Raw genomic sequence first — 229,949 nt, 5'->3', positions numbered from 1 at the left:
GTAAAATACCCTTTTTGGGACACTGGGAGCTCCTCAGGGTCCTGCTGTCTGCCCACGTATTTGCACCAGCATCCAGCACGGGAACAATCCAAACCTTGTCTGGCGCCCAGGAGCTCCTGCAAAAATAGCTTTCCTGGCAGACTGGGCAGAGGAAAACTCCAGTGTTCCCCTGCTCTCCTCTCCACACCCTCCCAAAACACCTGCTGACACTTTCTGCCCTCCACCCTCATTGCCTTCCCCCCGTAAGGCCGATTTCCAGCAGCCACGGATGCAGCTCCAAATCGCCTCCCGTTCTGGAAGTGAGGGCTGTGAGACTGTGGCACGGCCAGGGCTCTGCCTCTGCTGCTGGGATGGGGTTTGGTGTTTCACAGAGAGCCTTCTGCGGCTGCTCAGCTCGCAGCTCGCAGCTCGGGGCACTGTGCCTCCCTCCCAGGTGATTTGGACCGGGACACACCAGGAAGTTTGCTTTCACCTCCTCTGTCGGCGCGTGGGCGCGCTAACAGTGACCGGCTTCTCCGCTGCTCCCACTCCTTTAAATGGGGACTTTCATATTCATCAGGCTTGGAAAAACATTGCCATCTCTTAAACAAAAAGCCCATTTCCCCTTCCACGGGGAAGGTATTTCTGTTTGCACTGGCAGGCTCTCCCCCTCGCCGCGCCCAGCACGGCCGTGACGGTGGGGCTGCAAAAGTGTGGCCGTTCCACGGGTGAGGAAGGCCCAGCCACGGAGCTCCCTCTGCAAAAGTGTGGCCATTCCACAGGTGAGGAAGGCCCAGCCACGGAGCTCCCTCTGCTCCTGCCAGGAAAATGGGAGCCTTCTTGGAAAGCTGAGCCCTCTGCACCAGGCTGGGCTTAATTCCTTAGGGAACTTGCTTCAAGCAGGGCAGAGGAGACCTGTGTGGGCTCTCCTCAGTGATGAGGCAGATTCACAGCCCAAATGGTCCTTTTTCAATGGGATCACCAGGGTTACAAATTTCTGACGAGATAAAAGGGCAAATCGGAAATCTCCCTATGGAGTTTGCTGCCTAACACTCCAAGTGCTCACCCTGAGAAAGACTCAAAATCCCAATTTCCTCCGTTGGGATTTCAGCTAGATGGCTCGGCTAAAATATAAATTAGATTAATCTAATCAGAGAGATGGATGGAGCACATTATAACAGTAGATTAAAAGAACCCACCCAGACCAATTACCAGTGCTCCTGAGGTCCTCTGCCTTTGTGGGAAGTTAAACCCACTCAGGAATTAGATTGCCTTGCAGAAATCGGCAGGAAATGCATTAAAAATACATTCTTCTATTGCAATCCTTCATGTCACCAGTCACATGGGAAAGGAAATTAATGCAGGGGAAATGCATATATATTTAAATACAATTGCCTCCTCTGGGATCAGGATTTATGGGATGGAAGCAATGGGCCCTGCTCTGAAACAGAGACAAGAGCAAAGTGCAGTGCCCTCAGGAGCTGTGCTGATCTACTCTCCATAAATGCTATTTCCCCATCCTCAGCTTCCTCACACGAAGCTAAGGATCAGAAACGGGCAGGAGCTGGGTCTGGCACTGCACAAAAATGCACAAGGAGCACTAAGGGAAATTCCCTGTCCCTGCCCTGTGGCCCCGAGGGCTCTGTAATGCCTCTGTCATGGATGTCATGAATGCTGAGGAAATAAGAGTGGGGAAAAAATGCTGGGAGGGAGAAAAAAAGCAAATTGTTTATTGGCACACAAGGAGCATCATCCCAGCGTTTGTGGGTTTGCCCTTCGGAAGGTTTAACCCCAATCCCAGAGAAGTGCGGGAGAGGTTACAGCAGGTGACCGGAGTCAAGCCACCGGAAAGGACAAGGGACAAACTCAGAGGAACGAGGGAGGAGGAAGGATGCTGCGGGAACGAGGGAGCAGGAAGGATGCTGCGGGAACGAGGGAGCAGGAAGGATGCTGCGGCGGCTGCACGGCCGGCAGCGCTCCCTGCAGCTCCCGCTGCCGCTCCCCGACAGCTCCGGGGCCGCCCCTTCAGCCGAGCCCCGGGATGGCAGGGCCGGGATGCGGTGGCAGGGCCGGGATGCGATGCCAGAGCCCGGGCTGCCCCCGGGTCCCGCCGCCGCAGCCGCCTCTCCGCGCGGCGCCGCGCCACGCCTCACACCGGGCCCCCCTTCGCTCCCCCTCCTCCGCCCGTAATGGGAGCGCCCCGCCGCACCGCCTCAACACAGCGCCTGGCGCGGCCCATTGGCGGAGCAGGGGAGTCCCGGCCCGCCCGGCCCGAAGGCGGCTTTGGGGGTGGTGGGCGCGGGACCCCGGGGCTGGGGCAGTGCCCGCTGTTCTTTCGCTCCGTGCCCGCTGTTCACTCGCTCCGTGCCCGGTGTTCATTCCCTCCGTGCCCGCTGTTCATTCCCTCCGTGCCCGCTGTCCGTTCGCTCCGTGCCCGGTGTTTGTCCGTTCTCTCCGTGCCCGCTGTCCGTTCGCTCCGTGCCCCGTCCGTTCTCTCCGTGCCCGCTGTCCGTTCTCTCCGTGCCCGCTGTCCGTTCGCTCCGTGCCCGCTGTCCGTTCTCTCCGTGCCCGCTGTCCGTTCTCTCCGTGCCCCGTCCGCTCGGCGAGGCGCCGCTCCCGGCCGGCACTAGGGGTCAGCCCCGCGCCGGGGATCGCGGGCAGGGAGGGAGCCGGGTCCGCTCACAGCCACAGCGGTGATTTGTCTGTACACAAACCTGCACATTTTCACTCAAAAACTGCTCGGTAAATGGATTTAACCCCCTGTTCCTCTCGAGGCTGTGGTTCGCGTTCCTTCCCTTACTTTTATCTTGTTTTTCTGCAGCCAGTTCTCTCCTGGAGCCAGCTATGGGCAGTCACTGGTGACATTTCCACACTGACCAATGTGCGTGAAATTGTCATTAGAGCGACTCTGGACTGCCAGGGGTCGGCTTCTCCACACAGGTCTGTGCGTATATAAATATAAACATACAAAATATAAATATAAATATATAAAAATATAAATATATAAAATATAAATATAGATATAAATACGTATCACTATATTCAGGCTTGGCTTTTCTCTGTCTCCTAGCAAAAAAATGTGTGAGAATGGGGATGGAGTTGGGTTTGGGTCTGACTGAAGAAGTACCAAGAAAATAAGACAGCTCCTGGAATAAGCAAAAAAAGTTTTCCTCCCTACAGGGCAGTGGATTCATTCCCTCCTCAGCCTTTTAATTTTCCTCCATGGACAATATTCTCAAAAAGATTTCCCAAAGGGCCTTGGTTCCATTCAGGAGGAGCTGCTGGAAGTTTGGTGTGGGTTTGGAAGTGCAATCGACACAGGCAAGAGTTTGGGCACTCTCAGGAAGGAACTTCTCCCAGCTGCAAGCTGAATTATTTCTGATCACATTCTCCACGTCCCAGGCAGGGGTGGAATCCATTCTCCTCCAGTTTCTCAGATCTTGCCTGAGCTTGTAAAAATTCATCCAACAACTCCACTGAGGCCAGCAGGAGATGACCCTCAGCACATCAGGATCTGAATAAACCTCTCAACTAGAAAAAGTAGCAGCCTTTTTTCCTCAGAAACCTGTCACTGCTTGGTGGGGAAGGCAAGGGGCTGTGGAGCTCACTGAACTGCAGAGCAGATCAGGCCTTTTAAACTCAGTTAAAAACTCACAGATTCTGCCTGGGGCCTGTAACCTCTGCTGAGGTGTCAGTCCCAGCCAGGGCTGTGAGGGATAAAACCTCATGGTGCTTCAAACCATTAAACCAGCTCAGTGTATTCCATGTCAGCCTGAAAACCTGACTTGCCTTGTTATTAGAAATGGAACATACGGCATAAATTTAGCAATCCCCGGTGTATTTAGCATTTCACATCAGTCAGATTTTACTCGACACGAAAATCTGAACTTTAACCTGTATTTAAATGTCTGGATTTCTTGCTCTAATTTGACGTACTCAAATGTCCTAGTTCCTGGCAAGCCCCAGGTCTTTGCTGGGTAAATGTTCTGAACCATGGCTGCCCAAATGGGTACTGGTGTCACAGGAACCACTCGCTGCTGTGCTGCAAAAAAAGATTTCAGTGGCTATCCCCAGTACATGACAGCCCCCAGGAACACAGTCCTTGCAGATGTACCTTAGTGGGGGTAAAAATGAGCTTTTCTAAACCTCCATCACATGTAGAATACAGCCACAATGGCTGCAGACCCTCGTGCTGCCTTTAACAACATTTGGATATGATTTTATGCATGAATTAGACTCAAAATAATAATATTCAGTGTTTGGGTCATTACGACTGCCTGCAGAAAAAGCAGCTTCAAGCAAAGCTCCCAAACCCCCCTGCAGGGTGAGAACTGCCCTGCTTTGACACAGACCCCCAGCAGGACTCGGGCACAACACTGGGGCCACACACAAGAGCACACACGTGTGTCTAAGGTTGTTTATTAATTCGGTCTGTTCTAAGTTGTACAATTATGAAAACAACAAAACGACTGCTGGAAGCCCAGGAATATTTACAATCTCGCCTTGTTGTAGTGAGGTCAGTCTATGTTGTTGCACAGATTGGTTATGTTTGGTACCACAAGATGTTTAAAATTCAGACAAATTTGAACAGATTAACAATTGTATATACAGGAAATAAAAGGAAATTCAAGTATCAAAATACAGACAGATTAAATAACATTTGTATTACAAATCAGCCCCACTGCCATACATCACAATTAGCAAAAATGTCCACATTGCAAACTGAACTCGACTGTCTCTGCCCTGTCAGGGAATCCCAGGTTATTCTTCTGTGGGCAAGAAAAATGTCTGAGCTGGGTTGACTTAGCGAGAACAGCACAGGTACTTTTCTTTTGGGAAACCAAATTTAAGGTAATTTCAATGAGAGATCTAAAAGGGAGACCTTTGCAACACGGCAGCGTTGTGAGCGCTGTGCCAGCTCCAAAGCAGGGTCTGAGCAGAGCCAGGGAAATGCTGCTGCTGCTGCTGGAAACTTCTGAGGTGGGTGGAAGGAGCATTAAAGCATTGGCTCCACCTCAGCTGCACACAGAACGGGACGAGTCTGGGGCTTTTTGGCATCTGCTCTGTGTCTCAGCAGCCTCCTGAAGGTACAGACCTCACTGCAGGTACAGCCTGGAAGGTGCTGCAACTTCTCCCTGGGAGGGGGGACAGGCGTGTACCCCAAAAAAGTTGCATAATTTCTTCTAAAAAAGAACAATCCCAAAGCAAGTTTAAAGTCAGTTGAACAGCTAAGGTTAGCGCTGTTTTTTTTTTTTTTTTTCATTTGTAAACACAAAATAAAAAAAGGATAAAGCATCTTCAATTTGAAAAAAAAAATCATCCCCTCCTATAAAAGGAAAGACAAAACTTGGCAACTGTTTGCCAGCCGTGAGTGAGGGCTCAGCCCACAAACCAAAGTCTGTGAAACACAATCTGTCTTTAAAGAGAGGAACAGAGGAGCCCCAACTCCTCCCGGGCAGGTAATACAGCAGATGCAGTTGGATGCAAGGTCATGTTCAGCACCAGAAATTTGGGGCAGTTTCCTCCAGATAGCACAAAACCCTGCAGGGAGGACGAGCCCGAATACTGAACAGTGGGTGGGTGAGGATGGCCAGGAGCCAAGGACTGGCACAGCCCAGGGTCACCCCACCACACTGAACTGCCCAAACAACTGCTCTGTCTGTGAGAAAGGTGAGAAAGGGAGTGTCTGGCTAAAGAATGGATCACTAAAGACAACCACAGGTTTACACGTGGGGCTGGAATGGACCACCAGGGTCACCGAGCCCAGTGCCTGAAGATTGGAGTCTTCATCACCACGTTACCTCCAAGCCAACCTCCAAAAAAGCTCACGTGTCAGCAAGGAAAGGTGTCCCTCCTCCCAAGCAGAGGTTCAATTTGCAATCTCACCAAAGACTTGTTGCCAACACACCAAATATTTACACTTACACCAGTATGAATTGCAACATGTGCATAACAAGGAATGTTAGGTTTCTTAAATTCATTGATTCAACCCAAAATCTCCACTCCCCCTTCCCAATCCTTTACAGGTCTGTGCCCTTGTGATTATGATTCACTTCCCTCCCAGCCTCACCGGTGAGAGAGACTAAAGGAAATCCTGACAATACAGCAGCAAGTGGAGTTAAACAGGAATTACTGGGCACAGTGTTCTCGTGCAGCAGCAGGTCCCACAGCCCTGACAGGGCCTGGCGAGATCGCGACAGACGCACTGCGCTGCGTTCTGCATCTCAAGAATTCAAATCACAACCATTTTAACATTCTCCCCAGAGGGGAACAGTCTGAAAACACGTCAGTCACAGCCCAAACCACTGTGAAACGCTCTGGAATTCAGAATAAAAGCAAGCACACAACACCTTTGAGGTGGTGTCTTTGGGGACACTGGGCTCGGACGGGGCCAAGCCACCCTCAGGCTGATGTGGTTTGTCCTTGGGGATGGACTGTTTCAGTGTAATGCCCAAAATTTAACTCCTTATTTGTTCATCTTCTGAAACGGTTGCACTAATTAAATAATGAGCTAGTATCAAAAAAGTGCTAAATCACAATTGAATATACTTAAAAAAACCCCAACCCTTCAGGGCATTAACTGCATTTAAAAACAAGACAGGTGCACAGAGGCTGGAGCAGGGAGTTGTCCCCAGGAATTCAGTGCGGAAATGGGAAGAAATGGGGTCCTTGCCATAGAAATGTCAAGTATTGCAACACGACAGTTCGGGGGATAAGGAAGCTTTGTACCATCGGGGATATTGGCCACAGCTGCTCTGGGGTGAAGGTTCCTTCGCAGATTCTTTTCCTCAAGTTCCTTCCATTTGCTACAAAAGCGTGGAGTGGCTCGGAGAACAGGATGCAGACTTACCCTGCCAGGTTCTCACACAGGAGGAAGCGATCTCCGGGAATTTGGCGTTCTCTCCTGTTCACCCAGAGCTGAAGCAGAGTAAGTACCATCAGAAATGTGCACACCACGCCCCAGCTAAGACTTTCTATTGTGCTCCTCGCCGGATTGCAGGATTCTCAGCAAATAAAAATCTGTTGGTTTCCTTTTTTTTTTCCTCACCAAAAGGCTGCAGCGCTACATTGAAACCGTGAACCGGATTTGCTCTGAGTCTCTTTGTTAAAAAAAGAAACGAGTTGAAAGACGTTTTGTCTCAAACTAGGAAAGGCGACATCGCTCTCGGCCTCCGAGTGTGGAGCTTTCCTTTGCTAGGAATGGAGATGAGCAGCTTTCCTCGGCGGAGGCTGGCTCCCTGCCCCCCTGTGCTCTGGCAGCCCTCACCGAGCAGCCACGCACCCACCCGTGCCACAGGGAGATGATCTTCGTGTCAGGAGGCCACTGCGTCCCAGGTCTCTGCCCCAGCACTACATCCCGTGGTAGGAGACGGCTGCCCGGAGCTCAGCTTCGCAGAGGCAAACAGAAAGGAAGATAATGGAATGAATGCCCGAGTCACACAAAGACACGTGCTGGGAAAGGCCGGGCGAACGGCCCGGAGGTGGGACACAAAATCCGTCAGGGTACGGACACAGAGCGGCAGTGGTTTGGTTCGGGAAGGGCTGCCTGTGATCCCTGCTGGGTTTGGTCACCCTAAGAAAGGCACACGCTCTCCTGACCCGGATTTAGGGGTGTGCAGGGACCTGCCCTAATAGCTGAGAGCAGGGGGAGGTGAAGGGCTCAGAGCTTCTGACACTGGGGGGACGTGTGGCAGCTCTGTGCTGAACACCTACACACAGAAACCGTTCTGCCACCCACACCAGGGAGTGAGTTTCTCTTAAGGGACACAGAAACCTTCATGGCACTCTTAGAGCTTGGAAAAGTGCTGATGGAACCCAAACCCAACCTTCTGGAGCACCTCAGGCACAGCAGTGTTCTGCTGTCCACAAGGCCTGGGCTGGCAGGGTGGCACTGCATCCCTGGGCAGTGCTGACTCTGTGTCGGGGGACTCTATAGCATATGAAATGTATGAACTAGATTGAGCTTTCTTTTGGTTTTTTTTTGCTTGAAGACAACATTTTTACTTTTAGTCCTCTTACTGGTTTCCCACTGGCTGAGCCCTCAGTCTGAGGTCAGTTTGCCATTAAGTCATAAATGACTTGGGAGATCAAACTCATTCCTGAGAAAGAGCTAAAATAAGGACTTTTAAAACATCAGATTTCATTGCAGGTGAGGGGAAATGGAAGATCTGAAGCAGCAGCTCCAAAGCCACAGCAAAACTCAGGCAAGCTGCTACTGGGCCCTAAAACCAGGGGCAAATAACCCAGGGCTGCTCCCTGACCTCTCCCTGTGATGCTGCTTGTGGTGCCCAGCTGACACCTCCCCTCCCCAGCCTGGGGCTAACAACAACCCGTGCCTTTGGAAGCCTAACCACAGGCTGCCACATGAGAACTACACCCAGCTCCCACGAGAAGTCTGGTGAGTGTAAACACAAGGACTATGAGGGAAAGAAAAACCTACAAAGGACTGAAATGCATGCCACCAAACCCCCCCTCATATCCGAGGGGACAGAGCTCACAGTGGGAACGATCACACCCGGCCCAAACCAACGCTCCCCCCCACCACCCAGAGCAAGTTCTGCACTGGGCTTTGAGGAAGGAGACTGTGGGCAAGGGTGGCCGTGAGGAAATGGAAGTGCCCGTGTGTTATTTGCAGAGAGCATCACAGTGGTTAGTGTCGGTTCGAGTGGCAGGAAGGAGAGGGGAGTTCACTGAACGGTACACAGCCGTGGCTCAGCCGGCAAGAGGAGGATCTAGGAGGAGGGAGTGTGTGCACCGGAGAGACAAGAGGTCTCCATCAGTCCAAAGACAAGGTGAGATAGAAAAAAAAAAAAAAAAAAAGGCCTGGGGAGTATCACATTGCCCCAGGGATTCACAGTGCCCGAGCGAGGGGGGAAGACGTGAAAACGGTGGGCGGCTTTCCTGGATCCACATCTCCGCCTGCCAGCCTGCCCTCTCTGCTCCTCCCGCCTGGCGGGCAGCTACAGCGTTACCCTTGTTTCCGAGAAAGGAGATTCACAGTGTTCAGCAGGTACAAAAGCCGGGTAAGTCTACAGTCTCCTAAGTGCTGCTGCCTCGGACGTGGTGCCTAGGCGGGCTCAGGGCGAGCAGCTGGAGGAAGAGGGAGTTTAGAAGAGCAGACAGATCAGATCGCAAAGGCACGGTTAGACGGGGCGGGCGCTTGCTTTAGAAGATAGTGGTCTCATACTTAGTGCTGAGGGTCCGCTTGGAGTCCTGCTTGGGGTCCACGACCCAGGAGACACTGGCATGAGACTGGGAGTCTTGGTCCACTTCAGGAGGATCCAGCTAGAAAATAAGGAGAGAAAGGGCATCTTAGGACACCTGTGCTTCTGGGACAGAATGAGCAGGGACTCAAAGCACAGAGTGCCTGCCTGCCTACTGCCCGTCCCAAGAATGTGCACGTGTGCAAGGAAGCAGCTCCTGCTGGGGAGGCATTTGAGCCCTTCACAGCTAAAACGTGTCTGGCCACGTCAGTCTCAACCCAGCACCCCAAGATGACTCCCTGCATTAGGCCGTGAGTCCCTGTCACCATCAGCGACAGCTTTGCTCATCTCAAACAAGCATGAAAAACGGAGCGCTACAGAAATGGGACAGAGGGAGACAGCTCCTGGCAGGTGAGCTCCCACGTGATTCACCCTCCTGACCCAGCACAGCTCTTTCCTCTTGTCCTGCTCAATCAGGGTGCCACGGGGAAGCTACCACCCCAGCAGGAGCAGCGGGGTTAGCTGAGAGCTGCCACACTGCATCAGCAGGGGCGGGAGGGAGCAGCAGATCCCCAGGGTTCATCCAAACCCCTGACATGGGCCAGAACGAGCGTGGGGATGAACAACAGCGAGGCAGGACACGGGGGCACAGCAGGATAGAGGGAGTGGGGAGGCAGCCCGGGGCGGTTTGGAATGGAGGATGGCAGGAAGAAGGGTAAAGACCTTCGCTCCAGGACTAACAGACTGCAGCGGCAGGTAGGAGGGGCGGTGAGTTGTACAGGTGTGACAGTAACAACAGCGGGTGTCGGGAGGGAGCGGCACCTGAGCGGGGGGAGCAAGCAGAACACAGACAAAAGGAGACATTAAAGGAAGGCGGTGGCTTGTGCAGCAGTCCCTGCTCCTCAGCAGCTCCAGTCTTAGCTGGTTTTGGCTATGGGGAATCCCATACTGCAGCTCACCTATGTATCTCACTGCAGGGTTTGCACATGGAAGCTTGTGCTGGACCCAGCAGGGCACTAAAGCCCCATCCCACCTGGGCTATTTCCACCTCTGCCTGCCCTCCTGCTACCAGGAGAAGCCCCAGCCCCACAGCAGACGTGACACAGACACAGACCTGCAGTGCCAGCAGCAGGACAGGCACCCGGACCCTGTCTGGCCTCCCCCCACCACCCAGGGCAGGTGTAGGGGTGTGGTGCCCACCAGAACCCCCAGCTCAGCCCAGCAGGTCGCTCCACATACCGTGGATTTCCTCATGCCTGCTCGTGGTTTAGGCACCGGTTTGGAAGATTTTGTTTCAATCATTTCTCCTGCTCCAGCACCCAGAGGCTTTGCTCTCTGGGCTTGCAGGGCGAGCTGGTAGGCGACCTCGAATGCCTGCCCCAACGTGAGGATGATCTCGTACGTCAGGTTCTTGGAGAGAACACAGAGAACACAAAGCTGTCAGATCGCCCTGTACAAAGTCCTCCTTGTGCTCAGAAGCTGCTATGGGGTCACAGACCTCCCCATCAGCAGGTCACATCCTGCTGTGTCCCTGGCAAAGCCACTGAGCTCCAGACATGAGGAGAGCCTGACCATGCTGCCTGCCCCAGGTCCCCTGCCCACCTGTAAAGCCCCACCAGCACTTCAGTTCAGCAGCATAAAGAAAAACAGCCCAAAAGTCTTGTGCAATTTTGATTCTGCCCAAGTATAAAAGCAAATCACACTTCTACCTTCTCTGAGTTGTTAAATCAGCCCATTATGCTGAACATAATTGAGAGCATGTTAGGGGTTTGTGCACGGCACATTCCCCAGGAGGGAAAGCTCCTGCCCTGCTTTATTCAGTGCTGGAGACAGCAGTAATGAAACCAGACAAATATTCTCTTTGTCCACAGAGGTCCAAAGGACAGGCATTTGGAACCAAGACTACTTTATGGTAAAAATGGGTGAAAGAACCCTGGAAAGGAGCAGTCTGTGACCAGCCAATAATGCTGAGGGATGAAACAAATGGGCTGTGAAGGACCTGTGAAGGAGACGTGACAGGGCAATGCACTCACCACATCCACAGTGCTGAAGACATGGCAGTAGTGATGGCTGGTCTGCAGGTCCTTGGTGATGTAGGCAAATGTGCAGAGATCCTCAGGGTCCTGGGCAGCACAGGAGATGTTCCGGATCTCGTGCTCAGCAATGACATTCTGCCGGGGTCAACCACAAGCACCTGTCACCCTTCTGGGGATGGCAAATACACCCTGCAAACAGTGGCTGTGGAGGGTGTCCTGGGGACAGGGAAGGGGGGTCTCCCAGCCAAACCAGTCCCAGCTCCCTCCCATGGCAGGAAGAAATGGCAACGTGGTCCACAAGCAGCCAGCCTGCCAAGCCTTTGGCACTCAGGTGATCATCACCACCTTGGTATTCTCCCCCAGCCCCAGAAGCTCCCCAGGACTTGCTGTGGCTTCTGGAGCCACAAAAAGTGACCTGCAGCCCCCAGGTAGGTGGGATTGCAGGCTGTGTCCCTCCAGACACCGACTTTGAGGCATCTGCAGCTCACCTTGTTGGAGGCATCGATGAACTTCACCCCTTTGTATGTGATGGACAGGATTATGGTTGGGATCTTCTTCATATGCTCCGTGGATTTCTTCAGAAACAAGAATATTCAAGTGACCAACTCTGAATGGATGCTCCCTCTTTACCCCCACCCCAGAGACTCCCAGGCCTGTAGAGAAATCTGGGGATCTGGGAACAGGAGGAAGAAAACAGAGGTGGAAGAGACAAGGACCTAAAGAGAACCCTGCCACCACTTCCCCACCCTCCCAGACCCTCTGGCTACTGGGAACAATGCTGGAAAGGGGGCAGTTCACCAGAAACAGTGGCACTGCCTGTTTGGTGGACAGGGTTTGGGGAACCACTGAGGTCCTCCCCCCAGCCCACATCATCCCCCACAGGCTGCAAGTGAAGGCCCCAGCCCCAGGGTCTCCCTACCCTCATCTTGGCACAGGCGTCCTGGGTAGACTCTGTCCCTCGGAGGTCTTTGATCAACATGGAGCCCAAGTACTGTGTGAGGGAGGGAGAGATGTTAAATCCTGCCACTCCCAAGGCAATGGCAGCGCCCTGAGAGCCCAGAGCTCCTCATCCTCACCACCCCACAAAGCAAAAACCACTTACGTTGGCCTCGTACCCGCAGGACTCGAAGATGAGCTTCTCGGGCTGGTGCTGCCAGTTCTGAACAGGGGCATAGGGGGCTGCCAGGCTGGGCGGGCGCAGGGTGAGCCTGGACTCCCGGCGGTCCTCCTGCAGGGCAACGAGCATGGATGTGAAGCCAAAATGGGTTGGAACAGCTCTCAGGGGGGTTCTTTGAGCTGAGGGGATTGAGGTTGCAATGGCCAAATGCCCCTGGAGCTGGGTGGAGGCAGCACGTGGGGTTAAGGTGCCAGTGCTGATGGAAGTGTGAGCCATGGATTTTTGAGGTGAAACTGAGGCATAAAGAAGCTGCTGGCACTAATGCCTGAGGGAAGCTGAGCTGACCAGCTCCCTCCCTGCATCATCCTCATTTCTCCCTGGCTCCAGAGATGGGGGAGCCTGTGCAGAGGCCCCCAGGACACACAGCAGCACCCACTAACCTGTGCTTTGTAGCGCTCAGCTCTGGAGTAGGGAGCAAGCTCAGTGCCACGGTCGTGCTGCCTCTTGGCAGTGTCCCCGGAGGGCAGCAGCAGATCAGCAGATCTGCCCGTGCACGAGTCGTTCTGGCTCAGGGGAGACGACGTCTGGGACATCAAATCCTGGCACTGGAAGGAGCAAACACCACAAAGGAACCCAGTCAGCTGGGGCTGTGCTGTGCCCCCCATCACTCCCTCTACGCTGCCCAACACAGCGTGCATTGAGTGGGCTAACGGGGTCAGCTCCTGCTCTGGGGGTTCCTGCCTCAGTGCCAATCCCACCATTTACCTTCTGCATGAGACACCTGATTTGCTCCAGGATGGTTTCAGCCATGCACTCAGCCCTTTGTGCCCAGGATGGTTTCAGCCATGCACTCAGCCCTTTGTGCCCAGGATGGTTTCAGCCATGCACTCAGCCCTTTGTGCCCAGGATGGTTTCAGCCATGTACTCAGCCCTTTGTGCCCAGGATGGTTTCAGCCATGCACTCATCCCTTTGTGCCCAGCATGCTCCAGGATGGTTTCAGCCATGCACTCAGCCCTTTGTGCCCAGGATGGTTTCAGCCATGTACTCATCCCTCTGTGCCCAGGATGGTTTCAGCCATGCACTCAGCCCTTTGTGCCCAGGATGGTTTCAGCCATGCACTCATCCCTTTGTGCCCAGGATGGTTTCAGCCATGCACTCAGCCCTTTGTGCCCAGCATGCCTCTGAGAGCTCATCCCAGGAGGGCAGGGACACGCTGGGCTGGAGGCAAGGTGACTCCAGAGGGGTGGGCTCCCCCAAAGCACCGAGCCAAGCACCCGAGGGTGACGATGATCAGCCAGCCCCGCCGAGGAGCGCCGGGAGCCGCCGCCAGAGCGCGCCCAGGCCCCGCAGGCACGGCCGAGCCCCGGCACAGCTGTGGCCGCATTAGTCCCATTCAAAGCACTCGCTTGATTTGCCATTGACGTCCGCCCGCCCCCCGCGCCGCAGCCAGCGCTGGAGCTCCCCAGCTGCAGCGCCAGGAAATGCTGCACATGGCCCGTTCTCCCTCCCCGGGCAGCATCTCAATCAGCTGAGCCGCACGGAGCAGCCTCTCCCTGCCTCAGCCCTGCTGCTGCTGCCCACGGTGCAGATCCTTCCTTGGCTGCTGGTCCCTCCCGGGCTCCTGCTGCCTGGCACAGGGCACAGGGCAGTGGGTCTGTGCTGGGCACCCTCCCAGTGCAGCACCAGAGTGAGCTCTCTCTGTTCTCTTGCTTGAACCCAGCTCCTAAAGAATCCCCTGTGAGCAAGCATGGATCCCAGCTCGCTTCAGCTGAGGCTGTATGGGTTGGAAAGGCTTGGGAATCCAAGAGGGCAGAGCTCTGCAGCAGGGCAAGGACCAGATGTTCGGGTTGGGTAAACTCTAATCACTCCAATTCCTGCTCCAGGAAGCTGATTAGCAATCTCTGGGAGGAGGCAGCACGACATGCTACCCCATTCCTGAGCTCAGGGTCGCTCTGAGCCCAGCAGCTTCTGCCAAACAGCTCTCAAAAGCCAGATTCAGGAAGAACAGGGAATGTGATGCTTCCCTCCCAGCCAAACCCTGTAAAAGGGGCCCGACAGCCAAATGCTGCCACTCCTGCAGCAAAAATCAACATCCACACACATCCTGTCGAGTGTTGTTTGGCAGTGAGAGCAGGAGCTCTCAGCAGCCCAGCCGGGCCAGGGAGAGGGCTCTGGATCCCAAGGGTGCAATCAAACACCAAGTCCCAGCTGCAGCCCCTCTCCAGCTGGGCTGGTTCACTGCTGCCTGCTGAAAGCTCCCACATCTCTGACCAGGAAACAAGGGCAAGAAAGTGGGCTCAGAGCTCCCTTCTGTGCAGGGCAGAGGTGGGAGTGGCACCTTGCACCCCTTCAGTGCAGACGCCTGATCCCAAGGGGCAGCCTAACCTTTCCCATGGGGTCAGCATCCAGAGGCTGACCCACAAGGGCTGGAATTATCTCACCCCACTCACTGCAAGGTTGTCCCTGCACAAGGGGCACAAGGCCGCCCCTGGGTGGCTGGAGAGGATGAGGTGAGCAGCTGGATGGACACCACTGGCCATGGCAAGATTTCTCCCAGCACTGACACACGAGCCAGGCAGGGAGCCACGAGCAGGGACTCACTCTCAGCTGTGAGAACCGTGGTGGTTTGGCTGGGGGCTCCTCGTAGGGTCTGTCTGCCAGCGAGGCAATGATCCGCTTCCGATGGCCCAGCAGGTTCACCTTGAGCACCTGCAGGGAGAGATCAGGGTCACCACGGGCACAGAGCCACTCTGAGAGACTTGGAGCAAGTGCCACCCCCAGGGAACAGGGCAGGAGCTCGCTGCCCTGGCAGGACAGGGGTCACACTCACGTTCACTATCTCAAGCTCCCAGAGGTTTTTCACAGTGTCCATGGAGCTGTAGCCACTCGAGAGGAAGGACTGGATGTAATCCTGCAGCCCCAGGGAGTCGAGCCATGCAGGAACTGATGGCTGGCTATTCCCATCACAGCCCAGGGGTTTCAACTGTGAAAGCACAAGGAAGGTGTTAAAAGCTGCAGGAGCTGGGCTCCCAAGGGATATGGGTGAAAATCAGTTTACAGGGCATCACCATCTCCACCAGTCAGTAACAAAAGCACTGTACAAACAAAGAATGTGCTTGGGATCAAGACTGGCAGGAGGAGCAGTCCCAGCACGGAGCTACCACCATCCACACACCCTGGAATAGCAGTGTACTCCTCCTCCTCCTCCTCCCTGCTATTCCCCAGAGCCTTCCCACAGCCCTGCAGGTGCAGGGTCTGGCTGTTGTTTCCCCTGTGCCCACAGCCGTGCCTGGCAGCGCCCACCCTGGCGCGCTGACCTTGGGGAGGGAGCGAGCAGCCTGGAGCAGCTTCCGCCGGTGCTGCGGGTCCCCGATGCCGATATCCCGCAGGTCCTGGTCCTCCATGACATTGCAGCCCTGCGGGGAGAGCAGGGAGTGAGGTGGGAGCAGGGGACAACAGGAGCCACACCGCTGTGTGAACAGACATCACACGGTCAGGGCACCCTCCTGGCTTGACCTCCAGCACGTCCTGGCAGCAGCAGCAGCAGGAGGAGGAGGAGGAGGATAAGGAAGGCTTCCAAGGCTGGGAACTCTGCTCCATGTACCGACCTTGGGCACACAGAGCACTGCCCTCCCCTCCCTGCTCCGGGAGCAGCTTCCAGCCCTTAGCCCCAGGGCATGGCTTAGAGCCACCTCCGTGGGATTCCACACAGAGAGGCTTTAAACATCCTCCATGTCCGAGCAGGGGCTCTGGGTTCTGCTCAACCTCCCCACACTGTGCTGTTAAAACCCATTTTGTGCCCCCTTCCCCCTGCAGAGCAGAAGCACACGGACTCCATCCCCCTTTGAAAGCCTCTGTCCCAGCCTACGTCCCTGCCCTCCTACCTGGGCACAGCTCAGCAGGACACGTCTCCCACGGCTGGCAGAGCCACGCTGCTGTGTGACTGAGGGCTCCAGCCCCAGCCCAGACCCCCTCCCTGGCCCTGCCTCCCTCTGCTCCCCAGAGAGTCCCAGCAGGTGAGTGCCGACAGCGCTTCGCTGCTCCACATTTTGGTTTTATAAGAGAAACCCAATTAAGGCCGGCCTCAGGGAAGGTGAGGGCAGGTGAGATTGCCAGGCACCCTCCACAAAGGACAGCAAAGGTTTCCTGCCCCTTCCCATCCACGCTTTTGTGGGATTTCAGCACATGTGCTTTGCTGAGTGCTACCTGCTTTAAATGCAGTGAGCTGCCCCAGGGCAGCCTCCTCCTGAGCCTGTCCTTGCTCCTGGCCATGCCAGCAGCTGCTCTGCTCTTCCTGCCACTTCCATGGCAGGTGTGGTGACAGCAGAGGATGGCACGTGGCTCTGCACCCAGGAGCTGCCCTTCCCTCAGCCACAGAGGAATTCACAGCAGAGATGCCCAGAGATCTCTGCCCTGCAGCCCAGACCAGGCATTTAGCAAACAGCAAATGAGCAGTGGGTGGCAGGAGGCAGAGCCCTCAACACCCCCTGACAGGGCTCCTCTGCCTCCCCCTCCCTTGGCAGCTCAGCTCCCACACACTGCATTCCTGGAGAGCAGAGCCTGAGCTGACAACCACGGCACAAAGGCATTTATTTGTCTGAGAGTTGTTTAAACAACAGAAAAGTCTGGGCTGAATGGCTCTGCAGCCAATGGGGAAGGGCTCATTCAGTGTTTTTTTCCCCAAAGGCCAGTTCACAGACTGTGCCAGTCAGGGCCATTGTGCTGGGAAGAGTTTCTGCCACTGCCCCAGAGCCCCTGTGCACACCAGACCATGGCCCAGAGCCCCTGTGCACACCAGACCATGGCCCAAAGGCCCTGTGCACACCAGACCATGGCCCAGAGCCCTGTGAACACCAGACCATGGCCCAAAGCCCTGTGAACACCAGACCATGGCCCAGAGCCCCTGTGAACACCAGACCATGGCCCAAAGCCCCTGGGCACACCAGACCATGGCCCAAAGGCCCTGTGCACACCAGACCATGCCCCAAAGGCCCTGTGCACACCAGACCATGGCCCAGAACCCCTGTGAACACCAGACCATGGCCCAGAGCCCCTGTGCACACCAGACCATGGCCAGACCCCCCTGCCCTGCACCCCAGAGCCTGTGAGCGAGGCCAAGGGACACCAGGGGCTCACCTGATGGAACCACAGCACATGAACTGCTCTGTGCACCCCTCAAGTGCACAAAATCAGGGAGTAAGAAGAGGCAGGTCGCTGCTGAAAGCTCCAGGCTGCCCATTTGGTGCACAAGCTGCAATTCTCTTGGACTGGGAACAAACTCCCAGTGATTAACAGGAGGAGCTGCTGCTGCCAGGGCAGCAGCATCCCAGCAGAAAGATGGAAACATCCCCTCCCCTTTCTTGTTCTTGAATTTTAAGCCAAAGAGCCACATTTAATGTGCATTCCTGTAACAGCAGGGGATGGTGTGCTGGGCTCTGGGGAGGAGGGAAGGGATTAATGGGGATTAACTCCCCTGACAGACACCTCACCTGGCAGGAATGCAGGATGTGTGTGAGGAATTCATCTCCCAGAGAGAGATAGCTTGGAAAGTGCTTTTTGAAATGGACAAAGAGGGCCAGAACAAGTGATGGGATTTCTCTCACAGCTTTGGAAAGCAAAATATTACTGCCCCGTGAGGGGGAGGAACAGGGAGGGACTGAAGTGCCCACAGCATGGCACACCTCAGGTACCTGAAAATGCCTGGCCTGCTCTGCTCCCTTGACCTGCCCATCTTGGTGCTCTGAGGCTCCATCCCCCTGCAGAGGGCCAGGGCTGAAGCTGGGGCAGTGCAGGAGATGCTGCCAAGGGCAGAGCTCACAGCCAGCCCTGCCCTTGGTGCCACCCAGACAGCAGGAACAGTCAGCAGCCAAGGGAGCTGTGACAATGGCAATGAGTAATTTTCATGTATAAAAACCAAACAAACTTGCTGATCCTATTTACACTTTCACTCATGCTCACTTTCCAGTGTTGAGCCCTTTTTGGTGCTAATCCCCTTTGGCATGGTCCTGATCCCACACAAGCAGCACAGAGCTGGTGGCTCTCCCTCTCCCACAGGGCACCAGTGCCAGCCCCAAGGCAGGGCAGTAGGTGTCCTCTCACCTTTGGCATCTCAAATTCAAAGAAAATTGCTTGCTCTGTAGCAAGGGTAGAAGGTAGTTAAACACTGTGAAGCCTACAGCTTTCTCCTGCACTCCTTATTTTTATGTGTCACGTTAAATTCCCTCGGTGGCAGTCTGTATTCTCTGGGTGCTTAACAAGGATAGACAAAGCATAGCAGCTCTGAACAAATCATCCCAGCCCCTGGTGCAGGAGAAATGTCCTTCAAACCCATCTGGATTTCAACTCCCATGCAAAACAATAATCTGCCACTAAAAGAGAATTAAATACAAAGACACCAGAGATCTTTTAACCTTTGCCAGCCACACAGAGGAGCCAGACTTTAAACCTGTTTGCACTCAAGATGCCCTCAGGCAAGAGCCAAGGAGCAGAGCTGCCACCTCCCAGTGCCCCTCTGAGGGCACAGGGCAGCCCCAGCTCCCACCAGCCCCTCCCCAGGTCCTCTGAGAACAGGGCTCCAGGATGTGCTCTGCCATCAGCCCAGTCGTCCAGCAGCAGCCTCAGAGATGCCAATCACAACCAAAAAGACTTTTTCCCATTTCATTCCTTGTGACAAGTGCCTTTACCTTGCACATCCCTCCCGGGTGCCCCAGCTCCGTGGGGCTGAGCAGAGGCAGGGAGGCTCAGGGCTGGCCTGGGCCAGAGCTCTCCCTGTCACCCACATTCTGGGGCAGTGAGGGACACCCACCACCATGAGGGAACTCCTGAGCCCTGTCCCTGCCCTGCACACCGCCCCAAGGGAGGGCAGGGCTGTGCCAGTGACCCCACTGGGAGCCTTGTGGGATGCTGCTGCAGCCAACCTGCCTGCAGAGACACGAGTTCTTGGAAAAAGGGCTGGCTTTGGTCACACCTCAGCGCCTGCACCGTAGTTAAACAGCCTGTGAGGCTCCAGGTTTCTCATTAAAGGCAGAAAAAGCAGTCAGAGGTTACCTGGCAGAAGGCAGCGTCCCCTCCTGTGACCGAGGTGACCCCAAAGTGACTGAGCCAAAGGCAGCACTGCCGAAACCTGCCAGATTCCTCCTCCAGCAGGACACTCTGCAGGCACTTAAATAGCCAATTTTCAGATGCTGCTTCCTCCCCAGAGCCTGGCATCCATCCATGCTCCTGTTCCAGCTAAGGAAGGGCCCGGGGCAGCGAGTGCTCCCTGCAGGACACGTGGCTGGGCTGGCAGCACAGGGGCAGCACTGCCATGGCACACCCTGCACGGGCAGGATGGCACCAGGATGGCACCAGGACGGGGCTGCTCCAGAAAGCAACAGATGCAAAACCCAAACACGGCGTTCCCAGACTCCAAAGGCTCCTGCAGACACCCCAAGCAGAGAGACAGATGAAAGCTCTCTGTGCATACAAAGTGCACACAAAGCTCATTTTCTTTTTCCCCTCAGTGCATTGGAGACAATTTGCATCTTGTTGAAGATTCTGCTGTCACTGCCACTGCTCTGCTTTTGGCAGAGATGGAGACAGGTCCAGCTCACAGCTGGGCACACCCAGATCTCAGAGCAGGGGGACCCCATTTGATCATACAAATCTGTGTTTGTGATCTGTGGAGTTTGGTGCCTTCCCTTAAAGGCATCTGCAGTCTGGGGTACTTGAGTGGAAAGCAGGGGAAAGGATCTGTTTGGTCCCAGCTCTTCACAGAGCATCAATGGGGAAAGAGGCTCATACACAAAACCCTACAATAAATCTGAGATTAGCACACAGCCACTTCATTTTTAATTTTCTTCCCCATGCAGACTGGCAGCGTGACAATGGCAACAGAGGGAATCGGTCATGGTTGTCAAGTTCAGGCAATTTTATTGAGAGAAAAAAAAATTAACTGCAACTTTAATGCTTTTTTTTTTTAATGTTTATAGGGCCTGGAGCTACTAATGAATCAAACATAAGTATCCTCTAAATTGCCAGTTCTGGTCCACCCACTTTGCTCCTCAAAATCCACTTCAACCTCTCTGCTCCCTGTGGAGTCCATTCCTATTACCCAGGGAGCTTTGGCACAGCTCTGCCACTTCCCAAGATCCTCAAACTTCCTCCAACCCCAGATCCCTGCATGCCTCTGCTCTCACCATTCTCTGGCAGAGACAACCCCAACACCCCTACCATGGTCCTCGGGAACCACCAAGGACCAGCCAGAACCCACTGGGGAGATGTCAAACAAAATTCATTTAATTGAAAGAAGTGATTCCCACTTGGGGCTTGGCAGAGACCCTGACCCCAGGGACCAACTCTACTCTTAGGGGGCTCATTTAGTGCTGCACAGTCAGTCTGGGGACACTGGCACGTGTTCCTGGGGGCTGACAGCAGTGACCAAATCCAGAAACAGCTACCCAGAGCTTCTGCCCAGCTGAGGAGAGGTTGCTCCAGTTCCAGCCTGACACAGCCCAGGCTTGAGCCACACAGAGCTCACCTGAGTCTGCAGGAAAATCTCTGCACCAGCTGTGGTCAGGCCATGTTCTTGCTGTGTTTCAACCAGAGCAGATGCAGTAAAACCTCATCAGGGGTCTCACAGATCATTCCTGGGTGCAAACAGCTACTGGAACGTGCCAGAGCAGTTTTCCCCAAATGGCTACTATAAAATGACAAGTTCTATATGAAAATAGAAAGAAGCTCAGGGGCAGACACATTTCCCAGAGCATGTCCAGAGCCTGGCTGCTGCCCAGGGGACCAGCAGCTGTGTGCCAAGCTGGGCCATTCTGAACTGGATCAGGCAGAGCTGAGTGACTGAGGACATAGGAGATGCCAGTGCTGCAGCAGGGCAGGTACCAGGTGAGAATGAGGATTGTGCAGATGTCAGCCCACACCCAAATCCCAGGATCTGAAGAGCAAAGGAGACTTGGCTTTGTCAGATGTGGACTGGGGCTGTCCTCAGCTTGGGAAGGCATGAGAGGGGCTGAGCTCAGCTCACACCCCAGCCAAGGTGAGCCAACCTGAACCAAGGCCTCAACTCCACATTTATCCTGGTTTTCCCTGCACACACAGAGAGGAGAAGGGAAGGAAAGGCTGTTCAGTTAGTGAACAGCACTGCAGGCTAATCTAACACGGCCCTGAATTGCACTGAATCACATTAATGTCAGTACTCTAAATTATTTGCAGACACCCCATTCTTCCACCACCATCATTTTTCTACCACTTCTCCCCAATTATAAAAAAATAAATAAAATCCCCCAGAGGAGCCCAGGGCACTACACACAGAGAACAGATTTCCCTTTCTGACGCTGTCTCATTGAATCAGCATTAGCTGCTTTCCACACACTCCATGGGAATCCAGGCTTGAACAATAAAAGAAAAGCTATAAAAAATGGTTTATGTTCTCTTTTACCTGCTCATTTGTGAATCAGAATATCTTTGAACCGAATAAGAAGTTCAGCTCCAGAACACTGGTGCCACTGCCAGAGCACGTGGGGTTTGCCCTTCTCAGATGTCAGCCCAGGGGAAGCTGTGGGGCAGCAGCAAGATCCCACCCTGCAGGGGAAGGGGAAAGCTTTTGCAAGCATCTCAGATACATTTATGGGATCTGTGGGATCACAAAACACCCTGTGAGGGAACAGGTAATGGCATTTCCTTCCCACTTCTGTGGAGGAATTCCGCCATCAGTTATTGCAATTCCTTCTCATTCCAGGGGCCACGTCCTTCCCCTCTCCAGACAGGCAAAGTCCAGCCTGCTGCTTCCCTGGGTTAATCTCTGCTTGCTGCAGGGACCAGGAATGCACTGGGCATCCCAAAATCAATTTCCTGTGCATTCTGGACATCCCAAAAGAGGCATCTGTGGCAGAGGCACTGGTGAGCACAGCAGACATGATGGGGCCAAGCTCCAGGAGCAGCAGAATCCCTCTTGGTCCATATTCCTGTGACATTTTCCCTGCTCTCCCAGCTCATTTCCCGCCAAGGACAATTAAGCCCGTTTATTGTGCGCTTTTCTGGATGACACTTTTCACTCGGTGCTGCAGTTCTGTGATGTGACCTTCCATTCCCCTGCTCTGGTGAGGGATGAGGCAATGAGGCTCAGGGAGGCTCCGGGAACTCGGCGCACGCCACGGGGCCGCGTTCCTCCACGTGGGAGGCAGCAGTGCTGCTCCTCCTGGGCGGTGGGCTGGCCATTCCTGCTTCACTGGAGCTGCTCACATTTGGCAGGCAGTGCTGCTGAGGGTTTTATCCTACTTGCAGAGCTGGATTTTTGCTAAGTCAAGGACAGCACAGCCACTGCCAGCAGCTTCGCCGCGGTTCTGTTCACCCGGCGCACAAATAAACTTTCCCCTCTGATGAAGGAATCCCAGCGGGCTGCAGAGCAGAGGGGGAGGATTGGAAGCACTATCTCCACTTGAGCTGCTCCTAATCCCAGCTGCCTGCACAGGCTGCTGCCCAACTCCAGCTCCACATGAAAAGCAGCAGCTGAGTGTCCCAGTCTGAGTGCCCCGGGGCAGTGGTGCTGGCCATGAAGGTCACTTGGTGGCAATGCAGAGGGTGAGGGAAAGAAGCTGCTGTCTTGGACAGTGGGGTTTGTGCTTGAGAGAGGCAGAATAACAGGGAAAGCCTCTTCCCTGCCTTGTCCACAAACAGAATGTGGCTACTCTAGGAAACTTGAAGGGAACAGAAGAATTCCTGCAGACACAGAGATGTGGCCCAATATGCAGAGGTAGAAAGAGAACTCCAGTGTTTTGGAAAGCTAAGCTACCTAAATTCACCTTTTATCACCCCTTTCTTCCCTCAACCAAGCCAAAAGATTACACAATCCCAGATCTGTGCAGACTTTGGTCCCTACCCAGGAACACATACAGGGACGAGGCGCTCCAACGTCACATCACATCCATGTCCCAAAAATCCGCCTGACTTGTGCCAGCAATACCCACCCCTGAGTGAAGCCAGTGCTTGATCAAGACCAACTTTGTCCCAGATGCAGAGCTGGAGTTCCCAGGAGCAGAGAGGAGGCTCCAGAGCACCTTTCCCTGCCACAGCACAGCCTGTGAGACACTCGTGGCTCCCACTGTCACCTGCAGGAGCTGTGGGTCCCTGAGCCCCTCTCAGCTGTGGCTCAGCACACCCCAAGAGGAGCAGGACCCTCCCTGCTGCCCACTCCAGCTGCAGCCTGTCCAGTGAGGCAGCCAGCACGTGGCTGGAGCACAGCTAATCCCCTAATCCCCAGTTCCTGGAGTTCTGAAAATAACGGAATTATTATTTTTGGAAACAACACATGTTTCTGCCGTGCTATATTAACATCTAATTAAGAAGCCAAATATATTTACAGAGCACTTTTCAAACTCCCTTTACACACTGTGTGCTCATGAATCACTTCCCTACCTGGGGGTAAAGGCTCTTGTGACATGGGGCATAGATTAACACAGGAGCCAGCTGAAAATACCCAGGGAACCAGAAATTCCTGAAAGCAGACCTGGCTGCAGCACAGGCCACCAGGGCTCCAGCAAGCCCAGCACCCCCAGTCTGAGTTTCTTACAACCTTGTCCCACGCTGGGGGCAAACAGGGCACTTTAAACCCTGGTTCTCCAGTGAAGAACAGCACCAGCACCCCGGTGCACTGTCAGACTGTTTTTAACCCTCCTCTGAGTTATCTACTACAGGCTGAGTATCTTCCTCAGTAATTAAAGGGCTCTTTTAGGACACTGCCCTGCTCTGTAGCTACACAATCTCTGCACACTGAACACTCTTCTCCTGTAAAGCTCCTCGTTTGCCCCCCAAAAAACACCTGGGGATCCCAGAGCAAAGGGACCATCCTGGCAGGCCAGAACACCCTGCAGCTCTCTGAGCAGGGAGCAGTGCAATGCAAAATCCTGCACAGAAAACACTTTTCATATCAAAAGACTCCAATTTCCTAGTTTGGGCTACTAAAACTTAATTAACCTCGTAACCCACCTGGTGATTTGCAAGGCATTACCCAGCGTTCTTTGGACCTTGAAATATTGAACACAGTGAGGCCCTAAGAGGGACTAATCCTTTCATAGAAACTGTTCAATTTCAGGAAATTAACACTCTCAGTTTGGAATATTCTCTGTTAGACACTGGATGGGCAGCCAATAAAGCAATGGTTGTGCAGAGAAGAGGACTGGGCACCCAACACTCAGAGCTTGGTGTCCTGAGCCCCTGCTCTGCCCAGCTTCAGTGTTCACAGCTGTTTTAATAATTCATCCAAAAACATCAAAAACACCACTAGAACCAAATTAACTACCTGTTCCTCACTTGTGCTCCATCTGAAGGTTTTGCTCCCTCAATACCAGAAGCTGAAGGCAAGGAACAACACAGAGGGAAAGATTCTAAATAATTCAACTTTCCTGCTGTGCTAATGTATTAGCTTGGAGTTCTTAGGGCTGGGATGAATGGATTTAAAACCAGGGTTAGCACGGGTGCCAGGGTCAGCTCCCTAGGAAAGGAGATAAGCAGCAAAATGGAAATCAGCTGGGCTTTGCACAAAATCTTTGTGCAATTATTTGACCTTTTAAATTTAAGAGGAATGAGCAAATGAGTGTCCCATGCCCTGAATCCAGCAGCAGCCAAGTCCTGCACTGGGAGCAGCCACCCAGCACTGGACAGGGGAGAGAAACATCCAGCCATGAAGAGAGCAAATCCTGCCACACACCCAACACCACTACACAGAGAGACACACAGAGGAACCTTTGCTACTGGAGTTTTGAGTTTTATGGGGTCCATCACAGCTGGGCAAGCAAGGGAAAGGTGTTTTATCTGCAGCTGCTGGGAGAGAGCTGCCACCAACCCCACAATGATCGCAGATCCCTCAGCAGGGGATCCCAAGAGGATCTACAAGGTTATTTCATTTAAATTTGTTGTACCATCTCCAAACAGCTCCAGCACACGCAGGGATGCTGAACCCTCACACATCCCTGGCCAAGAATCCACTTGGGACAGGCTGGGTGGGACACGGGGTGAAAACCACAGCAAACCCCAGCTCTGGAGGGGAGAGTTGAGGGGAAGGGAAAGCAAATGGCCTGGCTGCTTGCTGTGGAGACCAGGGGGCACAGCTGGATAGACCCCACAACATTTATCCTCCTGTCCAGGTCATTTTGTAAAGTATAATTACACTCTGCCTTTAAGCAGCCCAGCAGATGCTGCTCAGGTGTGTCCTTCCTTGAGCCTCCATCCATGCCCTTTCCTGTCTCTCTCCTGTCCCTCTCCAGCTGCTCCTCACACCCTCCCCACCAGTGGTGGCCACTGTGTGCTCCCAAACCCCCTCATCCAGCTCGCATCCTCCTGGTGCCACCTCTCTGCACTGTCCCCAGCACCAGAGATGTCACTGCTCCTGTTCCAAGGCAGGATGCTGCATTTGCCAAAATTACTTTTCCAAGGTTTATATCCATTTTTTGTTATTTGCCAAACTTAAGAGTTCACATTCAAAAGTATTTCTTTAAGCCATGTAGAGAGAACCCCTCCTACAGCACCAAGATTTTCCCTCTTGGCAGTTCATCCATTATTCCACACGAATTCCCGGATTTTTACACCGTGCTGCTTTAAGTTTCTAGACACTGGTTATCAAACCCCTCAACCCTGAGCACTACCATGTCGTCATCATTAGGTTTCAGAGCCAACAGTGTCAGTGCAATTAGGTACAGCTCATTAACATACTGCCTGCATGCTCTGAGCAAGTACAGTTCCAACAAGAGGTCTGTGCCTCCTTCACAGCCCAGAGCACAGATTGCTCAGGGCTCCCATCAAAACACCAGCGAATTTCAGTTCCCATTTCTGGAGTAAACTGCACAGTAAAAATTTAGTGGGCAGATGAAATAAAATTTTAGCGAGAAAACCAACAACACCTGAATTAAATGCAAAAACCCAACACAACCCTCATCTATTCCTTCTGCCCAACCTCCCACAGCCCCCAACACCATCCTGGCGAGCAGCAGGACCCGGCTCTGCCCGGCGCCCACTCGGGGCATCGCCAAGGTGGGAAGCTTTGGCCAAGGCATCCCCCAGAGGCCGGGCTCCCTGGGGGCACTCACCAGGAAGCGAACATCATCAAAGCCATTCAGGAGCAGCTTGCTCTCGTACTGCTGCAGGCCGATGGACTCCAGCCACTCCCCGACGCTCTGCTCCAGCATCCGCGAACCTGACGAGAGAGGAATCGGCAGCCGCTTGAACAGGGAGAAACCGTTCAGGCGGTAGCAGCGGCACTCTGAGGAGGACAGATGGCATTGCCACATCATAGTCATTACCATAAAGAAACTCAAAAAATTATGCTCAGAGTACAACAAATCAGCGGGCTGACAATTCCTCTTGTGTGCACAGAGCATGGACAACGAGCTCGCGCTGCCTCGGCGGGCTCCGGGTGCAAATCTCTCTGCAGTTCACACTCAGAAAAGAAACTCCTCGCCCGGGCAGAGATTCAGAGGCGCTGCCGGGGCGCTGAGATCACAGGCACTGCTGTCAGGGCTCGTGAGTTCCTCGCCAGGCAAGCACATGAAGCCCAACCCCGTGGGGATGCGGATCCACTCCTCGGCTCAGCGGAAGGGGGCGGGAGGAGAGCGGCAAACTTCCACCCGAGGCATTCCCAGGCAGTCGCAGGTGCGAGGGAAGGGAGCGGAGCCGTGCCAGTCCTCTCATCCACACACCTCTGGACACAGCCCCGGCTCAGCGGGGAGCACGGAGCAGCCTGGGAGGAAACAGCTTCATGCAGCCGAGCCAGCTCGGACACGGTGGATGCTCGGGAAAGCAGCAGGAGCCCAGGCAGAGCGGCTGGCCGCGGGAAGACACGCAAGACAAAGGAAGCACAGACTGCAGCAGCCGAGAGGAAGGGCTTGTCCTCTTCCTCCCCAGCAGTCCTGAGAGAGGCAAACCATGGCAGGGGCTTGGTCTCGCCGTTTCTGTGTTATGGGGACCCCAGGCTCACGTCTGGCAGCCCTGGCTCTGTCATTTACCAGCGATCCGATCGCTCGGCATTCCAGCACGCTGCCCGGACCTCTTGGCATTCCAGCACGCTGGCCCCAGAGAGCCCAGCCCCACCTCTGCACCGTGTGACAGCACAGCCAGGATGGTTCTCACCCAACACTGCTGGTCCTGCCAGGTGCTGGGCACGCACCTGGATTTGCCCTTCCTTCATTTTCCTCAGCCGAGCGTGGCCGCCGCACGGAGCCCCTCGCTCAGACGGGGAGCAGCTCTGCAGGAAGGAGGCATTTCGGTTCCCTGCTTCCGAGCCCACAGCAAGAGGAAAAAAGCAAATGCAAGCACACTCTCTCCTCTTCCTGCAGCAGCTCAAGTCCGAGCCATGCCCTGGCACCTCCCCCTCAGCCTCTGATAAAGGAGATTCCTCACAACACCTATGGAAGCCCTGGCAGATGAGCTCTCCCTTCCCTCATCCCTGGGATGAGTCCAGTGACTTGTTACTTTCCTCTAGTAAAGCTCAAGACCTTAAGTATGACCAAAAAAAAGTTCAGAGATCTCCTTTTCACCAGGGAATTTGCTATGCAAGACAGGCAGATTTCCAGGCTCCCTGGCACGTCTCTTTCCAGCATGGATGCAAAGAAAAGGACGATCAGGAGACCCCCGTTCGCTTCCTTTGAACCTTCAGGTCAGCTGAAGCACTTTGGTACCTTCCAGCCATCCCTCCCCACTGTGCTGCAATGCTGCACACGCAGAGCTCACGGTGTCACCTGCAGGTCCCTGGGGTAATTCCTGCCGTCTGCTCCCGTGTCGGTATTCGGGAGCGCCGGGAATTGAGGAGCGCCGGCCGGTCCTTCCAGCGCAGATCACAAAAGGCTTCTGCCCCCCTGCCCGGAGCCAGCCCATGCCCCAGGGCAGCAGCTCAGCCCGGACCGTGCGCCAGGAGCTGCCTCTCTCCGGGTCTCCATCCTCCCCTCCATCCTTTATCCTTTCCCCGCGGTCCCTGCGCTCCGCCGGCTGCGGCGGCGGCTTTGTCTGAGCCGCGAGCCCCTGGCTGTCCCTCCCTTCTCCTCATCCTCTCCCCCCTCCCAGTGCTCCCACCCGCCGGGAGGGAGGCAGCGGCTCCGCAACTCTCCAGTGGAAATCACTGACTCCTCAGTATTTACTCCATGATGGACAACGCGGCTTGGGGGTTTTAAAAAATGATGTCACAGGTTTGCTCCGACAGATCCAAGTGATTTGTGGCTGGCTCAGAATTAATTTATCAAGAGAGAGGTGAGGAAGGGCTTGCTGCCTACCACAGCATTCCTGGGAGCTGTCGGGGTATTGGCAGAGGGAATGAAACCACAGCAGCTCCTTCTCCTGAGCTCCTGCATTTAATTTTTAAAATTATTTACTCTATTCAGCCTTGCATGCACTTGTAAATACATTTCTGCTTTCAAGAGGGAAACCTACAGTGATACCAAGTGCAGGTTTTCTGTTAACAAAACCCTTTCAAGTCATGACAAAATGAAGAGAGGGAAGTATTTGGAGGGAGGGAATGGAAGAGTTTCTTTTAAAAACAGAACAGACACCTAAAACATTCCAGGCTGAAAACGAAGATGCCCCAAATATACCTGATATTTGTGTGTTACAAGGATGATACAAGAACAGAAGAATCACAGTACTTGTGCCTCCTGGCAAGATCCTGATCACAACTTCTGGCTGAAACAAACTCCTATTTCTCAGCTCCATCCTTCCCCCTATGCTCCACATTCTGGAATCCTGCCTTTGCTCTGCAGGAGCCCTGGCTCTGCCTCTCTCCTCCATGTCAGACCTTTCCCTGCTGCTATTGATCCATCACAGCCTGAACCGGTGTGGGAAGGGCTGTCAGAGCAGGGAGCAAACCCACACAGCCTCAACTCCTCTGCAAAGCCATCTGATCCTGGAATGCAGAGCCTGAATCAGGCTGAACTCCCACTGGGAACAGCGGGTTCCTCCTCACCTAAGCAAAAACCTGAGTGACAAATGGAGATGATGTGAGCTCTGTCACAGCCCGTGTGAGCTGTGTGTGCAGATCTGTATTAGCATCTCATCAGGAGGAGCTGCTGCCCATCCAGAGTCAGGGCTGTTCTGCTGCAGCAGGCTGGAGGTGAAGGATTTAAAAGGACAGAATCCCCTGTGGTGGCAGCTCTCCAGCAAGCCTGAGTTCTGCTTTTGCTCACAACTCAAAGGCAGAGAAGGGAATTCACATTTTGAGGGTTGTCCAAGAGCCTTTTTCAGGTGCATTTAGAAATGCCCAGTCCCTGAGGCACCTGGCACATCAGCCACATGCAAAGGGCATGGCCCCCATGGCACCCACACTGGCACCATCCAGCCCTGCCCAGCACAGCTGCTGCCCTCAGGGAAAGAGCTGGGAGGAAAATCCTGCAGCTGCATTCTGTAAAATTAAAGGAATCTTCCCAAGGAGTGTAGAATTAAAATTGCTGGCAGCAGCCTTGAGCATCATGTGGGAACCCAGGTCTTGCTCCTCCTGTGCCAGAGCATTCCTCTCCCTCCCAGAGCCAAACAGGTAAAAGACATCCACACACAGGAGCCAGCACCTTGTTTGTGTGCAGAGCACAGCCAGGACAGACAGACAGACACAGGCTGGGTACCCTACCTGAGATCCTGTGCTGCTCCTGGGAAAAGTCAATGCCTTCGCCGATGGAACTCATGATCTTTTCAATCTGGAAATAAAGAAAAAAGCAGGTGTTACATTATTAATAAAGCTTCAGGAAAAGGTAAAAGCAGCTCAGGATTTCACCTCCCACGTGACAGCTGAAGAAATGCAGGAAAGGATGTTAAGGTATCTCTGAAGCAGAAGAGGTTCCCTGGACACCCTGCCTGGGCAGTCTTTGTTGGGATGGATGGACCACAAGGGATGTGGAGAGGCTGAGGCTCTGCAGAGCCTTCCCTTCCACAACCTGCCAGTGCCTGGCAATAAAAAGCTTCAACAAAAGCATCCCCCAGCAGAGCCTGGGGGTGAGAGGGAGCCCCAAACTCCTCCCTCACCCTGCAGGAGCACACAGCCCCCTACACCAGCAGTGAAACTGCAGCAATGCTCTCACCCCCTCCTTCCCAGCAAGCTGACTGGGAGCTCAGCTTCCCCACACTCTGGACTGTTGGGCATTTTTGTTTTGGCTTGATTTGTTTTTTAAACCATCATATTTCCCAATGGCATGCATGGAGCAGGTGATTCCAAAGGGTTTGAAAACAGATTGTGTGGGATAACAGCATCATGGGGCAAATGCCTGAAGGACCCAGGAGAGGGAGCAGGAGACAGCTCCATCAGCTCCACACAAAGCTCAGGCAGTGAGGAAGAAAAGGTTCAAACTCTGCTGGAATGGGTCTGAGTCCTCTTAAGAGCTGCATAGAAATGGCTGCATTTGCCACACACACAAAAGAATAAATTAATTGCAATTCCCAGTGAACTTTCAGGAGACTTCCCTAAATGAGAAGAGAAACTTTTCAAGCAATTTTTGAGCAGAATTTGTAAACTGAGGCTTCCAATGCAGTGGTGCAGAGGGAGAACTGACAATTCCCAGGTTAGTTTGTAAGAGGAAAGACAAACTGCAGCTCAGCTGGTCAGTTCAGAGCCTTCAATACTCAGCACTGAACTCCACTGTTGCACAAAGAGAAACACACTTGAGAGGCTCAGGGCTGGTTGCCTACCCCCAGTCTTCAGTCTATAACTCAGCAGAAAATTTAAAAAAAAGAAAAAAATGCCTCCAGTAAGATTCCCAAAAGGAAATCTCCCAAGCAAACACCCCTGTGAGGCACTTCTGAGTGGCTGCTGCTGAATGCAAAGTGACTGGCCACAGAGTGGGGGAATGAACCTCAACTCTTACTCAACTTTTTTCCTCCTGGTCATTTAAGGACATACTTGGGGAAGGAGTCCAAGTTGCCCTGGATGTCACCCCTGGCTGCCTCTGCCCTGCCTGGCTCCCAGAGTGATGCTGTGTTTGGTGCAGCTGCACAACTCCCCACTGCTGTGAGCAGCTCCCGGGGATGCTGCAAGGGGCTGGACCTGCCTGCCATGCACCCTCAGGGGCAGCTTGGAGCTGGGCCCCACCAGAGAGGGGTTCTGGTCAAACAAAAAGAGCTCTTGCAAGGCTGGTGCCAAGGCAGATCTCCAGAAGCCTCTCCTCCTGCAGGGAGCAGCAGGCACTGCACTGGCAGGGTGAAATCTCACCAGGGACCAGGCAGTGCTGTGAGCTGTGACAGCTTTTAAGGATGCAGGTCCTCTGCCCCTGGAAAACCATGAGGATGAGCCCCTCTGTTGGGCTTGAAATACAATTAACACCCATTTACTGAGAGATTTGAAAATCAGCTTGGGAAAACATCAGAAGCTCCAGAAGTTTAAGGACATTAAACTTTGCAGATTGGTGCCCATCAGTTCCAGGACAAGGAACATCTCTGAGCTGGAGCTGCTCTTGGAGCTTGTCTGGGAATCTCTAGCTGGATTCAAATTGCAAATTAACTCTGAGGCCAAGTTCCTTTGTTTCCATCGTGCTGCTCTCTCCTGATCTGAGAGAGATTTGATGCTGTCCAGGCTCAGTCCCCAGCACTGCCAGCTCTGCAGTCCCAACCCTGCCTTGAGGACTTGCAGGTGCCTCTGGAGCACTGAAACACCCACGACCTTTCCTCAAAAGCAGGGAATTGCCTTGTGCTATATAAAACTGAATGGAAATTAAACAATCACGTGGCAGAGGATTTACCTTTCCCAGCCCTCCTTTGCCAAGTGCTGGTCACAGTCCCAGCTGTTACCATTACTGCAGAGGGAAATCCTGCCCTGCCCTCGGCTCTCCACCAGAAGCAAACACCTCAAACAGACTCACACACCACTTCAAACACGGGTTTATGGCTGACCAGCCTGATTTAACTGTTAGGAGGCTGCAAAGAGAAGCATGAGGGGAAGGACAAACCTAGAGAGGGAACCAAAGCTTTAGAGCATCCCCATCCTCTGCAGCCTCTCCTCAGCTCCACTCCAGCATGGACACGGGGCTGAAGAGAAGATACCTTGAAAACAGCCTAGACTACAGTTTTTTAGGCTGTCCTTTCCCACTGGTTAATTATTAAAATACAAAATACCATGTTTAAATATAGCACTGCAGCTCAGACTTAGTTGTAGCCTGAACACACAGTTCTGATTTGTTTTGGCTTAACCTGTATTTTTCCACTGAAGCACCAAGTGCCCATCTCCAGTTGTGCTGTGGGGTTGATTTGGGGTGGGGATTTTATGGTTTATTGGTTTTACAGCCACAGAAATAAAACCATAAAATGCTTCCACCCTCTAAATTAATAGAGCCGTATCTGTTATCTCTGATGCAGAGGGGCAGTGGCTCCATGTGGGACAGACAGGGAGCCCTCAAGCCCCAGCAGGGAAGGAGAAACTCCTGCACAGCTGAAGCACTCTGGGAGAAGGAAAGGCTGCAAGGAGAGCAGAGTGTCCCTCATTAACCCCACAGCAGGAATGTGCCTGGAAGGAGCTGTGGAGCAGTTACCAGGATTGGAGCTCTTGGACTTAGTTTCACATTTGCCTACATTTGGTGAGAGACACAAATGTCCCAAAAAAAGGAGCTGGGTGTGTCTGAGAGTCCAGCCAGGGCTGGGGCGAGCTCTTCCAGGCAGGCAGGGAACATAGCAACTGGCCAGTGCCTCCAAAACAGAGCCTGACTCAAAACAAACCATCCTGAGCACAGTTCTGCTAAGAGAGGAAGAGACATTTGTTTGCAGAAGGCCAAGCCAGCCTCGTGGCATGCTGGGGTCTGTCCTGCTGCAGGACAGGAGGAGAGTCCTGCACAGTGATTCCCCACCTCACAGTGCTCATGGCAGCAGCAGCCAGTGGCTCCTTACGTGGGCAGGATGTGTCCTCCTCTCTGATGCCAGCCTGCAGGAGCAGCAGGGACACAGGGGTGCACAGGTCCCACAGCTGTGCAGAGGGCAGTGACCCCCCTGTCCCCACGGGCACACAGTGCCCTGCAGAGCCTCTGCTCCCCACTCCACGCCCTGCCCTGATGGATGCCAGGCCATGGTGTCCACACTGACCTCTCCAGCTCTTCTTCCTCAGCCACTGCTGAAGTTTGAAGCCAATGAATCCATTCAGACTGAGGGCCATTAAAGCAGCCCCAGTGCTTTAGTCCCCAGAACAAAGAGCTTCACACAACACAGGGCAGGAGCCTCATTTGGGCAGCACCAGACTGACCATCACTCTGTCAGGGTGACACCCAGTTTTGGAGGCACTTTGATGCTCCTGGAGCTTTCTGAAAGGGGCTTTATAAACCTCACCTTACACTCACCAGCAATGCAAATGCAGAAGTTTGTTCTCAGTCTCTGCACGCAGCATCACAGGCTGCCAAGGACACAGCAAGGTCACCCTGAGAGAACTAAAATCACAGAATCCTCAAACACTTTGGGTTAGAAGGGACCTTAAAGCTCATCCAGACCCACTCACTGCCATGGGCAGGGACACCTGCCCCTATCCCAGGGTGCTCCAAGCCCTGTCCAGCCTGGCCTTGGGCACCTCCAGGGATGGGGCAGCCACAGCTGCTCTGGGCACCCTGTGCCAGGGCCTCTTACCTTGTGTGGGTCAATGACTTCTGCTTCCTCTGTGGCCCCTTCCCAAACTCTCAGCTTAAAAATCACCAGTGATTCCTGAGCACCAGAAGAGGACCTGCAGTGCACCTGCACAGGCCTCAGACTCTGGGCAGAGGAGTTACTCAAATAAAGGTCTGTAATTAAATAAAACCACACAGAACCAAGCACACACTATCTGCCATATGGAGGGCATTAGTGCACTATAATGACACCCTGCAGCAGGAGTATAATTAAGAATATAGCAGGATTCCCATTATAAATCCTTATTACTGAGGGTTCATAACCTACTGTACAAACCTGCCTGGGGCTCAGGCTCAGCACACAGGAGCAGCTCCAGCAGCAGATTTCCGTCTCAAAAGCTACTTACAAAGTTGGGTAGAAAGGTTATCAGTCTTTTAAATTTCTGCAATTCCAGGAGAGTGTCAGGAGTTAAGACTTCATTATTTCCAAGCTTTAACAGCTGGGGGATGGGGCAGATTTGGTTTCAAATTATAATAAAAAAAGAACCCCCAAACAAGCTGCTTCTACAGTTTCAAACCCCTCTGAGCACAGCAAACCCCCAGTGATGATGTGAGCATCCCCATCAGAGCCCAGCAGGTCAGCTCTAAACTCCAGGGGAGAACTATGGGCACGTGAGGCTGGCAGAGGACGCTGTGGCAGCACAGAATCACTGACATTTCCATTCTGTACCAATAGCACAGCAAACCTCACGTGACTGATTGATATTTCACCCCTGAAGGAGGAAGGGAGGCTGCTCAGACTCAGCTGGGATGTACCCTGGAGCAGAAGAACAGCAGGATTGCAGCATGTCTGAAAGGGATGGAGCAAGAGAGGGATCTGGGATGATACCTGCTGACTCCTCCTTTTGCAGGTACAGATCTGCAAAATTTGGATTTGGGCCATGAATCTCATTTCTAGGTTGGTGACAGCCCATAAACCACTTCTGGTTCAGTTTATGATGCTTCAGCTTCTGTTCTCCCATTGCCATCCCATGGAGCACATGGCTCATATTTCACTGCTCAATATATTCCATGTCTCCAAAAGACACCAGCCTGTATGAACTCAGCATAACAAACACCAGAGGCCTGGAAAACATAATGCTCCATTTATTAATTCAAAGCTAAACTGCACCAGGCAGTTGTTCACGGCACATTTGAGCACTGGTACCCAGAGCTGCTGTGCTCCATCCTCCCCCAGCAGCCTTCCACAGCACAGAGACTTGCTGAATTCATTTCAAATCATCCTGCAACTGCTCACCAGTGATAAAGGCAAACACATTTTCTGGCTTAATATGGTCTCTGAGAAATTCATTTGGATGGGGACCAGGGCCTGTTGCTTCACGCCACTCTCCAGTCTCAGTTTTTGTACAAATCCCAAAGTTACAAATCCAAACACGCACCAAAAGGAACTCATGGTATAAACTTGAATTTCACAACAGTGTCTGATGGATCTGCAGTATGACAGCCCTCCAAATATCAATGTTGTTTTGACAAACAGTAAAACCCAAGACTGACATGATAAAGAGAATGGCCAAACGTAGCAACAGAGCTGCCCACAGCAGGGGAGATTTTTACAGTACTGTTTCCTGCAAATACCTATCATTTTGCTTCCAAATGCTACCTGTTTTAACTGCAGTCTTATATATAAACTTTTAGATTTCCAAAACAGGTCACTGGTTTCACTGGCCTCTGGTTTAAGTGGCAAACTGACCTCTCTTTCTAGGTACTGATCTTTGATAGCTTATTGAACTGGACAAAGGCTACTCTGAGTCACAATAAAAAAGGCAAACCCCCCAGAAAGGCTTGAATCAATTCACTGTCTGTCCATATTCCTGCCTCCTTACACAAACCCCAAACCAATAAGGCTCTCAAGCAAGGCTGGCTCTGGCCTGTGGGGCAGAGCAGTGAAGCTGCTCCAGGCTGGAGAGAGAGATTTAAAGACATTTTTTAAAATAAAAGCTTCAGAAGTGCTGGAAGATGGGACGTAAAGCGGAAGAGAACATAATGAAGGACTGGATTTAGTCAGGACACTGTGGCCGGACATTTCTGTTCCTGAAAAACAAAAATGTCCCCAAAATGCCAGTGATCACAAGGCTGTTACATAACCTAAACATCCCATCATTCTCACAAGAATCAAAAGCTCCCGATTCACAAATATTGAGTTCACACACTTGAGAAGCTCCCAGAAACACACACAGAGGTGGATGGAGCTGCTGCACTGGCAAATATCACAACCCCTGTTGTGTCCAGCCCTGGCTGCTGGAACAAAGCATGCCTGGTCTTTACATTGCCCTTTCAGCACACAGGTTTTCCTGTCAAACCAGTAAATTGTCTTACACTGGCTTGGATTGGCTCAGTTCCACATTGGCTCAGGATTCCAGCAGGCTGGGACTTTGCAGCACACTTAAAAATGGTGGAAACACAAAAGCTTTCACTTCAAAAAGTTCATCAGGCTGGAGGAAATCTCACCACTGGGGGCAAAGAGAAGAGATTGGACATGAGGGATGATGTAAGAATTCCTGACCTTAGCACAGGAAAACCAGGAGGAAACATTGGGATCTGGAGACAATGGAATAATCAGCCCAATAATTAAGCTGATTAAGAGCCTGCTGGCCATGCTTGTTTAGCAGAATCAAAACCAAAAATACTGACCCCACTGCTGCTTCTGCCCTAGACAAAAGTGAATTACAGCTATTTCAGGCAAAGGGGGAACTGGAATGTGAGCTGAGGGCAGGGGACACCCAGGGACAAGTGAAGCCACCCTGCCTGGTCCCACCAGCCAAACCCAGGGCAAGCTGAGATTTGAACACCTGAACCAAGAGAATAAATGGAACATTTTGGGAGGCAGAGCTTTTATACACCATGCAATTTCAGCAGGCCACAAAAGCAGCAGCTCTTCCTGAGTAACAAGGGGAATATTTGCATTTTCTTTCAAGGGTGCTGGCTGGCAGCTCTGAATTTCAACTCCTGGGTGTTTAAAGGCAGTGGCAGGTTTTGCATCAAAAGCTTTCCACAAAGTTTGACATTTCAATGCAAATGTTGTTAATCCTCCACAGTGAGCCTGTAATTAAGACACTGATTCCACAGGGTGCTGCAGCACCCAACAGTCCAGACAAGGTTTAAAGGAACCCACAAGGTTTAAAGGCAGCCACAATCTCCATCAAGCTCCTTCCCAGCTCCAAGCCTGAGGTGGAAGCACCACAGCTGTGCCATCTGCTCCTGGCATCCATCCTTAGGGAACAACAACAACCCCAAAATGGGCCAGGAATTGGTGAAATACTTCATCCATGGTTACTGCAGATGCAAAGCATTTCTTTCACAGGAGACATGGAGCACCACTCCAGTTAGTCATCAGAGATGAATGTCCAGTGCCATAATTAGCTACAGAATACTCATTAGTTCTTCAACTAATTCACTTGGGAGGGAAAAAAACCCTGGTGGACTGTGCACCTTCTTTTTTCTAAAAAATCCTAAAGTCATGTGCATGTTTTATTCAGTTCCCTAAATTTTTTTGAAGGATGTTTAATCTCTTCCTAGGAGCACTTAGGTTAGAACACAGAACTACAACCTCATTTTGTGAGATGGGTACCATAACCTCCAAAACTGAAATTCAACATTGGAACAGATGACTTGACAGCAGGCAGCTGGAAGTGGAGGATGTCAGGAGCCAGGTCTGAGGGTAATTCCCAGCAGCCTTCCTTGTTCTTTGCCCTGATCATTTAACAGATCGTTTTTCTTACCAGCACCTATGAGGTAGAAGAGCAGCCCCAGGCCTTGACTGCAGAATCCCTGCTCAGAGGCTGGAGCATGAACAAGGCTGAAGGGCAGGTCTGGAGCTGCTCTGGAGAGCAGGAAGGCAGAACAGAAGCAGGTTAATCTGCCCTGAAAAGGGGGCTGGGGGCCAGAGCCCCCCTCCCTCCCTCTCCCAGAGATGCAAATCCAGGTTGTTCTGTACCAAACCCCTGAGAGCTGCTGCTGCCCCACTCATCCCTGTCTGCTCAATACTCATGAGCCAATGATAAAAACCAAATCCATCCCTTCAGCCCACAGACAGGTTTGGAAGGATCCAAACATTTATGCTGAGTGAGAGTTGCATCCCCTCACCCGCCTCTTGCCCCCACCAGAGCAGGACTGAGCATCTTCACTCCTCTCCCCCCTGGGCAGTGCCTGGATGTTGGATGTGAGAGTTTCTCTGCCCTGCTCACACAGAAGTCCCACCTGGCAGCAGCTGCAGGGGTCTGGAGCAGATGGGACATGGGCTGAATGGGCTCCTGGGCAGCACAGAGCACAAAGCAACACTCTGGGCCAGCTCCTTGGCACAGGGGAGCTGCAACTGGGAACAGGGATGAGCTTTGCCAAGCGAATAATTCCTTCCCCATCCCACCCTTCTGGCAAAGCCAGCAGCACCTTCCACTTCCAACAAAGGGCATTGGCAGCGCTCGGCCAGGGCAAGGACGTGACCCTCTGCTCACAAGCAGCAGATTTTCTGTGCCCAGTCAGCCTCCAGAGCCCAGAGCAGGGTCAGCTCAGGCTCTGCTGCAGATCTCATCTGTCCAGGGACAGCACAGATCCCTCCCAGGCCCCTGTGCCCTGCACAGACACAGCTACAGCTGGCCAGGCCAGCAGGCAGAGTCCTCAGCTGGGAGAGCTGCACAGGGATCACCTCCCTCCTCAGCCACCTGCATAAAGGCCATTAAAACTAACAGAATAATATAAATCTGCCACTGTTTCCCCCCAGCACAGAGGGAAAGCCAAACCATTGCTAACAGGGATGGCTCAACAAGGTTTATATTGCCCTGGTAAATGCAGAGGCTGCAAGGTGCATCCAGCTCTGAGCAGCTGCATTATCCCATCCAGGGAACTAATCTGACACACAACCACAGAATTACATTTATGTTTAAATCTCACTGATGCCACTATGACCAGCCAGACTTTAAAAAAAATGAGATTTGCCCCACTGCAGACAGATGTGAATTTTTCACATTCTTTCTGTGATTTCCTCACCTAAACATGAGAGGAAGGAAAAGCAGATTCCTCTCCTGGGGCTTGTCCGGCTGCCTCAGGGGAAATGAGGGATTTGTTTACAGGCAGGAGGAAGCAGCTCGGAGGGTTCATCTGAGCAGAGGAAGCAGAGGCAGTGCAGGCAGCTCAGCACTTGACCTCTGCTACCAATGCACTCGTGCCAAAGGCTTCTGCCCTTTCAGTGTCTGCTGCAAACAGCTCAAATAAAAGCACAGGGAATTATCCAGCCCTTCCAAAGAACCTCCTGCTGCAGAGCCTTTCCCTAAGCCATGGTACAACTGACCTGGGCAATTAACAGCAAAGCCTCTCCAGCCCAAGCAGCTGCAGAGGAAAATATCTATTTGGCAACCCTGAGACCCAGCAGGGAGTGAGGGGGAGGGAGAGAACGGACCGAGGGATGGGTTCTCACGTTGCTTTTAGCATCTCTAAATACCTCCCTCTTCCCCAGATGATAATTCTCTCTCTGAGTTAGGGCTGGAGAGGCAGCTGAGCATCAGCCAGTGCAGGGGCACAACCCTCCCCCGGGCTTCCACGCCCGGCACACGCGGCTCCACACCCCCAGCACCACGCCAGGGCTTTCAGTTCCTTTCCAGAGTACAAAGAGTGGTTCATCCGAGCTTATCTCTCCTGCAGCCCCACTTCTCCCGGCACAGAATCATCCCCAAAGAATGTTTCAGTAATGCTGCGGTGCTGAATTTCAGAGGGACACTTAATCGTGCCCCAGTGGCTCTCCAGGGCCAACTTTCTGAGCATGAAATATTTAACTGTCCATGGGCGTCCGATATGATAATAAAGTGAGTGCTAACCAGCCGCTGAAATGAGCGTGTGAGGAGGAGAGCAGGAGCTATCAAACACACAAACCAGCCTAACTCTGCCTTCCTTCCATCCCCACGAACCCCTGGGCACTGCTCACACTCCCCAGCAGCACAACACTTCTAAGACATTGGGACAATCAACAGGGAAGAAGTGGAAGGAGGAAATCAGGATTGATTCACAGGTTGGTGAAGGGCATTGTTATCAAGTCTCTCTCATTTTGGGGATGTGAAAACCTATCTGGCTTGCCTAAAAGAAACCAAGCCCTGTGTCACGGTTTGAAGCTGGCATAATGCCAGTGCCCCCATGAAAATATATGCTCCCTGGGCATATGTCTTGGAGGTTCCTTCAAGGGGATTGAAAATATTGTCATTATCATCATATATGGTGAAGAGGAACAAGAATACAAAGCTTTGCTCGACACTGGCGCACAGCGCACATTAATCCCAAAAAATCTCACTTCCTTTTTTCAAACCAGGACACCCTGTATATGAGCAAAAAACTTAGAAACTGCTTGCAATTCTGCTACTCCCCCACTCCAATGAACTTTATCTTTTGGCACTTAACACCTTGCAGACTCCCAGGTGAGCGTGTGCCTGTTATTGCCTTGTGAGAGTTCGCAGAAACCACGGAACCCACCCAGGACCCCTGAGGGCAGCGTGGGCAGAGGGGAGCTCCTGCTGCACACTCATTCCTGGCACAGAGGCTCTTTAGCAAGCTCAGCCTTACCTCATCCCACTCCGAAGCAAAGGATGGGGACTTCTCCAGCCGCTTCTTGCCGGTGCTGCAGTTGGAGAGCGATTCGCTGCGGCTCCCCATGGCATCGTCCTCGGTCGGGGAGCAGGTCAGCAGGTCAGAGTCCGACTTGGACAAGCTGCGGCTGAGCTTGAGCTCGGCTTTGGGTTTGCTGCCCGGGTGGGCTCTGCCCGCAGCTCTGTCCCCCTCTGGCTCAGCACACGCGTGGGGCGTGCCCAGGGCCGCGGGATCCGCCCGGCTGACGTGCTGCACCGTGGCGTACACCGCGGTCTGCGTGGGCTCCGGGGAGCTGCTCCGGGCCGGTCCTGACGACGTTAGCTCGGCATCCTCCAGCTGCATAGCAGCAGGGTGGCTCGTGCCTTCAGTGTCCCCCTTCTCCGAGGAGGAAGCGAGCCTGAAAGGGTCCTCGCTTATTTCACAGATTGGAGAAGAGCCGTGGAGCAACCCTGAGAACTGCTCTGGCACCTGGATGTCCTGGCTGTCGGCAGAGTCCTGGCTGCGGCCGCCGCTGCTCCTCCTGTGGTCTTCAAGGGGATGAAAGCAGAGAAGAGGGGGAAATCAAAAACATGGACGAAGCAGCAAAATTCCAGCTCTCTCCCTCAGCAAGGGAGGGAGAGATCTAAAGAGAGAACAGTTCCGTATTGTTCCGCGTGCTCAACTTGTACCCAAAGTCATGGCATTTATGAAATTCCAAACACTGGCCCGATTTACGCAATCTGGCAGCTCTCCGTGTTTTTTATTCCTGTTAACACTAACTATCAGGCCTTGCTATATAAGGCCAAGAGAAGTGCTAACTATATCCTGCAGAGAGAGCAAGTGAGGTGGGAGCAGCAGAGACGGAGGCTCCTGGAACATCTGATCCCTTTCCATAAAGGCCAGAGCGTTATTTAGAGCTGCTCACCCGGCTCTTGGCACGGGCTGCAGGGTGGGAAAACGCCTGGACTGCAACCGACCTGAGAGTTCCAAAATCCGCTCCCAAAAAAACCCGCTGCTTCCCTCCCTAGTGGCTTCCGAGTTTAACCTCTCCTCCCTGCTCAGGGGAGAGAAATAAACAGTTTATGCAAGGGAAAAAAAAGCTTGAGCAAAAAGTCTCTTTTGCAATGAATTGAGCACAGAGTGGCCAGAGCTGGTGGAGCACTGGCTGCCCCAGAAATGTGACACTGGTTCCCAGCTACTCCTGCCCCAGCAACCTTAATATCAGGTACCAGGGTCCTGCATAAACCATGAAGAATTGACTGATCCCAAGTGCTGGGTGCACACACACACACACACACACACACACACACACACACACACACACAAACATGCACTCACCTTTGTCACAGCTGAATGAGCATTTCAACTGCAGAAGCAAAAAACTTTGTCAAGCCAACAAGTCTAACTTTGGTTTCCTAGGATTCCTTCACCCTCTCAGCATTGCTTGTGAATTTTAACTGCTTCCATTTAGTGCTGAAGAAACTCTTCAGACTGAGAACTAAAAATTGATGCTGCAAGGGAACAATACAGCGAAACGCTCGGATAATGAGGCTCTGAAGTGCAGGGAGGATGTTTGGATCTGAAGAGGAAATCACTTGCTCTGCAGAACCCTCCTTTCCTGAGCAAAACAGTGAGTTCTACTCCAACTAAAAGTAACCTGTTAGCAGCACAGAGAGCCCAACTCAGCACCCAGCTTTCCTTTCTCCTTTCCAGCACCAAGCCTGACCAGGGGATTTTCAAACACCAACACCCATTGGGCTTTGTGGTCTGTCCTCACACCAGAACTGGGCAGGAAAGGGCTGAATTAGTCATTTGCCTTTGTGTGGGGGTCCCAGGTACCCCGTGCCTGGTGAGGATGGTGAGTCCCTCCCACAGGCACAGGAAGGCCAGGAGCAGCCACAGCCCTCACTGGGATCAAGTGATGTGAGGGATTATCTCATCCTGGATCCTATGAGTTAGAGATTCCAGGACAGTGAAGTAGTTGTTGACTCTCTTGCACAGGCACATAAACCACCAGTTCTGTGACTGGAGCTGCCAAGGGGGAGGCAGGTCCCAGGGCTGCCTGAGAGGCACCAGCAGCAGCACCCCAGATTACAAGGCCAGACTAAACCCAGCTACTTTGCATAAAGCTCTGAAGCTCCAGTGCTGGAGAGAAACCTCAGAGGACAAACCTCAAAGCAGATCAGATGTGCTGCATTCACAGGACAGACTGGTACTAATGCAAAGCCACAGAGAGGTGAGCAAGACAGCAGTGATGGGACAGTCAATAAACCTGTGGGGAAAGAAAAACTTTTGCAGTTTTTCTTCCCAACCTCTTCCCTTCCTTGGAAACCATTTCTTCCATGCCCAGCTGAACCTTTAGTGACATTTCTGCTGCAGGCAGAGAGGCAGCTGGCCAAAGTTTGTGCCACGTGCTGCAACACTTGAGTCCAGCCAGAACAAAGTGCTCCAAATCCAGCTCCAGCACCTCACAAAAGGGCTCCTGTTGGACAGGAATCCCAGCCACCCCCTCATCTGTGAGCTAAGAGGGACTCTGAAACACAGGGAGCTGCCAGGGAAGGAAGGCATGGAGCGAGCGCAACAGCACTCGCTCAGAAACTGTGAGAAACATCTTGAAGGAGACATTTCAGAGCCTGCCCTGAAAGCTGCAGATAGAACTAATGTAGAAAGTCTTCTCAGTCTTTTTGTCACTGAGGTGCATGGAGCAGGAACATGCAGGGCTCTCCAGGCCCCTCCTTCCAGGGGATCTGAAAGAATCCTCCTCCTCCAGTTGCATGTGAGTTACACTCAGGAAGGGTCCCCAGTCCCCCAGGGACTCCTGCCCAGCTCCCTTCATGGATTTCTCTCCCTTCACTGATTTTACCCCCCAGCACAGATCATTTGACAGATCCTGCCTTTTTCAGCCTCAGCCTGCTGCAGGTCTCACCCACAGGAGAGGCTGCTCCCAACCCTTCCTGGGATCAGGAGCCCTTCCTGGGTGCAGACTGTTTGCATCCCAGGGAGAATTCCAGCAAGAGCTTCCCTGCCAGCAGCCTGAGCTCTCCAGATACGAAGCACTTCCCTAAACACTCCACACTAAGCTGTAACCACCCTGCCTCCACTGGATTTCTTTCCCTCTATATCAACAGCAGGATTTGTCTCACAACCCTGGATTAGGAGAGTGAAGCTGTTCCTGCAGCTGCTGCCTGCTCAAGCTCCCCAACCTTAAAATTAGTGAGGGCACACAGCAGCCTCTGATCTGCACATGGAAAAGGCTGCCCACGTTACATCATGCCAGAATTTGTCAAGTGAGGAGCAGGCAAACCTCCCTCCTGTGAAACAAGGCCAGAGGAAGAAGCTGGCTTTGAGGGGTGCAAAAATATCATTTACCTACAACAGGACTGAAACACAGCCCCATTCCACAGCCTCATGTGGAGCCCAGCTGAGGATGGCACACTCCTGTGTTAACCTCACCAAGCTCAGCCATTCCAGCAGAGTTTATTCACCTGAATTTGTGCTGTTTTGTACTCCCCACTTCAGAAAGGGCAATGAGACACTGCCCTGCTTAGAGAGAGCATGAATATGATTCTGCACAACACCATGAGAGCAGAAACAAAGGCTTGGGCCTGGGATGTGGGACAGAGGTCTGTCCTCTGTCCAAGGTAATACCATGAGGACATGTAGGCTGTGGGCTGTCCCCAAATCTTTTCCTGCATTAACCAAGTGTCCCCACAGAACTCCCCCAGCAATATCCACCCTGCTATTTCAGCAGCCATTCTGGCTCTCAGAAAAGAGTTTCTTTCAGTCTCTCTGTTCTGACTTTATTGCTGGCTCATTGTCACACTGTGCTGGCTGAACCAGCACAACCACATAGAAAATCTCTTACAGCAGGAAGGGCAAAGTGGGGACTTCAAGCTGGACCTCCTATGGAAGCAGCACAGAACAACCTCCACAAGTATCAGTCTGTAATATCTCCCAGAAGGCACCAAGTGAGTCCTACCTGCAGCTGGTCACTGCTGACAACACCTGGGTGTGACTCCTGAGAAGACAAACAGCTCAAAACTCAAATCTTTTCACCCTCCATTAGGTCTCTCTGGAGGCAGCGGGGAGCTGAGAAACCTCCTGGTCACTCCACACACATTCCTCCTCTTTTGCTTTAATTTCACACCCTGTTAGAGGGCCTGAGTGCCCTGACTTCAGGCATGTGACGGCACACCAAAGTGGATGGGAGAGCATTTGGCTCAAACCACTTCTGATACTCTGCCCAAAACATGAGGCCAACCTCTCCCAGTGCTCCAGCATGTGACAGCGAGCTGCCCTAACACACACAAAGGCCACCAAAGCCAGTGGATAATGCCACATTCATCTGCTGGCTGGACACAGGACAACTGGCAGCCAGAGGAACAAAGGCAGCTATCAGAGATGAAAGGCACCATTAAACCCACATGCCTGAAATTCAGCCTTCCTGCTGCCCTGAAACGCCCTTCCAACAGCCACAGGAACCCAAGCCCTCCTCTCCTGACCAAAGGCTGCTCCAGACCCTCAGTCTGAGAGCCAAGGAACAGTTCAAAGCCATGCTCCAGCCTGTTTTGTGCCTTGGGATTGAGCTGCTGCTGCCCTGGATGCTCCAGGACTCTTCTGACCCAGAGGTGGGAAAATTCTCCAACACCCCAAGTAAGGTTTTGGTCTCTCCCTCAACTCTTGCTTAATTCTGCCACTCCTTAAATTTATCTTCTCCCCCTACCATCAACCACAGTGCTGACTGCATTTATAGAATGGGAAAGGCAGGGAAGATGAGGAAAAACTCAGCTGCATCCTTAGATTTCTCCCACTGTAACAGTGGGAAGGGCTCCAGGCTTGTTACCAACACTTTCCATGGAGTGCAAACCATGAAGTCACAGCTTTGATCTTTCCAACTGTGCATCAAAAGATGGGACTCTGCTCTGGATCCATAAAGATCTTCCTGCAACCTCTCCTGTCTTCAGGAGTTCAGGGGAAGAGATCAGCATAAGGAACAGGCAGCTGCCTTACTCTGAGGATTTATTTTAAGCTGACACAGAATTAGGATATACCTCCACTCTCACCAATCAGGCCTGGGCAGTGCAGCCAGGGGAAGGAGTGGAGCAGTTGGAATAACCAGCAATAGCTGCCCACTGATGAAAGCCTGAAGGCCCTCAGTGGCTGTTGCCCAAGGACTGTTCCTGGCCCAGACTGAAAGCACCAACCTGAAAAGCTCCCATAACTTTCCTCTGGCAGTGAGGGGCTTTGGCAAGTGCTGGTGGGAACACAATGACCTCCTGTGCCACCGTGGAGCAGCCAGGAGAGCAGCAGGACCTGAGCAATGAGTGCTACCATGCTGCAGGTCTGACAAAGCACTCAATGAGGCATCACCTCAAGTCCTTGTTAGCCCTGTCCATCCTCAGAGGCAGAGGGGCTCCAGTGTGAGAACCCAAAGTAAATCCACCCAAATTCCTGCTCAGGACTTCTGAATAAAGCGGAAATCTTTTCCCTCTAAACAAATCTTTTGTTGTTATTGTTGAAGGAAAGCCAAAAAGCCAACAACAGCTAAACACAAGAGACAAGGTGTTCCCAGATGCTTTGTAAAGCTCAGAGGTCCTTCAGGGTGAGGAGAAACTGTCTCAATATCAACCTGTGTACTCCATGCTCTCAGCCAGTTCTAGTTCTTGCTCTACACATTTTTGTTTTCCTCCTGTTAGTTTCCATCTCAAATTAGCTCTAGCACAGAGCAGGATGTTGATTTTACAGCAGGACAGCAGAAACCTGCAGCGCCAGCTGGATGGAGAACACGGCTCACTGGAACACTCGTGTTGCTCATCATCCCTGGCAGAGGCACAGCCTCCAGCCTCTCACCCTCTGCCTTTGCTTGGCCAGGCATGAGATCTGGGCATTTCTGAGCTCGCAGAGCAGATCCTTGCAATCTCTGAACTGTCCTACAGCAGAGCTGCCCTTCCTCTGTGTACACTCTGTACAGGAACGCTCAGAGCTCTCCTTCACACTGAGATTACCAGGAAACACAACAATCACCCTCCAGCCCCCACCCTGCAGAGACTTTCATTGTTCCACTTGCCCTCTGCCCTCGTGTCTTCCTGAAGCACATGCAAGCAAACAGCTCTGCTTTTTGGATGGTCACTCACCTTTTGTTTTCCTGTCCACTGCAACCGGCTTTTTAGTTTCTGCTGTAAGCAGCAGCTCGTAGGGGTGTTCCTCTTCCTCAGCTCCACTTCCCCTGCTCTTCCCCCGGGCAGCAGAGGCCTGATGAAGAACAGCACAATGTGGTGCTCTGCAAAGCAATGCTTTGTAGAGCATAAACCCCACAGCCTCTAGGCCAGGGGTTAAACAAAGAATTGGCAGAGGCAACACCTTCACTGTGGAGTGTGAGCCAAAATGTAATACTCCCCTTTGGGTTTTTTTAACCCCCTCAAAAAACCCTCCCAAAACCCTTTAATTTTTAGTATTTCTGGCTGCTGACAGCTTTCCAGCACTGACCAACTGAGCAAGGGCTGCAGACAGCCTGGAGGGAGAAAAGAGCTGAGGCCGTTATTCCTGTTCATCCCATCTCAGACTCGCTGTTGCCATTGGAATTTGCACAGTCATTCACTTTTTAGCTGCCGGCCCTATTAGGACAGGGCTGAAAAGAACAAAAGCCCAAATCCCTGCCACCCTCTCAGGCATCTGAGATCTGCATTTGTGACCTCAGGATGTATGGCATATTCAGAGCTAAAGAGTCCTCAGGCAGCACTGTATGAACTCAGTTTAACTTCAGGATGTGCAGCAGTGATTGTGCTCATTTAAATCCCCCAAAGCCTCTACTGAGAGCTGGTTTGTAACCCTGGCAGACTCTCCCTGAGCTGTTGTGGAAAGCCACCAGCCATGTGCAGGGCTGAGGTTTTGGTGCAGGATCCAGACAAGTCGTGCTGCACTCGCACGTGTTGGTCTGCACCGATGCCAAGGATGCACTGGATACCCTCGTGTGCCATCCCAGTGCTGAAGGGGCTAAACTGGCCACAGGGCACCCTGCCAGCACAGTCAGCTGCCTTTCAGCACCATCTCCTGGCCAGACCCTGGCAGATTGATGCAACCCTGTCCCAGGAGCTCAACATGACCAGGAATGCACCCTAAGAGGCTCTAAGAGAGCTGGAGAGGGGCATGGAGAGAGAGAAAATTGTGAATGCCCTGGAAGTGTTCAAGGCCAGGCTGGATGGGGCTTGGAGCAACCTGGTTGAGTGGAAGGTGTCCCAGCCCATGACAAGGGCTTGGGACTGGATGATCTGTAAGGTCCCTTCCAGCCCAAACCACTCTGTGTCAAACCACGTGTGACTGTCCCCAACCACAGTGGGACAAACCCAAGGCAGAAAGCAAATAATCCCTACCTGCTGCCAGGACAGGGAACAGCAGGTCTGAACAAAATGTGCCCCCAGTGAGGGCTCCTACTGCTCAGACCCCTGGACCTGCCACTGCCTCACCAGCAGAGCACAGCTCCTGCTTCTCCCCAAAATGAGAGCACCAGAGCTGCTCCAAGGGCAAACTGGTGCCTACCTGACTGCAACTCAGCCAGGAGCTCTGGAAGCTTAAAGGAGTCTTGGAGAGACACCCAAGAGTCAGCAGCACAGAGGATTCTGACATCCATGTGCTGTTCTGCACAAACCAACCTGGCTTTTAATGTGACTTTCCCAATGGGAGGAAATGGGCCATGTCTGGCATGGGAAATATTTATTTATTCTACTTGCTTTGAGCAAGAGCTGCCAGGCAGACCTGCTCCTTTCCAGGTGAAGGAGCTCATAATGAGCAAATTAGGGAAGAATTCTGACCAGATGGTGGCACAAAACCGTCAGACCAGAACAGCAGGTGAGAGGTTCTTGACAGTGATCTTGTAAAAATCCTGCCCAGCAGCAGCCTGTTAGCACAGCAGCAGCCTGGACCTTCAGCCAGGCCCTGTGCTCTCCTGACATTCCTGTGGATGATGATTCCTGTGCTGCCCTCTTTAAATGCAGCAAAGGCAGAAGCTCTCCAGCAGCACAGAGTTCCCAGCTTCTACTCTGAACTCTCACAGGCCTGGCGACACTTGACTTTCTCCACCTCTCATCCTTCCAAGCTCTAAACAGTGTTCTAGGTTCAAATTCACTCAAAACAAAGACCATTGCTGGAGAGCCCTGCTTGCTCTGTGGGCTTTGTGACCAGGAGCAGCACCTCCAAGTAAAGCTTTCTTCCAATACAGCTTTTAGTTCTTCAGCCATGTTGTCTGCATGTAAAAATGTTCATTGCTAGCAAAGCCCAAAAACAAGATGCTGTGAATAATGAGGATGCTCTTTAAGGTATACTTAATCCACAGCAGAGGAGTTTGAAAGAACTTTTTAAAGGGTAACTCATCTCTTCCTCCCCAGAGCTGCAGACCAAGCTCGTGGAGCCAACGCGGCGCCTCGTCCTTGATCTGCACTTCCCTTCTGGAGACAAGCAGTAAACAACTGGAACTGAAGTTTAATTTGACAGTGCAGACTCTTACTCAGCTCCAAACCCAGAAGGTTTCTGCAGATAGTGAAAGGCACCACTCAAGCACCTCCAAACAATCAGCTCCTTTGCCTGTTTGTACCAACGCTTTTCCGTGATGAAAGTGAAGTTTCTTGTTTATGCTCATCTGCTTTGAGTGATAGCCCCAGCTTGGCAAGGAATAAAAAGACTACTTTGGAAAACTGGAGTTTGGCCCAACCCCAGAATACTCAATGACTAAATGTCCTGGCTCCAATGGGAGAGCAGGGCTAGAAGGTGGCAGATTGGGATGCTGCAGTAGAATGTTTACAGCGTTCCTGGAGCAAGTGCACACCTGCCTGGTCCAGGGAGAGGTGAGAAAAGATGGGCAACAGTCAGAAAGCAGAGCAGGCCAGGAGGAACAAGCAAAGTAAAAGGATCAGCCCCAAATTCCTCATCAGTATGTCCAAAAGGTCATTTCCAGGCAGCCACATGCTGCCTGTAAGTTTTGTCACTGAAGTTGGTCACAAATCAAGGTCTCTCCAGCAAGTCACTCTGCCCTTTGCCAGCAAGATTCCCTTTAATGGATTGTGCTTCCAAAGCCATTAAAGGCTGGACAACACAGCAGGTGTTTGGTAATTAAACATGGCCAGAAAGCTCAGCAGGAATGGTCAGGGCACGTTTCCCTCCCCGTGTTTATTGTCATAAACAAGTTCTGCTTCCCAATTACTCCACGACCTGCTGCCCAGCTCTCCTCTGCCAGAGCCAGGCACAGGACTGGTTACCACCCCCTCCATTTGATCAGTCCACAATGTCACATCCCAGTTTCCCTGCTCACACACAGCTCAGAGTTTACTCCCTCTCTGCAGTCAGCTCCACTGCAGCAGGCCATGTTCACCCGTGTCTCATCTGGATTTGACACTCTCCAGAAAACAGAGCTCATTTATGCCTTGCAGAACTCCAGCAGATCAGCACACCCAAAGAAAGCACCTGCAGAACCAGAGCCTGCTCTGACAGCAGAGGTGGTACACGCTCCACGAGCTTCACACACAGCCCACTGCCTTTGGGAGAGCACAGAAATCCACAGGATTTGGATTTGCTTTGAAGGTTTTCCTGGGTGTCAGCAGAAGGTGCCAAGGCACACTTGTGGTTTCCCACAACCATGTCTCCTGGGGAGTCCTTACATCTGAGCTTCACAGCAGGTGAATAAGGTGAGCAACAGGAAATCCCAGCAGCAACAAAATGAAATGGGAGAGCTTGAGTTCCATCAGAAAGCAGCTCACACCACTGACCCCTGCAGAAGGCAGCTTTAACACGTGCTGGGCCACATCCTCAGCTGAATTCAAGCTCCTGATCCCTGCTCATGTCAGTGGGACCCACGAGCCCGAGCAGCTCCTCCACAGCTGGGAGCTCAGAGGAAGCAGCAACTCACAGCCCCTCTGTGCTTCAGTCCAACTGAAGATGCCTGTGGTGGGATCATTACTAGAGGGCAATGGTCCACATCACAACGTGGGTCAGAAAAATCTCTCCCCAAGGGAATTCTCAGCCAAGAATAGGAAAGTAAGGCTGAAGGTCAACTCTGAGGTGCCCTGGAAGAAGCGGACAAAGGAAGTTCCCATGGTAAGGGACAGCAGCAGTGCTGAGTGAGGGAATGCTTCAATCCACAGCCCAACGAGCACAGGAGGTAGCAGCACCCTTGGCTCCTCCCAAACTATTCAAACTGATGTTTAAACCGCTCTCCCATGAAACACCCCAGAGCAAGCCCCATGTACCTCACAGGGAGCACTGTGGCTTGTCTTCTTCTCCACATTCTGCTCCTCCTCTTCATCAGGCGGGGGCTTGGCTGGCGGGGGAGGGCGTTCTCTCTGCAGGTGAGACAGACACTGTCAGCTCATCCCTTCTGCCCCCCAGCTCATCCCTTCTGCCCCCCAGCTCTATGGCCACACTGCTGTGGGTGCAGCAAAGATCTCTTCAAATCAATCTTGGTGGAGAAGTTCAGCCCTAACAGCCCAGAGCTGGGCAATGGCTGCTGCCTTCTCTCCTCCTCTTCCTCAGGACACTGATCCTGTCCCACTGGTCTCACTTAAACCCACACCTGCATCTCCACAGCATTACACATGGCAGTGAGCAATGAACTAATCAGAAGAAAGGGCTTGTGGCTTAGTGAAACTGATGCCAGGGCGCCTTTTATAGTGGAAAACTCTAGGGATCAAGAAACTAAGCTGCACTGCTCTCCTCTGATATCCCGGGATTGCAACTGGGCAGCTGGAGCTGCTCCCGGGGCCACCTCCTGCCCAGCCACAGCTCCATCTAATGGCCAAGGGAGCAGCAGAGCTGCACTGCTCACACTCAGCCAGCTACTGGAGCATGTCCCTCTTCCTGCTCTCTTCACTGCAGTCCAGCTCTCCTCTTTCTTTACTTGTGCTAGAACTGAGCTCATTTCACACCAGACACCATCAGCACAGGACAATGACAAGATCTGATCAGTAACAGGACAGCCTGGTACTGCACACCTGAGAGATCTGCCCAAAATGTCCCCCATCCAAAGCTTATGTCTCATTTCTATTCTGTTGCTCAGCACCAGCCAAAGGCTGCTCTCTGCACAGAGGGGAAACCATGGTTACTGTGCCCCCAGCAGTTTAATTGTTCACTGCTGCTCTCCCTTTTGTCTAAAAACACCTCCACAGAGCAGGCTTTGGAAAACCAACCAGAACACAGAGCCTGAAGCTGACCCAGCACTGCAGGGCTCGTGTCCCATCTGCCCCACAGCAGCCTGCCTGCTGATTGCTACCAGGACAGCAGATGCAGCTGACAGAAGGTGAGGAAGACTTCTCTGGGGACAGTCCCAGGAGCTCTGTGCTGCTTTGTAAAGCCTGGAGTACCCTCTACAGAGCTCTGCAAGTAATACACAAAAAAAAACCCCTTCCACTGCCAACTAGTTTCCAAGAGGTTATTACAGATAATTTCCTGAGAGCCTTAGCTGTGGTAAAGCAGTAAGCCATAAGAAGATGCTCCACACAAGCCTCCAGAACTTTTTTCAGGACAAGGTGTCAGCCCTTCTGCAAAATGCAATCTACTGACATACCAAGTTTCACTGGCAACAGCACATTGCCAGAAAACAGAAGGATGCAACACAAAGTGAAATGAAGAAGTGGCTGCTTTTCTGCTTTTAGGCAATCCCTGAGAGCAGGGTAGGGAAGGGGAGACACCAGCCTGCTCTCATCAATGTCAGGGAAGGATTTAAACATTTCCTCAAGCTTGGGCAGCCTGCTGCAGAACAGGTCAGCCCCCTGTGCCTCTGAGGCAAGCACCTACAGCTACATACAGGCCTGACTGCAGCTGCCTTGAGGCCGCTGGGCTCAGCCTCCTTGCTCCCAGACTCGCGGTCGGACGATCTCCCGCTGGCCAGGCTGTCCAGGGAGTGGCAGGACGTGGCGTTGTACAGAGCCTCATAGGGGCTCTCCTCCTCGGGGTTCACATCAAAATCCATGATCAGCTCTGTCACAGCTTTGTCCACGTCACCTGCAGGGGGAAGAGAGAGATGGCACTGTCCCTGGATGTCCTGGCCCGGTGCTGGCAGGGAGGGGAATGCTGGTGATGCCCACCCTGAGATGTCCGGCCCGGGGGATCGGTGGCTGCAGCGAGCGGGGCTGGAGCAGATTTCTCCACTGCTTTGGCACTTTTCTTCCCAACGGTGTAATCTGCAAGGGGGTTGGGGGGACAGGGTCAGCTCACGTCCATCTGGCTTTCTGTCCCCTTCAGCACATGGCGCTTCCTCCCTCGTGGGTGGAAGGCCAACTGTCAGCTTATTAAGTGTCCAAAAAAAAAAATAACATTATTAAAACTTGCAGCTCAGATCCCAAAATAGAAGCAGGCAGCCTCTTTAATCAAAGGCACAAGGGGAGGGATGGCACTTTGAACTTTCAGAGTCTTTAATCAGAAAGCTGCAAAGCTGCTGCACGGACACAGAGTCACGGAGCAAATTTGTGTTGTAGACACAAACTCCATCACTGAACAGAGTCATTACAAGAGAAACCAATTCCAGCTGCAGCCCCCAACCACAGACAAAGCCTGAAACATTCAGCTGATGTAACATCCAACAGCAGCTCCCTCCTGGGGAAAACTAACAGCCTTTATCTGCAACACCTTCAGTTTTAAAGCCCATCTTTGTCTTCAGTTTCAGAATAAAGCTCAAACATTCCAGCCTCACAGGCACAGCTTAGTTAAAAGTCTGAGAAGTCTTTGAACCTGCAAAGCTCCCAAACGCTCAGCATGAATAACACAGCCCAGCTCCAAATGCTTCTGATCCTCCCCACAGCTGAGAGGAAATGCAGACAGCGTAATTACAAGGTATGAATTTAGCCAAGATGTCACATTTCATTCCCGAATTTGGACAGACACAATGGACCAAGCTCCTTTATAAAACACAAGTAATCAAGGCCTTTTCTGTAAATCTCATCTGCAAATTCCATGCCCAAGCCTGACGACGAGGCGAGGAGCAGGATGTGAGATCTGTGGACAGTGATTTGCCTACACAGACACGTCAAGGGGAGTTACACCAGAACCATTTCTAAAGCTGTTACTTTGCATTCTGCAAGCAGATTTAGGCTATCCTTAATTTTAATTAACTTCTAAAGTGAGCTAAACAAAGCTCAATTAAGCCCATTTAAACTGTAAAAGTCACGCCACACTCTCTCAGCAAAGAGCTAATCCTCCTAAATCCCCCCCAAGTCCTCCTCCAAACATTTGGTCTGGGGAAGCTCACCCCAGCGTTTCAGCACTGGTTCTTCCAGCACAGCCTGAAACTGCTTTGATTTCAGCACTCTCCAGGTCTAGAAAAGCATATCCTGTACCTGCCTTGGCAGAATCAGCACCCCAAGCTTTCCCCTCCTCCCCAGAGGCAGAGCTGCATTACCCACCTTCAATGAGAGCTGCTATGTGCTGGCTTTTCTGGGAAGGAAGCTCCCTCACAATGTCCAGAGCAGTCAGGCCTCTGTTATCCTTTATGTTCACATCAATACCTGTGGCCACAGGGGTACAGAGGGCAAAAGCAAGAATATTGTCTAACTATGTGCAGGTTTGTGTATTTCATCAAGTCACATTTGTGATCAGCACTGGGGGGAGCTAAAAGGCACTCTAGAGACAAATCTAAAGCCAAACTCCAAGAGCCAACCTCTCCTACATCCTGCTCCAAGGAGCTGTGACAGCTGGATGGAGAAACCTGCTGCATAGAAAGGGATTTCCTCAAGCTCTGGGCGAAGGGATCACCACATTAGTGCTTCAAAGGGGGAACATTCTCTCACCTGCAGCCAGCAATATTTGTACCACATCTGTCTTGCCAAACAAAGCAGCTTCGTGCAAAGCACTGCCTTTCTCAGTCTGCAAATTAAATGGAAACATAGCATGAAGCCAGACAGCAGGGAATGGTGAGGGAGGCATGGCTTAGAGGGTTACAGAAGCAATAAATACACGGCCTTGTACACGAGCTGTGGGCAGCACTACCTATGGCTGAGGACAGACTGTCAACGTTATTACAATGCCGAGGATGTGGGATGGAAAAATGGGGATGGTTCCATCAGAGAGACCAAGAAAGGGCCTCCTACAGCTCAGCAAGAGGTCGTGTCCTGACAAGGAAAAACAAGACCCACACACAAGCCATTGCTGTGAAAACAGCACGTTCACAAGTGGCTTGATAGGAAGAGACACGTTTGCCTATCAAGAGCTCACAGCACTGCAGGGCAGAACAGCTTTGGCCATGGGGTGTTTGTGTCCCTCACTGTGTCTGGGGCTCTGCACAGGCGTGAGGCATGCACAGCACCCCAGCCCCTCCGGGCAGCCTCCCCCAGCAGCCCAAAGCTGCACAGACAGCCCAGCACAACACAAAGCTCTCCTCAGCTTCTGCAACGAGGGTTGGTGGAGTTCTCCAATGCCCAGCAACCAGCCCGGCCCCACTCAGACACACCAGATTGTCACAGACATGTTTTATGAAAAATCCTTTCCTTAGGATTTTTTCTCCTGAGAAGCTGGGAGGCCTCAGGAACAAAATGCAAACAATGGTTATCTGCTGCTGTGGAATGCAACAGGTGCATCTGTGATTGGTCTCATGTGGTTGTTTCTAATTAATGGCCAACCACAGTCAGCTGTTTGGACTGTCTCAGCCAGTCACAAGATCTTGTTATCATTCTTGTTCTATTCTTAGCCAGCCTTCTGATGAAATTATTTCTTCTATTCTTTTAGTATAGTTTTAATATCATATATATCATAAAATAATAAACATGGAGTCAACATTCTCGTGTCTTCCCTCATCCTGAGACCCCTGCAAATCTCTTCCCTCATCCTGAGACCCCTGAGACCACCACAGCAGGTACCTGGTAGTTGCTGTCCATGCCAGCATCCAGGAGCACGTGCACCACTGCCTTGTGCCCGTTCCTGGCTGCCAGGTGCAGGGGAGTGTGTTTCTTGGTGTTGCAGCTCAGCAGGTTGGGGTGGGCGTTCAGGAGCATCTTGACCACTTCCAGCCTCCCGTAGAGCGCCGCCAGGTCCAGGGGGGTCTCGAATTTGTTGTTGCGCATGGTGGGGTCGGTGAGCTCCTCCAGCAGCACCTTCACCACCTCGGTGTGGCCGTGCTGGGCCGCGCAGTGCAGCGCCGTCTCGTTGTCGTTGTTCTGCAGGGCACAAGGGGCAGCACGTCAGCGCTGGGGCAGCGCCCTGCTCCAATGTTTAAATCCAAAACTGAGACAAAAAAAAAAAGCAGTGGGGAAGCAGAGAGCCCAGTCTGAAGCAGCCTGAGCAATGTGTCACCATCTCCCTGGGGGTTTAGTGTCCCCTCACAAGCTCATTGCCACAGCCTCAGGGATGTCCAGAACAAGGCACTTCAGCTGTGGGAAAGAGGGGCTAGAGATGGACCAGCCTGCTTTCCAAGCACCAGGGGCAGGATCCTAAAGTTTAAGGGATGTTCAGCTGTGTCCAGGTTCCCATTAATGCTGCTGGCACCTGGGAAAGGCAGTCTGGTGTCTTGGCAGCATCCCACACTTCAGGGTGCCACAAAAATAAAAGGCAGGCAACCTGTTGTGTGAATTCTATTTGCTGGAACTTCATTATCATCATAATTTTAGATTTAAAATTCAATTGTTTCAAATCCCACTTATCCTGGTTATAAAGTCATTCCACCTCTGCAATTCTGGCTGTTTAGAGACAGGGTGCACCCAGCCCCATGCAGTTTGTGAACCAGAGAACCATGCAAAACCAGCCAGGCTCAGGTCAGCTGAGGGAAGCAATGTCTCAGGGACAAGGGAGCACCCCCAGATGGAAGCCAGACCCAAACCAGAGCGTGCAGCAGCAGCCAGGCCAAGAACCAGCAATGCAAAGCCCAAAAATGAGCAGTCCAACACCCCACATGTGTAGGTGCAAAATAGGAACAAGGCCAGATCTAACAGAACCTTTTCTCAAATTAAGTTCCTCTCAAGTTTCTTTGTGTCATCCACAAAGGGATTCTGGTTTAAGCCCTTTAGAAACAACCATCTGACAATATAACCCCAAAAAAAGTTTAATACAAACACTTACACACTTCAACTGAAAGACTCGTGGTTGAGTTTGTCATTTTAACAATTTCCAATAAAATAAACAGAATGTTCTTGTCCTGCTGGAGGCAGCAGCACCACTGCAGAAGGGAATTTGATCCCTGCCTGCTGTGAGAGCACACACAGGCCTCGGGACACTGCTCAGGATTTTGCACCATGTCACAAACTCGTGAGGCTGCACGAGCACTCGGATCCTGCTGAGGTGCTCAGTCACCCTGTCTGTGTCTGGCTTTTGCATCACTTCTCAGCACAGGCAAAGCAAAGGAGCAGGAGCTGGGAGAGGCTCTGGCAGCTGCAGTTTGCAGGGCAGGGAAGGGAAGGAGCAGAATCAGGCACGTGTAGGGGAGGGGGCACAGGGGGCACAGCATCACTGCCAGCACAGAAGGGCCAAGGCAAACAGGCTCCATCCTGGGGGAAGGCACAGACACGTGGACAGGGGTACTGCAGGATGCAGGAATCTGCACAAAAAATATACACAGGGAGTGAGAGGGGACAGAGTAGAGAACATTAAAGCTCACACCTGCCCGTCAGGTCACACTGCTGCCCTCGGGCATTTACAGGGCTGGCAAATCCCATTATTCCCCTTTGATGGGGTGGGAGTGCAGGGATCAGGGAGCCCAGGACAGCTGGGCCAGGCTCCCAGCCTGCCCTGTGGCACGAGGGATCCTCTCTGCCAGGCTTTGTGGAAAGACCCCAGCCCCTCTGAGCAGTGAGTCCCTGCCCCTGAGCTGTGGGGGCACACGCTGCTTGTGCCAGCCCTGGCTGCTGGGCATTTCCCTGGCTGGGACTGCCCCCCTCTCCTTTCTCCCCAGCCCCAGGGGGCTTTAAAGCATGCAGCAGTTCCAAGCATCTGCCTGAGGGCTCAGAAATGGGAACACAACATCGTTTAAAAACATAATTGTTGGAGACTTCCCTCATCTTCCCTGCAATTCAGTCCAATTTTCCCTAAGCAGATTGGGGCTCCAGTGCTTGAGAAAAAAAATCCCCAGACTTTCCTCCAGAGATCACCAGGCAAATAAACTCCCTTGAATCATCACAGCAAGTCTCTCTCAATTCCAGATTGTGCAGTGGAAACTCCCACTATTGCCTGAGTCTTTATTGCCTCCATTTTGGGAGAGTTTTGAGCAGCCAAAAATACTCCAGTTCTTCCAGGCAAGGGAGTTTGCTCCCTTCCTGCCTCACCTCTCCAGGCACAAACCAGAGCAGTGAGCAGGAGTGCTCAGACCTACAGATGTATCAGAGATGGAAAAGGAAAATTCCATTCCAGCTGCCAGAAGGCACGTGGCTTCAAATTTCAGAACTACTTGGAAAAATAAAGCACTCAGGAGGGCTGAGGGGCTGCATTCCTGCAGGAATCCTTGCACCCCCCAGCTCTCAGCTGCAAGAGAGGAGCTGGGAGCAATGCCTGCCTGCAGAGCACAAACAGGGCACGAGCAGGGATGGCTCTGCTTTCTTATGGGCTCCAGCACAGGTTCCAAGCCCTGCTGATGTGATGGCACTCACCACACACAGCCCTGCTGCTCCTCATCCCGTGCTCCAGTGGAGAATCCACAGCCCCTTCAAGTGCTCTGCCTGCTCTGCACCCCCTGCTCCCAACACACAGCTCTGACTGAGCACAGGGAGACTTGGTTTGAAAAAGGGAAAGTTTTCTGACCTGCAAAGATCTGAAGGGTTAAATAAACTGCCAATACTGAATATTCCCTCTTTACATTCCTTCTTCACTCAACATCTCAACACTGGAGTGTGTAAGATTTTACTTGGTTATTGACAATGTTTTAGGAAGCTCCTTTCAGGCAACTGAACTCCTCTACCATGATGTTTCCACAGAATACAGAAAGGCAGAAAATTCCTATCTGGATTTTTGCAAAAATCCCCGATTTGGATGAGCTTTACAAGAACACATTTGTGCTCAGAGGATGGGCACCAGTGACCCTGAAACAAGGCTCTGAAAACCACACCTAACTCCCAGCAAGCACAGGAGCTCTGCCTGTGTGTTTCTAAGCTCCTGCAGACCAAGCAGAGGGAAACTCTGACAGACAGAATTCTGCCATGGATGGCTGGATCCAAACTAAGTGGCTGGAAGCAGCTGTGGCATGGTGGCTTATGGCTGAGGTGTCTCAGGACAGAGTAACAGATTGTCTGCCCCCCCTGGCTTGTAGAATCACTAGAAATAAAACTGAAAAATGGTGTCTGAGAAACCACCACCAGGAATTTGATCTTCAACATCCCAATACTGGATAGGAAGCTTCTTCAACAGCTCAGTCTCAGCTCATTGCACAAGCTGATGTTGTGTCTTTTGTAGCTCAAAACTGAAAAGAAGAGAGGAGCAAAACAGGCCAGAAAACAGGAACAGGAGACCAGGGCTGGAGGGTCAAACAACACCACAGACTGAACATAAAAGAGAGACTGATGTAATAAGCAGGACATGGAGGACTTGGGAAGGGAGGCAGGAACATCACTGCCCTCCCTTCTCCCCACCACCACCACCACCACAGGAATTAAATGTCCATTCAAACAACACAGAGCATTATGCATTTGGTAGGAGAAAAGGCATCAAAATTCACTCCAAACAGCCCACAGAGAAAATGCAACCATGGTTAAGCAGGGGGAAAAAATTCCTTCTCTTTGCATTTATCAGCAACACCAGCACATGAAACAAAACCTAGAACATTAAGTTGAGGTAACATTACCTTTGGGAAGTCATCCAGCCCAATCAAGCAAACTGACCATCACTGCGAGTCCTACAAGGCTAAGCAAGGAAGGAGCCCCCAGGAAAGTAAGGAAAAGCTTTCCTTTAATTATGTTTCTATAACTGCTTTGAAGAGAGAAACCCACAGTAAATCAATGGTCCCAATTTCCTTTTCCCCAAGCAGCTGCAAAGTGAACAGGTATTATTGCACCTGGAAGCACGCGAGTGCAGCCTGGAGTGATGATGCAGTGAAATGCTGACAGCAAAGTACACACCTTGGCATTGATATATGGGTCAAAGGGGCCGTACTTTTTGAGTTCTTTGATCTCAAGAGCATTCTACAAAAAGGAAGAGGAAAAAGAAAAAAAAATGTGATAATGAAATGGGTGAGATACAGCAACAAAGCAATGGGTGACTCCAAGGGGTGGAATGGCAGGACACAGCATCTTGTTCCAGTCAGAAGCCATTCCAGCTGGGACTGCTGTCACCTGGACCAGGCTCCAAGCACAGGCTCCTCACTGACTGCTCTCATTTAACAGGGTTCCTACCAAACAGACATTAATGAAACATTACCTGCAAGGATCACACTAAGCTCTGGACTTTTGCAAAGATCACCCCTCTGGCTGCCCTGCTCAGAGCAGAACATTTACACTGTGGGCTCTCACTCAGTTCTGTCAGATTGACTGGGGAACCTGCACTCTAGCCCATGTAATCAGACTGAGTGCCTGCAGCTGTGCCTGGAGACATGATTAACACAGCCCCAAACTGGAGAACTGTCACCAGAGACATCACAACACACATTCCTCCTTATTCCTGCTCACTGGAGGAATGACAGAGAGCTGCACTACAACCAGATTTTTCATTCCATGATGTTTTAGCAGCAGTTATCCCTGGGGCAGCCTGGTGCATCAATTTACCCATCCTGGGAAACTCCAGTGTGGCACTTGGGTCCCCACAAAGGAGGACTGGGACTCCTAAACCTGCCTCTGAAAGGAGTTTGCTCCCCAGCTTCTGAAAAACTACCATGGAGCAAATCAACAGAAGGGATTCCAGAGCTGCTCACCCTGACTGTGAGCTGAACTCAGGCCAGGGGTGTCTGACCCACCTGGGAACTACCTCTGGAATGAACATCCAGGTTTAGCCTGCTGGCACCAAGGCAGGCAAACCTATTTTGGTTTATTCCTTTCCTCCTGAAAGAACACCTGAGTGGTTTAGGAGCTGATTCCCAGGGTCAGCAGATGTTCCTGCCTTAGGGACAGGACAAGCACAGCCCACTGCAGCTTTAGCCACTGGTCTGGGCCTGTCACTCTGTGCTAGGGAGGGGCAGCTCAGTGACAGCACTCAGCTGGCTCATCCATGAAACCAGTTCCTGTAAACAAAACTCTGCAACAACAGGAATATCTGGGCCTTCCAGCAGTAGCATTTCAGAAGTTCCCTGGGATTTAAGATACCTCTGATGTCCATGGGCAGTTCCACAGGAGCCAGCCCTCAGCAGTGGACACAGCTGTCATGGACCCCTCACTCCCTCTGCACCCCAGGCCAAAACTGTCAGCTTGACAAAAGGAACAAATCCAAGAGGCTTTTTTTTTTCTTGCCTGATTGCAAAAATAATTCTTTAAGATTAGGCGAGGGATTTGTCTGGGGGCAAGTAGTGTTAAAATTATCTTAGAACTTACAAATTAGTGAACTGGAGCAAGTGCCAGAGACAAGCCAGGAGAGCAGCTAAGAGAGCACGGCCAAAGAGACTGAACAAAGCTGCTTGGATTAGTTCCCAAAGGAGGGAGCCAATGGATCCTCTGCAGAACTAGAAACCTGCTCAGCTATCCAGCAGCTGAAAGGAAAACTGTGGGTTAGTTTTAGAAGCCCAGAAGCAGGAGATCACTTCCTAAGTGTTGAGCAGTTCTCACAATTATGCGTCTATGAAACTTAAATATCTTTTCATCCTACCACTAACTCAGACTGAATGTATTGATTTAGTGCCCCTCCTATCCCACCAGCAAGTAGGACCTTACAACCACTGCTACTGGTTTGGGAAGGGTCAGGAGTCAGCTGCAGGAGTCTCTCTCCATGCCAGGGAAGTGATTCAACGATACATTAGAGAAAATCAGGCAGACCTGCTCATTCACTTTGGTGTGTGAAGGGCCCTGGTGGATGAGGAGCTTCACAATGTCAGCATCTCCCTTCCAGGCTGCCAGGTGCAGGGGGTAACAGCCCTTACAGTCTGCCACGTTGGTGAGAGCGTCGTTCCTCAGCAGAACCTCCACAACATCCCTGCAAGAGACAGGAGCTGCAGTGAGACATTCAGTCCTTGTTTCACAGCCCCCCTTCTGCAGCAAGGACTGAACACAAAGTTAATCTGAGCAGGAGTGTTTCAGAGAGCCTCTTGACATGTGATTTTTAAGTGTTCCTATTAAATGCTGCCAAAAGAAATGAAAAAAAAGGAAATAAATAATGCTGAGATGAGCTCAGGGAGGATTCACATTAACTCCATACTAATGGAGCTGAACAGGGGCTGAAGTCAGCCACAAGCCTCTGCTGAACACAGCACAACGAGGGTGAACAGCGATTTTAACTCTATTTGATTTCTCAATATCTCAGGCAGCAACGAGAAACACGAGATCTACACACTAAAATTACCTAAAAATGTGATAAGCACACGAGGAAACTGTAAAGTGGTGCAGGCCCAGATTCCTGGACACCAGGAAGACTGCAGGGACTGTCACCAGGGGAGCCCCTTTCACACTGTGTTACAGCTCATCCAAATTGCTTAGAAACAAAAGGGCTTGAAAACCTCAGCGTTTGGAGATGTAACATCAGCCAGCAGCCAAAGCTCTGACATTCTCCACTTCCCCTGAAGATGGAGTAGTGCTGCACCAGAGCCTCAGCTGGTGAATGAACCACACAAGGGAAGCACAAAGCATCCACCCCTGGCACCCCAGGCTTGGGACAGAACTCACTTATGGCCAGGAAAGCACAAAGCATCCACCCCTGGCACCCCAGGAATCACTTGTGGCCAGGAAAGGACAAATCCACCCCCTGTGACCCCAGTTTTGGGAACAGGACTCACTTGTGGCCGTTCAGAGCAGCGTGGTGCAGCGGGGTGTACCCAGTGCTGTCAACACAGTTCACATTTGGCCCCCTCCAGATGCTGCAAGACAAAAAACAGACAGGGAACACTTAGGCAAACACCAAACAGGGGCAGGGCAAGGGCAGGGCTGGCACAGCTCTCACACCAAGGTGGGTGACAGCTGTGGTCAGGGGCAGCACACAGAGCAGAGGGGTCAGCACATGGAATCACTGCTCAGCTTCACCTCAGTGCTGCTCTCCAGTCAGAGTTCCACTGCTCACATCCCTCAGCCATGCACAGCCTTGCCAAAAAGCATCTTCAGAGGGAGTGTGTCTATTAGACTGAACCACAAGAGACAGCAAACCATCGGCCCACTGCTAATTCCCACCCCACAGAAGAATTCTGGTGGCTCTGGGAAACTGTCCTTCTCCACAGCAAGAGTCACAAGGGGTGGGTGTAAGTCAAAGGCTGTGGGATGCAGAGTCTGCTCTTGGTCACCACCGTGATTCCACACTGACTTCTCACTGTCCCAAAATCACTTCCATCTGTCAGCTGTTGGCAGTCTGCACCAAAGAGTAGGTGGTCTCTTCTGAGAGCATTAACTCCCCTCCCCTGCTCCTAAGTCAAGCAGCACAGATTTGAGTATTAACCCTGGCAAGGATTACTGCTCCCCAGCCCCTGCAGGGTGTCCTGCTCACATCAGCACAGAACGGCACAAGTGAGAGGCCAGTGCTGCTCCTGAGCCTGCTGTGGAAGGAGTGTGGTGACTGCTGTCCCTCACCAGGCCACCACCCTCCCCCAGAAATGGGCATGAAACTCAAACCAGCACATTCTTACAAGCAAACTGGAACTGTTCAGCTCTCCATCATCCTGTTTTACACACCATCCTTTCAGGAATTACACAGAGCTTATTACAAGCCCTGAAAATCCTACTTATGCTAACGTGGTGCATTTTCCTGCTTTGTTTTCTTTGGGGGGAAAACCTCACAGCACCCTGTGATCCCCAGCTGAAATGGTTTAAACTCAGCCAGCTGTGGCTCTGTTTGAAGCTGGCCTTCTCTGAGGAATCCATTTCCTCCCCAGTATGAAATCACAACGATTCCCATGGCCCAGAGACTTCCTAAAACAGGAGCCATCACTGGGGGGCTGCCAGCCAGGAGCACCTCAGAGCCACCAGCAGGAAAGGCACCAAACCAAGGGGAATCTCCTGCAAACCAAGGGAACTCCACAAGGGAAGGAAGCAGCAGGCTCACTCTGCAGCATGTTTCAGTGGGAAATGGAAAGTCTGTCCCTGTCCCTTCCAAGTGACTCCTGATCTGCAGAGCATTATAAAAGGCTTTGCAGTCTAGAGAAGAACCCGAGCTCTGCTAGAGGAGAGGCAGCTAAGGGGAAACTTTATCCAAGAGGACAGGCAAGTGAGCCACGAAATCCAATTTGCAAAGGATGAGAGGCTTATCCTGAGGCATCCTGCACACCACACACCATGTGTGCTCCAGGAGGATACACATGCAGATCCATACACACCTCCAGCACTGCCAATGCTGTTCACAGGAACAGTGGCTTAAACCACATGCAGAAGGCCAGTGAGACACCAAAACCCCCACTCAGGGAGTGTGGGAGTGCCCTGCCTGATCCAGCCTGCAGCCCTGGAGCATGAAGGGACTGAGCAGCACTCAGCTCTGGTTTGTTCCTGGCAGTGGGCTCCTGCAGTGTGGTTGCCCAAATAATTTATTGCTGGATTTAACATGGCAATTAATGGTTAGAACTAGTGCCAGAAAGCCTTGTGTGCAGTCTAGAGCAGTTCTAACTCTGCACCTGTGCTGCCTTTGCTTGGGCTGGAACCTGGGCAGTGCCAGCGTCCCGTGGTTTTACACATTAAACTGAGCTGTGCTTGGAAGCTGAGCTCAAACTGCTCGAGGGTGAGCACATGAAAAACCAGCAGCAATTAACACAAATGTTTCTTTCAGCTGAAGTTATGAAATGAGGAAAACCAGGGTCAGTGGTGCAGTGGGCAGGGCTGGGGACCAGAGCCTAGGGCATCTGTCCCCACTGGAGCGTGGTGTCCCCATGATAAAACATTTCCTTAGAAATCTCCAGGTCAGTGCTTCACAGCAAAATGCAAAGTTTGTTCAAGGAGCTCAGAGGGGGAGCAAAGCTGGAGCCCAGCAGTGAGCACTGGGTGCTGCAGAAACCAACTGCCAGGATCTAAAGATATTTAAAAAAAAACATCTGCTGTGTCCTCTCCTCCCCTTTGCCTTTTTATTCCTGCAAATAAAGAAAGCTTTTATCAAAGAAAGGTCAAATCACCCATAAGATCAGACTGGAAGGATCCAAGAGGAGAACTATTTATATTTAAATGTGGGGACTGCAGCAAAGGACATCACTCCCTTCCCTCCTCTTCCTCTTCAGCTGTGCCAGAAAGGCCACACAATTCTCCTGAGGTATGGAACGAGGGTGCTGAGAAAAGCAGAACACAAAGCCCAGAACTCTCAGTGCCTTTGGGCTGTTTCTGATTTCTAAACAGAAACCCCAATTGCAGCACAGGCAGGAGAATGCTCTAAATACAGGTCTGGAGCCAATTTGATCACTGCTGCTTTTTGATTGCTTTTCTCCCTCAACTCCCCCAAAATCCCTTCACATCAAAGAGGGGGGTTGCTTTTACCCTGTGGTCTCTGGGTATCACCCAGGTCTCACCTGCCCTTTGCTGCACCGAGGCAGCACCTGAAGATGCTCCTGATGACATCTGCTTAACACAGCTAAGACTGAACATTGAGGACATCAGGAAATCTCTGAAAACAGCAAAATCTGCTCCATTTAAACTATTTCTTGTGCTCAGTTTTCTCTTGCTCTATGATTCAGCAAGGCCTTAAATAAAACTTCCTGCTTGTGAAAACTGCTGAATAAAGCACATGCTTTAGGTCACAGTAAAACCCCAAAGTACCTTTAAACAGGACCACATTTGTCCTCCTGCTTTTCCATTTTTTCTTCCCAGCTGCAGTAGTGACTTTTCTCCCCAAACCACCCCAGGCAAGGGGCTAAAGCAGGGCCAAGCCTGGAGAACAACGTGGTGTTTTCAGCTCAAATGATGAACCTTTGGGGCTGGTTCCTGGTCTCACTAACATGGGTCAAGGAAGCACCAGGAGAGCTCAGGGTCCTTGTGCAGAGTGGAGGCTGTTGGACCCCTGTATTTACACACCCCAAAACCAAAAAGCAAGATGAAACACGAGTGGCTTGGCCCAAAGGCACCAGGAAGTTGAAAGCACTGGCCCCAGATGTTTGTGTTCTTCACTCAAAGCCTTGGAGACAGAGTGTCAGGAGGGCAGTGAGGGCTGGAGGAGGATTCCCCAGAGCCCATTGCCCAGAGGCCACCACAGCAGGTCACTCACACATCCACACAACCACTGGATTCCTGCGACCCTCCTTGGAATTTCCTGCTTACAGAGGGAACACAAACAACCCAGAGCCTTTGGGCAAGGCCTCGGGGTTAGGAAGCTGTTTATGTTTTTCTGAAGTGTGAGGAAGGCACTGCTGCAGCCACTCTGCCAGCAGGCAGGGTTTGGCACGGTGGGACTCCAACAGAGTGGGGATCCCACTTATGCACCCCAACCACCAGAAAATACAACAGCTTTTAGAAACAAATAAATGGCTGATGCAAGGCTGTAGGAGATTCAAGCAGTGTATTGCTGGGGCAAGGCACTCTCAGCCCATGCTGGCAGGTTTTGAGAAAGCCCAAGGAGAACAGCTGGTCAGACTCCAGCTGCTGGAGTGGCTGCAGAGGAAACCAAACCATGAGCTTCTGGTCCTGCACTCAACTTCTTGGGCCAGATTTTAATTGGTTGTAAGAAAAGTGGGTAGATTTTCCTCAAAGCCAAAGGGTCGTGAGCTCAAGTACAAGATGCCAGAATGGGCAGGGAAAAGCAGGGACCACCATAAAGGCAGGACACACAGAAGTGTGTGGGACACATGACCCAGCTGACATGGCACAACACAACAGCCATGAAGAGAGCTGCTGAGCCTGGGCTCTGTTCTGACCCACTTCCAGCAGAGGCACTGACCAGGCATTCCTGTGAAAATCCTCAGGTTCAGTGCACTTGGACACCCTGCAGCATCAGAGCCACACCCGGCCCTCTGCACAGAGCCAGACCAAGCTCCCACTTCAGCAGCTCACTCTGAGTGAGGCAACAGCTCTCAACAACAACTACCAACAGCTCCAGCCTCATTGCCCAACACCTGCAGACAGTTCAGCCACTGTAAGGTCAACAGGGTGCTGTGAGAAAGCAGCATTTCCACCAGTGGAGCAACACTGTGCAGCAACCAATCCTTTCCCTTGGCCTTCCTTTCATTGATGGCCATTGTTGGCCAAATGATCCCCTCTCCCTTGGAAAGGAGCAGAGCCCTTTGTTCCTCGGGTGCAGGAAACCTGCACGGGTCTGTGAAGTGACAGCAGCCTGTGAAGGATCAGCTCAGGAACTGAGAGGCAGAGGGTAAGCTCATCTGCTCCCCTCAGAACCTGCCCACCATCTCCCACTCCTCATTTCCAGGGAGGCTGTTTTGGGTCAGCACAGACCCATGGCAAGCACACATTTAACTCCTGGGCTTGCAGCTCACACTAGAAAGGAACCAGACATCGCTAACAGAAATGTGTCCATCCAAGCTAAAAACCCCCATTAGGAAGAGGAGAGCCCCAGCCTTATGGATGGCTCCTGGCAGTGAAAATGCATTTATTTAAACATAATGTATGGTGGGGGGTGGCAGTGGGGACAGAAAGGCTGGGCTACATCAGAGAATCCCTCTGAGCAGGGGCAAATAAAGAGCTGCAGGACAGGAAAAATATAGGTCTGGCTTGAGTGCATATGCTGCTCTTTATTCTTAAAAGCATTACAGGCACTCTGCAACCCACTGCCATTAAGGAGCATTCCCAGCTGATGACAGGCCACAGAGCAGGAGCAGCCCCACAACACAGGCTCCAACACTGGCTCTGACCTCAGGCCAGGGCCAAACAAGCTTGGCTGGGAGAAGTGCACAAAGGATCAGCCACTGAGTCAGAGAAAGCCAAGCAGGGTCTTTGGGAGGGGTCTTTGGGGTCTGTGTGTGTGGCAGCAGGGCATCCCCCTGCCCACACCCTGGCCAAAGGCAGCATGATGGCAGGGGAAGAGCAGGGAAAATGGGAATGCAACCACCCAGCATGGAGATGGGAGGGTTTGACATGGAGTCTGGTTCATTCAAAGCAGGAAAGTGACCCCTAAAAGAGGACAGAGATTTGACAACACTTCCCAAATGCTGACAAACCTCTCACTGATTCTGTGCCCCATTCTCTTCTTCTGCATCTGACTAGATGTGGTTTTGAGGAATAGAGCAAAAGGAACATTCCTGCAAAAACATTCCTGCAGAAGTTCAGTGACCTGAGCAGCATTATCAAAGCCATAAAGCAATATCCCGGAACTGCAAACAGGAACCAGAGCACTGCTCAGGTAAACATTCCTCACTCTCCATGTGCAGCTCAGCTCTGCTCCCACAGCACTGGAGAAAATGCACTACATGGAAGAAAATACAATATTAAAAAATAAATAAGATGCAGGGAAAATTAGCAAGACATGTAGATGGTGCAGGCTGCTGGGTTCCACTGAAGCACAATTCCTTAGAAAGGTGCCAGACTTCCCCTTGGCCTTCCCTTCACTGAGCACTTCCAGAGAAATAGAAGGAAACCCTGGGCAGCCACAAATTCCTCATCAAAACCACCGAGCAGCTGATGCTGCAGCACTGAGCTGGCTGCAGCTGGCAACCTTGCACTGGGCTCTCCCTCCCCCTTCTCCTTTGTGAGATGATTTAACAAGCTGCAGGATCCCACGGGACATGTCAGTCAGCCAACAGCAATGGAGCATCGTGTCTGGAGCCCAACATGTCCATCTGTGCTGCTCCCTTCTGACAGGCACAGAGCTCTGAGCTTGGAGTAAAAATGTCATCAAAAGGAACCTGTGCAGAAAGAATTGTGGTAGAGCACACGCCCTCCCCCACCTGCCAGTGCCCTTGTAGGGGATGGATGTGTCAATTAAGGGTTTTGGGATGGCAGAAAATGTGTCGCTCTCAGCTCACTGTCAGACAACATCAACACACCTCGAAGTAAACGTTTGTTCCCAGCACCCCCAGAGATCTGATCCAATACACATTTTAGTGGGAATGTGGGATTTCTAGCACCTTGCACTTAGAAGGGTGTGGGGATGGTGATCCTTTATTTAAACATGGACACCTTCCTCCTGCTGCAGTCTCAGGCCTCTCTGCAGAGAGACAATAACCACCCATGTTCCTCCTATCTCAGCACTGAAAACTTCTCAAGGTCTGCGTGCTCTGCCCAGCCAGCCACGCTCCAGTGCTCCTCTGGGCCACCACGGCTTCTTCTGGGCACTGGGCCCTTCCCTTTGTGCCATGTCACCCACACTCACATCCCCCTCAGCCTGGCTGCTGCCCACCCTTCCCAAACCCTGCTGACATCCCCAAATCCTGCCCATCCCTTCCCAAACCCTGCCCACACCCCCAAATCCTGCCCACCCTTCCCAAACCCTGCTGACATCCTCAAATCCTGCCCATCCCTTCCCAAACCCTGCCCACACCCCCAAATCCTGCCCATCCCTTCCCAAACCCTGCCCACACCCCCAAATCCTGCCCAAACCCTGCTCACACCCCTGGCTGCTGCCCAGCCCTGCTGCCTGAACACTGAACCATGACGTGTCTGACCTGGGGCAGATGATGAAAAGCAGGTAAATAGGCCAAGTCAAGCAGAGACAGAGATTCAGGGACCGAATTACCCCTTCCCTACAGCAATTAAAAAAGCAAATGCAATTATTTTGTACCAACAACTGCACACAGAGTGCACTTTTGCCTTAGGGAGACTGAAAGCAGTGAGACAGAGATTGGCACGACATCCCCCTTCCCCTGTGACATTGCCCAGATCAGTGACAGGAGGACTGTGAATCGGGGCTGGCCCTGCAGTGCTCAATTCTGGGCACACAGGGAGAGCCCAGGATGCTGGGAGGGATCTTGGGCTGCAGGACACCAGGACAGGCAGGAGAAGCAGTGCTGGAGTGAGAAGGGAATGAGCTGCTCTGATGCCAAGCAGCAGAGTGACAGGATGAGAGGCAAGGCCCTGGAGGAAGGGGGGACTGGAGGATTCAGAGCCACAACAAAGCTTCCACTGAAGCGTTTGGAGCACACTTCACCCTTGAACAGCCCACACCAGCAGCACTCACCCACATGGCTCCATTTAAGCCTGTACCAATCCCAGCTCCAGCTTAACCAGGAGTCCCTGAGGGCTAAAGAAAGACACAGCAAGGAGAGATTAACTGGCAACAGTTCGGGACACAAACAAGGCACTGACATAGCACTGGCTCCAGAGACATTCCTCCTTGATGAGCTTTTTAATTGGGTGCCCAAAGAGCAAGTGACAGGGGAAGGAGAGAGCAAAGACAGCGAGAGCAGGAGGGCAAACAGAGAAGTGACCCCATGGTGGCTCAGATGGGAACATGGGGACACACCTGAGCAGCCACAGAGCTCTGTGACCAGCTCTGCTTGTCCTGTCAGCGCTGCACAGGCAGAGAAAGCGCTGACACGGACAACAGCTCCTAAGGAAAAGCTCAGGAAAAGAAGGATGGAAATCAGAAAGGACATCCTTTAACTCCAGAAGCATCCTTGAAATGCAGTCTGTTAGAGAGCAGGATCAGGAGTGAATGGCCAAGGCAGGAAATGATTCCATAGCCCGAGATAGCTGCTAGGAGTTGTCATTACTCGTCTGTGCTATCTGTACAGAGATAAGGCTGGAGCTGAACAACGCGAGTGCTGAGCTGAGGGCTGAGCCAGGCAGGCAGAGGGATGGAGCTGACAGCCCTGCCCTGCTCTGGGAGCCCTGGCAAGGGCAGGGACCCTCCCCAGGAGCTGCCGGGGGCAGCTGCACCCACCCCCAGTGCTGGAAAATGGAAACAATCATGGAACAGGCAGCAGAGATGTTCCCACGAATTTCATGGTGGATCAGCTTCCAGGCCTGGTTTCACCCAAATGCCAGCTCTGACCCTGCCTGCAATGAGAGCCTCAAACAGCTTTTCCTCACCAGAAAAAAAACTTTGCTCTTTGGGGAACGTATGCAGCATAAGATGTTCCAAGCCCCTTGAAATATTTCTGCACACTTCTCTGCAAGAATAAGAGACCCAGCTCTGAGCCTTTTCTCTGCTCAATACAGCTCTCCCAGCCAGAAGCTGCTTTCAGCAGCAGAGCCTTTCCCAGCCTGACATTTTTAATGTACAGAAGGAATGTACATATGCCAGTCAGACTCCTAAATATATGCAGGATAAAACTCTCCATGACTTCAAACAATTTCAGGGTTACTGTGACTGTCCCAGCAAATAATTATATCTCAGCTGTAACAACTCACACCCAATAACAAGCAGGATCCTCAGAGCTTTTAAACCAATTCTCTTTAGTCTTTATTTCCAGTGAAAAGGAATGTCAAGGTCACATCCTGTTTCACTCCTTCTGTGAAATAATTTCTGTTGAGATTAGAGGAACTATTTCCAAAATGCCAAATCCAGCACGAATTCCACACATCCTCCAAGTTCCATTTTCAGCTGTTCTGACCCAGAGCAGATGAGCCCCAGGAGCTCAGACACAGCTTCACAGCCTGCACCAGGCTGAAAGGGGCACAGGGGCAATGCAGGAACTGAAAATCAATCAAAGGGGGTTAACAACACCCCAGGACAGGCACAAGTCATCCACGGGGATCACAGGATGAACTGAGGTCAAACATCTCTTAGAGGGCAGTCAGCTCTGACAGAGTCCCCACAGTGCAGTGGGAAACCATGGCTAAGAAATCACTGGAAAGAAGCACTAGGAAAAAACCAACACAAGCCCACAGGACACAGTCTCCTGTTTAAGTCATCTGATGGATTTCACTGTCCTTGTAACAGAACCAAGATGATGATGCAAAGCTTTGAAGCCTTCAGAGCTTAAGGCTTTATCCTAATCCTGTTCCTGATGCCTAAAAAAATTGTGCTGATTCCTGAAAGTGACAGCAGCGAGGGAGAGCCTGTGGAGCCCACCTGGGTCCCTGCACGGGGGTGCTTCAAACCTCAGCAGGCACCCAGCCTCTGGAATCACATTCTGTTCTAAAACCAGGCACTTTGTAATGCCAAACTTGAGCGGATTTCTCAGTGCCTTAATTAGGATGAGGCAAAAGTCAATTCACCTCATTTCCAACCCACTTTAATATTAGATTTGAAAGACCACCTAAGACATCTTCAGCCTTGCTCGCCTCAGGAGTCTGCACAAGAGCAGGCACTGGGATTAGATAAAAATCTAATGAGATAATGTATTTACATCATATTTATGGCCCTGCCTCTCAGACAGGGTTTTGTTCTCGTGTACTGAGGACTATCCTCAGCACATGGCACTACAGACACTTCCTTTGAACTGGAAAAAGCTTGAGGTTTATTTTAAAATCTAATTTCCCTTTAAAAGAAACCATGTATTAAAACAACAAGGGAGGAGTGTGAATGTGCCTGGGCTCACCAAACCCAAACACCAACTCCAGCTCAGCTTTCCTCAGCTGAATAACTCAGGCTCCTGCAGTGTCTGGTGAAGCCATGCACACACACTCCTCTTGTAATTCCCTCAGCATCCTATGTCTCATGTACACTGATTTTCACCTGGAATCCTCAACAGCCACATGACAGCAAGCCAAGAATGCACCAAACACAGACCCAGCACTTTGCATCCTGCAGCCTCCCAAACATTTCAACAGCTCACCCTCACTAACCCTGGGGAAACAGCCACCTCAACATCCTGCGTGTGCCAGAGCCTGCTAAAATCCCTGGCTTAGGAAAAAGGAAAAACCACACAAATCCACACACTGCTGAGACAGAAAAAGTTCCAAACTTAAGCCCCTTATGCAGCAGTCTGGAGGCCCAACTGAATTTTCTTCCAGGATACAAACACCTGCAGGAATCCCTGCTGAGCATCCAGCACCACATTCACTTAAAGGGCAATCAAAAAAAGTTTAACTCCAATCTGATTTATCCAAACTTCACAAAGCTGAGTATTTCTCATTGAGTTATGACACCAGGACAAAGTAATTTAGGATTCAGGTCTGGAAACGTGCTGTGATGTGATGGACACCCAGGTACCACGTGGCATTGATGTGCCTGGCCCAGGGCAGGGCATTTCCCCACCCATGAGGGTGCAGGAGTGGAACTTTTTGGAAGCAGGACATAAAGAGCTCTGAGGCTCTCCGGGTTTTGGGTAAAGAGGGCCCGTTCACACACTGCAGCTCAGATTTCACTCCAAAGGCAGCTGACACCTTCCTGCCCTGTGTTCACTGGAGCCTCTGCCCCCTCCCCAGCCCCAGGCTCAGCCAGCCCAGGTGCACCGACATTTCCAGCTCTGTTTTCCTCCCTCCTGCAGACAGCAGCTGTGTTCACTTCGCCAGTCGGTTGCTATAGAAACAAATCAATCCTCAATAGTTTTATTTTTACCAGTTTCTGTGAAATAGGATTTATCTCATTTCCATGACTAAGCTGTGCTCTGGAGTGAGCTCTCTGGGACAGTGACGGTGCCAGCTCAGCAGCGGGCACAGCTCGTGCTGCAGGGACAAGAGGAAGGAGCCATCACCCCTGTTCAGAGGCACCTTCTCATCCTGAGGAGGACACTTCACCTTGAAAGGACCCCACAGCTGCACCTGAGGAGCAGACAGAGCAGGGGGGCATGGCACAGCCCGGAAAGGCAGTGAGCTCACACACAGGGGAGGTGTCAGCACTTGTTCCGTGCTGAGAGCCAGCCTGGCAGCCCTGGGGCACTGCCACAGGAGGGGCTCAGCCTCCAGGAACTGCCTGTGCCTCGTGCCAGGGCAGCTGAGAGGGGCTTTCCTTTGGTCTGGCATGGCATGGATGCATTTCCTCCACTCTCTAGTACCTGTGCTGTGTCACACCTTTCACCCATGGCTCTTCTATCCTGCTTGTTGTCCTCCAGTCTCACTGAAATGATGCATTACCTCACAAAACCCAGCTGCATGAACCCTGTTTCTTGGCTCAGCTGCTCCCAACACACCAAACACTGCTCCAGCCATTCACCTCCAGAAAGTTCTGTCCCCTGCCAAAGGGCCTTCCCCAGCTGGAGGGGACCTGTGGCACTGGGAGGAGCAGCTCCTCCTCACCCACACGCACTGCTGGGGCAGAGCTGCTGCACAGGGAGCAGCAGGGAAGGGGAGACGCTGCTCCTCCTGCCCTTCCCTGCTGCTGATCCAGGGCATTGTCACACCTGCCAGCTCCAGTGCTTCCCCAACACCCCCACTTCCAATCCCCTCTCTGCCATCCAAACCCTGCAAACCAGGAGCTGCCCACAGCCACTGGGAAGGGAGGGAGGGAGGCAGGGCTCTCTCAAGGGGGTTTCACTGGAAGGAAACCTCCCACCCACCAATTCCCATGTGCCCAAGAAAGCCCCAGGTGCTGTGAAACCACAAATCCTGCTTTGCCCACTGGCCTGGGTAAGCGGAGAAGAGCAGGGTTAATGCCCCAGTCCTGAACACAGAACTGCACAGACCACAGCAAGCAAACAAAAACTTTCCAAAAGTGCATCACAAGATCACACAGAGACAAAACACCTCAGAGTCACAGGCAGTAAGTGCAGCCTTTGAATTCTTCGAGAAGCACTTAGGAAACAATTCCCTGCTGAGGCCGGTGCACACCTGTGCCTGTGGCACAAGCACCTTCAGCAATCCCTGGGCTCAGGTGTGTAATTAAACAGGGATCCGTGCACGGGAGGGTGTGGAGAGAAGGTTTAGAGTGGGTGAGATGATGATTAATCACAGCAGCAGGAGCAGGGGAACCCAGCGTTGCCCTGTTCTGTGGGAATGCAGCAGGAGCAGCTCCCTCGGGATGGGCATGGGCATGGGCATGGGCATGGGCAGGGAAGGGAAGGGAAGGGAAGGGAAGGGAAGGGAAGGGAAGGGAAGGGAAGGGAAGGGAAGGGAAGGGAAGGGAAGGGAAGGGAAGGGAAGGGAAGGGAAGGGAAGGGAAGGGAAGGGAAGGGAAGGGAAGGGAAGGGAAGGGAAGGGAAGGGAAGGGAAGGGAAGGGAAGGGAAGGGAAGGGAAGGGAAGGGAAGGGAAGGGAAGGGAAGGGAAGGGAAGGGAAGGGAAGGGAAGGGAAGGGAAGGGAAGGGAAGGAAGCACGAGCTGGGAGCTGCACCTTGGAGCCCTCCTGCAGGACTCTGTGCTTACCCACAGGCCTGGGGACACGTGGAGGGACAGACAGACCGACCCTGACCTCGGACAGGGCAATGCCCCCCTTCCCTGGCAGCAGCACCGTGTCCCTCCCCCAGGGAATGGCAGCACAAGGCACAGGCAGAGCCTTCCCCAGGAGTACACAGGGCACTGTCAGATCCCTGCTGCGAGCCATCAGCCGCTCCAGAACAAACACCAAACTGCACTTTTCTAAAAAGAACTCATTTTTCTGACTCCTAACCACCCCTGGACTGCTGGAAGCCACCTCAAGTGCTCTGCCATCCCACCACGTCGCTCTTTAAACCAACCAGACCCCTGAGCAGCAGCTGAAAACGGGCTGGAACAAGGGCTGTGCCTTCTGTGGAGCAGCACTCGACCCTTCCCACAGCAGATGTGCACCCAAACTCCTCATTCCCAGCAGAAATGCCTCCTTGATACACTCCCTGGGGACTGCATGTCCCACCTGGGGCTCAGCAGCAGCCTCAGCCTCCCCCTGTGGTAACACAGAGCCAGACTCTGCACAGCGACGGATGGAAATGGAAAGCTGCTTCTGCAGCTTTGGCTTTAACACAGCCCATCCCTCCCTGCTCCTGGCAAAGCCTCCTGAGCGCAGCCTGACAGCTCAGGCACAGACTGCTCTGCTGTTTCCCACCTCTAACTTCACAGCGAACCACTAAAAAACAATACAACAAATCAAATTCTGCAGCCTGCATGGAGAGATGGCTCATAACCCCAAGGAACCTGGAGGATTCACAGAGCATCTCTGATTTCTGGACTTGCTGTGCATGCACAGGGTGGGTTCCTCTCGCTGGCTGTTCCTGCCTGTGCCACGGTCCATGGCTGGAACTGGAGCAGCCAGGCCTGGACGAGGGGCTGGGATCTGCTGCTGAGTGCTCACGGCAGCTCCCAGGGGCTGTGGGGATGCCAGCAGGGAGCCCAGCCTCCCCAAGCCTGGCAGCCATCACCTCTTTGTGAGCCCACCATCTGCTCTGGCAGATCCACACTCCCATTCCCCCTCCTGCAGCCTCCTCACTCCCCAGGCTGGCTGTCAGCATTCCCCACTCCCATCAGCTCCCACTGGGATTTGTTCTGCTCCCAGCGCCCTGAGTGTTCCACCCTGGCACATTCACCCCTCCAGAGACTCAAATTGTCTGAAATTCCTCCTCCTGTGCCTTATCCACTCCATCCCCTTCTGTTTCCTGCTCACCTGCAGCCATGGGAGGTTGGAGTCTGTGCTGCCTCCACACCCAGCAGGGCCTGGGAAGGAGCAGCACAGCCCAGACTGTGACAAAGTTCACATTTAGCTGATAACACACTGATGGCAGTTCAGGTTACCTGATAAAACCCCACAATCCAAGGAATTTACTGCCAGGGCCATCTTCCAGCACTCCATGGAGCAGCACTTGCTCTCTTTGGAGGAGAAATGGCCCAAACCAAAGAGTGCCAGCTCAGAGCAGGTGCCAGCTCAGCACACACCAGGTGTCATGTGGGAATTCCAGGGAATGCCTGGTTTGTACCCCATCCAAAATTGTATCTTTGAGACACCTGAAGTGCAGAACTGACAGAAAGAGCTGTGACAGGCACCTCAGGAGAGAAGAGCTTTGGGAACAGGTTATCCAAACAGTGGGACTTAAAACAGGGATCTGAAATTGGGTGGAGAAAAGAACAAAGGTGCTGGCCCAGCAGAGGGTTTATGATCCTGTTCTGGGAGAGGAGAGCAGCTCAGCAGTTCCTGTGTCAGGAGAGATGTAAGGACCAGGGATCAGCCTGAGCAGGGCCAGGGGCTGCCCCAGGAAGGGAAAATCCAGAGCACACAGTCCTGACTGAGGGCAGGCTTCTCCCACAAGCAAGGAGGGCAAAATCTACATCAGGAAAGCTCCCATGTTCTAGCATTGGAAAAGGTGAGGTTTTCTCCACCCTAAAATTCATCAGTCTGCTCCCTGCAGCCTGCCCCAGCCTGTCTCCTGCACTCGCTGGCCTCTCCTTGCAGCTGCTTCTCATCAAACCTCGTCACAAGCTGGAAGAGCCAGAGCCCAACGAGTGTTCAGGAGGTGGGAAACAGCCACACAGCTCCTGAATGGCAGCAGGTGGCACCCAGGACACCTTGCCATGCCCCACAACGTGCAGCCAGAGCAGGGATTGGTGTCACAGGCACAAATCCCAGCTGTGCAGGGAGAAACAGGCTCAGGGGCTGGGACCTGGCAGTGTCACCAGCAGGTACAGCCAACAGCCACAGCAGTGAGCACAGAACGTGAGTGACAGCGGTGACAGTCACCCTCCTTCAGACATGTGCACCAAGCCCTGTTCACATGGGAGAAACACTAACGGGGATGGCCTGGCTCACCCTGGCACCACAGGACCGTGGCACCGTGGGCACTGTCCCAGGGAAAGGCCCCATCGTGCCCAGCTGCTGGGTCAGGTTCAGCCCACAGGGTGCTCAACCCTCTGCACTGATCTGAGCCCCCTGTGGGCACATGCATCCCACTCAAACTCAGACTGTTTAATGCATCAAAAGGGAAGAACAAAGCCTGGCCCAAGGGTAGATTTCAGAAAAGCAAACGTGTGCCCCAGGGCAGGGTGAGCTCTCACATGCCTGCAGGCTTCTGCCACCGGCACAACCTGCAGGTATCTAACTGGGTTATGTGAAAGGAAAAATGGATCAAATTCAGCCAAAAAGGGGCAAGTCACATCCCTCTGGAGAGCCAGGTTGCACAGCAACAGTGTCCCTTGGCCCTGGACACAAAGCTCCTCCACAGCTCCCAGTACAAACCCATTGCCCAGGAGCACTCCCATGGCCCAAAGCTGCAGCTCCAGCAGCGAGAGGTGATGCCAAAACACGGGAAAGAGAAAAAAACCTAACAAATATCCAAGAGCTCTAACCAGCAAATTCCACAGCCCAGACCCGGCAGGGTGTCACTGCCAGCCGCGACAATGCCAGCGCAGGGCCCGGACACCCGGGAAAGTCACACCGGAGATCCCGCACGGCGGGGCCGGGACCACACGGAACCGGCCCCGGAGCCCTCCGGACACTCACAGCCCCAGGGCCGCCCTCCGCAGCACCGGCACGGCAGCGCCCTGAGGGACCGGGGCAGCACCCAGAGCCACTGCCTGAGCCCTGCCAGCCCAGCGAGGGCACACGGCCGCAGCAGCTCCGGCGGCACCGAACGCTCAGCGGTGCCCAGGTCACACCCGCTCACAGCCCGCTCGCTGCACGGTCCCAAATCAGCGGGATCCCCCAGCTCGGGGCACAGACCCCGGTGTCCCCCGCAGCGCTGCATCCCGGAACCCCTGGCACCCCTTGTCCCGCAGCGCCACACCCCGGAACCCCGCACCCTCTGTCCTGCAGCGCTCCCGCTGCACCCCGGAATCCCCGCACCCTCTGTCCCGCTGCACCCCGGAACCCCCGCACCCTCTGTCCCGCTGCACCCCGGCATCCCCGCACCCTCTGTCCCGCTGCACCCCGGATCCCCCGCACCCTTCTGTCCCGCTGCACCCCGGATCCCCCGCACCCTCCGTCCCGCTGCACCCCGGAGCGCATCCAAACCTTTCATTGCCCCACAGCTCCCGCTCCCCTCCCGGCCCGCAGCCGCCTGCCGGAGCCCCCGGTTCATCCCCCGTTCCTCAGCCCCGGGCCGCGCTCACCTGAGCAGGCTGGACAGCGGGTGCCCCACACCGACGCTCCCGCCGCTGCCGCCGCCGCCGCCCCCCGCAGAGCCGCCGCCGCTGCCGCCGCCACCGCCGGAGCCGCCGAAGCCGGAGCTGAGGCGCTTCCCCGAGAGCAGCTTCTCCACGGCCGGGAGGTTCCCGGTGCGAGCGGCCTCCAGCAGCTCCTGCTCCTTCCCCATGGCCGGCGCGGCCCGGCCCGGCCGCCCGCGCGACTTCCGGGGCGGGGCCGCGCCGGGCTCGGGGCGGGGCCTGAGAGGGCGGGGCCCCGGTGGGCGGAGAATGGGCGGGGTCTGATGGGATGGGCGGTGCGGAGGGCGGGGTTTGTGTAGGCCCCGCCCCCAAGCGCCGCCCGCGGTCCCCCAGCCGCGCTCGTTGTGGCCGGGTCTGGGGGGGGCTGTCCCTGCGGGGCCCGGGCAGCGGGGCCGCTCTAACGCCGTGTCCCGGCGGCTCGGAGCGGGGCCGGTCGGTCCGAGCGCGGGGTGAGGCCCGCACAGGCCCCCTCCGCAGCCCCGCTGCCATGGCGACAAGCCCGGCCCCGTCCATCCCCTCGCGGCGCCCGTAGCTTGCGTCATCAGGACCCGCCGTTGGTATGGCGACATGCTCCGCTTCCATCGCGGCGCCCATAGAGTGCGTCATCAGACTGCGCTGCCGAGTCGCTGTTGCCGTGGCAACAGGCACCGCCTCCCGGCGCGGCGCTCGCAATTTCGTCATCAGAACGCGCCGTCCCATCTCCGTTGCCATGGGTTCAGACGCCACCGCCCCCTGCGTCGCCGGTAAATGTGCGTCATCAGGAGCCGCCACGCGTCACCGTTCCCATAGCGATAGGCTCCGCCCCCTCAAGGCGCCCGTCGTGTTACGTCATCAGGAGGCGCCGCGGGCGCGGCCATGGCGGACCCGGCCCGGGACGCGCTCGGTGCCGCCGCCGCTGCGGAGCCGCCCCCGGGCTCCTCCCCGCCCGGCACCGGCGATGGGGCCGCGGGGGAAGCGGCGGCCGCGGAGGGAGCGGGAGAAGGCGAGGTGGGCGAGGCCGGCGGCGGCGGCGAGCTGAAGGCGGAGGTGGCGGACGGGGAGGTGAGGCGGGAGCGGGAGCGGGGCCGGGCCGGGCCGCGGGGCCGCAGAGCGAGCGCTGCCCTCTGGCGCAGGTGAGGAGCGCGGACGGGGAGGCGGCGGACGCGGAGGAGCCGGGGCTGCAGGCGGGGGCGGCCAGGAAGGTGAAGCTGGAGCTGAAGGAGCGCAAGGAGAAGAAGCAGAAGGTGGACGAGGACGAGATCCAGAAGATGCAGTGAGTGCCGGCGGGTCCGGGGATCGCGGCCCCCCAGACTCCCCTCCCAGCCCGCCCCTGCCGGCCCTGGGAGCGGCTGGGAACGGTGCTGTGCCCCGCAGGATCCTGGTCTCCTCCTTCTCCGAGGAGCAGCTGAACCGCTACGAGATGTACCGGCGCTCTGCCTTCCCCAAGGCCGCCATCAAACGGGTGAGGAGCGCCGGGAGCCCGAGCTCGGCCCGTCCCGAGCGGCCCCAGCTCAAATCCCTCACCCCGAGCCGCTCCCCGAGGGGCTGGGATGGGCTGGGAGGGCCCCGCTCTGATGTCCCCGCCTGTCCCTGTCCCTGTCCCTGCCGCAGCTGATCCAGTCCATCACCGGCACCTCGGTGTCCCAGAACGTCGTCATCGCCATGTCGGGCATCTCCAAGGTGTTCGTCGGGGAGGTGGTGGAGGAAGGTGAGTGGCAGGGGAGGGGCCCGGGGTGAGCTCCCTGCTTGGAGCAGGATGAGGAGCAGGTTCTCCACGGTTCTCCCTTCCAGCAGCAGCTCTGGCTCGGGGCAGGGCCTGCTGCAGCTGCCACAGCCCCTCTGCTCCCTCAGTGCTGCTCAGCACAGGAGCTGGGCTGGCAGCTCTGTCCATCCCACAGCAGCTGCAGGGGCAGAGGGGATCCCTGAGCTCCAGACCTGCCCCAGGCTCCCCTGTGGGACAGGAGCTGAGCCAGGAGGGGATCCCAGCCCAGCCAGCCCCAGGGCTCTGAGCTCCCCCCTGCCTGAGGGCTCAGAAGCTTTCTGTCCTCTGGGACTCGTGGCAGGGAGAGGAGCAGCTCCATTCCTGCCTCAAAGCCCAGCACAAACATGACCTGTTCCTTTCAAAGCTGCAGCACGGGGTGGGCAGAGCTCAGCTGGCCCCTGTCTGAGCTCTGTCTGTCTGTCTGTCTGTGCAGCCCTGGATGTGTGTGAGAAGTGGGGGGAGCTGCCCCCCCTGCAGCCCAAGCACATGAGGGAGGCCGTCAGGAGGCTCAAGGCACGGGGGCAGATCCCCAACTCCAAGTACAAGAAGATCATTTTCCACTGAGAGGAGCTTCCTGCAGGACCTTCCCACGTGGAATCCTCCCCGAGGCCCCTCTGGGCTGGCCTGGGGGGCTCAAGGATGTTCCTGCTGTCCCTGCCCACCCTGGGCAGAGCTGGATGCACCCTCAGCCTGGACTCTGGGGTCTCAGCACAGCAGGGAGAGGAAATGCAGGGGCTGCAGAGCATTTCCTGCTGGCCCAGGTGTGCCACCTGTGCCCAGGTGTGTGGCTGTTTTTGTACATTAAACTCATTCTTGTGTTCCTAACCTGTCTGGCATCTGCTCTTTGTGTGACCCAAGGTGCTGCCAGGGCTGTGCTGGGAGCTGGAGCAGCTGAAGTCAGGGTTCAGCTCTGCTCCCAAATCCAGGAGCTGCCCCAAAATCAGCAGTGTTGGGATGGAGGGGGAAGGAGAAGCAGGAAAAGAAAGCTGAGGCTGGAAGGAGGTTAATGAGTTTAATTCTGCTCCTGGTTCACAGAACCAATAAATGCATCAGTGGAAACAAACTGCAGCAAAGTTGCAATACTGCCTAAAATTCAAATTTAAATTCAAGTTCAGAGTTGCACATCCCCCCCCTCCCCTTGCAGGGGCCCTGTGAGAGGTGCTGAGGCCACGTGCTCTCCATGGCCCCTGTGCCAGGCACAACTCCCTGGGCTCTCACTGGAACAGAGGAAGAATCCTTAAATAAGAGGCTCCACAAAGTAAACTCTGATATTTACAATCTGTGGGGACCCAGGAGGTTTTGTCCTCCCACGTGTGTGGGTTTTGGGTTACAGTTCTTTTTACTGGGTCTTCAGAGCAAAGGAAATGCTTGAGTTCTTCAACAAAACCCATGGACTGAAGCTGGAATTCTTCACCAAAACCCATGGACTGAAGGAGCTGGAGCAGGAATTTGCTGTAAACACCCTGGCCCCAGCTGTGCTCAGCCTGCACACGTGGGAGGAGCTGTGGGGCCCTGCAGGCTGGGCAAACCCTTGGCAAAGCCTTCCCATACTCACACAAAATGTCATCAAAATTGGAAAAAGCAGAAGAGAGAAACCTCCCATTTCCAAGCAATTAATGAAGAAAAAGCAGGAACGCCGTGGCATTCCACCCCAGGCAGGCAGTGCTCAGAGCTCTTGTGTTCCCACACAGGGAGAGGGAGCAGCACAAAGTTTGGTGAAACAAAATCCAGATTCTGCTCGTGGGCAGTTCCTCACAGGGAGCTGCTCCACATGGGGGTGTTCAGTGATTTCCCTTTGGGATCAGGGCTGGCAGGTGGTTCTGGGGTCCCATCCCAGCCCTGCTGAAAGATTCCACCCAGTGCTGAAAACCCACACACAGCTCCTCCTCCCCAGTGGGGAACTCAGGCACACAAAGCTCTGAGCACAAAGTGCATCCCAAAAACACCCAGGTCATCTCCTGAGACCGAACCAACTCCCTCACCCCATTATTTGATAGTAAAAATTGAAACAGTGCCTTGTAAGGAATTAATCCTGCACCAATAAAGCCAAACATTGTGGGATGAAGTGGACTGGACTGAGTCTCATACACTGCATCCATCTCTACACAAGGAATTACTGGTGGGAAAGGGAATCTGAAGGAATTTCTGTGCTGTCCTGCCCCTGTTCTTGTGGGAATCTGTGTGCCCTGCTGTCCCTGACCCTTCTGCCACCCCTGTGCTGTCACTGCCCAGGTGCTGAAGGGACAGGGACAGGGTCACTTCACCCTGCTCCTGCTGTGGGCCTGGCCAAGAACACAACAGGGAAGGGTGAAAGAAGCAGAAACCCCAGCATGGACCATCTCCAGAAGTCACCACAAAAGCTGGAGGCTGAAAACCTCCCACAGATGAGGAGACATGGGGTATCCCCCCAGAATCTGACCTGGTGTTGGTGGGCTGACCATGGCTCAGTGCAGCCCTCCCAAACCCCTCCTCATTCCCCCATTTCTCTCAGCCAGCCCCCCTGTCCCTCCCTGCCCAGTCTCTGCAGTCTCAGCTGGTTTCAGTCCTGGACTTGGACCTGTTTGGCAGCAAAACGACCAAACCTGCCCTGCTGGTGCTGGTGCCCTGTCCCTGGCAGTGTCAGAGCTGGAACAGGGGGTTGTACTTCCTGATCTCCTGCAGAAGGCGAGCCTTGTCCATGTTGGCTTCTGCCAGGGCCAGTTTCAAGGTCTGCAGCTCCCTCTGCAACTCTGGCACCTGCTTGAGCTGCGGGAGACAAGCAGAGAACAAGGCAGGAGTCCTCAGGGTTCACAGTGAGCTGCTCCAAGGAAAAACCACAGCAGGAGCTCTTGGGATCAATTACACAGTGAGACACAACCACTGAGAGAAATTCTCTTTTGGGGAACCTCTCAATTCCTGTTTTTCCAACAAGGAACTGGACACAGTGGGGAAGATGGAGCCAATCAGAAAACAACCCCCAACCAGATTCTGAAAGGGAACAAGTGAGTTCATGCTGGGCAAGGTGCCCTCACTCCTCAAAACACCCATGGGAGGAGGCACAGGCTGCTCCTCGGGGCACTCCCTTCCTGCAGCTCACCACACCTGCCCAGCACTGCAAACACACCAGGGCAAAAGAGAATTTCCAGCTCTCTGCTGTCCAGGCAGCAGTGACTCACCTGCAGCCCACGTGCTCCTGCTGCTGGGGCTGATGACACAGACTCTGATGGGGCCTTCTGCTCCTCAGGGACTGACACAGACTTTTCCTGTTTCACTGAGTCCTTCCCCTGGGGAGCTGGAAAGCAACAGAACCCACTCAGGTGTGGACATTCACACAACAGAGCTCTCAGAATAAAAAAATAACTTTAATTAATTTATTTCCTTCTTGTTACACAGGGAAATAAAATTCTCTTTTCCCTTTTTAAATGGAGAAACTAAAAGGTAATAATGAATCCTGTCTGTGTGTGATGAAGGAAACACCAGACGTGAATTCTGCAGGGAACAGAGGCAGGGAGGGCTCCCACAGCAGGAAACACACACAGGGACTGCTCCCACCTCACAGCCCATCCTTCCCAGCACATCCCAGCCTCCTCCAGCACAGCCTGGGGGTGCAGAGGGGCAGTAAAACCAGAGGGAACTCACCTGTGAGATAGAAGACACCGTCATCCCTGCGCCTCACCACGATGTGATCCATGGCCAAGGTGATGGGGACGGGGCCAGGGGAGGTGGGGTACACTGGGGGGGTGTCATCCTGGAGGAACAGGAAGCACAGAAGGGATGAGCAGCTGTGACAGCTCTTGAAAGGATTTCCCTTGCCTGCAGTCTCCTCAGGAGCAGCGCTGGGTGAGCCCACCCTGGGGAAAGGCCTGGCTTTATGTCCAGGGTGCACAGGTACACACTCCCCTTGTGTTCCTTATTCATCCCTAGGTTTGGTTTTGCTTTGAGAACCAAAACCAAACAGTCTCAGGAGAAGAGAAGCTCTACAGAGGCCCCCAGCATTGCACACCCCTTCCCAAGTGCCATCCTGCAAGCGAGCCCTGCCCCGGGGGGAATCTCTCACCTTCAAGGTGATTTTGGCATCCACCACCTCTATCTCCATGGGGATGACCTCAGGGATGATTTCATCCTCCAGGAAGGGTCCCAGGCTGGCGAGGCAGGAGGTGCAGAGCTCGGTGGCCGGGCTGTGCAGCAGCAGCTGCAGGAAGCCGTTGTGCTCAGCCAGGGCCGAGAGCGCGGCCGCGCGCGGCCCCGACTGCAGGCGCAGGGACACCTCGGCCTGGGGCTGCCTGGGCTCAGGGCTCGCAGCCTTCCCCTCTCCTGGGTCTCCTAGAGCTGGGGCAGAGAGATCTCACTGCACAACGGGGCCAGTGGTCAGATATCAGCTCAGAAAGGGCATCCTGCAAAGCCCAGCTCGGCCCAAAAGCAGCCGAGTGACCTCGGTCTGACATTATCCCTCACAGGAGGGAAATCCCAGTTTTGAAGGACTAAGAGCCCACATCACTGAGCTGGCACTCAGCTGGACCATTTGAGGTCCCAGGCACATCCCTCTCTCAGCACACTTTAAAACTGGCCCATTTTGCATGTGCAGGACCTGGCCCAGTGCCCCAATCAGTCTACAGTGTCCAAACTCTGCCCCCAAAACTGTCCCAACTCTGCCCCCCAGAACTGTCCCAACCCTGCCCCCAAAACTGTCCCAACTCTGCCCCCAGAACTGTCCCAGCTCTGCCCCCCAAAACTGTCACAGCTCTAGCCCCAAAACTGTCCCAGCTCTGCCCCCCAAAACTGTCCCAACTCTGGCCCCAGAACTGTCCCAGCTCTGGCCCCCAGAACTGTCCCAGCTCTGCCCCCCAAAACTGTCCCAGCTCTGCCCCCCAGAACTGTCCCAGGTCTGCCCCCAAAACTGTCCCAGCTCTGGCCCCAGAACTGTCCCAGCTCTGCCCCCCAGAACTGTCCCAACTCTGACCCCAGAACTGTCCCAGCTCTGCCCCCCAAAACTGTCCCAGCTCTGCCCCCAGAACTGTCCCAACTCTGCCCCCAAAACTGTCCCAACTCTGACCCCAGAACTGTCCCAGCTCTGCCCCCCAAAACTGTCCCAACTCTGCCCCCCAGAACTGTCCCAACTCTGCCCCCCAAAACTGTCCCAACTCTGCCCCCCAAAACTGTCCCAACTCTGCCCCCCAGAACTGTCCCAACTCTGCCCCCCAAAACTGTCCCAGCTCTGCCCCCAGAACTGTCCCAGCTCTGCCCCCAGAACTGTCCCAGCTCTGCCTCCACAGCTGAGCCAGTGCCCTGGTTCACCCTCCAGAGCTCACCAGCCTTTCCTCATCCCTTGGCTCCACTGTGGCCACTGGCAGGACTGGGAAAGGCAGGATCAACAGCCTGGGAATTGCTCACACTTCCCCTTCAGTTTTGGAGCTGCTTTTGAGGGGGTTTTTTGGGTGACAGGAGGATAGTTGATTGTTTTAAGGTTTGGCTTTGGTTTTTTTTTTTTTAATTCAAATTTAGGGGAAGTACCGTAGACGAAAAGCATTTTTTTCAGATCAGGAATAACTTCAGTTTCCCTAGACAGCTTTATTCACTCTTTAAATTCATTTCATGCATCCTCAACAATTTAAAAAATCCCAATCAATGATTACTAGGCACCACAGAGCTTGACTGTGTAGGCACTTGGGAAACATTTTTCAAATGCCAGATCTGAACCCTCACACATGAGTTGTGTCTAATCCTACCCACCCCAAACACCGAGGCCCCAGTTAATGGAATATTCCCTGGGGGAGGCTGTTCTGCAGTCCCAGAGCAGCACCTTACCCACGTAGCCACGCAGGAACTGCCACATGCCAACGTTGTTCAGCTGCTCTGGAACCACCTTCATCACTTGTAAAGCCACAGACAAATCATCTCCTTGTACCTCCACTGCACAGTTCACATCACTCATCTTCAGCACGAGGACAGACACCTGAAACAGCCACCAGGAGCTCATTGGTTACAGCAAACACCTCCAGAGCCCCCAAGGGACAGAATTCCAGTGTCAGGCACTGACCAGCTGCAGACTGGGGTCCTCGCTCTGGGACGTGGAGCTGTTCACCTCAGGGGACACTCCACCCTCGTCCTCTGCCACCAGGCTGCTTCTGCTGCCCGTGTCATTGTGGGCTGGGGGAAGCTGCCCTGAAGAAAGGGGGTCCAGGCTGGGTTCTGAAATGGAAGTAACAACAACTCAATTCCATTTCTTTCTCTGGAAGCCCTGACATCAGTAACTGCCTGAATCTCTGGCCTCTCTGGAGGTACCATCCTCTGGAGATCCATCTCCCTCCAGCTCCTCAGATTAGCTTAAGCAACACAGGGTTGAAGTGAAAGATGTCCAGAATACCCAGTATCCAACCAGCCCTTCCTAAATGCTCTGTGCCACCCACCACCAGCACATCACAGCCCCTGCAGCCCCCAGGACACCACTGGGACGTGCAGGGTCACCCCACACTGATTCACCCTCCTCGTCTCAAAGAACAGGCACCTACAAAAGCAGAAAGAGCCACTGTGGGGCAACTCCTCAAGACCTTCAAAAACAAGGAGCAGCAAAAGTGATTCCATAGGAGCACGGGATGGATGAGCTGCCTGTGGCACAAAGCATCAGCCCTGTGAGATGAGGGTGGGCACAGAAAAGCCAAGGGCTTTACCAGAGTCTGTGAGCATCACGAAGCCATCACTGCCATCACTGTCCACGGACAGCCCGTCCTCGGGGCCACTCCCATCCACGGATGTGGTGTCAAAGGAGTGCTGGGATGAGGTTCTCTTCATGGAGAAGAAACGCATCCGGCCGCTGCCCGCCCCGCCCGGGGTCAGCGCTCCCTCCTCTGCTTTGGGCACAGAATCCCTGCAGAAAAACCCAACAAAAACAGTGATAGAGGCAGGCAGCTGAGCCCGCAGATGATCTGAGTGTTGGGCTGGTCTCTGACCACTTGCAAGTCAGACTTCAGAACCCTCAGAACAGCCCCAGAGATGAACATTTAACCCATCTCCAGCCCAGATACAAAGGACAGAAAGGGAGGAGCTCTGTCTCCCCTCCTGCAGCTCAGCAGCCTGTCCTGCTCACCTGGCCGGGGGCAGGGACAGCATCCTCTGCATGGTGGAGGTCATCTTGTCCCTGCTCAGGCTCAGGGCGTCCTTGGTGAGGGACATGGCCTCCTTGGTGAGGTCCATGGTGGCGTGCAGAGCTTCCTTGGTGGCGTCCTTGGTGATGTGCAGTGCGCTGGAGAGCTCCACCTCGATGCTCCGCAGCGGGACGAGCTCGGCCTGGCCATTGAGGGCAACACCTCCTCTGCCCGAGGGCTGCGTGTCCGAGGCTGGGCTGGAAGGGAGAGCAGGGGGGCTCTGAGGGTGGCTGCTGGTCTCTGCTGGTCTCTCTGCAACCAGGGCTTCCACAGCTTCGTGTGCTTCCTCTATCAAGGCTTTCTCCTCTGCGCCCTTACCGCGGGGAGCTGCGCTCAGGGCGCCGTCGCTCGCGGACCTCGGGAGCCTCTCCAGAGGGACACTGGCACCGGTGTCCTGGGTCCCACTGTCTTCTGGGAGCTCTGAGGTGCTGCCCAAGCCCTTCTCCGAACTGCTCTCTGATTTCAGCTCCTTCTCTTCAGCTGCCAGCCCCTCCTTGCTGTCTGAGGGCGAGAGCTCGGACTCGATCAGGCTGGTTGTGTCTGAGTCCAGGGACCTGGGCTCCACAACAGACCCTGGGACAGGGGCCATGAGCAGGGCCACCTCAGCACTGGGGAACATAACTCCCACACAAGCAGACATGGCATCTAAAGGAGACCCAGTCATTTCCTGGGTATCTTGGGCCAGCTGCTCCTGCAGTGCTTGCAGAACTTCCCTCATCCTGAGCAGCACCAAGTACTGGTAGTGGTTGAGCCGAACTTTGACGTGTACAGAGGAGGACATGAGCACGTGGATATCAGCAGAGGCTTCCAGCTCTTTACTGTCTACTCCATCATCAACTTCACAGTCAGATTCTCCCAAGACATCCATCGTGTCTGGAGCCTTGTAGATATTCCTCAGATCTTGGTCAGTCTTTGATCTTTGACAAATGCCGTGTTCTCTGGAGAGGTTCTCGTTCTTGGAGTGGTTGCTAAAGCTAGCAGAAGGCTTGATTTTCACCTCAGAGGTGGCCAGCTCCTGTCGTTTAGACATCTGAGCTTGCCCCCACCTCTTGGGCAGGCAGGCCCATATAGAAAGGGGAAAAGGGTCAACAAAACTAAGGGCTCTGCCCTTGGAGCTTTCAGCCCCCTCAAACCCCAGGGAGAGCTCACTGAAATTCACAGACCACAGGTCCTCAGAGGCAGAGGTTTTGTGAGGCAGCCTGCGGTGCTTGTGTGGCCTGTCCTCCACGTGGAAGGCGTGGCGCAGGAACAGGGTGTGCAGGAGGCTGAAGCTGCCCTGCTCCCGGGGGAACGCCGCGTAGCTGGAGTGGAAGAACTGGGAGCCCGCGAATTTCCTGAAGAGGCTCTGCAGGTCCTGGCAGCTGCAGGAGGGAGCATGGCGGGTGTTGGTGGCTGTCACCTCTGACATGCACACACACAGGGCCCGAGGCCTGTCCCGGTGCTCTGTGACTTTCTTATCCACGGGGATGCTGAGCTGCAGGGGAAGGAAGGTGAGACAGGAACAGCGGAGGTTTATTCTGGATGAGAACTCCAGCAGCACAAAGCAAACAAAACCAACACAAAATGCAGACAGAGCAAAGACAGAGGAAAGCAGCAGGTTTGTCTCCTCATTATGAACTCCAGCTATGTCCTGGTCTCATGTTTCTTTCACAGAGAGAACACTGGAAAAGGAAGGAAAAGAATGGTACCTTCAGCCTGAAGCCATCCAGCCGGACATCCACGTGCTCATCCCGCTTGCCTGAGTCCTCCAGCTTGTAGATGGCTTTGAACTGCTCCAGGCTGCGACACAGATCCAGGCAGAAGAGATTTATCCAGAGCACACTTGGTGTGTCCAGGGTGAGCATCAGGCCGTTCAGCTGCACGTACAGGTTTGGGCATGGAACTAGAGGGAAACAGATTATTGATAGCAGGAAAGGCCCTGGGTGCAGAACCTGCCCTGACAGCACCAATGCAGGGGTTTCACCACTCCTGGGAGACACATCTTGGAAGGTGAGAAGCTGTGGTGCACCCAGAGGAATAAGGTGACCCATTGGGACAGCACCCAGAGCACCCCATGGCCCTGCTCCAGGGCTCTCAGTAAGGCTGAACCCCAGGAACTGGGCAAACAGCAGCTGCCGCAATTCCTTCCTGTAAGCACAGCTCTGCTTCCACATTGTGCACAAACTCCATCCCACCTTCCCACAGGGAAACAAAAAATTAGGATGGCAAACATCAGGAAACCAAACAACAACAGACAGAGAATATCTAACAGGGTTAACACAGCTAGACCATTGATGAGTCTTTAAGAAACTTGTGAAAGGAGGTGCTAACCTTGATGTATTACCTGGAAAGTCCTGATTGTCTGGGAAGTAATATTCTGTGAATTCAATATGGATTGCAGAGACCTGGTCAGGGAGTTTGAAGATTTTTCTGCTACAGGAAAGCAAGGTGGAGGGTTTCTTACTTTGCTGCCCAGCTGTAGAGACCTGAAAACAGAAGGAAATGCAGTGGTGCAGAACTCAGACTTGGCAAACCCAAGTGCCCCAGTGACCCCTCAGTTGCCTGTATTCAATCTGCCTCATTTACACATCAAACATACAGTGCTTTCAAGCAAAGACATAATTTTCTTCTACCTGCTGATATTGCCAACCCCTCTACTTTGAGGCAATTTAGCTCTTTGTGTCTCCTGTCACTGCTAGTAAGAGCTGTGACAAGCAGAATTAGGTGACATGAGCAAACAGAACAGAAATCTGTTACAGCTGTCTGCAAGATCAGCAAAACCTTGGCAAGTCCATCATAGTATCTGGTGCTGCAAGAGCAAAACCAGCTCTTGGATGGACACAGGGCACATGGATGCAGGGCCTGATCCAGGGCAGAAAGCTTGAGGTCAGACTTACTCCTCCTTTTTTGTCAAAAATGCACACCCTCACTGATTTCTCAAAGGCATGAAATGCTTTACACTGAGCGTGCCTGATGCTTGGTGTAGGAACAGAGGGCAGAAACCCGTGGTTAAGCAGTTCCCTCTGACCATGAAAACTATCAGCAGTTCACCCTTGGGTTTAAAGTTTTACAGACAACATCACAACAGCACTTAGGTTCTCCGGGCAGCGTTTCGGATGCTGCAGGATTAGCACGATCCTTTCAATCATATCGTGAATTACACATTGCATCACATAATTTCCTTTCTGGAAGTGCCATTGCCACGTGCAGGCCGTGCTGAGGTCCCTACCTGGTGCACGTCCAGGTCATCCACCCGGAGCAGCACGCAGCTGGAGCGCAGCCGGTGCCAGGGCGGCTGCCGCAGCCGCGGGAGGCTCGTGGGGGGAGCCCGGCCCTTCTCCGGGGGGCTCCTCTGGGGGCTCTGGGGAGGCTCTGTGGGGACAGACAGGGCGTTGGTCACCTTCCCTGCACCATCACCTCTGTGCTTACTGAGCAGAACTAACAGCACCAGAATTAGAAAGGGATGAACACAGCTGGGCAGGAGAAACACTGAGGACTTCTGAAGGAAGAACACTGTGAAAGGTGAGTCTGCTCTGTGGCAAGAGAACACACTCCTAAGCCAGGTCTTAAGTATGAAATTTCATCCTTGTATCTTATGGAGAAACTCAACAATAATCCACTGCAGCCCGTCCATCCTTGCTGCACTGCTCTGCCAGCCACTTTCCTATGCCATTGTATTTATGATTTTTAGAGTGCTATGCATTCCTTCACCAACAAATCATCCTACTCAGCTGGGGATGAGCAACTAAAGATTTTGCTGGTACAACTCCTGCTTCACTGGTTTTATCAAGTACCTTTACCTGGTTTCCTTTTGAAAGGAGAAAGTGGAGTCCTGGCAAACATAGGGTCTGATTCTTCATAAAACTTCTCCATCTTGCTTTGAAATTCACTGACCAACTTCTTTGCCCACTGTCCCCTAGTCTCCATCGCTTCACTGTACCTCACCCAATGCTTGCAGGCATCTCCTGCAGAAAAGCAAAGACTCCAGCTTTAAAAATGCAGCTTCTTTCTTCTAGTCCAGCCTGCGATCATAGAACAGCTCTTTAAACTCATTTTTTACGCCCCTCCTCAGGTTGTGAGGCCCCAGGCTCCCTACCTGCCCTGTGGAAAGGATAATAATCAAAAGCCATCCTCCTGAAGGTCAGCTGGATGGCACCGCCCAGCATGCCATGCTTCTGAGCACCTGTGAGGAACAGAGCACAGGAAACCATGGTCAGCTCTGCAATCTGAGCCCTGACCCAGGAGAATTCAGAACCACACTGCTCAGACTGTCCCCGCTGATTAACTGACACCACAGCCAGGATTGGGGTACCATCTTCAGCAACCTGCACCAAAATCTTGTCCTAGGCCAGGAGAAGGACACCTCAATCAATGGTTTATACGGTAAGAACCAGGCCTGGAGACTCAAATCTCAAACTGCAAAACCCCAACCCTCTTCCAGCCAGAAAATCACTGCCTTGGCTGTTGTTTTTGCCTCTGGATGCTTCTCCCCTTGCTGACCTGCCTCCCGGGCGTGGCTGTCGTCACAGATGTGCAGGTCCAGGCGGGAGATGAGCAGGTGGTAGGAGGATTCCTTCATGTCGTGCTTGTCAAAGTACTGCCCGATGCTGCTGGCGTTGGGGCTGGCTCCAAAGGGCTGAGCCCACGACTGCTGGGCACTGGGAGCAGGGGGGGTGATCTGTGCGAGAGGGACAAGCTCAGGGAGAGCTCAGAGAGAGGGAAAACACTGAGGTTATAATGCAATTAATCAGCTCACGCACATCTTCCAGCCTCTAAGGCATCGGTTTATAGCATTGAATTGGGGTTCCCAGGATCTGGATCCTCTCCTGTGCTCTCACCTTTGTCTGTGGCTCTGCCAGCTGCTTGCACTTCTCTTGGATCATGTTTTAAGATTCCTGGGCAAAAAGGGCCAAGTACTCCCCATGCCTGCTGTGCAACCTCACTGCACTGTGTGTGCATCCCTGCTTCCCTGGAGCTTCCAACTCCAGCAGAAATATTCCTCTTCCCTCATCCTTGACTTGGAAAACGCATTTTATTGGCAATGAATCCCACTCCTTTGGTCACCTCATTACCCCACAGTCCACATGGCACTGACCAGAGTTCCCATCAAGGAAAATGCTGTGAATATGGGCCAGGTGCCACACAAACAGAAACTGCCCTTTTCCCTGGCAGACCAGTATCCAAACTCACTCACCTGTACAGACTCTGGTGCCAAGCTTTTCCTCTGCTGAGCAGATTTCTCCATGGCTTCACTCAGAGACTCAGCATATTTCATCATTGCTTTCAGCTGAGAGTCTGTCAGCACCCAGAGCAGGTCATCCAGCAGAAACATCAGCTTGGAGGCCACCACGTTGCAATCTTTGGTCTGAAACAGCAAGGAAGGTGTTAGGGACTTCAAAAATTTGCTCCACAGATAGAGTCTTCCCAAAACACAGAGGCAGAAAGAAGGGAGGCTGCTGTGAAACTCCTCTGAGAGATGGTATCTGGTGCATATCCACAGCACCTCCTCTCAGATGGATAGCAGTCAAAGCCACCTCCTCTTTAAGAGACAAATTGCTCACTGCTTAATTCATTTTTTTTACATCATCACATTCCCACTGACAGCTAAAAATCAGACTGCCAGGTTTTCAGTTCCCAGTAAGGAGATGACAGCTCTCCTTAGGATGTTCAAACAGATTGAAAAACTCACTCCATCCACGAGATCCTCCCCTGGGAAAGAACCTGCTTTGACATTTGCTAAGAACACAGCTGTCTCTGACAGAAAACATGGAGAGATACATCAGTTAGGGCTCAACATTTCTGAAGGGAGAGAGGGGCTGTCGAGGACTGTGGGAGGAAATTTGCATCATCTCTGCACCAGGCAGTGAGACCACATCCTGCAAAGCATGGAGAAAACTCTCACCCTTCTCTTGAGAGAGATCTGGATCCTCCCCTGGTTGGTGATGAGTCTCAGAGGAGTGGTGATAGGATCCTGGTCACCATTTTCTGTGGCATCTGCCTCTATCCGCAGGGTCTGCCAGGTGAGCTCCTTGAACGTCAGAACCTGCCCAGGAGGGAGGCGAAAAACAGGAAAATGCTGAGACTTTCACAACTTCAAGGATTCAGAAAACTCCCAAAACACTCAGAAGACATGAAATGAAACAAGAAAAGATCATTCATGACACTTTTCTCTGTGACGCCAGTACAAAGGCAAGGCTCACCTCTCCCCTCTGCGGGTCCGTGATGCGGGTGAGGCGCAGGTCACTCTGCTGCCAGTTGGGGTTGACACTGTAGCCCTGGAGCTGCCACAGCTCAAAAGAAGCATGAAAGGCCTTGGAGTGAATCTTGATGGTGATGGAATTGACAACAATAAACATCCCCTCCACGACTTTCTCAGCAAAGCCATATTCACTGCAAAGAGAAGATCCCCCTCATGAGGCCTGGCAGAGGTAAGGCTCACACAGAGAGGTTTATAAGCAACACCAAAGGCACTTAAACCCTAGAACAGGGAGGCCAGTGGTGAATCAAGGAGAAGAGCCCCAGCAGGAGCTGCAGGGCTCAGGGTCTGACCTCTGTCCAGCAGCAAGAGCGATGGGGGACTGTCCATTGGGCGGCCGAGGCTCCTCACACGTCCTCATCTCCACCTCCACCTTGTCCAGGTACTGCAGAGACACAAAGAGGGAGCCATGAACACCACAGCCAGCCTCAAGCCCAGCCCACCAGCCCTGGGGTGAGATTCCAGGGCAGGGAGAACCAACTCTGGAGTCTCAATGCTCCAAGAGTCTCATGTGTTAAAGCTCTCACACCATCAGTGTCAGTGGGAAACCTGAAACCCCAGGAGTGGGGAAGCAACCAACAAAAAACAGGCACAAGGTAGCCCTGGACTTCCCTGAGAGCTCATCTGGCTCCATCCTGCAGTGAAATGAGGGACCCATGGGAGGGTCCTTGTCCCCTATGTGCTAAGGCCCTGGAGGATTCGGGTCCAAAGAAAATTTGAGCCCTCGATGGTTTCCCTCCCCAGAATTTTTCTCAAGCAAAAGAGATTAAAAAGAGTGAGGAAGAAAAGGAATAAAAGAAGAAGGGAGAAAGGAAGGAAAGAAGACAAGAGAGGCAACATTACCAGGCAGATTGGGTGTGTTTTCAGCTTTGTCCACTGGATCTGAAATGATAAAGTTGGGGTTATTAGAGTGATATTTGCATTGGAAAATTTCAGAAATTGCAGGAAACCTCCTCAGCCCAAAATCTGAGCCCCATTTCTCTGAGAAATGTCTGCAATGTCTCATTGTATCCAGGTGAAACTGAGACACAGACAAGGGAAAAGACATTCCAGACACCAGATCTACAAACCCAGCTGAGCTTTTGGATCTCATATATCATCAGGAGTAACAGATATTCTGCAGGTCAAATTCTGCTGTGGGGAACATTCCTGGCCTTTAAGAGTTTACAACTAACTGCTGCTGTTACTGGAAGTCACACAATTCTTTTGAAGCCTGTGCACAAACCAAAAAGCTCCATTTTATTTTCATACAGCAACGTTCACTCTGCAGTTCTTGTAGGAGGGAGAACAAATGTTTGTTACTAAACTGAGCAGATCTGACTCTAAAAACAGAGCACATCAGATGAGTAAGACAAGCTCATTTTTACTGTCACTTGGCAGAGTAGAATCATATTTCTTTTATAGAAAGTCTCTTTCATGTCCTTAAAACTTTTGAGTTCATGTAATGCAACAGTGCTTAGTACCACGTGCAATCAAACAACCTAACAGCTTATAACAACTAAAAAACCACATTGTTTTTGCTCTAGAAAGCACAAGGAGGGAGAATTTGTAAGAGTTCAGTCCGCAAAGTGCAAGTCCATGCACAACCTCAGTGACTCTGCCTGTAAATGGGTAACTTCATCCACTCAAAGCTGCCTCTGCTCACCCTGATGGAGGCCTTGTTGCAGTAGACCCGGGTGATGGCGAGCCAGGTGGGCAGCTCCAGAACATTCTGCAGCACCTCCTCATCCAGCTCCAGGTTGGTCAGCTGCCCCTGACCCTTCAGCGTGCTCAGGTTGATTTTGTCTGGAGAGAGATTCTTGGTAAACCTACAGGGGAACAAAGAGAAAACTCACAAACAGTCCCCAGCAAAGCTGCTGAGGCTGCAGGAGCATTTCAGAGCTATTTTAATAGCAGAGTTTGTTTGCTGTTTTGTTAAACCTTTTCTGACATTTTTAAACCCAAAGCAAGTTGGTCGCTCCGGAAAAAAAAAACATTTCTACACTTTGACATTTGGAGGATTTTTTTTTTTTTGTTTTAAACTAAATTCAGGTTAGAGAAACTGAACATTTCCTTCTAAACCTCTGGATCCTGGAAACCATCAAAAATGCCCTAGGACAAAACCAAAGAAAACCAAAGCCAAACTCCAACAGCTCAGCAGTTTTACTGCCCCCAGAACTGCCGTGTCAGCGGTGGAAAGTTTAATTCTCCAGATTCTTTTCACCCAGGAAAGCAAAAGATCATTAATGAATGACTTTTGTGGCTGTCTCTTTTTAACACCATCACTGCAGCCCAGCCTGCCCTCTGGCCAAACAGCACCTCCCCTCCCCAGAGCCTGCCCCAGCTCCCTCCTCTGATTTCTCTGCTTGAAATTCCTCCTCCCCAGGGCTGCCAGCGTTCACCTGCCCTGGGTGCAGCCCTTCCCATCCCTCATGTGCCCAAGATTTCAGTGTCATTTCAGTGTTACCCTGCCCTGTGTGCAGCCCTTCACACCCCTCATGTGCCCGAGATTTCAGTGTCATTTCAGTGTTCACCTGCCCTGTGTGCAGCCCTTCATACCCCTCATGTGCCCGAGATTTCAGTGTTCACCTGCCCTGTGTGCAGCCCTTCACAGCCCTCATGTGCCCGAGATTTCAGTGTTCACCTGCCCTGTGTGCAGCCCTTCACATCCTTCATGTGCCTGAGATTTCAGTGTCATTTCAGTGTTCACCTGCCCTGTGTGCAGCCCTTCACACCCCTCATGTGCCCGAGATTTCAGTGTCATTTCAGTGTTACCCTGCCCTGTGTGCAGCCCTTCACACCCCTCATGTGCCCGAGATTTCAGTGTCATTTCAGGGTTCACCTGCCCTGTGTGCAGCCCTTCACACCCCTCATGTGCCCGAGATTTCAGTGTTCACCTGCCCTGTGTGCAGCCCTTCACATCCTTCATGTGCCTGAGATTTCAGTGTCATTTCAGTGTTCACCTGCCCTGTGTGCAGCCCTTCACACCCCTCATGTGCCCGAGATTTCAGTGTCATTTCAGTGTTACCCTGCCCTGTGTGCAGCCCTTCACATCCCTCATGTGCCCGAGATTTCAGTGTCATTTCAGCATTCACCTGCCCTGAGTGCAGCCCTTCACATCCCTCATGTGCCTGAGATTTCAGTGTCATTTCAGCGTTCACCTGCCCTGTGTGCAGCCCTTCACACCCCTCATGTGCCCGAGATTTCAGTGTCATGCATGAAACACTTGCAGCAGGACTGCTCAGGAGCAGGGGATTCTGGTGTGAAAGCTCTGACTTTATCCAAACCAGAGTGGTCCCTAAGGAACCAGAGGGGCCAGTTCAGAGGGCAGCAGATGACAGAGGCTGTACAAGTGCTATCAACACTTCTCCAGGTCAGAGAACCCCTCTGTGGCAGCAGAACCCCTCCTGTCTCCATCAAGCCTCTCTCCAGTGCAGGAGCTGCCACCACGAGAGCAGGGGGCTGCATTCCAATGCCACTTGAGGAGTTCCTGCCAGACAACTTTCCCACCACTGAATCCAGGGCTCATTTCACACATTCCTCCACGCCAGTGCTAATTCTCATTCTGCACAGTGGTCCAGGAGGCAGGAGGGAAAGAAAGCCCCCATTGTCAGCCTAAGCAGGAGCAGACTCAGTCACACTGCCCTGCCTGCTCTGCCCTGGCACCCACAGTGTGGGCACTGCTCCGGGAGGGGCACCAGGGGCTCCTGCAGCAGCCACAGCTCCAGGAGGGCAGCAGGAGCCAGAGCCACACTGCAGCTGCTGCACCAGCTCAGGTGTAGCACAAACCTGCCAGCTCCCCTAAAATCTAGAGGAAAAGGGTGGGAAAACTACTGGAGCTGCAGCCATGCATTAGCAACCTACAAAGCTACAAATGTATGGCAAAATATATAAAAAACATCATTCTCTCCCTTTAGAGACTTGGCAATATAGAATTACAGGTGACACGCTGTCCCCTCCCTGCCCTGAGCCACAGGGACACGCTGACAGCTCACACCAATTTTACACCATCACTCCCTCCAACCAAAGGCTCCCTGTCTGAACACGCCCAGGGAGGTGGCTGAGGTTAACCTGGCCTCTCAGCATCAGCACCAAGAAACTCAAAATTGCAGAGTGTGTTCCGACAGCTGCTCCACTGGCAGGGAGCACTGAGAATCCATAAGATTTGGGCCTGGAGTCCTGCAGTGAGCACCCACAAACCCAGACAGGGCTGAAAACGAGAGCAAACGCCTGCAGAGGCAATCCAGGAGCACCCTTGTGTTGTGTCAGAGAAGCAGCCCTGCTGAGAGCTGATGTCACCGTGCCTGCCTGGGATTGGATGCCAAGAATAAACCAAGCACAGCATGGACAGGTAGGTAATACCCAGCACTAAAGCTCAAACCAAACATGGACAGGTAGGTAATACCCAGCACTAAAGCTCAAACCAAACACGGACAGGTAGGTAATACCCAGCACTAAAGCTCAAACCAAACAGGGACAGGTAGGTAATACCCAGCAGTTAAGCCCAAAAGCTGCTGTGGGCAGTGATCAGCTCCCAGGCTGAGCTTTCTCACACCTGCACTGAAGGATCATCCCAGGGCTGGAGCCTCATCCCAGGATAAGAGGGGAAGCTGCTTTCAGCTGGTAATGCAGAGGAAAAGTACAAGTGTTGCCTATAATTCTATATTGCCAAGTCTCTAAAGGGGGGGAATGATGCTTAAGCTTTTTATATATTCTTCATACATTTGTAGCTTTGTAGATTGCTAATGCATGGCTGCAGCTCCAGTAGTTTTCCTACCCTATTCCCCTAGAATTTAGAGCAATAAGCTGACCTTCTGAACACATTCCTGAAATATTGTTTAGTCTTATTCCAAGGAGGGGAACCTACAATAAGGCATAATAAGAAGTGGGGCAGAGAACCCCTTGGACCAACTCCAGGGGTAGGTTACTGGGGCAACTGAATCTCTTATAGGATGTACCTGTTAGATTTCCTAATTAACATTATAAAATTGTAGAAATTCAATTCTGGGCGTTCCCATCACCAGCAGGACACCTGGAAGCTTCCCAATAAAGGTCAGCTTTTTACTTTACTATTCCAATACAAGGTTTTTTTTCCTTTTGATTACAGGCAACACAAGCACATGTCTGAAGCAGGGCATCACTTTTGTTTAGTGTGTAGGTGTATCAAAAATACCAGCACACTGTGGAAGAACCAAAGCTGTGAAACAGGACACAGCCTGGAGTGAGGTATGAAACTTGATCCAGCCAAACCAAGCAACTCTTTATCACCATCTCCAGGGAAAGGCTGCAGAGATCCTGCTGGGCAGGTACCAAACCCGCCTCAGTGCACCCAGGCTCCATTAAAGGATCCTTTAATGAGGCATTCCATGCACCAAAATGTGCTATTCCTCCCCCAAAGCAGAGCTTACAGACCCCACCCGTGATGGGACAAAGGAAGCTGGAGGTTCTGGAAAAAAAAAAATAAACCTCAAATGGAAAAATGGAAACATTTCTTTTAAACCAGGGCCCAAATTTCTCAGGGTATGTTGCCCATTGTCAGCCCCTGCTTTCAGCTGCTGCCCTGCACAGGAATCCCAGACCTTCCACTGGAATAACCTCCACACCTGAGCCACCTCCCCACCCACCTGTCACACCTGTCCCAGGTGAGAGCTCCTGAGAACACAGAGCCCACAGGTGCCAGTCCCTGCTGCTCTGGTCAGTGCCAGGGGAGGCAAAGCAGCGAGAGCAGAAGGTGTCAGATGTTTGCTGGCAGGCTCTCTCCATTCACACTCACCCACAGCAGCAGTCCTGGCTGCTGGCTGAGGGAAAACTGAATGGAAATGGTGAAAATGGTGCCTATTGGGGAAACTGACACCAGAGGACATTTGCACTTTTTTTTTTGCGTTTTTTTTGCAGCTCCATCAGAAGTCAAGCAGAGCTGAGCCAGTAAACTCACAGGGCAGCATTCCTTTTGAGCCTGCTGGGATTACTCTGACAAAAGTCAAGCCTGGAAATCTATTTGCTCAATCATCAGCTTGACTATATATCAAAACATGATGTCACTACTGAAAACAACTGCCCAGCTCCTCAGCCTGCAAATCCAGAGGCCACAAACTCACTGATTTCAAGAGGAATTTGGGTAAATCTGACCACTGGCCCAAAGCCAGGCTGGAATCATAAATAAATTTATGTCCACATTTGTAGCTGTCTCGCCACACTGTCTCCAACTGAGCAAATGCATGGCCAGATAATGTCAGAAGACATCTGAAATCATAAAACTCCTCCTCAGATCCCTGTCTCATTACCCTGCTTGCCACATGGATCAGGAACCTTCTCAAATGCTCAGTTTCTGCCTCAGCCCCCTCCCTGCAGTCATCCCTGGCTGTTGCACACAGCCACCACCCCAGCATTTCTATTAATGCCTTTGTCACTGTGGCTATTTTGTGGGAGAACTAATTAGCTGTACATCAGTGACCTTGATTTTGCTTAATGACAAGCAAATTCTCTTGGCAGAATGAAGTGCGTGGCTTGTGACACCAGCACAGCTGCAGGGAGCAGCTGGGAAGTCCCTGCAAACACAGGTAAGGCAGAAAGGAGGAACTGATCAGCCCAGTGGGAAACCAGCCCAGGAACCACTGGGGGCTTTGCAAGGGAAGGGATGAGGATTTTCTGCTTTAATTTGGAATATAAATATGTAATTTAATCAATTACGACGGGAATTGGACACGGGGAAAAAACCCCAACAAATATATTCTAACCAACACAGATTTGTCCTTCCCAAAAGTCTTTTCAAGTGTTGCCTGGTCTGGTTTTGGACAGGGCATTTAGTGGGATTTCCATCTTCCTTGGGAATATCTTCTGCAATCCAAAAATCTCTGTGATGGGACATTTCACCTCAAATGAAAACCTCTTATCTCAGATGCCATATAACATGTTTACTAGAACAAAAGGTTCACAACTGCTAAAAGGAAAGGTCAGTGACTTTCCAAATCAGGGCTGCTCTCAAGGAAGGCACCCAGCAGCAGCTTTAAGTGCAGCACACATGACTGAGGATGAACTTAAAAATAATTCTGGAGGAAATAAAACTGGGCAAGTGATCAAAACTTCTGTAAAAAGGGAAAAAATAGCTGCCTCAAAGACGCACAGGAAGAACTAAAAGCTTTTTCAGGAAGAAAAGCCATTTTACCTCCTCAAATTTTTGGTGCTAGCAGGGAGCACTCTGTCTGAGAGTGGGCACAGAGCTGCTCTGCAGACCTGCACAGGGGGAAGAGAAACTCGCTGAATTAGCAGAGGATGGGACCAATTACTGCAGCATGAGATGCAGTTGGTATCACACCCTCTTAGCACAAAGCCATTTAGGGTTTAAGGGAATCCCATCAACACCAAACTGCCCAATTGTTAGGAAGACAGAAAGCAGCACATTTATAATGATCTCATCACCTGTGCACAGCACCCCAGATATGCTGGGAGGGAGGGAGGAACTCCTTCCCAATGGACAGTGTGCCTGAGAAATTCAGCCTGCTTGGGTTACAGGGCAAACAGTTTCCACGTGAGGAGGTGCCAGCCCATCCCACACTCCTTATCAGGGTGGATTTGGGCACATCTGGTGTCCCTGTACACACAGGCCACTGCTGGTGGCTTTCCATTATCAGCTTTCTGTTTTTCCAGGCTTCAGCTGCACTGAATGGAAGGCTGGGCCTCTCAGCCAAACACAAAACATCCTGATAAGTCAGCAGTTGTCCTGGCTCTGTGTTACCTCCTGCAACACACCGAGGGCTAAGGGAAGGCTTAAAAATTCAATTCAGAGTTAAACTCACAGGGAGAAAATTCTGCATTTCCAAGGAGATCAGACAGAGCCGTGACACAGAGCAGAATTCCAGCCCACTCCTCCCAAGGCTGCAGCCTCCCCTGGCACCGAGGACACTTTCTTGTCTCAACAAACGTTTCTCTAGAGCATTCTGAACTTCTCTGTTGTTCTCTAGAGCATTCTGAAGGCTGGGACACCTTGCTTCACACCCACCAGCACCTCACTGGGCACTGGGAGCCCTGGAAAACAAACCAGGAGCTCAGCTGAGAGCAGAGCCTCTGCCAGGGGCTGAACTCCACCTTCCCTTTGCTATTTCCAGCTCCCTGCCTGGACACACTCAGCAGAGTTTAAATGCCAGCTGCCCCATGCTCTCAACAAATCCGGAATGCAAACCCTCAGCACTTGCCAGGGAATTTCCCAAACCTAATCCTCAAGCAAACAACAGATGAAAGAAAGCTAGAAAGAAATCCTGTAAATATAAGCACTAGTCCAAAGTTCCACTCCTTCACCCTGCAATCACTTTAGCCACCAGTGTGCAGAAACAAACAGGTTTTTCCCCAATTCTGACTCAACGGAGCAGCTGCAGGGGAGGCGAGGGCTCAGGGATAGATAAGAAAGAAGAAGTCCCCTTCCATCAGTGAGGCTGAAGGACTCTGGAGAGGCTGCACAGGGCCAGTGCAGGGCTCTGCAAGCCCAGAGCTGCAGTGAAGGAGCTCTGGCCACATTTTCCTCCTGAGCTGCTCGAGTGTAATTTACCCCTGCTGCAACAAGAGTCTATTTAGCATTCCAGAAACAGCACACACGTGTCTGGAGCCAAGGAGAAGTGGCTGGAAACGCTTTGCACCCAGCAGCTCCATAAAACTGATCCCTTGGTTCTCCCAGCAAAGTGCAGCACGGCCAGCATGACTTTGCAAGGGAACACTTCAGACTCTGTGAAGGGAAAATGCCACGTCCTGTCTGTGCCCACTCCTCTTCCCCAGCCAGGCTTAACAAAGAAGAGGCAGATCTGTGTTACTTTACTCATAATAGCCTGCCATCAATAATTCCACTACATTAAAATTTTTAAGAGTAAAAGAAGCCACCAAAATGCACCAGGAAAATAAGGTATTTCCCAATTCAAACACTGAGTAAAAGGGTTTACATCCAGCCTTCCATGCTTGGCTGGGCACAGCCTGCAAGAACTCAGAGACAAGCTCATCACCAGGGGTTTGGTGCTGCACCAGCAGCAGCTGTGGGACCTGGCAGAGCTCCCTCCTCATGAACTGCCTCATAAAGTCCTGCCACAAACTGCTTCATGCTCTGGACCCACCCTGGGCACTGGGGCACCCACGGAACCATCACCAGGACAAGGAGCACGTGCTGAACTGCAGGAGCAGGATGTGTGCGGATGGAAAAGTCACAGTTTCTATCAGCCTTTAACAGCTGGCAGCTCTGTGGTTTCATGTACTTCCCATTGCTGCAACAGCTATTTTAGGCAAATGATCATCTTAGAGATCAGCACAGAAATTTCCCTGATCACCAAAGGAGGATATTCAAGCAGCTAAAGCCAGAATTGCAAAGCTGGTCAGAGGTTTTGCTGCCTAAATCACGTGAGATTCTGGAGTTTCCCCAGGCCATTCCCAGATGCAGTTTCTTTGCTTTCCTCCTTACCCACCACGCTCGCTAAAATTGCTTCCAGGTAATTTATAACCAAGGTCAGGAAACTGGGAGAGGCCTGGAGGGCTGGCAGTAAGCAAATCTTTTATTGGTGGTAGCTTTTCCTGGCCCTGAGGGTGTCCCAGAGCCCTCAGGAGCTGCGTGTGCCATCCTGTGACTGCAGCAAGGGCACAGCTGCAGCGCAGAGCTCCGGCACGCAGCGATGCTGCAGAACACTTCAGGGCAAGGGAGAGCAAACAGAGCAGGGATTCAGGGTCTGTTCTCTTACAGCAGCACCCAGACTGCAGCACTTGGGCAAGAAATCGAAGCTGAGCAGGGAAAGCGTTCTTTAGACTCAGGGAGTTCCCCACGCTGCTGTGCTGGCCAAAGGCAGAGCTGGTGGCATGGCCTGACTTGCCTGGTGCAAGCCACAGAGCCCATTCCAAGGATTCCTGAACGGCACAGAGCAAATCCCATCTTCTTGGTGGAAGAACTGCTCTACCTCATCTGCCCAGATGGGTCCCCTTGAGATAGCACATCCAGTTTCTGCCATCCTGACCCCAGGGAGCCTCTCACCCCTTGGCAGGATGACCATAGGTTCAAAGGCCTTTCTGTGCCCTGCCTCAGCCTGAGTGCAGGTCTCTGATGGTGGGGATGGACAGGGAGGAGTCACAGCACTGAGCAAGGAGCCCCAGACATCCCCAAGGCCAGCTGCAGAACAGGCAGGGCTCGCACACAGCACAGTGCTGGGTCTGGGAGCCAGCTCTCAGCTCCTTGTGTTGGCACAGAAGCAGAACAACTGTGTGGGAGGGGATAATGCCAAAGGCATCTCCAGGGCCAGGAAGGGATTCTGAGATGCTCACATCCAAGCAAGGAAACAACAGCCCCCAGGAGCCCACCTGCTCCCAGCTCTGCACATGCTGCACACCCACATGTTCAGGTCCAGAACAAACTGCAGCCACACCATGAGCCTCCCTGGCCCTCACTGACCCACCAGCTGCAAACCACAGAGGGCAGGAGACAAGGCAACCTCTCCTGGAAAAAGGGATGCAAGGTCTAATCCCTGGAGTGCAGAGGCTCTCCTCCATCCCTCCACTGAGGTGCAGCACCATCTGTGAGGAGCTACACGATGCTGTTTCTCCTGGCTGAGTACCTGACCTGCCCTGATAAACATCTCAGTGCTGCACCCTGCACATGTCATTCCCTAACAATATTTTAAATTTTGTTTCTAAATCCTACATCTCACTTACCTGAAAAGGTGGCTCCATCCTGTGCTGAGGACAGTTTGCCAAATCCACACTCTGCTATCCACTCATTTCAATACTGCACATCTGTTCCACATCTGCCTGCACCGGTGACACACGCTCCTCTGCAAACAGGTCTCATTTTCCACACAGTTTTTCCTCTCTGGTAACTGTAACCCCTCTGGTTCCTCTCATTTCTCCTCTGCTCCCTTTTCACCCCACTCTCAGAGGTTCCCAAAGTTACTCCCCAGCTGCAGTTCTCTGGGGTTTCTGTCACAGTAAGACACATTTATGGTCTGCCCTGTGTTCAGACCTGCCCCCAAACCCCAGTCCAGCTGCTCCTCTGCTGACACCAGCTTTTATTTCTTCCCAGCAGCACTGCACGCTGCATTTCCTCTGGAAGCCATGCCTGGTGTGCCTGTTACTCCACAAGCTCACAAGCTTCAACACGTGTCCCAAAAGAAAACGTCACAAAGCAGCTGTTACAGGCAGCAGGGGATAAAACCTCTCCAAGGAAATTAAATAAAAGCCATTTTGGCAAGGATTCCCACTGCAGTGCTGAGAACTCAAATCCCAAAGTGGCTCATGAAGTTGAGGCAGTTGGGCTTGTGGATAAACAGGGCCTTTGTCACACCCTGAGAACGCGGATCTGCTGGGCTACGCCAACACTGCTCGGAACAAAAAAAAAAAGACAAGGAGAAAAAGCTCATTCCAAATAGGGCCAGGAAGAGGTAAGGGCAGCTCACTGATTTTATTTTAAAGCATTAGATGTGCTTCCATGGATAATTACAGGCTGGGGAGCACAGCCGTGCTCAGAGGCAGCAGCTCTGGGGGAGTCCCTGATGCTGGGCTCCACACACTCCCCAGCACTGCAGCCCTGTGCCTGCCTGCAAGCAGCAAGAACTGAAACCACCTCATCTGTTTGCTTTTCCGAGCTAAATATAGGACAAAGGAGTGAAAGGCGCAGATGGCGAAAGCTCGGCAAGTTTTTAGGTTTCTCCTGCTCTAGGAATTGAAGCTGCTGAAGGCACAACACAAGGCTGAGCCTTCTCAAATTCCTTCACAACTGGGCAAAGCCCGGCTGTACCAAACCCTGCTGGGACCACTCAGGTGATGTGGGATCACAGGAACAGTCGGGTGAAACACCTCATTCACATCTCCCTGGCCCAGCTGCCTCTCCTGACCGCTTTCTTGCAAATTTCCACATGGAAGAGGGACAAAAACACACCCCCGTGCAGAAAGGACTCCAAGCAGAGACACAACAAAAAGAACAAGGAATTATTTCATATGCAAATGTGAGCAGAATATAAAGGCAGATTAATGATTCAGTAGCAAAATTCTTCCAGGCAAATGAGCGTGGCTGAAAGAAAACCCAAAGGGAGGGTGAAGATGAGGTATTTGGAGGAAACAAAACTGAAACAAAAGGAATTAATCTTTTTTATACACGATTAAATTGGGTTCAAATTTCATTTCTGCAAAGATCCACAATCCTTGTTCAAGTGAAAGGCAGAATCAGATCAGTCAGCCAAACAACAAAGTCCAGCTAGGAGGAAAACAGGCAGAGATGCTGAATGTTTTGGGACTCCTTGTTCTCCTTGGAACTGCCCAAAGGATACACAGGTGAACATTAAGAACTGGCCTAATCAGAGGGAAAAAGGGGCTCTTTGGGTAAGAATATGCTGTAGCAACGGTAAGGAGAGACTGATATACAAAATTAAGCAAAAGCACCAGCAAAACTGTATTTATGTAAAGAAAGAGAATTGTCCATGAGAAGAGCACCCAGGATAACACCCAGCTCTGTTTTACCATCTATCAAGAACTGCTCTTACCCACCTCTCTGTGCTATAAAATACTTCAACGCCTCCGTATCAAGAGGCTGAATCTGTACTGACCACACCACACCTGTGCGAGGTGAATGAGACAGAAAGCTCAGAAACTCGGGGTGTCAGAAATCCATTTAAAGCAGCTCCATCACTCCTCCTTCGGGACAGCGCCGAGAGAACCAGAGCATGGAGAACTGGTGACTCCAACACAGACCCTGCCCTGCCCACTCAGGGTGTGTGAGGATGGTCTGGGGCTCCAGACACACCTCAGAGGGCTGGGATTCACGGATCGCACCAGCCCTGACCGCACACAGGTCACTGCAGACCCCTCACTGCGCACCTGAGCGCGTCCAGCAGCAGGGACGGAAAGGACCTGCTCAGAAAGCACAGAGGACAAACGCTGTGCAGTGCTGCGGCCTCACCTGCGCCCTCACAGGAGGCACGGCACCTTTCTGTGCACGCTGCCCGGACCCCGCAGCGATGAGATAACACAGGCAGCTGTTTTATCGCCGTGAAGGGAAACTGAGGCACCGCTATGCGCCCGGGGCCCGCCCCGAGCAGCCGCGGCCGCTGCCGCATTTCCCGGCAGAGCCTCACGCCGGGAGCACCGGCATTTCCACAACGCCCCTCGGGTGAATTTCACTGAAACTGACGGAATACAACGCCAACACCCCGCTAGAGCTCTGTTCCCCTCTCGCCTCCCGAACTTCCACTGCCGCCAACCGCGGCCCAGGGCCGGCACCGACACCGGGCAAAGCCGGGCTCGGAGGGCTCCGACCCGGGGAGGGGCGGCAGGGCCAGGCTGGGCCCGCTGTCCCCGGACACCACAGTGCCCACGGCCCTCGGCCACCCCCTGACCCTCGGACACTCCCTCGGCCCGGCGGCTCCCCGGCCCGAACGGGCGCTCAGCCCCCCGGGCCCGGCAGCTCCGCACCGGCGCTGCCCGGCGGGCCCCAAACGGCCAGGCCCGGCCCTCGTCCCCCGCAGCCCCCCGGGAGGAAGAGGATGAGGAGAATGGGCAGGATGGGGAGGAGAAGGAGGAAGAGGAGCGGGAGCCTCACCGGGAGAGGTGCTTCAGGATCTGCTTCTTGATGATGCCCGCCATGCCGGGCCGGCGGGTCAGGCCCGCGGGCGGCGGGACCCCATCGCGCACCGCCCGCTCCGCTCCGCTCCGCTCCGCACCGCCCGCCCCCGGCCGGCCCCTTCCCGCACCGCCCGCTCCCGGTCCGCACCGCCCCGGCCCCGGCCGGCCCCTTCCCGCACCGCCCGCTCCCGGTCCGCACCGCCCCGGCCGGCCCCTTCCCGCACCGCCCCCGGCCGGCCCCTTCCCGCACCGCCCCGGCCGGCCCCTTCCCGCACCGCCCGCTCCGCCCCAGCCGCGCTCCGGGCATATGCGGGGAGGGGGCGGCCACAGTGAGACCCCGGACATCCAGGGACCGGCTCCAGGACGCCCATTCGGAGCTCAGTCCAGGACCAACCCAGGAACCCATCCCGGGAGCTTTCAGGACTCCCCTCCCAGAGCCCACTCCAGGACCAACTCAGGACCCCACTCCGGGATCCTTCAGAACTCCCTCTCGGACACCACCCTGGGATCCTTCAGAACTCCCCTCTCAGACATTACCCCAGAATTCTCCAGGGACCACCCTGGAACTCCCCTCCAGACCCCACTCCAGAACCAACCCAGGATCACCCTGGAGCTGCTCCAGGATCCTCCAGACCCCCTTCCCAGGGGTTCCCCCATCAGTTCTGACTTCCCTCACAGCCCAGCACTGCTCCTCCCACCCTTATTTTCTTCCCCAGGAGAGAGTTCAGAACAAGGCTCTGAGTCAATATGGAAACAACATCAATGTTTATTCTTGCTTTTGTCATTAAACGAGGGGCAAAAACATAATACAATTGAAAAGACACCCAAAAAGCCAGACCTTGTACAAGTCAGTGCAGGGTGTGTCCATTCTTATGCTGAAGCTACAGCAGAATCTCTCCACACACTGAGTACAAAGCCCCAGGGACACAGGTCTGTGGTGTTTGTCATAGGGAAGGTCCTAAAATGAAAAGGCAGCTCCATCTCCATCTTTATCTGTCTGGACGGGTCATTCCTGGCCTGGTTGGCACCATCATGGGTCTGGAGGGGGGTCTCATCATGGGGGGCCCTGGCATCATTGGCATGTGTCCTCCCATGGGTGGCCTCATCCCAGGAGCTGCCAGGGGAGAGACAGGTTAGACAACAGCTCTTGGGAGCACCACCTGCCCTGGCAAAACATGGGTTGGAATGGACCTTAAAGATTTATTTCCACTCCCCTACCAGGGGCAGGGATGCCTTCCACTATCCCAGGTTGCTCCAAGCCCTGTCCAACCTGGCCTTGGACACTTCCAGGGATCCAGGGGCAGCCACAGCTTCTCTTCACAGCAACATCTTCCTCACCACCCTCAGAGAGGGGAAATTTCACACTGTGGGCAGGCTCTCTACCCTGCTCCAGGGAACTCCCATGTTCCAGGTCTGTAAGCTCTGCTGAGATGGATTCTGTTCCCTGAGCTCAGCCAGCAGCAGAGGAGGAACTGAGCCCCTGGGTTATACACCCACTCTGACAATATTCACTCACAACTTATTTCCAGCCACTCAAGAGACACACCAGCTTCATTACTGATGTGGAAATGTGTTTATTTGGAGAAAAGTGCTGCAAAACCAGCCCATGTGCTCACAAAGAGGCACTGAGCACCTCTGCCAGGGGAAAGCAGGGGCTCTACTGCACAGCCCTGAAATAATGGTTTCCATCTCATTTTGCCATTTATTTTCACCAGGCTGCTGAATATCACAGACTGTGTATTTATCTTGAGCCTTTAAAAACACTTAAGGAACACTTTCAAATGCAAGACAACAATTACAAAGACACTTCACTACTTTCAGTGCATGTGTGTGTGTGTGTGTTCCCATAGATTTGTTCTGGGAACTGTTCCAGTAAGATATCCCTTGAGAATTCTTCAAATGCCAGGAAGCTCAGGAGTGGAATGGATCAAAGACTTTTTAGTTTACAGCTCTGATAAAGCCTTTTCCAGGCCCATTGCTTCTCTGGAACACGTTCCCCTGAGACGCTTTAAACACTAAAAAACCATTTAGTGCACAAAAATGCACCTCTTGTGCAAAACCTGAGACCTGGAGGCACCAAACTCTTGAACAATCACTGCTCAGAGCAGAGGGAGAAGAGCTATGACTTCCCAGAGCCATAATTCCAGCTGCACAGGGGGTTGGTGACTCTCAATGAGAAGCAAAGGGGTTTAATGAGTGGTTGTAAAATTGTTGTAATCTCCCCATGCAGGGGTAGCAGTGACACAGTGACAGAGTGTGACCAGCCCAGCCTTGGGTGGGACAGGATGGTGGCAAACATCCCCCAGACCTCCCCAGCCAGCCCCCCATGGCACAGTTACCCCATCCCAAACTCACCAGGTCCGACTGGCATCATTCCTGGGGGAGGTGGGCCCATCATTGGCATCATCGGGGGCCCCCCCATGTGCGGGGCTGGCATCATGCCGGGCCGGGGGGGGCCAGCTGGACAGACACAACAGTTACACACGGGCACCCTCAGCCCCCAAAGGGCACTGCAGCTACTCACAGCACGTGGCACTTACTAATGCCTCACTGGCTGCACCTCTGCCTCCATTCCAGCCCTGATTCCAGGCGCTAGAAGCGAGCAGAGCAGCAAATTGCTGGCTGCCAACTCCAGTTGTGCACACCCAGCACAGGGAGCTGCCACTCTGGGCTGGGAGGGCTCTGGGCCCTTCTCAAGGGGAAAAGGCAACCCAAGGGATTTCTATTTAGAAAAACCAACCCAAACCAACCCACTGTGCAGTTTTAACAGAGCCACCTGCCTGGGAGGCCCCATGGAATGAGGGGGTGTCACCGCTCCTGGGGCACTCAGCTTCCCAGAAATCAGACACAGTAAGGACTGAGCTGCTCTTACACAAAACTCCTCACACTCTGGTAGCACAAGCTTGAGATGGCTTGGCTTCAAGCTAAAAAGCCTTTTCTTTCCAAGCTGAGGGCACAAACAGCTCCAGAGGGCCCTGACCCCAGTCCCGAAGTGCCCCAAACTTACGGATGCTGGGCGGAGGCGGGATCATGGCTCCGGCCGGGGGAGGTGCCGAGAACGGCGTCGGTGGAATTTTCCCTTGCTGGAATGCAGCCGCTACATTGGGGGGGAAAAGAAAAAAAAAAAAAAGGAAAGAAAGAATCCCAGGAAAAAAAAAAACACCAGTTACTAGGCCGAGGAAGGGAGGGCCGGGCCGCTCGTCCGTGTCATGCCCCGCGGTCACGTCATGCTGCGTGCGCTGCCACGTCCCGGGCACCTGGGGAGCACCTGGGACTCCTGGAGACAATTATTGTTACAGCTGGGACCAGAGAGCTCCTGCTCCTGCAGGTGTGTGGATGTCACACCCCTGGGCAGGGCGGCAGGGAGGGGAGGTGGGAGAGGGAAAATCGGAAATCAACCACGTGGCGGGATCCGCAGCGTTCCACCGGGACATGCTGTGCTGGAATGGACACGGGGACAGGGCTGGGGAGGGGGCAAGGTGCAGGAAAAGGGGGGCAAGGAAGGGGAGGAACTCCACTGGTATTGACTGGGAGGAAGGCAAAAGATGGGGAAGTTGGAAGCATCACAGGGGAAAGAGAGTGAGGATGAGTTTGGGTAAATCCCGACTGGATGTTTTAGGAAAAGTCTTCACCCAGAGGTGGTTGGGCACTGAACACTCCCCAGGGGAGTGAGCACAACTCTGAGTCTGTCAGAGCTCAGGGAGCAGCTGGAAGGTGCTGGTTTGGGCTCAGGCAGTCCTGCACAGAGCTGGGAGTGGGATCAGTGATCCTGAGGGGTCCTGTCCAACCTGAGCTATCCCACCAGCCAAGGAGTGCTGCCACAAAGCTAATCTGGTGTTTGTGTTTCTTTCATACAGCAGAGAGAAAAAGGACCTCTCAAAGTGACAGAGGAATCAATGCCACACTTCAGTTAAGACTTTAAGTGCTATAAAAAAACATCACTTGGCAACTGAGGGCAGGCAACCCCAGCATGTGAAAAATGCCACAACCCACACATTTTTATGTCTGTTTTCCTATCTTTTGGAACTCTTATCCATGCTCTTGGCAAAAACGTGGCACTGCCAAGCAGCACAAGTTTGTTATGAGGCCCTGCAGGATATCATGAGAGCCCTCCTGAACAGTGACATGGAGCCACTGCCACCAGCCCTGGAGGGAACCTCAGCTCTCGTGTGGTAGGCAGAGCTCTCAGGCTGCCCCAGGACAGCCCAAAACTCGAGGAACTCAAGATCCACTCTCCAAGATTTTACTGAGAACTCACTGAGCAAAGACTCCCCAGGGAAGTGAGGAGAAGTCAAGGTGGAAGCAAGGAGCAGCAGCTGGAGGAAAGGCAGGGGAAGGAAAGGGGAGGCAGGCGGGGTCACAGAAAGATTGGCCTTACTTGTTTTGTCAATCAGGCTCTGGGCTTGCTCCTCCATCCATTTCTGGTAATAATCCTTCACGTTCTCCTTGTGCTTCCGGCCACTGCAGTGGGTTTTTCTCACGGAGGGCTGGGAAAGGCCACAGAAACCCCGAGGTTACTGGCATTCCTTATTATTTTAAACATGTGTAATTTATCACGATAAAGCAGGTTTGTTTCTGTACCCAGGCAGAGAAGGGGTGATGTGCAAAACTTTTATATAAATTTTTATCAGCACATAAATGTTAAATCTCCAAAAGCTGCTCTGAAGCCGCCCCAGGTGCCACCTCTGACCCCCCTGGAGAACACCAGGGGCATGGCACATTCTCCTGCTTTTGTGGGAGTGGAAAACACGAGGAAACACCGCTGTACCCCACAGGAGCTGCTTTTAGCCGAGCTAGCTTTTATTTTACTGTTCTTGATACGCGAAAGAATTGAAGCAGCGGATTTGGTACTCACCGAGTCATGGGTGAGGTACGTGTCACAGTAATCACAGTAAAACCTGGCGAGGAAAAGCTTCATTATTATTAAAAGCCTTATTATGTTATCGATAATTATTAATTATAATATTAACATACTGTTTTAGTAATAATAATATTATTATTAAAAGCCTTATTGTGTTAGCGCTGTGAGCGTTAACGGAGCCCCGGGAACGACCCCGCAGGGCGCCAGGGCTCGGCCCGCCCGCTCATCCGCGCCCCTGGGCTCACGGGGAGCACCAGGAGCCTCGAGAAGCAGCGACCCCCGCCCGGGACCCCGCCCGGGAGCCCGGGGAGCCCCGGCCCGGCCTCCCGGACTCACTTGGGCATGGTGCTCCCGCCGCCGCCAGCCGGAAGTGGCGCACACGCGCAGTGACGCCCTCACACAGCGCCGCCGCTTGAGCCCCGCCGGCTGCCGTAGGGCCCGGAAGTGACAGTATGGCCCCCGCCGTGTCCTTCTCCCCGCCCGGCAGGTGGAGCCATCCCGCTCCCGCCCGTCTGTCTCTGGTCACGCCACCATCGCCCACCCACAGTCCCGGCAGTGCCCTCCCCGGCGCGCAGGGTTCGCTGGGGCCCCCGGCGCTGCCAAAGCGTGTTCTGCTCGGTCTCTCTGTTCTCCTCGCGGAACACATCCGGTGGTTCCGATCGCCGGCCGTGCACGGAGCAGCGTCGCGCGGTCGAAAGCTGCATTACAAACATCATTTTTAGGCGGAAAAAAACATTGAAGGTGCTCCCGTCGGGCCTTGCGCCTCTCATTTGCATGGCGACGCAAGACGTCACCAAGGCTAATTTGCATACACAAACACGCGCACTCGCAGCCATATATGGAAGGCAGCGCGCGCATGTGGGCGGAGCCGAACGATCGCCCCGCCCCGCGGTGACGCAGCGGAACCTGCGCGGAGCCCCCGAGTCACGCGCCGCTCTCATTTGCATGCGCGGCCCCGCCCCCTCGCCCTTGCCGCCCTCCCTCCCTCCCCCCTCGCGGGCACGTGGCCCCGCCCCGCACCGCGCGTGGGGTGACGCCGGCCGGGGGGTGACGTCGCGTGCCGCGCGCCGCGGGGCGGGGCGGCGCAGGCGCAGTGCCTGCGGCGGCGGCGGCGCGCGCACCCACTTTCTCCCCCCCCCCTCCCCTCCGCCCGCCCCCGCGCGCCCCCCCCGCGCGCGCGGCGCTGAGGCGGCCCCGGCCCGGCCGCGGAGCCCCCGGGACCCCCGGCCATGGAGGGCATGGACGTGGACCTGGACGCGGAGCTCATGCAGAAGTTCAGCTGCCTCGGCACCACCGACAAGGACGTGCTGATCGGCGAGTTCCAGCGCCTGCTCGGCTTCCAGCTCAGCCCCGCCGGCTGCGCCTTCTTCCTCGACATGACCAACTGGTGCGGGCCCGGGGCCGGGGGGGGGCGGGCGGGACGTCCTGAGGGGGCTCGCGGGGCCGAGGAGCCGCGGGCCCGGCCCCCCCCGGCCCGGTCACCTCGGGGCCCCGGCGGGGAGCGGGCGGTGTTTGTGCCGGGCCCTCTGTGCCCTGGCCGGGCCGGAGGCGGCTCCCATGGCGGAGCGGCAGCGGGACGGGGCCGGGGCGGACGGCGCTGACTCTCGGCCCCGGCCCGGGGTGCGGGTTCGCCGGTGCGAGGGCCGCGGAGCTGTTGAGGTGGCGAACAGATCCACGGGGCGTGCGAGCCTGCGTTCGGGGACGGGCTGTGGCGCCCCGACTTGGAGGCAGCTTCAGAGGGAGGGGAATTGTGGCAGAAATGCGCTGGAGGAGCCTGGAAGCGGCTGCGGTGCACGTGTGAGAGTTACCGGGGTGTTTGGGAAAAACAACTCGGGCAACTCAGCGTCTAAAGGCTCTGTGTCACTGCGCAAGGAAAAAGCAGGCACGGGTTATCAGCGAGGCTGTAGCTCGAGAAAAACAGGGGAGATACTCGGTACAAGGGTGAAAAACAGCACACGGGAGTGTTCTGGTGCAGTGAGCCCAGGAACTGTAAAAAAGATGTTGTGGAGCAGCTGCTCTATGAGTCGGGGGGTTTGGCTCGTTTTGAGCTCTCTCTGCTCATCTCCGAAGTGTGTTGACCTAAAAGTTCTGCAGGGTGGGAGCTGCAGGAGAGCAAATGAGTTCTGTGTGTTTCAGACACGGTGAGCAGAGAGATCACTTAGCTAAACCCTGCTTAGAGGTAGAACATCAAACCCAGAAACCTCGGCTTTGAAAACTGAAATCCAGGGGGAGGTCAGGATATCAACAGTTGGGGGAAAACTTGTGTGGAATTGTTGAGTTTATAAACAGTAGTGAGACAACTTTGTCGGCTTTTTGGTTTTGGTTTTTCCTTCCTCCTACAGCTCCATACCGAATTTTAGTGGCAAATAAGCACCTCCAGAAGGAGTAGGGGAATAGCAAGTAATTCATTGCGTTTTGTAAGCTGATGCAATATGAAAGATCTCAAGGAGTTCAGGAGTTTGCTTGGAAGAAATGGTTGGCTCCCAGCAGAAGATGCTTTCCCACCTCATCCATGTGTTGGTGATAGGACTAAAACTGACACTGCACTGTAATCCTGGGGGTTCTGTGAGGTTCCTGGGGAAAGCAGGGAACAGAGTTGCCTGAAAGTTACTCCTGAAGATGCTCTGTGTAGCCAGAGTGCTGCTGCTTTGTGCTGAAGCAGCTCTTTTTCATTCAGGAATATTGAATTCTTGTTTGGAATAACAGCGTTTCAAATCCAGCCTCAGAACTGACTGAAGTGGTTGAAATAGCCTTAATTTCCCAACTTCAGTCGTTTGGTTCCGAAAACATCCATTTTCACATTTTTTATGAAGTTTGATAAGTTGTGGCTGGGTGGGCATGTGCCTGTTGGGGTGGTGAGGTGTGCGTGCAAACAAACCCGGGCTGGGGCTGCTCTGAGAGGGCCCCGAGCCCGTTCTCAGCCTGGCAGGGGCTGCTCCTCTCCCCCAGCTGGGTGCTGTGCCCCGAGCCTGCCCCCTGCCCCGCTCCCTGCCCTTCCTGCATGGCCCCGGGGTCGTTGGCCCTGCCGGGCTGACCCTGCCCTGTCCCTCAGCAGGGACAATCAGCACACGTGTCCCGGTTCTGGGAGCGCCTTTCCCGTGGCGTGGAGGGGCCCTGTGCAACCCACACTGCCCAGGTGGTTCAGGTGCCCTGCCGGGTTTGCCTTGGGATCAGGGTCTGGACCTTCTGGCACCAGCACGTCCTGCAGATAATTGGTCTTGATGAGACTTTCAGGTCACTTTTCCGAGTGTTCCCAGTCAGGGTTGGTGTTCACCTGTAGGAAATGGTGAGGGAGCTCATGGTGGGTGACACAAATGCAGGTGTTGGGTGTCCCATGTGTGAGTTAATTAACAAACACATAAGTAGTTTCACTAGAGCTTGTTCCCAGGTGTGAAAGCTGCTCTTTGGCAATAATTGTTGTCTCCAGACCCACAGTTCCTTCCCCACTTTGTCTTTCCTGTACTGTAGGGAGCACTCAGAGCTTAATGTGCTTTGAAAGACCATTTCCAACAGCATCATTAGGAATTGTGGTCAGAGGACTTTCAGTGAATTAGCAGTACTGCTGGAATAAAGGAATTATTTTAAATAGCTTGTTTGGCCAATCTAGGGGGAAAAATTAGTGGCTGGCTGGGGAGGAATACCTGTAAGTAGCCTCTAAAAGTCTGTGTCCACTTCTCCAGTTCCCAGGAATGCTCAGTGCCCCTTCAGACTCTGTCAGGCTTGGGCAGTGCTAAGGAACTGCCAGCTGGTTTTATTAAGTGCTACCAAAATGCTTTGGGTTGAACATATGCATCCAGAGTTTCAGAGGCTGTTCCTTGATGTGCAGGAAATACAGGTTAAACCCTTTGTCTTTCCCTGGTACTTATTAAACACTTTGCTAGAGTTATGTCCGCTTTCTGTGCTGACTTCTTGCTGTATGGATCTGATTCCCCAGCAGCAGCACACACCATCCTGCTTTACTATTTAGTTATTTATTTTCCATTCAGAGGGGCTGCTGAGGGAGAGGCTGAGCTTTCACTTTCGGCCTAAAACCAAAAGTGACCTTCTTTGTTCAAAAAGCAGAACCAAAAATGAACTGTTTTGATGCTGAAAACGTTTCTTCCTTGGGAGGAAACCCTGGGCAGTGAAGTGGGGAGGGCATTTTGCTACTGTTGCATCCAGGATGAAATCCCCCTCAGTCACCTTGGCTCTGCTCCTTCCCCTCCAGACGTGGGGCCCCAGCACAGGTGGGAGGGAGGGGGCTCACAGGAGGGGTTTGGGGTGCAGGGGGGTCCCAGGTGTCACAGCAGCTCCACAGTGATCTCTGAGATGGGCAGGAGAGGGTCTGAGCCCCTTTGGCCTTGGCTGGCCTTCACAGGGAGCTCCATAAAAGTCATTGCATTCCTCTAAAGCTGGTGGGGAAATTGTATTGGGACAAGGAAAAGGAATTATTTTCTTTGAATTGGAGTGTGTGCCAGTTTTGTGGGTGAGAGGCTTGGAGCTGCTTTAATTCCATGGGAAAGTGAATTAGTTTGAAGTAGCTAATGGTAGTGGATTTAAAATCCATATTTCAGTGTAGCTGGCTCAGAGATTCCTAGTTTGAAAGAACTAATGTATATTTCAATAATTACATGTAATATTTCTTTACATTCTCTTTTTAGCTCTTGTTTAGAAAGCTGAATTTTTATCAGAGCAGTAGGTGTGATATTTAATTGAAGTGTGTCAGGTAACGATGGTTTCCATTGTGTGTGGGGGAAAAAAAACCCATTATTTAACAAAGCTTTTTGGATCCAGCTTTAGGTGAAAAGGTCATTATTTGTAAGGCTGTCAGATCTAGAGATCCTCGTGTTTTTTTCATCTATTTAGGAGAATTTGTAGCTGTGTCATGGTTTAACTAGTACTCCCTAGGTAATGTTTTGCATGAAGATAAGTTTATCTCTGAAAATACTGCAGGAATCTGCAGTAAAACCTTGTTCTGTCTCATGTCAGGTGTGAGGCAGCTCTGTGCTACAGTTGTCTTATAGATTCACATTTCCATCCCTGTGGGTGGCTGTTCAAATTCTTTATATCCAGTGAAACACCTGTATTGCCCAGAAGTGGATGTACTTAATTGGGAGTCTGAAGACATGGTTTAACTAATAGGGGTTTAATTGCTTTTCCCATGACTGACATGAAGTGTAGGTGCTACTCAGAGAAATACTTGAGGTATATTTGTGTGAGAAGTCAGGACACTCAGAATTTAACAGAACACACTGGGCCAGGGGGATTCACTCACATGGGATGTGATTCCCACAGTGGCTCACACCAGCGTTGCTCCTGATTTTTAACCTCAGGTGTTTGCAGGTGTCCTCTGAGCACAGATGTTTGGTCTGCTCTTCAGATTGAATCCATGTTCTGCCAAATGTGAGGAAAACTTCCCCGCTGCCTTGCATAGACCTTGAGCTTGGTTTTGACACCCCTTCCTTCGGTGGGGAATCCTTGTGTCAAGGAGGAGGCAGGAACCAGCCCTGGTTCTGGCAATAATCATCCTTCCCTGGGCATGCCTGTGGGTGTTTGTTCCTCACCCAGCAGCCGTGGGGCAGGGACAGCAGTGGGTGGGAGTTCCAGTCATCCTTATCAGGTGACAGGGACAGGTCTGTGTTCTCTCTGTGACTCAGGACACGTTTGTCGAGCAGTCTGGGCCTGCTGTGACTCTGCTTGGGTTAATATTTATTTATGCTGACCAGCTGGGCCAAATCTGGTGAGAAGGGTTGCCTCAAAACACCGATGGGGTGTTGATAAACTTTATTAGGGAAGAAGGAAGCTGAGGCTTTGGACTTGATGTCCATCTTACTCTAACCCACTGGTGACACGCTGTCCTCATAGGCAGAAGTGGCACCCCAGAAGCAGATCTGGTGGTTGCTGATGTGCTGTCACCAGGATGTCAGGACAGTATGGGGAGCTCTGTGGATTGTGGTGGGTGCAAGGTCATTTACACCCTTGGCTTGGGGAGAGAAAAGAGGTTTTAAACTGTTTGGTCTGTTGTGGCTCACTTGAAACACTGTGGGTGTCTCTTAGTGCCTGTGAACCATCCCAGGCTGCTGCCTCTCTGTGTCCACAGCTGTCTCCTAATGCTACTAAAAATAGCAACATTACAGAATTAAACAATTTAAAAATATTTTCTTAGAAGCTTTTATCTAGTGCATAAAAAAAACCTCCAACCCCACACCTCTTCTCCAGAGCAGCTCAAGTGTTTGACCTGATTATTTTGAATGAAATCTAGACTCTAAAGAAATTGTATTTATAACTGTGGAACATACTATAATTGTGCTCCAAGGTGCAAAGCATTGAAAACTTTGGTGCCTGTGGCATGAAAGCATAAGCAGGTAAGTGTAGCAGAATTGGGTACGATATCATTTTGGTCCAGCTGGACTCTGCCTTACATGCCCTAACTTGTTCTCAGACAGTTTCTGTAGCTTAATCCCCTTTCACTTTCATCAGACAATTATAGACTGGTAACGTGGTTTGTACTGAGGTATTGGCAGTTCCAGAATCTCCTGTGGACTGGCAGCTCTCAATAACTTTCCACTGGGAAGAGCTGTTGCCTGTTTTCAGTGGCAGCTCCTGCTGGGACATTCTCAGGATATTTTACCCCCCTCTTAAAGCTGCTGGGACCAACTGCTTTGGGAGGGCTCAGCTGCTGGGGATGGTTCTGGGGACTCCTGCTTGTAGCAGCATTGTTGTGGTGCTGCTGCTGGGCAAAGGGTTGTGCTCAGGTGCTTTTCCCTGTGCTCAGGTGCTGTGCTCAGCCCTGTGCAGGTATCTCTGGAAGGTTTCAGCAGCTGCTGTTGGTGTTTCTGTGCACATTAAAGCTGCTCAGGGAAAGTGAGTTCCTTTGATGGTTTGGTGTTCTGAGGACTCTGTGCCTCTTCTGTGGGCTCTCAGTTTCTCTCCTCGTGCTGCCCCTGCAGACACAGGATTGCTTCTGTGACCACAGGTTTCTGTCTTTTTCCTAGAGCACCCCACTTGTATGTGGAACTGCTGCTTTCAGCTAAAACAACGAATGTTTTTCTGTGTCTTCATGTGAAAATATACATAAGCTTTAAATTAGTCAGATCTTCCCCCCTGCCTTCAGTTGTGTAAATGCAGCTTAAAGCTTTCAGCATCCCTCAGTGATCCTTTTCCATCATCAAACATCATCTAATGTAGTTTCCCAACTTCATACATAGAATTTCATGTAACTTTAGTGTAAGAGGGGTCAAGAACAAAGAAAACTGACACAGAAATTTTGCTTTCTGAAATTCTGTCTTCTGACTGATTAAAATTCCAGCCCTTCAAAACATCTTGAGGCTTTGCACTTAATTGCCATGTGTCATCCCTACTGAAGGTTTGAATTGAAAGCTCCAGGTAGAAGTGCTTCCCTGCAGCCTGATGTGTTTGCCTCTTCCCCCACACCCTTTGGCCTTCTCCAAGGCTTGGAGTGAGGCATCTCCTGCTTCAGGAGCAAGAGCAGCTGTTGGAGATGTCCCAGCCTGGCTGAGCAGCAATCCAAGTCCACAAGAGCTGGGGTAAGGAACATCCAGCTAAATTGTGGAAATGAAGAGACAAAAGGGGTTGCCTCACTTGGATGTCTCCCATATGTGTTTTTAGTCTCTCCCCCTGTATCATGTAGAGAAGTTCCATTATTTGGGAGTGAGAAAATGTCCATCTGCTGCACTGCTGATTTTTGTTTTTTAACAATAGACACCTTATGGGGAGCTGTGGTGCCTGGTTACAGACTGCATTTGGAGAGCGGCAGGAGCTCTGTGAAGGTGGAGACTTGAGTTACAGAGGAGTCTGAGGTGTCCTGCATCACGTGCTCTGTGCTGGAGCTTTTATTGTGCTGTTTAGCCCTGCCCAGCGTCTACATTGCATATTTCCAGGAGATGTCACCTGAGTTGCTTGGCTCATGACAAAACACTGCACCCTGTGAGTGCTGAGGGCACCTGCCTGGCTCCTCTCACCCTCCTCAGGGACAGACCTTGGCACCTTCTTTCCAATCACCGAGTCCATTTGTTACATAAATAGTGCTGGCTGTCTGTGCACGGCCTGAGGGCTGCCTCCCATCTGAAATTCCCAATGGAAGGTGGCAGGAGGGCGAGTGCAGGCTCTGCTGCTTGGGTTCAGCTGCCTGCACATCAGCAGAGTTCACCTCTGCAAGTGGCATTTTCCCCAGAGTGCTGCTCTGCAGCTGATCTCGGGGTTTGGGGGCCGGGGAGGAGGGGAGGGAGCGCTGTCTCACTGTCTCTTGGGGGAGGAGCAGGACAGAGCCAGTGCTGTGCGAGGTGTGAGCTGGGGGTGCCTCTGGCACAGAGGCGGCTGCCACTGCTCTGTCCCTATCTCCTGGGCTTGTCTGTGTCAAAGAACGTGAACTCAAGGCAGATTTGCTTTGTCATCCTGACTTTGGCTTTTGCCACTGTGAATTTCTCTTCAGTTTCTGGAAGCTTCTTTGTAGTTCTCTACTGGGAAGTCCAAGAGGCATTGAAACACATAGAAGGACTCACCCCAAACATCCCCCATCACACAGATCATATGGTGGGAGTGGGGAGGTGGGTTTGGGAATATTTGATCACAAATGGGGCAAATCCATTTGTGTTTCCAGCGTGTGTTGTTCTTTAGTTAGTTTTTAACCCGATGCTGCAGAGGAGTGTTGTTGTTTCCCAATGGCAAAGCGCACTGAAATATGACCCCGGGATGGGAGTGCTGGCCCCAGGCCTGTGTGCACAAATAGCCCACTACCTTCTGAGGCCTGTTTGCAGCCCAGCAAACAAACACAGCCAGGCTGCCTTGCAAAGAGTTGCAGTAGAAATCTGCCCCTCAGAGCTTTTCTTTTTTCCTGTCAGTGTCAATAAAATGTCAGTGCCACTGATTCCAGAACAATCGCTCACAAGGTGTTGTGGTCCATCTGAAAATGTAGTTATGTAGTAGTGGATTAGGAAGAGAAAGAGCTGCATTGCTGTCTTTTGTATCTCCTACAATACCTTTTGCCTTGGATTGCTGTGCTACAGGAAGAAATCCTGGTGCAAACTAAGCTGCAGCTCATGGTGTTAGCTGGGTGAGCGAGCAGGAGTCTCTTGGCACAGCCCTGGTGTGAGTTATGTAAATCTTGTGCAGTGTATAAGCAACAGGCGGTTGGTGACGTAAAACTGAGCATTTGTCTCTGTTTACTGGCTGATGTGACATGGCCCCTTCCTGCAGCATTTGACTGAGCTGGCGGGATTAAACAGAGCCCTGACACTCCTGAGTGGAAACCGCCTCAGGCTGAAGGATGGTTTCTGCTCTGGAATTCTGAGTTCTGGCCACAGCACGGGACCCGGTGGCTCCTGTGTTGGACCAAAGTCCGCTGGGCACGGATGGCAAAGGTCTGGCTGTGACGCTGGGGTTGCTGAATGGCTGATCTATCCCCGTGGCCATGTTGTGCAGGCCATCCCTCCAGTGTCTCCTTAGCAGAATGTCAGCAACTCCTGTGACTCACACAGCGATTATCTGCTGGCTGCTGGTGCTGTGATGGATGGATTGATTGCAAAACCGATGGGGCTCTTTGGGTCTTCTCCCAGTGCCCCCAGTGTGGCTCTACCCCCTTGCTGTTGCCCCCCAGTCAGCTGCTGCATTTTGGATTCCCTGAGGTTTCTGTAAGGAGAAGGTGACACTGCTCCCATGCAGTCCAGATTTTATCCAGAATGTGTCTGATTTGAATGTTTTTTGCCATGAACACTGTAGGAATTGAACAGGAGGCAGTTTCTTTACTCACTGTTTCAAACCTCTTTCCAGCTGGCAAGCAGCCCTGCAAAGCCCTGTGTTTGCTCTTGCTCAGGGTCATGCTGCAAATGTTTCTCTTGCTTTCACCTTGGCTGTCTGACTCGGACACATGACACCCCACCACTGTCCAGCCCCTCAATATGTCACTGTGCCCACACAGAGCAGCTTCTGCAGGGCTTTGGTTTTAGGTGCTGGTTCCCAGTTTCTGAAGTCTTGGTTTTGGTGGTTTTTTTCTACCCTGCTCAAAAAAGCAACACAGATTTCTGCAGTCATGAATAAAAAAAGCAGTTATTATGCCCATTGCGTTTGGGGAGATTTTACTCATCTCCATTCTCACAGCACCCACTCACAACATGTAAATCAGGGCCATAACCTCTCAGACATGTATAAACAGAGGAATTACATGACTTGCCAAACACTTACATAATGACTTAATAGTATATCGTGGAACTGAGCTAAGGCTCATGAATCCTCTTCCTGCCTGACTGTTCTTCTTCTCACATTAATTACCATGAGTTGTAGCTACTCCATGGCTCAGGAATCAATAGCATTGTGGCTTTCTGAATGTCCTTAATGTATCACAGACTTGCACTGTCATTTATCTTTATTCAGTGAGAAGTTTTGACTCAGGTGGTTTGTAAGTTCCTGCAAGTTGTGACTACCCAGAGCTGAGCAGGCACTCTATTGATGAATAAACAGTTTGTACCTGATGCTATGTTTCAAAAACTCCAGCGAGGCTGGAGTTATTATCTGTAGCTACTGGTGCCCTTTGGCCCTGAGAGTTATCTTCATGTTTTGTTCCTCTTGTGCTCCTTTTGAACCTTGTGTGCCAAAATAAAATGGAGAGATGATTTGGTTGGTCCTTTTGAAATTAGCTGAGGTAACAAGGCTGGTGAAGAAACTGCCCAGTGTTCGTGACATAGCTCTTCCCTTGGTGTCTCCTGAACTGTTCAGCAAGTTTCATAAAGAACTGTTGGAGCAGAGGCCTCCAAGACTTGTAAGTTCTAAAGTTTCCAGGGAAAGTAGAAGCAGAGTAGAAAAGTGATCTAAGCCAGTGTCCCTGGCAAGAAAAAGTGCTGTATTTTGAGCTCTGGTATCTTAGAGAATCCATATGTGATAGAGATAAAAGCTTTTAAAAAACACATCACATAAGCAGCAGAGTTATTACAGCCTGGATATTTTTGCTGACCTGTTTAGCCTGACATATGACCTGTGCAAAGGGCCTGACCCAACTGTACTTCAGGTTGTAATGTGCTTTTTTCCTTTTCAGGAATCTACAAGCTGCCATTGGAGCCTACTATGATTTTGAGAGTCCAAATATCAATGTCCCCTCCATGTCATTTGTGGAAGATGTCACCATAGGTGAAGGAGAGTCCATCCCTCCTGATACCCAGTTTACAAAAACATGGAGGATACAGAATACAGGTGAGGCCTTTAGCTGCAGGTGCTGGGATGCAGTGGGAGGGATGCTGCCTTGAGGCAGGAAGCCTGTGTCACTCACCTGGGCTGGAGCCACCCTGAGGTGCTGCCAGCTTGTGCAAGTTCCCTTCCTGGGTTGGCACAAACATTTTGTGGTGGGATGGGCAGCTCGGTCAGGTCACCAGGCTTGTTCCTTGTGCCACCACACAAACAAACTAGGGAACTTGTAGACAAACAAGGCAGTGACACAAGGGTCATGTGGCAGGTCCACTTGGGGCAGAATTGCCTTTTCATGCTCTGAGAGGATGCAGGGCTGGAGAGACCACATTCCAGTTTGGAATAAGTCAAAGCAGTGCCTGGGATCCAGGAAGTGAGGCTGGGCAAAGTGCATTCCCAGTGCTTGATCTGGTGGGATGCAGTCAGAGAGGAAAATGAGATCCATGGATGTGAAGGAAGCCCTTGTCCTCAAGCAGTGCAGCGAGGGGATGTTGCATGAACATTTAAAACTCTGTCTGAATTTAATTGACCTGCTTGTACTTGTGTGGGAGAGAACAATCTCACACTGGGGTGTGATGCTGGGAGTCATCACGAGTCAGGTTCAGCTCCCTCAGTATTTCTGCTTGTGAATAGCTGCAGGACTTGGACAGAATATCCACACTAAAACCACACTAAAAATCTAAAAGTATTTCATTAGCATGTTTAAGAACACTGATTTATAAAGGATGTGTTCTAGAGGAAGGATTTAATATTTCAGTGTACTTTTTCTGCCTCCTTCTGTTTGGAAGTACAATGGAAGGGTGAAACATGGAACTTGCTTGAACTCCAGTACTGTGAAAAGTTGACTGGCAATTTTTTATAACTGTCCCAAATACATCTCTTACAAATCTAGTAAGTGTGATAGGTCTTGTTTCTCTTAGTATCTCAATTTGTGTGTTTATGACTACACCTCTATCTTGGGCTGACTCCTCCCTTCCATGTTCCTCTGATGTGCCATTTCCTGGATGCAAATTCAGCCTTAATTTAGCATCCTAGTTCAGGGGATGTTTCATTGTTCTTGGAATGTTTCACCTTCTGAAATCCTGGGCCTTCTAAAATGCAGGACCGGAGCTCATCTTGATTTAGGATTTCCTGGCAGGCCAACATGTTTTGACCTCTGTGTGGTTTGAACCTGGCTTGTCAGACCTTCCTTCCATCCATGCCCTAGCAGTAGTGCTGGAGGCCAGGGCCTGGTACAACCACACTGCTGAGGGTTAGTGAAGTGCAGCTTCACATGCTGCTCATGACTGTGCAGTGTGAGGAGCACTGCAGCATTTGAAAACCATTCTTTGGTTTAATTAAGGTATAGTATCAAAGGGCTGTAGTGTTTCCAGATAATATCTACTTGTTAGGCAGATAACTGAAGCAGAGCCAAGGTTTTTAACAGCTCTACAGGAGTCCTTGATTACATGACTTCAGTTCTAGAACACAAAATACCTGAGGCATGTGTCACTGGAGCGTTTCAGGTCTGATGAGTGTGACAGGCAGAGCTCAGAGAGTGTCAGTTTGAGGCGTGTGAGCTGTGAGCTCAGTTCAGTCAGGTTCTCATTTGTGTCACTAAAAAACAATGCCCTGCTCTGGTACCTGCAGGATGGTGCTGCCTTGTCTGCCAAAGGAGCAGTTTGTGTTAGAACCATTGCTGAAAGAGCAGCAGGGTTTAACAGCCTGGCTTCCTCTCCCCATTCTGCCCCCAGCTGCTGCTGGCTCTGCAGGACACTCTCTGCCATTTATCATCTCCTGAGAGATGAGTGTACTGAAATAGAATGACATAATCATAATTTCATTTTATGAGGCTTATCAGTTGCAGCGTTCTAGGCACCTTGCAAGCCTAAAGCCATTAAACCTGATAAAAATCACATAAATTATTTAAACTAAGCCATGTTGCTGGGCTGCCAACCTCTGCAGATGAGGCTTCATGCTCAAGTGCCCCATGCCCCAGGCTGAGGTCAGCCAGACACCCAGCTCCTGTTTCAGAGCCCTGCTCCCTCAGCACCTTTCCAGCTGTGCTGGTGCATCCCCCCCCACGCTGAACATCCCTCTGCACTCGTGCACATCCTGCTCCCCCTGCCACGTTGGGAATTCCAAAATAAGGACTTGACAAGAAAATCAGCCCTTGCCGTGCCTTCACTGGAGTGGCCACAGGGATTAAATTAGCAGGCAAGCTGTTGCAAAGGATGCTCCTTGAGGTGATGTGAGGTCAGAGCAGCCTGCAGCACGCTCGCCTCGGACCAGACGGAGCAGTTCAGGCTTCGTGGTGGTTCAGGCTTTCCGTAGCCATTTCCGTCAGCCTCAGCTGAGCAGGAGGTGTTCTCAGTCCTTGGCTGAGTCATGTGATGTGACTGGGGAAGAAGCAAAAGAAAATTGTGCTAAACTGATTTTTCATGAGTCTCAGAAGAGAGGCTCTTTCTCTCTGTCTGCCCCAGCAGTTGTTATCTTTGGCAGCGGTGCCTGCACGCAGGAGCTGTTTTCTGTCTCTCTGATTGCCAGGTCACGCTGTCAGTCCTGGTGTCTGCAGTCTAAACATGGATCTCCACAGATGAGTTGTGTGTTCACAACCCTTCTTGCCACCTTTGCACAAGCCTGAGAAAAGGGTTGGTGCAAGGAGAGAAGTAAATCAATTTAGGAAATAGTGCTGGCACTTCAGTTACAGCTCAAACTATGAGTTCCTCTTGAGACTCCTAACAGGCTTAGAAAGAAATGAATCCCTGAAAGGACACATTGCCAACACTTTATATAAATAACAGGTATTTGATGTGGCATGGTTCAGGAGCTTCATGGAGGGAGGCAGAAATAGGAGCACACAACACAGCCCTGCCCTTGTCTCTGCCTCTGGCCCTGGGGAAGGGGAGGTGTGTGTAAGTTAAGGTTTTTTTTGGTTTTTTTAAGCTATTACACTGTGACTTTGAGAATTTTTTTGTGTAACAAAGACATTGGGAATTGTTCTGCTGGTCCCTAAATGCACCAATTAAGCCTGCTCTGAAAACCAGGTTTCCTCAGCATCCACTGCTGCTGTGTCCTGTGTATCTCGGTTCCCTTTGACCGTCCAACAATTGCACAACTGTTTTAACAAGCGTGTTTCGCCCAGTCTTACACAAACAGCCAAAGCTTTTCCTGGTGTGCTGTCAGTAATTCCCTGTCCTGTCTAATCCCAGGGACGGAGGCGTGGCCCCCAGGGGTTTGCCTGAAGTATGTTGGTGGAGACCAGTTTGGGCACGTGAACATGGTGATGGTGAGGTCCCTGGAGCCGCAGGAGATGGCTGATGTCAGCGTGCAGATGTGCAGCCCCAGCACCGCCGGAATGTATCAGGGACAGTGGCGGATGTGCACTGCCACGGGACTCTACTACGGAGGTGAGCAGCCCCTTCCCTGCCCACGGCCCCCCTGGGGACAGCACACACACAGAACGGAGCAGGGGGCAGAGCTCTGCCAGCCCTGGGCTTAGATACACAGCACAGAGTGGAGGAAAACATCAAGGGAGCTGCTTTGTTGTCTTGGTCAGTGTTTTCTAAGCACTGGAACAAATTACAGATTACATAAAACTCTGGAAAACAAAGGGATGTGCACAGCTCTCATGGAGACTCTTTCCCACTCAGTCCTTGTTGAGATTCTTTCCCAGTTTTCCATTGCTTAACTTTGTGAGCTGCATGTGAGCATAAAATAGTGGTGAAACCTCATGTGAAGTTAATGCCCAGGGTTAATGCAGTGACTTAGTGCACCCCCTGTGAGCTATTTCTCTGTTTAAAGAACACATTTGGCTATTTTGCCTGGTGCTTCAGCCTGGGCCTCAAACATCTGCCTTCAGTGCAGCCTTCCCTCCCTTTTGTGCCAGCTTTAGTTTACACTGAGAACATCTTTGTGTCTGTTGGCAGCTGGGAGTATCCCAAGTTTCAGGGCTTGAGTGAGCAGTGTTGGCACATGGAGGCAAAAATATCAGTGCCAGAAGGAGGAGGCTGGCAGTGCTGGCACTGCCATGCAGCTCCTCATTGTCTGGAGGGGACACAGTGTCTCCCTAAGGGATATCCCCGTGCAGGTGGGACAGCCTGTCCAGTTTGTGTTGCTGGTCTTGTATGCTCACAAAGCCCAGGGTTTCCAGAGGGTTCACAGTCCTGGACAATGAGAGATGTCCCTGCATTGCCAGAAGTTTTCACTTTTGCCAGAACACAACCTGAAGATTGAACCCCTTTGGCCGCCAAGCTCTGAGTCCGAGGGATTCTTGCCCTGCAGCCGAGCTGGTGGCTTTGCTGGAGGCTGCCCCGGCGATCCCGGGGCCCAGACGTTTGTCCCGTCTTGGGGCGGGGGGCCCGGTGGTGCCAGCCCGGGGTGGCACCGGGACCGCAAGGCCGTGAGAGAGCGGCAGAGGGCGCTGCGGGGCCGCTCCAGAGCCGCCTGTGGGGGACGGGTATGGGGGGGGGATCATTGCTGGGGCTGGGGGTGTGCAGGGGGTCAGTGGTGGTTGTGCAATGCAGTCAGTGGTATGTGTGTGTACAAGATCAGTGGTGTGTGAATGCAGGGCTCAGTGGGGGTGTTTGTACAGTTTTCAGTGAGGGGAGTTATGCACAGGGGGGATTAGTGGTGTGTAGTGGGGGTCCTGGCCCTAGTAGAGTGTGGAGTTCCGTAGGCAAGTCACGTTCCCCTAAGGTAGAATCCCACTGTCCTCAATTGGCTCCTAAAATTCAAACTGCTGATCCCAGGCCTGTTAAACTGGGGGCACTGGAACCAGTGCTGCTGAGGCTTTGTAAAAATGTGCTTTAAGCAATAAGTCTGTTTCTTGCTAGTGTAAAGGATGGAATTCATTTGCTCCTTCTGACCCTTCTTCATAAACTCCTATCTAGTGACAACCCAAACGTGTATCTTTCCACAGATGTCATCTGGGTGATCCTCAGCGTGGAAGTTGGAGGACTTCTGGGTGTCACACAGCAGCTGTCATCCTTTGAAACAGAGTTCAACACGCAGCCGCATCGCAAGGTAGAAGGAAACTTTAACCCATTCGCCTCTCCACAGAAGAACAGGCAACCAGATGAAAACAACCTAAAAGACCCTGGGGGTTCCGAGCTAGGCACAATCAGCAAAAACACATGGGGGCCTGCTCCTGACCAAATCGAACAAGATCAGAATGGACTGTCACAAAACTCTGTAAATCTCTCCCCCAGCAGTCACTCGAACAACTTGTCGGTAGTGACGTACAGTAAGGTAGGTGCCCTGGGCGAGCAGGAGAACGGGTAGGGGAGGAGCCTGGCAGGTGTGTAATTGCTCTTCCTTCCAAACTGCAAAGCCCTTTCCTTCTGCTTCTGCCAGACCTGCTAAGGAAGGTTCTGAATTTGACTGTCTGACTCTGCCAAGTCCTCATGTTATATTAAAATATTTTTTGCCTCTGATAGACTCTACCAGATCCACCTTTTTGTTTTTGCTTCAAGTCCTTCTTAAAATTTATATAACCTTGTTTGGGTGCTGTAACCGCAAGTGGCTGGAGCCTGCTCCAGTTGCGTGTGCAAATAAGTCAAAATATCTCTCTAGATGTGTCCTGAGTTTGACATAATTTTGAACAGACAACAAATTACCACACCCTCAAACTTCAGATTAGCCAGATAACTTCTTTTTTAGCTGGTGTGGGGAGACTCCAGAGCACACCATTTGATCTCAGAAGCTGCCTGCAGGAACAGTCAATCAAAGGACCGTTCCTGTCTGTGTCCTTGTCTTGTTCATAATTGTAGGTGACTTTTAAATTATCTTTACTTTAAATCTCTCTCAAAAGCTTGCTTGGTGGATGCTATATGAGTCTGAGTGATATTTTGACTGTTTTTATTTGCTTGTGTGTGAAAAATAAATTGCAGGATTATTTACAATTCAGAATCCACCTGTTAATGCAGCAGTATGTGTAGGTGTGTACTGTCGTATGTCAAACTAGTTTGATTTTTTAAATCCTTTAAAAATGCTTTACTGTACTTTGAGCAGGCTGTGTAGGACAATAACACTTGGTTGCTGAATGACTTAATAAAGCCCTAATGTTAGTTCACCTACAGCACTTTAGTTCCTCCCTGGATGACCTGCCTGTCCTGTGCCAGTGGATCTTGTTTTAGTGGCCTTTACCCCAGGGCTGTGCATCTTTTATGGCTGGCATGTGTGGGGTGAGCCTGACTGCCCTCCTTAGTGGTCCCAAACACCATCTCTGGGCTGGCTCCTGCTGCCAGGCCCTGCTCACAGCAGTGCAGTGGATGGCTTGGGGAGTGATGGCTGTCAGTGAAACACCCCTGAGGTGGCAGTGCTGAGCTCTGCTGCAGTGGCTGCGTGCTGGGGTCATGGTGCTCCCCAAGGGGCTGGGCTGGGGCTGCCTTCAGAGAGCGTGGGTGTGAGGAACCAGAGCCCCTGGCAAGGAGCAGCTGTGCTGTGGGAGAGAAGCCAGCAGGAGAGTGAAGCAGCACCTGAGAGGTGTCACAAGGTTGAAGTGAGCTGGTTTAGCTGGTAACCCGGAGCTCCGTGCTCTGAGGAAACAGGGGTGGTTATAATCTAACCCCCAAACGTAGGGCAGGTGACCTTTCCTCCCCTTTTTCCTTGTTTTGGCTTTGTTTGTTGTTTGTTTCTTTTTGTATTTACAGAATATTCTTGGGTGGATTTGAGGTGGATTGTCTGAGATTAAAGCAGACATTTTGCTTGCTGGCTTCAGAAGGGACAACTTTATAGTCCTTTTTTTGCTTTGGGGTAGGGGATATGAAGAAGCCAGTTGATTTTTGGGTGGTTTTTCTCTCTACTGCAGTTCTTTTGTTTGTGACATACTAAGACAGATTATTTTATCCTTTGGAGGCTGTTCTGGTAGGTCTGAAGATCTGAGTCCTGTTCCAGCCTTGCCCATCCTGCCCAGGGTAGGAGGTTTTCTGTCACAGACCCAATATTCATATTGGTACAATACTGGTTCTGTAGTAAACAAGTTTGAGGGAGTTGGACATCCCAGATGCCTGGTCTGGTTTGAAATGGTCAGGTGAACATTCCCCCCATTCCCTGACCAGGCCTCTGGGAAAAGGAGATGCAGTTTTGTTTGGTTTTTTCCCTTTGTGTGCATGGTGTACCCTGCTGGAGATGCTGCTGGAGCAGAAAAGGGGTTATTAGAGGTGATGTCAGGAGTATTGAATTACCTGAGGAACAGATGGAGCTCCAGTTCCTGTTGGGAAAAGCTCTACCTGGCCCATCTTCTCCTCATCCCCAGGGGATCTGACCTGTACTCTGCTGCTGCAGAGAAGGAAAACTACTGCATTGGGACCTGCTGCCTTGTGATTGAATACTGATGTGAAAGGCTTGATTTCAGGTTCTAGAGCACACAGAAGAGCACTGTGGGTTGCTTAGGCAGTGGCACAGACTCCAAGAATTCCTGGATTTTATTTATCTTGGGCAGGATCTCTGATATTTTTGTTTCCTTTCATGTACCTGGGAGAGGGAGGGAATCCCCAGGCCATTTGGTGAGCGAAGGAGATGGTTCAGGTTTAGTTAAAGTGTTGAGAAGAGCCTGTGTCCTGTATTTAGAAGCAAAATAAGCCCTTAAATATTTCTCAGCTGACTGTGGAGGCTTCCTCTGCTGACAGACACTGGGGACACCCAGTCATGCAGTGCATGAGACCATGAAATCTTTGAGATAAAACGAGCAGTTTCTGGCATCTGCAGGTGTAAAACATACTCGAAGCTGCCAGACCTTGTCGGAATTAGTTCTCCCTCTGGTGCACTGAGCAGGTGTGACTTGTCCTCCAGAGCTCCCATTGGAGTCAGGATTGTGGCTACACCAACGTGCCATCTGCTGCTGGGTTACACAAGTACAGCAGCATTTCACACCTGGAAACATTCAAAATGGTTTTATACAGCAGCAGCAGAGTGGGTGGTTTGGGTGTCCTGGGGAAAAACAAACAAAACCAGACACAGAATTCCCTGTAAGTGGGTAAGATGAAACCTGTGGCATGGTTGGAACAAGCTGTGTGCCCTTTATTCCTGCTATGGCACCCACCTCCCTGGGGTCCCCTGCCCACCATCCACACACACTGTGGGGAGGCTGCAGGCCAGGGCCTGCCAGGGCTTTGCTTGAAGCATGTTGTTGTTAAATCTGTTCCCAGTGGAGTTTTTGCATGTTCTTAGATGTAAAGATGTGCCTAAGTGCAGGATAGGATGCCCAGAAATCCCCATGCACAGATACTTTATTCTCTGGCAGTCACTTTCTCTGGATTCTCCAGAGATCTGAGGTTGATACAGCTCTCTCCTATTTACTCCTGTCTCATAGCAACCCTGCACGGTCACTGCTGCTCTCTTGTGACTGGCTTTTCCATTAAAAGCCCAAGATCCAGTCTTACAGTGCCTGGGAATTAGAGTTTAATTGCTTAACTGAGGAAAGAAATGTACAGGTTTCCATGTTTGAGAAGATCAGAAATGAATAGCCATATCCTGACACTTAGATTGTACTTAACATCTCTGTATAAAATCCACAGATCTGTATCCAAACCTGCTGCCCAGGTGAATTGAGGAATCACTCCTCTTTATGTCATGCAGAAAACTGCACCTGGAGGTTGTGATTTTGCAAAGATTTGCCCAGACAGGACACTGAGCATCATCCCCACCTAAGCAAATGGTGCCTGGCTGTCCTGGTCATTGCTTGTGCTGCTCTTCAAAGCCCAGTGAAATAGAAACATATTTGGAGTTCACAGCTGTAAAATCTGAGCTCCCTTTTTCCTGCTGTGTTTATGCTCCCCATCTCCCTCTGTTCTGTGTGGAGTTGAGCTACCTGGCAGCTTTCTGTACATAAGGGGAAACCAACCCTGTGTCCTTGGAGCCTTTAACTGGCTCCCCCTCTCTGAGCTTAAATGTTGTTGCTGCTTCTAAAGCCACGCTTCTCCCAAACCAGGGCCTCCACTTTGCAGATTTTTGGAGTACCTCTGTAAACTGTAGACAGAAATACTTTTACTGGAAACTGGGCATCGAACTGTCTTTATGCATGAGGATTATGCCCCAAAAATGTTTTGAAGCCCCTTCCATGCTGGTGTCTGGGCTTCACTCTGGGCTGGTCACTGTGTGGTTCCATCCATTTAGACACAGTGGGAGAAGGTTGGACTTGGAGCTCCCACAGCACTGCAGCCTGGCATGAGCTGGTTTGCCTCTCTAGTGAGAGAGATTGGTGGTTTGGGTGCTGCATGTCAGCTCATCCATGAAATCCATGTCCTTCCAGACTGTGGGAAGTGCCAGATAACCTGGTTTTAGCCCAACTTTGCCCCACTGCAGCCCAGCAGAGCTGCCTGTTGTTTATCCCATCAGCACATCAGGGAACTCGGGTACCTGAGCCCTGCCCCTCCTCACCCACAGGCACCCGAGCCAGCCCTGCAGTGCCTGCTCCCAGAAGGTCCTGAACTTCCTGGTGGTCTCCCAGCCACGCCATGTTTGCACAGCATGCATGGAATAAAACACAAGTGCTGGATGTTTGCTCTCTGTTTGTGCTCAGTTTTACGTAAGCGAGGTTGGAGCAGCGCGGGGTAGGAGCGGCCTGAGGGGATGGGGACCTGCAGCTGGGCTGGGCCACTGTCAGTGCCCACTGGGAGACTCCTGTATTGCTGTGCATCCACCTCCTGTCCCTGCAAGTGTACCTGCATTGGTGGTGACTCAGTCACAGAGGTGAAATAAAGAGCTGTCTGAAAGCCTGTGTGTGATGCTTTGTGAAAGATTTGCTTAATCCTCGCTTTGTTCCCAGCACAGGTACCTCGGTTTGCAGAGCTCAGTGTTCACAAAGGGTTTCAACTACACAAAACATCTCACTTCCCTTCTAGAGGCACGAGGCAAATGATAATTTATACCAGTAGTTGTCATGCTTGGAAAATCACAGCCCTGTGTTGTGACACACTGGTCTGTGTGAAGAGCCAGTGCTCCCACCAGCAAGTGAGCAGTTACTTCTGGGGATCATTCTGGAAGAACTGAAAAAGTTTGCAAAGCTGCAGCTGAGCTTTTCATAAAAACAGTGATCCCACTTGGAGGATAGACGGGAAGGCACCAAAAATACTGGGAATAATCCTTCCATTGAAACAACTCAGAAAAACTGCAATTGTCTGCAGAATTATTTTTGCATGTTTGTGATGTAAAATGTTGCACAGAGGGGATAATTAGGCTTGAAAATGTCATACAGGGGTTTGGTATTTGCATTGCAGCAGTAATTGAAGTTTTCTGGTATCAAACCCCTACATTGTGCATGGTGACTAAACGTCATGGGACAGGGGAGGTGGAGTCACCTGCACTAAAGCAGCTCTCACTCCCTTAAAGATGCAAGTGGGGTTCAATTTTGCCAAGTTCTCATGTTCAGTAATGAATCTCGGGTAGGTGAAATGCAGTGAAGAGTGGCAATTCCCAAAGGAAAGGTCTGGGGCTTTTCCATGGTGGAATTCCTTGCATCAGGAGGAGCTGACCATGGTCACAGCATTGCCAGGGGAGCTCATTGCAGGGTGCCAGGTGTTCAGTGCTGGGTGCCAGGTGGTGCAGAGCTGTGCATGCTGAGGAATCTCTTGTGCTGAGCTAAACTCTGCGTTTAACTGACACAGTTTGCATAATTCCATAGCTTTAAATTAGATGCTCCAGAAACCATTCTGTGGAGATCCAGAGGGTTTCCCTGCAAACCAGCTCACGGTGACCTCACAGGGTCTCTGCATCCAAAAGCACAAATGAGCTGCTCTGATGTCAGACTGAGGGTGACTGGCAGTTCCTTACACCACGGGGGGATGCTTGTGGAACCCCCAAATTACAGCAGGCAAGTTTGTTTTGCCTCTGGCATCCCCCAGGAGGTGACACAGGGTAAGGGTGGTCCCAGCAGAGGGGCAGGGGGTGGTTAAACCCCTCCTGAGCTCCCTAGGCAGTGCCTCAAACAGAGCCTTGTGTGCAGGTAGCTCAGAGATGAAGCAAATTCTGGCAAATGTGTCTGTGCAGGTCATCAGCAGCAAATCCTGTTTTCCTTCTGCAGAGTGCTAAGCACAATAGCTTAATCCCTGTGAGGTGAGACTGCTTGGGATCCTGTTTATACACTGCTTTTCCTCTGTGTCCTTTTCTTGTGCACCATCTTAATGTTTCTCTCCTGCTTCTCCCCTTCCCCCCATTTCAGTGAGTGCATTTTTGGAAATGTTGGATTTCTCAATCTCTGGATTTTGATGGGAGCATCTCCTTCCTCAGGTGAACTGTCATGCTGGAATCTGCTGGCTGTTCTCTTTTGAAAAGCTTTACAAGCTGGCACTGCAGCATATTCCTGGGGTAGAAGCCTGTTTGTTTTTCCATCACTTGCGTGTATTTCTGTCTGCAAACAGCAATTTCCACGTTCCCAGTCTTTCATACTTCCCACGCAGTTCAGGAGATGTCCTGGTTAATTGTCTGCTGATCCTCCTCTTGGTTGGATTCTGAGAGCTGCTGAGAGCTGCTTCATTTTGCCATTTGCTTGTATTTACCAGCTGATCATATCCCCAAGATTGAACTTTTCTCTCAGCTGTAGCAAGATTACAGACTGTTCATGGCACTTCCTCCCCAGTCAGATCTGCAGCAGAGCTCTCCAGCCTGGGGTTTGCCAGTGACGTTGATGCTTTACATAATCTGTGTTCCCACTCGTGGCTCCACAGCCCTGGCTCCTGCAGTGAGGGGGTTTTGAAGTTGTAGAACATGAAGGAAATGGTATTTCCTAGGAAATTTGCCCTGTTAAAGGCAGAGTGGTGAAAACTGAGGTCAGAGCTTCCCATTCAGCCAGAACAGGAATGGTTTGGGCTCTCACTGCCTTACCCAGAGTGTGCTGGGAAGAGCTGGACTGTGTTTAGAAGCATTTGCATAATGATCTTCCAGCTCTGCCATGAGATACAAGTTTTTCTCCCTCATCTCTCTCGTGACCTCAGTGTGTGTCTGGGTTTGTGTGGGGGTTGTACCTTCTTCACTGACAAACTTCATCTGCCGTGAGCTGGGGCATCCCTTGCTGCCTGTTGGTCTTTCTTCTGCTTCCTGATGAAACCCCGGATAACTGATCTGGACAATAGAAGTTACAAAAGGAGTTCCTGTTAATTTGAGACCTGTGACTACATCTGACATTTAGGTGACTCACTTTAGGATGTAAAGGAGGGAAATGGATTCTCTAGGAGGCATTTTGGGGGTTTTGGTAAATGCTCTGGTTGATTTCACTGGAGGCAAATGTGCATTGTCGCCTTGAGGAGGCACACATGGCACTTGTGGGGTTGTCGATTTTTTTTTTGCTGGGGTTTTTTCTGGCAGAGCCTCTTACCCATTTACAGCCCCATGTCTGTGGGACACACAGAGGAGGCTGCAGGGGCTGGGCCTGCAGGTGTTGTAGCACCTATAGGGAATTCTGGTGTAGAAAACACAAGTTAATTTGTGGCCTTGGTCTAAAAAACGTCTGACAGAGGTAAGTGGTGGCATCTGCCCTCTCTGGGGAAGCCAACCCTGGAATGTGTGGTTTCACTGTCCTTGGAGCCACAGTGGGGCTGGTGGGAAGCCCTGGGCTGGGCTGGGCACTCTTTGGAGCTGAGCACTGAGCATTTTGTTTCTTGCCTGTTAAAAATTGATTATGTCTCCAACTTTCTTTCAGGGTTTCCACGGTCCTTATCACTTCGGACAGTCTTAAAACACAAAAACACAAAACGGGTATCGACAAGAGGAGAATTTAAGAAAAAGCTGACTTTTGGGGGAAGGGAGGGGGATTCATGTGGCAGACAGACACAGCGTGGACCCCCCTTCTCTGCCTCCGTGTTCTGGAAAAGAAGAAAAAACAAAAGCCCAGTAACTTAAGACTAGCTGTTTCCAGAGGAAAATCCAAAACCTGAGTATGCATGTGTGACTGCTGGATTTCAGAGTGGTGTAAATGCTATGAGGAAGAAGAGACACCAACACTATGGGTTTTTAGAAATCATCTTCACGTGTAATTAGGTAGCTTAAAAAGAAGTTTAAAAATGAAAATTTAAAAGCCATCTTTAAAAAAAAGAATATTTTGCCTACAGAGCGGTTGTAGTTTGAGCAAATGTTTAATTTCTGTTTGTTTCTTGTTCTTTTTTTTGGTTTCTTTTTCCTAAGGGACAGCGTGCATTTTCCCAGAATGTCCTGGTTTGCTGCTGAACAGGACTGGCTCAGCACCTGCTGGGGTTTGTGCAGGGACTGCTTCTGTCAGGCTTTTTTAATGCCAGGTTGGGTCTGCACCCAGCACTGCGTTTTTAACAGCATCTGCTGGTTTTAGTTACCAACTTTTTAATCTTTTATTTCCTCTTTTCCTTTTGGTTTGGGTGTTGCTTTTAAGTTGTCCTGCGTGTCATTGGGAGTCACGTTATGGACAGGTTTCAGTATCAGAATTGGAGAGGGAGACACTGGGACTCCTGGAATAACATGGAGGGCTCGTCTCCCTTCCCTCTTGTACATGAAGTACACAAATACACACCCATGTTGATAAGAAACTGATTTATTCAAGTTGCTGAGCTGTCCTGTGTGGTTAGCAGTTAAAAATCCCTTTTTGTTCACTCTCGTGTGCAGTAGCTGTGCCTGGAGCTGTGTGCCAAGAGGAATCTCTGTAGCTGTAATTCACCTGCTGATAGTTGCAAAGCTTCACAGACATCCTGTCCTTTTCATTTGGAGTCTCCCCTCTCTCTTTCAGAGCATAAGTTTGCATTTGTTTCTCCTGTGCTGAGGTGTAGCTCAGAGGCTGATCCCTGTGTTCTGGAGCACAGAGCAGGAGTTGACACCACCAGCTGGGTCCCACTGTCACCTCCTCTTCTTCTGCCTTTGTCATCTGGGCTTGGGGCTGCACCGAGGCTGTGAGTGGGCTCATGTTAGGGGAGGGATTGCAGAAGGTTTGGGCTGCTCTGCTGTTCCTCCAGCATGTTCTCCTCTCATTCTGGACTGCAAAGTGCAGTGTGAGGGGATGCAGCTTGGTCTCAGGCACTCTGGTGAATTTATTGTGAAATGCTGACCCCACAAACAGAGGGGAGTGAGCCCTGCAGCACCATCCTGCCCAAAAGAACCAGGCTGGAACAGCCATCTGCCAAAGATACAGGAATATGCAAAGCTCCCTTTACCTTCTTCCAGATCTGCCCAGTGAAGGCTTTTCCCTGTGTCAGAGCTGCACACTGCATGGCTTTGCCCTCGCTGCTCTTGGCTGCTTTTGTTTTTGTGGCTGGTTTGGAATGGGGGAGTCTTTCATTGCAGCTACCAAGGACTGGTACCTGGGTGCATATGGATGGACCTCGAGGGGCCAGTGGGAGTTCCTGGTGTCCAACAGAGGAAGGATTGGGCGATGGATTTTGTTCACATTTCAGAGGTTCAGTTGTTACAGATCACCATCAGCTGAAATCTGCCTTCAGAAATCTGTTAGCTGGGAGAAACAGATCAGAAACTGCCTGCATAGAAGTGGCCCCACAGGATTTGAACTGCCTGACACTTGCACTTGCAGTCTGGTGGGCGCCTGGCTGTGCCCTGGATCTGGGCAAGTGTTGGGATTGGAGTGAACCTGCTGAAGGAGCTGCTTCTTGGAAGCTTTGGTTCTTGTGCTGTAACATTTTGCCTTGGATTAGTTCTGAGTATTAGATCTGAGATTGATCTGGGGGTGATTGCAGCCCCACAGTGTGGTGTGGGCAGGTGGAATCTTTGCTCACTCCCTCCTTTCCTCACAGGGGGCTCACAAGCCCCTCTGAGGAAATGAACACCACACCTGCAGTGCTGCTGCTCCCTTCTGAGGGCACTGAACCCCTGGAGACAGCTCTTGGTTCAAGTGACGAGGTGATTCCTTATCTTTATTGGCTCCTTGTGTCAGCTGCATAGTGGAAGGGAGGAGAAATCAAGGTCTGAGCCTGAGAGTTAGAGCTGGTGCTGTGACCTTTGCCTGGTGTCAGCAGAGGCACCTGGGAGACCCTTGCACTCGGATACCCCCACGCTGGCTTTCTGCTCCCAGCCACGTGTGCTCCTCCTGTGTCCCCTGGCTGCCACACTCGTGTTCCTGTGCTCTTCCTAAGGCTGAATTTATTTCCTTTGTCTTGAAAAACCAAAACCTGCATGTGCCCCAAGTAGCCATGTGCTTTCCCACTCCGAAGGCACACGCGTTTGCGGTCCGTGGTGTCCTGGTGACAAGGGCTGCACGTTGCAGGCTGTGAGGAAAGGCAGGGCTCTGACATCTGCAGCTCCTGCTGCTCACATCCTGCTCTGCCCAGGCAGCTGAGGCATCTTTGGGGCCAGGCTTGTGGCCCCTGCTGTGGCACTGCAAGGATGTTTAAAACGGGTTGCTCTATCTCTGTGTTTTTCCTCGAGTAAAAACTGTTTCACTGAGGCCAAAGGTGGTTTTATCTCCTGGTTTCTTGGAGTTTTGTGTTGCAGCTGGCCCTCAGATTGCTCGTGCTTCAGGTGTCCAACTTTTAATGGGGAGATTGAGCTGAATTTGGCCAAGTTCTGCCCAGGTGACCTCATGACACTGCAGTTTGTATCAGCTCCCATAAGGGAACGGGTAATGTAGAACATCTCCGATGGCCTCTGAGTGGGTCCCTGTGGTAAGCAAGAGCCACTTGGAGCCTGTCACCAACACAGCTCAAGCAGTGTCACCTCCCAGCCTTGGCAAAGTGGAGCAGGATGTCCCTGGGACTGGCCCCGAAGTGGCAGTGCCATGGGAGGGGGTGAGAGAGTGGGAATCTCCTGCCCACACCTCAGGAGTGCTGGATTGGAACCCAGCCAAGGTCTGGGAGCTGGGGCAGAGCCGTGCAGTCAGAGAGCAGTGGTGTGGGTGGAAATGCACGCTGTCCCACGTCTGGGTTTCTGTTGTGTTTCATTTTTTCCGTGTGTGAGTGCGTGGGTGGTTCCCAGCCTGTCTGTGCTCGCCGGGGCAGTGCATGTGTAGCACGGGATGGTGTGTTGCCTCTCTGAGTCTGGGAGAAGTCCTATGATAGCACATTGGGGGTGAAAATAAAGGAAGCTTTTTCCTTAATGTATAAATGAATATTTGTATGATTAAATTAACACAGAAAAAAAAAAAAAAAAAAAAAAAGCTCTGTAGCTGTCGAGAGTTTTATTGAAGCTGCAAAACTTCTGAGTCTGTCACCAGACCCAATTCAGTGCATACTGAGGTTATCAAACCACCTGGGTGGGAGTGAGGGTGGGGAGAGGGTCTGGGGGTGGTTGTGAGGCAGGGGAGGGAGGGGATTCCAGATTTCCTTGTGTCAAGGTCAGGTGACATCTCCAGGACAGCCCCTGAGGAGGAGCAGGATGCTCTGAGGGATCTCCATCTGAGGGGCACCAGCACACAGCAATGACACAGCTGTGTCCCAGGTGTGGCTCCTGGGCTGGCTGATCCACATCCCAGCCCTTCCCTCAGAGCCTGGTGCAGGACAGGGTGATACCTCACACTTCAAACAGCCCAGTCCTGAGGGATCAGACCTGCCATCTCCTGAGCGGCTCGGGAAGGCAGGAGCCGGAGTTTGAAGGGAGGAAGGTTGGTTTGGGTTTTATTTTCCCACAATCCCTAAGGAAATCACTGACACTGTCAGGACGGGGGCACAGGAAGGTCTCGCTTTGCTGGGCACCTGCACACTTGTCCAAGGTGGATCTGAGCTCCCAGGTGAGGCCTTGCTGCTCAGGACACCCAGCCCAAGCACGACGTGGATGAACTGCACCACGGAGCAGCTCGGCTGAGCCCGTTCCTTTGCTCACCTGGGAGCTTGTTACTAATCCCCACGAGAAACCTCACTCTGTGTGTGCTGGCTTTGCTGTTATCATTTGAATAAATGCCTGCAGCTTTCATGTGCTGGTTAAGCTTGACTGAAAGCCTGACTGGGAACAGACATCCTGCTCCCTGTGCCTGGGGGTGTTTGCTCTGTGCCTGGAGCAGAACCTCGGGGTGCTCTGGGTGTCCTGAGGCCACTGTGTTTGGGCAGGGCAGCATCACCCGCCCTGCTCACTGCCCAGCTTTGCATTTACTCCTTATTTGCTCGAAAGAATCTGTTTATCTTTAGGGTTGCAACCTGTCAGAGGTTGCCAGCACAGGACAATCCCATCACACCTTTAAAGGAGTCTCCTGAGCAGGCAAATACCCGCGGGATTGCTGTGCTGGTGGTGGAGGTCATCCTGCAATCCCAGGAGCAGAGCTGGCGGGCAGGAGGCCAAGGCAAACGGCAGCCACAGCACCTGGGAGCTGCTTGGGTGCTGCTTTTGCTGCTTGTTTATTTTTTTTTAGGGGAACCAGATCATCATCCATTAAAAATCGCAAAATTAATTCTGGTTTTATGCAGTTTTTTTTTGGTTCCCAAAGCAATGGCAGTCAGAGGGAGGGTGTTCCCAGATTTTTGTGGTGGATTGCAGGGATGAGGATGTGCTCAGCACCCAGCACTGCTCGGGCCCGTGCCCTGTGCCTGGTTGGGTGCTCATGCCCCTCAGGCTGGAGGGAAGAGCAGGATCTGCTCCAAAACCTCCCCAGCACCACCACATCCTCATGTGCATGCTCCTACAGAAGGGGAGAAGGAAGGCATGGAGTTTTCAGGAGCATCCAAATAAATCCACTTTATTCTGGATCAATATGGAATTTTCATGAAGCAAAAACATTAAATGGAGGGCTCTTCACCCATTTATATTTTACTAAAATTCAGTGAAATATGCAGATGCATGCATGACCTCGAGGGTTCCTATGGGCACCTTCCCATCCAGGAGCCCCACCTGGAACAGAGGCAGAGAGGATTTTTGTGATTCTTGTTTATTTTTCCTCCTCTACCTGCTCCATCCTGCAGCAGCAGCCCGTGGCGTGCAACACTCTGCTCCTGCATCTCTGCAGATCCCTTGGGAGGCACAGGGGAATGTAAATGTGCCAAGGGGGACGGGAGGCCAGGCCAGTCCTGGGATCCCACCGGGGTCCGTGGGGAAGGAGCAGGATCAGGGGGAGCCTGGGATCTTTCTGGAAGCTCTCCACAACCTGCTCCCTCTGCCTGTGTGTTCGTTGGAAAATTCCTACTTACACAGGAATTAATTAAGGAAATCTAATCTCAAACATTTCCTAGCCCATTGATAAAACAGCCCAGTGGTAAAAGCTGGCAGCAGAGCCCAGCAGGGAGGCAGATGGCACGCGTGGGCACGGAGCAGCCCTGTTTGCCCCATGCAGGGCTGTAGGCTGGGCTGGCTCCAGAGCTGCCTCCTTGCTCGTTGTACTCCGTGTTTTGGTTCTCTCTTCCCTGCAGGGGCGACGCTTCCACAGAAACTTCAAGCAGGGGGAGAAAGTTTGGTTTCCACCACTTGAGCGGCGCAGAGTGCAGCGAGGTGGGACAGCCATGCCCAGGAGTGGGGACACCGCGGGGCCACAGCTCCATGTGCTGCCAGGGGACGGTGTTGGCACCAGGGGTGGGCTGGGGGCTGTGCTGGACCCGGGGGCTCCCAGCCGAGCTGCTCGAACAGCCCGGGGCAGGTGCCAGCAGAGGGAGCTGAGGTTGTTCCTCGTCCACAAAACCCTTTGGAGCTGCTGGATGAGGATTCTCCAGGCTTTGATGTCCCCTCACCTGCAGAGCAGCTGCCGGCTTGGCTGGGCACTGGGGTGGCACAGTGGTACTGCCACTGTCACCTGGCCTGTCGGCAGCACTGAGGGGCTGGGGCAGTGCTGCAGAGCCAGGCAGGAGCTGCTGGGCAGGGACAGAAGGGCTCACCACTCTGGGCTGGGAGTGAGGCAGGGTCTGCACGCCTGGAGAGCCAGCTGCTGCCCCACTTTGAAGGGCTGGGGACAAAAGGGGGTCTGCCTGCTCTGCTGTGGCCCCAGGGTGGTGCACAGCTCTGTGGGAGGGAAAAAGAGACCCCCAAACCGTGGGGCTGGGGTAAAGCCCTTTTTCCAGGCTGTTTTCTAGGACAGCCATCCCACAGGACGGAGCTTTCAGCCTCTCCTGGGTCTCTGCACCTCTGCTGTGGAGCAGCTGGGCTGGGCAGGGTCTGTGCAGCATTGGCATCCAGGGGAGCACAGCAAGAACTCCCATTCCTTATCTAATCTGCAGCATTTTCCCTCCTCGCTGTTTGCTGTGGCCGTGTTTCCTCAATCAATTGACAGCTGTGATGCCAGCCCGTGGCACGGCAGCCCCAGAGCCCGGGTGGCACTGGAGGGACCCTGGGATGAGCCCCTCGAACCCCTGTGAGCCCAGCAGGGCCATGAACCCCCTGGCAGGTGGCAGTGAGAGGCATCTGAGCGGTGACACTGCGGCACAGAGGGTCCCTGTCTGTCCCCAGCGAGGCCTCAGGGACACCCAGGCTGTGCCTGAGGGACACAAACCCACCCAGCAGCCACAGTGCTGCCCAAAGCGGGGCTGTGCATGGCCAGAGCTGGATTCTGCACAGAGCTGGGCAATCGTGGCCACTGTGCCCTTGGGGGTGCCCCCTCCGAGCCCCCCGAGCCTGGCAGCAGCCCCAGAGCCCCCATGTGTGCCCCACAGTGGGATGGGGAGAGGGCAAACCCCCAAATCGCGGCTCTGGTTTGTGCATCTGGGCAAGGAGGGGTGAGAGGGGGCTCCCTGCCCTGCAGGGGCCTCCCCAAACGGGGAGCTCTCCCTGGGATGAGCCTGGCTGCTCTCCTTGCCCGTGGGGAGCAGGCTGGGAGGAAGCAGCTGAGGGTGCCTGAGAAGCAGGTTTGTCAGAATTTTAAAGGGATCTAAATCAATAGTGATAAGGAAACAATTATTTAAAGAGCAAACAAATGGAAACTGCTAAATGTACCCTGGTTTTTCCTTTTTCTTTTTTTCTTTTCTTTTTTTTTTTTTTTTTTTTTCTTGTGGGTGAAGGGTGCAGGGCTGATGCCATTGAGTGCTGGGTCCCTGCTGGGACCACCCCAGGGTGGGCACAGGGGCAGCACAGGTGGGCACAGCCCCAGCCAGGCTGGAAACAAGCCCCACAGGACAAAGTGTTGTTTCATCCCGCAAGGAAAAGGGTTTTATGGGTCATCTGGAAACGCTAATCTCAGGTGAGCCCATTGGTGACGTTGGTGAGCCTGCTGGTGGTGTCACAGCAGGGACAGGGACAGGCCTGGCTGCTGGGGGACACTGCTGTGTGCTGCCTGCACCCGCTGGTGGCATTCTGAGGGGCAGAGGAGCCAGCGCTGGTCGCTGAGGCTGGGCAATCCCTGCAGATTAAGGATATTTTCTTCTCAAGGATATTTTCTGCATTTCCTCCGAGGAGCTCAGGATCCTGCTGGGGTTTGTGGCAGAGCTGCAGCTGGCACCATCCCTGCCTCACGCAGAGCATTTCCCCTGCCCTGCCTGGCACAGGGTACCCCAGACGGGGGAGCCCCTGGAGGATCCCAGTGACTGGGGCTGTCACCACCACCAGGGCTTTGTCTCAAAGGGCAGCTCATTCCCATCCTTCCCCCCCGTGGCGTTTTCATCAGCTTTGGGTTGGGGATTAGGCACGTGTTGACAGAACAAACATTTTGCTGCGCTCAAATCCACTGCTGAGGAGAGAAGTGATGTCCTTGCTCTGCTGGTGCCCGAGCCAGCGCTGGGATGGGGAGTTGGGATTGGGAGAGGCGGGCGCGGGGCCAGGAGAGCCCCTTGAGGGGAACACGGAGCCATTTCGGGTCACGTCCCACGCCGGGGCCAGAGCTCTGTCTCTGCTCCCTCACAGAGCATTAATCACTTTCTGCTTTCATATCCTGCCCTGTGAAACCAGGGATGCCACAAGGAATGCTGCTGTGTCCAGCAAGGCTCTCACAGGTGCTGGGGCCCCCCTGCCCAGCTCCTGGTGCCCATCACAGCTCCCTCCTCCCCAGAGCTGGCTCTGGAGCTGTGCTGTTGGTGTCAGGAAGGTGACAAGGCTGGGGATACCCAGGAGCTGCCCCCAGGATCTGTGTTCACCAGGGAAAATTCCTCCAAGCACTGTGGCCAACCCAGTGACTGCACGGTGGGGGAAGACAGGACACGGGACCTCATTTGGGGTGCTGCCCATCTCCCACACCCCGTTTTCCCTACGCCCTGGGTCCTGGCACCTCGCTGAGCCCCCAGGATGAGGTGTGAGAGAGCTGGGTGATGCTCACGGGAGCGACACGACAGGGACAGGTTTCCTCCGGGGCTCGGTGAGTTCCCCTCGGGGTTTGGTGAGTTCACCTCGGGGTTTGGTGAGTTCCCCTCGGGATTTGGTGAGTTCACCTCGGGATTTGGTGAGTTCCCCTCGGGGTTTGGTGAGTTCCCCTCGGGATTTGGTGAGTTCACCTCGGGGTTTGGTGAGTTCCCCTCGGGATTTGGTGAGTTCCCCTCGGGGTTTGGTGAGTTCCCCTCGGGGCTCGGTGGGTTCCCCTCGGGGCTCGCTGAGTCACCGCTGGCTCTGCGGGCAGCTGCGCGTCCCCAGCCCCGTCCTGCAGCCCAGACCCGCGGCCCCACAGGGGATGTGGGGTCCCTGCCCTCTGTGCACAGGGGAGCCCCTTCCCCTGCTCCCCCGGCCCTGCAAACGCGGCTCAGGAGTGATGGGAGGGGGTGACTCCGGTCCCTGCTGATCCCCCCTCCCCACGCAGCCCCTCCAGCCCCCCCAGTTCATCGATCTGTGAGGTTTGGGGTCACTTTTAGGGGTTTGTCCTCTGGGGCAGAACATTCTGCAGTTCTGCTGGGATGCACAATGCAGAACCCAAGGGGAAATCGCCCCCAGGACGTTCCTCGCTCCGGGGGCAGCGTGTGCCGCCCTGCCCCAGCGCTGCCCGTGCCAGCCCGTCCCAGCCGGGCTCTCTCCCTGCCCAGCGGCTCCCACGCTGTCGCTCCGTGGGGCCGGTGCGCCCCGGGATCGTTTTGCATGTGGGGAGAACGGGCGGCAGAAGAATGAATTTGCATTTCTCAATGGCACCCAGTGTGGGAACCAAAGCCGCCGAGGGTTCCGCTGCCACTCGGGCCCGCAGCGGGGCTGTGTGAAAAGACAACATCGCGTCTGCTGGCACCGGGCCCGGCCCGTCTCACCTGGCTGCCCGTGTGTGCCTGGGAACCGCTGCCCAGCTCGGGCAGGGGGTGCCGAGCCCCCGGCCCCGGTGCCATGAGCGGGGGACAGCGACCACACCACAGCACCGTGCCTGTGGGCGTTGTTCTGGGGGTTGGCTGGTGCCGGATGGGATTTAGGGTTCCTGAGCTGATGCAGCACAACCCGGACCAGGATCCTTCCCCTCCTCTGCCCCCCGAATGTCGGTGGCGGTGCGGGGGGAGCCGTGGCCTCTCCTCACCCTGCGGGAGCGGGGTGTGCCCACTCCGCCCTGAGCCCTCTCTTCCTGGCACCGCCGGGCGACCCGCAACCATTTCCAGGCTTTTAATCCCAAGAGACAAAAGCAGGAGTTTAATGCCACCGGAGGAAGAAAAGAGGAGGGCTTTGGGAAGGGAACAGCAAACACGGCGCTGGATCCGCTGCTCCCTGCCCGCCTGGGCGTCCCACGGGTTCCCCGCGTCACCCGGGGTGGCACCGAGCCTGGGGGGACCCGCGGTGGGAACGGTGGGGAGCTGGTGGTCCAGGGTGTTCTCATCCGCCTCCCCCAGCTCGTCCTTCCCCGCTGCCCTCCCAGGCACGGCCAGGCTGCAGAAGCGGGGCTGTGGCACCCCAGGACACACCGTGCCACCTCCTGCCACCGCAGGTGCCAGGCAGCCTCTGGAAGGTGCCAGGTGGCCGCCAAGGTCCCCGTGCTGAGCAAAGCGATGGCTCCTGGATCCCCGGTGCCATCGGTGCGGGTCAGACACCAAACCCAGCGCTGCTGGATGGAGCCGCTTCTCCATTTCCCCCTTGGCAGGCTCGGGGCTGCCCTGGAGCGCGGGTGACACCGCGGTGCCCTGGCAGCGGCACGGGGACAGCCGGGAGCCGCCTCAAACGGCGGGGATGGAGGGTGGGAGCGGGCTCCGAGGGGCACCGGGAGCCCCGGCTGCGCTGCCAGGGCGGCTCCGGGCGGGTGGCACGGCAATAACGCCGCTGTTTGCCCCGAGCACACACGCGGGCCCGTAAACTGCGATTATGGCAGCAGCTGCGAGACGGGGGAGCCCGGGCGGTCATAAGGGGAATAAAGAGGAATAAAGGGAATAAAGAGGAGCGGCCCCGCTCGCCCTGGGGCTGCCCGGGAAGTGGGCAGGTCTGGCTGGGGTAAGGAGCACTCAGAGGGGATTGCGGTGGTCTGGAGCGATCCCAGCAGCTCTGGAGGCGCTGCCAGGTGAATCTGCACAGGGACATTGCGCCAGCAAAAGCTCCTTTCCCTCCGTGCACACCTGTGCTCCCTGACCCTCTGGGTAATTCTGGGCTCTGCTGGAGAGACCTTCTCCCCTCCCAGGATCCCTCCAAGGCGCGGGGAAAATGTATTAAAGGTTCTTCAACCATTTCAGCCATTTCCAGTTTCCTTGGAAAGCCTCAGAGCGCCCGCCCAGCAGCCTGGGAGTGGGGATCCATCCTGTCCCATTGTCACCCTGTGGCACAGACATGTGGCCTCTCAGAGGGCCTCCAGCTCTACTCAGGGGCCACCACTGTCCCAAAAGCTCTTCAGGAGCTGGAGCAGAGGAAGCCCCTCCATGCAGGGCACCAGGAAACAGCTGCGTGTGGGGACAGGTCGGGCTCCATGCTCCCTGTGGTTTGTACAGTGACATCAAGGCCTTCAATAGTTTTATTATATGTGACATGGCTGCTTATCTATTATTCTTGTGATGCAGCCAGAGATTAGCTCCAGGCAGGTGGGCAGGGATTCCTCGGGGCTGATTCATGAGTTTCTCCATCTCTCCCCTCCAGTCGGCCGCGTTCCCAAGCGTTGCAGTTCCAGTGGTGGCAAAAGACACCGGAATTGGAGCTGATGGGTTGACAGCGAGGACAAGGAAAAAGCACCGAAAACTGGGCAGAAAAGCCAGACTTCATTTCCCTCTTTTGTTGTTCCTCAGGTGTTGCAATCTCTCCTTTTCCTGGTTCGCATGTGCAAGCAGAGCTGTGCCGAGCTGCGATTGCAAAAGGTGCTGGGGACAGCCCGAGCCCAGCACAGCTGGAGCCCCTGGAAACTGGGGACACTGGGAGGCTCCAGCCCATGGAAACTGGGGACACTGGGAGGCTCCAGCCCCTGGAAACTGGGGACACTGGGTGGCTCCAGCCCATGGAAACTGGGAACACTGGGAGGCTCCAGCCCCTGGAAACTGGGAACACTGGGAGGCTCCAGCCCATGGGTATTGGGGACACTGGGTGGCTCCAGCCCATGGGTATTGGGGACACTGGGTGGCTCCAGCCCATGGATATTGGTGACACTGGGAGGCTCCAGCCCATGGAAACTGGGGACACTGGGAGGCTCCAGCCCATGGATATTGGTGACACTGGGTGGCTCCAGCCCATGGATATTGGTGACACTGGATGGCTCCAGCTCCCAAGCCCTCTGGGAGGGAAGCAGAGCTCTCATTTTGGGGCCTTTCACCCATTTTTGCAGCGCTGTGCTGCACTGCCCAGCTCAGTCTGAGCCCAGAAAAGCAAATGTTTTTCACTTTAATCTCTTTCTGTTATCGAGATCCCACTGCTACCGATAAGGGAAGTGGGTAAAGCTCTTCCAGACTGAGGTGTGAGTCTGGCAGCAGGTCCCAGACAGCCCAGCATGACCCAGGTCTGGGATGCTCAGGGCCTGGGAACTCCCCACCGCTTGGTGACACCTGACGCTGTCCAGTGTCCCCAGTTGTGCTCTCTGGAGCTCTGGCCTGGTGTTTGTTCTGGTGAAAAGTTGTAAAGGAGCCAAACAAACACGGGTGACCTGGCAGTGGTGTCACAGCAGATGCAGCCTGTGCAGAGCCAGCCCTGCTCCCCAGACACAGCCGGGCTGTGGGGCAGGAGCAGCACAGGAAGGACGGGATGCCCACGGTGCTTTCCCAGCATGGCTGGTGCCAGGCTGGTGCCAGATTTACACGTGACTACACCCTGCATCTGCTCTTCCCACAGCCCGGACACTCGTGCTCCTGTCCCGTGGGGAAGGGGAAGGGATCTGTGGCTGGAGGGCTGCAGCCCCAGGGCTGAGCTGGGCTGTTCCTGCTCTGGGTGCCCTCGGGGGACCCTGAGGTGTCACACGGGAGCAGCTTTGGGCGCCTGTGGGGCCTTGTCCAAAGCAGTGGATGCTCCGAGTGGGCTGAGATTTCTGCTGTGGCTGCCAGGAGTGCTGGGAAGGCACTGGGGGTTCTGGACCCCCCTCCCGGCTGTGCCACATCCCAACCAAACATTGCCCAACCCCTGGCAAAGCCCAGGCAGGGCTGGCGGCTTCTCAACACAGCTGCTTGTCCCGGGGTCCCCCCACAGCCACTTCCACGTGTCCCAGGCCCAGTTGTGTTTACCAAAACAGGGGAAAAGAACTCCCCTGGGACACGGGAGCCCTGGTCCAGGGGGAGCTTTCCCCAAGATAAGATAACATTGAGGCATTTCAAAGGGAGGCAGAAACTCCTGGCGCTGCCGATAGCAGCGAAGCCCTTTCCCAGCGCTCGCTCCGGGGTCTCCTTCCTCCAGGGCTTTCATTTCCCCAGGGCAAACATTTCCGATGGATGGCTTATCGGCCGTGCCTGCCCCGGGCCAGGGCAGCCAGGGGTGCCAGCTCTGTCACCCTGTGTGGGCTGGGGACAGCCACGTGCCCAGGGACGCGGTGACGTGGGGCCAGCCCGTGGCTGTTTGCAGCGGGGTTTGGCCTGACGTGGGTTTTTAGGGCACGGGGGAGTTGGGTTTTGGCAGAGCTACGTGCGCAGGAGAACTGCCTGAACTGCCCTGCCTGCTTCATGTGCTAAAAAAAAAGACAATAAATACCAGCTCGGTGTCTGTCTCGCTCAGAACGGCTTTTTCCTGCTCGTGCCGGTGGAGACAACCCGGGCCTGGAGTGTGGCACGTTCTGGCTGTGCCCCTGTGCCCCATCCTGCAGCCACAGACCCCTGGGCAGGGCACAGAGCTGTGTCCCTGAGCTGGGAGGGTTTGGGTGCTGCCAGGAGCTCCCTTCACCCCCAAAATCTCTGTGCACCCTCATTTATAGGCTCTATGCCTGGCTGCAGCATTGGGCAGGGGGTGGTTCTGGGGCTTGGGTCAGGGATGCTCCCAGGGTGTCCCTCAGGGATGCTCCTGGCCCCAGCATGGCCCAGCTCGGGACTGATGTCATTCCATGGACCTCACACACCTGCCAGGTCTCTGTGCTGCAGCTCTGACTCCAGGAGGAGCCAGGCGTCTGTCTGTCCCTGTCCCTGTCCCTGTCTCATACATGTGAGGTTTGGAAGGGGTTAACGGTGCCCGAGTTTGCCCCATTCCCCTCCCAAGGCCCGTTCTGATCCGAGCCCGCCCTGGGCGCACCTGCCAAGGGTTAACCCGGCCCGGGCTGTTCAAACAGCTCGGCTGAGGTAAGCGCTGCTTGTTTGTTCAGGTAAATAAGGAAGGAATGGGATATAATGGGCAAAGGAGGCTCTGCCCGAGCCCTGACACTCGCTGCCGCCGCTGGCTCCGTCCCTGAGGTGCCCGCGGAGCCTCTCGGGGTGCCCGGTTCTGCCCGCTGTGCCCTCCCCGCCGGTGCCCGCCGGGGCCGATGCGGCTCAGCTGAGCGGGGCTCGGTGCTGTCACCGGGGCTGGGACCCCTCACCGGGGCTGGGACCCTCACCCAGGCCATGTTCCCCGCACACACCGTGCCCGCTGCCGCAGGGATGGCCGTGCCCAGCCTGTGCTGGCACCCATGAGGATTCTGAGCTCGCACACCCTCCAGGTAAGGCGCCCGCGCTGCCGCGACCCCCGGCTCCCCCAGCGCCCACCCAGCCCCGGGTCCTGCTCCTGGCACCAGCCTGGAGTGGGCACGGGGCTGTCCCATGTCACAGTCCCACCCCACAGCTCCTCCAGGGGCCCTCCGGGCTGAGCAGGGACAGGCTGTCTGTCCCTTGGTGTGAGGTTCTTGGCGTTTCTTTGCATGGTGTCACCCAAAATGAAAGGGGATTTGCCATTTTTGTGTCTTTGCAACCTCCTCCTGCTCAAGCAGGGAGGGTGGGATGGAGCCAGGACTCCTGGGGCTGGCTGCTCCTGAGCCCACCTGGTGACAGCTGGGACACTCAGGGTGCCACCAGCCCCTATGCCAGGCAGGGGACAATGAGCTTTGGGGCACCGTGGGACAAACCAGCAGCTGGCACCCTTTATGGAGCATCCTGGGGGGCTGTTGAGGAGCTGCCAGCTCCGGGGTGTCTCTGTGAAGCTGAGCCCCTTGTCCCAGCTGCTTTCCTGCTGGGGTGGTTTTCGAGTCAGCCCTGAAGTCACTTTGGCCGCGGGTTTGGTTTTCGTGGTTCTGCTCGGTTAGTGAAACACAAACACCGTGCGGGTGCCAAATGCCCACAATAGCGGAGCTCTCCGGGGCCGGGAGCACGGGGGGGAAGGTGCTGCTGTAAACAGGGGCTCCCTGGCCCCAGATGGGGAACACCAAGCTCTGCTGCTCACCGGGGGCACGGCGAGCACCAGGCTTTGCCAGGGTCACTGGCGGGTGCTGCCTGTCCCTGTCACTGCTGTTTGCCTCCTGTGCTGATGGAGAGGGCAGCCTGACCCGGGGCGTGGGGACCTCTGGGGACACCTGGTCCCCGTGCCAGCAGCCATGCAGGTAATGGCAGGAGGAGCCAGGGCACCTCGGTGCTGCTGGAGCTGAGAGTCCAGGCCCCCAGGATGGGCTGCATCCCCCCAGGGGTACATCAGAGTGAGCCTGGGGCTTGTCCTGGCCCCAGCCCTGTCACCACACAGCCCCTGGGCTGTCACCTCCCCAGCCCCTGCTCTGTCACCTCCCCAGCCCCCCAGGGCTGTCCCCACTCCCTGCTCTGGCTGTGGGGAGGTTCTGGCCAATCCTCCTTCCTCCACCCAGAGATAAGGAGGGTGCGTGGCGCAGGGTTTGGCAGCAGGACGTGGCACAGCTGTCACTCTGGGGCTGGCATGGGACATGCTGGCAGGATCCCAAGTTGTCAGCAGCCTCTGAGCACCCACCTGGGTGCCTGCTGCAGCCCTGGCTTTGCTCTTTTCCTGCTTCATCCAGGCTGCCCTGGGACAGCTCAGGGTCCCGCACATCCCCAGCTCCTCCTGGGGCAGCACAGCCCATCCCTGTCCCCACCTGCGGCTGGAGGTGACCCTGGAGCTGGCCCAGCTCCCTCTCCCCGTGCCTGGGAAAGGCTTTCGGAAGTGCCCGGGGGTTTGGGATCCATCCCGGGCTCTGCGGGCAGCGCCCCTCCCGCGGCGGGGCCACCGTGCCGGTCCCACAGCGCTCCGGCACAACCTGTTCCACCGCTGATTGGAGTTTAATTAACGGACCCATTGTTCCGGGGGTGGGGGGGGGGGGGGGTGGGTGAATTTATTTTCTGGTCTTTTTTTTCCTCTCGCTCTCAAAGGCCCATCCCAGCCTTCCACCCTGAGCCACGGTGGGCTGCACTTGCCAGGAGAGCTGGGGGTGGCACGGGGGTCCTTGTCCCCATCGTTGTCCCCCTCGGCTGTGGGGCCTGTGTGGGGCTGAGCCGTGAGCCAGAACCACCCACAGCCCCGGGCTCGGGCTGGCTCCGTGCCCTGGGAGTGCAGGAGCCCCATCCCAGCCCCAGCTCCCCATCCCAGGCAGAATTCCCTGCAGCAGCAGCCAGGGAGCTGCCAGGGCTGATGCAATGACCGGCTCAGCCTGGCTCAGCTCGGGCAGGGTTTTGGTGCCATGTGTGCCCCTGAACCTGGGGCTGCCCCTCCAGCTCTCCTTTTCCAGGGAAATGCAAAAAGGGGAAGGGGAAGAGGCGGGAAAAGGGCACCTGAAGCGGCTTCTCAGGGCAAACAGGTCCCACCCAGCCCGGCCGCCTGCGAGCCACAGCCGGAGAAAGTCAAACAGCGGCCCCCGCCCTGGGAGGACAGCGCCCTTGGTGGGGCACAGCTCAGCCTTTTGGGGACACTTCCCCGGGAATTGGGTCCCTCTGCTCCCTGCTGGGACGGGGAGAACAGGATGAGGGTGAAGATGGGGTTGTCCATCCTGTGGTGTTCCTGAGGGTGGTTCCACAGCCCTGCTCCCCCACGGGTGAGGATGAACCGTGCCCTCAGAACATCCCAGAGGCGTTGGGAATGAGGCACCTGTCCCCTCCCGGACACCCCCACGGCCGGCACTGAGCAGCAGCAGGAGCTGCACAAGCTGTTACCAGTTTCCTTTTGTGCCGGGAGCAGCGTGAGGCTGGATTTAGGGCTGATCTCCTAAAGCTCTTCTTTTAATCCCCAGCAAATCAAGGAGAGGTTTGGAAGCAGACACCATCTCTCAGGGAAACTGTTTGGGGATGGTGGGGGCAGCCCCAGACCAGAAGAGGGTTTGGGTTCCCTCTTCTCCCTCCTCCTCCTTGCTGCAGTGCCACCAAAACCACTCAGGGTTGTGGGCTCCAGCTCCTAAACCCACAATGCCTCCCAGGTCCCCATGGGCTGAGGCTGTTTAGGTGTCCCTGGCTCTTCTACGGGTTTTTCTGAGCTCTTTGGGCTATTCCAAGGATGAAGTGATGAGCTTGCCCCAAGTGCAGGCAATGCAGAACTTCAAACCCATATTCCTGGGAGCGCTGAACCCTCAGGAGCTGCATTATCTCCCCCCTGAGCATGGGACACAGGGCTGGGTCCCCACGGTCCCTCCTCCACTGACCACCCCGTGCTTGCTGGAGGAACCCTCTGGGATCTTTTCCTCTCATTTCTTTTCAACCTTTTCCCCCTCAGCTGGGGTTTGGAGCACAGGGCCCCCCCTTTCCCTGGCCACTGCCTCCTGTTCCCCTTCAGGGCTGCCTGGTGTCCTGAGGGCTTTCAAACTTTGCACACTCCTTTCCCAGTGCCAGCTCCATAGATAAAGCTCCTTTTTCTGCTCTTAAACCACCAATTTGGGATGGTTCTTCTTCTTCTCCTTGTAAAATGCGGTGCTGAAGGTGGAGGAGCTGGGCAGTGCCCTGGCCATGCCCATCAGCAGCTCCTCCCTGGCAGGGGCCTCCCCTTCCCAAAGCCTCAGGATGGTTTTTGGGGAGGTTTCTCCATGGATGGAGCCACTCCTTGGTGTTGCCATGGAAATTCAGCAGGTTCATCCTCTCCTCCATGGCCTCCAGGACTCCCAGGCTGATTTGGGGTGGTTTTTCTTGCTAGAGAGTGAAGGTTATTGCAATTGTCCTGTCTTACAAGGAAAGTTCTCATCTGGGGGTTGATAACAGCGACCAAGGGCCGGGTGCTGGGCTGGGTCCCTCCCAGGGATTTGGGTCTGGGGGCTGCTGTGCCTCAGGTGGAAGCAGCAGAGGATGATTTCCACCCTCAGAAACCTCTCCCTGCAGCTCAAGCATCCATTGTCACCCCAGGGCTGTCCTGAGGGAGTCCCACAGTGCCTTCCACCCCTCGGCTCCACCTGGGACTGAGCTGCTGCCAGCCTGGGGTGCAGCCCCCGGGGAAACCCTAAACACCCAGATCCTAAACACCCAGATCCTAAACACCCAGACCCTAAACATCCAGACCCTAAACACCCAGACCCTAAATACCCAGACCCCAAATACCCAGACCCCAAATACCCAGACCCTAAACACCCAGAGCCAAAGCAGGGGTCAGACCCTGCTCATCTCCTGAGCTCCCTCTCCCTGCTGCCTGCTGCCGCTGTCCCAGCCCGGGGCCAGCCCCCCCAGCCGTGGCTGGTCCCCCGCAGGCTGCCGGGCACAGTGGGGCTCTTTGCCGGGTTTTTCCCCTCTAACAGGCTTAGTCCGTCCCTTTGTGCCTGGCTGCGGGGCTTAAGGCAGCAGCGGTGCCGGGCTCAGCTCTGCCCCTCTCTCATCCCCGGGCAGGTTCGGAGCCGGCGCTGAGCAGAGGGATGGGCAGTGCCAGCCCCGGGCTGCCCGCTCTGCCCCCCGGCCGCCTCTCCTGGCCGGACCCCGCGCTGCTGCCGCCCCCCCGGGACCCCGAACCCCGGCGCTGGGGGTGCCCCGAGAGCCCCAGCCCCCCCGGGACCCCCGAGCAGCCCCTGCCAGCCTTCTGCCTGCACTACTTCGACATGCTGTACCCGGAGGACGCGGCCTGGGCCGCCAAGGGCACCGGGGAGCCGGCCCCGAGCAGCGGGCAGGGCGGGCGGGACGAGGCGAGGAAGGAGCCGGAGCAGTGTCCCATCATCGACAGCCAGGGGCTGGGGCTGGGCACCGAGGGGGACCTGCAGGACAGCCTGCACCTGGAGGAGCACTCGCTGGAGCAGGTGCAGAGCATGGTGGTGGGCGAGGTGCTCAAGGACATCGAGACAGCCTGCAAGCTGCTCAACATCGCCGCAGGTGCGTGTCCCCGGGGCAGGGATGGGTGTGCGGCTGTGGGAGACAAAGCCTCGCTGAGTTTGGGGGGCTGCAGCTGCTTGTGGGGGCCTAGGGGAGTGTGGCTGCCCCACAGGGGAGGAGAGGATGGAGAGGATGGAGGGGATGGAGAGGAAGGAGAGGATGGAGAGCATGGAGAGGATGGAGAGGATGGAGAGGATGGAGAGGAAGGAGTGGATGGAGAGGATGGAGAGGAAGGAGTGGATGGAGAGGATGGAGAGGATGGAGGGGATGGAGAGCATGGAGAGGATGGAGAGGATGGAGAGGAAGGAGAGGAAGGAGAGGATGGAGAGGATGGAGAGCATGGAGAGGATGGAGAGGAAGGAGAGCATGGAGAGGATGGAGAGGAAGGAGAGGATGGAGAGGATGGAGGGGATGGAGAGGATGGAGAGGAAGGAGAGCATGGAGAGGATGGAGAGGATGGAGAACATGGAGAGCATGGAGAGCATGGAGAGGATGGAGAGGATGGAGAGGATGGAGAGGATGGAGAGGATGGAGAGGATGGTTCCCGGGGGGCTGCAGCTGCCTGTGGGGGTCTAGGGGAGTGTGGCTGCCCCACAGGGGAGGAGAGGATGGAGAGGATGGAGAGGATGGAGAGGATGGAGAGGATGGAGAGGAAGGAGAGGATGGAGAGGATGGAGAGGATGGAGAGGATGGAGAGGATGGAGGGGATGGAGAGGATGGAGAGGATGGAGAGGATGGAGAGGATGGAGAGGAAGGAGAGGATGGAGAGGATGGAGAGCATGGAGAGGATGGAGAGGATGGAGAGGATGGAGAGGAAGGAGAGGAAGGAGAGGAAGGAGAGGATGGAGAGGAAGGAGAGGATGGAGAGGATGGAGAGGATGGAGAGGATGGAGGGGATGGAGAGGATGGAGAGCATGGAGAGCATGGAGAGGATGGAGAGGAAGGAGAGGATGGTTCCCAGGGGGCTGCAGCTGCCTGTGGGGGTCTAGGGGAGTGTGGCTGCCCCACAGGGGAGGAGAGGATGGAGAGGATGGAGAGGATGGAGAGGATGGAGAGGAAGGAGAGGATGGAGAGGATGGAGGGGATGGAGAGGATGGAGAGGATGGAGAGGATGGAGAGGATGGAGAGCATGGAGAGGAAGGAGAGGATGGTCCCTGGGGGGCTGCAGCTGCCTGTGGGGGCCTAGGGGAGTGTGGCTGCCCCACAGGGGAGGAGGGCTCGGCTCCCTGGCCACACTCGCCCCCCTCGGCCCCCAGACCCCATGGACTGGAGCCCCGGCAATGTGCAGAAGTGGATCCTGTGGACGGAGCACCAGTACCGGCTGCCGCAGATCGGGAAGTCCTTCCAGGAGCTGTCGGGAAAGGACCTGTGTGCCATGTCCGAGGAGCAGTTCTGCCAGCGCTCCCCCGCCTGCGGCGACATCCTGCACGCCCACCTCGACATCTGGAAGTCCGGTGGGTGCCGGGAGGGAGCCGGGGAGGGTGGGCGAGGCTGTGCCGCGGGAGGTGCCCCCCTGATGCCCCTCTCCTCCCTTCCAGCCGCCTGGATGAAGGAGAAGGCTGCCCCCGGAGATGTCAGATACTGCGGTGAGTTCTGCTTTGGGCAGGTCCGGGGTGCCTGGGGGTCCCTCCCTGCTTAATTGCAATTACCCGGAGCTATGGGATCTGGGCGGTTCATTCCCTCTGCCCCAGAGCAGCCCCAGGGCTCTCTGCAAAACCCAGCGAAGGGGAAACGGCTCCATCCCCTCCCTGGCCCTGTCCCACAGCCCTGCACCCCTGCGGCCTGCACAGGGACAGCACTGAGCTGCTCTCCCTGCTCCAAGATGGGGAGAGGAAAGCAAATTTTCCATACCCAGAGCCGGGCTGAGTCTGGCTGGGAGCAGGGCTCCCTGATGAGGACTCGAGCAGCTCCCTGGGGTGACGCACGATCCCTTCCCTCCTCTCCATGGCAGGAGGTGACACCGGCTGGGCCGACAGCGAGGTGGACTCGTCCTGTGCCGGCCAACCCATCCACCTGTGGCAGTTCCTCAAGGAGCTGCTGCTGAAGCCGCACAACTACGGCCGCTTCATCCGCTGGCTCAACAAGGACAAAGGTGGGCAATGCGCTGCAGAGGCCCCGGGGAGGGCGCTGGGGGATGAGGCGGGGCAGGAGATGCTGTAACCCCCCGTGCCCCGCTCCCCTGCCAGGCATCTTCAAGATCGAGGACTCGGCGCAGGTGGCGCGGCTGTGGGGCATCCGCAAGAACCGCCCGGCCATGAACTACGACAAGCTGAGCCGCTCCATCCGGCAGTACTACAAGAAAGGGATCATCCGCAAGCCCGACATCTCCCAGCGCCTCGTCTACCAGTTCGTGCACCCGGTGTGAGCGGCGGCAGGAACGGGGAACCTTGGCTGCTCCCTCTGCCCCGGCCACGGAGAGCAGCAGGACCGAGCGAGGCTCCCCCTGCCAGGACCTGCTGGCACCGGACACAGGGACCCCCTGACCTCCAGCAGGCCCTGGTGCGGGGCAAGGACCGTGCAGAGAGCCCTTGTCCCCCACGGGAAGGGTGGGCACCGTGCCTGGGCTTGTCCCCTCTCCTCTTCTCCCTCCCCAGTTGTGGCTGTAGGTGGCTTCACCCAGCCATTGTTCAGGGAGGAAAAGCCTGGGGCATGAGCTGAGACAATGGCACCCACAGGGACACCCACAGGGACACCCACAGGGACAGGGACATCCACTGCTGCTCATGGTGGGCTCCTGCCCCAATCCCTGTGGGAGCAGCCTGGCACCTGCCAAGGGTGCTGCCTGCCATGGAGCTGTGCCATTGGAACTTTGGGCACCCCTCGGGACAGGTGCATCCCCCCTTTGCTGTTCACTCCAGGACATGCTCAGCTGCTCCTCTTCACGGAGACTTGGGGCTGCAAATGGGAGTTCTGTATCCATGGCCCCATCCTCGTGCACGGGGCCACCAGAGCCCTCCTAAGCCCCCAGGTTCTGTGCCCTGGCTCAAAGCTCTTCCTTTGATTTGGGTTTTACTTGGACTGCCTGATTCTGGAGTTTGGGGAAATGGAGATGGCAGCTTTGCCATTTCCCTCTGGACAATAGATGCAGAGTGTGATCCGTCCAGGCTGGACAGGGGCAGAGAGCTGGGAATTGCTTCACCTGCTCATTGCACCAGAGTCAGAGTTACCTGGCAATGTTGATCTTTTATATTATAGGCTTTTTTTTTTTATTTGGTTATTTGCTTTTCTGTTTTGGCTGGTGATGAGTTGTGATTTAGGTTCAAATGCTGAGGGTGGCCTGGGCTTCCAGGGATGTTCTACAGGAGCTTAAAAGGAAAAAACACCTGATTCTTGGTCTCTTGATTTTTTTTTTTCCTTCAAAAATCCGCCGCTGCCAGCTACTGCCTTTCCTTTCTGTTCTTGCTCCGTGCTGCTCCCATCCTGGCAGGAGGGATGGAGGGCAGTAAGGAGCAGGGGAGGGACAAAAGCTGCCTTTGGAAAAGGGAGTGGAAAAACAAAAAAATGGGAGGGAAAAAAAGAAGCAAACTCTTTCTTGTGATTTGCTGTGGGCACCTGACGGCAGACGGTGCGGGGGCACTGTGAGGACGGGCTGGGGGTGCCAGTGGTGCCCCAAATCCTGCGTGCCCCCACCCTGGCAGGGTGAGGGAGGGCAGCAGGTGACATCCCCCTGCTTTCACAGGCTCAGGAGAGCGCTGGGTCAGGGCTGGGGCTTGGAACAGCCCCAAATCTGCATCACCTTGAGCCCCTCCGTGGGTGTCCCAAGGCTCTGTCCTGCAGTGGCACAGGAGTCCCCAAAGGCAGCGGCTGCTCCCCTTGTCCCCCCAGCAATGCATCCCCATCCTGCTGCACCCAACACCTTGGGGAGGGGCTGTCACCACCTGGAGGTCCACAACCACCTCAGCCACCCCCCCAGGGGTGGGACAGACGCAGAGCAAAGGAGACCCCAGAGCCAAGGACGCTGACAGAGCTCGGTTATTTTCTCTTGCTGCTTTTTGTTGTTGTATCCACGGAAATACAATCACGAGAGATATATATATTATATATATACTTCTTAAATTACACAATCAATGTACAAAAACCGGGGTGCATTGCTGAGACAGGTGGTTGGTTGGGTCTTTTCTGACTTTGTGGGTTTTTTTTCCGGTACCTGGCAGGGGCTGGATGGCTCCCGCCCACCGTGCCCAGCACACGGTGCTTCCCCTGCATCCACGAGAACACGGGATCCCTGGGGCCAAAAAATTCACGAACCAACGGAGGGGGCAGGAAAGGAGCAGGAGGAGCGTGCGGGAAGCCCATGGCATTGATGCTGCTAAGGGTGATGGTATGGAAAGAAATGAGAGATGATCTGTAGGGAAGAGCTGGGGATGGCAAACGCTCCCGAGGCAGGGGGTGAGAGCTGCGGCGTTGGGGACAGAGCCCAGGGGAGGAGGGGTAGAGCTCGGTGGGGACAAGCAAAGGGCAGAGCCTGCGGCCACTCCCCTGCCTTGGCGTGCCTTGATTTCAGCCGTCTTTGCGGGGCAGCTGCTCTGCCTGGGCTGTATCCTGAGCCCTCCTCCCGGGCTGCAGCTCCTGCAAGGCCGGACGATGCTCATCCCCCGTCCCTGCTCTGCTCCTGCCTCGCTTCAGGAAGGGGAGGATGGGGATCGTCCCCAGCAGTGCCCAAGGCAGTCCTCGCTATCCCAGGCTGGGCATGAAGCTGCTCGCAGCAGCACCGGGCCCTGGTGGGTCCTTCTCCGGACAGCGCTGGATTTTAGGGCCATCTCACCTGGATCTGGCGTGCGTTGGATTCCTGCCCACCCGAAGGGCGATGCTGCTCCCTGCAGGCAGCACAGACCGGGCATCGGCTCGGGAGCCTCCGCCTGCTCCGGTGTGCTGACAGCCCAGCAGCGAGGAGGAGGAGGAAGCCGAGGAGATGCCAGCAAGCTCCATGGTGGGGCTGGTCCCACCTCACCTGGGCATCTCAAGGATGGCCACGGGGCTGAAGGGGGCATTCACCCCCTTCCTCGGGGCGGTAGGATGAACTGGGGAGAGCATGGAAACACCAAAAAAAAAACAAAAACCCAACGGAGTCAGACTCCAATCCCTCTTGGTTTTCTGGGATGAATTTGGTTGGTCCCAGGAGCTTCGGTGCCGTGCGTTTCGGAACAGTTCCAGCCAATCAGAAGGCGGCTCATGATTTCAGTATCTTTAAAAACCAACCAGTCAGGAGCTCTCACTGGTTGGGCTTTAAGATCTTGAGGTATCGGCTTTTCGCTCAGAAAAAAAAAAATATTAATTCAACTAACGTAGACGAACGGACAACGTCATCTTTCGCTTCACGTTATCTTAGAAGAAAGCGACTATGCAAAATACTCTTCGGAGACAACTCTTAAAAAAATAAAAGCTTGGTCGGAAAATATGTCTGAATCTCTAAGGGTGAGGAGTGAAGGACCAGACGGCAGAATGGCTGGTTGGCTGGTGGAGAGATGGAGACAACGGAGGGTGGATTTATCTGCTGACGGTGACGAGGAGCACACCACAAGACTTAAATTGCCTCCACATAGTTGGCGGGGTACAGCCCCAGCTGCCCGTTGTCCAAGCGCCCTTTGCACCACCCCTGCTCGTCTTCCTCACCGAGTTTGGTTAGTTCATCACCTGGAGAGGAAGGTGGAAGAGCTCATTGCAGGTGCTGGAAAATCTCCCACCCCCTTTTTCTCCCTGGGATGGAGCTGCTGGGGGTTTGCAGGACTCATCCTGGGCACACCAGTTTGTAGGATAGAAAGGCAAGGGGTGACTCATGAGCCCTCACGTGCCCTGCCCCTTCCCATTGCTCCTGTCCCTTCTCCCTTTGGGCTCAGCTTCTGCCTTCCCTTTTCTGACATCTCAACTCTTTGAAGGGCTGGGCCAACTCACAAATTATGGGAGGGATTTCACCCCCACAGCTCCAGCAGACAAGCCCCATCCCACCTGGCACTGGCAAGGGATCGTACCTGCTTTGAAGCTGAGCTCATCCTGCTCCTGCCCGTCGTAGTCGTACAGAGCCCGCACCCTCACGCCCTTCCCCGCCGACTCCTCGTCGAAGGGGTTGGCGCCGCCGTTGGCCTCGCTGGTGTTGAAGGAGTTGCTGCCCTCGTCATCGGACCACTCGGCGCTGTAGGTCTGCCCGCGGTCATGGCTGCTCACGCTGGGAGGGAGAGGAGAGGAGAGAGAGGGGTGGCTGTCACTGGGGACATCCCGCATCCCCAGTGCTTGTACAGGCACAGGCCGTGCCCCTCACTGGCCGTGTCCCTCACTGGCCGTGTCCCTCACAGGCCGTGCCCCTCACTGGCCGTGTCCCTCACTGGCCGTGTCCCTCACAGGCCGTGCCCCTCACAGGCTGTGCCCCTCACAGGCCGTGCCCCTCACAGGCCGTGCCCCTCACAGGCTGTGCCCCTCATACTCTGTGCCTCTCAGTCTGTGCCCTCACAGGCCATGCCCCTCACAGGCCATGCCATTCACCGGCTGTGCCCCTCACCAGCCGTGCCCCTCACAGGTGTGCCCCTCACAGTCTATGCCCCTCACATGCTGTGCCCCTCATACTCTGTGCCTCTCAGTCTGTGCCCTCACAGGCCGTGCCCCTCACAGGCCGTGCCCCTCACAGGCTGTGCCCCTCATACTCTGTGCCTCTCAGTCTGTGCCCTCACAGGCCATGCCCCTCACAGGCCGTGCCCCTCACAGGCTGTGCCCCTCACAGTCTGTGCCTCTCACAGGTGTGCCCCTCACAGGCTGTGCCCCTCATACTCTGTGCCTCTCAGTCTGTGCCCTCACAGGCCATGCCATTCACCGGCTGTGCCCCTCACCGGCCGTGCCCCTCACAGTCTGTGCCCCTCACAGGCTGTGCCCCTCACAGGCTGTGCCCCTCATACTCTGTGCCTCTCAGTCTGTGCCCTCACAGGCCGTGCCCCTCACAGGCCATGCCCCTCACAGGCTGTGCCCCTCACAGGCTGTGCCCCTCATACTCTGTGCCCCTCACACTCTGTGCCCCTCACAAGCTGTGCCCCCCACAGTCTGTGCCCCTCACAGTCTGTGCCCCTCACAGGCTGTGCCTCTCCTCTCCCCTTCACGCCGTCTCTCACCTCCCGCGCTCGCCCGCCTGAGCCCCCGTGTCACCCGCGCCGCTGGCGTTGGTCAGGGCCACCCCCTCGCCCTTCTTCTGCTTCTCCTTCCGCGTTATCGTGTGCGTCAGGTCCGGGTTCCACTCCTGCAAGCACAGAGTGACCAAGCCCTGAGCGCCCGGCTGCCCTGCAGGGCTGCCAGCACCCAGGCAGGGCGCCCGGCCTCACCTCAAACTGGGGCCAGTTCATGGGCATGCCGGGGCCGCTGGTGCTGCGGAACCACCGCAGGTCCTCCTGCGCGTCCGACATGCGGATGGTCTGCTCCAGCTCCCGGTACACGTTGGCGTAGCTGTGGGGAGAGACGTGTTTGAGGGGCTGTGGGTCAGGTGGGGCCCTGGGGACAGTGTGGGACAGGGACAGGCCCAGGCTGTGTCACCTGGGGACAGACTGTGGGTCCTCCAAGCCACCAGGGGGTGACAGGCTCCTGCACAGCCTCCTGCCACTCTGGCACCTCTTGGTGACCAGCATGGCCAGAATCTGCTGCCCCTACCTGCTGCTCTCGGCCAGGTTCAGGTGCCTCTTGATGTCCAGCAGCATCTCCTTGAGGAAGTTGAGCCTCTTCTCCTCGAACTGCTGGCACTGCTCGAAGACCTGCTCCATGCTCTCGATGTACTGTGGGGTGCACTTGTTCAGCTCATCCAGCACCTTCTCGTACTTCTCCTGAGTCTGCAAAGACACAGGAGGGACCCTGGTAGTACCTCGAGCACCTCAGAGGCTGTTTCAAGGTGCTGAGAGGTCTGGTTTGGGGTCACCAGAGCTGGGGAGCCCAGATTGAGCCAGGAGCCTCAGTGGGTGGAATCAGCCCCCAAAAGTGGAGTAAATCCCTGCCCAGCTCACACTCCCCTGAGGGCTGCCTGCAAGTCCTTATCCTCCAGGGACACAGGGATGGGAAAATGGGAACTGATGGTGGAGAAAGCAATGTGGTGGCCATCTCCACTGGTTTCTCTTGCCCAATGCCCCATGCATCCAGCACAGGGCAGTGCTTCACACCTTTTGCACGTCTTGCTTGCACTTTTCCACTTTGTCTTGGAGCTTCTTCTGCTGCTCAGGAGTGTTGGACTGATCCGCCTTGCTGTTGGCTTCACGGGTCATGGCCAGCTTCTCCTCCTTGCACGCCAGGTGATAGGCTTTCTTGGCTGTCTCCAGCTGTGGGGAGGACACAGAAGGGACATCAGAGCAGCAGTCACAGCGCCCTGCCAACCCCTCTAACTGTGGGGAGGTCCCACGTGTCTCTCCCAGCCTGGACTGGGGACACAGGGTTTCCCCAGGATACTCTGTGCTTCTCTCACCTCCTTGAGCTTCTTGGCCCAGGGCTTCTGGGCTTTCCGGAAGCCATCCTCAGCCTCCTTGGCCTCCTTGAAGCCCCCCATGATCTGCTTGTGGTAGGCGTCCTTCTGCCAGTTCTTGACCTTCTCGAAGTCGTCGTTCAGGAGGCTGTTCTTCACCTCCTGGTGCAGCTCGCTCACCTTGTCCGCCTCCGTCATGATCGCGGCCCACGCCTTCTCCAGGCTGCCATACTGGGGACCTGCGGGCCAAGGGGACACCTGGGGGTCACCCCACTGCCCTCACCCCCTCCTTTTCTGCCAGGGGAAGCTGTGATTGCACACCCACGTGTCCTGGGGAAAGCCTGCTGTGGGGAAGCCGTGGTACCTTTCTCGATGAGCTGCCTCCACCTCTTGGACCAGTCGGTGAGCTGCTGGGCGTAGGACTTCTCGATCTTGGCCCGCTCGTGCACGCAGTTCATGAGGTCATTGCAGAGCCGGTGCCCATCGTCGATCCGCTTCACCGTGCGCTTGTAGTTCCCCACCTGGCATGGCCACGGGGACAGGCAGCTGTGGGGGCTGCGGCCACCCCGCCTGGCTCAGCCCCAGCTGCCCTGGGGTGGCTACAGGGGAAGCACCAGTTGGCAGTTTGGGGGTGCAAGAATGGAGCTTTGGGTTGGAGCTGCTCAAATCCAGCTCCCTCCAACCCCTCTGTCACTCAGGGACAGCCAAGATTGAGACCTTGGGCAGAGCCACCACAACAGGGATGCTCTCAGGCAGAGGAGGGAGGTCAGCCCCCAGCCCAGGGGACACCGTGGGGTGCAGTGACAGTGGCGGTGGGGTCTGTGGGAGGAGAGGATGGCCCGGACTCACTCACCTCCCAGAAGCTGTCGGTTGTCTCCTCGGCGGCCGATGCCGACTCGTCATAGGAACCCGACATGGCTCCCGCAGGCGCTGGGGCTTTCCTGGGCAAACACCAGCCTCATGCACTGAGGGGACAGGAGAGGGGAGTCACAGGAGGTGCAGGGGACCCCCATTCCTGCTGCCAACAGCTCTGTGGGACAATCCGGGTACGGGGGACAGTGCCCACTCCAGCTCTGGACCTACAGGCTCTTCCAGTGCCCACCACCCACTTGGTGCCATCCAAACACCCTCAGAGCCAGCGGTGGTGGGAGGGAATCACGGGGAGCAGCACGGTGGGCACTCACTGGGCAGAGCCGTGCTCAGCACTGGGAGCTGCTGGGCAAGGGGCCATGGCAGGGTCAGGGGATGCGCCGCCCAAGAAATTCTCGTCCTGCTATTCCACCCTAATCCGTCCTGATCTTCAGACAAACGGCATCCCCAGAGCACCACGTGGCCCCGCAGCGTGGCTTAACCCCTGAGAGCTGGGAGGGGGTCAGTGGCCGGGGGTGGCACTGCATGGGGACAGGGCAGGGACTGTGGTGGCCGTTTCATAAGTGTTCTCCTCATCATCCCCATCCTGACCTGGATTTGGACAGTGTTTCCACAGGAAAGCACTGAGCCTATCCTGCATGGCATCTGCCACCGGGATGGGGACAAGATGGCCATGGACAGCTCAGATTTCCTCCTGCTCTGTCCCTAAAAGGGCTGAGAGGGATGTGGCCGTGAACATCACACACCATCCCTTCCTCGGGGAGGTGGGATGGGCTGAGGAAGGCCTGTGCTCTGCCCTGTGGTGGGGTGGCAGGGCACAGCTGGAAGCACAGGGTCCCGTGGGGAGCACTGGTGAGTGCCCACGCTCTCCAGCTGTGCGCACAGCTGGCCCTGAGGTGTCCCCAGGCCGGGGCAGGGCACGGCCCCAGGAGCACGGGGACCTGAAACAGTTACTGGAGCACAGCGCAGGGCTCGCTGTGCTGGAAGTAACAGGGCCCGGCAGGGATTTAGTGATATAACCAGGGAGGCACCAATCCCCTCCACCCTCCCCAGACGGTTAAAAATAAACGCGTGACTGTCCCTCGCTCCGCCGCCGAGACGCAGATGGGTGGGGGACAGCAGGGTCCCCCGCAGCTGGCAGCACGCAGTGCCCGCGCCTGCCTGGCACCCACGGCACCGCCACCGCCACTGCCTGGCACCCACAGCGCTGCCACCACTCCTCCTAGCACCCACAGCACGGCCACCGCCACTGCCTGGCACCCACAGCACTGCCACTGCCTGGCACCCACAGCACTGCCACCACTCCTCCCAGCACCCATGGCATGGCCACTGTCCCTGCCTGGCACCCACAGGAGCACTGTGCCTGGCACCCACGGCAGCACCACCGCCACTGCCTGGCACCCAGAGCGCCAACACTACTGCTGCCTGGCACCCACAGCGCTGCCACCACCGTCCCCACCCCAGCAGGCTGCCCCAGTGCACCTGCAGTGGTGGCACAGCCCCAAGGGACCCTGCAGGTGCCGCGTGCATCATCCCCCCTGAAAGCTGCAGGCACAGGGTGTTGTGCCCTGGGTTTTGCTGCATGGCATGGCATGGCAAGGGCACCCTCAGGGTGACAGCTCCAGCATGCCAGGGCTGGGATGGGGACGGCAGGGAGGGAGCACACCCATGGCTGGGTGTACCCCAGGACCCACGGGCACAGTGCCAGCCCCTGCTGCCCCAGCGAGCCGCTCATGCCAGGGGGCACTGCAGACATGGCTGCTGCAGCTCCCTCTCCGAGCCACTACCTGGTCCGAGCCGCAGCCTGGGGGTTATTTTTGGCTCTGCATCACTTCCCAGCCAACGCTGCTGCCTCGGCGCCACGCTCCCGCCTGTGCCCCACGCACGACCATCCTTGCACGTGAGACCGCCCACCGTGCCAGGCCGCCTGGGCTGCCCGTGCCACATGTGCCAGCCCCCTGCCAGCCCTGCCAGCCCCCGGCCCTGCCAGCACAGCCCATCACCTCGCATCAGGGCGGCCGGCGGTGATGCCTGGCGCCTGCAGAGCCGGCGGCCGAGCTGCGGCGTGGAGAGCTGCCAGCCCCAGCCAGGCGCTGCTGCCTGGGTACCCCGGGCCTGGGGGGCTGTGCTGCAGCCCCTCGCCTCCACGGAGCTGCCAGGGAGAAGCCACAGAGCGTTTGGCATCAAGTGACAGCGGAGTTTGTCCCAGCTCCTGCTCCACGTGCCCTCGGGCTGCTGCTCCTGCAGAAGCGGCCCCGCTGCGTCTCTGCTGTCAGCACACTCAGTGCCGGGCACTGACACAGCTCTCCTCACCCTCCAGGCAGCTCCTGCTGCTGCAGGGGGGTCTCTGCCCTCTGTGGGGGCCGGGCTGTGGCCGTGGCCCCGCGCAGGCTGGAGGCTGCTGCAATGCAGAGGCTGGTGCCGCTGACACCGCGGGCACGGCACGGGCAGCTGCCTGCACCCCCATGGCAGAGCCCTGGCTGGAAGAGCCCTGTCCCCAGCGAGGTGGGACAGACCAGTCCTGCTGTCCCCTGTCCCCAGGTCGCTCTCTCCAGGTGTGTTTGTTGTCCCAGAGCCAGCATCTCTCCTGCAGCCAAGATCAGGGCATGGGGATGTCACACTCCTGCCCCTGGGCACCTTGGCTGAGCCTGGTGGGGACCAAGGGCAGGAATGGCTGCAGAGCCTCTGGGCCAGGTTCCTCTGCTGCCAGGAGCATCCAGGGCGGGGAGGAAGCCACACTGGGAGCTGCACTGGTCTGTGGGAACCCAAGCAAGTGGGCTGGGCCTCAGGCTTTTGGCCACAGGAAAGGTCATTTGCTCTCCCTCGGCACGGGGCTGCTTGAGGGTCCATTTTGGGGTGCAGAGCCACTGCCACCATGACGCACCACTGTGGCCATTGGTGGCAAAGACAAATGGATTCAGCCAAGGAGGTCCAGAGGAGCCTGGCAGCAGCCTCTCCCACGATGGGAGATGCTGGAGCTGCTGTGCTGCATCCACCTTGGGTACCAGTGCCCATGTTCTGCTCTCACTGCGGCCACACACAGGGCTTGAGGTGGCAGCACATGGAGGGTGAGGTGGCCACCTTTGGGGGCTGAAGTGGCCAAGGCACAGCAGCAGGTCCCAGGCAGAACCCGTGACACTGACGTGTGTCACAAGAGGCTTTGCAGCTGCAGGAGCTGTGCCTGGTTTGCTGCTCAGTGTGACCCAGCTGAGAGGCTGTGGGATTCCCACCCCAGGGCTGCTCTGTGTGTCCCGTGGGGCTCCTGGGGCTGGCAGGGGTCAGAGCTCAGGGGGCCAGGGGGTGTGCAGAGGTTTGGCTGTGGTGTGGCTGAAGCACGGCCCCCTCCAGAGCCCACGGGGACCCTGTGAGGAAAGGGTTAAGTGGGTGCTGCTGATTCACGCTGGCAGCTCTGCATCAGCAGTGCCCGGGGCTGAGCAGCCTCAGCACCCATCCTGCCCCCTCGTCATCAGACCAAGCCCAGTGCCAGGCAGGGCGTGAGCCTGGGCCCTTCCAGGGTGCTGTCCCCATGGCAGCAGGCTGGTGTAGGGTCCCTCCTGCATTCCCTGGCAAAGCCCCTTTGGCTGCACCATGAGCAGGGCTGGAGCCCTTGGGCAAAGAGCCAAACCCAGAACAGTGGGTGATTCCCTACGGGATTTCAGCCAGAGCAGCACCATGAGGCTGCCCAGGACCCAGCAGGGCATGAGGTGGCTGCAAGGGCAGCAGGACCATGGAGGGGACACGTTGGTAATGCTGGGAAACTCCTGGGAGCCACTTTTCCCAGGAATCCTGGGTGGGATGTGCCTGTGGCAGCCTCCTTGCTTCCATCAGGGTCATCTGCACTGATGGGGGATCTGAGGCCTGCTGGACCCTGCAGGGTCAGGGCTTGTGGGCTCCCCCAAAGCAGAGAGGAGGTTCAGTGAGCCAGGAGCAGCAGCAGGAGCCCCGTGTCCTGTGCACAGACGGGAGCTGCCGGGGGCCAGGTGCTGCCAGGTTGCAGTAGCCAGGGGAGATGCGTTTGCTCCAAGCCCTGGCAGGGATCGGCTTCACAGCTCACGTGAGCTCTGCAGAGAGCTTCCCCTTCCCCCTGAGCTCCCAAAACCTCCCTGCTCAGGGCACCCATTAATCTTCCGGGGATTTTAGGAGCCTCGTGTAAAAATTTTGGGAAGCTTGCTTGGCGTTTGCAGATAACGCAAGTGTCTCTCCAGGGGAGGCTGCAGCCCAGCTCAGGGACAGAGGATGTGCCGGGAATGCGGATGGGGAGCGCGGATGGGGATCCCTGGAGGGGCAGCAGCAGCAGGATTGCCAACACCCTGCATGTGCTCAGGCCTGGGGAAGGGACAGGGGGCTCAGCCTCAGCTGGGGGCTGCTCTGGCTGCCCAGCTCTACGGCTCTGCCTCATCCTGCGTGGTAAACAAGGCTGCTCGGACAGCGAGCAGGGATTTGTGCAGTCCCGGGAGCCGGCTTCAGGCAGAAATCCAAAGATGAGGTTGGCAATTAAAGGCAGAAGTGGCAAACGGGGATGGAGGAGGATACGGCGGTGCCATCCCCCCGCAGCAGGGAGGGGACACGGAGCGTCACGCGCTGCCACGGGGGTCCTGTCCCCTGAGCCTCGGGGGATGGACCCGGGGCTGGCGGTGACAGGAGGCAAACGGGGCTGCTGGGGGCAGGGCAGGTGGAGGGACAGTGGAATTTCAGCTGTCTGTGGTGGGGAAGCTGACCTGGAGCCAGAGGGGATGGGAAAGTGGGGAGATGGGGGGGCAGCAAGGGAGAAGCTGGGGGGACAAGCTGAAAGGAGGGGGGTCAGTGATGGGTAAGGTGTTTGTTTATTTGGGCAGGGGGACAGCAATGACAGGGACAGCACAAGTTCACCCCGTTATTTGCAGATGGGGAAACTGAGGCACAAGCCCGGGAGTGCGGCAGCATTGCAGAGGGGGTGTCCCTGTCCCCAGCACCCCACTGGACACACGGAGGGGGTGAAGGTCATATCCCCCCCCAACCTCCCTGGCTTGCAGAAGGGATCAGGGGACGCTGTGTGCTGCCGGGGGCTGCAAAGCCATGCCTTACTGCCCGGACCTTGCACGGCAAGCCCCCCGCCATCCCCCCACCCCCGCAAGGGACCCGGGCATCCCCCACCCCATCCCGGCGAGGGACCCGGGCATCCCGCACCCATGCCCGCAAGGCACTGGGAGTCCCTCTCGTCGCCGCCGCAGCGCGCCCGGCTGTCCCCGCGGGGGCCGCGCTCACCTGCCGGGGCCGGGGGGCCGGGGGCCCGAGGCCGGGGCCGGGGCTCCGCTCGCTCCGCTCCGCTCGCTCCGCTCCCGCCGGGCAGCGGCGGCGCGCACGGCCGCGGGCACGCGCCTGCCCGAGCCGCCCGTTGCCATGGCAACCGGGATGGAGCCGCTGCTGCGAAAATCATCGGGGGGGGAACGGACCCCCCCCATCCCTGCGTCCGCGCCCACCCCGAGTTCCACACTGCCGCCAGCCCCCGCAGGAGCCCCGGCCCCAGACCCCCGCCCAGGGCACCCACCGGGGCCGCCCCACCGCGGGGCCGCGGCCCGGGGGCACAGCCCCCACGGCAGAGCCACGGCGGGGTCGGGCCCCGGGCTCCGCTAGGGCCTAATCGGACTCGTTTTCCCCGGGCCATGAGGCGGGGGCGCTCTTTGGGGACCCCCCCCCCGGGGTTCCTGTCCTGCTACCCCGGGGTCGCTGTCCCTCCTGCACGGGACGGGACAGAGCCATGCCCTCCCTCCGCTGCTGCCCCGGCCTCTCTGTCACCCCCGCGGATGCAGGGGGGTTTTGGGGCTGAGCCACAGCTTTTGCGGGAACAAACACCCCAAAACGCCTTCGGAGAGGCAGCCGGTGCCGCCTCCTTGCCAAATGTGCCAGCTGGGAACAGGCTGGCAAGGGAATCGGGAACAGTCTTTTCCCCCCGGCAGGGCTGGGGATGGGGACGAGGGTGCTGCACACCCCAAGGCTCCTTGGAGGGGAGCAGGGCAGCTCCCCCTCGCTGCCATCTGCCCATCTGCCTCCTCGCAAGCCCCGGGGCTCATGCTCGGGGTCACCGGGCTCGTGACAGGATGGCATTCCCGGGGGCAGAGGGGGCTGGAAGCGTCGGGAGGCAGGCAGGATGCGGGTGGGGGTGATGACAGGCTCCCCGACACTGCGCCTGCATCCCCCCGCGAGCGGGGGATGTCAGGGAAATTAAAAGCCAGCAGGAGACGAGAGCGTCCAGGCGAGTAACCGAAGCCGCTGCAGAAGCCGCAGTAATGAGGCTGCCGGGGCCGCTGCCGCCGGGATCGGGTTGCCCGGAGAATGCGACCCGGTCCCGGGGGGCTCTGCCGGCCTCCGACGCCGGCTCAGCTTTCCCCCGACGAGCGCCTCGGACTGCCTAATGAAGCTCGGTGGGGCTCTCCAGCCCGCCTGCCTTCCGGCTCCCGTGCCACCCGAGCCAGCACAGCTCATGGCCAACAGAGTGTCCCCAGGAAGGATTCACAGCCTGAGAGCCCGGGGGTTCAATGTCCCTAATCCCAAACAGGAGTGGGATGATGGTGGTTCCTTCAGGAGCAGGGGATCTGGCTTCACAGCCTGAGAGCCCGGCCGTTCAATGTCCCTAATCCCAAACAGGAGTGGGATGATGGTGGTTCCTTCAGGAGCAGGGGATCTGGTTTCACACCCCGAGACCCCGGGGGTTCAATGTCCCCGGCCCCAAACAGGAGTGGGATGATGGTGGTTCCTTCAGGAGCAGGGGATCTCTGCCTGCTGGTGTTTCAGGGTGAGGAACCAGAGGGTGCTGAATGTCTCTGCTCATGGTCCTTTCAAGCTGTGAGTTGGCAGTTCTCAGCACAGGGTCACCACTGGGATGTCCCAGCTGCCGCCTTTCCTGAGGGGAAAATGTCCTTGGCATTAAACATGAGGTGACAAACGCTCTCCAGGATGGTGGCAGGGGGACCTCAATGACTTGGGGAGGTTCCCCAGTGCAAAGAGCCATTGCCACCAGCTCTGTGGGCTGTGCAGGTGGCACCAGCTCCAGTCTCCTTCCCTGCAGCTTGGGCTGCTCCACGCAGGGAGCAGGTGGGAGCTCTGCCTCCTCAGTTCCTTCACCAAAAACTCGGTCACGACAAACTTTTCCCCGGCTCTCACCATCCCACCGTTTACTGTTTGCAGTGGTAAGTCACTTCTCCTCCTCTAAATGAGTTTCCTTGTGGGAAGCAGCAGACGGTATTGGCAGGAAATAAGCCCTGATTTATGGGGCCACTCGCCTCTCTGGAATTACAGCTCCGTGAGCGCGAGCGGAGGAGTCAGAGCACATGAGCCCACACCGTGATCCCGGCGAGGCTGAGCGGGCAGGAATGAAGAGATGCCACCAGGGATCAGCCGCCTGCCCATCAGCCAGGCAGGAGCGCCGGCCCTCGCACGAACGGGGGGGTTTGAGCACAGCCAGCCCCAGCAAGGCGGGGAAGCGCGTTCCCTAAACCCCGATAGATCCCCGAGTTATGGGGCTCACTGTTTATGGGAGAGCCCACGGGCCCTCCAGGGAAGGCCGGTGTGGATGGGGGCAGAGGGCACGGAGGATCCCGAGCCCATTCCTGCCCTCCAGAGCCTCTTGCCAGGGCAGGGCAGAGCAGCAGCTGCGGTTTGGGGCCGGATGGGGCCGGTGCCCCACGCTCGCCCCATGCCCGGGGAAGATGCGGATGCGCCGCCGGTCCCAGGAGCCCTCCGGGGAGCTGGGAGAATGCGAGCGCTACTTTGCATCTCTAATTAGCCGCGGAGGATAATTGGCGGCTCTGCGGCAGACAGGCAGCCATTGTGGAGGGCCCCGCGCGGGGCAGGTGCTCCCAGAAACCCAAATCGCACCGAAACAATTCCCTTCTTGTCTGCCCGCGGCCGGCCGGGGCATCCTCCGAGCCCTTCCGGGAAAGGGGCTGGGGCAGGCACATAAAGGCTCCATTTTTCCTGGGAAGCAGCGTGGGGTTTGCTGCGGGCAGCTGCCCAGGAGCCCGCACATTCCCCCGGGGCACAGCGCTGCTGGGGCTCGCTGCCCCCGGCCCCGCCTGCTGTGCCACGCCGGGGACAGACGGACACTGCCCGGCCGCCGCTGCGAGCTGCGGGCTGCATGCGGCCTCTCCTCCTCCTCCTCCTCCTCCAGGAGCATCCGCGGGAGCTCCGCAGGTCCGGAGTTTGCCTTCGAGGTGTTGCACAAACTCCGGCCAGGTTGGCACCCCCGGGACAAAGTCTGTGCCCGGGCAGAGCCGTGCCAGGCTCCATCCCCGTGCCCGGGCAGGGAACAGCACGGCTGGCACGGGGCATTCCCAGCGAGGGGATCCCACACAGAGCCCAGCCCGGGCTCCGGGCTCAGGACGTGGCCCCGGTCGGGGCTGACACGCTTTGCTGATGTCCCTTCCCTTGTGCACGTCACCGTCGGTCCCTGCCGGTGCCTGGGCTCATTTCCCTCAATCCTCGTACGGTTCAACCCCGCTGCCGTCCTGCCGCAGCCCCTCCGGCGGCCGCACACCACGGGAGGAGGAAGAGGAGGGAGAGGAGGGAGAGAAAGCGGCCAGGGGGGCACAGACCAGGGGGACCCCGGGGCAGGGCAGCAGCTCCAGCTCCGGCCGAGCCGCTGCCGGGTGAATTCCTCTGTGCTCCTGCAAAGGGAGCACAAAACCCCGGGAGGGGAAAGGACCCTCGGGGTTTTGGAGTCAGGGAGCCGCAGTGCCTGATCTCTGCTTGGCTTAGGGCTGCGGTTTGCCCGGGGAAGGCGACGCGGGGGCCGGGGGATGCGGGAGCAGCCGGGGAGGCTGCCGGGAGAGCTCTAATCCGTTTAGCAAAGCGCTCGCTTTGCCATTTCCGAGGCGGGAGGTGCGGGAGCTGCGATCTGCTGCAGCACAGGCACGGACAGCGCCAGCGCCAGCGCCCGCAGCGTGTCCGGGCAGCCGGGACAGCTCCTGCCCCGCGGGACGGGCCGGGCCGGTGCCGCAATTGCCGCAGCATCCTTGGGGTCACCCCGCGGAGCTTCGCCCCAGCTCCGTCCATGGAGGAAGAAAGAAGGGGGTGACACGGCAGCAAAGGCTCGGGATGGCACCGGGCGGCTCACGGCGCATCCCTCGGTCCCTCCCGTTCCCCGCCCGGCACGGTCCGGCACGAGCTGGGAATCACTTACACCGGGTCGGGCGCGGAGCCGGCTCAAACAGCGGCGGGGACAGCGCTGTGACAGCGCCCCGGTGCCCGGCACCCCTGCGCCCCCCGGGACAGCCCCGCGCCCCCCGCCCGCCCCGCCGGCCGTACCTCGGGGCCGCGGGGACAGCGGCGGAGCCTCTCCCGGGGCCGGCGCTGCGCATCGCGGGCAGGTCGCGGCAGATGGGGCGGAGGGAGGGGGTAAAGATCAGCTCGGAGATTAGGGCGGCATTTTTAGCCGACCAATCCCCGGCCCGGCGCGGCGGCTCCTCGGCCGTGCAAGGTGACAGCGCTCCCGCCGCGGGGACGGCGATGGGCACCGGGGCACCGGGGGTCCCTGCGCCCGCCGAGGGGACGGCGATGGGCACCGGGGCACCGGGCGTCCCCCCGCCCCTCCTGCTGCCCCCGGCCCTGCTCCGGGGTGCCCGGTGCCCGCCGCGTTCATTCAGGACGTGTCCCCCTCCCCCGGAGCCGCTCCGTTCGCTCCCGGGGGTTCGAACCCCCAAACCGGGCGGGACAGAACGGACCCAGGGGACACGGCTGCAGAGAAACCCTTCGGGAACGAGAGCCCCGCTCGGGGATCGGGGCAACCGCGGCTCTCCGGGATCCCGGGCAGGGCGTCACAGCCCCGCTCCGAGGGACACTGGGCACGGCTGGGGATGTGCGGGGATGGCACGGCTGGGGATGTGCGGGGATGGCACGGCTGGGGACATGTGGGGATGTCACGGCTGGGGTGACACGGAGATGTCACGGCTGGGGTTGACACGGGGATAGGGCAGGGATGTCAGAGCTGGGGACATGTGGGGATGGCACGGCTGGGGTGACACGGGGATGTCACGGCTGGGGACATGTGGGGATGTCACGGCGGGAGGTGACACGGGTGGGGAGGGAGCGGGTGTCGCCCGCTGTCCCCATCAGGCACCGCAGCGGGCCGCCCGTTCCCAGGCGGGAGGGGGCCTGCGCTCTGCACAGGCAGTGCCGTGGCCATCCCCGCCGCCGGGGGCCTTGGCACGGCGGAAGCGGCGGTCCGGCGCACGCGCAGTCTTTTCCGGTCGGGCCCCGCCGCCGCCGCCACGGTGAGGCCGCGCTCGGGCCATCGGCCGCGCATCGCCGCCATCCCGGGGCCTGGGCCCCCCTGTGGGGCATCTCCGTGATCGGGGCTCCAGGCCGGCCGTGCGGGGAGGGAGGGATTGGGGGCGCCGGGCCGCGGGGCGGTACGGGATGTCCAGCGCTGGCACCGGGGCCTCCCGGCCCGTGCGGTGCCTCGGGGGTGGTCCGTGATCCGCGGGGGGTCAGTCATGCCGAGCACGGAGAGCCCCGGGCCCGGCTGGTCTGGGAGCACCGCCCGTAGCCGATTTCCCGTGCTGGGGGCGCTGCCGGGATCGGTTCCGGTTCCCGGAGGGGCGAGAGGCTCTCACAGCTCCCGGTTCCCGCGTTCGGTTTGACTTACCGGCAGCACCAACAGCATCCGTGGCGGGGCTGCCCGAGCCCGCGGGATGATTTAAGGAGCCAAAGCTGAGAGTGCTCCTCGGTTTTCCCTCCCGGGAAGCGCAGCTCGGGGGGCACCGGGATCGCTGTCCCCGGTGCAGCTGTTGGTGCCCGAATGTCACCGAGCCCCGCTTGCTGTGCCCCGTGCAGATGTTGATGCCCAAGAAGAACCGAATCGCCATCTATGAGCTGCTGTTCAAGGAGGGCGTGATGGTGGCCAAGAAGGACGTGCACATGCCCAAGCACCCCGAGCTGGTGGACAAGAACGTGCCCAACCTGCACGTCATGAAAGCCATGCAGGTGGGAGGGCACGGGGGGGCACGGAGCAGGGATTGTCCGGAGAGTGAACCCGTGTGGGTTTAGGGGAAATGGACATCTTTGAGTGAGAAAACAGCTGTGTGGTGCGACTGTGCCTGTTCTGGTGGAAAGCCTGTGCTCAGAGAAGGGGGGGAGACAGGGGAGTGGGGGTCCCTGGGATGGTGCTGCCTGCATGACAATCGTCCCTGTCCCCTGTCCCTGTCCCCTGTCCCTGCTGACCCCGCTGTGTGTGAGGGGCTGGCATTCACTGGGAGTAACTGGGGGCTGTCCCCGCAGTCCCTCAAGTCCCGGGGCTACGTGAAGGAGCAGTTTGCCTGGAGACACTTCTACTGGTACCTGACCAACGAGGGCATCCAGTACCTGCGGGATTACCTGCACCTGCCCCCCGAGATCGTCCCGGCCACGCTGCGCCGCAGCCGCCCCGAGACCGGCCGGCCCCGGCCCAAAGGTCAGCTCAGGGGGGCACAGGGGGGCACGGGGGGCTGGGCAGCCAGGGCACTGCCAGATCTGTGGGTGGGGAGAGCTGGGACACGCAGTGTCCTGCTCTGAGTGGGAACAGGTCACCCCCAGGGACTGGGATTGCTGGGAGCACACCTGGGAGGTGGGAGTGTGGAGGAGGTGCTGTCCAGGGCTGGTGAGCCACACCTGGCATCACCTGTGGCCAGGGTGTCACCCGTGTTGGGTGTCCCCACTCTGGGACGCTGAATGTGCTTCTTCTGGGACAGGGCTTGTTGTTCAAGGTAACAGCAAACTCCTGCTGGGGGAGCAGCAGAGCCCACAAAGATGCTGAGGGGTTTGGAGCATCTCTGTGAGGAGAGACTGAGGGAGCTGGGCCTGGTTAGGATGGAGGAGAGGACACAAATACCCACAGAAATGTCCAGGGGATGCTGCCAGACTCTGCTCACTGGTGCCCCATGGCAGGGCAAGGAGCAGTGGCCAGAAATAAAATACAGCAAGTTCCACCTCAACATGAGGAAGAACTCTCCACGTGGGTGGGAGAGCACTGGAACAGCTGCCCAGGGAGGGTGTGGGGTCTCCCTCTCCAGACCCACCTGGACACATTCTTGTGTCCCCTGCTCTGAGTGGCCCTGCCTGGAGTTGGTCTGGGTGATTGCAGGTGAGCCCCAGCTGCTCTGTGATTCTCTGTGTTGGACTTGCAGCTCTGATTTTCCCTCGGTGGGCTGTCACACCCCCAGGTGCAGGGGTGCAGCCAGATGTGCTCCAGCTCCGGAGGATCACATGGGTTGTGCTTTTTTGCTTCTGAGGCCAGGGCATGCTGGCAGTTCACCTCCAGCTGCTGTAATTTGTGTCTGAGCCAAACAAAACAGGAGCATCACCTGCTTCAAAGGAAGGAATTGCAGAAAAACTGGGAATTTGCTGCTTTCTTTGATCTCTGAGTTGCTTGGATGTTCCAAGATCTGTTCTTTAGATGCTGTGTTTATCCAGTGAGCTTAAGGGAGCTGCATCCCTGCTGGGAGGGAGGGAGGGAGGATGGCAGCCTCTGGCTGGGGTTTGTGCAGGAGGAGCTGTGTGTGGTGTCACAGGGTTGTCCTGCTGCTGGAAGCCTCCTCAGCTCCATCTGGGCAGGGATTTTTGGAAGGATTGCACTTGGTACTCTTTTTTGTTATGGATGACCTGCTTGAGGCAGCAGCAGTCTGGGAGACACAGAGGTGGTGGAGTAAAAGAATTATTGCAAGAACTGTGTTTTTTATGGCCAAACCAATGCATGTGGATGTGCAGGAGGGCACTGGGGTGTGCCAGGTACAGACGGGTCTTGTCTGGGTGGGCAGACCCCAGCCTGGGCTCCAGGGACACATCCCAGCCCCTGAGACGAGGTGGTCCCACCACAGCTGGGTGTTCCTGCAGCAGTTTTGTCTGGTTTTAATCTGAGATCCCACAAATAACCTGCTTTTACTGTCCTGAACCTGTTCTGTGGGGGGATTTGGGGTACTGACAGTGTGGCTGTTACAGGTTGGGGTGAGAATTCCATCCTGCAGTTTGGGACTCAGCTGTGCACAGGCCTGTCAGCCATGGCAGATTCCCAGTATTTCTGGGATTTTTACCAACAATAACATTCAGCCCTAGATTGATCACCAGAAGACCGTTGAGATGATGCTCTAAACCCACTTCTCACATTATTTAACTTCCACCCTGCCACAAGCTGGGACACTTGAGCAGATTTCACCCTTCAAGTGAAGTTCCCTTTAGTAAATCACCGTTCTCCTTAGGTGCATTCCCCCGAGCTGCCCCAGGCGCAGCGCTGCTGTCAGAGCCGGTGCTGTTCTGCCCCGTGGGCTGCAGGAGGCTGTGTCTGAGCCCTGGCAGAGCAGGGTCTGAGCTGTGCTCTGTTGCAGGTCTGGAGGGCGAGCGCCCGGCGCGGCTGACGCGGGGCGAGGCTGACCGGGACACGTACCGCCGCAGCGCCGTGCCACGTGAGTGTGCCCCCTGTGCCCCTCCCAGGGACCATTGTCCCAGCTCTAGGGCTCCTCTCAGAGAGAAAAGGGGAAGATGAGGCTCTTGGCATGCTTTAGAGTCTGTATGTGAGGGTGGAGTGGAGGTGTGCTGGAGTTTTGTCCGGCTGAGCTGTTTTCCCTGGGGTTGGTTCAGTAACTCAAACACGCCCATTTGCAGCTGTTGCTTTGCTGTGTTTAGCCCCAGTTTTGGTTCTGTGGGGTGGTTAAAGCTTTGCTCCCAGGCAGGGGGTTCTGTGGGCACTGACTGCTTCTCTTTCTGCAGCTGGTGCTGACAAGAAGGCTGAGGCTGGTGCTGGAGCAGCCACGGAATTCCAGTTTGTGAGTGTTTACATTTGAGCTTTGCTTCCTTTTTTTGAAGGCTTTGGTGGGAGAGGCTGGAAGGTCCTGCCTGTGGGATTCTGAGGGTGTCAAAGGGGCTGGAAACATTCACCCTTCACAGGCAGCTTGCTTGCTGTGGGGAAAGGACGTGGTGGGACAGAGGCCAGTGACAAGTTTGAGTGCAAGCTGAGCTCTTTGATCCATGGTTTTATACTTCAAAAATAACAGTATTTTAGATGTCATCCACAGAGCTGGCTGGAATGGGTTGATGTTGGTGGCGCTCACCTGGCTAACCTGTGCCATCAGAGAGCTTTGATGATGTTTGTTTTTGCTGTCATTACTTGGCACTGTGATTTCTAACACTCTCCTTTTGCTGTTGCAGAGAGGTGGATTCGGTCGTGGACGTGGTCAGCCCCCGCAGTAGAACTTTGTGCTCATGTTTTGTGTATAATAAAAGAGGTGAAAATGCCACTGGGTTCACGCCTGTGTGAAGTGCACAAACAGAGCTCACGAAGCACAGCGTGACTCACATCTTTGGCATCTGGAGCAGCACTTTGGGAGTGACTAAATGCAGGTTCTGGTGCAGGAACTCTGCAGGTTTAGGGGGTGTGGAAGTGAGTCCTGCAGGAATGCAGGAGCATTTCCCATCTGCCCAGGGCCGTGCTGATTTCCTGCCATGCAGCAGCGCTGGGCTGGGGCTGAGCTGTGCTGCAGATGGAGAACTCAGCTGTGCCAGCCCGTGTCCCTCCGATGGGGACACAGCCCGCGTGGGCGGCTCCGCGTGTCCTGCCCCGCTGCGCTGTCACCTGGGCTGTCACTTGGGGGGGACCGAGGGTGGGCTTGGCGGCAGCACCGGTGGGGGAGGGGAGCGAGTGGCGCTGTGGCCGCCGCCCGCCGCCAGATGTCGCTCGGCAGCTGGTGACTAATCGGTAACGGGCCCGGGATGGCCGCGGTGTCACCGGGCGGGGGAGCGACACTTGGGAACCGACTCGCGGTGTCAGCGGACACACGGACAGCGACCCGCGGCATCACCGGCGGGGGAATGGACACCCAGCCGGGTGTCACTGGAGAGGGAATGGGCATCGACCCGCACTGTCAGGGCGGGGGGATGAACACACACACACCCGGGATGTCACCGGGGAACGGACCCGGCCCTTCGGTGTCACCGGGGGTGGGACTGGCGCGGTGCCTGCGGCGCCCCCGCGCGGCGGAGGGCGGGCGCTGCGCTCCCCGCGGAGCCGCTGTCACCGCGGGGCCACGTGCGCGCGGCCGGCCCGGCCCCTGCGCCGTTCGCGTAAGGCCGAGCGCCCGCCGCCGCCGCTCTGCGCCGCCCGCCCTATTCCCGAACGCGGCGTGCGCCACTGGCGCAGAGCGCGCGAGCCGGGGCGGGGGCGTGGCGGCGCCGCCGGCGAGGGGGGAGCGATTCTGGAAGCCGCGCTGCGCACTTGACGTAGCGGGCGCGCCGCGAGGCCGCAGGGGCAGCGCCGCCTCCCCGCCCGGCGGCGCTACGCCGTTTGCGTAGCGAGCCCCAAGATGGCGGCGCGGTCGTCGTCGGCGGTGGCCGGAGCGCGGGCGGTGGCGGCGGCGCGGCCGGGAGCGAGGGCAGGGGTGAGGCGGGCGAAGGGAGGCAGCGCGTAGCGAGACCCACGAAGCGAGACCCAGAAAGAGACTGTCGCGGGCAGGCGGTCCCTCCGCGCCCCCCTGTCCTTCGCCGCCCGGTGGGTCCCGCCCGCCCCCGCCCTCCGGGCCGCGCGTCCTCCGGCCCCGCCGCCCCCGGAGCGGAGGATGATGAAGCTCAAGTCCAACCAGACGCGCACCTACGACGGGGACGGCTACAAGAAGCGGGCGGCCTGCCTGTGCTTCCGCAGCGAGAGCGAGGAGGAGGTGAGGGGCGAGGCCGGGCCCGGGACCCCCGAGCGACCGGGGTGGAGGGACTCGGTGCCGGCGCGGTTTTATTTTTAACAGGCGTCGTTCAGCGCCGCTGGGAGAGTTGGTGCTTCCCACTGGGCTCCTGCTCTCCGCCGGAGCCGGGGAGATGCCCGGTGGGCGGCGGGACGGGCTGAGGGGAGCGCGGGAGGGGGTTTGGCAGTGTTGGGGACCCACCGCGCTGGCAGAACTTCAGTCCAGCACATCACATGAGATGGGAGAGGAAACCTGACCTTGGATTTATAAAAAGAAACTGGGATAAAAGGGGACTGATGGAGTGCCAGAAGTTGCTGTCCAGAGAGTTTGGGAGGAAGTGGGAATTAAAGGTGGATTGGTTGGTTTGAGAGCGGCCGCGTTGCTAAGGGGCTGCATTGTCCGGGAAGTTACAGTGAGAAACTTCGCTCCGATGTGCGATTTTACACCGCTCTTTGTTGACACCTCCCGAAGGTGGGCTCGGGGTGCTCAGGGCAGCCAGGCTGCAGGTCTGCCTTCTGTGCTGCTGCTGCTGGAGTCAGGCGTACACACTCCACTGCATTTGCTGTGCCCGGGTGGCTGTGCTAAAGTCTTTGTTCTCCTGATTATCATATTTGTAGCTACAGGAAATCGGAAGGGAATGCAGACAGTTCACTGGAGGAAAGGCAATTAGCATACATCCAGTTATTATTTAACGTGAAGGAGACTGCACAAGCCCTTTGTAGCTGTGCTGGCGTGATGAGGAGTGTCAGCATTTCAGCAGAAATGGTCTGAAATGACAGCAGTGTGGCTGGTGCAGCGTTCAGTGTAACTGATCCTTCCCACGGACTTCCAGGAAATTTATGGACTGACCGTGAAGAAGACCGTCATTGTTTTGCGTGGTGATGCTGGGGATGCTCAGCATGGGTGGGTGAAGGCTCTGAAGTGCCCTGATGAATCGTCCACAATTAGTGGGACACTTTGCAGGCTCTTCTCCAGCGGTAGAGGCTTGGCCATGTGTGACTGCAGGGTGGTTTAGGGTAGAAAAGTACTTTTAACAGGTGCCTGAGGCAGTCAGCATGTGACTGGTTGTGAGTTTTATTTTAACACACCTCAGGCTGCAGTGTTGCACAGGCTCCAGCTGATCCCTCCAGCCCGTGACAGAGCCCTCATGGTGCTGGGGACACCGAGGTGTGCTCATGACAGGGCTCAGAGCCCTCCCTGTGCTGGGACCCCAGGCTGTGTGGCAGTGTCACAGTGCTGACCCAGGAGGTCCAAGGAGGAAAGTGAACTCGTTCCCGAGGCACGCTGGCGTGGGATGGATGCCTCCAGCAGGCTCAGCTGTCAGGTTGGTGTAAGGCTGAGATTTAAAACCACTTTTGTGTCACTTGTGTCTCTGCTGTGGTCTCCACCTGCAGTGGATTGAATTTAGATCCTTCAGGCTCTGGTTTCCAGGTAGGAGCTGGAGTAGATCGATCTGTGTGCCGCAGGTGAGGAGCGAGGCAGGGAAGGACGGGTCTGATCTCAGAGCCTTTGAGGGGCTGTGTGTGGCACCTGAGAGCTGAACCCTGGGCTGAGGCTGCATCCTCTGTTCCCACCTGTTAGAGCCCTGCTGCAGGAGCTGCCCAGGAACGGGGCTTGGCACAAATCCATCTGGGAAAGTTCTTAGCCAGTCCCATGGAATTAACCCACTGGGATGGACTCTGTGCCCAGATCCTGCACTTGGCCCTGGCCAAAAGGCATTGCAGTTAAACTTGAGTCAATGAGTGAAATCAGCAAGCAGGCCACATTAGTAATTTTCCTTTCTAATTATTTCTTGGGTTCATTCTCATTTGTTGGCTTTTAAATAAACTTTGAGAGAAGCTGACCGGTGTCCACTCACTACTACTTGATAGCAAGGAAGGTGTTACCTGTACAGATTTAAGCACAAAATATAAAATGGCTGTGAAATATTTCTTGGTTTGCTCTTGGACAATAATACTTTATAATGTTACTGATGTATTTTATTATTGATTGCTTCTATTTAAGTGGAAATTGAGATCTCTTTTAAAAGGTCTCTCCAGGGAGGGGAGAAAGAGCCAGAGCCAAAGTATGTACATTAAAGAGCTATTAAAAGCCTTAGTGTTTGAAAAGAAGAGAGAAGAAAAGAAGCATGTTTTGATAAATAAATTAAACTTTCTGTATTCAAGTTGGATTTTTCCTCGGACTGGCTGTTTCTCATTACTGTTCCTTTTAAGTGCTTAAGAAATAGTAGAACTTTGGTCTTGCCTTTCTTCTTCATTTCCTGCTATGAATTCAAAAATCTCATTTTTTTCCTGTTTTTAACCCCTCATTAGTTCTTGAATTAAAAAAGTTTGTCAGTGGACAAGAAGAAATAAGAGAATTCTGTTTGCTCTTACAGAGGAGGCTGCTTTCTTCTGTTTAGGTGTTTCCTCCTGACTCTTCAGTTCACTGATACATTTTTCATTGAAATCTTTGCAATCCCTGGAGATTGATAAAACACCATGTCCTTGGTTTGGTGTTATATTTGCAAATAAAGAGGCTTAACAGAAAAGTACTTTGTTCTTTTTTAGTTTTTAAGTGATTTATTTTTTCCTTATGCTGCTGGAGGTCGTACATTGTCTCTGCATTGCATTTGGAGGCCGCTGCTTTTGGGCATGAAAAAAGCTCTGGAACGGTTTTGGAAGACCAAGCATTGGCTGAAAAGAAGCCTTTGTTACATATTCCTTTAAAAAGCAGCACAGGGAGAATTGATTTCAACGCGAATCTCGAATGGAGAAAAAAATTTACATTTTTTTGGGCATGGTGGAAAGCCCCCAAATTGTGTGTGGTTTCCCAAACCACCATCCACATCCTCGGGCAACAGGGAGAGCTGGGGCAGCATCAGGATTAATTCAGAGAGTGGGAACTGACTTCAAAGGACCTTCCAGCAGCCAGACACGAGGACTTTGCTATTCCCATCTTTTCACATGGACTGAACTCCTGGAATATTTGCAGAACTGTGGAAGGAGAGCGCAGAGGGAGAGCTCCCAAATCCTCTGGTACCTCTGGAGTCGCTTCATTGCTTGGGGTGTCCCTGCCCCTCAGCATCACCACCAGGGTGTTGTTTTTACATAACACACATATTTTATGTGTGGACCAGCTGTTCCATGAGGAGAAATCTCAGAAAATGCCCCTGATGCCCCAGCAGCTGCTCGGGTGGTGTTTGACAGGATAAAGAGGCACCGCTGGGCCCCGGGTCTGTGCTGGGATAGCAGCAGGTTTCAACATGCCCACATTGTGTCTGTGAAAGGACAAGCTGCTCGTTAACCACGGGCGTTTTTAAAGACTTTATTTTTATTTTTTTTTTTTGAGAAAACGCCTCGGTTAGAATCTTTTCTGAGCGGTGAATGAGGCCTGAATGGAGCTGGGAGAAGAGAGGCTTCACCCAGGGCCGGTGCCCTGGCACGGGCTGAGCCTCGCTGGTCACGGTGGTCACGGGGAGAGCTGCCCAGGGTGGCCCTGGGAAAGCCATTGGAATGCAAACGAACCTTTTTTCTTCTCCTTCTTTCTGGCCTCTCCTCTCCCGGTTTTCCTCTCCAGCTGTGATGTAACACAGCAGAGCTGGGATTGGAACCCCCGAGTGTGGTGGGGATCACGAGGCGCTCCTGGGCCGTCCCCTGTGCCTCGGCTCCAGTGTAAACCAGCAGCAGCTAAACCACCCCGGTGTAAGTGAGCCCAGCATCATATGATCATCCTGCTTTCCGTGGAACGGGCTCAGAATCCCTGTTCTGGTGGCTGGGCTGGGCTGGGTGCTCCCATCTGCTGAGTAAAAGGGTTGTGGTTGGACCCAAGTGAAGTTCTCCTGGTCTGTTGCTAACCTGTTACCACATCTCCAGGGGGATGCGGGCCAGCTTGGAAGTGGATCTCTTTCTTGCCTTTCTCCTGTCCCTCTCAGCCCTGTAGATTGTGTACAAGCTGTGGGTTGTGTTCTCCGAGAGCAGGAGCATGGGTAAACCTCTGCAAAACCTGGCTTTCATCTTCAAAAGTGTTTTGCCTTCCCACAAAAGCAGCTGTCACTAAACAGTTTTACAAGCAATTCCATGGTCTCTTGTACGTTTCCAGACAACAAAAGAATGAAAATTGTTAAATTTTCACTTCATTTGCTGGAAGCTCAGCGAGCTGTTGTGAAACTGAAGAACTGAGTCAGTTTTGTTCTGCTGCAGCTCAGGGAAAAGTGATGACTATGGAAAGAGGGTGTGCTCCACCCTGGCTCTGTGGAGAAGGACCCAGCAGTGGTGGCTGTGTCTGTTCTCTGCAGAAGACCGCTTTGGAATCTCTTGCACCTCAGATCCATTTAGTGCTTGACCAGGAGCTGCTTTTCCTGTCTTTTTCTCACCCTGTGTGTTCTGTACCCCCTCTTTTTCAAAAAACCCACACCCAGCTGCCTGACTCGGTTCATCTCAGCACCCTTCAGATAAACTCCTGCAGTGTGGAGAGAGGTTACCAGCATTTGGGGGTGCTCCCAGCAGGGACTGCTGCCAGGGAACCTTATCTTTCCATGGATGGTCTCTCACAATCTGGAAAAACAACTCTTTCCCTTCTTATTTAAAAAAAAACAGAAAACAACCATGTGTGTGGACTTTTATGTTCTTTTAAAATAAGGAGGGTTCTCATGGTTTGCTTGGATAGAGAAAAATTAGCAAACTGAGTTCTACCTTAGAAATAGCAAACATCCATGTGGGAGTGCTGTAGGTGACATCCAGTGGTTGGGAAACAGGGCCTCTGTTACTTTAAACACTTGTTCTTTTTCAACCCAGCTGAAGGACTCACTGCACAGACCAAAGATCTCTCAAATTTTGTGTGTGTTTGTGTGTCCCTGCCACTGGATGTGGCACACTGACTCTTTGTCCTCAGCAATTTCTCATTAACCTGTGAAATTCGGAGGGGTACAATTACCTGCTGGGTGGATTTTTGTCAGATGTTTCAGGGGTTACTTCTCCTCCTGCAGGTGACATATATTGATGCTGTGTGTAGGATTAACTCCTTATATTTGAGCAGCTTCCCAAGAGTTTGTGCATGCTGTATATCCTGACTAGGGTGGTTAATCAGAGCAGTGTGCAGCTGCTGACAGCTCTGTAAAAACCCCAAATACCTCCTCATTGCTTTTTCTCCTCCTTTACTCAAAAAGGCACTTTGCAAGCCAGCCTTTCTCCTGGAAAGGTGCGCCTGGACAAGTTGTGTAAGCCCTGAGTGGTCACCAAACTGGTTTTGACAGGCAGAAATAGGTTCTGGGGTTTGGGGTCTCTCTCTGGGAGTGCCCCTTATCAGCGCTCTGAAAGCAGCGGCTGCTGCTGCAGGCGGTTCAGCTGCTCCTCAAGCATGGGAAGGCATGTTGCAGATAATTTCTGTGGTTATCTAAACCAGAATTTCGCTGGAGGGGGAGGACTTGGGATTGTGTTCCTCCCTGCTAGGAGCAGGCAGTGGCTCTGAAGCAGCAGGAGCGCTGCAGTAGCAGTAACAGGACCTGTGGAGCTCTGGAGCCAGAGCAGCAGCACGGTGATTTATTATTGTTATTCTAACCAGCAGCCTAAAAACCAACAGAATCTGCTGTATTTTTTCCTCTCTGGTTATAGGACTGTAGGTGCGATCCAAGCACTTGAAATGACTTGAACTCTTTCCAGTTCACCTCTTGCTCCCGTTCCAAAACTTGTGCTTTACTTTTGTCAAGTTCTCTAGTACGGATCCCTTCCCTTTTGCGCCGTCCTGTCATGAATTTCCCACCTCCAGCTCCTGGATCCCCCGTTATCAGTTAAATCCCATTATCCCACGGAGCCTGGTGCAGGTGCATGTGCAAAAACAACACTTGTCTAAGGAAACGTATCCTGTCGAGGAGCTGGAATGCTCCTGGCAGGACAGGCTGTTATGGGCAGGGAGGGATTTCTGGTGAGAGTGTGTGTTGTGGTCCCAGCTGCTGACCCTGGCAGGTGCAGGGCGGGCTGCAGCCCTGCTGACCCACGGCTGGATTCACTCCGACCATGTGCGAGCTCCAGAACGTGCCTGGAATAGCAAGAGGGTGGGAGAAGCCCTCCCGTGAGCCCTGGCGTGCACCCTGGGGCAAGCTGCCCTTGCAGTTTGGCAAAACACGTGATTTGTTGGGGAGTCATCGGGGCTGTGCTGCTGCCGGGGAAATGAGATTCATTTTGCACAGCTTTGGTGACAGCAGTGTCCCTCTCCTCCCCCTACTCCTCCAGTTCTCACCCCTTGCTGATCATAGAGCTTAAAGGTGATTTGGTGTGGTCAGATGAACGTCCCACTTTTGTCAGGTAGAAAAGCATTACAGCACTGATATTTGGGGATCGGGAGAATTTTGTTAATTTTGGATGAAGCATCCAAGGTGTTTGTTATGCTGGACACAGCAGCAGCAGCTCTGGGATCTGCCTGGCCGTGGGGCACATGGCAGCACAGCTCAGCTCCTGAGAACACGCTGCTTTTAAACTGGAACTTTGAGACAAAGGCAGATTGAGCAGCAGAAGCCTTGCAGTCAGCCATCTTCTCCTCCCAGCTCCTGCAGCCTCTGCGGCAGCAGAGTTTCCTTGCAGGCTGAGCTCTGGTGAATGATGCTGGAGTGGGAAATGAGGTGCAGTGCCGGGAGGTTTGTGCTTCAGTCGCTGTGCAAACCATGTGATTTATAGCTTAATGTTGATACGAAGCACGACAGTATTGATGGGAAAGCATGTCAATACTGAGGGAAAGCCTGAAAATATTGAGGGGAAGCTTGTAAGGCAGTGTCAGGAGCCAGCAGCTATGGATCAGCTCCTGGCAGCAGGAGGCTGCTGGGCCAGACCCTGGATTTAACATCTTGCCTGCTGTTCCCTGTGCTGGCTGCCAGCTCGCCTGGCACAGGTGGGTAGCACTGGCTTTTCCTGGAAGTCTGGAAGGTTCTCAGCTCATTTTCTACCCATGCTGTGGCCCAGCTCCTCGCAGGGCTGTGGCCCTTTCTGTCTGCTCGAGTGCTGCTGTGGAGCCTCTTTCGAGGAATCGTGTTCTTGTTTTATTTATGGGGGGTGGATGTTGTTTAAATCCACCATAGCATGGAAGAACCTGGGAATCTCTGCTCCTCTGATCCACAAATGGGGAGTTAATTCTCTGCCTGGCCCTGGTTGCCCAGTTCTTGCTTTGCAGAGCCCCATTATTCCTGTGAAAAGAAGGCAGGAAAACCCCTCCATGTGGATACAGTGGTTTGTGTCAGTTATTTTAAAGTGTTGTGTATGGGGGGATGCCCATATTCATCCCAGGGACAAACTCTTTACCCCTTTTCCCATGGAGCTCCTTATTCCATGTGGCTGTTTGGGCAGCCTTAGATGTCTTGGTGTGTTTCCTGTCTCCTCCAGGCAGGGTTAGTACTGCTCAGGTTTGTTTGGGTTTGTTTGTTGTGTGCAGCTTTGAAGGTTCTTGCCTTGAGGCTCTGCTTCGAGCCCCTGCTGCACACTTCAAACTTGGCTTATTTTTCTAAACTTTCTCTTTTGTGGGGGATTGTGTGGGAGAGTTTCAGCAGGGCCACCTCCTGCCTTGCCAGAGAGAGGCTTGTGTTGCTCATTTCCCTGCTTTGAAATGACATAATTGTCTTTGAAATCCTGGAAAACACAACTTGGCCATGTGACATGTGTATTACCTGCAAATGCTTTTCCAAAAAGTCTGCAGGACGTGGCTCCAAAATCCAACTCCAAAATTCCTGGCAGGCCAAGAGTCTCAGTAGCCATTTTAAACACAGTTGCCTGGCAAGGATTAAATGGAAATATCTGACCTTCCTACGTGTTCTAGCCTGATTTAAAAACATAACTAAATTTTGGTTTATTTTTTGATGGCTGTTTAGATTAAATTAAGTACTTTATTAAAATAAAAGTTATTTATGTAATAAAGAAGTTAATGAGCTAAAAAGCCAGCTGTACCCTGGGCTGATCTACTGGAAGGTGGTAGGGAATGAGATGGGCTTCAAGATCCCTTCCAACCCAAAATTTTGGGATTTGGATGATGACAACTTTTTCCTGTATCCCTCTGAATGCATTGCATGTATCTGGATCCAGGGCTGGTGTTGGAAGTGTGGGTTTTTTCCAACACAGCAATGTCTCCCCCTGCTTTGGAACTCAGCCCCTTTGTCTTGGGAGAGCTCATTGGTAGCAATATCCTGTTTGAAGTTGTTTTAAAAGAATGACCTTGTAGGGCTTGTTTCCTGCACTCTCTTGATGGGATTTCCTTTTTATTAAACAGGAAATAGTCTGATTACATAAAAGTGTGAGAATGACAGGTTTTTCCTTCCCACCAAGGGTTGTTCATGTTAATTCTATTCAGAAAATGCTCAACTGCCAGAGCAGCTGAAGTTAATTTACTTTGCCTCAAACCATTGTTTGCACCCAGAAGTTCCTCCTGGTGTGTTGCTGAGGCATTGTCTCAGCCTGAGCAGGTTTCCTGGAGCAGTCTGTGTCCAGGGTTCTGTAGCAGATCCTTGTTCTCACGCCTGGAAGGTGGCAGGAGTTCAGGGCTGTGAGATGTGCTCTGCTGAGTTTCAAAGATCTGGTTCTTTGGAGGTTTTTTTTAATATTTTTTCTGGGTTTTTGTCCCCTTGAGCTGGAGCTCTGAATTGCAATGGGAAGTGGCAGAGCTGGAGCTCCCTTACCTGGCAGCAAAGGTGCACTTGAAATGGCTGTTCCTGCTCTTTAGCTTTGTCCTCAGAATCACCAACTGGCCTGGAGTGAGGAATTGGAGTCCAAGCTCTTTTGGATGATGAGTGGGGATGGAGCAGAAGTCAAGTGCTGTGCTAGGAGGAAGCACAGTGGCAAAGTGAGGTGGCTGGGGAGCCTGGCAGGGACTGGCTGCTCTCCCAAGCGCTCTGAGGATGAATGAAGCTTACATTCCCTATTTAGGCATGGCTTTCTGGTGGAGTTTTACATGGACTGGATGCCTGGAGGAAAGGAATTCTGCCTTCCTCTTGGAGAGGGCCAAACACTTGGGATGTCACTGCAAAGCAAACCCTGTTCTGTCACAGCCTGGCCAGAGGATGGGGCAGGCACCATCCCACTTGGAACTGTGGAACTGAGGTGGCTCGTGCACCTTCATTTGTTTCCAGTATGAGTTTGGTCAGAGAATTTTCAAGATAAACCAGCTGAAAAATCCTGGAAATCTTGTGCTTGTTTTTGTTTTGGCAATTTGAGTTCTGTAGGTAGATTCCTTTGGGTAATTAGTGCAAATCTTTTCATATCCTACTGGCAAGTCACTGTTTCCCCAGTAAAAGCCTGGGATTTCAGTGTCTCCACAGTGTAACTCCCAAATGTCTGACACTGTTACAGCTGGCCTGGAACCTAATTGGACTGGTATGTTGGAAAGTTTCTGGAGCAAGTCGCTTTGGCTCTGAGCTTTGTGCCCGTGAAATGATGAAGTACAACAGGATGACTCTAATGAACGAGCTTTGTTTAGAGAGCTGGACAACAGTATCAGTGTTGTTTTAAGTTTCCAGCTCTGCTCATGGGTGTATTGCAAGTAGATTTAATAAGCACAGCGTCTTGCTGTTCTTTGGGACAGTCTGTAGTCAGCTGAGAGTGTTAGAGCTTGTCTGGCTGGGAGGTGGCAAATCAGAACCTGAACTTCTACAGAGCAGAATTACCCTGGAATAAAAAATACTGTTTCAAGAAAACCTGCCCCAAAGCATGTGTATGGTAAATCCCTCCTGGGAAGAGGGTTGAGCCATTTTTCTCATTCACAAAAGTCTGTCCTTCCTGCAGCCCTTTCCTAGGGGGTTTTATGTTTAATAGGTTTAATATAGGCTTTTATTTTTCTTTTACCTCATTAAACAACCTCCTCTAAACCAAAAGTAGCCAAGTGCTGGCTCCAGAGCTGAATCCTCAGTGCCTACTGCAAAAGAGGTGACAAACAGCGGGGCTGAGAATCTGTGCTCAGACAATTGCACATAAATAGTGCAGTGGGAGTTCCTGGACGTGTATTGTTGTTAGTGACAGAACTGCAGGGACAGGCAAGGCCAAAGGCACCAGGAGAGTTAAATCAAGGTACTTCTGCAAAGGATGGGGGTGCTGAGCAGCATCTGTGCATTTGTGTTGTTACCTGGGGTGTATCCCGAGCTGTGGGGACTGTGCAGTGCACTCACACTGTGGGTGATGCTGGCCCCAGTGCCAATGAGTGTTTTGGTGTGCAGGGACAGTTTCTCCTGCAGTGAATCAGAGCAGGGAGAGGCATGGCTGGGGTAACACAGAGTGTGGGAGTGCCTCGGTGTCAGTGCTGCTGGAATTTCCATGGCTGAGGGAGAAGCGAGCAGCGGCAAGGCCCTGCCTTGGGTGGGTCGTGTCTGGGGGTGTGTGAGGCACAAAGACAATCTCTGGGGTGCCCCATCAGCTGTCTCTCTCCCCACAGGTGCTGCTGGTGAGCAGTAGTCGCCATCCAGACCGATGGATTGTCCCCGGGGGTGGCATGGAGCCCGAGGAGGAGCCCGGCGTGGCCGCCGTGCGCGAGGTCTGTGAGGAGGTGAGTGCCTTCACCCTGCCCTGTCAGCCCGGCTTCTCTGGGCTTGTGTTCATCACTCTTCCTTCTCCTCGAGGTGGAGAGGCAGACAGGGTCACTGGTGATATCCCCATCCCACGTGGGAGGAAAGCAGAGTCCTAAATAAGAGAACATGGGAATGTAATTAAACCTCTCAGTTGGAATGAGCTTGTCCTTGCCTGATACCTTTAACTGAAAATAAAGTTCAGCTCTAGTCACTTCAGTGTATATATAGTCTCTGCTTCATTTTCTCTGTGAGAGAGCTTCAAAATTCAGCTGTGCCTTTGTGGACCTGTCTAGTACTTGGCTACAAGGTAGAAATAAACCCCTAGGAGCCACTAAAAGCAATCAAAATAGGGACCTAGGTATGTTTTTGGTTTAGAATACACAGTGATGTTTATGTGAATAAGTGAAATTGGCCATAAATTACCAGCAGCAGTTCCTATAGTATACATGGGTTCGTTGGTTTCTTTTCTCTTTTTTGCTTGAAGCTTTTTCAGGAAGGAGATCAAACAGAAGATCAAACACAGATCAATGGGCTGTAGGTAGAAGGCACATTTTTCTCTTAAAGCTGCTGGAAGAACAATTTTTTTCTTCTTAAGAAGTGTAAAGGCAGTAAATAGCAGTTGACTGCAGTGTATGTAAAACATGTCTTTAGAATTTGCTTCTGAATATTAAGCAACTGGGGAGATGCTTAGGTTCAGAAATGACTGCATGATTATAGATGGAAGGGCCAAGTAGGTTCACAGTTACATAAGGCAGGATTAAAAATGCTTTTGAGAGGGTTATAAATCTTTGGGCTCTGTGCAGAACAGAAAGCAAGAGCTAATTGATGGGACTTGGGAAGAAGCTTGTCCTGTAGCTGCTTTTTTGAATTGTCTGGTCTGTGCAGGTTTTTTCCTGAATTATTTGGAAGTACGTGCTGCTGTCTAACACAACTCTGAATATTCAGACTGTTGGACTAACCAAATGTGGCAGATCTCAAGCTGCATGTTTCTCTTTGGACGTTTTAATAATCTAGCAGTTTATCAGAAAGAGATTAGACAGTCAAAGTTTATTTTTTTAAGTCTCTTTACCTCCCTCTAATACTGGGAATTACTGCTTGCAAATTTAATTCCAGCTTGTAACCCAGCTCCTGCTTTTCCAGTAACTCGGCAACCTTTCAACAGCTTTACAAGCCAAAGCGAGTGTAACCAGAACAATAGAAATATTTTTAGCTGCAGACTCCTGCTTTTCAGCCCAAGCATTATTAATAATGAGGCGATTGGGTAGAGAAGTGCAGGGTTCATTCAGGAGGTGCAGGGCTTTGCCTCTCAGCCCTTAAAATAACCGTGCAGGGGCACTCCCCGCGCGGGCAGCGGCGCCCGGGAGAGCCGCGCTCCTTCCATGACAGCGCGGCTGGAAGGGAGCCCTGGCACGGCTGCGGCCGCGCAGGAACTGGTTTGGGCTGGCTGAGATAATCCCGCTCCTCGGCTGGTGTTCCCTGCTCACGTGGAGCCCTGCCCGCTGCCAGTGGAGCCCAAGCCCTGGCAGCCTGGCAGGGCTGAGCTCTGCCCAGCGAGGCACCTCTGCCCGGCTGCTCGCAGCATGCAACGGCAGCAGCTCGGAGCACCGGGAGCACCTGGGAATCACCTGGGCACCCCTGGCTCACCTGGGCACCCCCAGCTCACTCCTGGCTCACCTGGGCACCCCCAGCTCACTTGAGCACCCTTGGCTCACCTGGGCACCCCTGGCTCACCCCCAGCTCACCCCCAGCCTTGGGTGCTGCAGGTGGAGGAGCTGACACTGAGCTGTGTGACATGAGCACAGTGCCAGTGGTGCTGGCAGAGTTTTAGGGGTGTGATGCCTTCCCCCTTCGGGCTGTGCTCATGTGCTGCTGCTGAGGGGCTGCACACAGAATTATCCCCACATCCCCGGCCCCGAGCTGTTTGGGAAAGGCAGGAGCACCCACTTTCCCAGTTCATGCTGTCAGTTTGGCAGGAGGGGTTTCAGGAGGCTGCTGGGAGCCCTTGCTCTCTCTTCCATGTCAGTCCAGGTGTTCTGGGGTTGTTTGGAGCTGAGGCTGATTTCTGAGTAGCTTTGGGGTCCTTGCCTCTCTCCTGGGACAGCCATTCATGGGGACACAGGTTAGCTGAGCAGCTCCAGTTTGTTGCTCTAGGTGGGAGAGATAAAATCCAGTTTCCCCCATGGCAGTGAGCAATGCTGCTCAAAGCTGTGGGAGAAATGTGTGGGGTTTCTTTCCCTGGGTTTGGTATGCCTTTTCCAATTTTTAGTAAGAGCTGTAAGAACTTGTGACCCTTCCTGTTGCTTGTGGCTTTTGAGGATGACAATAGACTGTCTCTTCCCAATTCATTCTCTTTTGCATGGTGTGCTTTTTTATTCCCAAAACATGTTCCCCTAAACGAACATTTTAACTTCTGCATTCACTGTTTTAATTTTACTGTGTATGTGTTTGGGTTTATCCATGTTATTGCAGAAAGAATTGCCATCTAAAGTTACCTAACTTTTCCCTCTTTCTGTTCCAAAAATGACATGTTGATTCTGAGTGATGGCTGTGATCCCTCTGTCCCAGTTTGAGTTCAAGTCCTTGTCCTAGTTTGAGGTAGTCCTTATCTCTATTAGTCTGTACCAGCACAAGTATTAAAGCAGACAGGTACCCACACTTGTCATGCTCCGTGTTGTCTGCATGAAATTGGAAGTGACTGCAGTTGTTGGGCATTGTTTGTGCAGAGTGACAGCAGACACACAGCAGCTCTGGGTCACAGCAGCCTCTTCAGAAGAAGCCTCTAATTTCTGACAGGTTGCTGTAGTCAGTCTTACAGAGCTGGGGACTCCACGTGTGTTCTAAAGTTCACCTTGTGGAAGGTGTGTGCCCTTTGCAAACAGGTCGTGGTGCTCATGGAGTGTGTTCTTTGCTTAGGAATAAGAGGTTTTTATGGGTGTGAGCAACTGGTGAACATCATGGTTTAGAAATAGATGCCTTAAACTTATTATAGAGTGACTTTGAAAAAAGCTCCACACTCATCTGTGACACTCAGCACCAGTTCCTTTTTCACTTAGAGCATTCTTCACATCCTGACCTTTAAATACTTAGTAAATGTCAAATTTTATACCACTGCAGGAGCGTTGGTTGTTCTTTTTTCATGGGAGTCAAAAGCCAGATAATCTGTGCTTGATCTGTGATCAAACAGGCAATTGGTGCCAATATCAAGAATAGTCCATCATGGCAGTACTTTGATCTGGTTGCTGGAACTTTTTTTCCCCCTTTTCTAAACATGCTTTATAGATAATCTTTCCTGTTTCGTGTATTTTGTTAGTGATTTAGAACACAGATATTGATATCTTTCAGTGCTAAAATAGGAAGATTTTTTTTTTTTAAGTTCTTCAGGCCCCACATATGAATGATGAGATTGTGGCCTTTGAACCCCTTCTGGCTGGTCATACCCAGTGCAAGAGGTGGCTCAAAGTCACTGTCCCTTACCCTGTGTACTCAGACTTTGCAAAAATGATAGCACTATCTGAAAGTTCTTCATTCTGATAGGGAATTTCATTTTTATTTCACAAGTGTAGAAGCAAATAAAGGTGCCATGCAGTACCAAATTAGATGAATGAGTCTGACCCTCTCTGAGACAGCAGAGTTTGCCCAGCTGGCCTGGAATCAGCATCCTCCAAACATGTCCACAGCCCTACTGGGTGGGATTTGCACCTTCAGTAGTGCAGCTCTTAGAGCAAAGATTTGGGTGTTCCACCACAGTTCTCTTGCCCAGCAGTAATCTGTAGTAGATGCAGGCTTTGAGCCTAATAGAGCAAAGTAAAATAGCTGAAATTCCAACCCACATTTTCCTTAGCTCAGATGGAAGGAAATAAAAGCTGTCCCGAGGAACAGATGGTGTTGCTGCAGGCTGCTTTTTGCATCTGACCCCAACTTATTTTCAGCTTTGAAACCTGAACCTGCTGTTCTTGGATGGCTTCAGTAATTTTTCTTTATTAAAACAAGTTGTTCCATGAGCGGCAGAACTAGTAAAGCTTCATTTCCTCCAGGTTTTTGTTCCTTGTCCTGATCTCCAGCCCAGCCCTGTGGGTGCTCTGGGGGTTTGAAGTGTGTGCTGGGCAGGCAGCTGGCTCTGGCAGTGCCTGTGGCTGGTGTGCTCTTGCCAGAGCTGCCTTTTCCTCCTGCCCTGAACCCTGCATGGTGATTTGGATCAGCAGAGCTGGGGAAAAGCTCATTTTGCCAGCTCTGTGTGTCCTCTTGTACCTGAGGGTGCCTTTCCAGGGAATCCTGTCCTGTGATTGCCTTGCTTTGTTTCCACACCTTGCAGTTGGTGCTGGTGCTCTCCTACCCCTGCTGGTGCGTTCAGAACCATCCTCCTGGGATCCTCCTGGGATTCTCCATGCACCTGGAGGATTGCAGCACTTCCAGAGCTTAGAGGGGCACAAAATCAATTGTGCTGCCTCTGCCTCACTCACTGTCTCAGCCATTAATTTACTGTCCAGGAGAAAATTCCTGAGTCATCTGCTGCAAATTAAGATTCAGACCCTGCTGCAGTCCTGGGTGAGCCTGGGACTGTGCTTTAACTCTTGAAGAAGATTTTCTTGTCCGTGTGAAGGAAGAGATGGGGAGCCTGGCAGTTCCCTTGTTGGTTACCAAGCTTGACTTGTCAGTGGTAGCATCTATAGGTTATTTTTTAGGTGTCTTGGGCAGCTTCTATGTCAGAAATTTGTGTGAAACTGAATTCCACTTCCGTGCTTGTTTGTGCCATTGTACAGAGACAACTCTCTGTTGGTGTGGGAATTTAGTGCTCCATCAAAAACAGGTACATGGCAATCCTGGTGGTGTTGGGTGTCCTGTATGTTGTCTTTAAAATCCACTGGAAAACAGGCTGAGAGAGGCACTGGCCCCCAGGAGCAGTGGCTGATGTGTTTTGCAGCCTTTGGTAAGAATTTGCTTTATAAAATCAACCCAATGTTTTTTTTGAACCAAACCATTCTTTTATGCTGCCATTTACAACTGCACATGGGAAGTTTGTGTGTGAAGCAAAGCTTAGAGCTTTCTCCAGTTGTGTGATGATAATTCAGCATGATTTTTCTACAAGACATGTTTGTCTTGGCATCGCTTTTTGTGCCTTTTTGGGCAAATAAGACCAGGCAGGGCGGAGCAGGAGGATCCTGGTTTGAAGACAGCATTATTTCCATCATCTCTCTTTACCAGCACGGAAGGAAGGGCTCCTCACCTCCCTCTGCTGCTTCCAGCACAGTTCTGGAGCTGGGGTAAACTGCCTGGGAGGCTGCTTGAGCAGAATTCATCCTTCATCTCCAGCTTGGCCAGTTGTCTGGAGATAAATTTATTTCTAGTCAGACTTGAGAGTTCACTAAACCATCACAACAAAATCCCTGCCTTCTGATTCAGTGCCTACAGGTAGGGAGAGCAGAAATTCAACAACCTTTTCCAGAAACCAGTGAAACATTGCTTTAAGACAGTTATTTCCCAGAAATATTTGATTCTGCTTCACCTTGTAATGCGTTCATGTCCGTATGTTGTGAAGGTGGAAGCCTCCAGTTCCTCCCTGTGTTTCTGCTGCCTGTTGAACACAGCTGAGCTAAAAATAAACCCCAGTGCTGAAGGAGTTCCTTGAGGGAAATGCATTTGAAGCATTTGCATTCCAGATGCCTTGGGAGAGGGCTGAGGCCGGGTCAGCGGGGTTGGCAGAGGAGGTGGAATCCTCAAAGGTCAGCAGGCACCGACCTGCATGGAATTGCTGCTCCTCCACGGGGCTGCTGCTCGCTCCAGAAATAGCCCCAGAGTCACAGGCACTGAGGCACCCCTGGGCCCAGCAGGATGTCACAAATGCTGGTGAGACAACAAAGCTTGTGTCCAAAAATGAAATGGGAGATTCAGTTGATTCACTTCCTAGAAAAGGGATTTCTGGATTTCTGTGACTGCTGGTAGTGAGGGAGCTCCAAACCCTTTGCTCCTGGGGCAGTTCCACATCAGCAGCCTGGCAGCAGGGGTGAGGTGTTCTCTGGCTGGATTCTCTGGTACCTGTTCATGCACTAGGCTGGAACTTAACCAGGAAAATTGTCTCATTAAAGAAAATTCTTCCTTTCCGACAGCACGAGACCGTGCATCAGCTGGTCAGTAGGACAGAGAATTTGTCTTAGCATTAATGAGACTCAAACACTTTTTGTTTTTAAAAAAAGAAGCCTGGCATAATCATATCTCTGTATCTCATCTGCAAGAGGCACAATTTCCCTGGGCTGCTCATGGGATGTGTTCCAGCTGCTGGAAATGGAGCTGACTCTACCTCCCAGTTGTGGCTGGGTCGTGTGCCAGGCTGTGTGGGTTGGTTCAGACCTGTTAAATCATGGAGCAAGATCTCATCTTGTCTGTAGTACTTGAGTTCCAACCATTTACAGTCATAAAACAGAGGGAATATAAAGCAAGGGCAGCAGAGTGGGCTGGGATTTTGCAGGGTGGGGAGGGAGCCAGCAGAGAGGTGCCAAAAGGGACACCAAATGTGATGGAGTGGTACATCCTCAGTAGTATTCAAACAGACAGAACTGTTGCTTAGATCTCTTGATTTGTGTCTCTGCTTGATTCAAGAGCTTTATTTCAGTGTGCATCTGCCCTTTGTGTCATATCCAAACCTCTGTAGCTCCTGCTGCCAGGGCCACATCACAGCATTTTGTGTTCATACTGGATTGTTTCAGGTGTGTGCTGACAGCTCCCCTGAAATACCTGGGAGCTGCCACATCACTCTTGGGGTGTAAGTGAATGTCTTACACATACTTTATTTCCTTTAAACTTTGATTTTTAAGGGGTAAAACTGCCAAACCCCAAAGCCAATGTTCCCCTTGCTCAGGCTGTAATAACCTTCAGAGGAGATTCTGGTCACGAGGACTGTATTGGTATGCAAGGAGTAACTCCTCAAATATTTCTTCTTCCCCCAGATTGAATTCAAAATTGTTTGAATGTAGGAAAACAAGAGAAAAAAAAACCCTGGGAATGCTTGGATGTTGAGCACTCAGGATACATTTCTGTTTTTAGCCTTGTGACTGTGTTGGTTTAAGAAAAGCAGAATTTTAGAGCGTTTGCTTCCTGTCCTAAAGGAACTGGTCCTGCACAACAAGTAGGAAACAGGTACTGAGCTGTTGTTAAAGCATGTTTCTTTTCTCTTTGAACTTCCCTAGGCTGGAGTGAAAGGGACGTTAGGAAGATTAGTGGGAATTTTTGAGGTAAGTTTCAGACACGGACACTGTGAAATTTTGTTGCAAAAAATCATCTTGGAGTAACAATGGCTCTGCAGGGTTGTGGAGTGAGCCTTGCTGGTAAATAAAAACACAGCTGCTCAGCAATTCTGATCTCTGCAGTGGGCAAAATCACTGGTGATAGCTGGTGTGGCTGATTATTCTTGGTGCTGCTAAAGGCTGGGGAATGGGGTCCCCCCTTCATGTGTGGCACTCACCTGGCACAGTGGGCAGGTACCAGACACAGCTCTTGCTGTTCTTCTGGTACTGACTCCTTCAGACTCATGTGAAATAGGTCAAAACCTTCCCAGCTGAAGAACTAATTTGCAAGCACATCAGTCCACACACCACTGCTCCACAGATCAGGAACCCCACTTTAGGTGTCCCTATCAACACTGTCAGACCTCTCTGATTTAAAACGCAGCAGTTTTTAGTAGCTAAGAATGAGCTGTGCTGTGGGAGGAGCTGCACCCAAGGTGGGCAGTTTGCATCTTGCAGCAGCCCAGTGCCCTCCTGCCTGGACAGGTTTGCTGTTGCTGTTGGTTGGTGGTTACTCCTCTGTCCCCTTTGCCTTCCAGAACCGGGACAGGAAGCACAGGACTTATGTTTACGTACTCATCGTCACCGAAGTGTTGGAGGACTGGGAGGACTCTGTCAATATTGGTAAGCTTGGTGCATGCTGCAGTAACTGATGGAAGCAACCCACAGGTCAGCCCAGCATCCCTCTGGGACCTGGAGCCTGTGGGAGTGGCATTGGGAAAAGTTGCAGTGGTGTGTCCTTTGGTTGCTTGGGAAAAAAATTGAGGTGAAATTGATGATTTATCACCTCTGTGGCCCAGGAGAAGCCAAGTGAGTGTCCAGCTGCCTCTGCAGCAATTTCGTGTTTAATTCTTGCACTGCACGGTGCCAAGCAAAGAACTGTCCTGTCTGAGACTAGAGGAAATACATGTGAGCAGTGTGGGTTAATCATTCCCTGTTACCTTTGAAACCCTTGTGTTTCAATTGGATTCCCAAGTGGAAATGAACCTGTTGTTGCCACAAGGTTTGTGACTGCACTGCAGCAAATGGAACGTGACTCCCCTCAGGCTCTTTGTGGAAGGAGTAAGAACTGAGAGCTGTCCACAGGAAACTGAAGTCCATTTGCAAAGTGATGGAAATTGGGTTGTGTGTTGTGAATTGTCTTAAAATGAGCATCTGGCTTGACTAGAAATTGCAGAAGTAGCAAAAAGCACCTGTCCCTAGGGATGGGGAGCTGTCAGTGTGGGGTTGGAGGGGGAGGCCCTTGAAGTCAGAAAACATCATTCTGTTGCATCTACTGATTTTTCTCTTTGCCCCCAGGAAGGAAAAGGGAATGGTTTAAGATAGAGGATGCCATAAAAGTTCTGCAGTATCATAAACCAGTGCAGGCCTCGTACTTTGAGACCTTGAGGCAAGGCTGTCTGGCCAACAACGGCACCCCGGTGATGAGCACGCCGTACTCCGAGGGCTCCGTGTCCGACATCAGATGACTGACGAGATCCCTGCCAGAGCAATTCCCTAAAGCAGACTGAGACCTGGATTTCCCTCCCCTCCCCGTTCCCATGCCTCCTCCCTCACACCAGGCATGGGGCAGAGCAAGTGTTCAGAGTGCTGCGATTTAGTGCAAGGTGGGATGATTTTTTTTTTTTTTTTTTTTTTTTGTTGTTGTTGGCTTTTTTTGCTCTTTTTTTTTTTTTCTCTTTTTTTTGGATCTGTATTTTGTAAAATACATTTTGTGCATGAAGTGCCCCTTTCCCGGTACTCCGCTCCACGGCCTGGAGGCTGCCAGCCCCGCATCTGCCTTGTGCTCTGAAGTGTCCCAAGTGTCCCCTTCGTGTCACCCCAGCCAGAGCCACTTTTTTTTTTTTTTTTTTTTAATTAAAAGACTTCCAATGTGAGATCAGCTCTTCAAGTCTTAGTCTGTACTGTAAGGTGCTGCTCAGACCCGTGTGGGGACTACTCTCAGCACATCTGTATAAACTTTTTTTTTAGATGGAGGATCTAACATTTTAATTTGCGGGAGGTTTTTTTTTAATCCTGGTCTGCTTCTGAAAAGAAGGGTTCATAATTAATCTGTTTGCCTTTTGTTCTGTTTTTTAAAAACACACATTCTGTGACAGTGCTAGTGGCTGGGCCAGTTTACTCCCCAACCAGTATCTCCCGATTTAGTGCAGTGACACTTGAAGTTGAGGGCAGAGTTCGGATCAGCTGCAGACATCCCTGCAGACATCCCCGCCGCTTTTCCGGCAGCTTCCGCCGACGTTTCTGCATTTCCATCCGAGGGGAACCGCACGGAGCCGGTCTGGAGCCGCCGGCCAAAACCAAACAGCCTCAGCAGCGCTGCGACAGCGCCCGGTGGGATCGGGGCTGCAGGGGGTCAGACGGACGGACGGACAGACAAACTGCAGCGAGGCTCAGCAGCGCTGCCCCTGCTCCCGCCGCGTCCCGCTCGCGTCTCTCTTGTCCACATGCCTTACGCCGTGCTGAACTGGACACTCGGGGTTTGTGCCGAGCGCCGGACCGCGCTCGCCGGGAAGAGAAATCGCGCGCGCGTCCCCGAAGAGAAATCCCGGGGGGAAAATTCAGGTGTTGAGTCTCTTGTCCTGTGGTTCTGCAGCACTTACGGTCGCACCGTGGAGCGTGCTTCAAGTGTGCCCTCCGTGAAAGGTACAGCTGCCTGCTGCGGGCGGCATTCCCGGGGCAGCGGCACAGCAGAGCTCCCCGTGCGCCGGCACACTTCACTTGGGGGTTTGTTGTTTTATTGCTGTAAGTTTCATGCTGTCTTGATTTGCCAACAGTGTTGTCTAGTTGGGAAATAAAATGGGAAGGGTTGGGGTTGGGGAGGGGGTGGGTTGGGACAGGTACAAGTTTTGGGAGGGGCATTAATTAATCCCTGGCTTGGGACAAGAAGTGGTTGCTGAGTTCAGTAACTTCTCCTTTGTCAGAGCAGAGCCAAGATGTGAAATTAAATCTGCAGTACTTTTTTTTTTTCCTTTTTTTTTTTTTCCTGCTCTTTATTTAACAAAAAAATATTCTAATAAACACTCACTGTTCTGGAGTTTTCTCTCTTCCTGAGAAGCGCTTACAATATGAAAATCTGATAGAAATATCCATGGAGCCTGGGACAAGGGGGAATGGTATCCTTGCTGCTTTGGCAAGAAGCTGTTCATTTTAGATCCTTTTCTGTTCCTTTCCTTGTTCTCCCTGCTTTCATCGGTGTGGAGTAGCAAGGCCAAAAGCAGTGCCAGTGATCGCTGACATGGAAAACCACGCGTAAGGAACAGCCCATTATTCAAGGAGTAGCTCAAACCCAAGCGTCTGGAATTGAGCCCAAATTACACCAGTTCAGCTCACTTCAACTTAGAGACGAATGTACAATCCTTTCTCACTATGTGCTGGTCAGCCTGAACCAAACTCTCAAAAGGGCTTGAATATTCTATCTGGAAGTGTCCAAGAAATTCCCAGAGTCGCTGTGCCCGTGCCCTGCGTGGCACCTGACACAGCCATCTACTGCCTTCAATGAGTCTTGGTCTCTACTGTACAGATTAGTATGTTGGAAATGCTTTGCAACAAAACAGCTGGTACTCCTGAAAGAGTAACTGCAGTTTTAATATCAGCAGCATGCACACTTTTGTTTTTAAACTAAAAAAATGTTTTTACAGGGCTGTTAAACTGACAATTTAGGGTAGAATATTGTTAATGACTTGCTAATGGCTTATTTGTTTGGGTCAGAAAAAATAAATTGTGCCAAGAAAGTGTTTTAATGTGGCATGGATTGATGCTGTTACCACGGAGTGGCTGATGTAACTGGAAATGGCTCCTGGGGCAGGAATAGCCTTGATGGAAGAGATGCAGATTTCAGTCCAGGCCTGAGCCCTGTGCACCACACAATTCCCATCTTCCTCAGCATCTGAGGTTCTCTCTGGAGCTCGTCCAGCTGCACCCCCAGCAGTTGGAGTGGTTTTATCTATTAATTGGTTTGGGATGAGCGTTGCCCTGTCTGTGAGAGGCCCAGGGGAGCTGTGGGAGGGTGGCTCTGGTTCTGCAGCCCAGTCAGTGCTGCTCAGGCTCTGCTGGGGCCACTGAGTCCCGGGGGATGAGCCTGGGGCTCCCAGCTGTGCTGAAACTGGTGCTGTTCCGAGCTGGTTTCTTACCTCAGCTGGCCCAACCCTTATGTGAGGTGTCGCTCTGTGTGTCAGCATCCCCTGGGAGCAGTTCTCAGCTGGCTCTCAGCCTGGCTGTGCTCTCTGGGCACTGCTGGGAGCTGGGTGTGACACAGGGTGTCCCCAGGAACCCAGCCAGGTGCAGCAGCCCTCTGGTCCCCCCTCCTGGTGGGTCCTGAGTGCTGGTTTGGGCTGTGAGGTGAGGAGGGGCTGCTCTTCATCACCCAGCTGATGGAAGGGGGCTGCACGTCAGGGTCCCTCACCCATGGCTGCTGGGGGAAGGTGGGAGCTGGGTTTGGGGCTGCAAGGAGCAGCACTATCAGCATTGCCACCAGCTCTGTTCCTGTGTAGGTGGATGCTGTGAGCTCTTCCCTGCTCTCGTGTGGAGCACTGAGGCAGCTCGTTCAGCCTGAGCTGGAATGTGCCTTAAAGCAAACTCTGTAAAGGGAAAAATTGAAAAGGGGTTGGAATCTGCAAGTGTTGCTTTTTCCCTTGTGCGGCCACAAAGCATTCAGTGGTTAAAAATGTGGGTAGGGAATGTCAGGAATCCTCAGTTCCCGGATCCAGCAGAGGCTTCGGGCCTTTGCCTCAGCTTTTCCATGCAGAAGCTGTGTTCAGCATTCCACAGCGAGCAGAGATCAGAATCCTGGAGGCTGCACAGGTCCAACGAGTGCCCCTCGTACCAGAGCTGTGCGTTTTCCTGCCTGTTCTCTCTGTTTCAGCCCAAATTAACCTGTTGGTGTTTTCACACAGCCAGACGCAGCATCCATCCCTGTGCAGAGCACACAGGAACCCTGGGGCTTGGTGAGGGGCTGCTTTGGGGTTTCACCTTCCCAAGTGGAGCCTGTGCTGGTGGGGATGGAGCTGCATCTTCAGCCAGACCTGCCCCAGGCAGTGACTGTGGCACTGTGAGGAGCTTTTCCCTCTGCCTGCTCTGCTCTGGCCCCCAGGCTGGGTTTTCCCTCCTGGCTCTGTTCTCCTCAGTAATGGCATCGTCTGGTGGCTGCAGCCCTTCAGGGACGTGGTGACCTCATGGCTGGGGTGTCCCTGACACACACAGGGTGTGATCCTCATTTTCCTAACCCTGGAATGAACTAATCCAGCTGCTCTGGGCTCTGGAGATCCTGAGTGCTGTGCTGGGGTAGTGGCAGGGGTCTGTACAGAACTGAAGTGGAGCTGGTGAAAAAGAAACTGAACTGGACTGAAGTTGTATTTAGGAGATTTATAAATCTCTCTCTGGTGCTAGTCCATAGAGGTTTTTTTTTGTTTTGTTTTGGTTTTGGTTTGGTTTTTTTTTTGTTTTTGATGGGAAGATGGGAATTTTGATGTTATACTTGATGAATTTGCTCTAGAATTGCCTCAGAAACCTGAGGAAGTCTGAGAGTGTTTGTTGAATTTCCTGTGTGTCCTATTTTATATTTATTAAATCAGAAAATCTGGAATGATCATTTTGCATTTGCTGCTCAGTCCTTCCATGAGCTCTGTGTACGTGGGGGGCTCCTGGCAGTCCCCCCCAAATCAGGAGAAGGGGACCCCAGACCCAGCAGAGGGATGAATGCCCAGGGTCCATTGTCCAGCCTCGTGTCCATAGCTGTGTTTGCCTGAGGTTTCTCCATTCCTCCCCAAAACAAGGACTCTCCATGGCTGGTCAGAGCTGTGGGGGTTTGTCTGCTTTGTGTCTGAGCTGGTACCTTCGACCTCACCCCCACCTGCAGGACATCCCCGCACGATTCTGACCTCTCATCTGTGGTGTCTCCAGAAATTTGGAGGGCTCTCTGTGTGTGAAGCTGGGTGGTGCAGTGGGGTCCTGTCACGAGGGGTTTCCTCTGTCGAGTTGTGTGTGAGAGGGAGGCCGTCACTGTCATTAAAAGAGTGAAAAATTGAAAAAATAAAATCGCTGGGTGCCAGTTTGCCGAGAGTGTGGGCTGTAATCTAGTGCCAACCAATAAACACGCCAGTATTTCACACGGCTCTGCCTCCTGCCTGGTCTCTGCATCGTGGCTGAACTCGGAGATTGGGCAAGGGTCACCCAAGGAGAAACTCTGCCTGTGGTGGCTTGGGACAGCCACGGCCTGGAAGAGGAACTGGAGGGATGTCACCGACAGCCTGGAGTTGGGATGGGCTCTGATGGGGCATGGAAGAGGAACTGGACGGATGTCACTGACAGCCTGGAGTTGGGATGGGCTCTGATGGGGCATGGAAGAGGTGGAGGGATGTCACTGACAGCCTGGTGTTGGGATGGGCTCTGATGGGGCATGCACCCTGCAATAAAAGGAGCATTTTAAGGAGAGAGCCTGGAGGAGCCTCTGAATGTGCTCTCACCTCTTTCACAAAATCCTTCCCACAATGTAAATGGGACAGAGGCTGGCTGGAACCTGCACCGAGAGCACCAGCACTGCGTGGTGCCACAGCGGCTGCCCGCCTGCCCACAGCCAGGCGATCTCCCTCATTCCCTGCCAAGCAAACCTGTCCTGGTGCGGACACCCATCCCTAGGCCAGCCCGTACAAATTCCCTTGGGGATCTGGCTGTGTCCCGGCTCCTCCCTGGTGCTCCCCGCAGCTGCGGCGGGAGCCCAGGGCAGAGTTAATCCGGGCTGACGGCGGCGTTAATGCCTGAGCGGGCAGAGCCGGGCCGGCTGCGGCCCCGCGGGCACCGGGCACCCCCGCCCCGGCCTTTCCGGGCGGGTGAGCAGCCGCAGGGATGCGCTGCCTGGAAATCCGGCCACTCGCGCTCAGCTGCTTAAACGGGAGCTTAGCGGCTCAGCAAAGCTGTCCCCAATTATGTGCTGGGGGCCGAGGAGCGCAGCGGAGGGGGGTGATGGCTCACAGCGGGGTTTGGGGCAGAAACAAATACCCTGTGCTGCTAGTCCGGCTTTGTCCCCCCGGCTGACACCCTGGTCACAAAGGTGCCTTGTCCCCAGGATGGGTGGCGATGCTGCCCTCAGCCTTCCCAACATCCTTCCCCACCCCAAGGTTAGCAAGGGGGTGATTCCTCCAGGGATGAGCAGGTCCTGTGCTGCCCCAGCTTTGACTCCCCTTTTTCCCTCATCTGGGTGCTCTGGGAAGCAGTGGATTGGTAAAAATAAATGTCCACGTGGATTGGAAAAAAAAAAAAAACAAACCAAAAAAACCCCCAAAACCCTGGGGATGCTGCAGGTGTCCTGGGCCGGCTGTGGCCATGTGGAGGGGCTTGGTGGCCCTGGTCTCCTCCCAAGGATGCTGCTTCCCCTGCAGCACGCATGCTCCTCCTGGCCATGTGCTCCCACTCGCTCATGCTCTCCAAGGAGCTTTCCTAGAAATTGATGGATTTATTTTTAGCCCTGGCGCAGCAGGGTTCAGCTGGGAGGGGATGGGCAGCAGTGGATGGTGGCAGCAAGGAAGGCTCCCGAGGTGTCAGTGCTGGGCTGGGGGGGACCAGGGGTCCTGTCCCACTCTGTGGTTCCCCCATTGCAGTGGGGAACAGGGACTGGGGCTGGTTTGGGAGGGGTCTCTGGGGCAGGGGGAGTCAACACAGACAGGGAAACCAATGCCACTGCTGGGGAGAGTGGGGTCAGTGTGGGCTGGTGGGGCCAGCAGGATCCCTGGGGACAATGGGACCCCAGGAACAACCGCAGTTGGCCACTCTTGGGAGAACTGGTGCCCCTTCCTGGTTTGGAGAGGGGAAAATAACCCTGCATGGGCTGGGCAGGAGGTGAGGCAGCAGCGCAGGGACTGGTATAGGCAGAGGGGCAGGCAGGGTACAGCTGGCTGTGCCATGGGCAGGTTCACCCCAGAGGCTGCAGACCAGCTGCTGCTCTTCCCCACCAGCTCAGGAGGCTCTGGATGCTCCGCAGGGCTGAGCCCTGCCCTGCTGCCAGCCCAGGGGCTGTGTCCCCCCAACCCTGCCATGTCCAGGCTCGTTTTTCACCCCATTCCCCCGATGATTATATTTTGTCACTGTTGGGAAGCGCAGTGGGGCCCGGCGCTCCCCGGTGTCCCCCGCTCCTGCCTGACCCACTTAGCGGCACCATCTGGTGCCCGCGGGCAAAGCGGATTAGCCCCGCGGCCGGGATCAGGGCTGGGGCGCTGCCACCCTGTGGGTGACACTGCTGGCGCCGTCACAGCCCCTGCCAAAGTCCCCACGGGCCCAGCCTGGGGGAGAGCGGCCACGGCAGGAGCCCCACAGCAGCCCCCAGTGTGGGGGGACCCTGCCTGGCACCCCTGAAACCCGGCCATCCCAAACCCTGCGGGATGGTTGTCTCCCACCACAAGCATATATCCATCCATCCATCCATCCATCCATCCATCATCCATCCATCATCCATCCATCATCCATCCATCCATCATCCATCCATCCATCCATCCATCCATCCATCCATCCATCCATCCATCCATCCATCCATCCATCCATCCATCCATCCATCCCTCTCTCTTCTCTCACCCACACCCCCAGCTGGGCCAGATGTTCAATTCCCCCATCCCTCCCTCCATCTATCTGCCCACTCCTCTGTTCGCCTTCCTTGTGCCCCCCACAACAGCGGTTTTTTCTTCCTTTCTCCCGATTTTTTGCCCCGATTTTCCCTTCCTGGCCCTCCCGGTTCGCATTTTCCCGTTTTCCCCGCCTTTCTCGGCCCTGTTTCCCTTTTCTCCCCTCACGCGTTTTGCCGCCCCCCCCGCCCGGTCTTTGCCGCCCCCTGCCGGCCGCGCGCCGCCACGGCCCCGCCCACACAGCCCCGCCCATTATCCCATCGCTCCGCCCCCTGCCGCGCGCGCGCTCGGCCCCGCCCCGCGCCCGTCACGCGCCGCGCGGGTTCCGGGTGCGGGCGGCGCGCGCAGGTGGGCGGGGCGGGGCGTGGCGCGCGCGCGGGGATCCCCGGAGTGGGGGGGGGGGGACCCCGGGGCATCCCGAACCGGAGCAGGAGGAAGAGGGGGCAATTGGGGTGGGGTCCGGGGCCCGAGGGTGTCCCGGGCGCAGCCCAGTGCGGGGGTCCCTCCGGTCCTGCCGCTGGTGAAGGCGGAACCCCCCCAGCCCCAGCTCTGCAGGGAGGGGGTGCGGAGTGCCCCTACCGGCACGGGGTGACACCGGCAGGGGGATCATTACCGGGTAGTTGGTTATTGCCGGGCGGGAGGTGGGTTATTACCTGTGCGCTGGTCATTCCGGGGCGGTGAATTCCCGGGGTGCGGGTCATTACCGGGCGGTGGGTTATTCCCGGACCGTGGGTTCCCGGGTCGGGGTCATTCCCGGCGGTGGGTTATTCCCGGGCAGTGGGTTCCCGGGCTGGGGTCATTCCCTGGTGGTGAATTCCCAAAGTGGGGCTCATTCCCGGGAGGTGAGTCATTCCCAGGCAGTGAATTTTCGGGGTGCGGGTCATTCCCGGGCCGTGGGTTCCCGGGTTGGGGTCATTCCCGGGCGGTGGGTTCCCGGGTTGGGGTCATTCCCGGGGTGTAGGTCATTCCCGAGCGGTGAATTCCCGGGGTGCGTGTCACTCCCGGGGTGCGGGTCACTCCCAAGGCCGCCCGTGGCTTGCAGAGCTCCCGCGGTGGGGCCGGCCGGGCGCGTCCCCCCGATGCGGGCAGGAGCCGGCGCTGGGCCATGAGCAACGCCACGGCGCCCACGGCCGCGGGCGCGGCGGGGGACTCGCTGGTGGGCTCCGTGCTGGGGCCCTTCCTCCTCCTCACCCTCCTCGGCGCCCTCCTGGCCGCGGTGAGTGCTGGGGCGGGCTGGGGGCTCCGGGGGTGCCGAGCCCAGCGCGGAGCCCCGCGCCGCTGATGCCTCTCCCCGCAGGTGATGTACGTGAAGAAGAAGCGCAGGTGAGCGGGGCCGCGGGGCCGGGGGCTGCGGGGGTGCGGGGGCAGCGCTCACCGGAGACCCCCGGCAGGTCCGACCGGCTGCGGCACCGGCTGCTGCCCATGTACAGCTACGACCCGGCCGAGGAGCCGCCCGAGTCCGAGCAGGAGCTGCTGGTGGAGGCTGAGGAGGCTCAGGTGAGTCGCTGTGGTGGGAATTGGCCTTTATCCGGTTTTTCCATGAAGAATTCAAGGAGCAGCAGCAGCAAGTGAGGTGTCTGTCCCCAGGGAACTCTGGGGATCATTGAGGTTGGGAAAGGCCGCCAAGAACGCTGAGCGGGGCTTTGGGTGTAGAGCAGAGGTTTTTGGGAGGGCTGGGCTGCGTGGGCAGCGCATTCCCCGCCCTGGGCTGCAGGTGTGTCCCTCTGTGTTGCAGGTGGTGCCCGGCTGGGGGGGACCCTCGCCCCCTTGGCCCCCGCGCCGGGACTGGAGGGCCTGACCCTGCCTGGAGCACCGGGACCGGATCCTGCCCGCGGGAGGGAAGGGAGCACGGGGGCAGCACTGGTTTCATTGGCCAGAACGGGCAGGACGTGCCCACGGTGGTGCCATGATGCCACAGCTGCTGTCCCCACCTCTGAGCACTGACCAGGATGGGACATCTCCTACCTCAGTGCCTGGTTTTGCCATTTTAGGGGTATTTCTTTTGCTTGAACTGCTCCAGCAGCCCCTTGGAAAGCCCAGGAGGGTCCCCTGGGGCTGGCAGATTGGCAGGGAGCAGCAGGTTCCGCTGGCACGGGATGCCTGGGGGAAAATGGGGTAAATAAACGTGTTTCTGCCTTGGTCCCGGGGTTCCGAGTGGGGCTGGGGGTTCCGGGCCTCGGGTGGGAGTTTGGGGGGCAGCAGGGCTCTGCCTGTTTGTGTTCCCATCCCTGTGGATGGCTGCATGTCCCTGTGGAGGAGATGCCCCAGAGGAGCCAGCCCTGCCCCACCCAGCCAGGGGGCCCGTGGACAGAGGCCGGTCACAAACATCCATAAAATGTTTTATTCAAGTAACTGCAAATAGGAACCCAAAAGGTCGTTAACAGTGAACCAAAAAAAAACCCAAACCGAACCCCGATTCTCTCCCGCCGGGGCCGCCCGGCACCGACCTCCGGTCCCGCTGCAGCCGTCGTGCCGGGGCAGAGGGGCAGGGGGAGCATCCCATGGTCCTCCCACACCTCTGCCCTGCCAGCCTCGATCCCTTGAAGCAGCAGAGCAAACTAGACCTCAAAATAACAATTAAAAAAAAAAAGAAAAATGAAGCCCAAAAAAAAGGGGAAAAAAAAAAAAAAAAACACCCCACAGCCCCCAGCAACACCCCGAAAACAGGAACCACCGAGCCCACGGTGCCCTGGCAGTGCAGCAGCACGCCTGTGAGTTCAGAGAGTGGAACTTAAATATCCAGAGGTAGTTGTGAATGAAAGGAAAAAAAGTACTCAACAAAAAAATATATATATACCAGAACCTATGAGGAGAGGGCTGCCCAGAGCCAGCCGTGCCCGGGCACCCCTGGGGACTGGCACCCCTCGGGGTGGGCACCCCAGGGATGGGCTCCCTTGCTGTGGGAGCTGCTCCCACGCACAGTGCAGTCACCCAGGACTGGGGGGACCAAGGGGGTTGCCCGGGGTAGCAGCAGGCCAGAGCAAAGGTCTAACGCATTTTGGGGGGGTGGGGGGTGTCTCATCTTCACTGCCCCCCCATCTCTTCCCTGCAGAGGCCCCAGGGCAGAGCCCAGTGCTGGGGGGGGCAGCCAGCCCCCACCTAGGCGGGGTGAGATCACTGCATGGGGGGCAGCGAAGGTGGGGGGTGCCAGCCCCGGCTCTGTGCCACGATCCCCCTTTCCAGCGGGGCTGCCCTGGACCCCGGGGCTGGGGAGGGGGAGCTGGGGCAGGTGCCTGCCCCGGGCGGGGGCTGCGGGGCCGCCCGGGTTGGGCCATTTTCCAGTGCTGCCGTTGTCTGAGGGTGAGGAGGGAGCGGAGGAGGGAGGAGGAGGAGGAGGAAGCCGGGGCGGCACAGTGGGTCTCTCCCCACCCCCCTCCCCCGGCCGCTGCGGGGCCGTCGGGCGATGAGGTAGCGCCGGCTCGGGAGGTGTCACTGCTCCTCCTCGGATGACTCCTGGGAAATGTTCACCTCCTCCTCGTCCTGCTGCTGCAAGGCAAGGGAGCGTGGCCGGGGGGTGTCAGGGAGGGCAGTGCTCCAGTGCCCCTGCACCGAGGGCTGGCCGGGCACATCACACGACAGGGGAAACTCAGCTGGGTCAAGCACTGCGCCCGAGCCCAGCTCGGAGGGAAATCCCAGGTGAGAAGAGCTGAGAAGCCCCTGGGTGGGCTCACAGTGAGGAGGGGAGACCGTTCCCCAAAACACCTCTGAGTGTGGGGCTGTGGTCACCAGCGGGGTGGTGGCAGCCCCGGGTGTCCCTGTCCAGCCCCGGGTGTCCCTGTGCAGCCCCCAGGCCGGGGTGGGAGGCTGTGACCGGTGACTCAGGGCTGAGTGAGCCTGACTCACAGCAGCCCCCGCTTCCTCCCGCTCCATTCACAAAAACGCCACCGCGCCTGCCAGAGCGGGACAGCACGTCCCGTGTCCCGGCACGGCCCCGCTGCTGGCACGGGACAGGCTCCTCCCACACCCCCCTGCACAGCCCGGGGTCACCAAACAGCTCCCGGCACCGTGGCACCGGCACGGGAGACCCCAGGGTGGCAGCTCGGGTTTGCAGCCCTGGCTGGCATCGAGGCCTCGGCTCTGCCAGGAATTTCAGTGGGAAAAGGAGCAAAATCTGGGACAGGCAGGGAAAGGAGATGAAACTCTCGGGGTAGCTGGCAGCCGTTTGAACCCAGGGGGAAAGGAGGAAAAACGGGATGGAGGAGGGAAGCTCAGGGAGGGAAGGGGGTGGCTGCACCCGTGGGCTGCAGGAATGCTGTGCAGGGACCCGGGCAGGCGTGTGCCAGCACGTCCCCAGGGCAGGACCAGCCAGCCAGCGCTGCTCTGGGGCCCGTGGGGAGGTGGGGAGGGCAGGATTCCTCATACCCACACCTCTGGAGGCTTCAGAGCCCAGCCAGGGCAGTGTCCGGCTGGCTCGGCTGCTCCGAGCTCCTCCAACCCAACAGCTTCCACCGCGCACTCCCGGGGCTCTCTGTGCCCCCCAAGTGCCCAGCGCCCTGCCAGGGTGGATGGGGAAGGGAAAAGCCTGCTCACCGATTTTTTGGGTCGCCCTCGAGGTTTCCTCCCTGGTGTGACTGCAGCTTTCTGAGCCGGGACAACAAAAAGGCGTTTTGGTCAGGCTGTCCCCAGGATGCTGGTGGGCAGCGTTCCCTGTCCTCCCACCGTGATTCATCACCCCAGTGGCATCTCTGGGGTGCTGCTGCCAGCCCCCCGAGCCCCCCCAGCCCCGGGATGCCCCTGAGTCACGAGGTGGGTGCAGGATGTGAGTCGCACATTTTACAAACAGCTTTATCTGGGGTGTCCTGGTGCTGACACACGGCCCCCAGCTCCCCCACCCTCCTCCTCGGGCCAGATTCCTCCCTCCATCCCCACCTCAGAGGCAGATCTGCCCTGAATTGTCCATAACTGAGCTCAGACAGAACCAGATCTGCCCTGAACTGTCCATAACAGAGCTCAAACAGAACCAGACCTGAACTGTCCATAACTGAGCTCAGACAGGACCAGATCTGGCCTGAATTGTCCATAACTGAGCTCAGACAGGACCAGATCTGCCCTGAATTGTCCATAACTGAGCTCAGACAGGACCAGATCTGGCCTGAATTGTCCATAACTGAGCTCAGACAGGACCAGATCTGCCCTGAACTGTCCATAACTGAGCTCAGACAGAACCAGATCTGCCCTGAATTGTCCATAACTGAGCTCAGACAGAACCAGATCTGCCCTGAACTGTCCATAACTGAGCTCAGACAGGACCAGATCTGCCCTGAACTGTCCATAACTGAGCTCAAACAGGACCAGATCTGCCCTGAGCTGTCCATAACTGAGCTCAAACAGAACCAGATCTGCCCTGAACTGTCCATAACTGAGCTCAAACAGAACCAGATCTGAACTGTCCATAACTGAGCTCAAACAGAACCAGATCTGAACTGTCCATAACTGAGCTCAAACAGAACCAGATCTGCCCTGAACTGTCCATAACTGAGCTCAAACAGAACCAGATCTGCCCTGAACTGTCCATAACTGAGCTCAAACAGGACCAGATCTGGCCTGAACTGTCCATAACAGAGCTCAAACAGAACCAGATCTGGCCTGAACTGTCCATAACTGAGCTCAGACAGGACCAGATCTGCCCTGAACTGTCCATAACTGAGCTCAGACAGGACCTGCTGTGGTGCCAGCCCCCAGCTGCAGCAGCCCCATCCCAGGTACCTACCCTGCCCTTTGTGGTGGCCTTGTTTTTGCTGCCCTTCGGCCGTCCACGGGGTCTCTTGGGGGTCGGGGCCTCGCTGGGCTCCTGCTGGAGGGAGAGCACAGGGGGTTTGCACGCCCACAGCGGCTCCCAGTGCAGCCTGGGGGTCCCTGCAGACCCTGCCGGGGCAGGGATGCTCCCGTGTGGTACTGGGAGCACTGGTCCCACTGGGATTGGTGATCAGACACCAGGCACAGGCTCCTGTGTGTCCTTCAGCATCACACAGGTGACCTTTTCTACCCCCAGCATCACCCACTCAGCCCGGCTGGACAATCCCCACGGCCCCTCAAGCCAGACCCTGCTCAGCAGCCGAGGAAGTGTCACAAATCACCTTTTCTGCAGGAAAACGATGTGCACCAACCCCACCGGCCTCAGGGAGGGGCTGAGCGGGGTTTGGTACTATAAAGGCTCCAGCAGCATCTTATCTCTCTGAGCAGCTTTTGCTAATGGGGCTTTAATTAGCCTGTCTGCAGAGGCAGGTTCAGCAGGGCCTGGGGAGGGGCAGGAGAGCCCCCAGCCGGGGCCAGGAGCTCTGGGGGGGCTCTGGAGACCCCCAGGAAGGGCTTGCTGGGGAGGTGCTGCCCAAAGGGGTAACAGGGCTGCACTGGGGGTGTAGGTGTGGGGGGGGTTTCCTGCTGCCCCACACCCTGGGGGTGCCCAGTGCCCCCTTTCTCACAGGGGATCCCACACCCTGGGGGTGCCCAGTGCCCCCTTTCTCACAGGGGATCCCACACCCTGGGGGTGCCCAGTGCCCCCTTTCTGACAGGGTACCCCACACCCTGGGGGTGCCCAGTGCCCCCTTTCTCACAGGGGACCCCACACCCTGGGGGTGCCCAGTGCCCCCTTTCTGACAGGGGACCCCACACCCTGGGGGTGCCCAGTGCCCCCTTTCTGACAGGGGACCCCACACCCTGGGGGTGCCCAGTGCCCCCCTTTCTCACAGGGTACCCCACACCCTGGGGGTGCCCAGCGCCCCATTTCTCACAGTGCCCCCACGTACCTGCGGCTTCTTCCTGGGCCGCCCTCGGCCCCTCTTCTCGGCCACGTCTTTCTCCCCTTTGGAGGCCAGGGGCTGGCTGGATTTGGCGCTGGATTCACTCATCGTCTGTCCCAGCAGGGTGAGGAGGAGTGGGAGGGAGGGATGGAGGAAGGTCGGTCAGGCATGGCTCTGGCTCACCATGACATCCCCCAGCCCTCACCCTGGGGCAGCAGAGATGCCCCCTGCCTGCTCCTGGCATGATCTGGGCAGAAAATGCCCTGGCTGCATTTTGAGCCCATGGCACAGCCACCCACAGCCAGTGCCCAGCTCCTGGGGTCCCCTCAGGCTTTTGGGGAGCAGCAGCTTGGCCAGCCCATCCTGCATTGCCTGGCCCCTTTCCTCGAGGAGAGGAGAGGCTCCAGATTTAATGTGGAATCCCAGATGTGCTGCTGGCACTGGTGAGTTGAGACAGGGTGAGCGGTGGCATTGGGGACTCTGGGTGTCTCCTGAGGGGTGCCAAGGCCATGGAGGGGGGCTCAGGGTCCCACAGCCCTGCTCCCCACCCTCAGCACTGCTCCTGCTGCCTAGCTGGGGTTGGGGACACCGGGTTGTCACCTCCCCTGTGCACGTCCCCCAGGGCTGCACAGCTCTGCCCTGCTCTTGGAGCAATTCCACCCAGGAAAAGGCTCCATCTTCCCCTCTCCACCTCGCTGCTTCCCGGGGGCACAGGGAAAACCTGCTTTTCCAGAGCTGTGGGGTGGCTCCGTGCCCGGGCTGGCGGCAGGAGGGACTCGGGGCGGGAAGCAGCAGGATTGCTGCCACAGCCCCGGTGATTGTGGTGACCCCACACAGGTGGGGTGACCGTGGCCGTGCTGGGGACACCTGCCCAGGTGAGGCTTTCCAGAGGCTGTGTGCCCAGCCTGGGTGTGCTGATGGAGGCACCCTCCTACCTCCGGGATAACAACGTTCAGTTTTGAGGAGCTGCTCCCCATTTGATGGTGTTGGAGCAGCTGGGACAGCAGGGCTGTGGGGGCAGAGGGTGCCGAGCCCCCTGGGACACTGAGCCTCGCTGGGGAGGGTGTGGGCAGCACATGCAGCCCGAGGAGCCACTCTCAGACCTCTGAGCCTTTTCAAAAAACAGGCGTCAGCTCCTGCTCCCCTCTGGAAGTGACTCATGAGTGCAAAACAACAACAAAAACCACCCTCGGAGTCTTTTTTTTTTTTTTTTTTTTTTTGGGAGACAGAAACCAGGCTGTAGTGTAAACACCCCGAAAATATTACTCACAGCATCCCAGAGCCCTTCAAGGAGTCTCTTAGGAAAAAATAGAAGTATGGTTTAGATTTAGGCCAGCAAAGGGCCGGCTGCTGCTCGGGCTGGGACGGGGATTTTGTCTCTTTTTAAGTCAATTTCTGTCAGAGGCAGAGCAGCCTCGAGCTGCTCCGTGCCCCCTCCCGCAGCTGGAAACAGATGGGCCCAGCATGGCCCCCACCCTGCTGGGCTCTCCTGCCCTGGAGGAGGGAGCAGAGCCCACAGAGCTCCAGCCTGGAATGCCAAGGGGACCCTCCATGGGACGGGGGTGCTGCTGGGTCTTCCTCCATCCCCACTGAAAGCAGCAGCAGCTGCTGCAAAGTTGTTGGTGCTGGGGTAAAGCACGTGCAGCTCCCACCCACCCATCCATCCCTCCCCATCCCACCCACCCATCTCTCCTCATGCCACCCTTCCCTCCAGCACCTCCGAGCTCTCTGCAGGGGCTCCAGAGCTGAGAGGACTCGGGGGGGCTCAGGCAGAGGGGGTTGGGAAGGAGGATGCTGGAAATGGGGGATGCTTCTCGGCCATCCCAGCACCTCCCCAGCCAAGCCCCGATCCCGAGGGCAGCCCCAGCTCCCTGCGATGCCCCCGGCTTTGGCAGCACCTGCCCCGGGTGCGCTGCCAGCCTTGTGGGACCGCGCCGGGCACATGGCGGGAGCAGCCCCGGCCCTGCTCACACGCAGCAGAGCCACGCAGGGAGGGAGGGAGCAGCTGGGTTGCCATGGAGGAGAGGAAGCAGCTGAGGGAGAAACCTTTCCAGGCAGCGAGGAATCAGTGGGGGGACGCGGGCAGGGCCTGCCGGGCTCCCCGCGGCCGGGGGCGGGGGGAACATCTCCGCACGCTTCGGAGGTGGAGGGGCCACATCTGCCTCTCGACGGAGGGAAGGAAAAACCTCCTCCCCTCTCCATCCCTGTGCACGCTGAGCCGGCGGGCCCTCCTCCCCCAGGCCGATGGCTCCCTCTGCTCCGCACAGCGTGAGGCGGGCTGTCCTCGGCAGCCACCTCTGGGTTGCACAAGGGCCAACCTGAACCCTGGGAGCGCCGCTCCCGCCCGCCCTCGGGCCTGCTCTCGCCCTGCCAGCCGCCTGCGCTGGCTTATGCTGCTCTGTGCTGATAACCCCATAAATCCCCCGCTCCTGCCACCTACTCTTAGATTAAACAAACTGGCCCAGGAGAAGCGGGGAGATAGGCGGGGGCCTTAGATTAAAAAAAAAAAAAAAAATATATATATATATAGATATAAAAATATAAATATATATATATATAAGCTCTTCACGCCCAGAAAATCCAGCCCGATGGCAGCTGGAGAAGGATCCCAGCCGCACCTCCTGGCAGAGGGATGGGGAAGGAGGAGGGGAAGGAATCGTGGAGCAGAAGTTGAAGAGCCTGTTGGGCAGGGGTGCGGGCCGGGAGCGATGTGCGGGCTCCTCCTCAGCACAGACCCGCCGTGGGGCTGCTCGGAACCCCACCCCGGGGCTGCCATTGAGCAAAGTCCCCCCCTTCCTTCCTGGGATGCATAATAAAAGGAAGTGATAAAGGAAAGGAAGGAGGGAGGTGGAGGAGAAAGAAAAGAGGCAGGAAGGGCACCATCAGGGCTTTGTGAAGCCCCTGTCCTGTGGTGGGGGGGGTGGTGTAATAAAACCCCTCGTGGAGCCGGCGCCACGGGCGGCCTGCGGGGCTGGCGGGGTGCGGGGGCACCATCCGGGGGGCGGCCGAGCCCCGGCACCGCAACTTCGCCCCGAGCCGCGTGTGCTCGACCGCCGAGCGCCGGCCTCGGCCTCGCCGCGGGCCCGCGCACGTCCCGCCGCCCCGGCCTCAGCGCCGGGCCCCGCTCGCACCGCGGGCCCCGCGCACCTTGCACGGTGCCGGCCGTACCGGGGCCGTACCGGGGCCGTACCGGGGCTGTGCCGGCCCTCCCGGGCTCGGTGCGGCCCGTTCGCATCACCCACAGCCGAGTTAGTGCAGCAAAGTCGCGACCCCCGCCCGTCCCCCCCCCCCCCCCACCCCCGGCTCGGCCGCGGCCCGCCAGGTGCACCACGCCGCTATTAACAATAATTAATTAACAGCGATAATAAAGCGAGGCACGGCGAGCCGCGCACGCAGCCGCGTCCCTGCAAAGCCCCACACGCCGGGGCCGATCGTGCCCCGCATGCGGCGAGGGGAAGCGGAGCCCCGGCCCCCCGCAGCAAAGGAAGAGGAAGGTGGCACTCACAGTCAGCTTGATCGCGTTCGCCGTGGGTTTTGGGGCCGCTCGGATGGTTTTGTTTTTCCCGGCGGGTCTGTGTTGCGGAGCGAAGGGACCCCCCGCCCGCGGCGACTGCGGATCTGCAAGGAGAAGAGAAGAGGCTGCGGCTCAGCCCCGCATCCCCGGCCCCGCCAGGCCCCGCGTATTTATATAAATAATAAAGAGAGAGAGAGAGAGGAAAAAAAAATGCTCCAGGAGGAAGGAAGCTGGGTCAAAATCATTTGCAGGGAACGAGGGGAAAAAAATAAAATAGGAGGGGGGATAAAGGGGGGAGAGGGGGAAAAAAAAAAACCGGAGCGAGCTCCTAGCCTTACTGGAGGGGATCCAGCTGCTAAAAATAGCAAAATCACACTCGAAATTAAATAAGGGCAAACAGGCGAAGGGAGCTCCCAGCGCCGGCGGAGCGGGGGAGGCGGAGCCGGGGCCGCATCACGGCGGGGGCGGCGCGGGGCGGCGCGGCCGGGAGCGATAGGGCCGTTCAAAGCGCTGCGGCGGCGGCTGCGCCCCCGGCCCGGCCCTGCCCGCCCCGGGCTCCCCGCGGGCGGAGGGAGCGTCCCCTGCCAGGCCCGGCGGGATTGAGGCACCCTCGTGTTCCCGCGCTGGGAATGCTCCCGGCTGGGGCCGTACGGGGGTGGTGGTGGTGACCCCCCTATGCGTGATCCCCCATCGTTTTTCCCCCTCTCTGTATTTTGGGCTGGCGTGGGGGGGTTTGGTGTCCCTGTGGGGGCAATCGCCATGTGCTAATGGCCGGAGCACGATGCTCCTTCTGTTTGCTGCCTCCTCACCGGGTTAACCCCCGCAAAAGCTTCTGGTTCCCATGTGGAGGCAGCAGCAGTGGGGGCTCCTTCCTCGGGGCTCCCAGGCCGCCTGGAGGGTGCTGTGATGTCAGTTTAATGTGTGATATGAATTTAATGTGTGATATGAATTTAATGTGTTACTGCAGCACCACTGCCGGAAGGGGAGGCTGCTGTGGGAGCAGGTTCTGCTCCCTGCACGGTGGGGTTTGGGGGTCATGGGTGGCCCCAAGGCTCTCCTGGGCTTTAGGCAGCTGCTGGGCTCAGTCTGCAGTGAGGAGCTTTGTTCAGAATTCCTTGGTCGGTTTGGAAGGGGTTTGGGTCAGTCTGCAGTCAGCTGAGATCAGCTCTCCAGTGCCGTACCCCAAAACCCAGGTCCCCATTGTGTCGGGGCAGTTTCTAACACGAGTTGAGCATTTGGGGGTCTTGTGATGCTTTTCCTTGATGGGACACCAGGAAATCCAGAGCTCAGCATCCCGTTGTGCAACATTTCTGCAAACTCCTGAGAAAACAACAATAAGAAATCTCATGGAAACTGATTTAGGTGCTTCTGACCATCCTGACTCTAAGGGTTGAACTCTGATGTGAAGATCTGAACTTCAGACTGCTGCATTTAAGTTTCAGTTTCAGAAAAGTTTTCATTAAAATATTTTTTTAAAAAGAGACCCTTAAAAAGATGAAATGTGAAAGAATCAATATCTGCCTGTGCAAAACTGCTGTGGCAGGGAATGTTGGTGAAGAAAAACAAACCAAACCCAGCTAGGCTTGGGGCACTTCTTTCTGCTAACTGTTATTTGGATTTTTCAAATCCCCTACAAATTCCCCTGCGTAAAACACAATCGGAGCAGTGTCCCCTTATCACAATTAAAAAATGAAACAAAGATGGGGGAAAACCCTCCTGCAGAAGGGTTCCTGCTCCCCAACACCTGCAGGAAGAGCAGCACACCCTGCCTGCACCCCGTGCAGCTCCTGATCCAAGCTCTGCTGGGTCTCCCTGTCCCAGGGCCTTGTGTCCATCCAGGGGTTGTTTGCAGACCCCAAGTACTCATTTTTTGTGGTTAAAATCAACGTTTCTCCGCCTGCACCCAGCCCTGCTTGGGTTTGGATGTGCCAGAGTGCTTTTTACCCCAACGCTGCTGCTCAGGCTTCCCCTTTGCCGTGAGCCCAATGAGGAACTTGGTTTGTGTGCTGGCAGAGGCTCATTGTTATTAATATCCCTCGTTATTTACTGTGCACTGCCCGTGAATGGCAGCAGCCCGAGTTCTGAAAGCGACCGGGGCTGCTTTGCTTTAATCCCTCAAAGTCTGGGCAGCTCCCCACTCCCTGAGCCCACGCTGGAGCCCCCCACACCGGGCTCACCCGTGGGGTGACCACTTGGTCCTTAAAGAAAACCAGAGCTGCAGGGGTGGCTCAGAACTAGGAAGAGGTGGGGAGATGGCCTAGCAGGCAGGTACAGGCACACAGCCACGTGCAAGGAGGGCAAAACAGCGAAAAAACCGGGCTGGAGCAGAGCCCAGGGCTGGGCCTAGGGCTGCACTTCGGGACGAACATTTTCACTTTTGTTTCTGCACTTGGGTTCCTGATTTACAGCTCGCGGCCGAGTAGGTTTGGGAGCAGGGCTGGGCGAGCTCCCCCATCCTGCCGTTGAGCTCTGCAGCCGCAGAGGAAGCTGAAAATGGCTTGAAACGGGCAAACAAATGATTTATTATCCCCCCATGGCAGCTGAGCCCACCGTGGGGCACGGCAGAGCGGCCTGTGCCGGGTCGGGTGGCATCGCGTGGAGCTGTGCAGCCCCGGTGGGACGAACCCGCTGGGAACCCCCCGGGATGGGAACGGGGATGTCCTGGAGACCCGAACCCGCTGGGAATCCCTTGGGATGGGGACAGGGATGTCCTGGAGACCCGAGCTCGCTGGGAACCCCTTGGGATGGGAACGGGGATGTCCTGGAGACCTGAACACTCTCGGAACCCCCTGGGATGGGAACGGGGATGTCCCAGAGCCCCGAACACACTGGGAACCCCCCGGGATGGGAACGGGGATATCCCACAGCCCCGAAGGCGCTGGGAACCCCTTGGGATGTGAACGGGGATGTCCTGGAGCCCCGAACCCGCTGGGAACCCCCCGGGATGGGAACGGGGGTGTCCTGGAGACCCGAACACGCTGGGAACCCCTTGGGATGGGAACGGGGGTGTCCCGGAGCCCCGAACCCGCTGGGAACCCCTTGGGATGGGAACGGGGATGTCCTGGAGACCTGAACACTCTCGGAACCCCCTGGGATAGGAACGCGGATGTCCCAGAGCCCCGAACCCGCTGGGAACACCCCGGGATGGGAACGGGGATGTCCCGGAGCCCCGAACACACTGGGAACCCCCCGGGATGTGAACGGGGATGTCCCGGAGCCCCGAACACGCTGGGAACCCCCCGGGATGGGGACAGGGGTGTCCTGGAGACCCGAACACTCTCGGAACCCCCCGAGATAGGAACGGGGATGTCCCAGAGCCCCGAACCCGCTGGGAACCCCCAGGATGGGAACGGGGATGTCCCGGCGCCCCGAACACGCTGGGAACCCCTGGGGATGTGAACGGGGATATCCCACAGCCCCGAACACGCTGGGAACACCCCGAGGATGGGAACGGGGATGTCCCAGAGCCCCGAACACGCTGGGAACCCCCCGGGATGGCAACGGGGATGTCCCGGAGCCCCGAACCCGCTGGGAACACCCCGGGATGGGAACGGGGATGTCCCGGTCCCGGTGCTCGCAGCTTGGCCGGCCATGGCGCGGGAGGACAGGGACAGGGACGTGGCCTTTGTTTCCCCTCCCGGCTTTGTTTCCCCATTGATGAAGCCCCATGCGGCCAAACAGCCCCGGACCCAGCCCAAACCAGGCCTGGTAATTTCATTAAATGGCTCCTTCCTCCTTCTCACCCCTGGAGCAGATTAAGCTCTCACCAGGGCAGCGTTTTGCTGCAGCCCCATTCTGGGGACAAATTCCTAAATCACCTGATAACTTACAGGCTTAAAGCGCCGATTTGAGCCCGGGGTTTGCAGGGCACAGCCCCAGGCCAGCCCCATGGGGAGCACGAGGAGCTGTAAATGGGGCGTGCACACGTGAATGAGTTCCTATCTCGATTTGTTTAGCCGATATTTCAGGCCCGGGCTGAGCGCTGATGGTGGAACGGGTGCTCGGTGCTTGCGAAAGCTGCACCTCTGGAAAATGCCCTGAAAAAAGGTGCTGAAATCACCCCCAGCTCTCTGGGCTCCTCAGAACGGCAGGTGCTGATCAGGAGTCCCCAAAAGCACCCGGGGGGACATGGGGGACCAGAGGGTGGCCCTGAGTGGCACACATCTTATCCTGTCCTGGCACTGCCACCGAGCCCCGCAACGCTGCGTTTGGGATTTGGGCGCCTAATTCCTGCTAATTTCCCTGGGAAAGGGGAAACCCGATCCTCTGAGTCAGCTCAGGTTGTTGGGTGATTAGAAAGGCCACCTGGCTAATTACGAGCGGGTGTCCTTGTCACCTGCAGAGCCTCTGGAGCTGCGGTTCATGGGGCGCGGCGGGGGCTGGGGGTTCGGAGGAGAATTTGGTGGGGTGGCAGCAGGAGAAGGAGCTGGAGGCGCTCCCTGCCCTGCTCCGGGACGCTTGGGGCTGCAACAAGCGCAGCCCCCGCACAGGGAAATGCACATAAATAACTCCCCGTACCCTGGTGATCCCCAGGCTGATGCATGGCGGCCGCAGGGCGAGCAGGATCAGCCGGTGGGGCTGGAAAGCGGCTCAGGCTCAGCCACCCCTCACCTGCACGTCCTGACCTGCGGGGACGTGTCCCTGCCCGTCACCCCTACTCGGTGCCAGCAGGGTCTGGTTCAGTGCCACCCCTGTCCCCTGGCACGGAGAGGATGCATTTTGGGCGCTGCTGTTGGTGGGATGGGGATGGGCCGCGTGTGGGGTGCTCTGGCTTGGGCACTCTGTTTTGGAGCATCTCACGGGTTTTGGGGAGCTGCTCAGCATCTCGTGAGCGTTGGGGAGCCTGCGGGCTCCTCCTCCGCCGGCTGTGCCCCTCCTGGGCCTGGCGTGGCCGCCGGCTCTGGCAGGAGCGGGATGCTCCGGGGCTGCAGCCATGGCTGCGCGGCTGCACAATGGCCTTTTGTCTGCGGGGCTGCCCCGGGAACATCCCGCCATCCCAGTTTCCCAGTAACATGAAACCTCCTCGGGGCTGCGTGCCGGGAGCACAAAGCCTGGGGCTGCGGCGGGGGGCAGCGCTGGCCCCGCTCCCGGCTCCCCCCGCACTCTGTGTGCCCCGAGCGTGGGGCTCCGGTGGGTGGGGGGCGGCTGCCAGCCCGGCCGGGGTCCCCCGTGGCACCAGGGAGGTGGCAGCAATGGGGGCAGCACCAGGAATGCGGCCCTGTGCCGCTCCCCTGTGCTGTGCCATGCCGGGGGTGCTGGCAGCTCCCTCTGCTCTGCTGTCCCCGCGCAGGGGATGTGCCAGGGCTGAGAAAATCCCTGCGGGCGCTCCCTGGAGCCCCTTCCCCCGTGCTCTGGCCTGCGGGAGGGAGGGGAGAGCCTGTAAATCATTAACGGGGACGCGGCGGAGGGGAATGCGAGGGGTCATTAACCGAGGGCTCTCCGGCGGGCTCGCAGTGGGGTCTGGCCGCCTGGTATTTTTTTAATTAAGGTGTTTTATTGCGCATCAGATCTGATCAGGGCAGCGAAGGGAGGTCATGGCTGCTGGCAGCATCCAAGGAGGGGTGGGGGGATGCAGTGCAAGGCGCTTGCAGGGGGCTGGAGGACACGCAGTGCAAGGATGGGGGGTGTTTTCCCTGCTTTTCCCGGCTCCTCCATGCCCTGGAATCTCTCTGTGTGATAGGGAACGCACCCTGGCCAGGGGACGCACCGGGGGCTCCAAGAAAACACTTTCCCCAGCCAAATTCCTTGCCACTTTCCCGTTTGCTCAGCTCCGGTTGGAAAAGCACCGAGGACCGGGGCCGGTGACTCAGGTGCCGGTCACCGGCGTGACTCAGCCGCGGGCAGAGCCCCGGCTCCGGAGGCACGGGAGCCCTGGGGTGACACAGAGGCAGGGGAATGGGAACGGGAACGGGAGGCGATGCCGGAGCTGACGGGACGGGGAATGGGGCCAGGCTGGCCGCTGGTGAAAGGGAGGGAGCCAGAGCAGCCCTGCTCGTGTCCCCTCCACGGCCTGGGGGTTTGACCAAAGCGCTTTGGGGGGACACGGGTCAGGGCGGGCAGAGGGTCACCTAAAACGGCCAGGGAATGACCCGGGGCGGCAGGGCGGGATGGAGGAGCGTCCTCCATGGAACCCGCAGGTTTTCCTGCGGGGGACGCGCTCCCACGTCGCCAGAATCGCAGAATTATGGAATAATTTAGGTCGGAAAAGCCAACGCTGCGGTTTCCTGCTGCCACCTAACGGGGAGAGGCTCCGGCTGCGGAGCGGGATGGAGGGAGGGCTCCGTGTCCCCCCCACGCGGCCCCGGGTGAGTCCCCGCATCCTCACCGGGAGCAGCGCGGTGTGGATGGGCTGGGGGCAAAGCGGGGCAGGGCTGAGGCGCATTCCCATCCCTTCTCCAGCAGTTCCCTTGGGGAGGCGTTCGGTCCCCTGGGGAGGGACAGTCGGGAGCCGGCTGCAGGGCTGAGCCCTCCACGTGCTGCTCTCTTTGTCCCCAGAGCTCAGGGACAGCGGGTTTGTCCCTGTCGCGGACCCCCAGACACACGGCATGTCCCCGCATCTCTCGGTTCCCCCGGGAATGTGACACCCAGCCGGGCCGGGATTAGGGCCGGCTATAACGGGATGGGCCGGGGTCACCGCTCCCTCCCCGCTCCAGTTACTCCGTGCCTGGCCCGGCTCTGCCAGGGGCTCATCTTTCAAATGGCAGCGACAGGCTGGCACGGGGGCTGCGGCGGCACCACGGGACTGGGAGAGGGGATCTGCGAGGCTGGAAGGCACCATGGGGCTGAGCACCCCAGCTCTCCGTGCCCCTAAACCCTCGGAGGTGGGAGCAGGCTGTGGTTATCCCCATGGGCCCTGCCCAGGAAAATCAGCTTCCCCACCTTCAATGCTTCAGTGAGGGGCAGGGTGCTCCTCATGGGATGGAAACCCCCCCATCCATCACCAGAGCAGCCGGGTGGGACTTTGCTGTGGTTATCCCCAAGGCCCCTACCCAGGAAAATCAGCTTCCCCACCTTCAAGGCTTTACTGAGGGGCAGGGTGTGTTCCTCATGGCATGGAAGCCCCCATCCATCACGAGAGCAGCCAGGTGGGACTTTGCTGTGGTTATCCCCACGGCCCCTTTTGCTGTGGTTATCCCCATGGCCCCTTTTGCTGCGGTTATCCCCAAGGCCCCTGCTCAGGGAAATCAGCTTCCCCACCTTCAAGGCTTCACTGAGGTGTTCCTCACGTGCTGCCATGCCCTGGTACCCTCCCTCCATCACGAGAGCAGCCAGGTGGGCCTTTGCTGCGGTTATCCCCATGGCCCCTGCCCCTCTCCCGCCTTCAAGGCTTCACTGACGGGCAGGGTGTGCTCCTCATGGGATGGAAGCCCCCACCCATCACGAGAGCAGCCAGGTGGGGCCTTTGCCAGGCTGTCACCCACCCTCGCAGGCAGCTCCGGGCCCGGGGAGCGGCTCCCTTGGCAACTGCTGCTCGGTGCGTGGGAGCGGAGCCGCACGCGTGGCTGCCCTCGAGGGGAGCGTCACGACACGGCACGGCTCGGCACGGCACGGCTCGGCACGGCACGGCACGGCACGGTGGAGGCTGCGGGCTGCGGGGCGGCTCCCGTGACTCGGAGCTGGGGGAGGACAGCGCCGTTCCCGTCCCTGACGAGCGGTCCCAGGGTCCCTGCGGGGCGGGAGAGAACACCCCCGAAAGAGCCCACCTGGCACCCTTAAATAGAAGGATGTGGCTTCTGGGAGGGTCCCTGCTCCCCCAGCGGAAGGGGATGGAGAAGGGATCTGCCCTGGAGATTTAGGGAAGGGTCCTGAGGGGGCTGGGGAGGTGTAACCTGTGTTTCACCTGCTGCACGAGCTGATGGGAGGCCGATGCACGGGAGCTGGTGGCTCGGTGTGAAAAACGCCAATCGCTTGTTTTTTTAAATTTTAAAAGCAATAAAATGCTTATAAAAATAGTAATACAATTAGAGGAATAATAATTTGGACAATTTGAATTAGGACAACATGAGACAACAAATACAAAGAGTTACGGATGTCCGGGTACCTTTTTCTGGGCAGCACGAGCCCAAAAAAGGACACAAGGACACAGTTAACAAAGGATTAACCATTAAAAGCAACAGCCTGTTGCATATTCATACACTTCATACACGGGGCATAAATTCCATTCAAATACAGGATTCTGTCTGGTCATCGTCAGCTTCTTCTTCTGAATCCTGACAGCGCCTTCGAGGTGGGAAGAAGTTCATTTCTTCTGATAATGGGGCAATAAATTCACTTTCTCTGAAAGATTCAGGTGTCCTGTGGCTGCTATCTCGCTGCGAGTCCTTCCTTTAACAAAAGTATCTTACACAGCATCGTTTCTATTTTAACATTTTTTATAACCTAAAGCTATATTTAACACACTACTTAGGAGAATTGATACAGCATCGCTTTCTAACACAACACATATAACATTCATTTGAATATTTGCCAAAAGCCAATCATAAAATACATGCGTTTTTCACACTCAGGCTGTGCCACACCCGGGGGCTGGAGGGGACAGTCCCCACCCCAGCCCTGTGTGAGTGCATTTAGGATAATGTTTGCTCCACACACCCTCTCCCCATCCCCTGGGCCGCAGGGATGCCCGAGCCGGGTCCGTTCTGCGGCACGGCTGCAATGAGTGTGGCTTCCACGGGAAGGCACTGCTGCCCCTAATCTCACCCTAAAACCCATCCGCGGAGAAAACCGCCCTAAAAACCACCCCTACCCGGGCAGAGAGTGGACAGTGGAGGTTGGGGACAATGTCGGGGGGCTTGGGGTGACACCCTCACCCTGACTCTGACCCTACCCCTAAGCCTAACCCTAAGCAAAACAAAAGCAGCCTGGGGCTAAGGCTGGTTCCAAAGAAAAAGTTGTGGAGGAAGGCATGTTGTGGCAGTTTTGTGTTCCCCTTTTGCAGCTGCAGTGTGCCTGGAGCGCCGGGCTTTGTGGTTTAAAAAACCCTAACTCTAGGTGGAACCCTAACCCTAACCCTAGGCAGTAAACCCAGCCATTTGCCTGGGGCCTGGGGAGCTGTGGGAGAGAGAAAAAGCAAAAAAAACCCCCCACAATTATAATAATAATAAAGGGTTTGAATATTGCGCAGTGAAGTGGGGCTGGAGCCTCTGCTGGGCTCTGCAAAAGCGGGGAAATAGGAAGGAGCTCCGGATGGACTGACAGCATCCAAACTGGGAGCAGAAGGGAGCTGGGGGGACTGCAGGGGTTTGGGGGGGTGGCTGCTGGCAGGTGCACGGGCCTGTGGTGTGTGAGGGGTGGTGGATGTGACTGGCATGGATCTGGATGGGATCCAGGCTGGAGCTGGGCGAGCTGCTCCCTCCTGGGACGGCTCTGCTGGCGCAGAGATGCGGCCGCGAGGATGGGGAACCCCTGGGGATGCTGCTGCACAGTGTGGGATCCCTCCTCCCTCTCCCCAAACCCTTTTGTGACTTTCCCAAAAGCCGCTTTCTGCCATGGGAAGAGGGGCACTGGCTGGGGGCCCCTCCCGGCACAGCCCCTCGCTGCGGCACCGATCGATGACCAACGTAATTACTCCTGCAAAGGCAAATCCGTGCTGGCCTCGGCTGCTTGGGAGCACTCCAAGGAAGACAGAGTTTCCTTGCAAGGATGAGGCCATGAATATTTTATGTCCGAGGAGGATATTTCTTTCAGGAGGTTGTTGCATGAATTATGGAGAAGTTGGGAGGAGGAGACGGGCGCTGCTCGCTGGGGTGGGCTCCGGGCTTTACCCCAGGTTCCTTTCCCTTTCCAAGGTGTGCCCCTCGCTGCCCACCACAGCAGCAATCAGGGCATGCTGGAGGAGCCTCTGGTGCAAATCCATCCCAGTTTGGGGCAGTTTGTTCTCCGGCAGAGCAGGTTGGTGTGCGCAGAGCGAACGGGGCAGTTTCGGCACGGGTTGGGTGTGGGATGGGTGCTCAGCTGCCAGGCTGGAGCTGTGTGAGGGGGGTACAGCAGCTTCCCTGCACACCTGGAGGGGACAGGCAAGGAGGGGAGCCCATCCCTGCTTTCCCCATCTCCTTGTGCCTGGATGGGTGCTGGAGATGCTGGTGCTTGGTGCTGAGCCCACCCAGCATCCCGTGGCTTTCCAGTGCCAGTCCCTCACCTGAGCTGGTGCTGCTGCTCTCGTCTCCCTTCTGCCCCGTCCCCTGCCCGTGTCCTGCATCCCAGGTGCTGCTGCAACTTTGCTCCAGCACAGCTGGTTGGGAAAAACAAGGGGATTGTCTTCCATGCCATCCCTGCCTTCTGTGTTAGTTAATGTGTAAAGATTTTCCTCTAATTGTCCTGTGGGTGCAGAGGGAGTGTGTGCTGCTTGGCCGTCACAGTTAATTTTACCAGCAAATGTTCTCTCTCCTTCCCTATTCTCCTTTTTTTTTTCTTTTTTTTTCTTTTCTTTTTTTTTTTTTTTGAGATTTAAAGAAAACATTTCCAGCTGCTCATGATCCCTGTGGGTGGATAAAAAACCCCTCCTGCACCGAAATGGAAATGCAGACAGAGCTGTCTGTCCTTGCTTCCTTTCCCAATGCTGGGTTTGAGGGACAGGGTTGTGCCTTTGGCGTGTTGCACTGGGGACAGGGGGACACCTCTGGCTTTAAAAACAAAACTGGTGGCAGAACAGGAAGGTTGGTTCACAGGAGCAGGGTGGCACCACTGGGACCCTGATGCTGGTTTGGGGGCACGTCCTGCTCTCTCTGAAGCATCAGCACAAAAAGCTGCTGATGGAGCAGGACAAGGGATTTCCAGGAGAACATTGTGCCTCAGCTTTTCATGTTTCTGTATTGTTCAAACCCCAAATTTGGAGTAATCACTGCCCAAAATAACCTCTGGCCGCTCAGCAGGCCCTGGGCCTGAGCCCTTCCCTCCTTTTCTATAAAGTGACAGCTTCCAGCTGGGATGGGAGCAGCTCACCTGCTGCACTGAGTGGATCAGGCTGGGGGGCACATCCAGCAGGAGGGAGCCCCCGTGTTTTCCTGTGAGCAGCAAAGTGGGGTGCAGGGCTGGGCTCCAAGGCTCCCAAATCCCCTGTTCCTGCCCCATGCTGGAGCAGCAGCTGCAGGAGGGATGCAGGACATGCTGACAGAGCTCCCCGTTTTTGGAGATTCTGGAACCACCTCATGGGTCAGTGCAGGGGCAAAGCAGCAGCTTTTCCTTCCTGGGGGCTGAGGCTGGCAGGGCCCATGTCTGTGCTGAGCTGAGCTCTGCTCCTGGGGTGTCCCCTGTGGGTCTGCCCTGGGCTGGCTGTCTCCTCAGCAGCTCTCTCACCATTAGGTGGAACTGTTGTAGAGCAGAAGAGCGATGGAGCTGCCCGACTTCGGGCTCCCACAGCCAGGCACGGGCTCTTTGTCCTCGTGTCACGGCAGCAGGGAGGCACAGAGGGGCATTTTTAGGCTGGAGACACCCAAGAAAGAGGAATAACCCCCCGAGAAGAGCCTGTGAGGCTGCAGCAAGAGGAGCTTTGGAGAGAGAGGCATTGCCCAGCTCCTCAGTGCGCTCCATCCCCTCCTTGCTGCCATGGGGGAAAAGCCCAGGAGCCCAGGAATGTCCCCTTGGTGGCCTCCAAGAGGCCGGGCTGGTTCCTTGGTGCCACCTTGGGGTTTCTCGGGGGGTCCCACATCAGCTGGGGGCTGTGGGTGCCTGGCAGGACCCCGGGCTAAAGGAAAGCCTCTGGTGGGAGCTCGACAGCCCCCAAAGCAGGTGAAAGGCTGCCAGGGAGCTGGCACAGGTGCAGGAGCTTTCCTCACGAGGAGGAGGAGGAGGAGTTGTCATCACTCCCAGCCTGCAGCCGAATCATCCCTCGTTCATTGCTAATTCCTCCCCGCAAGCCCGGATGGGTTTTTTTTTCTTTTTTTTTCTTTTTTTTCTTTTTTTTTTTCCCCGCATTTCTTTAAAATGCAACTTTTCCCATCAAGATCTGTTAGTCATGAGGCGTATAATGAGTTTTATATATATTTAAGTGGTCTGACATTCGGCATGCCATTATCCCCACTCCTCGAGAGAGGCACGGACCCGATGTGTGAATGTCAAGCCCATGCGAGCACAGGCAGTGCTGCTCCCGAAAGATCCAGATCCATTACCCACCTTCATGTGCTGAGGCTGTGTGGGAGTCTCTTTCTTCAGGAGAGAAAACCAAGGCTGCTTTTTTTTTTTTTTTTTTTTTTTTTTTTTCCCCTCCTTGGCCTATTATTGAGGTGTTTTTGGAGGGGCTGAGCTGAGTTATTCTGCTGGTTTTGTTTTGCGGTTTTGTTTGTCCCTTCGGTGGCTGCCCAGCTCAGGGTGAGCTGATGGCTTTTTTGCAAGCAGCTCATGCAATTCCTGCTGGAAAACGTGGGGGCTGAGCCAGGGTCACCCCCCTCATTCCCTGCCAACTTCCACAGACACTTTTCCCATCCCTGTCCTCTTGCTACGGCTCGGCTCTGCCTGACGTCAGTGAAAATCTTCCCTTTGCTACAAAATCCCCGAGGAGCAGGACAAAACTGTCATCGTGGCTCTTCTTTCTTTCTTTTCCTCCTCAAATCCTTCCTCTGCTCTTTTCTTTCCTTCTGACCTCTCCTTTTATTTCTTCCTGTCCCACCAGCACTGCAGGACCTGTGTCCCTGTGCTGCTGCTGCTGCTCCCTCAGACAATTGGGACACTGGAAAAGCATCCCCAGCCACCCCCACCCCTTATTACCCTGCAAACTTATTTTTCTTTAAATACACACGAAAATAGCTCTTGCCGGGCCTCCTGCTTTTTAATTGTGTAGATATTACAGCTAATTACAGTTCTATTAATATTTCACTTTGAATTAAAGATTTATTTTCCGCACCCTTCTATCCAGGAGGGAATTCACACCCCAGGCAATTGCAGGCACTGGCAATGCGGGCCCCCAGATGAAAAGGGCTGGGTGTGATTCCTGAGCCTCCATCTCTTTGACAGGAGTGACCCACGAGGAGGAAGGAGGAGGTGGTGGCTCGGCCATAAATTATTCAGAGCCCTTTTGCAGAGCTGAGCCGGAATGTCCAGTCCATAAGATGCGGTTTCAAGTTTTCCTATATTATTAAAAAAAAAAAAAAATCAAATTGCAAGCAGTTGTGTCTCCTGGATGGCGCTTGGTGGCCTCAGCAGTGGACACGGTGACCTTCCAGGCTGGCTGGGGGCCAGGGCAGTGAGAGGCTGGGGCTGTGAGCCCAGAGCTGTGCCTGCTATGGGATGAGTGGGGTCAGGGCACCCAGAGCGTCCTGCACGGAGCCTGGGAGTCCAGGGAGAGGCTGCTGGGGGCCCCGGAGCTGCTGGGGCAGCCTGGATGGACCGGAGCACGGAGCTGGAACAGCCTGGGGCCCCAGCCCTGCCCTCGGCACGAGGAACTCGCTCAGCTCCCCTGGCTCCGTGCCCGCAGAGCTGACATCGATCCTGGCGGAATTCTCCGAGTCCATTTGCTGATGGCATCGAGCTCTCCTGGAGGGTTCGGTCAGCTCTGACCCCGGCGCTGAGCAGGAGCCCTGGCAGAGACTCTGTGGGGTTTGCAGAGCTGCTCTGGGGTAACCCCAGCCCTGCAATCGCCGGGGTGTCTCCCCTGCTCTCAGCCCCACGCCGTGGCCTTTCCCGTTGTGCCGGAGGAATCGTCGGCCTCGGCTGGATTTCCAAATGTTAATTGGGCTCGGTGGTGACACGAGGCTGCGCTGGTGTTTTGGGTTCTGGCTGGCAGGGGCTGTGAGCAGGGGGGACGTGCAGGCCGTGAGGTTTGGAGAGGAGAAGAGAGGCACTGCCAGCTCGGCCGTGGTGGGACGAGCACCCTGCAGTCCCTGGGATTCAGGGGGTTGGATCCTTGGCAGGGTTGGGTTATGATTTTCCACTGGAGCCAGGGCAGCAGTGAGGCACTCCTGAATTAGCCCGCTGCCAGAGCAGCTCAGGTGGTGCTTCAGCCAAAATCCTCCACAATTTATCCCAAACACCTTCCCCCAGGGATTCTTTGGGACTGGGAAGGTGAGAGCAGGGTGGCCTGGAGTCCTCGTGACCCCAGGCTGTGAGCAGAGCACCCTGGTTTCTCCTTGAAGGCAAACACGTGTCCTAGAAATCCCCAGAGGCTGAGGGCTTCACCCGATTTGGAGCAGGGGCTTTGACCTTAGGGTGCCTCTAAAAGCTACTTTTGGCAAGGGATTTGTGCCTGGCTTATCCTGTGGTGTCTGGAGT

The 229,949-nt window shown here is 54.9% G+C and overlaps 11 protein-coding genes across 19 annotated transcripts; 6 read left to right on the top strand and 5 right to left on the bottom strand.

The window, feature by feature from the left end:
- Nucleotides 1-4,382: 4,382 nt before the first annotated feature.
- Nucleotides 4,383-78,370, bottom strand: ANKS1A (ankyrin repeat and sterile alpha motif domain containing 1A). 4 transcript variants are annotated; one of them, XM_058039807.1, is made up of 25 exons: nucleotides 78,168-78,370; nucleotides 62,269-62,349; nucleotides 61,316-61,472; nucleotides 59,477-59,539; nucleotides 55,301-55,597; nucleotides 54,236-54,311; nucleotides 53,852-53,953; nucleotides 52,538-52,633; nucleotides 52,258-52,454; nucleotides 50,705-50,797; nucleotides 46,604-46,721; nucleotides 40,467-41,017; nucleotides 29,927-29,993; nucleotides 26,409-26,515; nucleotides 15,654-15,752; nucleotides 15,167-15,319; nucleotides 14,938-15,045; nucleotides 12,776-12,940; nucleotides 12,321-12,446; nucleotides 12,138-12,209; nucleotides 11,707-11,793; nucleotides 11,216-11,353; nucleotides 10,422-10,592; nucleotides 9,167-9,264; nucleotides 4,383-9,069 (listed from the first exon to the last, which is right to left on the bottom strand). In XM_058039807.1, the coding sequence occupies exons 1-25, from the start codon at nucleotides 78,368-78,370 to the stop codon at nucleotides 9,057-9,059; spliced, it is 3,438 nt and encodes a 1,145-aa protein (XP_057895790.1). In that variant the 3' UTR covers nucleotides 4,383-9,056. The 4 variants fall into 4 exon arrangements, with proteins under 4 accessions (XP_057895790.1, XP_057895791.1, XP_057895789.1 ...); XM_058039808.1 differs by having other exon boundaries at nucleotides 4,383-7,367; XM_058039806.1 differs by having other exon boundaries at nucleotides 4,383-9,264.
- Nucleotides 78,371-79,076: 706 nt separating this feature from the next.
- Nucleotides 79,077-80,787, top strand: TAF11 (TATA-box binding protein associated factor 11). The gene is made up of 5 exons (XM_058039811.1): nucleotides 79,077-79,262; nucleotides 79,334-79,473; nucleotides 79,575-79,662; nucleotides 79,812-79,908; nucleotides 80,396-80,787. Exons 1-5 carry the CDS (start codon nucleotides 79,077-79,079, stop codon nucleotides 80,524-80,526), a joined length of 642 nt encoding a protein of 213 aa, XP_057895794.1. The 3' UTR covers nucleotides 80,527-80,787.
- Nucleotides 80,788-80,955: 168 nt separating this feature from the next.
- BLTP3A (bridge-like lipid transfer protein family member 3A) lies at nucleotides 80,956-106,958 on the bottom strand. The gene is made up of 21 exons (XM_058039805.1): nucleotides 106,847-106,958; nucleotides 94,964-95,126; nucleotides 94,162-94,200; nucleotides 93,612-93,703; nucleotides 93,263-93,452; nucleotides 92,965-93,105; nucleotides 92,257-92,427; nucleotides 91,563-91,740; nucleotides 91,159-91,245; nucleotides 90,863-91,027; nucleotides 90,292-90,434; nucleotides 89,407-89,548; nucleotides 88,772-88,965; nucleotides 87,026-88,557; nucleotides 86,610-86,806; nucleotides 85,979-86,130; nucleotides 85,747-85,894; nucleotides 83,999-84,270; nucleotides 83,581-83,689; nucleotides 83,118-83,233; nucleotides 80,956-82,707 (listed from the first exon to the last, which is right to left on the bottom strand). The coding sequence occupies exons 1-21, from the start codon at nucleotides 106,888-106,890 to the stop codon at nucleotides 82,582-82,584; spliced, it is 4,401 nt and encodes a 1,466-aa protein (XP_057895788.1). The 5' UTR covers nucleotides 106,891-106,958; the 3' UTR covers nucleotides 80,956-82,581.
- Nucleotides 106,959-107,611: 653 nt separating this feature from the next.
- Nucleotides 107,612-112,132, bottom strand: SNRPC (small nuclear ribonucleoprotein polypeptide C). Of its 2 annotated transcripts, none has more exons than XM_058039726.1 (6): nucleotides 112,067-112,132; nucleotides 111,725-111,767; nucleotides 111,248-111,356; nucleotides 109,877-109,969; nucleotides 109,225-109,329; nucleotides 107,612-107,983 (listed from the first exon to the last, which is right to left on the bottom strand). In XM_058039726.1, exons 1-6 carry the CDS (start codon nucleotides 112,072-112,074, stop codon nucleotides 107,859-107,861), a joined length of 483 nt encoding a protein of 160 aa, XP_057895709.1. In that variant the 5' UTR covers nucleotides 112,075-112,132; the 3' UTR covers nucleotides 107,612-107,858. The 2 variants fall into 2 exon arrangements, with proteins under 2 accessions (XP_057895709.1, XP_057895710.1); XM_058039727.1 differs by having other exon boundaries at nucleotides 109,877-109,966.
- Nucleotides 112,133-112,907: 775 nt separating this feature from the next.
- On the top strand, nucleotides 112,908-135,603 carry ILRUN (inflammation and lipid regulator with UBA-like and NBR1-like domains). Its single transcript, XM_058039587.1, has 5 exons — nucleotides 112,908-113,117; nucleotides 122,757-122,911; nucleotides 126,094-126,291; nucleotides 127,803-128,131; nucleotides 135,519-135,603. Exons 1-5 carry the CDS (start codon nucleotides 112,960-112,962, stop codon nucleotides 135,552-135,554), a joined length of 876 nt encoding a protein of 291 aa, XP_057895570.1. The 5' UTR covers nucleotides 112,908-112,959; the 3' UTR covers nucleotides 135,555-135,603.
- An 18,086-nt stretch (nucleotides 135,604-153,689) lies between these two features.
- SPDEF (SAM pointed domain containing ETS transcription factor) lies at nucleotides 153,690-156,502 on the top strand. The gene is made up of 5 exons (XM_058039926.1): nucleotides 153,690-154,137; nucleotides 155,394-155,591; nucleotides 155,676-155,723; nucleotides 156,089-156,229; nucleotides 156,324-156,502. The coding sequence occupies exons 1-5, from the start codon at nucleotides 153,690-153,692 to the stop codon at nucleotides 156,500-156,502; spliced, it is 1,014 nt and encodes a 337-aa protein (XP_057895909.1).
- A 1,589-nt stretch (nucleotides 156,503-158,091) lies between these two features.
- Nucleotides 158,092-172,808, bottom strand: PACSIN1 (protein kinase C and casein kinase substrate in neurons 1). Its single transcript, XM_058039763.1, has 10 exons — nucleotides 172,709-172,808; nucleotides 163,410-163,521; nucleotides 162,921-163,077; nucleotides 162,560-162,795; nucleotides 162,261-162,416; nucleotides 161,761-161,936; nucleotides 161,439-161,559; nucleotides 161,232-161,356; nucleotides 160,107-160,300; nucleotides 158,092-159,771 (listed from the first exon to the last, which is right to left on the bottom strand). Exons 2-10 carry the CDS (start codon nucleotides 163,470-163,472, stop codon nucleotides 159,662-159,664), a joined length of 1,338 nt encoding a protein of 445 aa, XP_057895746.1. The 5' UTR covers nucleotides 163,473-163,521; nucleotides 172,709-172,808; the 3' UTR covers nucleotides 158,092-159,661.
- A 783-nt stretch (nucleotides 172,809-173,591) lies between these two features.
- On the top strand, nucleotides 173,592-177,663 carry RPS10 (ribosomal protein S10). Its single transcript, XM_058039617.1, has 6 exons — nucleotides 173,592-173,673; nucleotides 174,236-174,385; nucleotides 174,680-174,851; nucleotides 176,758-176,835; nucleotides 177,140-177,195; nucleotides 177,578-177,663. Exons 2-6 carry the CDS (start codon nucleotides 174,236-174,238, stop codon nucleotides 177,617-177,619), a joined length of 498 nt encoding a protein of 165 aa, XP_057895600.1. The 5' UTR covers nucleotides 173,592-173,673; the 3' UTR covers nucleotides 177,620-177,663.
- A 1,114-nt stretch (nucleotides 177,664-178,777) lies between these two features.
- NUDT3 (nudix hydrolase 3) lies at nucleotides 178,778-199,691 on the top strand. The gene is made up of 5 exons (XM_058039615.1): nucleotides 178,778-179,079; nucleotides 189,475-189,585; nucleotides 196,789-196,833; nucleotides 197,424-197,508; nucleotides 198,184-199,691. Exons 1-5 carry the CDS (start codon nucleotides 178,981-178,983, stop codon nucleotides 198,351-198,353), a joined length of 510 nt encoding a protein of 169 aa, XP_057895598.1. The 5' UTR covers nucleotides 178,778-178,980; the 3' UTR covers nucleotides 198,354-199,691.
- Nucleotides 199,692-205,967: 6,276 nt separating this feature from the next.
- SMIM29 (small integral membrane protein 29) lies at nucleotides 205,968-207,633 on the top strand. Of its 2 annotated transcripts, none has more exons than XM_058039882.1 (5): nucleotides 205,968-206,335; nucleotides 206,536-206,709; nucleotides 206,791-206,816; nucleotides 206,885-206,990; nucleotides 207,229-207,633. In XM_058039882.1, the coding sequence occupies exons 2-5, from the start codon at nucleotides 206,599-206,601 to the stop codon at nucleotides 207,289-207,291; spliced, it is 306 nt and encodes a 101-aa protein (XP_057895865.1). In that variant the 5' UTR covers nucleotides 205,968-206,335; nucleotides 206,536-206,598; the 3' UTR covers nucleotides 207,292-207,633. The 2 variants fall into 2 exon arrangements, with proteins under 2 accessions (XP_057895865.1, XP_057895864.1); XM_058039881.1 differs by having other exon boundaries at nucleotides 205,968-206,372; nucleotides 206,455-206,709.
- Nucleotides 207,634-207,796: 163 nt separating this feature from the next.
- HMGA1 (high mobility group AT-hook 1) lies at nucleotides 207,797-216,200 on the bottom strand. 4 transcript variants are annotated; one of them, XM_058039931.1, is made up of 6 exons: nucleotides 216,086-216,200; nucleotides 215,739-215,851; nucleotides 212,240-212,344; nucleotides 211,204-211,287; nucleotides 210,024-210,074; nucleotides 207,797-208,051 (listed from the first exon to the last, which is right to left on the bottom strand). In XM_058039931.1, the coding sequence occupies exons 3-6, from the start codon at nucleotides 212,339-212,341 to the stop codon at nucleotides 207,812-207,814; spliced, it is 477 nt and encodes a 158-aa protein (XP_057895914.1). In that variant the 5' UTR covers nucleotides 212,342-212,344; nucleotides 215,739-215,851; nucleotides 216,086-216,200; the 3' UTR covers nucleotides 207,797-207,811. The 4 variants fall into 4 exon arrangements, with proteins under 4 accessions (XP_057895914.1, XP_057895915.1, XP_057895916.1 ...); XM_058039932.1 differs by having other exon boundaries at nucleotides 207,965-208,979; XM_058039933.1 differs by having other exon boundaries at nucleotides 207,965-208,979; nucleotides 211,204-211,284.
- Nucleotides 216,201-229,949: the final 13,749 nt, after the last annotated feature.

Source organism: Melospiza georgiana, chromosome 23, assembly GCF_028018845.1.
Source record: "Melospiza georgiana isolate bMelGeo1 chromosome 23, bMelGeo1.pri, whole genome shotgun sequence".
In the NCBI taxonomy this organism is placed as follows: Eukaryota; Metazoa; Chordata; class Aves; order Passeriformes; family Passerellidae; genus Melospiza; species Melospiza georgiana.
The sequence above is the reverse complement of the archived record's forward strand: the minus strand, read 5'-3'. Positions and strand labels throughout refer to the sequence as shown.

Coding starts and splice junctions, on each gene's coding strand:
- TAF11 (XM_058039811.1), top strand. CDS start 79,077: ATGGCGGACCCGGCCCGGGACGCGCTCGGTGCCGCCGCCGCTGCGGAG. Junction 79,474..79,574: donor GACGAGATCCAGAAGATGCA/GTGAGTGCCGGC, acceptor TGTGCCCCGCAG/GATCCTGGTCTCCTCCTTCT. Junction 79,909..80,395: donor CGGGGAGGTGGTGGAGGAAG/GTGAGTGGCAGG, acceptor CTGTCTGTGCAG/CCCTGGATGTGTGTGAGAAG.
- NUDT3 (XM_058039615.1), top strand. CDS start 178,981: ATGATGAAGCTCAAGTCCAACCAGACGCGCACCTACGACGGGGACGGC. Junction 179,080..189,474: donor GCAGCGAGAGCGAGGAGGAG/GTGAGGGGCGAG, acceptor CTCTCCCCACAG/GTGCTGCTGGTGAGCAGTAG. Junction 189,586..196,788: donor TGCGCGAGGTCTGTGAGGAG/GTGAGTGCCTTC, acceptor GAACTTCCCTAG/GCTGGAGTGAAAGGGACGTT.
- ILRUN (XM_058039587.1), top strand. CDS start 112,960: ATGGAGGGCATGGACGTGGACCTGGACGCGGAGCTCATGCAGAAGTTC. Junction 113,118..122,756: donor TTCCTCGACATGACCAACTG/GTGCGGGCCCGG, acceptor TTTCCTTTTCAG/GAATCTACAAGCTGCCATTG. Junction 122,912..126,093: donor ATGGAGGATACAGAATACAG/GTGAGGCCTTTA, acceptor GTCTAATCCCAG/GGACGGAGGCGTGGCCCCCA.
- SNRPC (XM_058039726.1), bottom strand. Junction 111,357..111,724: donor CGTACCTCACCCATGACTCG/GTGAGTACCAAA, acceptor GGCCTTTCCCAG/CCCTCCGTGAGAAAAACCCA. Junction 109,970..111,247: donor GAGCCTGATTGACAAAACAA/GTAAGGCCAATC, acceptor TCCCCCCCAATG/TAGCGGCTGCATTCCAGCAA.
- HMGA1 (XM_058039931.1), bottom strand. CDS start 212,341: ATGAGTGAATCCAGCGCCAAATCCAGCCAGCCCCTGGCCTCCAAAGGG. Junction 211,288..212,239: donor GGCCCAGGAAGAAGCCGCAG/GTACGTGGGGGC, acceptor CTCTCCCTCCAG/CAGGAGCCCAGCGAGGCCCC. Junction 210,075..211,203: donor AGGCCACCACAAAGGGCAGG/GTAGGTACCTGG, acceptor GTCCCGGCTCAG/AAAGCTGCAGTCACACCAGG.
- BLTP3A (XM_058039805.1), bottom strand. CDS start 106,890: ATGGCGGGCATCATCAAGAAGCAGATCCTGAAGCACCTCTCCCG. Junction 88,966..89,406: donor AGACAATCAGGACTTTCCAG/GTAATACATCAA, acceptor GTTTCCCTCTAG/TTCCATGCCCAAACCTGTAC. Junction 82,708..83,117: donor CAGGAGCACGTGGGCTGCAG/GTGAGTCACTGC, acceptor TGTCTCCCGCAG/CTCAAGCAGGTGCCAGAGTT.
- SPDEF (XM_058039926.1), top strand. CDS start 153,690: ATGGGCAGTGCCAGCCCCGGGCTGCCCGCTCTGCCCCCCGGCCGCCTC. Junction 155,724..156,088: donor CGGAGATGTCAGATACTGCG/GTGAGTTCTGCT, acceptor TCTCCATGGCAG/GAGGTGACACCGGCTGGGCC. Junction 156,230..156,323: donor CTGGCTCAACAAGGACAAAG/GTGGGCAATGCG, acceptor CTCCCCTGCCAG/GCATCTTCAAGATCGAGGAC.
- SMIM29 (XM_058039882.1), top strand. CDS start 206,599: ATGAGCAACGCCACGGCGCCCACGGCCGCGGGCGCGGCGGGGGACTCG. Junction 206,710..206,790: donor TCGGCGCCCTCCTGGCCGCG/GTGAGTGCTGGG, acceptor CTCTCCCCGCAG/GTGATGTACGTGAAGAAGAA. Junction 206,817..206,884: donor TACGTGAAGAAGAAGCGCAG/GTGAGCGGGGCC, acceptor GACCCCCGGCAG/GTCCGACCGGCTGCGGCACC.
- RPS10 (XM_058039617.1), top strand. CDS start 174,236: ATGTTGATGCCCAAGAAGAACCGAATCGCCATCTATGAGCTGCTGTTC. Junction 174,852..176,757: donor CGGCCGGCCCCGGCCCAAAG/GTCAGCTCAGGG, acceptor GCTCTGTTGCAG/GTCTGGAGGGCGAGCGCCCG. Junction 177,196..177,577: donor CAGCCACGGAATTCCAGTTT/GTGAGTGTTTAC, acceptor TTGCTGTTGCAG/AGAGGTGGATTCGGTCGTGG.
- PACSIN1 (XM_058039763.1), bottom strand. CDS start 163,472: ATGTCGGGTTCCTATGACGAGTCGGCATCGGCCGCCGAGGAGACAACC. Junction 162,796..162,920: donor GAGGCAGCTCATCGAGAAAG/GTACCACGGCTT, acceptor CTTGGCCCGCAG/GTCCCCAGTATGGCAGCCTG. Junction 159,772..160,106: donor TGAGCTCAGCTTCAAAGCAG/GTACGATCCCTT, acceptor CTTCCTCTCCAG/GTGATGAACTAACCAAACTC.
- ANKS1A (XM_058039806.1), bottom strand. CDS start 78,370: ATGGGGAAGGAGCAGGAGCTGCTGGAGGCCGCTCGCACCGGGAACCTC. Junction 61,473..62,268: donor GCTGCTCTGAACGGCCACAA/GTGAGTCCTGTT, acceptor TGTCTCTTGCAG/GGATGTTGTGGAGGTTCTGC. Junction 11,794..12,137: donor ACGCCTGTGCCAAGATGAGG/GTAGGGAGACCC, acceptor TTGTTTCTGAAG/AAATCCACGGAGCATATGAA.